This window comes from Pyrgilauda ruficollis, unplaced genomic scaffold (genome assembly GCF_017590135.1).
Source record: "Pyrgilauda ruficollis isolate IOZ18807 unplaced genomic scaffold, ASM1759013v1 scaffold19, whole genome shotgun sequence".
Lineage (NCBI taxonomy): Eukaryota > Metazoa > Chordata > Aves > Passeriformes > Passeridae > Pyrgilauda > Pyrgilauda ruficollis.
The window spans coordinates 234,364-522,721 of NW_024518095.1; the positions used below are offsets into that span (position 1 = coordinate 234,364).

Consider the following 288,358-nt stretch of genomic DNA (forward strand, 5'->3'; position numbering starts at 1 on the left):
GTTCAGTAGCAAATATCCAAACAGAAGCAACTGAGAAAACAGTATTTTTTTGGTTGAACCTGAATGAGATTTAATTTCTTCAGTAAAAAACTCTCATCAGTCACTAGATAATGGAAAATGCATGAGCCTGGTTCCTTCTGTTCTTCTAAGAGCTGAGCTGGAGGTTTCCCATTCTCCAAATATCCCATATGCTTTAGCATTCAAACCTTTCAGAATTCTGCCTCTTCCATCACATTTATTGTCACCTCCTCCTCCCCCAAATCTTTACTGCTGGTCCAGCAGCATATTGATAGAGAGCAGCATATTGATAGAGAACAACTCTCCCTGTGTGCTTTTCCAGTTTTGAAGCTGCCTAAGAGTGCAGTCAAAAATGCTGCTCCAGCTAAAGCTGATGGAAGCAATGAGGTCACCCCCACACACCCACCAGTTTCTTCCCCATCTTCCCCACCTATCTCCAGCTCAGATCTCTTGGGCAACCCCAAAGTTAACTACCCTACTAAAAACTTGTTTATTTTCTGTTGGATCAGGGAAGCTGATTCACCCTGAAGTTGCATAATCCCTTGATGTGAGGCAAGGAAAAGAACAGGACACACATGGGAGTGGGGACTTGAAGACAGGCTGCCATCATTGGTGGCAGCCCACATATGTACAAGATTAAGAGCAACACGAACCATTCCTGGAGAAGAATGTGTTGACCACAATTTTTCTACTGAAAGAAAATATATTTTTATAAGGTAACATAAGATGCTTCCTACTCTTTTTGAGTTCTTTAGTTTGCTTTTCATTTCTCAGCTGGAGACAGTCTATGCACTTGTGAAATGAAATACATGTGAGAATTCCTTCAAATTAAATGCAAACTTGTTTTGGTGGGATTTTTTCTTTTCATTTTTTCTTAAACTGTCACAAACACATTCCTGAGTGAAACTATGGAGGACTCTTTCTGTTCTGTACTTATTATCTCACAGAGTTATTTATACTTCATGCCCTTGCCTTTTAGCACGAGTAGGCTGTACAGTTTTTTTTGTAGCAAATAGCATTTTTCCCCCTTATGACAGGAAAAATGTACCAGAGATCATTATAAAACAATGAAGATCATTAATCCTACTCCTCTCCTGGGGGACCTGCCTTGTGTTTCTGTTGCTCCAGGGCATTCATCACTCAGAAGTGCATATTCAGCATTTCCCCCTTTTATTTCTTGTTGTCTTGGGTAATATTAGTATGGAGTAGGACACCTGGGTGAAATTGCAGTATGTTTTAATCTCTCTCACTCTCTCTGAGGAGGTTAGGGATAGAAACAGCATTGCTTGGGAGGCAGCACATTAGCTGGTTTTTTTTTTGTGGGTAATTGTTATCTGCATTGTTAGGTGCATTTGTCTATCATCTGGAAAAGGCCTGGCAGATTCGAAACTGAGTTCAACACTTGGCAAAGAAAATGTGTTCTACCATGAAATTAAAATGAACTGGTACCTCTCTATAGGAGCTCAGTAGCTCTGTAAGAAGTAAACTGTTCTTGCTTTTGCAAATTATTTTGTTAATAATCATGCCTAGACCTAACTAAGTAAATCTATTGGGTAACTAAACTATGTTCTGGATCAAATTAAACACATAACTAAAAGAATTCATTCTCACGAAAACATCTTGGCCACGAAGGTGCCTCAGTATGTGTAGTTTCTACTCGTCAAGAGTTATCTAATTTCTGGTATCACTGAAGTCAAGTGATCACTGAAAACTGGAAAAAATGGGCAGCTAGGCTGGCCTCACACAGTCCCATCAACAAACACTTCACCCCATTTGGGAACACCTCAGCTCTTAGAGGGACTGTACAGTCAGTGTGGTGTGGTGTAGCTGCAACATTCCGTGAGGAGCAAGGCATCGAGAGGCCGGGCCCTGTGCTTTGCCCTGGCCCTCGAAGGCCCAAGCGCCATGGCGAGTGCAGCGCGGGCCCGAGCCCGCGGCCTACCCACAGCTCTGCCCCTCAGCCATGGCGAGTGCAGCGCGGGCTCCCACCCACGGCTCTGTCCCTCCGCCATGGCGAGTGCAGCGCGGGCTCCCACCCACGGCTCTGCCCCTCCGCCATGGCGAGTGCAGCGCAGGGCCCGAGCCCGCGGCCTACACACGGCTCGGCCCCTCGGCTCTGTAGCCACGCTTTGAGTCTCCTCCCTGCATCCTCAGCATAAGCTGTAGAGCGCTGTTGTCAAAGAGGGCTATTAAATAAATAAAAGCTGGCGGTGAACAGGCTGCTTCTAAGCAGGAAGCTGTGTGTCATCGGGCTTCTCGCTTGTGTCAGGGAAGGAGAGGTGATGGTGACAGGCGCTGCCTCCAGGCAGGGAGGTGGAGACGGCGCTGAAGGGGTGCAGAGCTCGCATGGAGGCAAAGGGAGAAAAGGGATACAGCGCAGTAAAAGGATCCCTGTGGAAATAAATAAAGGACGAGCAAAGGAAGAATTTACCAGAAGCGAAACAAAGGAGAACCACCAGTACTTTCAGAGCTATAAAAAAGAGGAAATGAGAAAAAGCATGAACACATTCTCATCTAAATTTCTAAAACAGTCACAAGTTAGCACACTTAGGGAGAAACTATAACAGGGATGCTTCGCTCTTGTCTGCCTCTTTAATCTAGCCAGCAGCGTGCCCACATTCCCATGCAACGTGACTATAATTATAAGCTGTGGTCTATCAAAGCAGGACCTGGAAATTTTCATCTTATTTTTCTGCAAACACATGTGGAGGGCTGCAAAACAGTTAAAGCATTGGCTCTTCTCATCTTAGCACATTGTTATTTAGCACCATGGTTCTGTAGATAATGAGAGTGTCTGGGTTGCCAGTGAGTAGTGCTTGATAGTATCACACAATTAGATAAGAAATGTAATGAACGTGTCCAACGCTTCACCCAGGTTTACTGTCTCTTGGTATCTAATGGAAATTGCTTGTAGTTGCCTCCTCTTTAAATTATAATCCCACACAAGACTCTCTTTCCAGGTAAAGAGAAGTTTTGAAATGTCAGAACATACTTAAAGAGCTTCCCATTTTTTCTTTCTCCCACATGCCGATAAACTTCATGTTGACAGACTGACTGGGCTGAACACGAACAAGTCCTGAAAGTATGGATTTCAGCTTTGGCATTTACTACATTGACAACAGATGTCTTCCCCAAATACTTCACCAGAGCACCAGTGGCCTGCTGTAAAGGAGTATAAACCTAGGCAAAGAGAGGGTTGCCCTCAATCTAAGAACACTGAAGTGTGTTATAAATGTGGTGTTTATAGCAATGGCAGGTTGTTGATACTTAAAGGAGCATCACAGCTAGAGGCATAATGGTACTTCTGGGGGTTGTGGGAAATACCGTCTGTGGCCCCAGGCTTTAGCATAGCCTTAAAAGACAGAGAACAATTATGACCTCTGAAGATCTTATAACTTGCCTCCAAGGAAAAGAGAGTCTTGTTTCACTAAACAGGAGCTTTGAAGATAAAAAAACCCCACAAACAAAACACTCCCCCCAGACAACCAGCCCCCCTCCCCAAACCAAAGCAACTTACCCCAGCCAGCTTTAAAGGCTCAGTTTCTAAAATGGTAAAGTTTTTATGAACCAAACATCAGTTCTACCATTCTCTGGGACAGAGATACAGAATCTCCTGAACACTTAAATTACGCAGGAAAAAATGGTCAGGTGTGTAAAACTAGATATAGGGGTTTCAGTCTCATTTTTATCTGGAAAACCTTTATTAAAATATTCTAGCAAGATATTAATCATCTTGCTATTGTCTTCATAGGACAAAGACACATAAGCCTTGAGCACAGATCAGTTCAGCTGGTGCAGCCTATGCCAGCATGGAAGAAGAACAGGCTGAACAGAAGGTACTTGCAGAGGTCATTAGAGGTAACAGATTAGCTCAGGAGCAATCAGGAAAGGAAGAGCTATTCTTATGCCCATTCAATATTCAGCAGTATCAGATGAAAAGCCAAGACAGCTGGTGTCCTATGATGCTCATTATTCACAAGTTTTCACAAGCATATTTTCCATTCCACCATCCAAGGTTTTAGAGACTATAAAACAGTATCTCATTCATGACAGATCTCTGCAGAACCCCACTCAGTACATCACATCACTTTGTCTGCAAAGTGCTAAAAGCAGTTTTCCCCCAAAATTTTCACTTGGTTTGCAGTAGTAGCATTTATGATGTTACTATGTCACAATAGCACAAATCTCAATGAAGTCAAGATAAATTACATCTACCACCTCTCTTTTACATGTAAAACTGACAACCTTGTACAGAAAGGCATTAGATTGATTTGAGTCTGTATTAATTTTGTTTTACATCTCACATCTTGGCTTGATAATTTTGTTCCCGGATCTTTTTTAAACCACAGGTCTGAAATTCCTCAGCTCCCACTTTTTAAAACCAGAATCTGAGTGTTTACTTGTAAATGCAAGTCTCACAGACAGCTCCTAAAATTGCCTAGGTTCTCTATGTACTCTGCAAGGCCCAACCTCTTTAACAACGTCTAACCAACTGAAGCATTCCCTACCCCTTTCTTTCCCAGCTGTAGCTTTCACTCTGATGGGTTGTTACTAGCATTGCAGCTGGCTTTGATAGTGAGGGCCCATTCTGCCCAGGATGAAACACCTCAGCCTTTCCAGCTTCTGCACTGAAGACTCCTCCCTGTTGAAGGCTGGATCAATTTGCTCCCTGGTTTTACCTTATTAACACCCTCCTTTTTTTTTTTTTTTTTCAATCTTTATACAACACACATCATTGTTTCTTGATTGATAGGCTGATCTTTTGATTTTGCCTCTGTATTCTTGTGCTAATTACACTTAGCAAGCTGGTCAAGGTTCCGCCCCTCTTTTTTTAACCATCTTTGAAGATTTCATAAATTGGGCTCTTAACTCATTCCTAATTTTATTCCACTTTGAAGTAGCTGGCAATAATGCCTTTATGTTTTTTTTTTTTTTGAAGAACTGCCTGATTTGCTCTTGACCATTTCCCATTAGCTCCAACTTCTCATTTTTCACTGCTTCAATTCTGTTGTGACGCTATTTGAAAATTCATGGTATCAAAGACAATTTTACTAAGTGACACGTGAACTACTGTCTCTGGATGAGACAAGTAGGCTGGGAAACCAGTATGAGTGAAGGCCCAGTTACCTGGCATTTCTCCTCAGCCAGGTGGCTTCTTTGCTTTCCTGTTTCTTAACAAACTATGTAAATGCCATGTAATGATAAGAGTCATTATGATAAGAGTCAGTAAGTCTCCTCCTAGTCTCTCAGTTCCCTCCTGTAACTGAAATTTAAGTTGAAATGCAGTTTCCCTAAACCGCTATTCAGCAGTAGTAGTGCTAATAAGAAATATGAACCTTTTGGGAAGCAGCCTTACTATAGATCTATAGAAATATAAATCAAAATGTGGAATAACCATTTGTTGGTTAGCTTGTTTTTACTAAAAGGGACATTGAGCTTATTTTTGTTTCTATGTGAATTGCAGTACAATAGATGAAATGCATAAGCTTAAGACAGTATCTTTGAAGTCATGTACAAATATTACAGAGATTCCTCACCACACTACTTTCTGTTTTAGAACTCAAGATATGATTCTAAAGTATCTCTGTCAAACATCAGCAGATTTCCACAATGAACTCTGAAACCCTTAAAAAGGAGGAGGGAAAAAAGAATGAAAAAAAGCAGTGGAACATCTAATAAGCCTTTTAAGATAGCAACATAAAAAATACTGCCTATCATAATACTGTGGCACAAAATACATATTTTAAAGCCACTTATGAATGAATAATGCACTTATCACTTAGACTGGAGGCATGCATGAAACTCATACTTGAGTATTCTCCAAAGGTATATGTCTAGACAATTGAAACATAGTTTCTTGGCCTCTCTCATCAGCTGAAACCCAAGTATGATATATCTGTCAACAAACATGGCAGCAAACATGAACCTGTGTGATTGATTGCTGGTTTTGCTACAATTCTTTTAATAATGACCATGTATATTTTAATAATCTCAGTGAGTTCAATTTAACTCATTCATATTATGTGAAGGAACTATACCAAATACAGGAAGAGAAAGAAACAAGAGATTTCAGTAAAGTTCCCAGTTAGCAGATTTTGGAATTAAATTGCTTATTCATTATTCATACAAGTAATTTTAAAACAAAACATAAGATGAACTTTTTTATTAGTTGTTCACTTGAGCTTGCTAGGGTTGTTTCCATTTTTAAACTTTTTTTTTTTGATTAAATAAAACTAGATGAGCTAAGTAAGAGAGAACAACTCACATTACTACCAGCTTACTGAAGGAAAAACATGAACAAGTAACGTCTCCTTCAGTTGGAAACTTAGGCCTTTATTTAAGCACTAAATTTAGTCGATGACAATATAAGCGGAAATGTAATTGGACAGAATAACTAAATGAAGGGCATAGCTGGAAAGCAATGTTGTTTTTTAAAAAAAGCATCTTACAGGTAAGGTATAGTTACAATGAGACATCCTGAAGCTGGTCTGCAGACTGGCTGTCACACATTAAAAAAACACAGAACAGAAATCTATACATCTGAGAGTCAGAAATCTAAGAAGAAATTGTTCATTATTGGCAGAAGAACCAGTAGCAAGTTATGAAAAACAAACAAAAAAAAATCCCTCAACATAAATCGTACCACTGGTGAAGTGAAGATAGACAGGAGGACTTTGTCATCCCAACAGCTGGAAAAACTGGAGAAAGCACTGAATAGTACAATCCCATGGGGAAAGGAGGGACAGGACATCACTGAAGTGAGTTTAAGAGACACCAGCTTTCAGATACATCTTAAATCTTTTAAGTTAGTTATTAGCTAAAGCACTCTTGAACAATATCTGGTGACACAAAGGATAGACTGAGAAGTCATTTGTGACATTTTTCAAAAAAATGCTGAGTTGCATCCACGTTAACCATGGTGCTGTGAAGTCTAGCACCTGAGAAAAATCAAATAACTTGAGTTCAGGGTTAAATGTGAAAAACAAACCTTCACTGCAATATGCGAAATCACTCACTTCCCATAAAAGCCTTCTTTAAATGGAGGGGAATTAATGCTACAGGCATGTGTGTTCATGTGTGTTGTTTTTTTGTCAACCTATTTTGCTCCCTTTTGTCCCTTATTCTGATGCTGAACTCTACTATACTGAAATTCTCAGTCTCACCTGCCATTTTTCTTATTTGTTTTCTTCTCACATCTGAAGCTCTCCTTCCTTTCCTACCCAGAATAGATTCTCTTAATTTCCACAAATCCACTGTGCTGTTTACATTCAAGTCTCCCATGTCAGAATCTACCTATGTAGAAAGTTTACAAAAAGTAGTTCTTCTAACAGACAGGTATCATTATGCCCCAGGAAAAGCCAGTTAAAGCATGAAGACAACACGAAGATGTAGTGAACCTCATTTGCATTAATAAAATCCATGTTATACTTCTATGTGACTTAAATGAAGTCTGTGCAGTTAGACACATTACATCTATGTCTGTACTCCAGACAACCACATAAATTAAATCCACATAAACTGATCTAAAGTACAGTGAAGAGGAGAATATGTAGAAAGAATCCTGAAAATGTTTAGCATAACTGATACACACTTATTCTGGATGGATATTTGGCTTACTCGTCCTTTGCCCTGCCTGTCTTCTTCCCTTCTCCACTGGCTCCCAGCCCCTGAAAGCAGTGGCATTGCATCCAGACATGCTGTTATAATAATTACTCCTAGCCCCTTTATTAAAGGTGCAAAGTAATCTGTGTGCAGTGCTCATGCAACACTCAGATCAAGAGAGCTGAGTACCTTCCTGTCAACCAGTTTGCCATTTCAAAGGTGTGTAATACAGTACAAAATCCACCATCCTAGCACAAATAACACAAGAGTAAAAAAAGGTGAAAGTTTTTCAAGGCCTACTGTGTCCTGAACTCAAGTACTTAATCATGGGCTTGACCTAAATTTTGCAGTGAATGAAGAGAATTCTGGACATTCCCCAGCAGCTTCAGCTAAATTAGATATGAACATGAATAAGGTCCTGGGGCCCTGCATTCTCTGGGATGCCACAGGCTTGGGACTTGCAGAGAATCCACCCTTGCACAGAACTGTGTTCCAGATTTTAATTAACCAAGTTTCCTCAGTTAAGCTTTTACTGTGAAAACCTCCCACAGTAAAAAAAAAACTCTTTAAAATGTTATGCTGCAGCAGATGAAAATAAACCTAGCTGACAAATTTTCAAAAACTTTCTTGGAAAGAACATAATTTCAAGGACTACAATCATTCATTCCAGATAAATGGTTCATGAACTCAAAAGCAGTGCATCCAAGTACTGCATGTTCTCATCCTTCCTAACTGCCATATGCTGCTCAGTCATTTCATTTTATATGCACCCTCATGGCTCCAGGCTTCGTGGGCAGATGGCTCTTTGCCACCTAATCAAATATATCTCAAGTGAGGTCTTTTGTAGAACTGTATCCTCCTTTAGTTTCTCTTCCTTTCTTGAGCATTTGAACATCAGCACAAACTTGTACTACCAAAAGCTTGATAATTTTCAAATATAAACCACTAATTCTTCAATTAAGCAAACATGGTACAAGCAGTTCTACCCCACGCTAAAAATACAATTTAGTGCCTTGGAACTTCACAGTATATCCACAGTCATTAATATGCCGTTTGGTTCTATTTTGGGACCCTTCTTCTTCCACAGCCACATTTGTTCTTTGAACAGAACACATCTACATCCACTGCCTCCACATAAGCAGTTAAAATAATGCATCATTACTCCTGCAACCAAGTGACAGTTTCTGCTGCACTGCACTGAGCTTGATGCAGTATCTAAATTTGGATGCCTTCTAATTCTCTTTAACTGGATATTGATAAAACTGAATTTTCACGGATCAGCTCATCTTGATGTAGGCTCATAGCCATTGCCTTTCATGAACTTAAAACCTCAGAGTTGCTTTTGATTCTCTGAAGCATCCTATTCATCCGACAGACAGGAAACTTCTATTAGTAACTGTGGTATTTTTTCAAGCCACTGTGACCCACATTCCCTAACTAGGTTGGTTAAATGTTCCACACACTTTTATCACATTCTACTGCCACAATTTCTGCAACTCTTTACTTGCTGCATTACCTGTCACATCCATTGAATGCATGCATAAGCACACATTTCGTCTGTCTGAATGCACAGCAAGGTCAGGGTTAGCCTGACAGTGATGGAATGTCTTGTTTCTCAAACCTGTACAATTCTTCAACCTAAAAAATATTGCTTTCTTTACATGGACTCTTTCCTCAGCTTATTCCTTCCTGGATATGTTTTAGAGATACCAGCACAGATACAAGAAATAAGGTAATCCACATTAAAAGTGATTAAATCCTCCACTTTACACCTTTTTCTGTAAAGAAGGAGCAGTGTAGTAATTTTTTTTAATTGCGTTCAACAGCTACAGGAAACAACCTTCACCCTGTTAAGGTCTGTAAAATAAGTGAAGCTGCTGAGGATGAGCATTTTAAGGACACCTAAAAATGGTTTTGTAATCGATACTAAAAAGAAGCAATCAGCTATCAAATACCAGTTATTTTAAGATAGTACATTTGGAAGAATATTATTTGAAATATTTTTATAGAACAGCAATAGCAGAAGAGTGATGAAATATATCACCATATTGACACTGCAGATGCAAAATAAAATAGAAACACTCATAGTAGCACTCATTAAATTGCTTAGAAAAGCTAGATGTAAACCATGATATTTAAAAATTTTAAACAGGCTGCACGGCTCACCTTCCCATGCTATAGTCAGTCATCTCTGCAGATTAAAGAAGGGCTATCCCAGAAAACACAGTGACTCAGAAGCCAAAGATAAAGTGTTTACAATTTCTTCCAGAGATCACCTATTTAGGTACATATAGTTCTTTACATTTATAGTCCTTTCTATTGCTCTGCTGAGAGTAGCAACCTGAATGCGCCAAAAACATAGTGGGAGCCTACTAAACATGCACTAAAATTACTCCTGTGTCTCATAGCTGCAGTGGTTTTAACAAGTGCTGCACAGGCACACTATGAGTAACACCATTTATAATCAATTAAGCTAATCATCCTTATCCACTTCCATATCCCTTCTTCCCCAAGGACAGATAAAAGGCATCTCTGAGTGATTTTGTAGACACTACTGTGTTAGCCATTTCAATACATGAGAGGTCCTGTGACCCAGAACATATTTGGACAATTTTCAAGCTGTTTTGAAAATACAAAAGACAAAATCAAGTAAGTAGGTATTTGCAGAAAGACATGAGTTTTTGACATTATTTTTAAAAAAGTCTCCTACTTATTGTAAATTTCTCTACAATCAGACCCTTATTATTTGTACTCTAAAACTAGAATTCAGCTTACAAGCTTAAGGTAGGGCCTCAAAGTATTAAAAATAACCCCAAACCAACATACAGGTTGAACATGAACCTTTCAGAAGAAAACTCGGTGGTTTTTCTAACAAGAACTAGGCATTTTCTATTCTTCTCTCTTTTGATAACAAGGCTACACAATCTCACCTGAGTGGCCCAGGGGCACCAACACCAGTTCCTGCTTTATGATACCAAACTGACAAAAGCACCACTGCCTTGCTTGAGCTTTGTGCACTAATTGCACCCTCTTGGCCTGATCTAAATTAGGAGCCTCGTTAACACTCTCCCTTGCTTCTCAGCCCTGATGGGATTCAGGTGGAAATCTGAAGCCATGCTGATTAGAGTAGGGGAGGGTAGGCATGAACAGGAGCAAATCCCTCCACGCTGAAAGTTATAAGGAAATTTTGGGCTTTTTTTTTTTTTCTCCCAAAAAGAAACAGCTGCATTGGGGGTGCTCTAGAAAACTACTTTGTATTTGAGGAGGAAGAACAGGTACTTATGCTATCTAATGCTAGCGTTCTGAATTTCTCACCTAGAAATGCTTTGTTACCTTGCCAACAAAGAACTGAAACTTGAAATTATTCAGGAAGCCAAGTGCAAAAATCCTGTTCCTGAAGGTCCCTTTAGAGACTGTGTTTTAGGCATTAGGTGCTTTCTTCTAATAAAAAAACTACACACACTGCTGATCAACAGAAGTTAAGAGCTAAGAAAACTGTTAAAGGAAGATGATTTAAGGTAAAAAATTCTTAATGCCAATTCTGCACAGAAGCAGGTTCATTTTTGTTTCTTTTCCAATGTCACCTACCTCATGCGACTTTATGCTTGGAACAAAAGAGCATGGAGGAACAACACTGGGTCAGTTGTAATAGTCTGGACTGAGCTACTGCTTCATGCTGACAAAACCAAACCCTATGGGGAAAGCAGTGAGGCAGGAGCACAGACTAGAAAGATACATCAGTGTGCTTCAGCTACTGAAACTCTGGTTAAAGTGCTGTATTAGGTCAGAACAATGTCAGTTTTGGTTTTTATTTGAGGATATTTCTGAGCAGAGACTTGAACATTTTAAAATATCGTGTTCCACATGTAAGTCAAATCCTTTTGCCCCCATGACCCTGAAAAAAGTCTCATGGCAGTGAGTTCCACTTCTGCATTACACGGTGTAATGAAATAAAAGTTGGAAGCTTGCTGTCTAATCACTTCACTGAAATCTTAATTCTTACAGCCTATCAAATATTTCCAAACCAGTCATGGACCAAGTTAAACTGGTCCTCTGTCACATTCTAGTTTTCTATCTTTTTTAAAAACCACCACTGAATATGGTATTTGAGAAGACCAACTCTGATTTTTACATAGTGGCATAATCTTTTTATTTTGCCTTTTTTTCTTTTTATTTTTGGACTGCCATTGAGCCCTAACCTAACATTTGAATAAAAGCTTGCTGGCAGCATTACCTGCTTCCTTAGTAGAATTTAGAACTCCTCAACCTTCATTATTGCACACATACATGATGTAGAATGATTTTAATTTATTAACAACATGCCTGGCAGTTTAGCTCTCAGCTATTCACTATTAAGAGACCTTCCTGAAATTCAGTGAAGGATGCTTTAGATTTAATATACAGTACTTTCAGCAAAAAGTCAAAGTCGGTCTTAAAAACATTTCTTGGATTACTGAGTCCAACATCTTCCTGTTTCTAGAGCCCAATAGTCCTTCCTATTCTGCTGACCTGAGGAGCTTGCACAGAAAAAACTTTAATTACTTCATTCTTGTTTCTGAATTCTTGTGTTTAAGGAAGACACCAGAATGATGTTCTGAATGTCACTACTTTATATTAGCTTAGAGGGTGTGTGTGCATGTTTCTTTGCTTTGCACCCAATTACATATTTGAATGTAAATTGGTATTAATTAAGAATACATAATAGTATATTTGGATTTACATTTTCTATATTTGGAAGAAAATCAAATCCTGATGAGCAAACAGGAAGAACTGAAAATAGAAAGAGGCCAGCTCGTCTCTTATTCAAAGTGTGAAATTGTGAATGTATTTTATCTTGTGCTTCCTAAAAGTGAAGACTTTAGACTACACACCAATATAAAATGGGTACCACTACCACCATGTGTCTGTGGTTTTGGGAACGATCCCAGCTACAGGACAACATGCCTAGCATCCTAGAGAGATCTAAGGACACAGAAAGTCTGAAAAGCTTATGTGCAAAATATGTGGCAACACACTTTGCTAAGAGACCATGATGGTTCCAAGTACACATGAAAGCTGTTTTTTAGGGATGTAGGAAACTATGCCTTTTGGATTTTGCCAACAGGTTCAGACGTGATGCAGGTTAGATCCAAGTGTATTTAAGACTCTGTGGATAACCCTAATTACTGTTAGGCACTCAAACTGCAGTCAGGAGAAACAGTGTTGATGTAACAATAATTTATTATAGTACTGCATGAAGAGTAAAAAGACAATGCCTAAAGCTGAAATTCAACCCTATGCAGAGGAACTAATACAAGTTTCATAATCTACTGAAATACTACTAAAGCACTGCTTCCAAACAGACCAATACATAAAGCATCAGTGGTGTTAACAGTCATCCTAAGAGGAACTCCTCTTAGGAAAAAAGGCTTGGGAAATTCTCTCATGAAACATTTCACTGCTGGGACTTGGTTCTAGACACTAACTGCAAGACGCATTCTCACAGATACTTTTCTGGATTTACATGTATAATTACACCATTTTCTTAAAAAGTTGCCTTGAGAGGTAAAGTTTTGAGACACAGATATAAAAAGATGGAAGAATCAGGGGACAGAATAAAAAAACCCTATGATTTTAAATGTCTTCAACACCAAAACAAACCTGTATTACAGATTACTTTGTAGCACTTTACAAATGTACACTATATATATCTTATATGTGCATTTAGAACAGTATTATTTCAGTCACTAAGTTCTTCCTCATCACTGAAATAAGCACTTTTCTTAATCCGTGGACGTCTTGAATCATCTGAAATTGAAGATTCCCCTGCAGTCTGTGTCCATCTTTGTTGTTCTTCCTCAATTTTGGCTTGCTATAATGAAGAAAAGAGAAGTATTAGCTGGGATTAATAAAAATTAAGGTGCACTACAAATAACAATGCTAATTCTTAATATACACTGAATTCTTAGATAAGTTAAAGAATTACAAGGGTTTATTTCCAGATAAACTGTGTGATCAAAGCACTAGGAAACATTTCTGAAAGTAGTTCTCACATATAAGCTGTTTTCTACACCACAGCAGCCGCCTGGACCATCCTGTATTCTCAAAAAGAGGAATTTTGCCCATGGCAAACTTCCAAAAATATAGAGAGATCTAAAGTGAAAAATCTAAGCAGATCTCTTTAGCTGAGATCTAAAGCAAAAAATGCCTCATGTTTTAAACTGATGTTATTGAATCAGCTTTGTTCTGCTAATAAGTCTTCAATCTATTGTCCATTGCAGTCATTCATTCACATAATGAGTGCCTTTGGGGGATTATTACTGAAAGTTATTCAACTAATAGTTTAAATAGAAGTTTCCTATTTTAACCAGTTAAAAATCTTTGGATGGTGATAGTGAGGCATCAATAGAAATGAGAATGTTTCCTGGCTTTATAGGTTTTATTTCCAATTGTGAAGTTTTTGGGGAAAGAGAAGAACATTGTGAATATGCAAAAATATGTGAATCACCTTTTTTGATTACATCATGTAAAAGTCCTGCACTCATTACAGTCACATTCAGAACAAAGTTATTAACTCTTGAGGGTTTTTTTGGGGACAGGCACACAGGCAACAATGTTGCCCAGGGAGCCAAGAAATTTGAATATCAGGTCAGGCTTGTTCTGTTTCATGAAGCAAAAGGGTGTAGAGATAAAGAAGTAATAAAGACAGTAATACAGATGTTAGATAAGCTAGCTACATAAAAAAAAATTTGCATTCAGTATGTTTTGGGACATGAGGTCTATTAGAGAATGTGATGGTCTGTATTAGGCAAAGGAAGTGCCCCAGTAATAAATGTTCAAGGACATTCCAGTGAGGACAGAGAATGTGTCTGGTCACTTAGACATGACTGGCTTTTTGTCTCCTCAGACAACAAAGTAGAGAGGCATTTGTGGGAAAAACCTAGCAGAGCATCACAGCAGAGATGATACAAGAAAATACCAAAGGAGCTTCAAGGAAAAAAAAGGCTGCAACACACAAATAGAACAATAGTGAAAGAGCAAGAAATTCAAACAAAATTCCACTGAACATGCCAGCAACGTAAAGAAGCCAAGTATAGTTACCAACTTCTGCTACCAAACCAGAGCCCACTAAGTGCTATAGAGCAGACAGGCCTATGCATGTATATCAGAGCTTCCAAAAAGCAGCTAACAAAGGGAGTTGAATTAAAAAAATTATAATAAATATGCCATGCTTCAATTTCGTACCTGAACAGCTATGGCTTGGCTGAGGCTATCTAGAGCAGGGTCTTCACCTTCCTCTTCACTTTCTTCTTCCTCCTCACTTCATTGTGCAGGGAAAGAGAAAAAAAAATATAGATCTTTAATTTAAGTGTTTAGTATGAAAAAGCTTCCTAAAAAAAGTAGTAACCTGTAACTCAATATACATACATTTCTTCTGGTTCCACTATTTTCTTTCTCTTCTTCTTTTCTTTTTTTTTTGGTGGTTCCCGCTCCCCCAGCATATTTTTAGGACAAGCATAACTTAAGTGTCCTGCTTCCTTGGAGAAAAAGAAATATTGCTTAACAGAAGCTATTACAAACAACAATACGTTAAAACGTATCATGAGGGAAGTTCATGGGGGAAAAAATGGGAGCAATTAGTAAGATAAATGGAATGCTGAATTAGCACACAGAAGACAAACTCTTCTCTAGGCTTGCCACGGAAATGTAGAGATTAGTGGTGATATGCATGTTTAACTGCAAACTGAGAACAAGCTACAAGCATGGTAGACTTTTTTGTGTGTTACAATAACTGAATGCACTACACATGGTTTATATTCAAAACAAGATAGAAACCTCAGAATTAACAATTTAAGACACAGGAGTGAGGTGACATTTTTGCTGTAAGAAGTGTTATGAATATAAATCAAGTTTGTATTGGACATTAAATACTGTCCAAATATCATCGTCCTACATTACTATGTTCAAGAAAAGTCAGGAATTAATTGAAACTTAAAACTCACTTCTGTATAAAACAGTTGTTTCCTGTATTTATTTTACTGCCAGCTAAATCACGACCTTCCAAAGATATAGCAAAAGCAGGTACTTTGAAGCAAAGAATAGGAGGTTGTCATTATAATAGTTTTCATGTGCATCACTTATCTTTCTTGGGTTTTTTTCTCTTTGTTACTTTCATTACCATGTACTATTACTGCTACTATTTAGTATTATTTCAATTATTGTTATCTCAACGCACAATCTTTGTGCATTTCTCTGCATTTTTGTTTTACTCACCCCACATTCGTAACACTTAGACTTATCAAAGTAGTTACGCCTGCGAATGAATTCTGCTGCTCTTCCATTATCAATGGCAATACTTGCTTTTATTACTCTTCCAAACAACTACAGAAAATTGGAAAGAAAAGGTAAATGTTTTGGGACTGGAAGCCCAACCCTCCTGCCATAAAAACTTTCCACAACTTACCTGTTTGTTATTAAGTGCCCGAGAACAGTTTTGCGCAGATTCTTTATCCAAAAACAAAATAAAGGCAACTCCTTTGCTCTTTCTGGTGTCTTTGTCTTTCATAATGGTAACTCTGGAAACATATAACCACATTATTGATCTTAGTGAACCACATTAAAATTACTTCAGAGATATTTTTTCCTTAAAGATCTCAGGTGGATCTTACCTTTGTTACACAGCAAAAGAGTTAAAGTATATTTAACAATAAATTTAACTCATTAAACAGAAATTCAAAGGAGCAGTTAACCTCGTCATGTATTTAGAGGTAGAGTGGAGATGATTTTTAAAAAGCATGTGCGTCTTTCTAGGATCAGTATCACTCTTAATTCCCTTGGGTGACTTGAAGAACAGAGAACATAATCTTTAGATTTACAAGCAACCTAACTGGAGGGAACTAGATATACTGGAGGTGAAAGGAAAATTCATGAGTAATTTTACCATTGGTATTATTGATGAAAAGCACAGTGTGAACTGCCTCCAGACAGAGAAATCTATGTTTGTGTAGGACTAATCAGCTAAACAGGTTCACTACAAGAAACACTACCTATATGCAATACTGTTCTACAAATACCTCCAACTGAAATCCAAAGATCATATATGCATGTGTTATTTTACATGACATACAAAGTTAAATCTTCAGTCTAACACTGAAATCAACAGCTTCAATAGCACATTGAGGAGTTCATAAAAATCTAGAAATAGTAAAACAAAACCTGAAGATAAAAATTTACAAGACAGGGCCTGGGTGTGTGTATGGCTGGAACGCACACAGCCTCAATTCTTTCAGTCTTAATGTCAATTATATTTAGTCCTGAAAAAAACCTAACAAAACAACAACCCAGAAGTGAGAACCAGAATGTCAGGCTGCATGTACATAAAAGTCAAAGTACAGGCAAAAAAGTAGGGAATACACTCCTCCCTATGTCCACCATAGGCAGAACAAGGTTCAGCCACGGGGCAAGCCAAAATTATAAGAAGTAACCAAAAAAACGAAACCCCAGCTCAATACAGAAGGCCTACCATACAGCCTGTGTAAGTAATGGATGACCCACATGGTAAAAAGTTTATGAAATAAAAACACAGTAAAGAAAGCTCAAATTTCCCCAAATACATGCACAAAAAGTTTGAACAGGTTTACTACCAAAGCCTCTTGCACAGGATATGTCCAAATCCATGCATTAAGTTCAAGTGTCAATAAAACTGACTTTAAAACGATTGTATTAATTTTTCTGCCAAGCTACTCTTTGAAGAATTCCAGTGGAAACCTGGTATGACTGTCATGCTTCTAATCAGGATATTGAACATGCCAGTTAATAACACAAGAATAGAAAGAATCAACTGTGACAAATCTTTAAAAAGTGAGGAACTTCTCGGAGCCATAGAAGGTCTTATTTCTTACTGAACAAACTCAGCTGAAGTCATAACAGTCAGGATAGATTTGCTTTTCCGGGTATTTGTCACCTGAAACACACTTCTGAGACTTCACAAACTTTGAAACTCTGTATCTCACAGGTTATTGCAAGAGCTCTAGAAATTAGACAAGATACTTGCTGGTTTAGGATTAAAAACTGAAGACTTGAGTCTCCTCATTCTGACCAATTAAAAAAAAAGAAACAAACTAGTCAGTTCCTTACTGTGGCACTTCTTTCTAGCATTTGAACACAGAGGCAGATATTCACACATACTGTTCATGAATACCCGACATACTTACATCTAGCTTTAGGTAAAATACTAAGTGGTCACAATAAAAAGCTCCTCTAGAATCCCAGAGAACTTACACTGCAGTTGTGGGAACAGTGACATCTAGTTCACATAAGAAACTCCCACTTTCACATTTACCCACTGTGCCCCACAGTGGTGAAGGAAAGGGGAATAATACTAGAAGAACACTGTTTCAACTATTTCAGAGAAAGGATTGAGGGTATGTAACAACTTGCTCTTAAGAAATGGTTCGCAAAACTCGTCCCAAACACAAATATTCTTGTATTATGTATGTAACTGCAAGAACTTGCAGTTTTTAAATTAAATTTATACTTTATTAAAAATGAACAGAACTTCAATACAGTTCCACATTCATACTTTAATTACAAAAAGCTCAAGACTTTCAAGTGAAGGAAAGACATAAAATATTTAAAATGAGAGATACAAAAATAGAAGGCTATATCAGGTCACTTACTTGACAACTTTCCCATACTTTGAAAATATCTGAAATATAAAACAAAATTAAAAGATTTAACAACAGACAATTTCATTTCACTAGCAATAAATTTATCATGACAAACTGATATATCAGTATTGATTTTACAGTCAAAATTGTTGTCAACAAGTTTAATCGAAACAATGCATCTCTTAAAACTTACCCTGTACAGATCATTGTTAGTCAAAGCGAAGGGTAAATTGGACACATACACTGTGCTTTTGCTTGGTGCCAACCCACCACTCATTTTTCTGATAAAAGGAAAAAGAGAGAAGAGTTAAACTGTATTGAACTAAGAAATCAATTATAAAAATAGTTTCAAGACTTCCAATTTTATTTCAAGCCTAGCTCAGACAGCCATGATAAAGTTGCAGGAGAGCATAGCTTTCATTTCCTTTGCATCATTTTACATGAAAATTAGTGTTTGCCTTCATGGACTACAGAAGACATACATTCCTTCCTCCTCTCCTGGATCCAAATATATTTTTGTTCTATGTGAGTCGATTTGTAGTAAAGAAAAAACTGGCAAGTTAGTGAATTACAATAATCCTCTGCTGATCTGTGCAATTAGAAAAGTTGGGGCCAAAAGAAACAAGCAATGTCCATTTATTAAACATTATGGATAATGTGTCAAATTACTGACCTTTGTACCAGTACCAGCATGACCTGATTCTTTATGCAAGTATCAGTTCACTGCGTTCAACATACAATAAAATACAATTGGTTAAGAGGGGAAAAAAATATTTCCCTAAAGCAGAGTCCTAATTATTATGAGGAGGGAGATAAATACATTTTTAAGTCAATGTAGCATGATGCTAGAGTGGCATGCTTTCATTTCCTCTCTGAACTATTGCTCAAGTTTCTGCACTCCTCTACAACTGCAAGTGTCCAAAGCTGACCATAGAGCAGCATCTCTGTAGAAGCACTCCCCTTCCTCCTTCTGACTAGGCAGATTTCTCCTGGTAGGAAGCAGGAAAATTTCCAATCTTTCCATTTTAATTTCCAATCTTTTCTATGCTCTTGAAACTGAATATGTCTGGAAACAATTAATCAATTAAAAATACTGTTATAACCCATATATACCATCTAATACTAGGTGAAGAGTAACTGAACTAACTTGAAAATTACAAGCTAATGTTTTTCTTCACATTTGGACATTTCCCAAGATTTTTAGTCATGTAAAGTCTGTGCAAAACATTCTCTTTGATCCATTCTGTAGCCATGGTTCAGACCAAGAGCTAAGTGAGTAAAACTTAAGATCAAAACATACCCCTTATGAAAGGCCACACCAAATAGTACAGCAAACCCACTCCCTACACAGTCCAATTTCTACCTCTTTGTCCATTTTCCTACAGCCTTATTACTGCTTCCTGGCACCTCTAGCCAATTCCCAACTGAGGATCAAGCCACTGCTTCAGCAAGACCGCCTCATTTTAAAAATGCAGACAAAAGCTGATGAAGGGATAAAAACCCTAAAGTATTAAAATCAGCATCTGCCATATTACAGTTTCTTAGGGGACTTCTTGGGTAGCCAGTCTGAACAGATTGCTTGGCCAAGTGCCAACAAAAGTAACTAATATCACACTTTAATCCGGCTGATACTTTCTGGCATTTCATGATTTAGTTATGTGAAGGCCTGATTTTCCCAGTAGACACTGATTATCCAAGTGCTTTGCTTCTCTTTCCTGACATGCTTACTGTATCACAATTCATTTGAGTGGCAGTTTCCGAGTGATTCAATTTTGAGGTTTTTCATGTTCAGAGACTTTTTTGGCATGAGCAAAAATGGCAACACAAAGGTTAAGCAAATGAAAACAGAATAAATTTGCAATAAAGGCCATACATTGCATCTGGTGTTAGGCAGACTGGGTTCATTATCCCAAATTCCTTTCTGCTTGGCATTAGTATCCTTGACAAGCCTAACCAGACTGACTTGGCAACATGCCACGTGAATGGATAACTGAAGTGCAGTTATCCAGAGGTACAGCGGATAGAAGGATTCGGGAAGAGCAAGCTCAACACTGCACTATGCTACATTGCCAGTGCTAATACATTGCAGCAGTGGACAAGAAAACACTGGAGGTGAACCTCAGGTATCTGAATACAACAATTTCACTCTGCCTAGAAGGTAAGAGAAGCTGGAGCACCTTGCAACAGCAGGCCAAAGCAGCTCCCATTTTAATGGGCAGGCACCAGGGAGAACAGCATGACTGGAGAGCAGTCAGCCTGCATATTCCACAATGCCACAGTGCAAACCTGCACAGAGAAGGTGACACATCATGTGGAGATTACTACTGGCCTAGCAGCACAGTTGTTAGGAAATTATTAATGAAAGCAGCCTACAGAATCACCATTTTCAGCTGCACACTGCTTTTTCCAGTAGCTCAAAGTGTTGTACCCTGACAGCACTGGCTGCCAGACAGCTGAGGTTGAACGTTGTTTCTACTCCCCTGGACAAACTTGGGCTTAACAGTTTTGCTGCTTTAGCTGCCCAAATATTCTTAGCAATTTGTATTGTTTAGGACTGTTGTGCAAGTACTGCTTATTTTTAATGACTGACCCACTATACAGACACAACTTTAATACAAGAGGGAGTACAGCAACTGTATGGTTATCACCATTTATTATAACAAAGTATTCTAGTTGGAGGAGTAAAAAAATGCCTGTTCCAGCTTTAAGCTAAGTCCCCAGAAAAGACATGTCATCTGGAGGCTCATCATTACAAGGCTGAGAGTCCTGCTACTTCAGGAATTTTCTAACTTCATAGAAATATCCAGTATTAGTTTAAGATTTTCATCAAATTATTTCTCCACAATTACCAGTCTCTCTGCTCAGCTGACAAGAAAAAAAAAAAATCCTCTTCCCTCACAAAAATCTCCAAATGAACCAAAAAACAACATCTCAGCTTTTTTTCTTGCTGCAGGAGACTCAACTGAAAGTCAGGTACAGCCTGGCTTCAAGGCTATATCCTGCGAGAGCTTTTCAAGAAATCAAAATTTCTATTTTATCCTGGATGCTTTTCTGGGGCTTTCTTGATCTTCAAGGTATTACCTTCATTACTTAACTTTAAAGCACTGGCTAAAAGCCTTTACAATACCTCTGTAGAATTGCACACAATTCCCATTAATGTAATGGCCTCTCTGTTATATTAATGCCTTCTTCATTTATCACTTTCACATACTAACTTTGACAATAGAGTTATGTCTCATTACAATGTCTTCTTGAATTCAATCTTTTTTGTCTTTTCTAACAACTTGAACTAAAAGAAGCCATTTTTTGACAAGAGCCATCTGTCAGCAATGATTAAGTCTCCTGAAAAATAGATCAGGTACATGAATATGTTTTGCTTCAATCCAATATGCTTAATGCAGCATCTGTCATTAGTATTGGGGATATCACAGAAAGACAATGATTAATTGCAGTAATTGGCTTTCCTACTCTATCCCAGAACACATGAGGACACCACTAAAACAGTTCAGATGCCTCCGAATCATCAAGTGGAGCCTAAATCTACTTATACTTTCATAACTTTGGTATTTCAACTTAAAAGCACAAACTTGTATGTTTGTTTTTAAGTGCAGTGCAGCAATGTCACATCTATGATTTAATCAACTGAAGTATGTACAAATGGTTTGTGAGCAAGTGTCTCAAGACACTCCCACTCAGGCCAATTAGAGTGTTTCTATCTTGATCCTCAAAACACAGTATTTTCTTCCTGATTTAATAGTGTCAACAGAGTTTAGACCCAAATCAACAAATCATTAGTTGTGGCAGGAGCTTGGCTCAGGCTAATAATTGAGTGTCTGGTAAAGGACGAAACCAAACCCATGTTCTCCCTGGTGCCTGACAAGGGCATCAACTACTTGCTACAATTCTGCCCTGCACAAGGGGCATGGAACAAGCTGTAAGAGAATAATCTGTTTATCTCATACTCACTTAAATAGTGTCAAGCAAATATTAAACAGGATCAAGAGTTGGTAAATAAGGATAGCACTATCAGCAAAGAAAAAATACAATCTGCTCAAGATTGCTGCTCAAAGAGGAACATAAAATGGATCTGGGTTTGAACCAAAACACTTCTACGTACTGATCTAACTACAAAAGCTTAGGGACAGTAAGACTGGGCAACCAGACCACCAGCCTGGATTATCTATCAAACACATATAATTTATATATGTTCCTTTTCCAGATTACATATAGGTGTCACATCGACCCTGGCCAAAATAGCAGAACTTTGTCCCAGACAGATATAATGATATGATTCCATTTTCATCCCCAGTACTAATCGGCATTCACTGAGACTTTATTGTGAATTAAGATGATACAGCAGCAAGTGTTTTACTCGACAACAAATGTGCAATACCTACAGAAGGAAGGAGTGCTCTGGAGGCCTGGGCTGTCTTCTTTTGCCTCCACTTTGGAGAGACCCAGGGCCCTCAGAGGTTCATAATTTCTATGCTACCATTTCCCCCACGCTCCAAAGGGAAAGCCCATAAAAGCTTTTCCGACAGTCTCTTTTTAAAGGGATTCTCAGCACAGCCAAGATGGGAGAAGAGCTGCTTGGTTCAATCGCACCTGGTCTCACCCAGAGCTTCACCCAGGAGGGGCAGATCTGGGTAACTCACTCCGTGACGGCCCTTCCTCCTCAAATCACCAGACACGGAATCTATTCCAGAGTTCAGCGCCAGCAAAGCGACATTAAAGCAACAGAACCACAGACTGCTCAGGATCTTCCACACACCGTATTAACACCCTCGGCCAAAACATCACAGCGCGGCCCCGACCAGCCGCTTACTCCGTCCCTTGCTATTCCCAAAGGCCCGAAGCCAGCGAGCTGTGAAGGAGCGTTCGCGACACCCGCGGTGCCCCCGCCCGGCGTACCCGTCACGGCGGGGCTCAGCCCGTACGGGAGCCCATCGTGCGACGCGGCCCGGAGAGGCGCGGGTGCGGTCCCGGCGGGACGGGAGAGCCCGGCACACACGGCTCCTCCTCAGCCACCGCCGCCCCGGCCCGTCGCGCTTCCGCCGACGCGCAGCTCCCGGCGCGGCTGCGGCCAATGGACGGCGGCTCCGCGACGGCGGGCGGGGCTTTCCGCCGACGGCTCGGTGAGCGCCGGAAGCGGCGGCGCACGGGCGGGGCTGCCGCGGAACTGCCGCGCTGCGGGAGCGGGAAACGGGTGAGCGGCGGGGCCGGGAGAGGGGTCGATGGCGGCCGCCGGCCGCCTTCCTCCGCGGAACATGCGGGGCTGGAGCCGAGCCTCCGGCCCGCGGCTGCGGTGGGACGCACTCGGCTTCTGCGGGGCGCCCCGGGACCGCCTTCCTGCGTCCTCTGCGAGCACGTGCTCGGGTGTCGCGGAGCGCCCGCCCTGGGAAGCGGCAGCCTCGAGGAATGGCCGGGGGAGCGCGGCCCTCCCTGCGCCCGGGCAGCCCGAGGCGGCGGGGGCTCCGAGAGCCCCACTGCCCGCGAGGCGGCTGGAACGCGGCGGCGGGAAGGACGGGCTCCGCTGGGCAGGCGGCTGCTGGGTTAGCGCCCGACACGGCTTGTGAGCCTCTTCATTTAGTCCTCTTTAAAACCCTTATGGGGCAGAAGACTTGGATTCTCAGTTTAATTTGTATATTTGTTCTGAAGGGAAGGCTCGTCCTCCTTGTACATACATCTGAGAGTAGATTTAAACAATAATTCATAAAGAGTGTTTGGAGGCTATATAAGTCCCATTGTAAACACTTGCATTGATGGTGTGGCGGGTGTGTTGGTGCAGTATCACTACCCTTATTGTTTCCAGAGGGGTAAATAAGACATGAGTGTGTCACTCAGCTAATTTCCTAATAAGTACTAGAATAAGTCTTTCAGAATAAATCTATGTGATTAGTGTAACAACAGGGTATGCTGTAATATTTTAAGTCCTTACTAGTATTTAAGCATCTCAAGTCTGCTCCTCATGGTTCTTTATTCTCACTCATATGCCTTAAGTAGGCTCTTTCCCCTCCATTAGGGTTTTCAAGGATAGTCTATAAATTCTTTGTCTGTGACTTCAAGGGAATGGTCAGAAATAACAAAAAAATGTGGAAACCCGCCCAGCCAGTGAGGACAGTTTGATACAGTGATTTGCCCTGGGTGAAGTGCTATGGGTTGGTTGGCACTTTCAATAGTAATTTTTGAAAGCATTGTGGTTTTGACTGATTATGGCAGCAGTATGGAAAGCTGCCATATTTTGTTGTCAGAGTGTTTGTGCTGCAGGATGGAAAGCCACAGGAGCAGTGGTGATCCATGCAGTTGTTTACAATGACATTGCTGGTGGAGCAGTCACATCAGAGCCTGGTAGAATATGCTTTTCATGGCACTGGCACTGATGATAGGCAGGTCGGTAACTGCAGGTGGTCAGGCAAACATAAGTGCTACTATATCAGTCATTCTATTAATGTAGCCCCCAATGCTTTGCTTCCATTGCTCTTGTCCCAGTGACATATTAGAACAATGTAGTAAGGAAGTGGAAGTGGTGGGATTGTCAATCCTCATTGGAATGCTGCTGCTGTTATTAATTATTTTCAGTTTACACATGCTGTTTTAAGTCAAAATCATTGTGAATGGGTTGAGGAAGGTTGGAAGAAAACCTCTTGGTATCTAGGTGAATATCCCTAGACTTGTTGCAGTCATACTCCTAAATGCTTTTGAAATTCTTACAGCCTAATATTTACTATTAGGCAGAGACAGATTTTCTTTAAATCTCTGGTTTTTCTTAGTGCCTCTCCCATGTTATTTTATTTCCTGGTGTGTTGGATTTTTCCCTTTGGTCTCACACTTGTGCTTTTTAATTTTTCCAGTAGGACTGTGTCTATTCAGTGTGTTCTACCTGTCCCGAGTGTGAGGGGAAGATGAGAAAGTAACTTTCTCCTCCAAACCCATTTTTATCTGCCTTGCCTTCTGTCTAGGTAAGAGATACTGGGAAGTCTTTGAAGATTATCAAATACAGAGTCTAATTGTTGGAAGATATAACAATATTTTCTGTCTTTATATTCTCACAGCAGGAATCATTGCAGGTTTTATAGTGATTTTGCCAATAAGTTACATCTCTCCAGCATCTTGTACAAAAGCATTTGAGCTTTTTTGAGAGCTCTCCAAAGTAGAGACAATAGACAAAATTGGCTCACATTTGTCAGTCTCTGCTGTTTATCAAAGTAACATTATAAAACCAGATATATCCCAGTGGCATGGGAGGCACTCCAGCTGCCTGTCTCTGCATTTGCTTTGTTCACATCTGGCAAGATGTAGCCATCTGGATTAGGAAGCTGTAAGTGTTGAAAACAAAAATGTAGATTCTGCAGAAGGATGATAGCACATGCTAAAAAATTACAAATCCTGGAAAAGCGGATACTTGTAGACTTGATGAAAATTGATGTCTCAAGTAAGTGGAAACAGACAAGAATTGTGTACAAATGTTTCAAACATTTTGAGTGCTTTTGCAAATGCATCAGGAGGATGCAAAAAATCTTAAGAGACCTGTGTAGTCTGCCTGATGGAAAAACCTGTATTAGCATAGACCAAAACATAGTGCTAATTGGAGTAAAGCCATTCTTGGTGGCTGGCTACAGTAGAGCAGCTTGTGTTGTGTTCATAGAATGATCTCTGCACTTACAGAAAGTGTTTATTTGAGAGAAGACTTTGCTTTAGGTAAAATAGTCACCTCTGATCAACAATAGGAAGATTGTTTAAATTAATATAGCAAGTGATTATATATCATAATAAACATCAACTGTTTTTTTTTTTTTTTGTTGTATATGCTAATAGAAAATAGTTAATCAGGATGAGTCATAGTATTTGGTGTGAAACCAGGTTTTTCTCATTCTTTCCTTTACAACAACTTTGCTCCTACTGAGAGAACAGATGAATCTCAATACAGCATAACATATTTGAGATTTGAGCTCTTGAGTCTTTGTTAATGGAATCTTCTGATATTGATCCTAAGAGTTTAAACTGTCCATGGTTGTTATTATAGCTGCGTCAGATCACATCAGTTAAGAAATGGATTGTTTTCTTTTTCTATAGAAACAGATAAAAGGTGCTCAAGATGCTGGGAATTGCATTTTCTTCCATTCAAGCATTTTTTTGTTTTGGTATTTTCAAATAGATCCTTATTTTATCTCATTGTTCCCAGCTAAAATTTGTCTTTTTTGTCTTCTGTATAAAATTGGTCTTCTACTTGTTTACTGTACCAGCATTTAAATCAATGTATTTGATGGTTGATTCTGCCTGATTAACTTTCTTCATTTCATTCCTCTAAATGCAGATGAGATTTTTCTTCCACCTGCATAGTTGCTTGTTGTCCAGTGCATATTTTTTGTCAGTCAATTGTCTTTTGTGATCGTGTATCTCTACGTTTTCCCAGCTTGTGTTTTTGTTGAAATGCTGGTCTTAATTCTTGCTCATTTCAGTGAGGTCTGGCAGTGATAAAAAAAGGGAATGTTTTTATCAGCCTTGCTTCCTGATAAAATAATGGGGTGTGTATGTGAGTGTTGGTGCCTGCTGCCAGTGACGTGTGTTGGGATGTTGGAGGTGGTTTGACTGATAAAGCAGCATGAAGTGTAAGTTTGCCCTCAGCCTCAGTAGTACTTATCTGAGATGCGTTGCTTTTTGAACATTGTGTTCAGTTAGCAGTTTCAATAAGTTCTGCAGGCAAAAGGACAGATACTACTGTATTTGTACAAATGGAGAAAAAAGCAGCCCACTTGAAAACCTCCTCTGAATTCAGCTTCTGGTATTTTGCTGTTTGTCTAAAAAACTGAGGGTTGCCATCAAGTACCTAAATCTCTGTTTGTGTGAGAGGTGGGTGGGCTGTGGATGAGCAGGGGAGGGAGTGGGTGCTGTGGGCACTCCAGGTGCTTCCCAGCTGTGGGAAAGTATAGACACAAGGAGTGGTAAGGGCTGGGCATGAGGGACCGGCAGTGAAGTGTTTTAGGGCCGAGCATGCTTTTTCAGCATAATGATTTTGTCTTGCTGTAGCTAATTCTGTCCCTCCTGGTACATAAAAACACAGAAATGTTCAAGTACTGTTCTGAGCACAAAGAAAAGAGGACAGTGGGGACAGCTAAGAGCAGATAGAGCATCCTTCTGCTAATGTGGGAAGGAGGGCATGGGGTTGGCCTAAGAGCTGTTCATACACATATAGCCCTGGTGTGCATTTTTAAGGCTCTAGAAAAGGTCAGTGAAGTACAAAATAAAAAAAAAAAGTTGAGGCAGTTACTGTGAAGGTGCCAGGAAGGTGCTTCTGATGATGTACCTGACCATCCAATGCAACAATATGAGCAGTGGTTTCAGAATTAGTAAATCTTATGTGGAGCTTACTGGAGAGGGCAGGGACAGTGGATTCTCTCACTATTGTCCTTACCAAAACTAGGATTAGCTGGTTCGCTTAGTCAGCTTTTGATTCCTAACCTGTAGCTACATCAGACTAGTTCTGTGTCTTGATTGTAGAACAAACTTAAGGTCAAGTCTGTTATAAAATGGGACTATAAGAAGATAATCTGGTTCATTTGAACCAATGCTAGGGTCAAAATCTATGAACATAGATGCATCTTGTAGTTGAGGGAAGAGCTTCTTTATTCACTCTTTTTTACCAAAGAAAAGTCTTTTTTAGATCAAGCTTTTAATTAACTTGTCACATGCATCACATGCATCTTATGATGAATCTTATTTTTCTTTACAAAGACAGATTGCAGGGTACAGGCAGTTAAAACATTTAGATTGTACGTCTGGTTTGCTTAACAGAAAAACATATGCTTATGATGAATAGATTTGTATTTTTTGCTAACCTCTGTTCTTTTTTTGTAGGTAGGTGAATGGATCTTCAGAAACAGAGTTGCTAAAACTGACAGAAAAGTAAGTACGTGAGTGTTGGTTATATTTTGCAAAAGTGTATATCAGAATTACTGCTACCTCTCTTTACAGTTAATAAACTCTTTTATGTTGATTCTTAGCATCTCTATTAATCAATAATTTTGTATAGCCTCAGAAGTCTATTTCCAGTAAAGTGTTTTTACTTTGTGCAAGTAGGTAACATTATGTATTTCTCCTTCTGAGCATGACCTGCTGTTACTTTTCTGTATTGACTGTTTTTAACAGTTAGAGCTACTACTGTGAATGAAAAACATAATTCTAGCAGTTGCATATCTACTTTCAGTGTTGCATAGTAGATAATTTGTCACCTTTACAATCAGCAGAAAGGTTTGAACTCCTCAAGTCTGTGTTGTCTAGCACAGCATGACTAGAATCTCTTAGGGTGATGATTTATTTCCACCTGTCTTTAATGACTAACTCTGCTTCTAAAGTCACTTTCCTCTGAAAAGAGGTATTTTTTTGTTCTGTTGGCTCCCAATTTAAAACAGAAAGTACCTGCATGTGAAGAATGTATTGTATGCATGTAATCAAAATGTGGGGCTTTGTACTAAGAAGTTAAGTGCTGTATTTTGATCTCTTTCCAGACAGTTGAGTTGATGAATTAATTCCAAGTTATTATGTATTTTATTAAAAAGTAGAAATTATTTAATCTGATAAATAGGTGTTGAGTTACTTTTCTTAGTTCCAGTATTTTTAGCAGAACACTATTAAAATTGCTGAATGTGTGTATGCATTTGTCTGTACATCTAGTATTTGCAGTATGAATGTTTCATATGTGTCACTCTATTGAAATATGAGTGGTTTATAGTATCTCTAAGTCCTGTAATTTTACTGATTGTACTGGACTAATTTCCAGTTCCATGTTCTTTTCCATACTGCGAGTTATTTTTGCTCCAAGTACATGGCATGCTTTCCATATTATTCCATTTTAACGGGCTAATAATAAAAAGTCTATGTACAGGGCTTGTGCATAATGCATTGTATTGGGAGAAATCCTGGAACCTTTGTTTTTCTGCTCACTGTCCTTTTGTCTACTCATAATGAGTCTGGTTTTCACTAATTGTGTTTTCATTGTCTTAAGTGGCCTATCGAAGAGATGAGATGTGGTCTGAAGGGCGATACGACTATGAAAGAGTTCCAAGAGAACGTCTCCCTCCAAGGATTCATGGTGATGTAAGTGTGTAGTAAGCATTGTATCTGTAGCATTATACCATTATACTGTACCTTTATACAATCACCTGTACCATAGGGGTTGGATTTATGTACCTGTGTAACTTCCTAGTATATCCCAAGTTCATTTTTTCCCCTGTTCTTTGAAGTCAGCAATCTGGTACATGTATCCACACAGAAATAATAGGCTGCCTACTGAATTAATTATTGGTTTCTTTTTTTTTAATTTTCAAAACTGTTGGAAGTGTTTTAGAATATTTGTATTTTAGTAAACTGATTTTTTGCTGTAATTCTTCGTGTTATTAAGCACAGGATTTTTAATGACTTCTGGGAAACAAGAGGCCATACTAATGTTATATTTTTCCATATGTTAATATTTCTTTTAAGTAACTTGACATGGTAAAGGAACTTCATTCATGATTGTTCTTGTCACCAACAAAGTTTTTTTATAATGTTTAAAGTACAGGAGAAGAAGTTTTTAACAAGTGTTAAAAGTACATCTTTGCTAAAGTTGTGCTTTGGAGTTCTGCAAAGGAAACACTTGACAAGGAGAGTGGCAACAGAAATCTGCTTTGTAGATACAGAGTATTTTGTGGTGTGTTATGTATGTATGTACATATGGTATGCTTATAAAAGCAAATGCAGAAGCTATAGAATGCAGTGCTATAGAATAACTTCAGAATGCTTTTAGGAATTCTCTGTCCCACAGACTTGGGCAATTTTTTTTTCTCCCTTGTCTGAAGTCTCAAACAATAAATAAAACAGGTTGTAGCTTTATCTTTGGAGGTATTACCCTGTAAATAGAATTTTAAGAATACTTTTTGATACTTCTATTTACATCCTGTGTAATGTGCTTTTGGCAAAATAAAATGTCAGGCACCAGTTCCTCTTATCTGACTTCCCTTTTACTTATGGCTAATGTTGAAATAATACCATAGCTGATTTAGTGCATCTTCTGGGTTCCCTCTGTTTTGTTTTCAGCTTATCTCTTTGGAGACTTGTGGTTACTCTATGTAACTAATTACATAGGCTTCTTTCTTGAGTAGTTTTTTAGTGGTTGGCTGTTCTGTGACATTTTTGTTACTGTGACAGGCAACAGTAACATTTCTTCATTTTCAGCAAGCTGGAAATCGGATTGATTTTCACAGGATGTTTAGCTACCTCCTTCTCCAAAATGCTTATCAAGATAGGACAAGGGGAAAGGCAGAATGTATTTTCACAGATGTTTTTTCAGTCGTTTGACTAACACGTTGCCAATTTAATTTAACCATTGCATCGTTGACATTTCTAAATTCCCGTGATCTTTCAGGCTGTACAGGGAACAATGTGTGATTAGGCATTATGAAAATTTGTAGTCTAAAAGATGTGATGCACTCATTTTGATGCAAGTGTTAACTAGATAGTTCAATGCTAGCTTTATATTACATGTGTTTGGAACTGGGGTTGAAGGGAGTAGCAGAGTACACTCATCAGAATTCATATTACCCATCTGTACCAAAACAACACCCCCAGTAGCTGGGCAAACCAAGATATGGTGTCTCTCTGCCATACTGAAAGATGGATATGGAGTTCCTTCTCATACAGCTCTGCAGATTCAAGATAGTTGGAAGGCACTTTCTGTCCTGTAGGCCTGTGCTATTGTATTTGTGTCCACATGTAGAACTTTAACTTAATTTTGATTAGACAAGTGAAATGGAATTAATTTGTTCAATGTGTTAATATGCTTAGTGTTTGCTGCTAGGTTAGTAGGTTGGAAATGAGATGAGCCAATGATACAGAATTAAGAATCTTTTTTTTGAAGAAAGCAAGAGATGTGTCCTGATCTAAACTGGGTCCTAATTGTATGCCAAGTATAGATTGTAGCAGAAACACAGTTATGTTAAAGAATGTGAAATTGCAAGCACTTGATGTAATTGTGTGAGTAGGATACTCATCGAGTTTTGATGTAACTGTTCTTCTGTGTGTTGGTGTAGTTATGTGCTGGGGTCTTCTGGGTGAGGTTAAAGCAGAGAGCAGATTTATTTAAGCTGCACAGCCCATCTTTGTAAGACACCAAACAAAAAAAAAATTACATGTGGAGGATGTTCGATGAGGTAAGAGTAGATCAAGCATTGTGGCTGTGTATGACTGTGTCTGTAGTCTCCACTTTGCACCTGTATGGCTGTAGGCTGGCTTTAGATTGCCCTCTGGTCTGTTTGTTGATGGTCTCTGAAATCAGATCTAACTCTTTTTTTTTTTTGCATGACAATATTTAGCAGTTTGTGAATGCAATGTATTTTTCTGCAGAAACTATCAGTGCATTAGATTGTGACATCTTACTGTTAAAAAAGCTTGAGTGTCTTTCCCCCCCCTCCCCACCAAATTGTGCGTTCTAACTCAAGTCTCTGCATTAGTAGCTTTTGTTTAAGGACCACTAAAAAAATGTTTTGCTAAAGGAAGAAGATTTAAAATACAAAATCTTGCATTCATGTTTTCATTCCCTTTTTATTTGTGGTTGATTTATATAAAACTTAGTTCTAGTAAAATTGAATTTGCATCTTTTGCAGCTGTGCAATTTGTACTTAATAAACAAAGAATTTCTTTAGTTGACAAATGGTATATGACATGCTATTTGAAGGAAATAAATTAAATTTGTGTTCTAGCAAAAAGCTGCTTAAAACTTGCACTAAAAGAAAAACCAAGAGTGTTAAAATTTTGTCACTTGACTCTTCAGATCACCTACTGCATTGTATTCAGTGTGTGTTTATTCAGGCTATGAAGCAAGGTCTATCTTAAATACAGTCTCTGCAGTATGGAGGATGTTATAGACATAAGGAAAATTGTTAGTATTTTCAAATGGACTGTCTTTTTTTGTAGGCACTACAGGTGTAACTTGCTTTGTTGCATTCTAAAGATAATGTAAAAATCTGAGAAATACGTGTAGCTAACCAATGCTCAGAAAGTAGCTGGTGCTACTGCTTGTGAATTCTCAAAAGACAATTAAATATAATATTAAATAATTACAGTTAAATAATGTTTAAAAATTTCCTTCTGTAATTAAACATGTAATGCCTAAGGATTAAATATGAGTAGTGTCCAGTTAGATTTAATAAGTTATTCCACTGTCAGACTGGCATGATTTTTAATGTTTGCTGTTTCTCTGTGCAATTTCCTCTTTTAAGTCCCATATTTAGAAGTAACTTGGTTCTGCTTTTGTTTATGCATTATGGATTTTCAGCTGTTAAAAGCAGTGTGGTTTTGTTTGTTTTGTGGTTTAGGGTGATTACCACAGAATAGTAAACATTGTGCCCAAGAAACCACCACTGCTTGAGAGACCCGGGGACGGGAATTACAGTCGCTATGACGATTACGGTCACGCTGATTACAGAAGCTATAACGAGGGTCGTAGTTTTGCCCACGACCGAAGAAGTGGCCCTCCACACCGAGGTGTACATAAGGTGATTCTTCTCTCATGTTTATCATGTTTATTTATATAAGTTATATGACTTATATATTTATATAAGTTATATATACAAGTTATAAGACTTGATTAGTAGGTAATTGAAATACTGGAAAGGTCATTATTGTTGCCCCCTGCAACCCAGCTGTTTGAAATTCTGTAATTTCAAGGTGTTGATGGTAATTTATATTTTGAAGATGAAAGTGTTCTTTAAGTCAGAGCATATATATATATGCTTTGGAAACTTCTGTAGTTTGTGTTTGGTATAGCATTGCAAAGTTGCTGTCTTCAATATTGACAGAGGAAGAAAATAAAAAGTAAATGAATACAGTGAATAAATTGAGAAGATATTTGTTGCAAGGATTAATATTTTTTTAGTTCATGAAATGCTTTGGTTTTACAGTGATTAAGTATCATTTGGCAACTAACTGTACTTGACATCTGACATTGAGGTACATGTCATGCAGTTTTTTTGTGTGTGTTTTGCAGGATGAATCAGGATACAGATGGGCAAGGGATGATCACCCTACAAGACCTGAATACAGGTATTTTTTGATTCTGGTAGTGCCGTGCATAGGGTGCGAATATTTAGGACATTTTCCTTGGTTGCCAAAACAGCTGGTAGAGCAGACCAGTGAAGTAACCTGGAAAGGATATCTGTTGAAGTAAAAGACAGTAGTGGAAAAATGGGTTTTAGTTGCATTGTTTGAAATAGAAATTAAAGAAATTACATGACATGAAAGTCTCTATTTAATAAGGATAGGAGGCATCACGATAACATTATTACAATGGTAACCTGAAAGCGTAAGTAATTTAATGCGTCTTTGATCAGCCAAACTTCTTACATGATTTCAGAGAATTCTTTGTTCTATTATTTGATTCTGCAGCTGCAGTCCATTGGGGCTACAATATAATGATGTCTGTGCAATTTTAAAGGTTGAGGGGATAGATAATGGGATTATAAAGTTCACCACAGCCTTCTTCTGAGCTCCCTATTTTCTCAGCTGAACTGATGAGTATATATTTCCATCATGTAATATTAATTTCTATGAACCCTTCTTAGTATGTACCTCAGGTTCCCATTTATGAAATCTAAGGACTAGTAGTAAATCATAGGGCTGTAATATACATATATGTGTAATGATGTTTGATATGGATTTTGTGAGTTAGCAAATAAAGTGCACAGGATAGTGTTACACTCAGAATTTTATGGACAAGGATGAAAGTCACCTTAAATATTTAGACAAGAATTGATAGTATAGATGAAATATTAGCAGTCTGATCTGAGAATGTCATCTGATGGGTGTGCTTTTGTGTGCCACATCCTGCATTTCCACTCTTGAGATGTCTTATACCAGCCTGTATTTGTAGCTATTGCATCATGGTGTTAATCATAATATCATAGAATAATTTCTTGTTACATCTACGTATTTAAAACTATAGTTGTGCCATACAAAGATAAACAGAAGTAAACCAAGTTAGCTATAGACACCTGGCCAGTTGGAAAAATTGCTGTTAAACCAGCAGCAAGTTAAAAAAAAAAAAAGACTGCAAGCAGGTCAGAAAAAGCTCAGACAGGGCAAGCCTTAGACTTGTGGTATTGTAAACTCAGTATGATGCTGTTAACGGCAATATCCATACAGGGCCACACGGTTGCAGTAGATATCTTTTCCATTGAGTGGGATGATCTAGACATAACATGGATGGAATATTCTATAACCTCACCATAAAGGAAATCCTTCATATGTCATAAGGGTCTTTGTGCAATAGATGTCTTTCAGAATTGCATTCTTGGGGCTGGAAGAAATAATAAAACATTTTGAAAAGGAGTGCTTAATAAAAATTTTTGTAAAAGTTTTTCCACCTTCTCCTCTCAGTTTAGAAGAAACAGGGTTGTTTAAAGCTGAGTTAAAAACCAAGAAGACTGAGAAGACTGTGTTAATGTCAGGCAGTTTATTGTACACAGAACAAGAGTGGCACCCAGTGGTCAAAAAGATTGTCTTAAATGCTTCCTGATTTCTTCCTTTCAAAATAAGGTTTAAAAAAGTGAGGTTAGAATGTCAGCTCATTTTGTTGAAGGCTTTGTAAGAGTGTTGTGTGGTATATGATTGTCCCATCTGAATATATATTATATACTTCAGACTATATAGCTGTTACACAATTGCCATAATGCTATGGAAGAACTTCATAAAGATCCATGGTTCAAATATATTTGGAACTGAATGAAATCCTACTGATTGGTTATATAAACATAGTAAATAATCTTGAAAGTCAAGTCTTGTGATCAGACTGCTAAACATTTATAGTGTTCCATGTTTGTAATAAACTTAATTACAATTCTTTGCGTATTGCTCACTATTGAGCAATGTAATGGATCTCAAGGAGGATATCAAAGTACATTTCATGGTATATGTTGTCTCTTGTGGTGAAAATGCAAATTACTTTCTATTTCAAAGACATTTGCTCCATAAAACATGATATTAAAAAGTTATTTTGTGCAAAAATGCCTTCTTTTTGGATATGCTTCAAGTTATTTTAGGTAAGTTCTTTGGAGTACACATAATTCTTTTTCTTTGAGGAAATAGGAAGAGGTTTAAGATGATTTTAACCAGAAGGATTTGTTAAAAAAATTGCACAGTTAAAAAGCATAGTTAGAAGCTAGACAATCAAGAGACTTGTATGGTTAATGGGTTTTCATAGTTAGTAAAGTGACTTTAAATTCTTAATAATAGCAGCTCATTTATTAACAGAAATAATAGCTTTCTTTATTATTTTTAAAATCGCAATCAGCAGCTAAAAATGTGCTGTAAGAAGTTGTTGTCAATATGATGTTAGCATTTTCCTGTTTTGGTTTTTGAAAACATACCTGTCAAAAAGTACTTTCTTATCTCTTACCCTTTGTATTTTTGTTCCCCCATCTTGATTTAGAGTGCTGAAAAACATTACTTGAGATTTTCCCAAAGTAAAATGCTGCTTATCTGCAATATCGAATGTCCTTAAGTGAACGCTGTGTGCAGTTTTGGGCACCACAATATGAGAAAAATATTAATCCATTAGAAAGTGTCCAAAGGAGGGTAACAAAGGTGGTGAAGGGCCTTGAGGAGAAGCATTATGTGGAGCAGCTGAGGTTACTTGATCTGTTCAGCCTGGGGAAGGGGAGACTGAGGGGAGAGCTCATTGCAGTCTGCAACTTCCTCGTGAGAGGAAGAGGAGGGGCAGGCACTGATCTCTGCTCTGTGATGACAGGACTTGAGGGAATGCCCTGAAGTTGTGTCAGGGGAGGTTTATGTTGGATATTAGGAAAAGGTTTCTCATCCAGAGGGTGGTTGTGCACTGGAACAGGTTCCCCAGGGAAATGGTGACAGCACCAGCCTGACAGAGTGCAAGAAGTGTTGGATAGTGCTCTCAGGCACAGGGTGCGACTCTTGGGGATGGTCCTGTGCAGGGTCAGGAGTTGGACTTCAGTGATCCTTGTGGGTGCCGTCCAAATCCTTATGTTCTATCATTCTGTAATTCTCTTCAACTTTGCTGTTGAAGAAACCAGCAGTTAGGGATTTTTTTTCTATTTTTTTCCTATTGTTTCTTCAGTGGTATTTTGTTGGGGGTTTTTTTAAGCTTCTTGCCTTTTTCTTAAAAATAGGACATACTTACTTAGCATTTGTAGAGCTGTGGCTTCATCTGTGATGTGTCTAATGACCAGCAGCAGTTCTCCATGAGTGACAAGACGATTGCAGAGGTTCCAGCACTTGGCTTACTGTCTTTTTTTTTCTTGCCTCCTTCCTTATAGGGTTATGCTTCAGTTTCCAAGCAGCTGTCATTTACATGGTAGACATTATCATGTCTGGCGCTGAGTGGAGCATTACCCTTCCACATGCTTTTTGAGGGTTGTTAGCCCTGTTTTATGCTATGTTTAGTGAACAGCTGTCATTCTGACCATGACTTTATGGCAAAGATACATATTTTATATTGAAGCAAGGCGTCGCGACGTTGGAGAGGGAGAGAGAATGATGCATCTGACTCCATCCTATAAGAAGGCTAATTAATTACTTTATTATACTATATTACATACATTGTGTCTAAACTGAATCTACCATGCACTCACTCTGCACACAACTGCACAGAGCTGCCCTCATCTCCTGACTCTCCCTGACCGTCTTGTGACGGTCCAACACACACACACTCTTGGCCCTAATAGGCCAAGGAGACAAAACATCCTCACTCTGGGTAAACAATCTCCATATTGCATTCTGCTTTGGCACAACACAGGCACAGCAAGTGAGATAAGCATTGTGTTTTCTTTCTCTGTTGTTCAGAGAATGTGAAACCCAGAAATATTCCTGGGAAGACTTGTGGCTTGCTTTTCTCTATGAAAAGAAACGTGGCAACAGTTTTATATGTAAAAAATAATGGAATTCAAAGGATGTGCGGGGCATAGATTTCAACATGAGTTCTCAGCTTTTTCTCTCCTGTTGTCACCTAAGGAATTCTGAACTCCAGGAACTGATGTGAATTTTGTTTTAGCTTGATTTCAAGTGTTTTTTGGTCCAAGTGTGGCTGGCACTTATAAAGAATTGTACATCATAGTTTGGAGGAAACTTTCTGCACACATTTATGTCTTGGTTGCTGATGCTATGAGAATTGTGAGACTTTGCAATTCAGAGGAGTAGAGATCAATTAAGATGTGATGTCTTTCTACATTTGTCTTGTACTGATGTTGATCATTTCTGGAGCTATGTTAGTGCTTGTCTTTAGCAGATATAGGCTCATTTCTGCAAAGCACTCATGCACACCAGATTTTTTTAAAAGTTGCAGGGAACTATGCTGTTGTCTGTTGAAGGATTCTAGTTTTGCAGTCCTTCCCTATGGGCCTCGCAGCAATGGGTTTTGCTTACAAGTTCATTTTTTTAAGGTCGGATGAACTTTTCAGTGTGAAATGCTTTAGAAGATTGTTAGCTGCTGTTCACTTTAGTCATGCCAAATTTTAATCCTTTTGAGTGCACAGCGCATTACTTCATACTTTTTTTTTTTTTTAACCAACCAAACTGAGTTTACAAGATGTGAAATATACGAAACTTGGCAAGTTAAGATGGGTAAGACTCATCTTCAAAGAGAAATTACAAAATGACGCACTTGTAAATCCCAGCTACATATGCATTAAATTTGATCCTTAGAATTATCTGAGGCCCAGATTTTTGTAAAATAAGGGTTGCCATATTTGTAGAATAAGTAAAAAGTAGACTCCTGAGAAGTGGCTTACACAGAACATTTTTAATATCCCCTCTTCAGTTGTATATATGAATAATTTTTCCTTTGCTAATGGAGAAAACGTGTTGCTACTATGCGTATTGTTTTGTTTGTGTGTTGGGTTTTTCTCACACGTTCTAAGTGAAATTAGGAAGTAGTTTTAGTAGTCCAGTCTTTAATTCTAATGCATTTGTTTATCAAAAACAGATCTGCTTATTTCCTGGAGTGGTTAGGAAATACTTTGTAATAAATGGAAATACTGAAGTAACTTAGGTGCTACAAATGAGAGAAAACTGTCTAGCAAAATATAGAAACTTAATTGTAAACAGTTTGTGATCTGTGAACAATTGAGATTCATCAGTCAGTTCTATGTTTTGTTTTGGAAGTATTTTAAATCAATAGCTTATTGTCTTTTATTTGGAAAAAAAAAAAGATGGTTTTCTGAATATTAAACTTGCAATTACCACTTTAGGGTGGTACCTTGGTTTTTCTAGATGCATGCACCTTCACAGTGAGAATGGGTTTACTGCAGGCCGTGGAATAAATTGGTTGCAAAGTGGGGGATAGAAGCTGAGCAATCTTGGCTTTTTGTTCTCTGCTTGAAGCTACCCTTCCATTTAGTGATTAACCCCTTGTAAGTGCACAAAGTGATGACAGGATGTTGTAGAGTTGGTCTGAAGATCATGCATTGAGGAGAAAATTGGTAAGAATAGTTATTATAAATGAAAACCTTTGATGAGAGAGGTTAAGGGTCACTGACTCTTCTCTGAATAAAGCAGCATTTAATATTGAAAGTCCAGATGTGTCATAGGCCAAGGCAGTTACCTTTACATTGTCACTATGCAGTCACCTCTGAGTTACAGGGGGCAGTTATTTCTGTTTTTTTTTTTTTTTTCTCCTCCCTCTGTGTTTTCTTTAATTAATGAAATAGTGGACATGTTTAAATAGTATAATATTTTAAAGCAATATATTGTGTGAGGCCTTTAGGCTTTGGATTTAAACTTTCTTGTACTGTAAACTGATATGTGTCTTCCTTACAGAAGATAAACTTAGCCAAAGGGATTTATGAGATGGTGCTATAAATGTACATAAGTCTGCTGTTTCGTTGCAATATTTGACAGCTCTTAAGGGACACCATACAAGAACCTCATTCTTTATTAAAAAACATGTGTGGAGGGAAATAAATATGGCAGTCACCCAAAGAAAATGGTCTTGCTTTTGACAGAGATTGATAAGCAGAGTTGTAATCGTATTCATTAACACATGCCTTTTTCTTTTAATAAATAAATAGAATCTCTGCCAGAACATTGAACCTCTCAGGTATTCACATGGCTGGGTAGAATAGCTTGTTTATTCATATACAAAATTACAGTTTCCTTATAATAGATCATTGTGGTAGATTCGTTATATCTGTCTACAACTCCAGGCAAGAACTTGTCTGTTGAAATCTTTTGCTCAGAAAACCCATTGTGTTAAGTTGCTAGCTAAATTAGTTTATCTTGGCTTACGATATTTTGGAGGGTGGAGGGGGAAAATGAGAACCTTTTGGAACAAGATAATAGGTAATATACAACTTAAAAGTTGATTCTGGTTTACACTAAATATTTAATGACTTCAGTTCATGTTTTATGCAGCAGTCTTACTGATTCAGTAGTTGCTACATTTTCTTTAGGAACTGTTTTCTGCTCTGCTGGCTGTAGCTCTTTTGTGCTTGGGACAACCAATTTATTTTCAAACTGACATTTATGTTCCATAATTTGACTGTTATTACTCAGTCAGAGTTAAATATATCTTATTGTATGCTAGCAATTTGGGTTCTGTAGGTCTATAAGTTTTTATTTTGAGTGGATTTTAAGAACTCAGATCTTCTCATGCAGATACCACATAGGTAGTACATTTCAGTACATTTTTAAAAATGTCCTGTACTGAAGACTGAGTATAATCAAGAGCAATTCAGAAATGTCCACTGATGCAGGTCAACTGAAAGTTAAAAAGTTTCAATTTGGACAACTTTGGTTTTATTGTTGTGATGAATCTTTCTTCTGTTTAACTTGGAACTCGGAGACTATGTGAACACTGCCTGTTTTCTTACTAGGAATTTTATGTCAAACTGAGTTTCTGCTCTGCTCATATGGACCCTGTGTACATTTATCTAGAATTATTCTGGAAACCTCATTCAAAGCAAGACTGCTGTCATTCCACTTCTGAAATGTTTGTCACTTGAGAATGGGGGGAAAAGGAGAGACTAGTAGCAGGGTTTCAACTGTAGAATTTTTGTACCGCCATCCTGTAATGTAAAAATATAGGGAGGAGGTAGAAATTGCTCTTATTTTCAACTGGGATGTTTTCACATGTTTTAGCTAATTGTGTGGCTAAATTGGAAGGTGAATGTTGCTTTCCTCTGGCAGCTAGTTTTAGTTGCTTAGAGATTAATATTTTAAAAATATTTTTTGTGTAACAATTGACTATGATGTTTATTGAAGGCTGTTTTATTTTCTTTGCAAATTTTATCTATCTGATGCTAAAAAACAAGTTTGCTTTCAGAAATTGCTTACTGATAGTTTTGTTCCTTTAGAGGATATTGCAGAATTCTAGTTGGTTATGCAGTTTCCATCTCAGGATGAGAGAAAGGAGTTTAAACTATCAAATTAGCAGAACTTCCCACTAGCTGACTTTTTTTTTCTTCTGATGAGCTTCTAAATAAACAGCTTCATACAATAGAGCTGGCCTGTTATATGAAAGTGTAATGGTACTAAATCTTGGATTTAACTTCTCTAAAAGCCCTAAGAGAAAATTGGGTGAGCTTGTTTTTGAAAAGCATGATTACAATAGGTATTTTCAGTCTGATTCTGTGTGTATGGTATTTGTTATACTTTGGTCCTTTTAAATGTTTCAGTTACATTTAAATACAGCTTCTCTGCTGTGATTCTGAGGCATTGAGAAAGGATAAAGACAGATATTTATAAACTTTGCAAAGTACATTTTTATATTCTTAAAAATTGTTGAATAAGGAATGGCCAGGTAGTAAATTGGCTTGTAAATATTTATTTGACAAAATTACTGCAAACACACCAAATTTGGTAAAAAAACATACCCCAGAAGTTCTCATCATGTCAATTCTCAGCTGCTATCATGTTTATTTGACTTTCTTTTGATCCAAAGCTGTGTTACATTTTAAGGATTTGTGGCTTTTTGTGTGTTCAAATATTTCCCACTGTAGTTTTTTAAGGTTTCAAATTGTCATATGAAATTGATGTCATCATTATATTTTTTTAACAGGAGCTAACAGGCGAGACAACTCTTTACTACAGCTGTTGATATGTTATGGTACACCTCTAAGGAAAAATTCAGTAGTCTGTGCAAACTCAGTTAAGTTTTGTATTAACATTGATTCATTGTTTAAAACTTAGTCACACCTTGGGAAAATTATAATTTCCTTCTAATAAATGTTGTTTACATAATGCTAATAAACTGTAAGGGGCTCATCTGTTTACAATGTATGATAGGATAATGTGGCTAAAGATAAGATTATGTACCTTTACACGGTAAGGGCTTGATTAATGTATTTCTTAAAGGAAGTCTTTGAAAAGTGAGCTCGCCTGGTCCAGTCTTATAGCTAGCACTATGGATGGTAGCAAAACTAGCAGATTAGTGCTGGATTGGGAAATAATGAGGCAAACTCCCATGGGTAGCACTTGCTTATTCTGGAAAAGTTTCCTAACTACTTCATTGAAAAACAGTTAGCTTCTGAGACAGTGGGGGCGGGAAAGAGAAGGGAGTCTCCCTTTGAGTGCAGACAACTTCTGTTAAGATGGCATCAAACGAAATAATCTCCAAGCCAGTGACTTGGACTGATGAATGTAGTCATGGCTTTCTCATGTTGAGGTGTATTGTCACAGAGGGCTTTGACATAATTTCGCTTAGGAAGGTAAATTCTTAGTCATCATCTGTTAGGTTCCAAGGACTTGTTTGTTATATTTTGAATATACTAAACATTTTAGATTCAATTCCCATTGAGAGGGGGTGGGAATATTAGGATACAGGAGAGGAGAGGAAAAAGTTTAATGTTCCTGATAATTTAGGCAGCCTTTTGTTAAACATTTTGCTTCAGAGAGAAAATTTTTGATGTGTCATTTCCTTGTGTTTAAGGTGTTATGATCTACATCTGAGGAAAAGTCCATCAATACAGCAATTCCATGATCTCATGCTGTTGGTAATATTTTTAAAAGATGATACTATTTTTGCGTGGTAACAAATTATTCTCAGTGTTAGTCTTGACATTAGTTCATGATATATATTTGCATAACCTTAAAGGTTCTTTCCTTTGTATATGAAGCTCTGTAGAACTTGTTTATGAGCTGACAATAAATGCCTTTGTCTAAGTGAAACTGAATGTTGATGTCATTACATGCAGCAGGGTTGGGCCAGCCAGTTGAGGGAATGTCTTTGTCTTCTGAGGTCTGACTTTTAACAGTTGCTTGTGTTAATTAAGTCATAACTTATCTACCCTAGTATGCCTAATTATTTTTGAAAATGATGCTTGAGAGCATGATTATGAAACTTGGAAGTAAAATGGAAAAAATGTTCAATGTATTGACTTACAGAATAATAGAATGGTTTGAGTTGGAAGGTACCTTCAAAGGTCATCTTGCTAACCCCTGCAGGAAGCAGGGGACATCTTCTACTAGATCAGGTTTGCTCAGAGCCCCATCCAGCCTACTCACAGCCTGTGTTGCTAGATATCTACGTCTGTTATTTTCAGGGGAAAAAAGGGAGTATTACTTCTTTGAGGCTCATTGATGCTAACTTCAGCTGCTGTAGAATTCTGTCAAGGAAACTGTTTTATTTACTCTAATTATTAAAAGTCACAAATGCAGTAAAGAGACTGATTTCCCTACAGTAAATGTATGTTTCCACAGCAGTTTTAACTATCTAAGCAGGAGCCATTGTGGTCCTTCCCCTCTCCCTGGTTCTATTTCAGGTGTTTGTACATTTCACGTAGTTGGTTCTGTGTGCTAGCCCACCACAATGAATTAAATATTTGTCTGCCAGTTTTGTTGTCTGAGAGAAAACATCAATGTCAGCTTAGGCACAGAATCGAAATAGGGGTCCAAGGGATTGCAGCAGCACCAGTTTCAATCAGTATGAGCTGTCATGGAGCTCCAAAGTTAACTGTTACTAAATCACTGAAATAACTGAAGGCATACAAGAGTTGCAAAAGGATTTTTAGTAAGGAATTTACCCAAGCAGCCTAGCTTGCCTATGTGTTAAATATGTTCAAACATTTATATATATGGAAATGGCCTACAAAAAGAGGCAAGAGATATTAGTGTTTATTAGAGAGGCTGTAAATTGCAATGAAAGTGAAGGGAAAAAGCAAAATGGAAAATAAAAAGGATAAAGCTATATGGCTGAACAATTTATAAGAGGAAACGTCTCTCTTAACGTTCTGATTTTGAACAAACTGTATGCCTGACAGGAAGAAATGAGATCAGATAAAGAAAAATTCCATTATAAGCAATGGATTTTTTTCTTCATATATGTATAATGTTATTTATATTGAGAAAACCAGAAGCAGAGGCATTAGTGTGCTAACTTTCCTGAAATTTGCCATGCAGAAATCTGTGCCACTATTAAAACTCTTTGAGGCATATAAGGAAGTGAAACCTATTTGACCCAATTGCTTCAAATCTCACTTTTAATTAAGAATAAAAAAACAGAGATCTGTGAAGCATTTTCCCATTAGAGAAAAATTGAATGTTTTTCTGATTTATAGATCTCATTAAGGGATTTGGAAGTAGAAAAAGAGCAAATATAGTAAGGGTATTGTTCATCAGTATTACTGACATAAGGTATTACTGCTTACAAACCTGTTCCACAACAGGTTTGTAAGCTTTTTCCTTTTGCAGCTTTTTATTGATAGTGTTAGAAAGTCATCCCCAAGAGTTGATCACATCAGCATATCCTAGCACTACTTGTGTTCTTTTGCCATTGAACTCATGGCATTCTGCAGCACACTGATGAAAAGCTTAATTGCTCTTCCAGCACCTATTTCATGGTTTCTGGGTTCTTCTATGGAAGGATTTTAAAGATAGCTTTTGGGGAAAAAGTAATAGCTTGCTGAACATAAAATTCACTTATGTCCCTAAAATAACGTGCAAAAATATTTTTCTCTGGGGCTTAGTGTGTATATAAGACAAATGCTTGTCTACATTAAATTGCTTGGCATGTACTAAGTGTGAAGTAAATTCAAAGCCCTCAAAGAAAAGACACTTTTGGGGGATATCAATGTGCTTTGGTACCTCAGGGAAATGTTTTAAATGTTTTTACTGTGTGCTGGTCTCTGCCTGAGGCAGGACGACAGTAAAAGTGCAAGTACCAACTTAGGAATCTTTGTCCATTAGAGCTTTGTCTAGAAGATAAAATGTTCACCTGTTTCTCTGTCTGTTAGGGCATTAGGAAAAATGAAAGTATGTAAAGTACCATATTGTGCTTCCTGGCTTTTTTCCAATTTTTAAGCTTATGTTGAGATAGATTTCCATTTTGAATTAAGTTTGTTTAGGAATTGATTTAGTTGCTACTGCATAGAGTCTTAAAATGGGAGAGGTTTATGAGCTAGGTCTCTGAGCTAGTTGTCTGAACTACTTTACTCTTCTGGGGTGATAGGCTGCTCAAAGGGCAATTGTAAATGTTGTAGCTGTTTCTAGAAATTGTAGTTTGGTCTATCACTTTAAGCAAATACTCCCTCTGGAATGTAAGACCTATGTTTTGTTTTCTATTTTAGAGGAATTGCGGGGTCTTACTAAGCCCTTGTTTTTAAAAAGGAGAAAAAATAAGGTCTATTGCATTTGAATGCAGTTATAATTTTGTATAATTTGATCTTAATTTGTCTAAATAGCACATTTTGTCTTTATTCTGCAAAGAGTTGCCTAAAGCTGCTCTTAATTCTTTGGTACTTGAATCTGTGTTTTTCTTGACTCTTTGTTACTTTGTTTCTCTGTCCTTATCTGTGATTGAACATAATTTCTCCCTGTCACATAATAGAGGGTTTTAGTTTAAATGTACTTTCATTATGTAGGCTGATCTTGCAGCAAGTCTAATGGTACATTATCAATGGCAGTAAAAAGGAGGAGGGCACTAAGAGCAATGTGGTGGGATCTCCAGTGCCATTGCAGTGCATAGCTTTACTATTCAATTAAAGGACATAGAACCATTTCTCTCTAATGTTGCTATAATATTCATGTTGTCTTAGTTTTTACTCTCTGACCTGTCATGCCATCCTGAGGTGGTGGCAGGGAGAGAGGAGTTGAGTAGCTTTCATACTGACTGAGGTGGACAAAGATTTGCTGTTTGCTTATGATAACTTCAGAAGTACTGCATGCAGCATAAAATATATGAAACATTTATATATTTTCAACTTTTTTTAGTACATTTGATATTTCTGGGTATCCTTTTCTGCTTGAAACAGTGTTTCACAATGCCTGTTTCCTTTTGCCTTCATGCAGAAAGCTGTTAATAAGATTACACTGGCAGGTCCTAATTTTGTTAATTTCATTTGGAGCAAAATGCAGATACCACAAGTGCTCTAGTTACTTGCTTACTCATAAAATGTTGTAAACCAATTGTCAATAAGAAATCTTATTGTCATTTCAAATGTTCAAATGAAAGCCATTGAAATCAGGTGCAATTCCTTCTATCTATGATGGTGTAATTCACTGTATTATTTTAGCTTATAATAAATCTGCATAAGGATCTTTGGGCAATAACAAGAGATTATAGCAAATCTCCAAAGCAGAGCTTGAGTAAGTCGTTGGTTTGCACAACCATGTACTGTGTACTTTAGAAAGAAATGGAACAAGTTCTGGGAGAGGGGTGGCTGGAATCTTGCACCACCTACATTTACTTTGAAGATGTTAAAAGTGGAGGTGTTCTTGCATCTTCTTTTAGAGGCTGGGGGAGTTGTATATTTTATTAAATATTTTCTACATCATCTGATTCATGTTGGTAGCTCTTGCAGTGTCCTGAAAAGTCAGGCAAAAGGAATTTTAGTTTAACTTTTCCTCTCCCTCCCCCTTGCATCTGTGTTATGAGGCAGAAAAAGTATTTTCAGTTAAGGATTCAGTTCAGATCTTGACTGTTTTATCACTTTGCTCTCAAGTCTGGTGTTGCAGAAGCTATTTATAGCTTTTTCAATTTATTTATAAATTGAAGATATAGAAGTGTGAGAGTTACTTCTAGGCAAGGTTAGTAATTAAGCACAAGCCTGTAAATGGAGTGTTTCATCCCTTTGACAATAGCAGTAATCTTTCTTAGATGGAAGGGATCACAAAAATATCTCTGACTTTTTAATCTAGATTATAGGCAGCACTCACCTGTGAATTACTGGAAGACCCTCCTGTTTCTATTCCATACAATATGCTGTTTTGTTGCCAATGTTCAGCTCAGTGTCAAAACTGAGAGTTATGTTCACTATGGCTGGACCACAATGTAGATTAATGTCCTAGTTGAAAAGTTGAATGTAACGGGATATAAAGTCCCAGAGAATAGTGAGCATGAAGTATTGTAGGCTGTTGCCCAGTAGCTAAATTCAATGAGAGTGATCTAAGAGTCCTCTTACAGTAAAGCTTTTTCCTTTATTGCATGTGATGTGCTTCATGTACCCAAGTACCTCCCTGTACCTGGGCATTTCACATGCAGGAAGTGATTTAATTTTACCTCTAAGTACTCTTAAGAGATAAACCTGACATACTGGTTTGTGTTAATCTTTGTTTCACAGAGCTTAAGCTATACCACTGTTCAGTTTCTGTTCTGTGGGCAACTGGAAATCTCCTCAGTGTTGTATTCCCTTGGTTCTCTGCTGTGCAGAAAGTCATACCTTTGTTCTGTAGTTCTGTTTGATCCTTGAGGAAACTGGAACTGATGGTGAGCTGAAGTAGCTGTCAGGCTGGAGGTCTTCCCCCAGCTGCCCTTGGTGAATGGTATATCACAAAATGGCTGTTTTTTTAACATTTCAGAAGCTCCTCCAAGATTGTCAGCTTTAGTGAGAACTTCATGGTTAAGTTTCATTGAGGTTAACAGGGATACTGCTTCCTGTTGCAACACTCCTGAGAGAACAAAATTGTGCTTTTAGGATTAAGTGTGAATTGTGAACACAAAATACAAAGACTCGAGGGATGCTATATAAAAGGGATTAATTCTGTATTTGTTGTGAAGGGCAGTAGCTCTATTTTAAAGTCTATTTTGCATCTCTATTAAATATTGTCCCTGCTCAATAAACCTTTTGAGTATGTGTTGGAATCTGAAGCATGTGCTTAATTGCTTTCCTGAATCGGGGCCTTCATTACCAAATTGCAGGTGTATGTTAGCTTAAGTATTTAAGGAAAAAAATAACTGTAAAACAATGCTTACTTTGTTCTGTTCGGTGTGTTACATTAATGGAAAACATCAGAAATGCTATGCTGTTGCTATGCTGTCCCAAACAGACTTATATAGTTAATGGCGTGAATGTTCTGTATGAGATATGGTCTAGTTAAGAATTGACATGCAGTGATGAAATAAAAATTTGAAAATTGAAAGTGAGATTCTATTTTAGGGTACATAATATTATTGCAGAATGCGGCTTTCAAATGTTTTCCTGTTTAAAAGTGTGTTTCAATTACAGTTTTGAAAATTCTTACGTGGGTATTAGAGCATTTATTAAACATGTGCAATAGCTGGGGCTTTGTAAACATTACCATAATAAACTGTTCTGTATACAAGGGTTTAATAACGTGGTTGTAAAAGTGTGTTTTACACATAAAAGTGGTGTATTTGTCTGCCAGAAAGCTTGTGCTTTAAAAATAAGTAACATTATTTAAAAAGAGCGATTAAGAAGGAAATGCAAGAAAAAATGGGCTGTGCCTAAATCATTCCTGATAAATATTTGATCAATGTGTTCTTTAATAAATAAATAACCCCCCACTTTGCTAGAAAAAGTAGCTCAGTACAGGGTTAATCTAGTATTCCTCAAGCCTGAATTTACACTTCCTGTCTGTTGCTACATAAAATGTTCATACATATAATGAAGATGTGCTTTCCATGCAGGAAGTAAACCTGCGCTGTGCAAACACATCAGTGACACAGGAGTTTTGTTTTGTGGTGCTGCCTGTGAAGCTTCCGTAGCCCAAGACGCCTTTGGCACACAGAAATCCTTTGTCATCTGTCACAGATAGGGGCCAGTGCCATGCTGTAACAGTTGTACATCTTTTCTTCTTCTCTACCGACATAAAATTAGCTATAGCTACATTGTGCTCAGTGAGACCACCAGATCTTTGAGAGGCATTCCTCTCTTTAAAATACTGGACTCTGATGTGAAATAGGAGAGAAGATACATTCTCATTTACTAGAAATGCTATGAAATCTTGGAGATTTCTATGGAGAAGCTGAGAAGTACTTGCTACTCTTACCAATGCATCTTCTGACCAAGGCAAAAGTAACAAGTCTAGATTCAGTTGGCTTGTATGTCTTCTAGCTCCGAGATTCCTTAGGACAAGTTTGAAATGATACTAGGGGGCTTTTTCACCTTTATACATACATATACATTAATATGATTTACAAAAAACCAACACATTTGTGCTGTGGTCTGGAGTAACAATATTTAAATTTAGTAGAAAGTTTTGGTGTTTATTAAAATATGGTTTTAAATCAGTTGGGTTTGTGACTTTTTACATTAAAGTTCAAAATTAATATTGTGTGCTGTGAGAAGCATATTTAGGAGATATAAGTCTTCATATTTTCATTCAAGAATTGACCTTGGGTGGATTCATAGGTGAGAGAATAGATATTCTGCAGATTTCTTTTTGTCTTTGATGGTTATAAGCTGAAATCTGCCAGTGATATTTTATGCAGCAAGGTGTGTGAAATCAAATGAGGAATATAGGCCCTGGAAAATAAGAGAAAAACATAGCTGAAAAATGCCAAATAATGTAAGCAATATTTGCATATTCCTTTTTAGCTATTGTAAATTAAGGCTTAATTTCCAGGGTGTAAGTGTACTGAATCCGAACAAAATTGTGGGAGTTCTCATTTTGTCAATGTCTTTTCCTTACGTTTTATTTGTATTGTCAAGAAATAGAAAGGAATTAGCTTCTAGTAATGAAATCTGAAAAAAATGCATTTTTCTTTTTTTACTTGTTTTTCATTCCTTGCCTAGTACTCTTAAAAACACTGAAGATTTTGGATGTGTTTGACATTAACCTGTTGGTGTTTACCAGGCATGAACTGTTGCCATTGTGCTGTTCCATAAACATTGGAAGGATAACCAAGTTATAATTTTCTGTTGTCTTCCAAGGGACGTCAGAGATGGCTTCAGAAGGAAAAGCTTCTATTCTTCTCATTATGGGAGAGATCGATCCCCTCACAAGAGGGACTCTCCTTTCTTCAGGGAATCGCCAGGGAGCCGAAGGGATTCTCCGCACAGCAGATCTGGCTCTAGTGTCAGCAGCAGGAGCTACTCTCCTGAAAGAAGCAAAGCCTATCCTTACCACCAGCATAGCAGAAATATGTCATCTTTACATAAAAGAAATGTTTCTTCTCAGCAAGGTAATGCTGGATTAATGATGGGAAGGTGAAACGGTTTGTGAGGTGAAACTGCAGCTCACTGGATAAGCCTTTTTTCCTTACATGCTCTTTTTAAAATGAGAAAAGCTGACATTTTGTACTGTGTGGTGTCTGCTCTGGTTGCTTCATTGTACTCTCTGTTCCCTTATGTATTTCATGTGGGAGATTGTGTTATTTTGGTATCAGGTCTAGACTGGCTGTAGGAGTTTCAGCTGCACAGCTTTTTCTAGTATTTTACATTTTTAGCATCAGCTCCTGTTATTTCTTTATGTGCTTCATTGGCTTTCCTGACAAGAAACTTCGCTTCATCTGCAGGAGGTGAAGACATTTCTTCCTGCAAGTGGAATAAAACAGGGATTAAAAAAATGGAAAAATCAAAGTACATACTTCTACTTGTTTCATTTTCTCCAAATTTTGCTAGGCTTTTGAAACTGATTGTTTTTTAGCAATTACATTTCCATGTCAAAACCTCTCAGCTCTTGCTCTCCTCAAAGAAATGTGAAGCATATTTCAGTTGAGTCTATTCTGACTTTTAAAAACTTGGCCCTTAATGTTTCCCAGAAGTCTGATGAATCATCTGTTTTGAAAATATTTGAGGTTTCATATTTAAATTATTTTGTGGGGGAAAAAATTGTGTTTTTTAGTATACTACAATCTTAGCCACTCTGTTTGTACAGTTTATGTAAATTAATCCAATTTGATTTCCCATTCTGAAAAGGCTTTCTAGTGAACTATGCAAACCTACTGTTCATTTTGGCAGCTTTTTAAAAAATAATTAGATTTTTTTTCACTCACTGAGAAGGCACATTGTATTTCCAGAGTGACACTGAACCATTATGTTGCACTTCTTGTCAAAAAAGATCTTTGTAGTTTTGTTAACATTGTTTAAATATTGAGGAATAATTTCACTTCTTACAGACTAGACATGGTCTTTCTATTTGGGCATTACAGTGCTTTCAACATTTTGTAGCAATACTTAGTGAACATAAATTCCTCTAAGTGTAGGGGAGGAAGAAAAAAAATAAGATAATTAATTTTCTTGAAGTCTTATAGGTGTGCAGCTTGTAATTATTAGGGACAGGAAAACAATGTTGTGAGAAATCATACAAAATTTTTGAATGTTTAATGCTTTTTTTTTCAATTTTGAGCTGATTTTGATCATATATGTATATAGTGTATGGTTAGAATTACTCAGACAATAGTGGAGGTAGTGATGTAGAAGCAGATACATTCACAAACCAGAAAAGATGCTGATGCTCTCTGATCAAGATGCTCTCTGATCAAGAGAGGAGCTTACATCTAGGTCTATGGTTTTTGATATTTTCTCCTGTTTGCATGGTATAATACCTTTCCCAGTTGCCTTTAGATAAGTTTTAAGAGACCAGCTGAGTTGTACACTGGACTATTTCTTTATTCCTTTCCCTGGAAAGGAGAACTACTAAAATGTCTCTCTAGATGACTGAATTAAAACGCCTATTTGCAAGGTATAAATTGTTTAATACTTTTTAGAATAATTTTTGAAGATGATTTGCCTTGGGTAAGCTCACGTATTCCATATTTAAAAGGAATATTAAGTGGGACATCTCATACTCATATATGTCAGCAGTACATTTAAATGGATTTACAACATGCAGAGTATATACTATTTCATGTGGTATTTCCAATATGGCATCTTTCTAAAATATTATAATGCTGTTTAAAATCATGCTATCTGAATAGGTTTGGCCACATGACTTCCACTAAAGAAGAAATATCCCATGCTCTACAGCCCTTCATACATTAGGATAAATACAGAATTTAAACAGAGAAAACTATGGGGATGTGAAGAAGCTTGGTACAGGGAGGGGAAGGGTTAATGGAAAGGGCATTCATCTGTGATGGGAGAGCATGGAGAGGAGCAGGATGTTTAATTTTACAGGTAGGGTTTTGGGGCTCAAAATAGCCACACACATTCTGAAAAAAAATGGCCTAATAATGTCTTCTAATTAAATGGTGTTTTTTTCACTTTGCTTAACTTTGAATAATTTTCTGCCATTTGTATCAATTAATTTAATCTGTTCAAGTGCAAACATATAATCCGTTCAACTGATAATAATCTTTAAAGAATCAAGTCTGACAGAGGAGCCATGTGGGAGGCAGAGTTAGAGTAGTCCATGAATTTAGAAGGAGGAAGCTTGCCTGTGGGGCTGAGAAGCAGGTATCACAGGAGCAAAACTTGTGTTACTTAGTGGTAACAAAGGAGATGTTCTATGCTTTGTTGCTTTGACTCATTAAATTAAAACCATATTTAAAGCCATAATGAACAATCACATTTATAGTTCTACAAAAATTATTTCTATCCCAATTTTCATAACTCTTCAATAGCTTTTTTAATTAATCCCTTTATTAATTGTATATATAAAAATTTAATGGAAGCCAAAGTAAGCTTACATTACCGTGGCTTATTCGTGATCAGTCAGCTGTTTCCAAGTCAGTGTGAATAATCTGGTTAATTTAGACCTACTGACAACATGTTTGCTTTTTGTACTTACCTTTTGCCGATCTCTTAGATGTAATCTGTGGACCACAACTTGGAAACTAGTAGTTTACCCTGCAACCAGTTCTGTTGCTGTGGGTTGCCTGTAACTGGTCTGTGGCAAAGCTATGCACAGATTGTTATTAGCACTGTGAATTTGATTTGACATTTTGCCAATTTTAACTTCTGTAAGAAAGAAAGCAATCTTACAAGAAGCATCTACTCCGTGGTTGATGCAATACAGGACTGATTTCCATGGCAGGTCTTTTCAACATACTGTGGCCTGCTAAACTAGTTCATGCACTACCAGTTACCTTGAGTGATTGACTAGTGTGTAATATTTCAACTGTTTCTATTATTGCAGGAATATTAAAAAGTGAAATCACATCATCTAGTGGAATCATACAGATACACCCTTTCAGTTAATGATGGAAAAAAGGACAGTGGGTTTTCTTTAATGTGTGAAATGACACAGCTGTATCTTTTCTCTCCTTGGGAAGAGGAGGTAGTGTTACCAGTATTTGTCAGATGATGGAGTATGTAGATTTTATAGAATCATTAAGGTTGGGAAAGACCTCCAAGATGGAGTCCTACCTTTGACCTAACCCCACCCTATCAACTAGACACTAAAGCAACATGGCACTAAATGCCATGTCCTGTCGATTCTTGAGCACCTCCAGTGATAGTGGCTCCACCACCTCCCTGAACAGCTGTTCCAAGCTTAGCCACTCTTTCATTGCAAAGATTCTTCCTGGTGTCCAGCCTCAGCCTTCCCTGGAACAGCTTGAGGCTATTTCCTCTTGTCAGTAGTTGCCTGGGAGAAGAGTTCAATTCCCCTCTTGCTACAACCCCGTCTCAGGTAGTTGTTGAGGATGATAAGGTTCGTGTCTGACGTGAGAAAATTTCAATGCAATTTTTCTAAGTCAGTAAACATATTTGCAATATATATCTTTAATTTCTCAGTCATTAATTTTTTTCTTAATTGTAGGTAAAGAGAGGACAGTTCAGTCACTGAAAACATCAAGAGATGCATCACCTTCAGGGTCCACAGCAGTACCTTCATCAAAGGTGAATTTTCTTTTTGAGTACTTCACACTGGTTTAGATTGTTCATTGTTGGATTTTTTTCTCAGTTGGAAGGAGATACTGCACATGCTTGTTAAAGTGCATATTCCTTACGATATTACTTTCTTTTCCTTACATTAGGAATAGGACTTGTTCTTAGAATTCTGTGTCATTGTGAGTACGTTAGTATTACCTCTCATTTTGACACAGACACACCTGCCATGTATTCAATGGGGGAAAAACCCAGGCTTTGGTTGTGCTATGTCATTTTAAGTGCTTATCTCTTACACATTGCTTTTAGAACTGCTGTGCCAGCTGATTGCCATTGTCCTTAAGGGGGAAGGCAAGTGATGTATTTTCAGTGATGCAAATAGGGAAAATAAGATAAAAGCTATTCTGCACAAGTTACACTGATTTGGATCATAAAATATACTTTATAATTAGTTTACTTACTTTGTTTTTAGACTCAGCATACTGCAGCTTAGTATCAAATCCTTACTTAATACACACCTTTGAGAACAAGGAGGCATTGCAAAATCTTTTGCTCTTGTGTTAATATGTAATGTGAGCTTGAGCTCTAAATGTTCTGCTTTCTTCTTCAGTCAGGTCTGATCTATGCTGTATTGGTTTTTTGCCATCAGTTTGCAAGTATGTGCTGCAGTGGATATCCACTTAATATAGGCTATGCAAAATGAAACTTTGTTTGATGGAAGTCATTTCCCCAGACAGCATAAATATTTATTGGGTATGCATCAGTTGCAGAAATGGAAATACTTCTATGACTGTTTATTGACTTTCCACTTCAGTCCCCAAATCTGCTTATAGTGTAACTGCCCTGGGTCAGTGGAGCTTTTTGGAATCAGCCTCTTGGATGGAATTGCTCTGAGCAGTGAGGTTACCTAAGTGCTTCACTGACTCAGAAGTAGTCTTGGCGAAACATGAACATCTCCAGAGCCAGAGTCTTGCAATTTATCAAGGCTTGAGAAATTAGTTATATGCTATATATAGTGATTACAGGAGATAATTTTCAATGCTCTAAGTTATAATTTAGCTTTGAAATTTTTACAAAGGTATATGTTTCCATGGCAATATCTCTTTTCACTGTAGTATCTATTTGCAGATCTCAAAAGGTATTTTTATCTATAATTATATTTTGCATATTCTTGCATGTGAATCAATACCTGTTGATGTTACCTGATATTAGCCACCTGTTTGACTATGGCATGAAATCTTTTCTGTTTTTCTTTATTAGCTGTAGGGCTGTAAGCCTTGGAGGCTGTATGCAACATAGAGCAGAAGGCGCATGTGTGAGACAGGGACAGCTGCTGAGCAAAGTGACAGCCTTTTGCTTTTCTATGTTATTGATGAGATAAAAAAACACAAAGAAAGAGACACTTCTGGTTTTTTTGGGGGTGAGGGGGCAGCAGTTTAAATTTTTTTAGTGAGATCTATTAGGTTGGTTGTTTATTGCAAGTTTGCAGCCTGAATAGCTGCTGCTATTTTCAACTGTAAAATATGTTCCTGTTCTGTCTCTTCAGAAATGTACCTGTGCAAATATCATTACTTTATCCCATAAAGTTCACTCAGGATTGAATACATATTTATAACATTCAACCTGTAGAATTAAATATAGTGAGACTAAATGAAACAGATTTTTTTTCTGGATTCCAATAGATATTAGTTAATTTCTTTTATGGCTTGTGGAAATACAGCAGGTTGTGTGAGATTTTCTATAAATTATGTTACTGCTTTCTTCTAAATGCCCTCTTCATATCCCTGCATATTAATCTTTGTCACCCTGACTTCACTGGTTGTAATTCTTTAATTTGCAGTTATAGAAAACAGGGATTCCTATTGCAACATTGGGTTGCACTTCTCTTCTGGATTCAGATAAAGGTGGTATCTTTATGACACAGAATTTGACAGCAAATGAAATAATTTCAACTTTCTTATTTCCTATTTTAAAATATTTTACGGATCGGAATAACTATTTATTTTCATTTTGAAGATTTTTGCCATGTGTAAGTGCATTTCATGTTAAACCTTGACTCTGATGTTTTTGTACAGGCCCTGGAGAAGAGCAACAGACTATCAGAGAAAGAACTTGCAGAAGCCTCAAGCAAGTGGGCAGCTGAAAAGTCAGAGAAGGCCGAGGAAAGCAATTTACCTGAAATAACAGAGTATGATGTAAGACAGAATTATTAATCCACTTATTTCCAAGTGTTGCAACAACAGGCTCTTGTTTTTCTGTACTCTTCATAAAGGCACATTTTGTAATAATTTTTAATCCTGAATTTTTCTGCCTATGCTGTTAAATATTTGTTGAAAGGGAGTGAGAGGGAGATTAAAACCTTGCAATTTATTTATTTTGAAAAAATGCACAAAGGCACAGTACATTTTGTTAGTATAATTTGCACTGATGTTGAGGTACGACTGACAATAAAGTTTCAGTTTTCCCAAATGCTCTCCAAGGAGCTCTTGTAGTAGTGTAGCTCTTGTAGTAGTGTAGGTCTGTATGCCCGCTGAACTCCTTAAAATTAGGAAAGGACTTCCGAGTCAAAACACAAGTGTACGTGTAAAACATAAGACTTAAGGAGAGAAGCTCTGGTTTTTTGAGTTCCATTTCAAGCTGTGCCAGCCTACCATGTCATGTATTCTTTTCCAGAAAGCAGTCCTCCATTATATTAAAAATAAACCTTACCTTGTTACTGCAGTGGGTGTATTTTTTATTTTCCCCAGAATCCTTATTTCATTATTAATCAAAGTTAATTATTTGCCAGTTTATTTCATTTTGTTTTCACCCCTTGTTGTATTCCACTCCTGGCTATATTGAAGTGAGATTATTATAGCCCTTCTCAGTCATTTGTTATACTGCTCATAGATAGGATGTCTTTTTTGGGTTCTGTTATGTTAGTGGAGAATGTATTTGTCATTTAAAACAGCCCAAATATTATGTTATCTAAAATAACCTGTTTCAATTCTGCGATAATTTTTTCTTTAACTTTCATTTTGTTTCAACTTTAGGGGCATTCTTAAAAAAAGAAAAATAGTATCTACTTCACAAAGTCACGTCTTAACCTTTCCAATTAATGGATTTTGTTTTTAAATTTGTTTTAAAATAATTTTAGGGAAAATGGATGTGTCTTGGGAAGTGTCACATTTCCACTTGTAGAATATAAGGGCTAGGTTAGAGAAATAAACTCACTGAATCCATATTTATCTGAACTTTCAAGTCCCATCCATTGATGTAATGGGTGAATGCATGGGCAGCTACTCAATAGTGGTCAGGAAGATCTAGTTAGATACATAAACTGGAAAAAGCAATTAAAAAAAGAAAAAAGGGGAGGAAGTGTTAGAGTGAAGAAAAAGCAGCAGCTGATCCAAGGATGAATACCATATGAAGGAGAACAGATGCATGGATGTTTCTGAGAGGTTCAGCAGAGAAATATCACTGTGGTTCTTGATGAGGGAAAGGTAATGCAAGGAAGGAAAGAACAGAGTGGGCCACGTGGAGAAGAGTTGTTTAAAGCATCCTCCGTTCCTCAGAGAAAATTGCAGTGGCAAAAAGATTAAGCATAAGGAATCAAAGTGAAGCAATTGTAGTTGTTTCTGGTACAGTCTGAGATGATTTATTGACTAAGAAAGTGGGCTGTAGAAATGCTAATGAAGGAGGTGAGGCATCTCATTCTGAGTCTTAGAAGAAAGGACTTCTTACCTTGATTAGTAGGCTGTCACATATGAATTGCAAGAATTCTTAACTTTTTCCTGTTTATCTCACATAGTGCTTAATACTTGAACTTTGTGTTGCACTGAGCTTTTAGTAGCCTTCACTCACTCTCAGGCATTTTGCTCTTCACTGGGATTTGGGATTCAATCTCAACGGTTTGTGTTGCTGCTAAGGTTTGAGCATATGTTCACAGGACCACTTAACCTTTTTACTTCCTTCTTCTGTCTAATGCTTTTCTTTCTTGTTAATTAAGTCTTCTTTACCTTTATTTTTGAATAACAGAAACTAGTTTTCATCTTCTTCAATTTTCAAATCCTATTTAAAAAAAAATATAAATTTGTTCCATAATATTGAATTTAAATAATGCTGTAAAACAGAATTGTTATATTTTCTGTATAAACTCCTTGGGGGTAGCGTGTGTTTTCTTTGGAGTAGGAATACTGTCTTAATTTCTGTTCTAGAGGGAGAAATCTTCAAATCACGTTTGCTTTTGCTGTATGAGTTGTTGCAATAATAATAATAGACCTGTGGCCCTGAATGCTTCAAGAGTTCTCCCTGATAGCATTTTTATTTTGTTGATGCCTATGTACCTTTGCTTTTGTTACTTTTGTCCTTTCCAAGAAGACTAGTCACGTTTTGATTGTGGATTTTTCTTGCTTTCTGGTGTTATAAATATCACATACACAAATTTCTTCTCATTGGATGGGCAGGTGGAGGTTATCTACATCATTGCCTTTACACAGTTAAGGCTGTGTCACAGGTGGTTTTATCATGTTTTCTACATGTTTAAAATCTGTATTTCTGTATCTGTGAAAATTGTAGCAATAACACTTGACTAATAGTCTTGATGAGCAAACTCGTATCTCTGATGGCTGTGTTTGGGCTTTTGGGGTTTTTTCCTCATCCTGTTATTGTTATTTTGCTCTGAAAACGGAATTTACTGGTTTTTTCTTTTTTTGTTTTTTTCTTTTTTTTAAGGCTGGGTCTTCAGCTCCATTATACATTGAGCAAACAGAGGAAACAGAGGCAAATCTGACGGATAATACGGAATTATACGAGGACAGCCAGCTTCTAGGTCGTTCAAAAGCAATTGCAACTAAGACAAAGGAGATTGAACAGGTGAGTCTTCTTGGCGTTTTGTCACTAATGCAGTAATGGTTTGCTCTGCTAAAATTACCTTGATTTATTTTTTCCTCCTCCTTGGAGTGTAATATGAATGTAATTTGATTTTTCAAGATGATGTGGTATCATCTCCAACAGTTTAATTCCGAAGAACCATGCCATTTATCTGCACATGGAAATTAATGGTAGTTTTCTGCAACTTAGATACAACAACTGCTGTTTTGCAAGCTCAGCTAATACAATGACAGCCTCTTAATTCTAGTGGCCTTTGTTCAGTTGCCTGTGAGGGCCATTTCCTGGGCTGCAACACTGTTCCTTTTCACTGACACTTGAAAACCAGATATCTACTCTATTGGTTTTGGGGGTTTGTTTTTTTTTTCTTCTTTTAATACTGACTTTGCCTAATCACGTTCATGGTGGGCACAGCTTTGCATGTGTGCAGGGTCTGGCAGGGATGGAGTTTTACCGGAGAGTGCTGTAGCTGTGAGAGCCATGATGCAGTTGGTTTATCCCTGTGTGTCTGATCACGGGATCACAGATGCCTAAAAGAGCTAGGACCAGATGCATAAGCTTAGAACTTTTTAAAAATGACAAACTGAAAAAAAAAATACACAGGCTTTGAAAAGATTTTTTAAAAAATAGCTATTGTGATTAATTAACCTCATGCTAGTGAATGTATGGTTAAATTTCTCTAGGCTCAAGGACAGAGTTATAGTGAAAATGGATGAAAATTTGGTCATAAAACCCAAATATTGTTTTCCATATGATCTAATCCTACTGTGGTAGAGTTTGCACTTAATTCTAGGGAAATCTATATTATGTTCTATGAAATGAACTTATTAGGAACTTAGTTCAGAAAAGCCAGAGGAGTAACTTAGATTTGGATTTTGCATAACCAGTTTCTTCTGTTGTTGATTTGAATATTGAAGCTGTCAGCTTCTGCAGAATTTAAATAAGATTCTAGAATGATGCTAGAAGTATTTTACTGAATTCAACAAGATGCTTATTTTCTTATAAACCAGGAACTGTGAATTTTTAAAGAATTATACAAGATATTTACTTAATCATTAAAAATTAAGACTGGAAAATTATCTACATATTTTTCACATAAATACTTAACATTAACTTCTGGGTCTGCAATTAAATTTTCTGAATTTTAAAAAAATTGTTGGGATAGACCTGATGATTTTCATAATGATCATGAGTATCATAATGAGTCATCATAATAAAATACTGTGAATATTCCTACTATGTATGGAATCAGTCTGTAAAAATTTGTATACTAACCTGTTTACTTTGAGTTCTCAGCATCTAAAAGTAAATTTAACATTAAATCTATAAAGTGAACTGTAAGCTTGTACATTTATAAAAAAGCTTTTTCATAATTTGTTTCTGATTGTTTGTCTTGAAGACTCAAGTAATACCAGAAAAATTATTTGGTTCGATGGACTTCTTTGCAGTTAAATTTCATTCAAGTGTTTAATGTAGTATTTCTGGAATGTGGTTTTGTGGGAGGATTACTAAAATAAAATGCTTATTGCAAAGACTTATGCTGCAAGAATGGTGAAGCTGTAATCCTTCTGCAAAGCAAGATTTTCAAGAGGTTGTTTTTCAGTATGCACTGGACAGCTATTAAGGTATTTAAAATAAGTAAGAAATGAAGTCACACAGGGCATGTGCCACTGGGTGTGTGTTAAAGAATTGGTGAGGGCCCAGCTAACGTTTGAAAAAGTGAGGTTTGACCCACTGAACTACTTCTACTTCTGTCTTCTTAATTTTTCTTTCTCTCAGAGCACCAGATCTAATGATGTTTGCTTTTTGGTTTGTATTTATTCTCAGCCTGATTGCCAGATATTTCTTGGCTGTTCCAGACTCCTGATAAAGCCTTCTTTGCCTTCTCCATATCCATTTGTCTCCAAAACTCTAACCTGGAAAAGGAGCAAAATTTTCCAAATATGTACTTCATAGGATGGTACTATTTCCTCTGGGAAAACCCAGAGGCAAAAAACTGTGCTGACAGAACATGCACAGTGTCGCAATGAGCAAATCCATTGCTGTGCAGCAGAGAAACAGGCAGCCTGATGCCCTGGGCAGGAGGGAGGTGGCAGCTTGTGAGATAGTCTGTTTTTTCACTTAAGAAAAACAATCAAAAATATCCCTTGAGCAATTGAATGAAATATTCATACAGGTGTTCTGTTTTAAATGAGTCCATCGCAGTATCTTGCGTATCGCTCACATCACTCTTTTGTAAAGCTGCCACTGCCTTTTCTCTAAGCTACAATAACACAATTGCCAGTTTCAGAATTTTAAATGAAGCGTGATTGTAAGTGATCACCCTGCTCCTCAAGAAAAAGGTTGTATGTTATTTATTTGGTGTGGGACTCACTGCAAACATTCATGCAAAATCATATCATTTGAAGAAAAATAAAGTTCTTTGTGTGCTGATGATGACAGGGCAAAATGTGTCAAACCAAGGGCTAGTTGCTGTTTGCTATATAGTGTCTGTCTTTTAGGAGTCTGCAGTTGCTTTGCAAATATTAACTGAAGCTGACACAAAGAGAGGAAACTAGAAATTCTGCTCACGGATAAAGGCTTGGAAAAATCCAGACACTGTTTAAACAGAGCCAAGAATTATCTGTGTCGCTCCCAAACTAGAAAAACTTTGAAGTATATATTTCATTTGAAGTGTGCCAATATTACTTGGAAAGGAGGGGCATGGTTGCAGATGCACAGATGCTTGAAAACATATCTGAACTGGGACTGCACATCCTGGGCATTTTTGTCTCATCTTTGAAACAACAGGCATAGTGACATTCTTGTGGAAACACCTAGGTTGCATAGGACTTACCCCAGCCCATCTCCTCAAAACAGGGCCTTAGATCAGGGCATTCAGGGCTCTGTCAAATTGAGCCCTGCCTATTTGCAGTGAGGGAGGCTCCACTGTTTCCCTGGGCAGCCTCTTCCAGTGTCTTGAGCTCTTTGTCTTGAGCTCAGCTGCCATCACATGGTTTCTTTCCACCAAAGACAGGATTTCTGCTCACTTCTTCTCTTGACAGCTTTCTGTCTGCATTCTTGAAGTGCAGAATCCCAGCTCCTTGTTGAGGTCCCCTGCTTTTGGGACCTGCCCCACTGGGAGTGGGCTCTGCTGCTCTCAGGGAAGGGTTGATTTCCTAGAACCCCCTGGCTCTGACACTTCATGATTGGAAGAATAGGGGTTTTTTTCCTGGTATTTCTGTGTGGCAGGTACTGTGGAAATGGTTCCCTTCAATCCACGTGCAGAATCTTTTCAATCATTTTTCTTCTGCATGGAGTGGAAATTGTGCAGCATTAATGTGTGTGTCTCATATTTTAATATATCCCATTATATGTTTTTTAATGTTCTCTCCTTAATAAAAAGCTTTGGAGAGTTTTTTTTGTATTTTTTTTTAATAGGACCCTGAGATAATTAGCTTTCTGGGTTGGGATGTTTTTTGATTGTTTGGTTGGGGTTTTTTTTGAAGTTAGGTGTTTCCTTAGATCTTTAAACATGCATTTCCCTCTTTTCTTTACTTTTACAATTTTGAAATAAGGTGTTAAATGTTGTCTGAGCATTTGCCTGAGCAGGGTGAGGTAGAGCCCCATTAAACAGATGCTTAAACGATTGGTCTGGTTACTTGTAAACAGCATTGTAGTGAATTTTGCATCTGCATGTCAGGATCAGTGAATGTGTATAGTTTGCTAATGTAACCATTTCATTCACTTTTTAAATATCTTTGCATTTAATGGCATGCATTATGCATTAAGGTAATATTTTGGAGTTGTTTAGTTTCTGGTTTTATATAGTTAAGGATCAGCATATGCTTTTAGCATGTAATGTGCTGAAGTGTGGTGGTTTTCTTCGGAAGTGATGACAAATGTGTCCCTGGTGTTAAATTCATAATTGGAGCTATTCAGCATCAGTGTTGCACAAAAGGCTATCTCTTTGTTCTTCCTTCATGAGCACGGGTAGCAGGGATTCTTGAAATGTCTTATCTTGTCTAGACATCAAGTCTGTAACACTGTGTTAATTAGTCCATTATTATGTGTCCACTTTTCTTACATGTTGCATATTCAAGCTGGGGTGACATGTATTACCTCTGAAAATCTATTCTTTTCTGAAGACAAATTTCACCAAATGCCAATTTTACCACGTACCCTCCTTGAATCTGTCAAAAAAATCAAACCTCTGAGTTTCTGTCTCAATTTGGATAGTACCACAGATTTCTGGCATCTAAGGAATTAATTAAGTACAGGAATGAATACATTCATGAATGCTTTTTATTCTTAATGGAATCACTGGCTCACTGTATGCTTTCAGTTCACCAATGTTTTTAAATGTTCAGCAGAACAATATTTTTTTAATGTTTAAACATTTAGTTTAATTGCTTCTTTAGTTGACATTCTAAATTAATATTGCTTGTTAAGAGTCCTCAGTAGTATTAATGAGTTGTTGTCCTAATGGCAACTGCCTTGTTGCTGGAAAGTGCTGAAAATCAGAGATCTTTCTAAAGCTTGTGTTTGAAACTTCATAGCTGTGGTGCATAGAAAGAAGGAAAAATGAGGTCCAAGCTGTCCAAATTCTGTTTCCAGATCTGCTGTCTAACTCCTTTTCTGTTTTAGGTAAATTACTGACATCTCTGACCTAGAAGTTACAATTAAGTAAGAGAAACAGATTTTAGCAGTTACAGTGTGTGTGTAGTTGGAGAAGAGCTGTTTCTTGTTTCCCTTCTTTGTCATGGCTCTTGTTCTGGTAAGATCTATATAGCAATAGCCGAATTGTTTTTGTGTACTTAACACTTGTTAATGGGACTCTGTTCTCTGGAGATGCTGCTCTGAGAGAAGACTGACCTCTCACAAAGTGGTATTTTACAGTGAAAGGACTTTTTAAAATTTTTGGTTTTAATATCAACAAAACATGACTAAAATTATAAAGACGTTTCTGTCATAATAAAATAGCTACAGTTTGTGTAGTGTATGGGAGTTTACTGTATGCCTTCCTGACTACCCCCAACCCCTCCTGTGTCCTTTGCTAGTTTTGTTTTCCTTCAGGCAAAACTATTTTACAGTTCTTTAACAGGATAAAGATGAAAGAGCATGAAAACATAAAGTAGCTTCTGCACCTTGGCTAGGGATAAGCTCATGGTAAATGCATTGCAAAAGTTTTGTAAGGCTTGGCTGTGAACTTAAGTGTCTTAAGTTCTAATAGTTTTAGTAAAATAAGTAAATTAATAAATTGGAGTAATGGGAATCCAGGAAGGGGTGAAGGAGGATGTCAGAGCTGGCCTTGGAGGTATCTTTTCTTTTGAAAAGCCTCCTTCAGCTGAGCAAGGGAAACTGGTTACTGGTTCCTTTGATTAGCCTGTTGATCTGCTTGTGCTGTTGCTCATTTCAGGCAAAATTATCTAGCTTAGAAAAAAATCCCCTAATTAAAATATAAGTTAAGAAGTGGGTGAGTTAAGTGAAGCTGAAGGAGCTGGAACAGTAGCTAAAAACACATTAAAGGATTATTTCTGGTTGTGGATGAGGTCAGACATGCTTTGTTTCTGACAGGAGTAGACCAGACAAGAGTAAGAGGCCAGATGAGAGTGAAGATGGGGAAGCTGTAGATTATCACTCCTTCCTGGCTTTGCTGTTGTCCTTCAGACCTTCTGTACTTAATACACAGTGACAAGGCCTTAACGATGGGCTCATCATCGTCAGTCTAATTTGGTTGGTAGCACAGTACTACATAGCATGCCTCCTCTGAGCTTATGTTTATTTTACTTAAATGTAAGTTGTAATTAAGTGTGTTAATTTATTTTTTCCTAATTAGGAAAACATGTGTGTCAGGTTTTGTTATTTTGCCTTAAGCTTCTCAGAAAAATTGATGATAACTCTTTTACTTAATTTTATCATCTGCCTATGTGGTTTATTAGTTACCTTGTATCAGTATCCCTCTCCTTATGTGTAAAAGTCAAGTGATTTATTTCTTTCTAAATATTCTTAGCCACCATTTCTTTCATATTAATTCTGACCTGCTATTTTTCTATCTTTTAGTATTTATTCTAGACTTCCTTTTTACCATTACAAAATCAAATGAGTCACATTGTAATGTTTATTTGATCTCTATATTTCATGCATTTGCTAGAAATTTGTGTTTTCATGTTTGTGAAACTACAAGAAGGATAATATAAAAGGTTTTGGACAGTTTCTTCATTGTATCTTTTATTCTCCTTACGAATACATTTATTTAAAGCAGGATACTTGTAAAAGGATGTAGTATTCACATGCCATCTGAACAGAGAGAAGCTGTGAGACAAGCAGAGAAGAAGGAAAACATAATTCTTATCTCGCTTGCTGTGCTGAAGTGCAATGCAATATGGAAATTGTTTACCCAAAGTGAGGATGTTCTGTTCCCTTGGCTTGTCAGGGCCAAGTGTGTGTGTGAGAGACTGTCACGGAAACATAATGAGATGGGTGCAGTTGTGTGCAGTTGTGAGCAAGGGTGAGTGCAAGGCAGACTCACTTTAGAGATAATGTATATAGTATAGAACCATAAAGTAATTATTTAGCCTTCTGATGATGGAGTCAGATATCCCCTTCGTCGGGGGTCGCTCGTGCAGTAATAAAAGGATATGAAAACTTTAGCTACTTTCCTTTTCTTGTGTTTGGGCCACCATGCTTTAGAAGTTGTAATCCTGCACTTTCCATTTGTTCAGCTGTGTTCTATTCCCTTTCTGTGGACATTAATGGGTTATTTGGTGTGCACTGCCATGTTCGTAATTACAAACTGCTGCATATGCAAAAGCAGTGCAACTCATTTTGCTCAGCACCTGAAGGTATGGTTTAATAAGGAATTATATTACCACATTGCAGATTTTTGCCAGCAGCTTTTTTCATTGGAAAGCTGATAAAAAGTGAGTGTTATTTAATATGCAGCGCTCATAGGGAAATACTTTTTAGAGAATTCAATACCAGAAATGCATGCATTTATCCAGTAACAGTGGGGTATTTCTTAGAGGGGGTTGAATTAAATGTAACTCACCTTTAGCTTTCACCACCATTTATTGGAGATTGTGTTTGCCTTATGTTTTTTTCATGTAAACTGTTTTAGGCCTGTGTTGATCACATTATTTTGAAGTTGTCAAATGCTGGCTATTCAACCCATTGACAAATGTAGAGTTTTTGATGTAGTGGCACTTCATTACCTGAACAAGCAGCCTGCAGACTGCAAGATCTCAGAGGATTGTTTGCTTACAGACATTCTTAAAGGGCATTGTTTACAGGTGTTACAATTTGGTGGCAGATCTCTGGAAGACTTAAATGAGAGAGGGCTAGTAATTAGGTGCCTGATTAAATTGCTGGACTTAGCTGAAACCAAAAGAAATGTGAAAAAAGGTTGTTCAAATCTGAAGGACAAGATCGGCTTCTTGGTCAGATAAAGTGAAAATCTAAGGAGTTATGTATTAAATGGCATTTTCAATCAAAAGCTAGTAGTGATTGTTTGACTTGAAATTTCTGGTTCTGTTATGAGAAACCCGAAGAGCAAAAACAGGATGAAAGACTTGGAAACTATAATAATGAGTGGGCTGGAAAGAAGAAAGATTAGTTTCAAGAGATGATGAGTGCCAACAGGATTGGAAAAGGTGTTAGAAAGAGAAGAAACTCACTGAAAATGTGTGGGCCTTGATATACAATTAGGAATTAATTTTGAGAAATTGCCTACTGAAAGAACTGTCAAAAGTTGAGATGCTTGGAAGGATAAGCAGAATTGACACTGGCAAACCTCCTGGGACTGATGAAGGATAAAACCAGAAATGAATCGTCTAAGCCTTGATAAAGGCAATAGTTCCTGTGGGAATGAGGGTTATTGTTTTTGTGGGTTAGATCTTTTTGTTTGTTTGTTTGGGTTTGTTTCTTGGGGTTTTTGGGGTTTTTTTCATGGTGGGCTTTTGTTGTTGGTTTTAATAACTTGGATTTAATTCAGAGGGTAGATCATTCTCTACAACTTGGTCTCCAGCTTATTCTTGCTTTAACAGAAGGGCATTGGTGGATTTAAAAAGTAGGTTAGCAATGATGTTTTTTTCTTTTTGAACTGTTTTAAGGATTAAATGTAAAATTATCTCTTAGTAGGCTCAATGCAGTGAGGATTAAATTTATTCTTACAACCTACTGTCTCTTCAGCATTGTAACTAGGGAAACTTGCTGCTCCTGGATTGAAGCAGAATAAGAACAGAATCAGTCCCATGTACCTAGTAATTAGATCCAGAAACTGATGTCTATCCAGAATAGATGTCTAGCATCTCTACTCCCCCCCACCCTCAAAACACTGGTTATGTATTAGCTTTGTCAGTATTCCTGATACAGTCTGAACACTGATCTTCTGGAAGACTTAGAGAGGATACAGGAGTCCAAGTGGTGCTCAAAACAAGATATTTATAGGGCACACAGAGCACAGTGTCATGAGGGAAAGCTCCATAAAACCATATGTGATGATGGGATGGTGGTAACTGAGCAAACTTGTAAAAACCCACGGAAAGTGGCAAATGAATGGTAGTAGCAGGAGGGTTGGTGACAGGAAGGACTTGATGTTTGACATGGAAGCTGGTTTCCATTTCTCCTGCACTGACAAGAACTTTCAGGCCTCAGGGGGTTGAAATAGACAGCAACAGAAGAGTGTCACACACAAAAACCTGTAGGTAGGGAAAATCTGCTGAAGTGTGAATCTACAGTTTTGTGGGGTTTTGCGTGTCTTTTACAGACTGTTCTTTATCCAACAGAAGCTTGTTTTGTAGATAACAGCTTTCCTGGTGCTTGTAGTTTAATCCTCTAACCCATTTGTAATTTCATTTATATACAGCACTGACTCATGTAGAAATATAGGATCATCTATGACCAAAGACACTTTGCTGACAAGTTGTGTTTGTCACCTGGTTCTTAAATTCATGGGCTGTATCTCAGTGTCTCACCTAGCCTGATGTCCTCTTTCTTTGGGTGGCTGTTCCATTGAGTAGATTAAACTCAATATGTTTTAAAGATGGGAAAATTATGCCCATCCATTTTATCTGACCTTTAAAACACAGGGTAATATTACAGTTTTAAAAGGCATCAGAATTGGGAACTTTTCTACAGTTTAATTTCCTAAATTATGTGGGGAAAAAATCTGCAGTTGCATAAGTTGCTTATGCATGTGCTGCTTCTTTAAGATTATGAAAGCATTAGATTTTTATCTTGGGGTATAAATGACTAATGTACATCACCATTTATTGCTGACCCACAAAAGATCACTTTCCTGTTTTGTTTGACTCTTATTTGCATTGGTGTGGTGACTTGAGTCTTCGGTGGTTGTCTAGACATACACTTGTATGGATATCACAGTGGCATGCTTCACAAACTATGGCATAAAAACAAGGGCCAGGATTCCCCACAGGACAAAGTTCATGGTGTGCCTGTTTTACCTTTCTGCTTTGACTTGGAAAGGCTAATAGAGTCAGCCTCACTTGAAAAAAACACAGAAAGTGAATACTGGGAAGATTGAGTGGGTCATGAGTTGTTCTGTCTCACGCTTCTTGAGAAGTAGTGTTCATACATTAATTTTCTGCACTATTGAACTTCAAGTACTGCTCTGAATGACACTAATAACCTGTAATACATGGGTTTGATACTGTTTCTTCAAGGTTTGATTAGTTTGTTAGCAATCTTTCCCCTTCTCCTTACTCCAGATAGCTTAAATACTTGGTTTCATTACAGCAGCATAAAATGTTCTACTTACCTGGGTAAATGTGCTTACTTACACACCTCACAAGCAGTTCACCACCTTTGTATAGTAAATAATTTATGTATTAACTTTTTTTTTAATTAACATGCTACTTAAATTAAAAAAAAAAAAAGTCCGCTTAAGCATTTTTAAACACAAAATCATAAATAGATTAGGATATGCTGACACAAGCTTTTCAGTGATCATCTCCAGCTGGAAATTTGCCCATTTTATTATGTTTCTTCTTCGCTTGGCTTCCTGGAGAAACTTTCTTATGCAATTTCAGTATCTGTGCTGTGTATCTTTCAACACTATTGTCTGATTTCTACTAAATTCAATTTAGGCATAAACCAAGATGATTAGTTGTTACAAGCATTATGAAAATAGGCAGTAACAGAAACTGTACGAGTTCCAGTGGAGACTGTATTATGATTGCATCCCATTATACATCAAGAAGCCCCTGAAGCAAGTGCTGCAGTCAAAACCAACCTGTAGCACTGCAGACTTCAGGTGCACGTTACAAAGAGTTTGGTTTGGTGGCAACCGTAGTTGGAGGAATTTAGTCCCTGTTTTGTATTGTTTCCTGTGCTGGCACAGTAGTCTTTGTGGGGCTTGACCATGAATCAGATCAAGAAAAAGAAAGAAGAATTTGCAGACGCTTACTTAACTAGTTTCTTAAGTACAGTGTGCTTCCTTAAATGTGCCTGCTGCTACAAGAGAGAAGCCACCCTGTGCTGTGTGTCAAGCCACCACTGTCTCTGAACATTCAGTATCCTGAAAGTACTGCTTTAGACACAGCAATTTAATCATCAGGCAGAAATTTATAGAAAGCTGTAGTCTTTGATGGTATTTGCACAGTAACTGTTTATTCTTATCATAGGGAAGGTAAAACTTGAAGAAGTTTTTGTTTTATAAAGCTGCCATGACCAGAATTGTCATCTTCATTTAAGACACCTCACCATCTTCTAACATTGACAGGATTGGTTCTACATATTTTTGAGAATTAACTCACTTGGAAGCACTAGTGCATCATTAAACACCCTCAGCACAGCCCCTTTCACCTGGCTTGTTGGAGCCAGACTTTGATTTATTGTGAAGCAAGCTGGCCCCTAAGTTCTTGGAATTATTTCTAGCTGAAGAATGAGGTGACCTCGGAATTGGAGGGTGGAGGATATCTGGAAGAGATGAAAGGATTTATGGTGACAGGAGAGGTAGGGTTAGTAACTGAGTGTGGGAAGCAATGAACAAGGGTGGGACTGGACTCGCAGTTGAAAAAAAAAAGAGATTTTTGCCAGGATCAGGAACTGCAGCCAAGAGGGTGGGGGGAAGTAATGAGATGGGGAACATGGGTGGAGATGGGAATTAATTCCACAGAAGCTCTAAAGCCCATGGGCAAATGCAGTGGAGTTTCTCCCTGGCTGGAGGGTGGAGACGCTACATCATGCAAGAAAACCCGTGCTATTTCTGGTGCCAGAAACAAGTGGGGAGCAGTCAGGTGCTTCCAGCTTGGTCTTTTCCTCTCTAGATGCCCTTGAGGCGTCTGCAGGAAGCTGCAATTGTAAGGCAGGAAATGCAGCGTTCCTGCATCAAGTACCTGGAATTGCTTACTAAAAAATTTGATAAACATGCCATTCACTGCTGCTGTTCTGTTTGGTTCAGTTTACTGTATGTGTCATCAACTTGGATGTAAATGTAATGTAACTTAATGTAAAAATGAGTATTTTATTAAATTATTAATCTGCTTACCCAAGTGTAGGTCTAGCCATAACTCAAAAATGCTCTGACAGTTTTTTTTTTAAATGCTTTTGATAGTTTTTGTCAAATTTACTCTTAGGCATCATTACAGCTCACTATACAGTTTTCCTTTTTCTTATGTTGATATGGAAGGAGATTTCTTCAAACCATGCTTTTGCTAAAATCAGAAGCAGAGATAAACAAGTAATTATCTGGTGTCTCATGACCCAGATAAGTAACTAAAAAACCCTGTACTTCAGGAGTGTTCCTTTCTACTTTAAGTAGGATGGACTTTTGGTACCCAGAAAAGCATGTATCATTATATTGGGCTGGCTCTGAAGCTTTTAAATATGTATAGGTGTTACTCGTGTCACAGTAAGCAGCCAGAGCAGTGATCCCAAAGAGACTTATCTCATCTATTGTGAAGGTTGTTCGAAGTATTCCTAACAAAACATATGTGCATATTGTTGAGGAGTTACACTGAGATATGCAAGGATCTGTTGGGGATAAAGTGCTGAGCTTGGTTTTGTCTGTTGTGGATCAACTAAGATTTTATAAGAGGCAAGGACATTTAGCATGTTACCTGAGTATGAATACTCAGTGTCTGGTGTCAGGTAAGGTTTTATGGATGTAAGGACAGAAACTTCCATTGGTATGATTGCAGTTAATTTCACTATGTATCACTCAGCAGGTAGGTGTGACTAGTAAGCAAGTTTTTACTTTAGTTTTTTACTCTATTCCTTAAAGCTGCTGTGTTACATATTACAGCTCTGAAAGAATATGTGTACATATGTACATAGTATATAGAGTGGGCAGTGTTTCCTTTCATTAGATAATGTTTCCATGTTGTTATAGAACATACCTTTTACTTACAATTTCCTGTTTGGTAGAAATACAGGAAATGTAAATGTATTTCTGTCATGAGGTAATGCAAAAATGTTCACATAATTCAATTGACTTTAAATATTTTTCAATGATTTTTTTAAAAATATTAATATTAAAGCAATATAAAGAGAGTAAATTGATTATGTTAAAACTAAGCAATAGTTCTAAAATCAGGTTTAGGTGCATTGCAGCCAACAAATGTTAAGTGTTGTGTTTTCTTCATCAAGAGTGTAAGCTGTTGACTTACCCTAGAGTAGGCAACTTTTTTTTTCCCTTGAACAGTTGCTGTTACAAAGTCCATGGTACTCTTAAGTACATAAATAAATTAAATAATTCTTTGTTTAGTATGTAAATAAATTATTTGTGTATACTTATCCTTGAAATAGCAAAATTCCATACCAGCTGATTTAAAACCAGAAAGTTTGCAATGTTTATACCTTTATGTGATTTGAAGGAACAACAGTCCCACTGGACTTCATTCATTTTCATTGTTGCTTTTTATTTAATTTAGCTTGCTCTGTTCTAAATAATTAAATATTTTTTCCTAATTTAAATCTGATTCCAGACAGTATAGTTCAGTCTTTATTAGCTTGAGCTGTTCAGGTTTTTTTTTGTCTTGTTTTTTTTTTATTTGCTTGTTTGCATTTAGTTGGGGGTTTTTTAGTTGTTTGTGGGGTTTTTTTTTGGTGTTTTTGGGGGTGGTGTTTGTGTTCTGTAAGTTCTGGAAGGCTGTGTGAAGGAAGGAACGCCTTGTTTTTTCAGGATATGTTTATATTAATAACCTCTGTGTATTCTGTATCTTTGAGAGCACGTGGTAGTTTTGTATGATGTAAGGTTAAAAGGTAAATGGTATGGTATGTTTCTTTTGGCTATTGCAATAAAGTGTTTGACCTTTAGCAACCTGTCTTTATCTTAGGCAGTAAACTGTTTAGTTCTGCTTATCAAAAGAGACTTCACTGCTCTCTTTCCATGCTGTTCGCATCCAAAACACACTGTATCAATCCAGCATCAGTAGACCTTATCAGCAGCAGCTATATTCTGTTCAGAGATTAGGCATAAAAAGTTTGTGTTGTAACAGTACATTTCATTCAGTGAATATTTTCATTTGTAGTTCAGTGGTTTCCAATTTCATTATCTAGATTAGATCTTCTTTTGTATTACCTCCTTATTACCTTACTCTTTCCCACAATTTTAGCTGTTTGATTTGAAATTACTTAGTTTGGTGTCACTGTAAAGTGAGTTATTTTAGACTATTCACACTATACCCAATGTCTGTCTAAAGGTAAGGTTAAAATGGCAAAGTATCGTTGCAGATTTTTGACAGATTTTCTAATTATTTGGGAGTCCCTTCAAATCATAACATGGTGGTGGTAATTTGAAACTTGATTAAGTGTTTAGTTAAACAAGTCTTCCATACCTTCAGTTGCTCGTGTGATTTACCAAGTGAAGTTCTCCACATTAGAGTATTGGCCAGAGGCCGAATTTGCTGTATCTCTGAAGTGGCCATAATTCATAATGCTGCTGGTGACACTCAACAAGTCTGTAACCTGCAGGAAGCTGACAGAGTTTGAGGGCAGCCGCTAGTTTGTTCTAGCCATTTTTTTTCCTTGACTTGTTAATTTACATGATATTATACTGTTGTTACCAGTAAACAAGTACGGTTACCATAATCAGCCTCCTGGTTTATAGTTGGAGTAGATAGGATATTTCATGAAGTAAATCCAAGAAGACTGAGCCTAGACTGCTTGTATCCTTGTGTCAGCATTAGTGTGTCTGGCAGGTCCAGGGTAGTGATTGTCCTCCTGTACTGGGCACTGGTGAGGCAAATCCTGTGTCCAATCTGGGCCCCTCACTACAAGAAGGACGTTGAGGAGCTGGAGCTTGTCTGGAGAAGGGCAACAGACCTGGTAAAGGGGCTGAAAGTCAATTCTTATGAGGAGCAGCTGAGCAAGCTGGGGGTGTTTATCCTGGAGAAAAGGAGGCTCAGGAGGGACCTTATCACTCTACTGCCTGGAAGGAGATTGTAGCCAAGTGGGGATCAGTCTCTTCTCGCAGGTAGTAAGTGACAGGACAAGAGGAAATGGCCCCAAGTTACACCAGGGGAGGTTTGGGTTTGATATTTGGAAGAATTCACCAAAACAGTTGCAGACATTGGAACAGGGTGCCCAGTAGAGTGGTAGAATCACTATTCATGGCGGTGTTTGAAAGATGTGTAGATGTGGCACTTAGGAACAAGGTTTAGTGGTACACTTTGCACTGTTATATTTACAGCTGGACGCAATTTTAAAGGTCATCCTTAATCATTCTGTGATTCTGAGTTTTATCTCCCGAGTATTGGAAATATCTCGGTTACTTTTTGACCTGGTGGATTTGTTGCATCATGCTGCTACCACAATTTGTAGGTGTCAGGCATCACAGAAAGCTGCTTTAAGCTGTCTGAACAACACAGAGCTAAAGCTCTCAAAAACAAACCCCAGCACAGAACAGTATTTGGTGATCCCAGTTTCTTCTCTTTTTTATAAGAACAGATTGAAGCCAGACTCAAAAAGAATCAAAGCTTTTCAGTGTATGCCAGAATCCCAAGACAAGCAAGCACTTCAAAAAGTCATGAGTGTGTTTGTGTATCTTGCCAAGTTTGCTCCCAGTCTGTCCTCTGTCAATTCACCCACCCTATCAGACAACTTATGGAAAATGTTCCGTGACACTGGATTGAATAGGGCACAAGACATTCCTTGAACGAGTTTGATAGGTAACAGTTCTTGTGCTGAAATGCTGCAGCATTGCGTAACTATCTCATTAAGGAAAGCTTGAAAAGAGAGCCCGTGTTCTTAGAAGATGTTTTTAAGTACAAAATGGGCTTGGTTTTCACAATGAAAAAGACAAGTGATTTCCAGGCTCTTTTGAACCAGCTAATCGCTGTGATTCTTCAGTATTACTTATGACTGTAACCCAAACTTACTGAATAATTAATTCCAAGTACCGTGGGATACAGTCAGTGGTACATCCACTCAGTAAATGCAGAACTTGTACTACATTCCCTTGGAACCACAGTTGGTAATAGCTGCCCTAAGACATATGATTTACTAACCATAAAAAAAAAAAATCTCTACTCCTTGTGGCTTTCTCTTTAGGGAGAGACATGCTTTCTGTTTTTACCAAGTTTTGGATCAGATTTCTGCTTCCAAATCAATGAGGAAATAACTAGAATTGTGGGAACAGATTTAGAAGGAGAGAGTTTTTGTGTTGAATACTAAAAACACAGGAGTGAATATATTTAGAATAAGAAATGAGGCTTCATCATACAGGTTCTCTTACCTACTCCAGCCCCAGCCATTGTGCCAGCTTCACGTTCTGTTTCTGTATATATTTTGTATTTGACTGAAGTTACATACTAAGATATGCAGACATTTAAACACAGATACCATGTGCTTTGTCTGGGTTAGGTGGAAGTTCTTTGAATGTTTCCAGGGGAGCTCAAGGTAGACACACTAGTGTAAAGCTATAGATAAACATCCTCTTTAGATGTCATCCATAGCTGCTCATCACTTTCTCACCCAGGATAGGTGATTCTTCCCTGCAGCCCAACTGATGTCCTAGCATGTGACCTAATCAGACTGGTTTTGCCTATGAATTCATTTTAGGAGTAGTCCTGTATATTACTGGCTCACACAAACAAGTGGGGTGATGGTTTCTGGCATAGGGATGCTGACAGCTGGGAAGGGGGAATAGCCTTTTCAGCTGGCACAGCTGCATGTGGAAAAATATATGTATCCACAAGCTAAGAAAAGATTAGAGAAGTATTCCAAAATAATTTACTTTTTTGTTTATTTTGTTTCAGATTTTAAATGAGTACTTAAATTATGAGTGACTATTTCAAGGGTAAAGGCAGGACAGTGACTTGGACTTGAAAAAAATTTGATTCATTATTGAGGCACTAATAAAACTGATTTGTGAGGCTAATATAATGTGTGAAGTAATTCTAAACCTTCAGAAGCAGTAAGGTTTAACATAAACTAAGCCATAAAAAGTTGGTAATCGAAGTAATTGTTTTTCTTCTTGCAGCTGTTGCTTCTCTTTTCTGAGAAGCTGTCCATTGCACACAGTAGTTTACTTTTGTGTAGTATTTTCTTTATGCTGCATATGTGATGAAAAAACCTACCCTTTGGCATGCAATTTCATACTTTCTTTAGCATTTTTTTAACCATTGAAGAAACACTTCAAGTTGCTCTTTATACAGTGATGGGGAGGAAATCTTCTCTTGTAAGGACTGGTTCTAAAACTCATAGATCCACCAACTTAGAATTTATATTAGCAATGCTGCTGCCAGTTAATTGTGCAACTAATCTGCTCAGAGTTGCTCTTAATGGGAAAGAAAGGGTTGTTGGTGTTTTTTTTGGTGTTTTTCTTTTTTGGTTTTTTGTTTTTTTTTTTTGTTTGGTAGTTTGTTTGGTTGTTTTTTATTACTGCTTATTTTCATTGTGCAATTGGAGAAAATACAGGCAATCCACACCTCAGGATAAAATGCTGTCTTGCCCATTGACAAAAATGAGCCAACTTAATGCAGAATGTTGTTGAATCTGAGAATATTTGTAGCTGAGGATATTTGTTGAAATGGAAAGTGGGATGACTTTTGTTGAGGGAAAACTAAGTCATCACAAGTCAGTTTTGGGTAAAATCAAATACATCATTTTTGATCTTGACTTCAATACAGTCAATCTGTGTGGATTTTGAACTACTGTACATTTCATACAAAATATTTGTCTGGCTTTATGACAAGAGAAATTGGTTTGTCATTTTATTGTTGCTGTTAATAGACAGCCCATTCTGCTGAAGCTTAAATGAATATCACTTTCCTTTATGGTCAGCGGACGTAACTGAAAATTATTTAAAGCATTTTAACAAGACAATTAACATAGAGTCTTTTGCAGATAAACTTCACCCTTCCTGTTTTGGATGGAGCAATAATTTTACTGTGGATCAGATTTAGGAAGTGGCTTTCCATCAATTCAGTATTTTATAAATAAAAAGTTGTAGGGTGAGGCCCTTCCTTTGGCATAAAGCTGATTATTTCCTGTTTAATCCTAAACTGGTGTATTTCAACTAATGGAAGTTTCCTAGCATCTGTTGGAGAGGAGGGTTTTTAGGATTTTGTTTTCATTTATGCTCCTACAAAAATACAGTTTCTGTGTTTGCATATTATTATAGAGCAAAGAGAAATTATTAGATACATGAATAGTCACCCTTTTACAACTTTTGGACTTGGCTGCACAGTAGTTTGTGCCATGGCATTCTTAAACACACAGCTGGGTATTCTTATACATGAGCTGCAAAGATGTCATAGGCACATCTTCAAGTGATCATCAGTTCTTCCAGTGAGAAACTGATAAATTGTAATTGCAATGGGTTTTTTGATTTCATAGTTATCATCTCCTTGCACAAGGCATTCACTTTCTATAAGAAGAGGCAGAATTTACACTTGTACTGCTGTTTTACCTAAGGAACACACAAGTTAATTTTGCAGTAACTCTACCCTCATCCAACACATCTGTTGTAAAGAAGCCTATGAAATAGAGGCCACACACAAACTGGTCTCCAAGGGCCTGTAGTTGGTGTTAAAATGCTGTTATTATGTGGTCTGATTGGTTTAGTAAAGAATAATCTCCAGTAAAACCATGTAACATAATAGTTCTTGCTCTCCCACATGGGAGCTACTTCTGCTTGACTGTGCAAGACATTTCTTGAAGAAGTAATAATACACTTGTTCTTGCCAAAATGTAACATTAAATGAAGTGTATAATCATGTACATTTCTGTTGTGTACCAGTTCTTGTTCATTTAAACATTTGTGTCAAGTTCTCCACCATAGTATTAAAAAAATAGTAAACACATGGATTTCCTAGCAATATATTTTATAAAAATTCTTGCTCCTTGTTGAAAACTTGTGTGTAATAGTTTTAAAGCAATGAGTAACTACTTGGAATTTGTAAGCTTTCAATGAAATGAAGACTCTCTTTTCTAAATAGTACCAACTTTTGCTATGATTGTTCTGAATTATAACAGCCTTGCTCTACAGATCTGTCCTTCGGTAACCACAGCTGTAAACAGGTACTGCACTTGCTGAGGGAGTTCACTTTTTATTGCTTTTTAATTACATTATTCTTTAGGTCTCCTCAACAGTGTCACACAAAAGCTGTATGTTCATTTTTAGATTGCTCTATAAGCATTGAGCAAGGGCAGGAGAAGGTGTAACTTTTTGTTTGGATGGTGAGGGGAAGAAGAAGGGAGTTGAGGCGGCATGCGGGCTCTCTGCAGAGATGGCTGCAGGTGTGATTGCTGCCAGGGCTGAGCCTGCCCTCCCTGCAGGTGTGATTGCTGCCAGGGCTGAGCCCTGGCCAGCAGGAGCCGTGGGCAGCCACGGGATGCTGGGGCCAGCTGCAGGCTCTCCTGGGCAGTGGTGGGCTCCAGGCCATGCAGAACCCGTGGCTTCGCTGTAACTGCGCGGGTGTCAGGAGGGACGTGGTATGAAGCAAAGCAGTGTCTTGAGCTTAAACTGGAGGTAATGGATTCACACAGTTCAATAATTCTGCCCACGTGTTTTCTGCCCAGTGCGTGTAATAGACCAGGGTTGTGTCACAGGACCCAAGCCAACTCTTGATTTTCAGCCTTGAAGATGTGTTTGTAAACTCAGCAGAGTTGGTCACTGTTGACACAAACACCCAACTCTCAGTTTTTTACAGAGCACTTTTCATAGCAGAATTCTGCTTTTAAATGAAGGGGAAACCTCGTGGTGGCATTGTTTCAGGCTGCATGTCCTGTATCAGATTAGTTTAGTGAAGGGGATGGGCGATGCTGTGACCTAGAAGTGAAGTGATGTAGATCAGCTGAACAGAAACACTGTGGCTCCCAGCACCCTCCCCGGCTGCGCTTTGCTCACCTGCTGCCCCCATGCGCTGCCAATACTGGTCCTTGAGGACAAACTGGAGTTCAAACCTGAATTCCTATCTCTTTTCAAGTGAGGGCTCTATCAACATTTCTTCCACACAAGGGGCTTCCTGGAGACTTCTCAGTGAGATATCTAGGTGTCAAAAATGGTGGGTGTTATTTCTGAAAGTTGACTAAATCTACTGAAGTTCCTAAAAAGGAACTTGAAAGTTTCATTGGAAAGGGAGGCAGAATTGCATTTAAGTGCAAATAACTTTAATAATTTACGTATCCTCAGTAAGAAGCAAATTGACATGAAATTGTTCATTATTACATAATAGATTAAATAACTTGTTTCCCCAGTTTGCATTTCAGTGATTATCTAATTGGTCTATAAACACATTGATTAATGGGTGCAGAAAGTATTACATAGATACAGGGCAAAATTGTTAGTTTTTAAGAAAGGAATCAAGTACACTTCTTGATATTTTATAGTTAAAAATTGTATGCCATTGTAAACTGTATACTATCATAACCAAGCATTGAATTTCTTCTATGTTAATTTAGTTTTTTTGTAACCATAAAAAATAGTTCATCTTGGTTGAAAATTATTTTTAAATGTCTTGATCATGAAAATTGTCTGCAAGTGGTTTAATGACAGTTCTGAGCATTCTTTGCACTGTGGAGCTATAAACTTATATTTTGTACTCATAACAGTACAATTACATTGCCACTGCAGTGATAAAAATTTCTGTGTACTCTTTTAGTGGAGGATTAACTTATTGAAGTTTAGAAGAGTAAATTTTGTGTAAATTAATGAAATCTATTTTAAGCAGTTGAAAATAATTCCAAGGTAATACATAAATAAATGAAAAATAAGAGATTTGGGGAGAGATAATTCCTTTTAAAAGATGCCATTAACAAAAAGCAATGATAGTGGCAATTCAATGTTTAATAGTTTACCAATTTGCTTAAGCTTACATGCACAATTAAAATGCAAATTTGACTGCATATTCAATCAGGTTAGATTTAGGTCTACATTACAAAAAAATCCGTGTTGTTTTTAGTTAGGAGTAGAAGAAAAATTATACGTTATAGTCTGTCTTACCATGCTAGGAAAAACCTAGTACAGACTGGTTAATAGTCTTGGTTAATAGAAGGCTGGTTTGTCAGACTTATTTTAGGTCTGCTGAGGAGGGGAAATAAGCTGGTTTATACCACCAGAGGGCTATACCAAACCAGCTATCATAGTTCAGGTGAGGGAACAAAAGATGTTATCTCTGTCTGGTGTAGGGGGGCCCTGGGGCATCATCGAAGTGAGGGAAATGTCCAGCAGTTTGCTCGTGGAGTGTCTGGAATGGACACGGTATGGCTTTCAAACTGTGCTTGTGCTGTACTTGTGCTCTGTATGTTGATGCTCTGCCTTTCAGAGAGAAATCAAACAACTACCAGTGAGCACGTTGCTTCTGTACTTCTTGCATGGAGTTTGATACTTGTGGGAAATATGCCCTTAGTAACTGAAAAGCTTCTGTCTTCTGAAAGATAATATATTAAATGAGTGCTTGCGTGAATCACAGATACAAAATTGCGATTGCTGGGCATGTTGGGTCTTCTCAAAGTGAGTTAGTATCTAAAGGTTGCAGGCTATTTAACGTGGTTTCTGAGCCACAGCCCTAGCTCCTTCCCCTGTGGTAACTGAGCCTTGGGGTCTTTGGCCTTTGGATGAGGAGCTGAGAACAGGCATCTCTGAAGCTGAGAACTGACTCACAGGCACTGATGGTGGGCTGTGTGCATATGGTGCAGAGCTGCTCAGAGTCTAGACTCGTGTTGTGTTGCTCTAAAGTTCTGGTGGAGGCGAGAGAGTGTTAGATGAATCTTGAAATGTATGGAATGCTAAAAATACTCAAAAAAAACCCCAGGAAAGGCTGTGAGGAAAAAGATCAAGATGTTGGAAATTACAGATTAAATAATGGGCATCAATTTCACTTGCTAAATCATCATATCCACCTAATGGACGTGGTCTTTATTGTGTTTGCTGGTCCTGCTTGTCTCTGTGAGCAGAAATATCTCCTTCTGCACTGGAGTTTGCCCATCTCCTGCATATAGCTGCTCAAGCCTGGCATATGCAAGTCTCTGGATGAATTCTATTGAAGAGGCTTTCACGTGTGCATGAATCCAAGAGCACTCAAAAAATGTGCCACAGTGTTATATTCATTCAAAACCATATTTGGAGAGGAAAGTGTTTTAATACCTGCATATAAAATAAAGTACATCCATTAGAATAGTTCTCCCAGAAATGAGATGTGGAGATTCATTTGAGTCCTCTCTGAATCAGGAGAAATTTGCATCTCCCATTTGCTACTCAGTTCTACTTTCTACAAGCTGTGGACATGAGACATACAAAGGCTAACTTTTGTATCCTGGTGGGACCAGTCTTCCAGAGAGTCATTCCAATTATCAGAGAATATCTCTCTTGTTTCCCTTTTCCTCAAATCCTGTTTAGAATAGATACTGTGGTTTTAGCTGTTCTGAGTCACCTTGAGAAGTTAAAAAGACTTCTTTGCACAGACTGTAGAGCTAAGCTAGGGAAACTTGGTGCATGGGTTGAAATAAGGCTTGTCCTCACCCCCTTTGAATACCATTATTTGGTCTTGCTGTTGAAATAAAGCTGGCCAGGTATGCAAGATTTTGAGATCAAGATTGCTCTTACAATTCTTGTAGCCTGTAGTTATTTGCAGGGGAGGACATCCTAAGTTCTAATTTGCATTGTCATTACTGTTTATATTGTCCAACAGCTCTTTTGCACAAAGTGTACGTGCAGCTCTGGAACAGTTTTGAAGAAAAAGATGGTGCTGTGCTAGTCAGAAAATTATATGGACTTTGTCAGTGAGTAGTAGGCGTGTTGTCAAGATACTCCCTAGCCATGTATAATTTCACCCATCAGCAAAGCTATTCATTCTTCTGTTTAAGCAAAGACCATGTTTAGATTGTCATTGAAAGAGGGATATAGCAGTCAAAGACATGAGCAGTCCCCATGTGCTTGCATCTGCCCCTCTTTCTTCCCGTTCAGAGGTTAACATTCCACAGCTGAGCTGGAATAAGAGAGTGTTTGGTATCCATAATTTTTTCCATGTCAGTGTCATACATTGTAATTCAAGACACTGCTGATGGCACTTTGAAGTTCACTAAAAACTTGGCATAGATGTAGATGAAGGAGTTCTCAAAAGTTTCATTCTGCCTGGGGAGTTCTAGGGCTTGATTGCCTCCAACCTGGGCAACTGACATCTCCATTGCTCTAACTAGGTCCGGAAGTAAATGTCTTCTAGCTATATTTAAACAGTTCTGAGTGCAAATTTTGGTTTAGCTTTCTCAAATAAATGAGGTGTGTTCACTAACATATTGCAGGTGCATCACAACTTTATATTTGCATCAAGGTCTTACACGGAGAATGGCACGGCAAAGGGCTGATCTCAGCCAGAGCCTCTATGTCTTTATCACGTAACATTCTAAAATTCCATGAGAACAATATAAAAGTATGCATATTTGTGATCTTGTGACCTCACAGATGCCAGAAGTGCTGATTTTGGAAAACACTTCAAAGAACTTGAATTCAGCTTAAATACTTGCCATGCATAGGAGAAGCAAGAGTGCATATATCTGTATATATACAGATACAGATATATACAGTGTGTGTATATAAAATTATATTTACATATTTGGAAGTAGAACAGCTGTTTCTACTTCTTCTTCATCTACTTACTAAAGTTTTACACGCTCTTTCCATTATGCTGGTGCTGTAGCTTAGGTCAGAGAATGAATTTATGCTAGGGCCACGGTAAATGATCACCCTCTAGCTGTTTTCAGGATTATCTGATTTATATGTCAGACAGAATAATAATGTCATTGGTATCATTCCCTTTCTTGTTTTTCATTTTTAAAATGTTATTTCTTCTTTCTCCACACATGGAATCATTTTCAGGTTTTAGTTCCAGATGTTTACAGATGAGCTTTTCATGGTCTGAGCTCAAAATCAATATCAGCTGGAATTTTAAAGATAGGGTTATTTTCATATGTTTTTGGGTCATGAGTTCTTCCAGTATTTTTCTCCAACAGAGAGCTCTTTTTGCATGGTTGGAGTCTTTTCTGCAGTTTTCTTTCTTCCTCAAGCATCACATTCTCATCTTATTTGTCAGAAATAGCCTCCTTTTATTCTCTCTAAAGATAGATATTAATGTCATGCTACCATTCCCTTTTCTTTCAAGAGTTTTTAGTGCTTTCACAAATTTTTCAAGTAGTTGATTGTACCATTAAACTGTAATTAATTAACATATTCTGTACTGATATTCTTGTAATTTATAATCGTCATTTCCTTCTGTAAATCATAGTAACATATCTTTGAAAGTTGGTAGTTGTGCCTTGACTTCAGATATAAACTATTTTGTGAAGTTTTCACTGTAAGACCATGGCTCACAGTTCTTTCATTTGTGCTGATCCATCTGGTTTTAGAATTGAATCACTGAATTACATTAATGGGGGGGAGGGGGAAGTAATTTTAAAAGGGAACATCTCAGTGATGCAATTTACATTGCAGCTATACAAATAGATTTATCAGCACAATTGTGATAGAGGCAGATTGTACCAGGAGGATCAGAATTAGCAGCTGGGGCAGAAAGCTTGTTGAGCGAAAATTGCTCAATTATTGTCAGAGGAGCTGAGCTGTTTCCTTTGTTTTCTGTTGTTAAAAGTGCCTTCGTGCTCCACCTTTGCCCTCTTCCCCTAATTTAGGTAAATTCTATTTCTTAAAAACTCTTTGGTCACAAAGTATTGAAAACATTCATCTCTTAGGTGAAGGTGTTTATTTCCAGATTGGTGTGACAGCAAAGTGACTTCGGACTTCAGATTCAGCGATGACAAGGGCTCTCTTGATTCTTTTCCAAGACTTCTTTTGTGAAAGTTTGGAAGAAAAATGTGCTTAGATCAAGCTAGTATTTATATGCTAAGAGTCAGAGAATTTCATCTGGGCTAGTTCTCTGTGGTGTGTGGGAGAAGTAGCAGGTAGCACTATTTGCCTTTAGTTTGCAGACCCATGAAAAGTAGAGCATTTCCTCCAGTTGTAGCTTTGGGTGCCTCCTCATGAAGCTCTTTCTGAGCTTTTTCTTTGGGAAGAGAGAAAAAAGTAACGCAGATTTTCTCAGTTTGAAGTTTTTCCAAAGTACCGTGTTTTACTTGCTGTGGAGCATGAGCCCTGAGAGTCTGGCCTTTGTGCTGTTATTTTACTACCAAAGAACTACAAAGCAGGAAACAAACCCCTCTCTGAAAAAAATGCCATGTGCGTTTCCACACTCAGAAATGTTTGGCTCAAGTTTGGTTTGGGCTACGCTCTTCTTTTTGACTTTTTACTTTCCACTGAAGATTAGTTCCTTCCAAAAGGTTCTCTTTTATTTGCCAGCCAGTGTTTGAAAAGTGGGTAGGGTCTTAAACTGTTTTCCTAGACTATGCTATTAAGCATTTAAGAATTGTCTTCATCAAAGGTATCATGATAATCATTGTGTTTCTAAGAATTGTTTAGTTTTGTACAGAATGTTGGAATTTTTTGCTGTTTTTGTGACATGAAGATGCTTGAGCTGACCTCAGACTGGTTCTTACAAACGGGTTCTTAGGGTGGGTGTGCTTTGTTTGGCTTTTTCTTTTGTTTTTAGTAAAGGGGACTTGCTTACATGCAGTTGTATCATTTCTGTCCACAATACAGATAAATGTGAAAGGAAAGAGTTGCACATCTCTGAAAAAAAAGTTCTAAGACAAGCAGACAATACCAAAAGATAATCATACTTGGAAGAATATCAACATTTTAGCTTTTTTCCTCAAAAAAAAGATGTATGGAGATAGAAAACGTACTTATCTTCAGTCAAAAAGCTAATGTATTTTCTAAAATGGAAATTGGCCTAAGAGGTTTGAAAATTAACTGCATCTGGCAGTTGGAATACTTTGAGAAGTTCCTTTTTTGCTGGGTGTTCAGATGAATAAACTTAGCTGGAACTTGGAAAAAAAATTTAAATGTCACTGACTTGCTTTGGAAATTGCATAAGAGTATGGTCATATGTTTGTTGCTGTAAAACAGAGATAATGAAAAGTTAGTTCACTTCAAATGTGGTGCATGACTAACTTGCAAACTCTCCATTCTTTGTGGAAGAAGGTCAGATGGGTTCAGGTAAAGCACTTCCAGGACTTCTTTAATCCTTAGTGATTAAAAGCATCCAAACGGATTAAAGTCTTCTTTGTCTATAAGACACAGATATCCAAGAAACAAACAAAATTTGCTGAAATTATTTAAACACAACTTATATTTAAAGTATTAGGAAGGATCACAAATGAAATTATTGGTGCTTTGTATGAAGATTGAGATTGCTAGACATTTCACAGTTTAATTTTAAATATATTGAAATGAAAAGAAAATCTGGTTTAGCATTTGTACTTTGCTTTACTGTTATTTATTAAATATTTCTGCAAGGGGAACTTCATTTCTCTGTTATGGTATTTCACCCTATAAAAGTTATTTTTGATATCCAGATAATACTGAACTAGTTACATTTTTATTAGCACAGGTCAGAAGAGAGGAAAAGGTCAGTAAGTTTTACAGCTGAAATTCATGTAAAATCCAATATCCTTTGTTACATTTGGATCTAACTCAATGAGGGCTGTTGATGTGCTAATGTAATGACTTTTGCATTTAATAATTTTCTAAAATGTGTTGTTTCTAGGTCTACAGACAAGACTGTGAAACCTTTGGCATGGTAGTGAAGATGCTAATTGATAAAGATCCATCATTAGAGAAGTCCATTCAGTTTGCCCTGAGGCAGAATTTGCATGAAATAGGTGAGAGATGCATTGAAGAACTCAAACATTTCATTGCTCAGTACGATGCTGCCAACCAAGATGTATCAGAGTCCTTCAAAGAGGGCTCATACTAAGGACAAAAATATGCGTTTAGATCCTGTGCATTGTGTCTGCCGTAGTACATAAATCTGCTTTTTGTGGGGAAAAAGGAACTTTTGTTCGAGATTTGAACCCAAGGCCTGTGCTCCTTTCTAATAGCTCAGGTGACTGTTCCCTTGTCCACTGTGGTCTCCATGATTGTATTCATCCTACCTGTTCTTGTTGACATATATTCTTTTGAAAGGATGTTCTTTTCAAAACTGCCACAAAGCAACAAACTATTTTTAAAACTTTAGACAGTTACCTTGGAAAAAATGATCAGTCTGATGTCTGTACACTTGCATTTTGATGCTTACAAGTGTAACTTGAAACGTATTTTTTATTAAAATTACATGAAGCCGCTCTCATTCCTCAAGTTATGCACAAATATCACACAATATTTTGTTATCATACATACTATACGAAGGGAAACTTGCAAAATTGGTTACAATTATGATTTAAGTTATTTATTCTGGTTTAATTAAAAAAATGAGATGAATTCTGTAAAATTACACTAGGGTTTATGTCTAGTCTCTGACTGCCAGAGTAATTAACTACTTGATGTGAAAAGTGCTGTGTTTTTGTTCTAATTGCAGGTTCTACAAAATGCCTTTTAAATTTTGGTGTTTTCCATATCATGACTCATTACTAGTAAGCAGTATTATGGAGGATGGATTCCATTTTTTGTTACTGTTTGCTCTGCTTTTAACTACACTGTACAGAATGTAGCTGTAGGCAGCCACTGAGCAGGGAAAGGTTGCTTTTCCTACTCTGTTGCTCTCCACACTTACAACTTCTCAAGCCTTTTCATCCATCAGTTTTAACAATAAGGATGCTGTATGTAATCTTTATTTCCAACTTTGAGAAGAAGTGGGAATTAGGGTGTCGAGGATGGACAAGGAAAGTGAGCAGGACCATTCTCCAGTAAATCCAGGTATCTTGGTTTGAAAAGACAGGTGTCTGCTAAGGAAGGCAGGAGCTTCTATTGAAATGGAAAATGTAAACCCCCTCCCTCTGAATTATTATAATTTTGAAATTAAGGGGCTTTTAGGCAAAGATATGGGAAGAGGAATTACAGTTCTTTACTAGGAAAATTAAAATAAAAATGCAGTAATACAAAACAACACTGACAGAATACAACCTAACACCTGTTAGTCAGTGTGTTGGTGGCAGTCTGATTTAATGGGGGCTGCAGTGCTCCTGCAGTGACAGGTGTCATTCTGTTGGAGCAGTGATCCTGTAGAAGGGTGTAGTTTTTCTCTGAAGGTCCAGTTGTGTAGATAGACATGGTCTTCCTCTGGGAATCCAGCAGAAAAAGGCTCCTCTGGTATTCCAAATCTCAGATTTTTATCTAGGTAGGAATGCTTGGCTCCTCCCCCTGGGTGGAGCATCTCACGATAGGATGATGCCATTTTCAGTCATGCAGTGAGACTCGATGGCCCATTAACAGAAGACATCTCCCTGGACTGAAGATGGGTCCTGGAAGAGATAAAGAAAACTGCCCTACCTGGTTTAACAGCTGGCCCATTAACAGGATATCCCCCCCAGAGTTATGAGGGATGGGTCATGGAAGAGATAAAGAACACTGCTCCACGTGGTTTCGACAGATGATGATAGAATACATACTTGTGGTGACATCTTACATTGCAACCTAAGACATCAGGTTGCTTTCAATTAGGTAGAACACAAAGTTTATCCCTAAGTCCTTGATTTCACTATCACTTCAAATCTAGGTGATTCTGGTTAGTGTCTGGCCCCACTTTTGACCTGATAGAACAACTTGCAGTTTGGGAACAGAGGAAAGCCAAGAGCTTCCCAGTGAAAAATATTTAGGATGTGGTGGAATCCTGATGAATACATTTATTAAGGTACTGTTTTTTTATGAACATTTTCGGAAAATGATAAAGTGATAATCACAAGGAGGTAAGTATAAGCATGATTGTTTTGTATACATTTGCATTTAGAACATGTGAAACTCTCTAAAAGGATTAATAACCAAACTCCTTTGGTTATTAAACCAAATTTCCAGATTTCATCAGAATGGTGTGCAGAAACACAAAGTAGCAGTGATTTGGCATGTACAAGGTACTGTATGTATCACAGCATCTTACACATGCAAATCTTGATATGGTGTATTAAATATGTATTGCATCAGATTCCTGAGATGCCTGGTTAGTTCTCAGGTCAGTAAGGGGAAGTTTTTCAGTTGGCTTGTCTTATTTTCTAAGAGTTCACATTGCTCCAAGGAGATAACCTGCAACTACCCTTGTTAGCATCTGGGATTGTGTGGGCTGCACAGTGAGTGGGAATCAGCTCATGGATCCTACAGGATGCCAGTTTGGGGAGGGAGAGAGAAGAGAGGCAGGCTGTTGTGACATAGTAGTGAGACCTGATCTACTCCTTCTGCCAACAACCTGGTTTACTGAGATCAGTCAAAGTCTTCTCTGATGCAGAAGCATAACTACAGCACTTCACTACTTGCCTACAGGACTGAGAGCCTTCGGGATGTTACATCTGAGTTTCTACTTTGGGTTAGAAATGCTAATGGAAAAAATAATAAAATTGTGTGTAATATATTTTTTATTAAAAATTGCCATTGTTACTGTACAGTTTGTTAGGAGTTTCCTTTGTTAGAAGCCTGACTAAGTTTACTATTATACAAGTATCCAAGTTTTCAAGTGCTTTTCTGTAAAGTAAGGCCTAAGTTTACACTCATAGAATCATAGAATATCTCAGGTTGGAAGGGACCTGTAGTGTTGGTTGAGTGCATCTCCCTGCTCCTCACTGAACCACTAGGAGCATTGTCCAGATGCTCCTTGAACTCTGGGAGGCTTGGGGCTGTACCACTTCCCTGGGGATCCTGTTCCAGTGACTAACCATCCTCTCATGTCCAATCTGAACTTCCCCTGATGCAGATTCATTCCATTTCCCTGCGTCCTGTCACGGGGTACCAGAGAGAATTGATTGCCTGCCCCTCTGCTGCCCACCCTGAGGAACCTGTAGAATGCAGTGAGGTCACCCCTCAGTCTCATCTGGGGTCCTCCTTTCACAACCTTGATCACCCTACTCTGGGCACACAAATAGATTTATATCCTTATATTGTGGCAGTCAAGGCCTTTTCTGCCTCTCAGCCCACCCCACCAGTGAGAAGGGTGGGGAGTGCACAAGATGTTGGGAGGAAACACAGCCAGGACAGCTGATCCCAACTGCCCACAGGTGATAGGGCATCATGCTTGGCATATAAAACTAGGGATAGGGGCAAGGAGTTTGCCAGGGCTGGTGCTGTTCAAGGACAGGCTGCGTATTACTTGGCTAGTGCTGAGCTAGTGGGTTTTTTGGTATCACTTCATGGTTTTCTGTTTGGAGTTTGTTTTTATGTATTAAATGGTCTTCAGCTCAGCCCACGAGTTTTCTTATTTTTGTCTCCCCCATCCCACTGGGGGGTAGTGAGTAAGGAGCTGTGTCATGCTTAGGTGCCTACCAGGGTATATGCTCCACTAGGAATACAGGTAATACTTCCAATAACACTAACAACACTTTAGAGCTTTTGTGACTGTATCTCTGCTGTCACAGACACTATATCCTATATCATTTTCTTCAAGGTAGAAAAATCAATTAGAAATATTTCTGATAAGAGGTTGTCAAAAATAGTAAGATATTGTGTATGTCAAGCTTAAAAAATAGTCGTATAATCATCTTTAAACTTTTTTTTTAAAAAAGAAAGTATTAAGAAGCAGTTAACAATCTAGGAGAAGTAATATTCCATAAGGTACTAACTACAGTTTGGGAGAGTGCATCTGCTTCATCTCAGGAGATGGTGTGGCATCAGAGGAATTACTTGTGGACACATTTCTCCATGTCTCCAACACACTACACAGCGCTAGTGGCATAGCATTTTGTTTCTGAGGATCCTGGTTTCCCATTTTTGGAAATGCAGGTGAGAATGGAAGGTCCTAATCATTGTTGGAGCATCGTGAGGGAGGTTATGAACAAGTCAGCATCTCCAGCCCCGTAGCCCTGCCAGCGTGGTGGCTGTAGCATACTTGAGCCCAGCAGGCACGTGGCTGCTAGAAAAGCTGCCTGAGCCCCGCAGCAGCCAGATGGAAGCACCCCATGAGGCACCCAGGCATGGCTTTGATCAGCTGTCACCTCCAAAAGACTGTGTGTACTAGGAAAGTGACTTATGTGGTGAGCACCACCTCTGGGAGGAAAGGATCTGGTGCTCATTTTACCCTGAAAAAGACAAGCAATAAACTGCTAGTCTGATTACCCTTACTAATAGCATGATTTTCTTTGGTGCAAACTAGTGCTCATGTTCATGCCCTCCCTTACTTCTAGCTGCTTTTGTTTCCATACTTTTCTATCCTCAAGAAAGGCAAGCTTAGTAAATGCTGAAGCCGTTGGCTTTCTGACCACCTGAAGAAAGGAAATTAATGAAATAATAAGACACTTCTTACCAAAAAAGCCTGTGAAATGGAACTATCTATCTTCATTAGTGGATGTCACTGTTAAGAAATTCTTGCCCTTTATTTAAAACAGTGGAAGAAGTTTATTATAACTTTAAATAGCTCCTGCTCCATATCTGGAGTTCAAGGCACCTACTGTGTTTACCTCCTACTTTATAGTTTTTGCCAGCTTGCCTTCTAGAACCACTCAGTATCTCTCTTCCTTTAGGTAAGCAAACTTCAGAAATTATTTTTGGGGAAGGAGGGGGAACAGTAATAAAAAAATCCACGTCCACAGGAGTTGCATACTGGTTGTAATGATATATTCCAAGCTTGTGTGGTTTTTACATTTATATAGTTTACATTTTGCTTGACCCATAAATAATACTTGCAAGATTAAGAGGGCCATAGAGAGTATTTACATAGCCCCACCATGCATATAGAGCTTTTAATACCTAGTAGACAAAATTAAGCTGTTTTGCACTGAACATTTTTCAACTTAAACCCCCTGACTAAAATACAAGCAATATTTCATCCATAACACTGCTGTTAAATCCCTAACAAATCTAGTTTGATATTGTAACAAACTTCTTCAAATTCAGGGATATAAAAATATTCAGATTTTAAAATTTTAACTGTACAATATGTACATTAGTATTTGCACTGTTAAATTATGAATACATTTAAGCCTATGAAATACTACATTATAAATATCAACCTTTTTTTGACTTAGAATTGCAGCTAATACATTTTAAAACCTGGATAATGCATGTGAAAAGACACAGTTCTGGAGCCTAATCCTTTAAGCCTGTATGAAAATATTTGTTATATAAGCAGATCCATTGACTTAAATGGGGTTACATGCCTGAGCAGAGGACTCCAGCAGTGGTACCTCTCTCACTGCTGAGAGGTGGAGGGCATGGCAGAAAAAACATCACCACTCATTGGCAGCTAAGTCCAATTCCAGAAGCTAAATTAATATCTTCCTTTAAACAGGCATGAAAAAAACCCCAAACCAAAACCAGCCACCTCACACTTTCTCAAAAAATTGTAGAGGAAAAACCATGAAAGTTAAATGTACAAAACATTCACTGCTGCTTTAGGATACATCAAGGCTTCAAGCATTTCAGCTCCCACATTATGGTTTTGCTTTCTTAAGGAGCATTTTCCCAAACAAAAAGAATCCAGTTTTTGTATGGAAACTTGAACAAGGAAGTGAGCTTTATCAATGAAGAAAGGGCACAGTATAGAGCCTTCTTTTTCTTGGCAGCAAGAGGAAGAAGTCAAAGATCACCCTGTGTGTCTACAGCTACAGCACAGGACTGACATTTTTATTTATTCATCTTTGTTGAATCCTCTGTCTCATAATTCAGTGTTGGTGAATAGTGAGCATAAAATAAAATGTCTACAAAAACTCTGTATTAAGAACTGCAGTAACAGTATTTTGACAGCTGAAACACAGTATGTAAACCTAGCAGTATCTGAGCAGATCATTTGGCGTGGTGGCATTTCTGCATGTTGCTTTTACAATGTAAACTCTGGCACGGTTATCATTTACAGTGGCAAAGCATTATGAACTTCAGCAACTTGCCTAAGTACAATTATTAATATAAAAAAGATGTGGTTCAAACTGTAGCTACAGAATTGACTGGTCCTCCCAATTAAGAAATACTAGTAATTAATTAAGATATAATACAATTTTTTCCTTTGTGCCCCCTCTTCTTCTTTGATTTGGTTGTCCTTTGTCCAAACTGAGAACTGGATAATGCAGTAGTTGGACCAGAAAGATCATCTGTATAGTATGGATATCTCAATGACCGTGGCTGTGGAATTGGCTGTCCTAGAAAATATCCTTCCTCTTCAGAATCAGATGATGAGGATGAAGTTGAACACCAGGAGTCATCTTCCTCACCATACAATCCAAAGAACTTATCAACCACCTGGTTCCGCAGTGCATAGTCAGACCTGGTATGGGCGTATTGTCCATACAGCTCTGCATTTTGAATATAGGCCCGAAGCTCACGTGAGCTTCTATTCTGAATAAATTTTTCATGATCCTGAGGGGAGTAATAACGGAATCTCTCTCTTGGAGAGCATCTTCTTTCTGCAGCCAAATTAAGTGCATTATCTGAACGAGACTTCCTACTTCTTCTGCGATGGTGAGAAGGCCGACTTCCACGCTCTTCAAAATGGTAAACACGCCTACGAGTCCTTTCACTCATGGGAGGCTGACGTATTTCAAGATTCTCATAGCTTCCATTATCAATAACATCATCTGAGAACTTCACTTGCTGTGGTCTAGACTGGGATTTAGATCGTCTCAGTACAGGCACATGCACTGGCTTTTCCTCTGGCAACGCTTTTTCCTGACACAACTCTGAGCTCAGGCTCTTCAAGGACTCAGTGCTGCGATGGAGCATTGAAGAATTCAGAGTTCCCATGTTGCTCATTTTCTCACAGTCCTCCACCTCCAGTTCTTGGAAAGTTTGCAAAGAGTAGAGAGATGGCCGTGGCTTGCCTTCTCCATCCATTGAAGCCCCTGTGGTGGGAATGGAGAAAGGAGGAAGAAGAAAATGAGAGGAGTACCAAAGAGACAAATATTATAACAAAACATGAAACATTTCTTGTCACCAAGTGTTTTTTTGAACTGTTACCAAAAACACTCCCTTCATAGTACAATAAGCTTTGTTTTGATTTAAAACATTTAACTATTAACGCTGATAACCAAAGAATTAGCCGTAATGAGGACATCAAGAGCAGAAGTTCAATGGGTCGAGAATTTTGAAACATACATACAGGTATGCCATTTAAGAAAAAAGGATTACTTAAAATTATTCTGCAGTCTATGCTTGCCATTCTTAAGGCTAAAATATTTCATGTTTCTAGTGTTGCCAAATTAATGTTCCAGCTGTTGCAACAGGGAAGCCAAGCTTACTGCCTTGCAAAGAAGGATCCTTACTATCAAAAATCATGAAAAGTGTCACGTGCCCTGTGATGGTCCCAGATGCAATACCTCCAGTGCCTCCTCCTCCCATGCCCCCTGAACCAAGCTCCCCTCCTCAGTTCCTTCACTGCTGCTTGGCAAATGCAGCCAGCCTGTGGCTGGGCCTCAGCTAGACAAGCAGCTGCTGTAATTTGGGTTACAGGAGGGAAGGAAAGGAGACGACGACTGGACAGCTTTTCAAATGGGTCTTAACTGCCAAGTTTGGGCTTTTTGTACAAAAATAAGGAAGGAAAGTTAGTGCACACTTTATCCCTTTGGGGGATAAGGTCATGTTTGACAAGGAGGTTCACAAAAGTGCATTATCAATTTCCCTTTAGTCAGTGCGGAAAAATAAATCTCACAAACCTAATTGCCTAAGGCTAAGAAATTTACCATCCTTTCAGATTTTTTCTACGTATTTTTACAAGCAAATCAGGAAGTTATCTAAAGTGTTTTGTAGATTATCTTTAACATCATCCTAATATATAATGCAACTTCTTATACATAAGGTATGGAAAAATAGCAATTTGCTTAAAACAGTGGTTTGTATATAACAAATGTGTAGTTGAAGACTGTTCTTATTCTGTTTAACATCATTGTTTAAAGCAAAAAAAAGAGAATTCAAAAGGAGAAAAATCTAATAGGATTTAAGTAACAGAAACATGTCCTGTAAAAGATTACGGGCGTGATAAAAGCTGTTGCCTACTTTACATGCATCTCTTGGTACTAAAGCTTTTTAGAAATCACTAAAATGAAAAATTTTCCTACAAAATACTCCAACACACATGCTTTTGTTGACCTCTCCATCAAAACCAGTAACTGATTTCCCCATTACCTGTTATGTTAGACAAAGCCAAGGAATCCATTGAGTCTCGAACACTTTGTTCTTGCTGTTTCAGGTCAGACAAACATTCGAGTGAACCTCCATACCACGGTGCTTGGTCGTGTTTGTATCCTGAGGCCCCGTGTTCCATGTCTAGCTCCTGGATTTTCCTGCTGCTGGCAGGGCCTGGGTGACTGCCATATGCAGAGTCTCCCAAACCATCTTGTGACTGGGCCCAGTACATGTCTGATTGATACTTCTTACTTGCTAGGCTTGGATTATTTTTTTTCAAGTCCAACTTGCTCTTGACCATGCTATCAGAAATCCAGTGTTCACTTGATCTAATGTCTACTTCAGTGGGTTGCTGGAAGAGGCTTTTATCACCAAACTTCAGAAGAAGTTGGGTCATGTAGTCTTCATGTTCAGCCCATTCTTCAGGGTCCTCAGGCATTTCTTGCTCTACTCTTCCTTTCCAGAAGTCTTCATTAACAAAGCCTGCCTCTTCCCTTGAAAGGCTTAAATCATCCAGCTTACGAGAAAGGGTATCATCAGCACTGTCTGAAAGGCCAGGAAATTTGTAATTGAGGGCCGGCGACAGGAGCAGAGACTGGCGGCACTGGTCGGCTGAGCGGCTGCTTTTTCCCATGCGGACGCTCCTCCTGGAATCTCTGGATCGAGCAGACTGAAATGCAGAATCAGAAGAGTCGGAGGCGTGAACATCCTCTCCCAGGCTGCAGGTTTTTGAACAGTAAATCTGCCCTTGCTTTGGAAGGAAAGGGCAGCCAAGCAAAGACGTCTTGCACTGAGCACAAGAAAAGCAAGTTTCTGTGGCATGCCAGTGCTGTCCATCATAGGTCATCTGAGCATGGTCAACACCTAGAAAGGGAGAAAAAGCAATGCTCTGGGTCTCTCTAAAAAATTACTTGCGGAATTCATACTTCTGGAATTTCATAAATTGGCTTTCCCTTAATTTGTAAGTTTAATGCTTAAAATGGACACACTTACCAATGTGTTCCCCACAGGTCTCACAGTATTCTGCATAGAGAGATTCAAAACAGTTACAGCAGAACGGCCGCCCATCCTTCATGATGTACCTCTGTCCACCCAGGATTGTTTCACACTCGAGGCAACAAAAGTGTTTCATGTGCCAGTGGCGACCTTCAGCTTCTGTGCACTCATCAGCAAAAATTATCTTTTCAGGGAGAAAAAGGATACTTTTACTTAAGTGGCCTAAACCTCACCTTGGGAGTTAGAGCATATAAAATATCCTAACTCTGCAGTTCACACGTGAAATTTATTTTCATTTTGCTCCCTTTTGAATACAAAGATAGAAACAACGATCTCCCACAACAGAAATAAAAAGAAAGAAAAACAGTGCATTCTAAAGCCACAAAAAAAAGGAACCTCACCTCGGAACTCAACCATTACAGAAGCTTCTATAAGGATAATAATTCATAATATTTGAGAATGTTCAATTCTAAACACAAACAGGTGTTTTCTGTCTAAATACCATCTTATTGCTTGTTATATTTTCAGTTTGACAAGAAATTTAATATCCCTCAGCATTCAAACACATCTATGCAGCAGAGTCCTGACTTCTTAAGTGACTTCATCTGGAATTAGGAATTTCTGAAGTGATGCAGTTTGTCAACTGAACAACAGGAATATAGCTTGGCTGTAAAATGTGAATTATTATTTACCTCATCACAGGCTGAACATCGAGGTTTGAGAAGCTCAGCGTGGTGTCTGCCACAGTGAATTTTTCCATCTTGGTAGAAGTAGATAAGGTCAACAAGAAGCTCGTTGCATGTGAAGCACACAAAACAGGAGGGATGCCAGCACACACCAGGCCCAGCTCTTGAGGCAAAAACTGCAACTTCACCGCCATTGACTTTTGTACCGCACTAGGAACAAACACGCCAGAAAGTGAACACATTTCCTATCCAAAACTACTAGCTCTTGCATTTAAACTAAGTTAAAACACAAACCCAATATGAGATTTTATTCCAAAATTCTGACAATAGGAAAAAAAATATCAGTTTTGGTCTAGATGAACTGCATCTCAATGAACCTTCTGCGAATATAAGTTTATTTTATACAAAATAACATTTTAAAGCGTATGTCTGCTTTTACTTTAATATGAGTCAGCATTAGGGAGTTTTTTTGAGTAGGAAATATATCAAAGACTCAGTTCATTCCCAGTAGTATCAAAGGTTATATTTTGCTTAAACAAGCACTACCTTCTTTCTTCTTCCATGCAGCTTCAAAAATAATCTTTTGTTGTTGTTGTTTTCAGACATAGACAGAGGTAAGTTTAAATTTTAATATTGAGATATTAAAACCATAGTTTTACATTATTCAGCCCTGTAGCTAGCCTATGGCAGCAGTATGTTACCTGCTCACAAACAGCATGCATCACTGCTCTGGAGAGTAGTTTAATAGTGCCTCGTCCCAGTGCCTCCTTTTTGCGCTGAGAACTGAACATCTGCAGCTCCTTCTTTTCCTCCTCACTTAACGACTGGCAGTATCTCACCTTCCAGTGAAAACACAGGAGAACTTATATTAGAGACTGAGCTTCTAATGGAACCGATGAGTAAGTAAGTGCATATATGCAAGGAATTCATCAGGCATGCTGCCAATTATAATTAAATTCCTGCTTGCTTTCTTTACCATCTTAATATTTAGGTAATATGACATAACACAAAAAATAGTATGGAGAGAGATTTTTTTCATTACAGGAAAAAACCATCACGCTAAACTGAGGAGTTGTTTAGGCAAGAGAAAGATTTTTAGAAGCTAGCCCAAAGTCTGCTGCTAACCTAAAATAACGGAATGAACCTAAATCAGCCATAATATTGTCCTTTAGATTTATGGTTAAGTGCCCACGACTAAGTGTTGCAGTATACACAAGACCTTAAGTACTGACACCCCCACCCCTTTCCTTACAAAGAGCTTGTTTGTTATTTCCACTTCTACTCCAAATTACACTGCATAACTGAGATGCAAACCTTTTACTATCACAAAGCATCCTTTTTGTGCGCCACAATGCAATTCCAGGAATTTGTAGGTTCCTGGTAATTGGTGGGTGGCTGCAAACACTATAAAACCAACTTGTGTTAAGTTTATTGCAGTGACACCAGCCTCCCTAACAAGCAAAGGCAGTGTCCTTCCAGACAGCTCTTATCTGCACACAAGCCAAGCGGACAGCTGAACAATGGACTCAGTGTACACACTGTGCTGCTTTATGGCTCAGATGCCACTGCAGGCCATGGTTTAGGCTTGTAATAAATACACAGGCAGGTAATTCGCCACGGAAAAGCTGCCAGGGAGACCCAAGCCCTGACAGTTCATCCTAAATTCTGTATTTACCTCGTTATCGTGGGGTGGCAGCTGATAGAGAAGTTGCTTAATTCGGTGTTTCTCTCCAGGGCTGTTAACGTAAGGGACCTTCTCCTCTGGCAAGCAGGCAAAATACAGTTGGACCTGACCAGGAGAAATGCAGAGTTCAGACCCAGAGACACACAGCCCCAAGCACTGCCAGTGTCCTTTGGCTACTGTTTTATCTCAGGTCTCATTTACTAAGGAAGAAGAGGTCACGCTACATTACACTGTGACAGGGTTTGTGCTGAAAATACAAGACCCAGATGAACCAGCTCAGCAAACCTGAATTCTCTGATAAAACTAGCACCCAGCTGCTGAATTGCTTTTCTGGAATGCAATTTGCAGTGACAATTAGGGGGGTATCATAAATTATGCACATTTAATGTTCTCATTATTCCCACCCCCTTCAGGGCTGGTCAACAACTCCATGGAAATTCTAAGTTTCCCTGTGCAATTTACCACACAAGGCACGAAGCTTTCCAGAAAACAGCCACTATATAAACAAATTTCATTTGCTCTCTGCATTTTACACATTGTTGAGACAAAAGCTGTTTTGTAGTCTCCTGCTGATCAGGTTCACCCAAAGCATCAGCTTTCATTGCTTCCATGTGGGCTTTGGTAAGAAGGTGGAAACATCCTTCCCTTGGGAGGAGGCTGGATCCAGCCACATTTCAATCAAATGCAAATTAACCAGGAAATTTTCACAGGATGAACGTTTTTGTATCAGTCTTCGCTCTTTTTTTTTTTTTTCCAAAAGAATATTATGACAGGAAAGCTGTAATGAACACTATGACAAAGCCCAATGGCAAAAAATATTTTTGTGGAACAGCTACAGATTTATTGTTTTTCCTATGCAGTTTCCAGCTTGTCACGAGGCCTGGGGCTGTAAGAGCTGACTATTGGCAAAAAATATTACTTGCCATACAGATTTAAATAATGCTCAGGTCAACAGCTTGTTACTGTGCAAGACAGATGAAAAAAAGGCATTAATCAGTCACTTAAGTCAGGAAGCAATCAAAATTATGAGAGACAGGTAGTACAAGCAATACAAAGTTATGAGAGATTTGCTCTTCATTTAACCAAAATCTAAACAACTGAAGTCTACTATAAGCCTACTTGCTACTGACTATATTTCAGGATGCTCCAGGAGAAGATAACATGCAGCAATAAGTGAAGCTTTAAAAATAGCTTATGCCCTTTTCTCAAGTTTATTGCACTGTTCTCAAAATAAGTAATCCTTCTGGGGGAAAAATCCTCCCATCTTTGGTGAGTTTGGGCTAGCTGGGATTATGAGGATATTTTAGGGCATTTAATTGTTCTTGCAAAATGTTAGCTCACTGTTTGCCTTAAGGTCTGATTCATCAGGATTCTTATAAATGCTTAAGTAAGTGATAAAAAGAGTAGCCCTAAAAATAGCCTGTTATTTGCAATTTCTGCTGACTTGTTACTTTACTCATTATTAAGAAAATCTCTGCATTGCAAAAAAGGGACATCTTCTGCACTTTTTTAAAATATGGACTGTATAAGCTTGCCAGGATCGCTCTGCCTCCTTAGCAGATGCTGCAAAGCCACCCTGGCCATTTAACACTGAAGTCTTGAGTTCTGAATATTACTGAGTACACCGCTTCAGCACAGATGCAAAATCATCAATACCATGAATGAATACCATGAGCAGCTCATTCTGGTCTCCCACAGCAACTTGGTCATCAATACCTTCACTTATATTGTCATTGCCACGTGATGTTACACAAAAAAGAGGACTGAAAAGAGGGGAGAGGACAGCCCAACCAAGCCACAAGTGTCAGCTCCAGACACCATGCAAGAGGAATCCTGGCATGAACAAATGGCAGCCATACAACTATTTAAACGAGCGTGAAATACATTATTACCTGTCACAGTGACTGAACACTTTCTTTTATATGTGCTGCCGTACCATCCATATTCTAGATGTCAAATGCCTAATTATTTAAAGAGTCATACAAGTGCAGTGAAATATTTGGCCAGGGAGCACAATGTCATGAGGTATGCTATGAGCTTTAATTTAACCTAATAACTTCTTTCAAAAAGAAAGCAAGCTTCCATGCTGCTTTTACTTGGCAATACATACCTCTGCAGCATATACTTTTTGAAAAAGCTTGACTGGGAACTTTTTTGGAACATAAAACTCCTCAGGGCTGAGATCTTTAAGCTCCCTACACACAGCCCCATTGGACAGGAAACACAAAAGAAGTGAAAAGTTCTACAGGAATTAAAGTTTTAGACACTATAAGAATTTAATTAGACCTACAGAGGCAGCATATCACTCTCTCAGACAGTCCTTATGAGGCTTATTTTTAAAACGCAGAAACATGGTTGGTACCTGCTCTGGTCTGAGGCCCGGGGGGACCCAGGCATATTCCTCCAAGGCACAGCCAGAGTCATCGTCAGAGGTTGAGCTTCGCTGACACCCAAAAATGAGGTTATTGGCTTTGGGCTCCATCTCCAATGGCATAAGTGTGAAGTGTTAAATATTTCAGCTGCAGCTCATCAAGCAGTGATCTGGAGAAAAAGATTAATAGAGTTTTAATAGATTTGAACATGAACACCTAATTATCAGTGTAAATGATCTTACAATGGTTTAGTATTCCTTGTGTTACCCAGAACAATAAATTAGTGATGCTTCATCACAACTTGCTACAAGCAATTAAAAGTGCTCAAAAACGTTATGAAAATAAAACTATTGAAGAAAAAAAAAATCCCAGAAACCTAGGCTCAGATTACCACTTTTGGCAGCCTCAATATATTTCAGTATTAACACTTGTCACCTTTTACAGTTCTGCTTGTTTCACATCACAGGATACATATATTTAGGTAAATCTAGGAAACACTCATTGAGCAGGTACTAACAACAGGAATGACACAAGCTCTTCCTGAAGTCATTACAACCACTAACCTAGTAAAACAAAAGACATGACAACCACTTGTCAAAAACTAAAGAAATTATTGGGGAAAGATGGTTGTGCAAGTAGCATCCTGTTGTTCACAAGGCAGGCACAGAGCAAGAGCATCTGCTGGGTTCCTCTGAGAACTCTGGTAGAGCTGTATGGGAGCGGAAGGGCGTTGGTCCTGTTAAATATCTGAAATCCAATTATGCCAGATTAGTCTGTAAAATGCATAATGATTGTTCTGTCAATTTAAAACCCTACAGGGAGATGATTTTGTTGATTCATGAAGCCTGCAAAGCTTAGTATCAGTGGGATTGTTTTGAGTCACAACTGGCAAAGACGGCTCTCACCAAGATCCGAAGCAGTCTGCAGTAAAAAGTGCAACAAGATATATGTCTTGTATTAATTCTAGCAGAAGTTCTTAGGAAATTCAGATGAGGCATTTCAGTGAAATACAGATAACCAAAAGCACAGAGGATTAGTCCTAACACAACAGATATCCTGACCTCTTGGGGCAGGGACAAGCTTGCTTGTACAGTACGACCTTACGTGTGAGCGGTGCCTTCCCTCTTTTAGGACATTCTTTCACCTGTTCATCTAAGCACAGATCCAATTTTGTCAGCGCTACATCCGAGCTGTAGAAAATTTTGATCGCCTTTGATAAACCTTGCTGGTGGGTCTAACAAGAAGAGCAATCTAAAAACTTCTGCTGGGTCCTACATGACATTTCCAGTCTCATCACCACTGTTTGGGAGAAAATAAGTTGCTCCTAGATCACAGGTGGAAGATTTAAGACTGCTTACCCAAATATTCTGCTGGTTACTCAACAGGAGTTTCTCCTTCAAGCGTGAGGCACTGGTTAGTGCCAGGTTCTGGTAACTCAGCACATAAACCCAAACCTGCTCCATAAAAAGTGGGCATATGCATCCAAAAGCTACAAACTCAGAGAAATTATAATATCCAGTATATAGTCTTATCTAGCCCTATTTTCAATATGTCTATACATTCCCACAGCCCATAAAAAGAGGTGGCATCACTTAACTCTTCCACTGGGCTAGTACTCCAAAAAATGAAGTTGTTTAACTTTACTTAAACTTCTGGTTCAAAAACATACACACTATTTTTGGTGCACTGCTAAGATGCCAAGACACTTCATAGCAGCACTGTAATAGAAGATTAATTTAATATTTGATGGGGCAAGCAAACCTGCCAACTTCCCCCCTGAGAATGGGCTATTTCTGGAAAGCTGGTGAGCTGTCAGGCACATGTCTGAAATCTTCCTCAAGTTGAACGACTAAAGGTTAGCACAACAGCTTCTGAGCTTAACATCACCATATTACAGTCCTTCTCAAGGAAGGTAAGTATAATCAAACTCAATCCTAAAAGCTCAATCAAATATGTAAAGCAGAAAGACAGGATTCCTGATACATACTGTATCCCTTGAATTAGTTGCTCTCAGAAACAAATGATAAGACAAGGAATACAGAACTGTTTTCCCTTCCCACTTATGGGTGAAAGTAAAGTCGTGCATCAAGTATGTTTTTGTTATTGCTTGCATAAAACTGGGATGCAAGGAAGGAGGGACAGGGGAATAATGTGATGCAGTTAGGAAGTCACTCTAGGAAAAAAAGGCAGCAGTGTTCACTGTTGCTGATGGATAGGGATGCTCAGTTTGGCAGCTTGTGTCACATCATCTATATCAAAGTAATTCTTAAATGTAAAGTCACTAGGAATATGAGAAGGTGAATTCCTTCCAAGATGACTTTAGCAGCAGATGAACTATTGTACCATTTCCTTTTAGAAAGGGGCAGATGCCTGGTTTGCAATAATGTGCCACTCACTGACACCTCAGTTGGTATTTCAAATTCTTAGGGCATTGCAAGAACTCATATTGGTCAAATGGTCCCTTTTCAAGAACTGACTTTCAACCACATCCCACAAGAAGCAGATTTGAAACATAATTTAGGCAAAGAGACAGGTTCAGCTCTGGCAGTGCCTGGGCTCTTGAGCAGAGTGTACTCCTGCCTTGTTCTCACAATACCCAACACTCAGAAGCACACCAAGTAACTGAGCAATTGCTTCATACTGATTGTTCAAAACCCTCTCTCCACAAGATCAAAGATTAACTTCTCCAACTTCTCTTGAAAAACAAGGAAACAACACAAAATCTGAATGCATGATGACTTAACTTTTCTGAGTATTTTGAATACTGAGTCTACATACTACTCCCAAAATGAACAAAGCAGCACTGGGCAATGTCAGGATCTTATGCACAGCAAAGGTACAGAAGTGTAGGAACGTTTCCTAATTCCTAAGGAAGACAAGGCACTGGTAAGAGAGAGACGAGGCTGCTTTTCTGCAGAGACAGGCCCTGCCTGGGCCTCCTCTGACACATCCATTTCAGAAAGCACACACACCAGCTCCAACAAGAGGAAACCACAGACCCGCAGGTCCAGTTTCCACTCATACAGGGCAGTATGAAAGTTTGGCTGATAGAGAATAAAAGAAAAATACATCTTCCTTCCACACGTAAAATGCAACTTTACAGTCATGGTTCTCCTCCCCAGGTAAGGTGATTAGAAATGTTTAAAGCAAGGTCCACAAACCTCAATGAGCTGAGATTAAGACAGCTCAAATGACAAAATTCACTTTAAAAGAAAAATGCTCCTATAGGATGAATGTGAAGCTGGCTATAAAATGATTGACAACACACCACATATAAATAGAGCCACATCATAAATACTGTGGGGTTGCAGAGAAGGTTTCTAATCCAGCCTATCTTAACAGCAGGCTATCTGAAGAACTATTTTAGCAATTGCTTGTTTAGGAGTTCTTCTTCCTCTCCTGTTCAAGTGTAATTTGGTTTGCATTTTAAAACTACAGGGTTCTTCCTCCCTGCCTCCCAGCCTCACTCATCCTTCAAAGTGATCTGTTTAAAATGATTACATTCTAAGGAGGATTCAAATGAATATAAACAACAGCTGAAAAAATAAGTGCTTTCCAAGGGATGACTAGAAAGGTGGTCTTCTACTCCTGCCATGACACCTACAAAACACAGCAAAGATGTGTTGTTTTGCTTTGCTTTCCTAAAGACCATGGAACATTTTGAGGTTTCAGCTCTGTTCAAATACTGCCTCTCAAAAAAGGCTTTATAGGAGGCTTTTCACTGGCAGGTTGACAACTATGAATAACATAATTGAGTTACACAGCTAAATTTGATTTGAAAAGAAAAGCAATTACTGTGTTTTTTCCACTGATGAATTAAAACAGTCATATGACAAATTCCTTAGAGGCAAAGACAAACTACACTCCTAATTACAAAGCTATGGGTACACAAAATACTGGGATATCAAACTTAGAACAAAGCTGTTGCTGAAGCCCATATGAAGGTTACCCCCATGCTAGGATTTCCAGCTCACTGATTATGTTCCCCCTGACCAGATAGAAGAGGTCACGATTTGTAAGCAAAGTTAGACAAACATCTCCTTGCCCACCCCCTGCTGCTTTACTCTGTCCTGCAGGGCAAATTGTTTTAACAACTTTTTTGTTAGAAGGCTTGTTAACAAGGCTATAGGGGATACAAGATGCATATCACATGCATCCATTCACAATGAAGGCTCAACGACTCAAGATTAGCGTGGTCAGCCCATTCACCTGCTTATTTAATCTCTGGTGCAAGATAACTACATTAGAAGAGGAAGGGCACAATATAACAACAATAAACCACCATAAAGTAACTATTAATAATTCAAAGCCTACTTCTAATGTGTATTATGCACACGATCAGGAAGTCCCATTCCCTAGCTACAGTACAAATAACATAGCTAGGTGAGCTCTATAGCTCTCTGTGTGGGAAATCCGGATCCAGAGCTGATCAGCACCAGCACACAGCTGCTGGGTCCTTTTGAGTAATGAACTACCCAGAGCAGTCGGGAAGGAATAGAGCCAGTCTACTTGTTTATTCAAAAGACATTCATTCTAGATGGACCCTAGAAGAACTGTTTTCCTTTTTTTTAGTCAATATACAAGGACCAAAGAGGAGTTAACTACTTTCTTCCTCTAGCATCCTAGTGCCAACACCACTTTTCCAGCTGGAAGTCAGACGATCCTTCTCACGGTATTTTCTTTTGACGACCCACACTGCAAAGGCAGGCTACCTGCATTTAGCAAAAGGAGGAAGCCCCGTGACAAAGCATCGCCCCATGCCAACACATCTGATTTGGCCGTGTTATCCTTGGCTCTGCACATCGCTGATAGGAACTCAAGCACACACTGCAGTGAGGCAAGACCCAAACCTCCAGCCGAGAAAGAGGTATTCTCACGGATGCTCCCCCCTCTCTCCTTAAAAGGGTGTACAGATTTAGAAAGAAGGAAATCTTGCCTTTTACAGTCTCCCATTGATTTTTAAAATTCTATTTTAAACAGCAGCCAGACTTTACTCCAATGTACACATATACTCAGGTTTCACCCCATCACCTGTTGGCTGTCGAACAACACCCTTCTTTGTTAGGGCTCACAGCCCTCATTTGAGACAAGTTTCCAGAGAAAACACTTGAAGAAAGCGTTCAATAAGTCACAAGACAGGAATGGTAAAAAAATAGGAAAGTAAAAATACTCCGCGCCCAAGCCCCGTACACCCTGACAGCCCCGCGCCCCCATCTCGGAGGAGCCGGGACGGTGCCTTCCTCAGCAGGCAGAGATCCCTGAAGGACAGGTGGGAGGTTTTCCATCCTGACCAAGTTTCAGAGACGTTAAGGTGGGTCAGAGGCACCCCCAGTCCCCGGGTCCCCCCGCTCTGGAGCCGGATGCGCAAAGGCACCCGAAGCTACGGGCACCCGCCCGTCTGCGCTGCCGCGCCGGGGGAGCTGCCGCGAGGGAGAGCGGATGCGAGTCACCGCAAATTACCTCTGTGCGGCACCGAACAGCGGCCAGGCTGCTGGCGGAGCCGGGGAGGCGGAGGCGATGCCGGCTGCAGACCCGACCCCGCGCCGCGGCAGCCTCACACCGAGCCCGGGGCTGCGCGGAACCGCACTCCCGGACCGACTCCCGGCCCCGGCAGAGCGGCCAGCGCCAGGCACGGCCCCGCCGAGCAAGGGGCGGCGGGGGCTGCTCCAGCCCTGTCCCTGCCGGGCGGCGCCACCGCTTCCTTTCCCCGTCCTGCCTGCTGGGAGCGCAGCGGGACAGATCCCTGCGCCGCCCCCGACCCCTCCCGCGGGGCGGCGGGCCGGGGGCCGGGGAGGGAGCAGCGCCCCAGCGCTCCTCCCCGAACTCGCCCCGGAGCGGCACCGGCACCGGGAGCCTCCCGCCGACCCCCGGGGCACCCCCGACCCCCGCGCCTCTCACCGCTCCTCCGTCCGGCGGCGGGAGGAATCGCTCCCACCAGCGATCTTCCTTCGAAGTGCTGCCCAAGGCGGGGGAAGGAGTGCGGGAAGGGGGAGCGTCTCCTGCCACCGCCCCCGAGGCAGGAAGGGTCGCCGTCCCGGCCGCCTACCCACCCAGAGGACCGAGCGCCTGCAGAAGCAATAAATTCTGCGCTCAGGACACGACGGACACACGGTTTGGCTACAGTGCTTGTGTTCGTGTTTACGCCCGAAATAGATTTCCCACCCCACCCTGGACGCGCTCCGGCCGCCCCGGGCTGACCCGGCCCGGCCCCCGCCGCCCCGCGCACCCGGACGGGAAGGACTCGGTTCAGAACGGGAAAACATTTGTTCTAGGTCTCTGTACGTGAATAATAAAAATAATAAACCCTGTCTGAAGGCGAGGATCGCAGAGAGCAGCCGTCCATCACTGCCTCCCTTGGCACATTCCAGGTGGGAAAGAGGCGTCCGAGCCCCAGCTTACGCACAGAGAAGCAGCACCGGGGCATTTTCTAAGAGGCTGCCAGCCCCCGCTTTTACCACTTCCCCCAACCCCGTAGGCATAAAAAGCCCCGAGAGGCGGGTGCTCCGGCTTCAAAGGCAGGCGGACGGCTCCCCCCCGGCACCGCCAATGTAACCGTGAACACCGCGGTCAAATTTCCTCTTCCCTGCCGCTCTTTGTCTCCCTGGGGAAGTCATTATCAAAGGGAATTTATTCGCGCTGCATCTCGGGGTCAGAGCGGCAGCACACACGGCCCCACCGCTGCGAAGGGCAGCGCCGACCCAGCCCCCGCATCCCGTCCCTCGCTCCCCGCGGAGCACCCGCAGCCGGGGGCGGCTTATCTGCCCGGGACTGCGACGGGGCACTTCTCAGACACTTATCGCTTCCCCCAGGAACCGAATTTGCATGGGTTTAAATTCACTTCTGTACATTTGAATGGCTCTGCCCACAGTGCGCCGAAGGAAGCCGGTCCTGACGGGAACGGGAGCGGGCTGCGGTGCTCGGAGCAGCGTCCCTGTCCTCAGCACTGGCACCCGCTCCCCGCGGGCTGCCCCGACCCTGTGATGGCGAGCCGGGAGAAGCCTCCACAGCTCCTCCCGTGGGATGATTCCCCATCGCTAGGAGCAGGCAGCCAGACCGGCCGGCCGAGGGACCAGGACCAACGCCGGGCTAGCTGATCCCGGAGGCACGGCCCATCCCGGGCTAACGACGCTACACGCAGTCGATTCCCACCACGGTCCGCGGAGATGTGCCCAGAGACACGACCACTACACCTGGGACCGTGGGTAAATGCACGGGGCCCCGCGCAGCTCCAGCCACAGGGAATAAAAGCCACAGTCTGCGGCTCCTGCGGCAGGAAAAAACCTGCTAAACTCCAGCAAACTAACCAGCTCCCATCCTTCCACACCCCATTTCACTTCCATAAGCAGTTTCGCTGGTTGTACTACTTCCATTCTTAAACAGCTCAGTCGTTTTGAGGTCAAAATTGGCGTATCGCTTGGATGAACTAGAGATTTTGTCAGAGCTTTTGTCTGTGCTGGCTTTACGAGATCCAGACTGTTCCTATTCTGTTTGTTGGACTGAGCAGACCCCATCTGGCGGCCAGCTGAACATCTGCCAGCTCCATTCATCATTAATCAAAAATGGAAATGTCAGGAATAATGTTTATTCTCCACCACTACATGACTGAATAAATACCAACAATTTGCATATATTGTCTACTCCTTTTCCAGAAGTGCCTGACATTTTCTCAGCAGCTCCCCACACTGAGGGCTCAACACCTCTGCAGAGCAAATTGCAAAAATGAGAATCTCCTTTGGGAACTTCTGCAGCACAACCAGCTCAATGGCTGCAGATAAGTTTGCGAAGTTTCATGACCAAGAGTCTACCGAAGCCAAAAAAGACATTTTCACTTGCTTTGCTGGAAAATCAAGCTGTCCCCCATTTTGCTAATGCATTCCTTGACACTGAAGTGTCGGAGGGTGTACAGAGATGGTTGGCTACATGGCTCTTATTTTTTTCCCTGAACTTTTGTGACTTGAGCACAGAAACTACTGTATTGTTCTGGACAATGCACTTATACACTACCAGGCCAAAACCAACCATTGTGATCTTCTAGTCTGAACGAATGTGGTCATGAGATTTTCCTACATTTCCTGTCTGCATGAACAAAACATTTTATCTTGATTTAAAAGTACGAGCAATGAAAAACCCACTACAACTTCTGTTAAATCCATCTAAAGCCCTTTTAAATTATTTCAGGTAGTAAATTATTTTACAGTATGTTATTTTTCCTTTTTTTTTTTAATCTCAGATTGCTGTGTTTCTGTGCTCAAACACTTGATTTCATGGTATCCTTGAACGTTAGGCTAAAGAAACAGCTATCATAACTCCCCTTAGGCATTTGCAAATTGTGAAAGTCATTCCTGAACTGCCTCCTTTGATTTCGGCTGCTTCCACAAGAACAAATGTGTTGCTATGATTTCTTCTTTATTTTCACACAACAAATATGACAGCATACATACTCGTTATGTGAAGTGCAAACTATGCCACAGAAGTTGCCTTAAAAAAATAATGAAAGCTAAAAAGACAGGCACAAACTGACTCGCCCTTTACAACACATCCCACATTCTTGACTGCGTCTGGGTAGAGCTGATCCTTCAAACAACCAAATGCTTCAAGGGACCTGCAATGGAGATGGAACCTTTTGCTATAAGGTATCAGCACAAATTTAGTCTAGGTAACAACTTTCTTGTACTACTGACCAGGTCAGGGATATTGTCTGGCCTGTAAGAAATTTGCTGAGTTGTCAGTGTGGTTTCCCAGTTCCAAATTAGCCAGATCAGGGAACATCCCCTCAGATGACACTGGTAATTGCTACCTTTGTTGGCAGTCACAGAAGAGAGACCAAGCAGCGGAAAACAAATTAACCTCTTGTGCTTCAGAGGCAGCTTCTCCAGGTAGGACAGTGGCACAATACCAACCTCTCAAGCCTGATTAGTTCTGTGGATAAACAGAGGAGTTCACCACCTACATCATCACCCTTTAATGATCACCACCTCCATCTCAAGACTTTTAATTAAGTATCATCTCACGTGTTCATTTAAAATAAAAAGTTACAATTCAGCTAAGAAAGGTGAAAGCATGCAGCAAGGTGAATGGAAACTAGAACAAAAACAACAACAAAAAAATCTCGATAATTGTTTCAGAGAAATCAATGTGAAAACTCCCCAAAATAAGCCAGGTTTTGTATTTTCAAATAAAGCAGGAACAGTTTTCCATATCTGACAGCACAGGAGTCCACGGAGCAGGAATTACAACTGCTCCCCAAGCAGTGGTTATGCAAATCAAAGCAATGTCTGACGAAGGCAGGTATGCCTTCAGGAATTTTAGGGATAATGACTTGACCATGTATGGTCCTGCCTGAAGGCTACAGCACCGGGAACTCTAGGATGCATTTACAGCACCAAGGTCCTTCCCACACCCAGTGGCCCTGGGTCTATGCCCCAAGGGAGCAGAGAGACCAGAATAAGGGAAGCAGTTTCCTCATGATCTGAGATGATCTACTGGAACCCACTGAAGAATACTGGTCTAATTCCCTAGATTTGCTAGTGTTAGCACAAGAAAAAAACATAACTGGCTCCCGTGAGGCTGGACTGTTGTGGAGATGGATGTGCCAGCCTTTCTCCCTCTTCTGGAAAAATTGGCTGTTTGCACACACTTGCTTAGCTGGTGTATAAAAATGGCCTGACCTCCAAGAGCAATTTACTTTGTTTGCCTTGGTGTACTCAGAAACCTCCATGGACATCCACCTGCACCTCTAGATACTTAAACATCTTGCCAAACCCAGTCCTAGGTTTCCTCTCCCAGGTTATGAGTGTGGAAGTATGCCTTCATAGATAGGAACAGTTTGCACAATTTTAACACTATCTACAGTCACTAGGAGACACCTCACACATGGCACGTCCTTGAAGCAAAGCTTGAAGGACCTCAGTGGGCCACCAGGCAAAGGCCACCCCTCTCTGTGCCACTTCACGCCTATAGCCATAGGAGAAACTCCTCCCTGTTCAACCCTGCTTCCTCCTGCCCCCCAAACTGGGGAGTTTGGCACCAACAGTGGATCACTCCATGCTGCTAGGAGCAGAGGCAAAGCAGGGGTGTTACCAACGTATTGAGGCCTCTCAACTGTGCCCCTGACTGGCGTCTTCCTTATTTGCTTTTTTGAGGTTGCAGAGAAAGGGTGTGGAGGCAACATCTCATGACTTCTCAAGGCTCTAAAGTCTGACTCTTTGCCAATCTTTAAATAATGTTTAAAAATAACATTTAGATAACCTTTAAAATCTGAAAAAAGCACCTCTGTAGGAGACATACATGTAAAACACAAGAGCTGATATGCAGTAAAGAGACACAGGGATTAAAAGGAAGCATGCATGTGAAATGCAACAAGTTAAAAATATAAGAATAAGATGACTTCTGTCCAGCAAGGGTTTGTGATTATATGATGGTGCTTGGTTTCTACTCTTCTCTTTGCTGTATTCTCTGCCATCCTAACAGCCTGCCCTCTCTCAGCCTGCCTGAGTAAGTCAATACACCCAATGAAAATACTAACATCAGGTAACAGATCAGAAGGAAATCAAGTAGCACTAAACTAATAATAATAATAGCTCGTTTTTATTTTCACCTGCCAATGGTACATAGATCTGCTGAGGCATCAAGCAATCAGGTACCAAGATGGGAAACAGTGCCTACTGCTTGCTTAGAAGAGCTACACCAGCTATAAATGGCCTGAGGACTGGCTGGCATAAGCTGCTGTGTGTTGGGAATGCTTGACTAAGGTTTATTTTATTTCCTTTCCTTAATGCTCTCAGAGTTGAAGACCAACACATCGTCTAAAACCACCATCCTACTTTGCTTCAGCAGTAAAGAACTAAAATTTCATTAAAATGCCCTTCCTTGTCAGATCGGGCTAGGACTTGCTCCTGAACCAACAGGTCTGTTGCTGTATCTGGAAACTCTTAAACCCACAGGCTCCTCTGAAGACAGCAATCTAGATTTTATCTTAATTGGCTCCACGCAGCCCACAGTCACACAGGGCACAGGTAAACACCCAGGTGCCCACAGCACCACTGCAGCCACCAGCTGTGGGGTGCCAGTGGGCTCCCCTACCGCACCAGCGCCCCTGGATAGTCACTGCCCTGTTCCCAGGCTGCACAAGGCACAACAAGGAGCATTGCAGCAACAAAGTGTGCCTGCAATGCTTTGCTAGTAGCAGGGGCTGATGCAGGTGGAATCACTGCCTGGGTTTTTAATAACACCCAGCACAAACACCATTGTGCAAGGGGAAGGTGTTGCAGAGCCCGTGCTAATGCACTGTCTGCTTATTGAGGGAATTTCAGTCAAGTATTGTGCCAAAGCCTCTATGGATGGTGAATGACGTCATCTTCTCTGTGTCAAGCTCTGCTCCCTAGGCCTTGCCTCCTCACAATTTTTCTAAATTGGTTTGAAAATTTATTTAGATTAAAAAAGGAAATGGTATGAACTCTGTGGATCTTCTACTGTGGTCAACACTCATACATGCAGACAAAGGGACGTTTAACCCAGGAGCTGACACCTATGTAAAGAAGCTAAAAATATAATAATAATAAAAATAATACATTAGTAATATTATAAACTAATAATTCAAACAAATATTGGAGCTAGTAATTGAAAAAAAAATTAAAACCCTTTGTGAGTGCAGTTTTGTTGTGTGAGTGATGCTTCAATTACACTCAGTCTTCCCTGTTGTTGGCAATGCTTTTCAATAGCCTGAACTTACAAAAAACCATAAGTGATTGACTTTAGTGAAGACAAAATTCGACATGGACGATTACCACAGCTCCTGCAGGATTATACCCAGAGAAAACAGAACTGAGTTTAAATACAAAGATGAGATATGCAAAGGTTTGTGATAACCTCCTCTTGCTTAAAATCTGCAGGAGGGAAATCCAGCAACCAGTGAAATAGGTATCCTGCACAGTTCTACACTGCCATTTTCCACAAGCTGTATGCACAGAACACTACAAACACAAGGGAGAGGACAACACTTAGATTAACTATTAGTTTATTTTACCAAAATAATGTCACAGGTCAACCTCAAGGCAGACAGTGATGCAAGAAGGATGCAAAAATGTCAGGTGGATAATGACATGCTGTTGTATTCCCAACAACATGCATTACACCTTTACTAACTTTCCTTAGCACAGCAGCTGTGAGAGACACTACCTGATTTATGAGCTGCCAAGACTGAAGACCATGAAATTCTACCAAAAGGCATCACCAAAAGGAAGGAAAAAAATTATAAAATATGAGAAAAAGTCATCCACCTAACTGAAGTTCTTTCAATGACAGCCATGAAAGTTTCATTCCTATGTCTTTCTTAAATGCACTATGAAATTCCATATGCTGGCATTTTGGAAAAAAAAAAATCCAACCTTTTTTTTCCCAATGGAAGCACTGTAATGTAACCCCCTACTCCAAAATGGGCAACAAACCATGCCCCATTTACGTGCCTGGACACATAAAAATCAGTGTTTAGGGGCTTTTGCCCTTAGTACAAACTTCACCCCACTAATATGAATCTAACTCCATATGACAAAATAAGTTGTGGGGTAAACACAGATGGTCGAAGCTTGCTGTTTCTTTTCCTGGGGAGTGGGGGGGCAATGGGATGACTGAGCACATTTTCTGGGAAACCCAAAGAGGCTTTCTGCTTAACAGAGTGAAGAATTCTTATCTGGAGGCTACATTTTTTTTTTTCCCTTCTCCTTTTGCTTCTTTCTTTCTAAAATTTTCTTTTTCTTCGCCGCCCCCCCCCCCACACCCCCAAGCATGATTAGCTTTCCTCTGCTGGTTTAGCTCCCAGAACTGGTTTATTGCAGGATGACTTGAGCCCACTTGTCAGTGTTAGGAAAAGGGAGGAACACCAAGAGGGATGGTCCCACTCCTGGTCAGCAGCTAGCTATCACAACTACACTGACACATCCAAACCACATCAAAAGGCAGCCAGGAAGATGGCTTCAAGAGCACTTTCCTAGGTGCATGCCAAATACCCTTGTGATTATGGATGCTCAGGTATAAACTGAGGAGAAATACTAGGCAAGAAGAGCAAGTTCAATAAAAACCTCAGACATAGCAGAGCCACCATCCACAGGCATTTGAAAGGATAAGGAATTGGCTGGACAGTGGCACACCAAGAGCTGCAATGGCTTGATATACCCCATTCCTGGGAGCGTTCAAGGCCAGGCTGGATGGGGCTTCCAGCAACCTGGTCTAGTGGAAGTTGTTCCTTCCCATGGCAGAGGGGGTGGAACTAGATGATCTTTAAGGTTCCTTCCAACCCAAATAATCTATGATTCTATGATGATACTATGAAATAGTATTCCCTTCTCCACAGAGCTAGATGCTTAGGATTGGGTAGGTGGAAACATGAAAGTGCTCCTTTCCTTCTCTTCATCTCCACTGCACTGGAATTTAAAGGCCATGTGTGCAGGCAGTGTCTGTTCAAGATGCAAGTTATGTCTTCTTGTTCAGTAGGATAATATTGAAGATTGTAGTTAAACAAATATTCAAATAGAAATCCAGTTAATTATGTTTTTTAGCTAGCAGTCATTATCCTTTCCACACCAACTGGCAAGATAATTAGTTGTAACTACAACAGGGAAAATCAGTTTAAATCCCCTAAATATCAAGCTTCATCTCATCAACATGACACTACTATAGAAAATTCTGGAGCCTCCCACACATATGTATTTCCTTATCTGTATTTACAGAAATGTTTGTAGACTCTTAAGAATATATAAGGATACCTTAGGAGCAAAATATTTTTGATTATTTACGGTACTGAAAACCCTTATGTATGAAGCAAACAGTAGAAATGAAATTGTTTTAAGGCACTCAGCTGGTAACTTGACCTTTGTGCAATATCCATTGATCCCTAAGCCCTCATGGTACTGTCAGCTGCTGAAACAGCAACTGCTTGACAATACCTGACACCTGACACTCAGCTGGCAGAGCTTTAAGCTACACCCACCTGGGCTTGCCAGCACGTCCTGGCTTTTCTTAGCAGCTTGCCCAGGAGGATGAATTCCTTTGGGTGCATAGCCTTGAAATAATAACATCTAGTTTTGAAAGAGTACCAGAATTCAATGGAAGTGAATACGTGCTAATGCAATCTATGGCCACAGGCAATGCATGCTTCTAGAATTGACAACTTTTGCCCCCATTTTTTGAATATTAGAATATATTTATATTCAGCCACTATAAAGTGAACTGCTACCAGTTCCAAAAGCAGAGGCTGAGCTAATCTAGTCAGGTGTCAGGCCACTTGCACAAAGATAGTTGAAGATTAATTTCTGAAAAAAGTTCAACTGCTTTCAGCAGGAGACAAGAGAAAAGCATCCGACTCTTCCACTACATAATATTTTATTATTTTTAAATAGGTTTTGAAAGCATATATTTGAGATAGCAATATGAACTCAATTTTCAACAAACCAGGTTTTTGTTAAGTAAAACCTGTGAATATGAGAGCTGTGTGATATGACTTCAGATATGTATGACAGGTGATTTGCCAAGACATGGTATTTTTACAGGTCTGGAAAACAGCACTCATCACATGTAGAGTCTATTTAAATAAGTCCTGAGAATGTTAATGTATGTTTAGTATTATTTTAAGTTTTCAACAATTTAGTCCTTTTATAATTGCATATTTTCCCAAGTGGCTTTCTTGTCTACAAAAATTATTCCTAGGACAAGATCAACTCTCAGACAATCAGTAAGCAGAGGAAAGATGAGAATCAACGTTTCACAATGGCCATCATTCTCCAGCTTAACATAATCTTTGGATTTTTGTGTCACACACATCCCTCCCTTCTCAGTCAGCAGCTACTTTCTCTTCAGCTATTTTCTCCTTCATAATGCTTCTCTGATTTGCAGAACTAATGAGTCAGTGATAATTCAGTGATAATAATATTGTTTTTGTAAATGCAATTGACAGCAGGCCTGGACTTTTATTTCCACCTGATAAGAAGAACCCCAGTCTTCTGAAGGCACTCTGAATCTCCCACTAAGTTATAAAGCAAGAACCACTTTTTCCAACAAAGTGCAGGGTGGGGACTGGGGCAAGAATCACTTTTTAGGTTTGGATTATTTGCTTTCATCAGCAGATATCCCACACTCACCTTCAGACTGCTGCATAACCTTCATGCACAGAAAGAGGAACTTAATAGATGTGCCTAATGGGCACATCAAAAAAAAGAAAAAAAGATAAAAGGTTTGAAAAGACCATCTAGTTAACTACAATTTCATTAATAAATTGATGAATCAAGAATGGAAAATACGGACAACCAACATGGTGCCATTATACAGCTGGATTAAGAATGTCCTTCCTCAATCAGTTCTTGGTGTACTGATCAGATCAAAAAACCTAAAATTCTTCAAGACTTAGTTACCATGCAAAGGTCTATAGAGGGGCCTGCTTAGGAGGAATGAAACCCACACTCGTGGAATTTTATGTAGCTAGTTTGCACAACATGAGGAATGGCCACAAACCTAGACTGGGTCTCTGCTAGGACCACAGAGCCTCAGCTTCCTCATGTAAATTAGATTAAGGCTGGATTTACTTCCCTGCACATCACACAGGTAAGATTACACTTGGAGAAATCTGCACAGTCAAAACCAGCATGTAGAGCAGGGTGAGAAGCACGCACTCAGCACTTCTTAGCAAACCCAACAGGATGATGACTTATTAAAATTCCAGGTAGATCAACTTCTGCTTGATACCACTGGACTATGTCACAATGTGACTGATTGATCCTTCAAGACATGTATGATCAAGTCCCATCAGCGGTGCCACTGGGACAACACACTTGTGAGGGGAATATCAGACTTCCTGAATGAGGAAAATGAACAATGCTGGGGAAATGGAAGAGGGCAGTTAGTACTCTGCAGCTTCGATGGTAAAATAAGACTTTTGTACCTAATTACGACCTTATTACTCAGCTGGCATCACTGCAATGGACAAGTTGAAGCCTCTTGATTTCTCTAATCTACAGAAGACAGTGGAGCCAATGGAAAAAGGTCAAAAACCTGAAGCAATATGCTGATCCTGCCAGCAGTGGATTGACATTAGAGATCCGTTACCACACTGAAAATTACTGAGGTAAGTTTACAAGATGCAATTATCTGTAGCTTTTTCCCATTAAGTCTTGTAAGTCTCTCAATGAGAATTTAAGAGCATACGTATTTCAAGTCCTCTGTGAAGTTAATAACTTCACAAGAGAGAAACGGTGGAACAAGTCATTCGCATTTTGTATTATCAACAAATAAACGCCGGAGAGCAAGTTTTTGGATCCAGCTATTACCTCTAATTACACGTATCTCTATGAATAGATGAAAACTAGTTTGCGTTTTGTCCCTGATCATTAGCCTCATTTACACAAGTGTTATGAGGCCAGTTTTTTATCCATTAGTGAGAATTAAGTGATACCCTGCTGAGTGCAGGACTGTTCAGACATGCTGACTGTGGAGCAGCTGCTCTCCTCCTCTGGTATTGAATGTTGATTAGCATCACAGCACATGACACACTGCAGGGCATATTGTGTGTCACACTAGAGCATACAACGTTTAATGAGAACCCAAAGCAGACCCCACGGTTTAGAAAGCCAGCCTCTGCCCTGAGCACCAAGGCAATAATTAAGCACATGGGTTGTCCTGGGAAAGACTGAATCCCTTGAACAGCAGGCATTCGTTTTGGGACAATGCTGACTACCTGAGGCAGAGCTGTACGTTTTCTCAGTTATCCTAAGCAGCACCAACTGTACCCATTGCCAAATAGTAGTATCTTGTCACATTTTGCAGGAAGATACTTATGTATTACCCTTGCAATTCTGATTGATGACACAGAATGAACTTTCTGTACCATTAGACCCATACAGAACATTTAAAGACAGACATAACAGCTAAGAAAACAGAGTGCCATGTATAAACCCAACTCCTCAAATACAGTACAGGGTAAGCATTGACTTCCTGTAACTACTAATACACGACTGGCATTCTTTATCAGCTTTCCTCATCTGAAAGATGGGCTGATACTACCCTTTTCTAGCACAGATTCATGACTTACTTGAATGCTGCTTTGACAATACTGTAAAATAGCACATCACTGTATCACCAACATTTTGCCACTTTGATGCAGTTAAATGAAGGCAAAGAAAAGCTTTTCACAACAAAGGAGAAATTAATGTCCCACTGTTCAAACTCTGGTTATGTTACAAGAAAACATGTTTTACCATAAGGGGTAACAATACAAGAATGTTGGATGCATTTCTGCCTCAACTCACCTGCAACGGAGAGTACATGAAATACTGGCAACAATTAGCTTGGTTTGTTCTGAATGACTTTGCCCTTTGATCAGTAAAGGTTTCATCACGCACTTCTTTTATCTAGAAGACCAATGCAGCAACAGAATCCACTTTTCCAGCTAAATAACGTTTTGATCTGCATGGAGATCTCTCGGTTATGGATCCTGAGGAGAAACCCTCTGGGGGGAGCACACCAAGTTCAGTCCCTGGAGTTCATCTAATTGCCACCACAGGTGTATGTCTGCTTCAAAGAGCAGAGCTAAAACCCTTGTGTGAGAGGTGTTAGAAGAAACCAGACATCATTAATCAGAATTATGAAGAAACATAAAATAATCCACTGTGTTGTTCACAATACAGTCAATTTGAAGGAAAACATCACAGCATAAATAACAAGGGGTTAAAAAAATTTACATCTACAGCTCAGTCCATGGAAATAGCTAAGGTCACTTCTCTATTTCAAAAGAAAAAGGAGAGAAAAAAAATCACAGGATGACCCCAAATTGCATGCTCTCTTTTTTCCTCCCACAACTCAAGGGCACAAAGACATTTTTCAGATTTGGCAGAGAGAAGGCACTTCAGAGGCTGGGCTTTATCTTAAAAGGGGTGTTATCTTATACACTGAGTTATGCCAGAGATCTTTATAAACTAGCTCCTATTTTTCATGGCACCTGCCTCCTTCCCAATAAACTCAATGAGACTTGCTGCTAGAACACTTCAGTAAACAGTTAGAGATGGTGCTACCTCTGCAAGGCAGCAGTGCCAAATTTTTTTTCTGGACAAACCACTGATCACAGTTCAGTGTTAGGAAGGGTACCCATCATAGCATTTCTTCAACCCAGCTCCCCTTTTTACACCTTCAATTAAGTTCTCCTGTACCACATATGCAGAATAAACTAACTGCACCTGCATCTTGTGGGTGCAGAGGGATGTTCTGGGGACTCCTGGCCCACTCTCTCCCTGGAGGCAGGCAATCACCAAAGAGGAAGCCCCAGGGGCAGACTGGGTGAGCAGGTCCCGCTGTGGCCCTGCTGAGAACAGTGCTGAGAGCCTTCAGCGCCCAGCCCAGGAGGCACTGGAGGCTCGGAGAACACTCATGTCACAGCATGGTCTGGGAGGACCTGTGAGACACAAGCCATGAGCTTTTGGTGCAGCTGCAGTGTCATATACCCTCCGGACCCCAAATACCCAGACTTAGAGTACCTTGGCCCTCCTCTAAAGGAAAGGACACTCCAACCAGCTCTGCACTGGCACATTAAATAGCAACAGGGCCCAAGTGGGAGCCCCAGCCTGCAGTCACTCACACCCTTTCACTGCTGGTACACTTCACAGGGTGGTTTGAGTAACTAGCACTACTGGGCACGGTGAATGGGATACAGGAAAGGCCATGGAGTGTTCCTACCATGTGGGCCAGGAAAGGGCTGGGCTTGGGTTTCTCCATCCTCCCTCCACAGCCCCCCCTCAAAGAGTCTTTGAGCCCATGTAGTACCCCAACACACACAACAGCCACCCTCAGCCCCCTGATGAGTATTTCACACATGCTGAATGTGAAAAAAGACAATCCACCAAAGAGCAATGCCTGTGAAAAGGGCACGTGTGTGCTGCAGTGCACACTGCAGGGAAACTGTGGGCAAGGGCAATGGATTTGGACAGTCTAGCATCTGGTCTCAGGGTCAGAGGACCAGTTCCTGCTAAATGAAACACTGCCCAGATAGGTTGCCCAGGGCTGGCTTTTGAGAAGTCCTCCACTGACTTTAATAACCATGGTTAAAATGTGGAATAGCAGTGTAACTGCTGCCTTCCCACAATTTTTAGGCTTACATAACAGAATCATTTAGATTGGAAAATACCTTTAAAATCATCAAGTCTAACCATTAGCTTAAGACTACCAAGTCCACCACTAAACCATGTCCCCCAGTGCTGCATCTACATGTCTTTTAAACACGTCCTTAAAAAAAAAGAAATTTTGGAACTATGATTTACTCCAGCCTGAGTGCTGGAAGTAGTTATAAACATCAATGCAAAACATCTAAGTTATAAAATACTTTCAGAAACTCTTCCATCATTTGGAAACTTTTTGATAGAATCAATTTTTAATAAAAATAGCTTTTAGTTATATACACTTGAGAAGCAAATGCAGAGAGACCATTGTTACTAGACTGAAAACAAAATTGGAGAAATTTGAGACTCCTTTTTTGAGTTTGGATGATTTTTTAATGCATATTACACTTACAAAAGAACGCTAGAGTAAATGCAAAAAAGCAGAGGGACTTTCAGTGTCATTCACACAGACATTAATTTCAGAAGATACTGCTGTTTTCAATCAAGTTTAACACTGTTAATTTTTTCTCATTATCGGCAAAACAAAAAAAGTACATGCTGAGGATAAGGAAACAGCTTTGTTTATCTTCAAAATCATGTGCTTACCAGAACTAAAGTATGTATTTGCCATATGTCAGCCCCTGCCCCCCCTTCTTTAAACTACAAATTCATTAATATAGCACAGCAGTGCTACATCATTAGCAAGGAATAAAGCACATTTTAAAGAGCAATTAAGTGGCATAAAACTACTTGGAGAGAAAGGTTTTCCACTGCAGCAGTGTCTTGTGGAGACCAAAGGGGAAACCTGACACGAAGGAATGTCAGCCTGAACTTGATTAATTCGTACTCAGAGCAACACATCCCGTCCCCCACTGCAATGGCAGCAGCTTCCTACATTGCTTTGCTGTATTCCCCCTTAGAGCTTTCTTCTGATCTCATCTACGAGATGGATTTGTTCAAATTGACATCTTTAATAGAGTCGTATCTTCTCTGCTATTGTCTCAAACTTCACAACTCAAACCATCTGTATGGGATGTGCAGGCTCCCAGAAATGGCTGCTTTTCTAAACAGACTGCGCAGGCAGAATGTGCAACATCCCAGTTCAGAACGTGCAAAGGCCACTCAAACACTCCCACAGACCACAGCAGCCCTGCCACAACTCACACTGTGCTCTCCTGGAATGGTCACACTGGAAATATCAACAGTTCAGGACAGGGACACAACATGACTCAAAATTCAGGTAAAGTCTGAATTTTAGTTTCTTCCTTATTGCTTTTTTGTTACTGGGATTTGAGACAAGAAGTCTAATGGTTCAGTTTTATGGTCTAGAAAGAAAAGACTTGAAAAGCTCGATCCCTGTTTTAAATGAAAGCAGATTCTCACTCACACAAAAAAGCCCAGTGTTTAACAGTGCTTTGCTTTCAAGCATTATTATGTCGTTGAAACAAATGTTTCTATGAGGCTTAGTGTAGAGGAATTTATTTAATTTAGTTTATTTCTATTGCGAAATTAAAACTGAAGTTTGTTAAAGAAACTTCCTGGCTTAAAAAAAAAAAAAAAAAAAAAGAAGAGAAAACAGTGAAAAAACTTTACATTTGTCCTATGAAGATCCTAAGAGTATCCTCAAAACTCTTTTCCTTTCCCTTGGGAGTTAGGATGCTCAGCAAGTTTGGCTCTTAAATCAACATATGTTTGTTATTTAAGTTATACTGTCATTGTTTCTTTTCTGTTCTGTGACATGACTATCCCTTCCAAGCCTGGAAGCAGCATCTTTAGCTTGTGAATATTACATTACCCCCTCACCTACTAGACTAGAGAGAAAACACTTTTGCTACATAGAAAGCCTGACAACCCTAAACAAGCTACAATAAAAAGCAAGACCTGATAAAAATTCCATTACTTGCTTATCTGCAGAGATTCTTCCCAGTTCAAAGGGTCAATTTCCCAGCAGGGCACCAGTGCTTATCAGCTAGTTCTGCTGAGCCTTTCAATTGCAAAGAGAAGTGTTGCCTCCAACTGGCATGACAATGGCACTATTAAAGAGGCACTTCAAAGATACAGATGTTGTAAATGCTTTGATTTTGCCAAGTTCTCTATGCCATCACTATCCAACAGACTTTTTCATGTAGAGGTCAGAGTCCTTACTAAGCAAATGAAAAACAGGTAATAAAATAAGTCACGTGAAATGCAGCAAATCCATCGCATGCCTCCACACCCAAAGGAGGTCCCCTTCTTCTCCTAGGTACACAGAAGCCCATACCCGGCCAGGAGAGACACAGGGCTGCCACAAGATGAGGTTCAACGAATCTGCTGCAGCAGGTCCAGCAGGACTTGTGTATATCCCACAAACCTGCAACTTTCCTTCCCACGGGAGTAAATATGCAGACAGTAGTATTACTGAGGAGGACTCAGAGGAGTGGACACTTGCAAGAGCAGATCTGTTGATTATCTGATGTCTGACATACCAATCTGGATTCATTTTAAGCAGGCTGTATAGGCAGGACAGCCGGTACTCCCTTGGATGATTAAAGGGACATGGGGTTTGTTTGTTTTTTAGCTTGCTATAAGGTGAGGACACAGCACAGTCAGCATGGTCACTCTCTAATTATCACAGGATCATGTGATATAGGTCATGCTTGTTAAGGTGCATATGTGGTCATCCCACATCTGCCGGTTTGCATCAGCACTGGATGCACATACCTTTATCTAGATCTTGGATGACTTGCTTCAGACTTTTCCCAGTATTTGATCTTCCTTCATTGTGACCTTCCGTCACACATAAACCATATGTTTTAAGTAAAGGTCTGCTGCCCTGAGCACAAGAAATATGCACATCATTCATCTTTTAAAAATTCCTTTTCACTTAACTCTCTCACTGCTTTCTTTGGAGCAACAGCCCAGAGTCCCAGCCCTGGTTTTTTAGGCCAACCATCTGCCTGGATACAGCAGCATCCTTTGCAAAGAGCACTGCAGTCTACTCCGGATGTCTGCAGTGCAGTTCCTTCAACCTGTTAGCTTGCAGCCCTTCTGATGCAGGTAAGAAGATGTGCCAGAAAGGATTGTAACAGCAAGAAACTTCATTTTCACATGAATGAGGACATGACAGGAAGCTCTCAACCCAAAATGTTTCCTGTCTGATCAACAGGCCACAATTTACACATAGGAGTAAACATAGTGATCCACAGCAAACCAAGGTCATCTCCTCTAAAATTTGCCTGTTGGTAGCACAAACAAACTCTGACTAAATTAAGTTTTAATTCTCAAAAACAGTTTAAACTCAGATATGGATTAGATTCAATCTTCACTGAAGGAATTACCCTTTTTCCAGTTACTGTACTTCCCTTCTAATGGGAAAAACCCCTTTCACTTGGATGTCCTACATCAGCTTCTGCAAGCATGATTACAAAGAAACATGCAAATGAAAGCTATTATATTATCACATCCCACTAAGATCACTGCATCAGAGACTCACATACTTTCCACCTATCCTAGCAGCAAAGCTGCAAGAGCAGTTTATGCCAACATATGACACCTCGCAGGGCACAACCACAACACAGGGCAACATTGCAGTTTTAGTAAAACTGACCAAGGCAAAATAAAACCCTAACCTCCATGGCTGACAGGCTGAGGTGTGATAACACACAAGTTACAAACAGTTTTGTCCCACGGCTTTATTCCATCTCAGCTGAAGTACATTGATGTGCCCTCTCCTTCCATGCCCACCGCAGCAAAGCAGTACACTTGCACACTTCAGTCTCTCTCTTCCTCTCTTTTGTCCTCTGCCTCCCACCTCCCTTCTAATGCATTACCTTTCAATTAGTCACAGAAGCAAAACACACAGTTCTCTGATCTCTTACGTGCTCTTTTATCTACAAACGTTTAGTACTTGCTTGCCTTCTCTCTAGGAGGAGTTTTCTTTTCAAGAAGAACCTGCTTTTCAGTGAAGAAGACAAAATTGGAGGAATTTAGTAGGAGATGTTTTAAATATTTATGTTAGCAACCTCTATGCTTTCAGAAATACAATCAGAAAAGATTCTCTCAAAAGTTAAAACCAAGCAGTTGTGCCTGAGTTTTCCAGGTGTGTACCGGTATGGTTACACAACCAGCAGGTACACCAGCAGTCCCTTCCCTGGAGCTGCCCACTTTCTTTAGACCTCAAAACTTGAGCATCTGTACAGATAAGTCTTTGAGCCTCTGTAAACACACTGCTTTAGGTGTACATGCTGAAATAGAAAGCATTTCAACATCAAGACATGTACAGCACTCTGACAGACGATGCTCTAAACCTGCAACCAGGGAAGAATTTTATTACTCCAATGGTTACCAGGGACCATCCAGCCATTTTACTCTGTTAGTAATTACATGCAGCATATTAATTTCTCCCTTTAGAAGAATTCTGAAGCTAGTATTACTGAAAAATGATCTGCAATATTCAGGTATCTAACAACATTTAGTAGGCTTTACGGGAATAAAAAAGCTAGAGTTAAGATTTCAAGTTTAGCAATGAGGCATGAATTTCTACTACCTATATGACACACATTTATTTAAAACAAGTAATTTACAGTGGGTGTAGTCATCATGCCATTCTGCATTGATTTTTTGCAAATTTTATATTAGAAAACCATGGGACAGCAGGCTAAAATGCCTGTGTAAGTTTTAACTCAAGGAGAACAGTCAATTTAATGCCACTCTTTAAATGCATACATAAGCAGGGACCTGACTGACAAAACAGCTCTATCATGAAAAGCTTAGTTAAAATTTAATCAGTTAATATCTAGATGGCTTCCCTTGACAACCCTGCTTTAGCTGCTGTGCAACCTGTCATTTTGCAACATGATTTGAGGAAAAATAAACACTGAAATAAGGTTTTGCAACATTCAGCTTATCCTGAAACATCTCTTCATTAGACCAAGATACAGGAATAAGCATTTATTAAAAATACCACATGTCTAACTTTAGAATGTAACACACAAGCAACCCAGGACAGCCTTGGGAGCCAATGAAAGCAAGATTCAGTATGTAAAGTTTTATCAGAAACTGATGGACTAGGTTTTCTGAAATAGTTACTACTGATCTTGAAGATCTGATCTCTTCATTAATGCTATTATGTCTTAAGTCACTCCTTCATCACCCTTTTGGGTTTGCTCATGTTGCTTATCACATTCTAAGCACACCTCCCTAAGAAAAATCCTGCTGGAGAGTTAATTTCAGGGGGTTGGTAAGAAAAAGGTTTAAAATCCTCTTTTGTATTTTAGGTATCACAGTTGCCCACTTGTTTCCGGTGAGAGTGCTTCAAAGTGCAAGAACAGGCTAGTTCATCCAGAAGTTTGGAGGGTTCAGAAATTAGATATGACTCCAAATGGAGTCAGTGAAGAGAATTCAGCACTGGGCAATATGCCCTTTGCCATATGGCTGCTGGGCTCCCTGCCAATCACAGCTCAAGAGCCAGTGCTTGAAATGGTAAGATAAAGAATTACAGCCGTCTGGGGCTGGAGCCCTGAGCTCACACATCTGCAAAGACGTGCGTGCCGACACCCAGGAACAGATCAGAAACAGAGACTCGTGAGCTGGTGGAGACACAGGCTCATAAAGCCACATGATGCAGTGCAGCTGGATACCCAGCTTGGCCCAGCAATGATATAGCTGCATTTGCATGGCTCTTGTGCTGCTAAAATTGGAAGTCTCTTGCATTCCCCCACAGCTTCTGCTTCCAAGGAAGTAGAGCCAATCTGGGAATGCTGAGAACACACATCTGGAGCCTAGAAATGCTCCAAGTGAAAGCTGACAGGATGAATCACCATCTTCCTGCCAGCTAAGGATGGGAAGAGATTTAAGAACCAATCTCCTTCCCCTTCCTCATCCCCCATCCTAACAAGGAGCTGTGATACCCAGGAGCAGAAGGGGTGATTCAGGTGAACAGGAGAGCTAACAACCAACAGTCTGGATCTGGAAACAGATGCTCATCAAGGGAAAAAACATTCCAAAGAGAAATGTTCTAAGTGCAAAGCTGTTTAAGGGCGAGTTTCAGATAGGACTTCAATACTTGACAGAATGTAGAAAGGATTGTTACTTTCAGTTAAGTCTCTAAATATCAGTGAAACTATGACAGTTTAGGTACAAACAGCAGTCATCTACCAAATAGCCTAAAAATTACACTGAAGCTTTATTTTAACAATGTCCAATGGGATAAATAAGCTGCATAGTCAGCACTGGCAATGTTGGGAAATGGCCAACACCAACGCAGCAGATTGAGCTGGGACCCAGAAATTGGGAGAAAAGCAGCTTAGGAGGCCTATAGCCTTAGGCCAAAACATGAGGCACTGCTGTGCAGAGCAGGGAAGGGAAGGGAAGGAAGAAGACAATTTCCATTAAGCCACATAAATCACTGGAATTGCTTATAGGGAAAGAAAAGTACTGGGATGAGAGGCTTGACTGTGCACTGGAGGCTGTTTGAGACTGGATCTTGGACCACCAGGCTCCAGCAGTGCCAGGAGATCTCAGGGAAGAGGAAAGCAATAGCAGGAGCAGGCTCAGTAACAGCATCTGCACTTCCAGAGGCTGCCCTTGCAGCAAGGACACTGCTGACACAGAGCCACCTTTCCTGAAAAGGCAGAGTTTTCAGAAGAGCAAGCCAGAAAGCCACAGTGAACCATGGTTAGAGAGGATGATCCGCTCAGTGCAGAATGCAGTCTGCCTTACACTCAGCCCAGCATCTCCTGCTCACTCCTCTGCCCAGGAATAAAGGATGCCCAGCACTACGACTAGATTTTGCATCAGATTTTTTTGCTGCTTAAGATCTTAAGGGAGCTTCAGGTTTCAACTATTTTTCTGATGGCAAAAAATATCCATGGTAGTCTGCTTGGCAAAAGGGAGGACCTGCCCCATCATCTGTCTTATGATCTGAAGTGTTGCAATACAAGCCTTGGGATTTCTCTCCCCAGGGCCATCTCAGTTTTGACAACTACACTGCAGTACTGATCCAGACACTCCCTCTCACTCTCAGCAGTTTGGTTGCTATTCTCAGGACAGGACTCTGAAGGGCAGGGAGGGAAAGATCTTGAACCAAGACAAGGGAGGCAGAGCACAGAGACTGTGAGCTACAACGAAGACAGGCTGGGCTGCAGGCTCTAGCTCTACTTACAAACAAGATACACACTACATGTGTGTATATGTATGTACACACACAGAGTCAAGGCCATAAGCAAGCGAGATGATTCCAGAGCACTTAAGGACACAACAGCAGACAGGTTGATACAAGCAAATAATAGTACAATTTAAAGAGCACACAGCTAAAAGATGCAAAGCAGTTTATTCTAAGAAGTACCTCCATCTGTCTTATAGTGGAATAATTAATTTTGCATTCAGTAAAATTTGTTTCCAGAGTAATTAATGCAAACTGACTTCAGAACTTTCTTAATTATTTGTGTGGGTACAAGAGGCATTTGCCCCGAAATAACTTGAAATCCCCAACAAGCTTAACAAGCCTGAAATTGCTGGGGATTTTTTCCTCCATTTCAGTCTATGGCTAGAGCCTGAATAGCTATGCTACATTTTGTGTAAAGCCATGGCTGCTTTTCCTAAAGTGCTAGCCTAACAGCCAGGTGACACATCTCTTCCATCCACCTGATCTGCTGCACTCCAGGGCCCTGGGCCAGACACGCACTGCTGAAAGAGAAAGAAATCTACTGGGAACAAGAACCATCCACAGAACGTGTATTTCATAAAGCTTCACCAACAGAGAAGAAATAGGTTAACCTTTCTCACTGCCAGTCCCAAAAGAGGCTCACATTTGTTCAAGTGGCATGAAAATCTGGTTTGTTTCACCAGAACTCTTCCAGTCACTGGAAAGCCTGAATGCAAGCACGTATCTGTGACCACATTTCACTTCACTAGGGCAAACAAATCATGGATATTCTTCTCCCCAGCAAGAGAGAGATTTCTGGAGCTCATCTTCTGGAGCCTTGTCTGTGCTGCATTTCCAGTGCACAGCATTAAGCACATATGAATTAAATTGTCAAGAAAGACTACCTCCCCTACCTCTCAACAAAATCCCTCAAGAAATTCGGCATCTCAAACCACATCCTTATTAAAAAAAATTAATAAGTACTTAGTCAGAAGGGTGTGTGCAAGCCACTAAACCAAAATTCCTAAACTCTAATCCTTTCCAACAATAAAACTTTCTGCTTCTGCCAAACCACTTGGTCCATCTGTTTCACTTTCTTTCCTGTAGAAAGGAGAACGTGGCTTCCTCCACAAAAGCAGTCTGTGGACTTGGATCATTAAAGTGTCCTTTTCCAAATAAGTTTTTCTTACTTGCAAATCATTTTTACACTAAAGCTTCAGGTCTGGGCTAACAGAAAACTCAGGTGGATTGTACAAGCATTAGTTCTTGAGCCATTGCCATACACATAGGATTACCTGCTTTTTGTTGCTTGTGTTGAAAAAACAGCTGAAAAAATACAGGTTTTGGCTTGCATTTACTTGACAGTTGAGGGATGGAGAAGAAAGTATTTTCTCACATAAAATACCTTATTGAAAAGAATACAATCTGAAGAACTAAATAAGAATTCAGCCAATCTGTTTCAGCTTTCAACATTTAATTCAAAAGATCAACATTTTTGAGAATCCAGGACTTAGAGAAAGTCTAAGTAGGTATTTTCTCTAATGTTTTCTCATCACAAAGAAAAATCTGATGTATTAAATGGAGAATTTCTTTTTAGTCATTAAATAATTAATTGAACACCTTCTAATACTTCAGGGATGTAAATTCTGAAGAAATTCCACTTGTTGTCCTGTACCTTGCAAGCCTTCAAAAACACATGCTGTGGAGAAGCTGACCATCACTCCATCAAGATGTAGGTAACTAATCCAACACATGTACAAGAAACAATTATTTAAAGAATATATACCACTTAACTGCAACAATTTCTAGGCCTCCTGCTTTGAGGTACAAAGCAAAGGTGGCTTGAGAGCACCCTCAAAAATGTCTTCTGCAGGCTACCTTTAGAGGAATTGCTCCTGTGGGTGGATATATGTAAATAAGTGTTCCCACTCCTAAGGGTTTAATATGGAAACATTTACTAAGTTACACCAGCATAAATGGCTGTAAAATCTCGGAACAAACCTTCTCCTCCAACATTAGATGCTTCAACTCAGATTTTATTAGTAATTAAAATGTTCCACAGGAAATAATAACTATAGCCTTAATTAGGTAATTAAACCTGTTCTTGAAGACTTATGTAATGCAAAAGAACAATCATGCAGATGGAAAAGTTTAAACCTACTAATTACATGCATGCACAAGTTACAAGCAAAAGCTTCTTTCTTAAATCACTTAAATTTCTTAAATCTTACTTCAACTTTTGCAAAATTACATGTTCAACAACCAGCTGTTGTGCATCAGAAATGATGAGCTTACTAATGCAAACCTTCTATTTCACAGTGCTGCACTAAAAGCCCCAAATTAATTCTCATAGATTAAGAAGACTTAGAAGAAGTAAATCAAAGGATCACAAAAAGCTCAAGTCTGCTTTCTAGAGCCTCTTGATTTTAGATGTGCCAAGAGTTTGGAATAACTTCTCCTTACACAATTGTAGTAAATATTCGTTCCCCACCTGCCTATTCCACCCTTCTCCAAGACGAGTGCTAATAAAGGTATCTCAGCTGCTCATGAGGCAGCTGTCAAACCATCCTCCTATAGAGCTATAAAAAGAATTAAAGAGGGTGGGGGAAAAATCAAGTACAATTACTTTTCTTAGTGGGAAAGTATTCATACAATTGTAAATCAGCTCTGAAAAATTAAGACAAAGATGTTCCCTGTACAGAAGAGCCCCACAGATACTCAAGGGTTTAAAAAATCAGTTATGAACTGATAGCCATAATTTAACTGATAAAGTTAATAACTTTAACTTTTCATTCTCTTTTGCAACTTGTTGCTCAAAATACGTACAGCATATGTGCTGCATCTCAAAATTAACCTTCCTATGAATGGCCTCTGGCTTCATAAACGTCTGAAAAAGGACAATTGCAGTTAGACTTATTTGTATAGAAAAGCATTTAGATCCGTTAACACCAGTGCCTCAAGTAAGGAGTCAGTGGTATTTTACAGCAAATCAGCCAGCTCTCCAATCCTTTTAAAATAGTCTAGTCTTGCCTTGCAGAACTTGGACCCCAGAAAGTAAAAAACCACTGATGTTCCACACGGCTCCCTCTACTGATTAGCTCTTCATATATTGTCACACTGCAAAACATTTATACAAGACCATTCAGCCATACAGATTTTATAACTGGTCAGAAATACTTGGGTATTATTATACAAATATTTAAATATCAGGTAAAGAAACCCCAACAACAACAACATCAAAAGAAGTCAGCCTTGTGTGCCCAAAAGCTACTCAGTTCCACAAAACCACTGGGGAAAAAGAAAAGCAAATATATGAACTAAAGCAGCCATAGTGAAAACTCACAGGGAAGTCCAGCTGTCTAGAAGCTGGGACAATAATAATGCTGAACTTTCTAATATTTACTAGCTGGAAAATGCAGTTTCCTCCTTTTTCAGTAATGTCTGCTTATGTAAAGTCATAGCAACATTTGTTACCAATAGAGAGTACAATTGGAGTAAAATATTCTACCTAAAGTGACCTGTGCTTGGTGAATACTCTACAGATTTATCAATGTGTGTCTAAATTCAGCAAGTCATTTGCAATGCAACCGAGAAGACACCACAAGAACAATAAACAGCTTTATACTACCCAAACACCCAGTTTTAATATGACTTCAGGAAAAAAACAACTGTTAATAAACTACTGCCCATGAGAAAAATACTCTGTTCTCTTTGGCCTAAGAAGCTACATCAGTAGACAAGATACTCAGCAGTTACTTCACATGACCTAATAATCAAGGATTCACTTGTGCACATTTAGACGATACAAAAGTATTAATTATGATCCTCACCACCTGCATTAATAGTTCAAAAACACAACTCATGTTCAGACTGCATCTGCTCTTAGCGGAGTTCTTTAACTATAAAATCTACATACACATAACACTTCCTTCACATGATATTTCCCTCAGTGCAGCACACAAAACTCTCAACATGTGCTTTCCTCACTTTTTGCAGCAGACAGAGAACAACTGCTCTTGATGGGTTTTCCCAAGTATTTGCCTTGGTGCTGCAATTTAGTGAAATAGTCTGTGTTTATTCACACCTCTTGGGTCCCCCAATATTGTACTAGACCACTAAGTACCAAAGACTGTGTCAGTAGCCCTCCCTTTTCTTCCTGTGACTGACATGGGCTGAAATATCAGTGGCTTAACAGCATGAGGCCACTCATCATGTACCACTATTATTTTATTTTATTTTAAGATCAGTGGAAGCAGTTACTAGGTATAACAACACTTGCAAAGAAATAAGAAAACTATGCTTCACAGCTGCTTACACTTCAGCCCAAAGGCTGTTTTTGCCGCAGCCAGACAATGCTGTGACTGCTTGTCAGGCTTTTTTAGCCAGGTTCTGGTTATTGTAAAGCCTTTATCTTGACCTTCTACAAACAGATCTCCAATTACAGGCAAGCATGTCAGTATACATCCATTTTTCTTACTGTAATTCTGTTCAGAATTCCTTCCCATTCAAGTTTTTCCCTGCAGTTATCCTGCGACTCATGAAACAGATGCATAAAATGCCAATTTTTAAACACACTTCTCCCAAGGAATACTAATTATCTCTAGCTTCAGAAATCTTGACGTGCTTTGGGAATGGCTAGACAGAGCCATCTCCTGGCTAGACAGGAAACAGAACTTCTGTAAATACACACCTTAACATGTGTGAACAAGTTATTCATCTGCTGCAAGAGAAGATCTGTGTGCAGATTCAAGGGTCGGTTTCAAAGGACAGTCTTCATATCAGCATACCATAGTTCCTCAAATCAGCCAGTTAATAACTACATAGATGATGGAGAACAACCCATCCTGTTTGCTACTAGACTTTTGGAGAGTATGGATATAAAGTTAACAGCAAGCACAAAACCTGGCTTGAGAAATACTGACACAGCAGCAAAGCTTTATTCATTTGTCCACAACAGAAGTGCCAAAAAATATCCAGGGTTCAGGAGACAAATCACACACAAACTTGGTCAGAACTGTGAGGCATTCTAACCTGCAACCCCATCTGAATTCCTTAGGCATAACTCAACTCAGTTACCTTAACTTTTCACCATCAATTAACACAAACAAGTAATAGTTACGCTTTGGGGATCTTGTTCAGGATTAAGTTAACATGACCCAAACCATAAGGTATTTTAATTGCACCCAACTCAACAGGAACTGAGATAGAAAGATCAAAAAAAAATCTTTACTTAGTGTTGATGAGTTTAACCCCAATTTCTAAGTATCTTGTGATGTGGATTTGACTTTTAAAAAATCATAGAACATCCTGCCTCAGTAGTGACCCACAACAATCATCAAGTCCAACTCAAAATAATACCATTCTGAGACAGCATTCAGTCATTTGCTTCAGTAGGTTTCAAAGCTGTAATTATTGCTCCTAAGACAGAATTCACTATTAGAATTCTTTCTAAAACCTGCACCTATGTTCTCTGCACAACACACTACAATTTATATGTGAGAATCATTTTCCTCTTTCTACCAACCAAGAATAAAGACGTGAGCATGGCAAACAAGCCTTCTTCTGCACTTAAGTGTATCTCTACATTCCTTGTTAAATCAACACACAGGATAGCTAACAGATGTGAGAGGTTACTGATAAATAAGTGGATTTTTTTCAATTAACTGTCCTTGTTAGTTTTCTTCCCTCCTAAAAAGGGTATTTCCATCTCTTCTGAATGATTGCAAACACTGACCCGCCTGTAAACATAAACAGTACAAATGCTGCACACACTTCAGGGCAGGTAGGGAAAGATGCCATGATCACTAGGCTGAAGCCTAACAGCATCATGAAATACAGTGGGATAAAGAACTTGTCATGGCAGTGAGAGCAATCTGTGATCAGTATCTTCTCTAGGCTCTAAGTGCAAGCAGTTAGCCACTGCAGCCCTTTGAATCAGACTTTATTTTATACTGCGCTAGCTACACCTACACCTCAGAGGAACTAGAGCCTTTTAGATCCTAGTTTTAATTACAGTTGAGCAAATATCCTTCTGTTCCCTTCTTAGAGGCAGACGAAGCTCAGAAATCTCTTAAAATAGACTCTTCAGCCACCACCAGGCTGATCTGCTGTTCATATTATCACTTTCAAAAGATTTTTGTTTTGACCCTTGAAGTGAAAATTCAACTTTCCCTGCAAAATCCTCATGACTCAAGCTCAACACATAAGCTCTTTCAGAAAAGGAAATGTTCTGAAGAAGTGTCAGAACACAGGGTTTCTGAACTCCTGGTTTTCTTGTCTACTACCATTTGTACAATAGCAGAAGAGGGCACAGCCATCAGCAACAGGAGTGGCACATGGCCCCGCTCCAGCCTTGATGCCATTTTAAAGTGGATCATATATACCAGGATTTGGGATCTCGGGCTAGAGCAGTGCATGACCTAGGTCAACAGAGCGAAGCAGAGCACTCTGGTCCTGCACTGAGGCTGTTGTCCCCTCCTACGTGGGTGCACGAGCAACAGCGAGATCATTGGAGGCATTTCACGTAGGCAGTCTGGCAAGTCACAGATGTCACCTCTAAGTAACACAGACATTATTCATAGCCAGTCACCGCTTGCTATCTACAGATAACTGATTGCATTCAGACCAGATTGGAAACAAGGTTGGCTAAAAAAAAAAAAAAAAGAAAAAAAGAGCCAGACAATCTGTTCTCTCAGAGCTCCAGCCATTCCTGGACACAGAAAGTGGGAAAGACTTTGACAGCCGGGACCCACACTTTAGCACAATAGCTGCTCAAAGTCAAGAAAACAGCAAGATAATGCATTATTAGCCAAGTGCTGTAGAAACCTCAGCAACCAGCATTTGAGTTTGCTTTTTACTGCAGCTGGAGGATCTGACAACTTTATTTTCCACTTCTTGCCTGCTGTATTTTGTCCAATAATTTTTTTTAAACATCCAGCCTTTCTGCACACAGCATAAATGAAGAGATCATGTAGCAGTTCAGGGCTGTGTGAAGATGCATGGCCTGTTCTGTGTTTTTAAAATTGCATTAATTGATCTGGTGCCTTTTTATTTTCTTCTAAGATCTACATTTACAAGAATACACAAGAAAATTTAACCACAGTACGAACAGCACAGATTGCTGGCAGTGTAGAGTTTTAACATCAATTTATCACTTAACTATAGGTATCACCTCAAATGAACTTGTTTCTGTACATTGTATTCTTGGCTTCTTTGCTAAAGCATGATGTGGCCTACTTAGCACACAGCTGCATCCAGGATCCCCCTTCCCTAGGACTAGAACATAATGAACCAACAATTTTTGACAAATAGTTCATAGCCACAACTTGCATGGATCAAGCTTAATCAATCACTTAATTTGTGAAGTTTATCATCACCAATTTTTGAGACTCACAATAACGGACTACAATAAAAAGTTTGCTCTCTGCAACAATATACTAGTATTTAAAAGATTTAGTTGTGATCACAATTTAAAAACATGCTGAACTTACTGTGTGATTATTTTTGATAACCATTAAATCACAAAGCTGATCTACCAAGAAAATATTTTACATCTATAAAAATAGATATCTATAAAAAGAGACATTCATCTCAGAGCACCATCTTTTAAATAACAGTTGATTAATAATCTATAAGATGCCCCCTCTTCAAGGAACTTTCCTCTGGCAACACCAAGATCCATTTACTGGTAGAAAACTTAATGACGAAGCATCACACAATCTGGCACAGCACTACTCTACAAGCCCCCAAATGTGGGACCTCAGAAGTCCTCATTAAAAGCAGAGAAATGAATACACAGTGGGAATGCATTAAAAATGTTTGGTGGCTTTGTTTGGGTTTTTTGTTTGTTTTTGTTTGTTTGGCTTGTTTGGTTTTTTGTTAAGCCTTTTCCTTTTTTTGCTTTGTACACCTGACCTTTACAAGCAGCTGTTTATAAGCACCAGACCTGAGTTTGCTTTCATGGGTGCAATGGAGACCAAACAATCAAACTAAGAACAGAAAATCAGGAGATTTTACAAAAGCATATGGCATAATTACATGGCAGAGTAAAGTTAGCATTCAAGATCTGGCAAGTTCCAGAAACTTTTAGAAGTTGACAATTACTGAAAATCATTCTTTAATCGCTTACCACTGCTCTCCTTATCAGCATGAAGATCACTAATTGTGACACACACAAACCCTTTCATTTGAAAAATGTGAACTCAAGTTTTGGAGTCTTTTCCTGGCACTTAAAAACCAAACCAAAACTCCCACACCAAAACACCAATCAAATAACCACAAACCAAAATAAGTTGCAGTAACCTAGAGAAAGACTCAGAAGATCGGATGGTAAACTAAGAACCAAACACAATTAGTTGCATACAAACTTTTGTTTGTTTGTTTTGAATTAGAATTAATTCCATCTCACAATCTACCACAAAATTAAAAAAAAAAAAAAGTCCTAGGGACAAATCTTCTCAGAGTTTATCTACAGAAAAAATGTTTTTTAAAAGTCTGTCATATAGGAGACTTCAGCTTTTCTAATTAATGCCCTCATCCTGGTCCAAACGATGCACATTTTTTCCCCCATAGCATGTACTCTTTACCTACCATTTGGATTTAGACATGTGATTCTATTCCTGGGTTAGACTGAAACCTCCTCAACCCACTCTTCATTCTACCACTGCAATTGGGGAGGGACAATAATTTTTGGCAAAGAGGCCAGGGGTGACCAGCCATGCTGATGCAGAAATGGCAGGCAAAGAGCTCCAATCCCGAATAATCTTTGCACCACCAAGAGAAGCTGCCATGCGTGGTAACATTCCCAAATATTTTAGCACACCAATTATGCCAACATTTTTCAGGAACCTTTTACCATTAATGAAGCCATAAAAGCGAGTCACATAAATGGGGCTGAAGGAGAAAAGTAGGTTCAGCTGAAGAAAAGGCAAAGCAAGATGCACAAGAACTACATAACTGGGGACTCTTAAAACAGAACTGAAACCCCTTTATGTTTGGGGTGCTGCATGGACTCTGCCTTCTTCCTCCTTACTGACTACAGGCACTGTGTTAGCACTGGCACTCAGCTGATTGCATGGTCGAACTGTGCAGAAATTCAAACAAGCAGAAAAATAACGCTGCCAAAAAAAAAAAGTGAAATTCCCTGTTGATTTGGTTTTTTAAACTAGTTCACCGTGAGATTAGACAACCAGGGATGCCACTACAAGGGGAGAGGCAGACCACAGCAGCACTTATCTAAATAGTGCTCTAAACCAGTAGAACCAAGCCCCCAGTGACCACTTTTCCCTTTGCTGTTCTCAAATAATTATTGCTGTATCCATGTTGAGTGATTTCACTTTCACATTCAGTGCGACACCCTGAACTTTCCTCTTCTCTTGCAGTTGCACAGTGGGGTCAGCAAGGAAGAACACAAGACAGATTTCTGTTGGGTAGGAATTAGCTGTTTGTGTTAGCAAAGACAGCTGGAGGTTTAGAGTATAATATATGAACATCTATGGCTGAGGTATCTGAGTACTTTATACAAACAGAATTACGAATGATTAACAGCTTACAGAAAGAATAATGAAATTTTACTTACATAGAAGACCGTAGACTGACTGAACAGCAACAGACTGACATGCTAGACAGTAACATAAAAACCCCTGAAAATACAATGGTCCCTTTAGAGTGTGAATCTGAGCATCAGTGCAGAGCAGTGGAATTCCTTAGAAGGACATGCTTTTCCTGCATGGCCAACTTACCTACCAGTGCCACCATGTCCACTGGCAATAGGCTTGTCATGCTCAGATACCTTGAGCAGTTCCCTAAACATCCTCAGATGCCCAGAAAACCAACAGGAATGAAAGGACAGGCTCCACAATAACCTTCAACCCAAATCAAATGTCCGCTAAATCACTAAACAGATCTTTGGGCATCCAAAAATTCAGAGTTGTTCTTTTAAGCATAACTATGACTTATCACACTCTCCTTTTACTACCGAATTACCTGGAAGGAATCCACACTCCTAAAAATTTTGTCCGAAAGGATACAAACATGTGACTTCAGGTACTTGCAAGGGAGCATGATGCAAACATACTGAATATGAAAACAGAACAAACTCAAGAGGTTCAAGTTCAGCTGCAAGTAGCAAGATTGCTACTCATCCAGAATGACCAGTTTCTCAACCTTATTTCATATCATGCAGATTTAACAGATGAAAATTTTAATTGCCTTTTATTTATGTATTCCTCCAGAATTTCCCTGGACTGGTACTCACAAGCAGCTATTTCTGAAGAATTTCCTGAAGGTCTTGTAAACATTTCAAGAACAAATTCCTGACCATTCAGAGGCCATGAATGAGTAGGGTCTGCTGTCCCACACAACAAGCAAGATGCTTTAACATGACAAAGCCCAAATGCCTGTTGGTTATATCACATCTCTAAACAGCAACACAAAGCCTATATTTAATGAATACAGCTTCAAAATTAATATTTTACAAGGTATTTTCAAAAGAAAAGCAACTTAGTGGTTACTTGAATCTTAATCCCATCTAACAGCACTGGAGGATATAGTAACTCAAGTGCCACTAAGTCACCCTGAAGCTACTTCAGCAACCAGGCATCCAAGAATGAAGGAAGCCAGTCAAACAGGTCAACACACTTTGCAAATGATCATGATGCAGTACTGCAGCTTCAAAGAGTAACAGTACACACAGGGAAAAATCTGCATTTTTCTATTATCCCCATTCTTCCAGCTGGAACATGTAATTTACTAAAGGCATTCGAATTTGTAAAGATACAATTCATAGAAATACTGGTTTATTAAGAGACCTGCTGCATGCTGCAGAAATCCAAATGCTGCATTGACACAGTGTGGTCTGAATTCAGCTGACCCTGCTTTGAAAGAAGATTAGGTCAACTGACCTTCAGAGGTCATTTCCAACCAGAATGACTTTAGAAAATTGTACACTTGTATTTTCTTCTACATGGGTAACACATTAACTACGTCAGCTCTCTCATAGGATTTGCATTCATTTGACCTACACAAATAAGTGTGAATGGTAAAGTAAATCTAGGTGTCCAATCTTGAGTTTTCCAGTGGTCTATGGGTGTGAAGACTGATGTTTTACAACTGTGATTACACTCTCCTACCTAATGTGGTGGCTACTTTAGTTTGGTGAGAACCTACTTCAAGCACTGTTATTCTCCATTAAAAATAATTTTTAATGTCTTTGAGCATGATGTCCTTGTATTTGCTTTTGTAAGCAAACCAGTAGATGGTAGAGATGTGGAATAAGTTTGTCTCCTGATCAGTACAACACCCTACTTAAGTTAGCCTTTGAAGTGAAGAACTCCCACTCAGGTTAGAGCTATACTGCCATTTCATTACCAGCAGTAGTGGGTCACTGTAAGCTTCTTACTATTCAAATGAAAGGAGGAACTGTTTGAAAAATAAATATGGTAATTACTTTCCTTTCTCTGTCTCTCCAGATTCTTTACCTCTTGCATTCTTCCTGTGCTCCCCTGAGTACATTTTTCTTCTGTATTCTCCACTCTAATCATCCAGGACTCAAGACACTGAGTGGGAGAAGAGCAGACCCACGCATGGGCCAAGTTAACCAGTAATAGGAAAGAACACATGTAATACTTTAAATGGAAATGAGACTTGTTATATAACAAGTTTAATTTTCTAAATGTCCTCCTGACAGACTCAACTGATAGGAACAAATAACTTGACATTGGCCAATTCTTTAACATTTAAAGTATAGATGAACAAATGTGCTTTTGATGGAATAAACAAAATTTCTGTAAATCTGCCAAAGTAATCTATACTTGTCAGATGTCACTCTACTCCAATAATTTAAAGCATTCCATAGCAATAGTGCAGTAACATTTTATTGACCAAGTCAGATGAACAGATACAGCTTAAGCATTAACTCTAAATTGAGTATGAACACTTTAGGAAAAACAATGGATTTTTTTTTAAAGTGACATTTTTTTTGCCTTGTTTTGTACACATGGTTGATTAAACATTGTTTTGGTCTGAAGAGAGCAGCTTCCAAAGACCTGGCAGCAGCAGTACAGGCTTGGTAAGTGATTATTTTTATACAGGATGAATTTGCCCAAGAGTTGCCTTCATGAAACATCAGCTTAGAAAAGTTACGAAAATGTGAGCTAGACATGCTACAGAGGATGGTATTTTTCAGTGTTTAGATGCCTATTTTGCTTTATTAGCTATGTTCTCCAGTGATGCTACATACTTCTGTGAAGCATTTTGTTCAGGTGCTGCCTTGATGCACCATATGGTGGCTTTACAAGAGAAACTCACGAACTAGGTCCATCAAATGAATTCAGTCCTATTAAAATAAAACCAAAACTACAAAAAAACCCAAAAAAAACCCCCAGGTAGTGGCACAGAGCTATACTTTCTCCAGTAAGGGTTTTCATTAAAGGAGTGGTTTTATGATGCAAAGAGGTGCTGTGTGGAGACAGCTACCAGCAGTACTCACTGATGAAATATCAGCCCTTCAGTGAACTTACTTGAGCTTCCAGAAAAAAAATAAAACCACCCTGCACTTCTTTTTCAGTGCATTTGGTCTTATTTCAAGAAATTTATTTGATATTTAGAAGCTTCAGTGAAGGGCACGAGCTGTCTACCTTTCAGAGGCATTTTTTTAAGACTGGAGCAACACTGAACATTTATTTACTTCACTAGGCTTTCCTTGAGCTAACAATCCTGCCCAATCTTAGCTTGCCCTGGTCACAGCACAAACATTGGACTATGGAATATCAACTTCAGACTGTTGCCTGTGATGTCAATGTTTTGTATTCCTGTACTGGTCTTTACATGCCAGGGTACAGACAGCATCTATCCACAAGCTGAACATGTTACCTAGTCAATAGAAGCTTCCTAAAATTTACACCAGAAGACTTAAACAAAAATCCCACAGGACCAGAGACTGTCACCCCCTGAAGGCATGTGTCATGATGCCAGACATGATTAGATGTGATAAGAAAAGAATTTAGAAAACACTAAGGATCATGTACAGGAAGCAGCTTCAGGGTTATGCCTTATCAACCCAATCTACTTCTAGCTTTGTAATTAATAAGAAATGGTCAGTCAGACAAAACACACAGGTAGTTCTTGCAGTAAGACTTACATATCCCAAGTTCCAAATAAAAGTATCTCTACTTTTAAATGCAAAGCATTATTATTAAGAAACCTTAGTCATTATAAGAACAAAACAGCTGTTAAAAAAGAGCTAGTTCCATTTCTTCCCTGTTCTGAAGATCTTTATTGACAAATAAATATTGTTGAAGGGTAAATTGCTAGCTAGTTGTTATTCACAACCTTGTGGTGTAAAATATGGGTAACTTTGATCCTTGAAGTCAGTTTCTTGCTCAGGTGGCTGAAGACCAAGAGAATTACAAGCATCAAATCCTGAAGGGCTTCAACTGCAGCTCATGCTCAAAGGCATCTCAGATGCCACTACATTGTTTCTATTCTGCTTCAGTACATTTAAAAAAGTTCTTTGTAAACACATCATTCAGGCTGTACATTACCTCATGAAAACTGGAAGCTAATGCAACAACATCCACAGATTTGGGGCTTGGTTCTTTTCCAAAGCAGTATTGCAGCACAGAGAACTTTTCCATGGCAATTTTCATGCCTCATCATCACACATTAAAACTAGCACCAGGGCTGGGCAATGCTTCACTCAAAGAAAGCTGCTGTTTAGGACCCCTTCCATTTTGTAGAAGCACAGAGGAGTCAGCCACTTTTACTGTTCAGCTGGGGGCTGACTTACTTACCCTTCACCAGTGGTAAGAAGTAGTTCCCAGACTTTTCTCATTTGCACGTATTCCATATCAGTATGTCCTGTGATTCAGAAATGTACTTTTAAGAGTCTTTCATTACATGTTGATTTTCAATCCATTTTAACACTGTATAAGAGGTTCAGCACCACAGGTCTAACTCCATGTCATCCAGTGGCCAAGCTACATCCTGGGTAATGTATATTTCATAGTAATTCTTGGTTCCACGTATTGTGCTTTTGGCCAGTCCAGAGGCAAGTAGCAAGTAGTAATCTGCTCAAACCCAAGAGGAGAACAGCAATAAAAGGAACCTCATAGGAGGCTAATTTTTTCCAGTATGAGAGGGGAACATCATGTTCCCATCAACAGCTTACCCCTGTAACAAACTGAAAAGCAGGTGTGAACACTGGAAGACGTCTAGAGATGTACAATTAAAACCTGACAATTTTTTGTGCAATTACAGCTCCTAGGACAGAGAAGACAGCAGCATCACATATAAACAGCTGTATTTAGAATCTGTATATAAATTGAACACGCCAGTAACTGGGAGGAAAGACCATGGAAGAGAAAGGCAGAAGACAGGAAGACTCTTTAAGGAGGTTAAACTGCTGCCACACACAAATATCCTGTTAAACACTGATAAAGTGTTTGTGTGCCATGTGGGAGAATGCTAACTGTTTACAGGTATCAGAGCTGAAGGATTTGGATGATTACCAGGAAGCAGTGCTGAGAAAGTCCATTGTACAATTAAGTAATGAATTGCTGAACAAGGCTTTTTCATTTAAGTTGATCCTGCTAGTTCCTAACACAATTATTTACCACCAAGGGCTTCCTTTCCTAAGACTGGAATCAAGGAATCAAAAAAGGAAAAAAACCCCACCAAAAATCCAAACCCACCACTCCTGAAAGAATGTTTTCTTTCTCCTGTGGGAAGACGGGTACAAAGGAGACAGGTCTTGTTTGTTGTAGCACTAATCAGTATTTGTAGAAGATTAGAGGGGAAAAAAAGCAAAAAAAGCCTTCTGGTCTATTTGAGAATGGCTTCAACACCTGCCATTCAGGTGATTCACTATTAGCACCTCTGTTTCATAGCCCCATCAGAAAGTCTATAAAGCTACAAACATTTCATGTTAACAGGATAATGCTTACAAGGATTTAGCTGAAAACTCTCAAACCACATGCCTAAAATTTTGAGAAACCACCATCTTATTTTTAAAGACTATTTTGGTCAAGTTGGCCAGATGCCCAAGCTCTGCAGTGCCAGCAATTTCTCCCCCTTTCTTTTCTGCAGAAAATTTTCTCAATACTGAATATTCAATCCATTCTTCTGCTGTTAGACTAACTTAACTGAGGTGGAGGGGCTCACCACACACACAGCTCAGGGTGCTTGACAGCTTTGATCCACAAATCTGGCTGCAGGCTGCACAGGCTGTCAGCTTTTCTTGTTTGCCAGGCGAGTCACATCCCTTCCTTATTTGAGAGTCACCCTGCATCCATGGAAAGATATGGACACTGCTGTTAGAAGGCCCAGTCCATCTGACATCTCAGCGACCTCCTGAGGTCATCTGAAGTCTGAGTGACCTCCTAAGGTCATTAGTGGGATGTGGTGACAGTCACAGCCTGCACCCCAAGCAGGATTGCTCTGCAGATTAGCACCTGCCCATCCTTCCTTCAAAAGGAGAACCAACAGTTACTGACCCCAGATGGCCTCCTCACAATTAATAAGAAAATACATTTCTCCTTCAGTCTCAGGCAGGCCTATCTCACTCCTGCACCTTTGGGACAGGCTCACTTCAGTGCAAAAGCTCCCCAGGAATGAGGCTGATAAGGAAGCGCTCCTTTGGCTATTCAGCAGAGCCCATTTCTTCCTACCTCTTCTGCCTCTGGGCCTGGTTAAACTAGTTTGGGCAGCTTACCAGGGGCCTAGAGAACCACATCAAAGTGCTTGGATTTCTTCTGTTGTCTGGTGTTGGTGGAGTGGCTGTGAGAAGGCTCCTGCCTCCACCTACGTGCTCAGACCATTTGCACACTTATGGAGCTGCACCACACATCCTTGTCCTGCCAGAGGCTCTTCTGGGGACAGAAAACCGGGTGAGGAAGAGCTCACTCTCCAAGCACGGAGTGCCACAGCCCGATGGGCTCCTGCCCTACCCTCCAGCCAGTTGGGGGGACCAGGGGCGCTACATCCCTGCTCTCCAGCTCTACCTGGAAAGGCATGTCCACGTCCTCCTGACAGAAAACATGAAGCAAGATGTCACGCCAAAAGATGAACATCCATGCAGATCTTTTAGCATATGGGCTGGGACCTTCAGGCTTGCTCCTTTCTCCTTTGGGTTTCGATATAATTTTGAACACTGGCAAACGAAGAGAGACAAAGCAAGCAGAGGGACAGAAAAAATAGTCACTTCTCTGGGTTTTCTACATGGACAGGTTGCTCTCTGTCCTTCAAAACCATTTAAACGTCACTCATATAAAGCAATTTGAGAGAAATTCAAAAGCTTTGCTTTGGATGTCACTGCGAACCAGCCCTTGAAATAGTTTCAGCCTTGAAAACACAGCTAGGCAGATGCGCTCCCAGCGCCACAAGCACAGACAGAAAAGCACGAGCGATCTCCATCCCTCCACCCGCAACGCTGCTTAACATCATCTCCCGGGATCAGCCGGCACGGGATCAGCGCGGGATTCACCCGAGATCGGCCCCGGGCCGGCGCACGGGATTCAGCGGGATTCAGCCGGGATCGGCCCCGGGCCGGCGCACGGGATTCAGCGGGATTCAGCCGGGCCGGCGCACGGGCGCCATCTGGCGGGCGCGGGCGGGGCCCAGCCGCGCGCCGGTGCCGCCCCGCGCTGAGGGAACGCCCGGGAGGGAAGGGCTGAGACGCGGAGACACCTTCACAGGATTGAGGGGTGGGTCTGGGCAAACCTCATGAGGTTCCACAAGGCCAAGTGCGAGGTCCTGGGATAGGGAAATCCCAAGCACGAGTACGGGCTGGGCAGAGAACAGACTGAGAGCAGGCCTGAAGAAGTCTTGGGTGTGTTGAGAAGCTCAGCATGACCTGGCATTGGGCAATTGCAGCTCAGAAAGACAAACGTGTCCTGGGCTGCAGGAAAACAGCGTGGGCAGCAGGCTGAGGGAGGGGATTCTGCCCCTCTACACCACTCTGGTGAGACCCACCTGGAATGCTGCATCCCACTCTGGGGTCTCCAGCACCAGAAGGATATGGACATATTGGAGAGAGGCCAGAGGAAGACCAGGAAGGTGAGAAGACTGGAGCACCTCTTACATAAAGACAGGCTGACAGGGGTTGTTCAGCCTGGAACAGAGAAGCCTGGAGGGAAACCTTATGGCAGCTTTCCAGTGCCTACAAGAAAGCTGGAAGGGACTTTCTACAAGGGCATGCAGTGATAGGACAAGAGGTATTGGATTTGTAATGAACAAGGGTGGGTTTGGATTATGTATTAGAAGAAAGCCGTCATTGTGAAGTTAGTGAGATACCAGAACAAGCTGTCCAGAAAAGCTGTGGATGCCTCATCCCCAGAAGTTCCAGGCCTGGTTGGAGGGGCCTTTGAGCAACTGGTGTAGTGGGAGATGTCCCTGCACCATGGCAGGGGGTTGGAACTAGATGATTTTTAAGGTCCCTCCCAACCCAAACCATTCAGTGACAATTCAGCAACTTTTTGTTCAGCTCTACATTAGGCCATCATCACAAGTCACACCAACTCCATGGCTGCAACTCCACTGCACCTCTCCCTGGCAAGGAGATAACAGCACATGGCCTTTTTCCCACCAGAACTGCGAGGCCCATGCTGGGCTTTAATAGCAGCCAGAGCCCTGAACCCAACAGCTGAGCCTTCCATAGCCCACCAGTTAACTAGTACATCTGCTGCAGTTAACTAGTACATCCGCTGCCATCTTTGAGCCTGTACTTGGTGTTTGCCTGACCAGCCTTGGCTGCTACCCTCCCAGCTGCAACACCCTTCTTTTCCCTGGAATCACCACCTGCAAGAGGGGCAAGGCAGGCACTGTCACACCAGTCTGGTTTTCTTTGCAGAGCCAGAAGTAGAACCTAAGCCCCATATTTTAGTGTTTAAGTGAAAATGCCCAGGACTGTACATTAATTCCCTATAAGTTTCATCATATGTTTTCACGGTGACTTTTCTCAAGCATTTTTCCTGCAGAAAGCTGTCACAGCACTGACTTGATAACCACTACACCTCAGGCTGGTATGCTCTGCCCTCCATGCTGATAAAGCCCCTTTCAGTGTTCACCTAACAGCTACACACACATTTCAGCTTTGGAGATGTGGATCTTATATAGGTGTGCCTGGTGTACATCCATGGTGGTACAGGTGCAGCATGTGCATGCATGATCAGGTGTTTTTCAAAATGTTTCTTAAGGACAAAATTCATAGCTGTACCAAGCTGTGTGCATACTGGGGTCAAATTTAGACTAAGTGTTGCAGCGTGTCCTCCTGATATTTACTTTGTTTCATAAGGTATCACACAACAGGCTAATTTGAAAGTGAGAGCTGGAACTGTTCCACGGGAAAGAAAACTGAGGCTACCAGAATGCTGCTAAGACACCAGTGTTACAAAACTGTCTTTAAATAGTACTTTTGGAAAGATGTCAAGAAATATATATTTTCTATGCAGCCTTCCACAGCATACCAATTTTCAGTCATTTTTACTTTCCTTAAACAGGACACAGATAAAAATTCAGAGTCTGCTGGCATTAAAGTACTGCTTTACTTCCCCACCACACACACTTTTTTCCTTAACACATGAATATTCTTAAAGAGCATTAAACACTTTATTATTGTGTATATAATGACATGGACCTGTCACTGAATAGAAGGATTAATCTACTCAGACTTCTGATCCCATACATTTTTGTTTTCTGCCACAAAAGACTTGGGTGCCAAGCATCCACCTGAGGCCTTTTGTCAGAGAGCTTCTCTGTGAAAAAAGATAGCTTTTAAAGATGGCTGGAATAGGTAGTGAACTACACAGTAGTCATAGCTTTTAGCATACTTACATACAAATCAAGACTGCAAGCAAATGGCTCTGGAATTATTTACAAGAAGGACTGATTTCTAATATTTACCCTGGGCTTATTGCTGCTTCCAGAACAGATTTCTGTCTTGCAGATGCATTACACCAGCAACTCTATATTTTTGTGGTGACAACTCTCTAAAAATACCAATAAACAGATTCAAGCTCTGGATCCTCAAAACTATCTCCATTTCCTGAGAAATGGAGAAACATCACTAGTTTCACAACAGGCAGAAAGTTCTAAGTATCTTCAGAACCTTTACGTCATCAACTTGATTACAGGCTATTATCTTTGATTTGTTGTTAACCACCACAACTAATGACAGAGCCAGAAGCATGCCCTTCTATTCCCATTTCTTTTCCAATAGAAGCCACTTCATCCATAAACCTGATAAGGTCTATCATAAGATTTCAGTCTTTCTGCAAGCTTACTGTATATACCAATCTGTGTTAAAGACTAATTTTCCTACAGAGTCTCACATTTTAACCACATCATCTTTTGTTTCCCTTGTACCAGAAATTACTTTTGTACACCAAACCTTATGCTTTCAAAATACTACCAAAAGTAGTTTCTGTTCCAGACATGAACAGAACGCATGAACAGACATGTGTTGCAGCCTCCACAATTGTGACTTTCAGAAGAGCTTTAAAATGCCCCCCAAATGGTAAGACAGAATGAGTCTTAAAACCATAGGAATAAACATGAGTAAAGCCTGCCATCAGTAAAGGTGACCTGCACATCTCTGCACTTGGAAGGCTGTCAGTTCCCTACTTCACAACAAGGATGGCTCTATCTAACAAAGCTGAGAAGTACCCAGCTTCCAGCTAGGAAAAGCATATTGAATTGACAAGCACATGAATCCCTATCAAACACCTTTCTCTGCCCCCACCACTCCTCACATCAGATGTAGAAAAGCACCACTGCTCATGACCACAGCAGCAGTTCACACCACTTCTTGGTCTCCACCATGCCACCTCACTGTCCAACATCTACACTTCAAAAAAGCCATAGTTAAAGCTACAATGAACTCACTATGATAAACCATTTACCCTGTGGTAAGTCATGCCAAACCTATCAGAGACAAGGAATAATTCACTACTGGAATTAATAACTGTAGTCAAGGGGTCAGAAGGCAGTTCCACATCATTTATGTGCCTGCACAGCCACACTGAATGTTGAGATCTGCATCACTCCAACCAGTGCAGCACAGCAAACTTCTGTGACATCTGCTGTCCTTGATACGTAAGGCCACCACATAACTAGCCAGGCAACCTCTTGACTTTTTGGGGGCTGGTGTACTAAAATGAAAGGGGAAAGCTCAATGACTAAACAGGTATACACCACAGGGTTTTTACCCTCATAATAAAATTGGAGATAAAATTTAAGGGATATACTAAGTGTACTCCAGATTTAAAAGACTTTTTTGTGGACACCCATGATTTGCTATTCAAGCAGAAAACAAAAATTCAAATACACCAATAAATTTACTCCAAGTCTGAATACATTACAAAAGCCAACTATTTCATGGGCATTTTTTAAACTATAGAAAGAGGCAGTCAAAGCAATGTTTCAGTTAGGTAGAGAAGGTTGCATTAATTTCAAAAACTAAATAAAGTTGGAGTCTGTTGCACTGGTTAATGAATGAGGTGACTGTTCTCAAAGACATCCACACATGTACAGATCACAGCTACCATGAACAGTTTTTACAGCACTGCTGTATAATCTCATTCAGTTATTTGACTACTGATGGTAATTAAGGACCATAATCCATTGCCAAAAAATAAACAAATGTGAACAACCACCAAAACTTGGGCAATAGAAAAAATAGTGTGTGGATATTCCAGGCGTCTTGCAAAGTACTTCACTGTTCACAGAAAATTTAAAGTTATTATAAGTTCTTAAGCATGTACAAAATATAAGAATGGAGCTGAACACTTCACAAGCACAGAAAAAACAACAGTAACTGAGAAAGTATTGTTTGTACAGAATTAGTATTTTGAACCAGGATAATAAGGAACAAGATTGACAGATTAGAACTACTGAAGCAAGAGAAACACCACAAAGTTTAAGTTGTAGAGATAGAGGCAATCCAGCCTTCTTTCCTTTGGGGCCTGCACAGGAATACAGCTATACCTCAGACTTTTTGCAGGATCTGACTCTAGTAAGGTAAGTACTTTACCATACATATTACTTATTATGTACCAAAATAGATGTAGTAGTACCAAGGTATTAAATTAAAGACATGTGCATCCTGATTAGGGGTACTAGCTGTGATGTATTATATATGAAAATGAAACATTATGTACAAAAAGTAACAAGCATAGTAACTGATATCTACAAACTAAAATCACAGTGGCACATTGAACAATTTTAGGTTAACCAGACTCACTTAAAAATAGAAACCAGAGGCTGGGCTCTTCTCTCACCCCATTTTACATGTCTTTACGTCCATTGATTTCAAGTGGAGTTCTTCACAATTTATGCCATTGTGAGAGGAGAATCAAGCCTTGTGTGCTTGAAAGGAAACAGCAGACATGTTTCCCACCAGAGTGCAGGGGGAGATTTTAAAAAAACATAAGTATATGAACTGTGAAACCAATAGAGTACACAAGCAAAGGCAGGCAAAGAGGCTCTAGCTGGGGGATGGGAAGAAGAGAACTTGCAGCTTACCCAGAGGTTGTCTTATTTTTTTTTTTTTTTTTTAAGACTTGGGACTGATATTAGTAAGCCAGAAGCCCAGTCAGTAAACAGGCTTCTAAAAAAATGTTTAGAGAGAATTGTTGCATTTTTTTTTCAGACAGATATAATTGATTTGTATTTTCCTACAGTTATTCTATAAAATGAGGAGCACACCATTTTGTCTGTGGAAGACATGGACTTTCCATCCCTAGAAAGTGGAGATCTGACCTATTTCCATCACCAGAAACAGTGCCCAATGATCATTTATACCCAAGCCCAAGCAGATGATCTTCCAAAACTCTTCAGGAACATCTACACAACTAATATTACAGTTGTTAGAAAGAGTAACACTTCAGACTGGAATTCAAGTCAGACAAAGTCCTATATATGATGTAGGTGAAAAAATCACTTCATGGTTTGGAGATATAGCAGAACAGAAGCTACAGCTTTATAGTACATTTTTTTTAGGCTTTTTTTTTTTTTTTCTTGGTAGCAGCATGTGGTTAGGAAGCTTCTCTTTCACCACCCCACTGTGCACAAACATAATCCTTGTACTGTTCTGTACTGATTGGGCTGATTTGGGGAAGCTCACTTAAAACAAAGAAGCAGGAAAACCCTAAATATTTTCAAACTATCTCTATCTCCACTTGAAGTATGCCTGCACAACTATGTGACAGTGCAAGGGAAACAGCTTGAGTATTTTACAGAGGGAATACAGACTTAATTCATTGTTTTATATACCATAGAAATGCAAGATTGAAGTAATTCATATTTATTCAGAGTCCAGCACTGAGAGAATATTACTGTAACTGTTTGGAAATGCTTTTTCCCAACTTTCACTCATGTGCACAACCCCTGTTACACCTCACAGCAGATTTTAAGTCATCTTCCAGAACTCCAGCAGTATATGTGCCAACAGTTTCCTTTTAAAAACAAGTCTAGATTATCTACTCAAAATTGCATTAGATATCAGCTGTTTTAGTACACAACAAAGCAGGATGAAGGTAAATGCAGAGAATTGCACAAAGGAGGATGACTTCTACCTGCAGAAAAAAATGTTGCATAATTGAAGGTGTACCTGCTGATCTTCATGAGACATGTTCTTTCAAAGCACAAGCCTCCTTCCAGAGGCCCTCAGAAGTGAACAAATACATGTCCTTGAATACCCAGCTTTGTTTTGTACTTAGCATTTAGGTGTTGAACACTGACTTATGCATCAAAGTTTAAAAAAAAACAAAACCAAGCCTTAAATGAACACGAGCCTGGTATCACCCCAGTTCCTAGAATAAATCCACCAAGTATATCTTTGTGAAAGAGCTATCATATTGTCAGTACCTCTTGATAGCATCAGCTCCAGGCTAATAAGACATCCACTGATAGGTAAGAAATGTTTATGAACAGCCACAGCACAATACAAGACAGACAGGGAGACATTAAAAAACCAATCTTCCAAAATTACAGCCTAAAAGGTCGCAGATTGAGAACTAGACAATAGAGCTCTGAGTGTCGGGGGACATTTTGCAAAGAAATCTGAAAAACAATAAATCTGCAGCAATGAAACCGGTGCCTGTTTGTCACTATGGTCACTTTAGTTCAATCAAATAAATGCAATAGATGTTCAATTTCAGTATATTAACAGCTACTCTAAAAACATATAAGCTGTTCCTGCAGGAAATCAACAGTTTTATGTAACTGGGAAATCATATATTGAGAACAAAATGGGTTATTAGCCTCGACCACAGAACTTCAGCTTCACACCATCTGAAACCCCCAGCGAATACTGTCCAAGCAGATGGGCTGTATGAAAGGCTGGGTGTAAAGCTTGACATTTACTGGGTTCACAAACAGCTAAAGAAACCATCGAGCTCAGTAATCTCCTCTGCAGCATCCTTTGCTGAAAGCGCTTCTACAGCTTTTTGGCAGCTCATGGTTGAGCACAACAGCAATAGAGGCATCCCTCTTACCCTGCAGACATTCTCTCCAGACTTACTCTGGTACACTGCTTCCTTCCCCAGGGCCTCCCAAGGAGAGGCCAATACCCTGTATAAGGGGACACACACTCTGGAATTTCTCTGTGGAGAGCTGCTGTAACACAGCTGCTTGGGTTTTTTTTAGGGAGTCACAGTTCTCCTGAATACTACTGGTACCTCCCAGCAGATACCTGCTGAAATCCAAACCTACACCGAGCTGCTAAGAGAACAGAATGAAGCTGTATCCTGGCTAAACAACATCCTCATGAGGGTGGAAGTTTTTTGGTACCTCATAACAGATGAGAGCCTGGTCTGCTTTCTACATGTTTGGCAGTACTCTAAGACATTCGCTGGCTATTGGCCTGCCAAGCTGTTTAGGCTTGTAAGTTTCTCTGCACTTGCTTTATACTATTAATTTTATTAAATATAAACATATCCTTTGTATATGGTTTTCTCATATTCCATATGCACAGAAGGAGCTCATTTCAGCCCAAGGATGAATGAAAATTCAATATTTACCACACAGATGCACTATGCGTTGCAAACAAGACTGGAAAAATGCCCTCTCACAATGAAGTTATCCATACCATCTTTCTGATGAGCAAAGCATGAGGAAACAGTTCAAAGCTCTTGGAAAGCCATATGTATACTTTTACAAAAGACGTCTGCAATTCACCAGTGAGGTCCTAGACCTAGCATAATTTATTTAGCAGTTTGTATATAGAGATGCAAATATTCAAGGTTCAGACATTTCTTTAGCGCCTCCATAAAATTCATTTTAAAGTACATAAATATTCATACTTTTAATAGTCATCTCTGCATGTGAAGCTTTAATTTTTATATGAAAATACCAATTCCCGCAAAAAGTCTGAAATAAAGTAAAAATATATTAATCCTGAAGTATGCACACAAACACATGCAATTTCTTTACATAAACAGTTCTGAACTTCTGGGTGATTAACGCTTGATTACAAAAAGAGATCCTTAAAAACTATCTTCACTAATCACGCACTAATTTTTAACACACTTGAAAACAAGTCAGGTTTTACTGCTGTTAGACAAGTTGATCCACACCTGAAAGCACAAGGTGGCTTTCAATTTCTGCCGTGCTTATTGTGTGTCTCTGCTGCTACCAAAATGGGCCATGGGTGAGGGCAGTGTCCGCCAAGCCCAAGCGCACAACGGGTTGAGCGAGAGCGCCTGGGTGTCCCGGCAGAGCCTCCTGCTGAGCCAGCACCACCGCTGTCACAGGAGTGCACTTGGCTAATGACGACATCAGGGACAGCAAAACGGGTAAAGCTGAACAATTACAGCGCCTGTCTCAGAGGTGGCTTACATGGCTCCAGCAGGGATCACAGGAATACAGGAGGAGTGTGTGCTTTGAGGAATTTTGAGGCACTTGTCTAGATACATTTAAAGATTTGGAGACAAGTCTTTTATATCAGTCTTTTTAAGACTGGTGAGAGAAGATGCAGCTTCCCTACAGAACAAGAGGGTGCAGTCCTACCAGGGTGCAGCACGATCCAAGACCTACACTATTATATTTGTAACTGCATACATGTTCTTATTTTCTTTCTTAAACACTCAAACACATTCAGAAATTAAGATGTTTGGACAAGGAAGACTCTCAAAGAAAATTTAAGGGACTAACATCACCCTGCTTAAAAAATAAAATCTGTAAGTTTTATTATATGCATCATGATACTGACATGCAGATTTTTAATCATGCCAGTTGCAATTATACAAATCAGTGTTCCAATCCACAGAGAAGTCTGTTTTCATATACACCACATTAACACAGACATTAGACAGGATCTGGCATGCTGCCGACAGAGAAGCTAGTTCTGGAATCATGCAATATTAAGTCTGAGGTTACTTGATGCAAGATTAGAAGGCAACAGGCTCAAAAAGGTGGTTATAAAAACATCACAGGAAATGAAATTATTTTGTTTATTATTATTAAAGGCAAGCAATTATATTTCAGTATTCGGAATGCAGCTAAAAATGCTTTTTTGGCATGCAACCACTCCACAAAACTATTATTGAGTGTAACTGGGAACATTTAAAAAAATTCTTACTAAAGTCAAGGATGGTAATTGCAAATTGCAGAATCGGTCCTTAGATAAAAGGGGGGAAACGGAATGAAACTTATTCTGTTACAGATACAAACCTACAAGCACACTCCATAATACTCTTACATCTTAAAGAGGGGACAGAGGGGAAGAGAAAGAAAATGAAGGAGAGAAGTACACAAGACAGAACAGCAAGAGCTATCAGGTGCTATAAATCAATGTTTCAAACACAGACCTTAGACAGGAGTACACAGCTTTGGTACAGAACAACTGAAATAACACAGTTCTGGCATTTGTTGATGTGTAATCCACTGGAAAGGAAAGGTCTACCTGAGAGACTGTCTATCCCAGGTTTACTAGCTAGCAAAACATTGGGCTTGATAGGTTCATAATGATCTTGAAAAGCAACTCACCAACCTTATGGCTATATTTAAGAACTTTTAAGAAGCCTTCCAGGCAGGGTTCCAAGAAAAGGTAAACTAGCAAAAAGCTGTCATTTACAGACCTTTTAAAAATACTAAAAATGTTTGTGTTGGCTCTTACCTCTTGTATATGAGCACTTCACTCATTTTGTACATTTAAAAAAACCTCCTTGCACAAGAATATGCTTGAAGAATATTATCAGTTTGTGCTGAGAAGCCAAATGCTCTTTTAGTTCTGCTAAAAATGTATAATGTATTTTGTGAATATTATAAATAAGTGAAATACAAAGAGGAAGAGTTGTAGCAGACCACCTGTGAAATTTTCTTCAGTAGCTGGAAATATCCTTTGTCAATAAACCTGCAGCCAAAGCACTGTTTCTGAAAAAAAGCATGTAATTTTGGCAAACTGATCTGATAGTCTATCTGGGAATTTCTGCCAGAAATGCCACGACTTCAGTGTGCAATTACTTGAAAAACATGTTTCTTCCCATCATTCTTCAGCCATAAGGTGGGAGGAGGAAAAGATGAGCAATAGCTGTGCTGTGTCCTTCCAAGCTGGCTCTTCCCATTATACAACTCCTAATCCAAACAATTTAAGCACACAAGTAAAAGCTACTCATTTTTGTAAACATTTCCAGGAGCAGGACCTAAGCTTGCATGGCTTACACCAAGCATATACTAATGGCTAGAGCTAACCTCAAGTTTACTTCTGTTTAAACAGCATAAGCAAAAACCAGTGCTGGCCAAACTGACGTTTAAGCCCTAATACAAGGGGGTAAACTGAATATTGATATAAACCACTTGGTGACTAGGGAACCATCTCAATCCAGCATTCTTAGTGCAATATTGTATCGTGCAACAGTTTTCCCAGAAATACAAGTGACCTTTCTCAACACTTAAAAAATAAAAAGTAATGTTGCAGAGCATGCTTTTATACCCCAGCAGCAGGGATCTCTTTACTTTAGGGTAACGTAGTCACAGAAAACAGAAACAAAACCCAGCTTGTTTGTTTGTTTTAAATGAAATTCATCACTGCACATACAATTAATTCTGGAATGCATAAGACATAGCACCCAAGCAAATAGAGGCTTTCAATTTAAGAGCAACTTTCAGTCTGCCCTGTTAGAAGCTGTGTACAGCAGTAATTGACAATGTATTTATTACGCAAGATTCATATGACAAAGGGGAAGGACTTTTAGGCTGCGATACAAAGGCTTTCAGCATTAGAAAGGGTCAAACCAATCTGCAAAAGCATAATATGAAGCAAAGTAAATTACTCTGTAAAATGCAGACATTCATTAGCATAGAAAAGTTTCACAGGAAAACAATGGCAAAGTAAAAGACATCCTATTTTCATATGCTAATTAATTAAATATGCCAAATGCATTTAATCTCTTATTATAACCATAGGGGGAGACAGACCAAACTCTTGAAGTTCCAAAAAGCCAGGTCATTAGTGTGCCAAGTCATTCTTCAGATCTTCTCCTTATACACAAATTTACATTCCCAACTCATAACATATGTAAGTAAAACTTGACTCCCCCTCCCACCCCCTCCATTTCTCCTTCTTTGGAAGGCACTTGCTTTCTCTTGCTCCTGTATTTTAAAGTCTTATTAAAAGCTAGAAATAACTCATCTGCTATGGAAAAAAAACAAACCCTAAAAGCACAGAAGCCATTTTGCCAAAGGTCTGAGTTAAACACTGCAGACCCTCCAAGACATAGAATAAGCTAGCTGAAAATGAGATTAATAACATTCTTGCACATATGCACGAAAATCCACACATAGTTTGTAGTCTTTAAGTTCAGATGACATTTCCAGCCATTTCTTGCCTTTCCAAACAAGAAAGGGATTCTTATGTTTACGTAAGTTTCTCCTTGCTTAATAAATCTTAAATTGAAACAGATTTTTTTTAAACAATTACCTTTTTCAGAGTTATCATACTACAGGATATTAGGAAAAACCAGACTCTCCTGTTGCTTTTACCCACATCTGACTCCAATCTTAATAGTTTAGCTATTAACCCTGTAAGGTCCTTACACACACACCTTGCCCAGCTGATGTTAAAATTTTTATATGACTGATCTGGGCTTACTCATTACAAGACCTTTTGTTGTACAGAAAGAGAGCAGTTCCATGGACCTTGATTTACAGGACACAATTAACTGTGCTGCTGGCAGAACTGCACCAGCCCTGCTCATCCGGGGCTCTGCAGGCAGAAATGAAAGGATCTGTCACTGCACCAGAGTAACGGCTCTCTCCATCTCCTTTCCTTTCCACTCGCAGTCCAAGCTCATTCTGATCTACTCGCGTCTTGGGATGAAAGCCTAGCCACTGTGATATACCTGTCTTGCAAAGAAATAATACAAATTACCTTAATTCCCCCTAGAAATAGTAAGAACTACAGCTAAAGGGGAAAAAACCCCATCCTACTAGAAAAATCTCAGTACTTACTGTAGAGTTTGCCGTGCAAAACATGTAGTTTAAAGATCTCAGTTACCAGCTAAACAATGATCACAGGGAATTTCGCAACAATAACGCTAGTAATTTATTTATGCCTTTTTTTAGGTTTTAGCGTGCTGGGAATATGCATCGTTAACCATTAAATTTCGCTGTATAAACATTTCTCAGCGAGCCTGTAAAATACCCCCCGCTGCGTTTCCTCGCCCTCCAGCTGACAGCATTTGGAAACAGCGGTACTGGGGTGCTTTATGTGGCCCCCCTGGGCCACCCCCGCTGGGGTATAGCGAGGCAGTCCTGTCAAAGGCCAGACCCAGCCGCCGCGGGCTCGGACCACAGCGAAGGCGTCTGGACTGAGCCCAGCCCAGCCGACTGATAAGTGGTGGCTGCTGGAGTTTGAAATCCCGCAGCGGGCACAAATGTTCTGGGAGAAGGGGCTCGCAGACGATCCATCGCCCTTCCAGAGCTCTCTTCACCAAGAACGGAAAGCACAAACACATACTTGAGGTCCGCGGCTGCAGGGGTGGGTGTGGGGACCACCCCCCAGTTAGAGCGGACAGCGCGGAAGACGCCGCGGGGATGGCAGACCGAGCTTTCCACCTCGCCAGGGTTCCCGCAGAGGCAGGAGAGCGCCCAGAGGCGGACGCTTCGCTCAGGATAAGGGAGAGGGCGGAGGCTGCCTGGAAGGGGGCAGCTGCCACGCACTGACAGGCAACAGCTGAGCTCCCACATCTGGACCCTCACCCAGACCGGCGACCGCGCCGCGCCGCTCTCTCCGCCGGGCGCACCGAGCTGGCACGGCGGCGGCGCCGCGACACCTTGCCCCGAGAGCGGCCGCGGGGCCCGGCGGGACACCCTGCGCTCCCCAGCGCTTCCCCCGCTCTCCCGAGCCCGCAGCCCCGTCCGACAACTCTGCGCAGGACGGCGCGGCGCCAGCGGCGCTGACGAGCGCCGGCTCCGGCTCGGGCGGCTCCTCACCGGCGAGCCCGGGCGATGCCAGCCCCGGACAGGGCGCAGGACCCCCGCCGCAACCGCGGGAAGCGCTCCGCCGCCGGCGGCACGGTGCCAGCTGCGGAGGGCGCTCCGCCGCAGGCTGTCCGTCACTCGTCACCCCGGGGAGCCTCCACTTACCCTCCTCGCAGCGCGGCCGGACCACGGCGACGTATTCCCGGGAGGCGGTGTGGTCCGTCACACAGACGACGGGGGGAGGCGGATACCCGGCTCTGTCCCACGGAGTCAGCGCCGGCGGGAGACGCGCATCTCCGGCAGCGCCACAGAGGGACCGCCCGGAGCCTCCTCGGCCGCCCCGCCGCGACTGCCCGAGCCCCGGCGCGCTCCCCGCCCTAATGGGGCTCGGCCGCTCCGCGCCCGGGACGGCGCCGCCTCCGTGAGTGCGGCCGGGAGCGGCCGGCGGGGCGCGGGGCGCGGCTGAGCGCGTTCGGCAAGCACGGCGAGCGGGCGGGCACGGGCGGCTTCTGCGCTCCCTTCCCCTCGCTCAGACGGAGCTCTGAAGCCGCCGGCTTTCATCCAGGGGGCGGGACGGGGAAAGTTAATGGAAAACTCCTCCCGCTGATCTGTGCAGAGGGGTGCACGGATGGAGCCCGTTCCGGCTGCGTTTGCGGCCCGCGGTGTTGGCGGTGGGCTGCGCACGGCCGTGGCTGCAGGCGGGCGCTGCTGCAGGGAAGGCGGTGCGGGCCCCTCGCCGCCCGAGGGGCTGGCGGGGCTGGGCGCGCCCCAAAGCAGAGCAGCCCCGGTCTCAGCACTAAGGAGACGGCAAAGCGAAGGCGGCCGGCATTAAAGGGACACTGAAGTAGCCAGGCACACGTATAAATCCCTTTCCTTTTGACGGTTCGGGCACTTTTGGTATCTGTTAAACTGCTGGAGTCTGCAGCGCTTGATCCTGTTGCTCGCACGTAACAACACTTTAAGGAACGTGCGTTCAGCTCCTGGTTCTCTAGTGGTCTCAGTCTTTAAACCCTCTATGGAAACATCAAAGGATGAGTCACATGGCATTTAACTCGATGGTGTATTTCTTCTATAGGTGCAAATTGGAAGGTGAGAATAATTTTGCCAGAGTGACTTCTAGGCAGTCATAAACGCTTCCCGCTTGGTGAAAAAAGTGTGTTTGGAGCCTCAAAAGTTGTTTGTTATAAAGCTGTGTCTCTGGCAGTGTCTCTCTTGATTCTTGAAACAAGGAATTATATGAGGAAATGAAAATGAGAATTTTCCCTTGGTGTTTTGAAGTAGATTTGGTTTTCCTCTGTTAGCAGAATAAGTTTATCTATATTCCAATCTGGTCAAAATAATCTTTCTCCATCTGAAAAAATGAAAACCGACAGGAAACAACTTCAGACTACAGCCATAGGCTACAACTTTGCTACAGTCAAAAGTGTTAAAACTACTTATCACCTTACAAGTTTCAACTGCAATTCAAATCCTGGTGCTCTTTTAATTTTTCAATTTTCTAAGTGTTAATATTTCAATTCCTTTTAAATATTAACCAAGTCTGAAAATAAATATTTCCAAATTGCATCAGTGAAGTTAAAAAAAAAAAAAAAAAAAAAGAATAGACGATTTTACAGACAGGGAAAACCTCAGAAGAGTCAGCCTCTCTCACTCTTTCCATCAGAATGAATTTGTATTTCTCCTCCAATTTAAGAAAAAACACAGAGGATGAAGCAGGAGTGTGAAAAAAAAATAAATATATTGTAAAATATAGAATATAATAATAACACTATATAATAATATTGTAAAATTAATTGTAAAGGGAATAGGGTGACAAAGATGGCAAAGGAGCCATCTGCTGCCTTAGAGCTGTTTGTCCTTTGTCTTGTGTTCTTCCCTGCCACCTATTCAAGCATTTCTCTATCACTTATCACAAAGATCTAAATATATTTAGGCTCTGCTGGCAGCACTGCATGATTTCTGTAATTTACTTCTTCCCACTTCATGTTCCAAAGACATAGGAAATAAGATTGCTTGGCTTTTAAATAACCTTGTCAAAGGTGTTTGAAGTCATATATTAGCAGATCTGAATCTGGAATGAAAGAATTTATGGCCAATGCACTCTTTTAAGTTGTATATCTGTTTATCTGATCCTCACTTACAAGTGCCTCTAATTAAGCTATAAACTCCTAGTTTCTACTTAACCATATGGGAAGCCTGGGAAGTTTGCTACAGTAATGCAATTTACCCATTCTACAGCCATGTCTGCAATGCAAATCCAGCATGGCTGTTTAAAAAGTGTTATAACCTGCTCTGTTTTTCACAGCATGGACAGAAATAGAGCATGTCCAAGTTACCAACTGTAATCCTGAAACAGTCCAGACAGTTTTCTCTTTGGACCTACCAGACTTTGTTTGTGTCCAAGAGAAAACACACCTACTGCAAACAGCAGGAAAGATAAAAAATTACAACCTTCAAATGCAATTAGTGAGGAAGGGACAATAATATTTCCATCAATTTTTTTTCTCTTTTTTTGGGAGCTACTTGGCTGTTTTGTGCTTTTGTTGCAATCTCTCCTCAGGTACTGTGCACAGGTTTTAATTGCATGCACTTTTCATTCACTTGAAGTGTGGATAATTTGAGGATGGGGTCTTGTCTGCCACTGAAGTAGGTTGCAAGAGGGTATAAGGAAAGCTTACACATAAAAAAGGCTCAGAATTACAATATATATTTGTCTATCTTAAACTTCTGTTAAATACTTCAAAAACATCTATGCAAGAAAAAAATAAACTGCTGATGAGCAAGTTTAAAAGGGGCTTGAGTCTCATGTTTGCTACTGTAACATAGTAAAAACCCCAAATTCCATAAAACTGTTGCCCATTTAATGAAAAATGTTTTCTAAAATATGTTCTATATTTAGAATTTTTCTGCAGAAAGTATTGCTGACAGTTATCATTAATTTCATGTGAGGAATGCAGTTTTTGGCCCACTTTGCAGGAGGCTGAAATTTAAAAATGTGAAGTATGAGACGTTTTTCTGTGATTTTGAAGTAGGAGGAAAGTCTCTGTACAGATTCATACAGGTACCCTGGAAGGAAATGCCTGGAGCAATCCATCAGACTTTCTTTTCCAATCCTACCTCTTCCAGTGAATACTTTAAATATTTCGTATTATCTTTAAAGTATCCCATGTTTACATATGGAAACCGTGCATACAGAGTTGCAGCTGCAACTGCAGGTAAGCAAACAAGAGCAGCTCCTTGTGTACCAAACATGTAATCTAGCACTGATGCAGCTTTGAGGCTGGCCTGGAAGAGGTGGCTGGACCAGAGGGCCCTCAGAGGTGTCTTCCAACCCTGATCCTGTGATCCAGAGCTGCTGGATTCAGCCAACACAGGTCTGACCATGTTGTCTGGTTACTTAAGCCAATTAAGTATGGGGAATAGACAAAGGCCATGCCCAGAGATGGAGAGTTTTAAGTAAAACATGGCAGTCTTTACACTGATTGTCAGTCATCCCATAGATGTCTGTGATGGGTTTACTGTGTATTAAAACAACATTTTTGTCAAACCTGGGACAAGATTTGAGTGTTGTGCAAGGTCCAATTGTACTGTTTTGTTTTTTTTTCCTAAGGTTTTTGCTTTTTTTTCTAAGGTGAAGCATAGTCCAGGTTCATTTGGGGATTTTGGGAGAGAAACAGTGCTTTAATTTCTCCTGTTTTCTATAACACTGGATTTTTACTTTCTCTTTTTATTACTTAGTCTTTCATCAGGAAGGGACTTCATGATGGATACAATGGCCATTCCTTTCCTATATGTGCCTCTAAGCAGCAGTAGGAATACCTCAGTTTCCCTGTTTGTATGCAGAGAATAAAACTGTCTTACACCACATGGGTCATATGAGGCTTAGTTCATCTTTATGCAGAGTTTTTCAGACATAAAGCTGTATGGGAGCACTTCAATTAATATTTACAAGACCAGCTTGTTAAAACTCTCCGTTAGGTGTTTTGGTGGTTTTGGGACACTTTCACTGGAATCAAGTAATGTGGACTGGCCAAAGCAATTAGGCATAAGCTTTCAAATGCTGGTTCTTATAAACCCAACTCTTTTCTTTGGCTTGTACCCAGCAATATGTTCTTTATCAATTGTATAGAATTGGGTTTTAAAAACCCCCAGTCTTAATAATGAGTTTTCAAACAACATTAAGAGGGTTGTTTTCCCCTTAACCTTGTCAGGTGTACCACTTTTGTCTCCTGTATCTTCATGAAGCTAAAAATCTACACCAAACCTTCCCTGAGTGCTGTATGGATTTGCAGGGTAGTTGGAAACCTGGTCACTGGTGAGTCACAGCAGGGATAGAGTGAGGGGTACTATGAGTGCCATCACAGTGTCCAGGTTTGATTTCTTTTCCCATGGAAACCTGGATGAAGCATGCAAGGAGGGAGGGATTTGCATCCTGCCACATGGTCAGGACAAAGCTGGAGTGCATGCTTGCATTTTGGAGAGGGAATGACTTCTTAGGCTTTCCAGTTCAAGTATTGTTCCAGTTTACTGTAACTCCTTTTTTGATTTATTTTTGCAATAGTCCTTCATTTTTTTATAAGATCCCTCCTGCTGATTTTTGTCTGTTTTGTTTGTCTTGGCCTTATCCTATGGCTCCATAACTTTTTCAGCTGCAGAGTCCTGCCTAATCTCCGTTTAAAAGTCAGCTGAATCCTTACATGGCCAGATAAAAAAACTTTTCTTATGGATTTCTTTCACAGGCACCTTCCCTGGATATTTAACTCTTCATGCCCTTCCTGGACTAAACTGTTATCCTTTTATGAAGGCTTCATGCTCTGCCTTTGATCACAGACTATTCTATTAGTTCTTCTAGCCTAGTTATTTCCTGTGGACTAGGAAAAAATGGACAGTTTCACTGAAATGAAAAAAAGCAGCATTTAGTTTACAATACATATAAGTAATGCCAGTCCTGTTTCAAGATCTGCTGCAGTGCCTTGCTCCCTTCTGCCAGAGCTGGAGTCAGTCCTGTGAACTGCAGTGACACTTGGAGCAGCTCCTGGAAAATATCCCAACATTTCTGTAACTGTTCCAGCCATGGATCATTGTACTCTGCCTTCTGAGTGGTCTCAGATGAATCTGGTTGCATTCAAGAAACAATGGCAGAATTCCCTGCATTTCTCTAGTTCCAAAAGAACACTCAGATACCCAGTGGTTCTTTGTATATCTGTTTCTCAGTCCCACCCATCTCCTACCTGCATGAGACTACAGTGGATTTTTCACAGCATCTTCCCCAAGAGCGTGTGGCCATTTCATTGCATGGAGGTGTTTCTGTTTGAACAGGAGGCACCAACAACCTTCCATTGTCCCCCCTTTGAGAGATAAAATATCTTTGAGAGTTCATGTCTGATCCCCCATGCAGTAAGACACTTGATGATTAACCCTTTCTTAAGATTGATGCAGTTTTGGAAGTGATACACAGAAAAAACCCAAAACTGTTTCACAGAAGGCAATAAATACTATTTTAGATAAATAACAATAATTATTTTAAGTATCTTTTTGTTCTTAGTACATTCAATTTGCTTAAAAATGGCAGTTTGGGAAGCCAGGGTGTTGGATGTTATGTATAGTATACCACACTATTTGTCCTTTTCCTTCTCTGTAATGGCAAAAGTGTAAATCACAACCCTAACTTGATTAACTTTTGTTTCACTGTGTTGCGGTTTTAACATTATTTAAACATATTTCGTTATTTAACTATGCAGCGATCTTAATCTTTTACTTAAATGTAAATTGCAAAGTGCAATCGCTAAACAAATTGATTGAATACCATTGATTTTTCATCAAATAATTGTGGCAAATCTTGTAATCAATTATTCATCATTCTTAGAGAAGAATAGATGACATGAAGAATAAGCTGTAATTAAGATAAAGCACTACTGGATTCTGTACTGATAATTTCTTTTGAAATTACAATTCTTGCAATTAAATCAAATTGAAATTAAAATGTGAGTAGCCTGATTGAGGCACTGAGTAATGATTATACAAAAGTGTAATTTGAAAGAGCCTATTCATGTATGGGGACAGAGATGACATTTGATGCCTGAAATATTTTCTATTTTTCCCATGCATTACTTCTGTCTAATACAAGCATCATGTTCTTATTATAGATTTTAATTTCCTCCATTGTTATGTGACCAATGCAACAGTTACAAAACATAAAGCACATTCTTTAAAACAAATTAAACCTTTAATTCCTGTGCTAAATTTATCTTTAGCTTAATTTGTGTTTTTCATTCTAAGCGCCAAAAACGAACATGGATTTGCTTTGCTGTAAGGATTTAGTTTTACAAGTCACATGGATTTTTAAATTTACTAGCTGATTTGTTATTTCCATGAAAAAAGGACCTGACTTGCTGGACATTTAAATCAATGGAAAGTACCCTTTTGTAACATACCTAGAAAAAGATTCTCCAAGAAACAATAAAAACCTCAGCATTAGTCTTAACCATAACCACTGTAAATGAAATAACTTATCAGTCAGCTGGACTCAGGTGAAGTGAAGTCTGACCTTGACAGCAGTCCCCAGCACATGTCAAAACTTTCTTCAAGTATTCAGGGCTTTTTGACAGTCATGCTAAAAGTGAAAGGAATTAGTCTTCCACCCAAAGAAATAAATTGGGAGGTCACTAATGTACCAGATTATTTTTGTTTTGCAAATTATAAGAGAAGTACTTCAGAAGGATTGATAAATTTGGGGGATATTTTAACACCAGAGATGAACTGCTCCCTGGAAGTAATCACTATTCAGGCTATGTAAGTGAAGGCAGCTATTAGCTGCAAATAATAACCTCACATGACATTGTTTTGATGGTGATAGGATGAGTGCAGTAATACACAGAGCACAAATATTTAGGTAGATGATTTGAAATTCATGTACTGGGAATGCACTTTCTGTTATGATTAGGACTATGGTTTAGATGTGAACTGTCTCACGATTTTTAAGGTCTTTTTGCCTCGGTGACATGCATTATAACAATCAGTTCAGAGCCATAAATGCAGAGTGTGCAGGTAACATACATGCACATGGACAAATGTATTCCATTGCCTAAATGGCCATTGGTTTGGAAAATGAAAAGGATAAACAGAATTCAATCAAATTTAAATAGCATTTTAGCTAGACCTGTGCAGTGAGGCAGAAATGGTAATGTCATCAGAACTATGTCTTTTCTCTCTCCTCTCTTTTAGACAAAATGCATTTTATTGTGTCTTTAGGTATCAACAAATCAATTATTTTCAAAATTTGTTGAAAGTTACTTTGGAAAATAACTGTGTGTGAAAAAAACAGACCTAAAACAAAATAAAAAAATCCTCAGATTTATATTATTGAAACCATGCAACAAATGTGCTTTCTGTGTTTTAAATGTATATCTTTTGAATTTGATGCTCTTTATTCAAATGATTTGTATTCCTGCGTATCAGGCAAAATGACATTATTTTTATTTACTCACTGGCTGAAGACACTATGCTGTTGGTGTGTATATTGACAAATTTAGGCTTCTGCTTCCTTTAGCAATTTAAAATTTTTTTGAAATGCATTTTTGGAAAACATTCGAGTTCTAAAACTCGGTAACATGGGAGTTCACAGAAACATAAAAGCTATGAGTAATTTACTCAAAGGATGCACTTTGGAGACGGGTAAGAGCCAGAAATCCAAGAGAAGGGAAAGAAAATAATGAGTGGGCAGCATTTCTGAAAATCAGAAATGTTTACAGAATTTGAATGCTTGTTTTCTTTGCCACAGTTTTTGATAATTAAGCACTGATCTATGTTTCAGTTTTCTTCTCTTCCATGGAGTATCACAACACAATTTGCTATGGTCATGACAGCTCCCTTTAACACCAAATTTCTCTCTAGATCCAGTCACAGAGGACAGTTGCCAAATTTCTGTACTTTTTTCATTCTCCATCCTGTGAGGTTCATTGTATATTAGTTGCCTTTCTGAGATGTCAGCGATTAAGTAAGCTGAGGTACTGGATATAAAAAGGCATCCTTGTTCATTTGGAGGTGTAATTTTCTCAGGCTCTGCCTATCTATCTGTCAAGGTTGATGTGAAAATATGTCAAGCTACATGATCTATCCGTTAAATATGCCTTATATTTCTTTGCTTGCCTCTTACATAGTTAAATGTGCTATAATGGGAACTCCAGAAAGCCAAAACAAAGAAGTCAGCAAGGCAGGATTTGGCAAACTCACACTGAATTACTTGGCCAGTTTTATGCTAATTGGGAAGAAAATTTCTCAGGACTGACTGTACTCTTCAGATTATAGAATCATAGCATGGTTTGGGTTGGAAGGAACTTCAAAGGCAATCCAGTTCCACTCCTCCTACCGTGGGCAGGGGCATGTCCCACTAGACCAGGTTACTCAATGCCCCATCTAACCTGGTCTTGAACACTTATAGGGATGGGCAACCTGTGTCTCACCACCCTCACTGTAAAAAATTTTTGCATGTACTAACCTAAATTTCTCCTTTTTCAGTTTGAATCCAAAAGATTGTTTTGAGTTTCTCTGTAATACAGCATAATTTTATTCTGTACATTGTTTATTTGCGTCAAAGGAAAGCTTTTGAGCCCATGTGCTTAAAATTGGGTAGAAGAAACACAGAATAAAAACCTTCTGTAAAATATTTCAGTACATTTCCTTCATACTTAGAAAACAGTATTTTCTTGTTCCTGTTAGCTCAGATCCCTTTCATTCTTCTCATTGTACTAATATGAGAAATTTGCTCACTCACAAAGATACTTTATAAAGTTCCTATTCTTTGATTCAGTGGCTAAACTTGAAATGTAATCAGTAGGAAATGTGGCAGGATTAGTTAGTACTTGCCAAAGCTGTGTCAAACCATGGCAAAATCTCACTGACTCCTTGCTCATGATTTATCAAATATAGCTAATACATACACTAAATTAAAACAGATTTTAAGAGGGGGAGAGAAGAAATTACATTAATTTTCGTTTCTAATGAATATACTTTTGAAGTTAAGACTTGGTCAAAGACACTGCAGACAAGGCCATGACAGAGGAGAGCACTCTCTTTTGAAAATTTGTACCTGTATTAGTGCTTCCTAAAAGGTGATCCTGGCTTGGAAAATCAAGAGAGTGCATGCCAATTGTAAGAAGTTCAGGCTCAGATTTACATGGTAGAGAGGGTGATTCCCATCTTTCATACATCAGTCTGGTCACCAGAACAGCAACCTGAGACTTCACTACCTTGTTTCTCTTCCATTCACTGCTTAAGGGCTAAAGTGAATGTCTCCTACCTTGCAGAAGAATTACTTGAAAACTATACTGGATAAACAGGACACAGGGTTCTTGGCTGGTGATACAGCTTTGACAGCATCAGTGAAGGGCTTTTCCCTCCCTTTTTCCCTTGTTTAGGCCAGGGTGCTTGTTTAACAGGTTCCTTTTCAGGAAGACGGCATTCAAAAATGAGGGGTGCAACACTGTGTCCACAAAAGGTTTTATCAACCACAGAGGTTTTTAATCAATGTGACTCCTATATGCAAAATTTATGACCTCTTTAGAGTTTGATTTGTTATTCACAGAAATGTATTGCAAGAGAAATGTCCTCCTTTTTTTATTTTGTTTCCCAAACAAAAGTGAAATACGAGGCACAGGATACTGTGAGGGTGAATGCATAAAAAATATGTATGAAGTAATGGATATGTTTGGTGCACTAGCTGGACCTGGAAATCCTTGAACAACTGGTTTCTCTCTCCTTGATTCACAAAAATATCAAGGGGACAAACTCCACCCTCAGATACTCACCCATGACTTCTGCTGAGGTCAGTGAAAACTGTTTTACTCTGAAAGCAGAATTTTGCCTGGAAAGCAGAATCTAGTAGAGACTGTACTACTTTCTTCACTGCTAGAAATTTGCTGACATTGCTTTCTTTACCTGCCTCCCCTCCCAATTCAAATGGAAAAAGTTGACTTTGTGCCTTTGAGAGGCTGGGTTACTATCAATGTGCAAAACGATACTTCAATGCAGCAGGCTTGCAGAAGTGTAGTGGAGAGTGAGAGAGTGTGCTAGTAAATACATTCAAGAAGGGAAATATCAAACAGTGGAGCTAAATCTTGACACAATCATCAAAATCAGTCCATTGTGGATATTGTTGGAGGTGTTGCACTTCACTCGATTCCTTTGACTGATTCCCTGTTCTATATAAGTATGGCAGAGAGCTCTGCTCACCATGGCTCTCCCCTGAAACTCTGAGATGCATGCAAGCCTTCATGTCCTGCATGCAAGATCCAAGTAACAGAGGGGTCCTTTAAGAGGAGTTCCAAAGATGAAAACATGTAAATAACTTGAATACAATTCCTTTGACAAGTATAGTAGTAATGAAAGACGTAAGGCTATTAATCCAGTTCCTAGGACCATGTGATTGAAGAAAATATATAAAGAATAACCTCCAACATAGAAGGAGTAACCAGAGCCTACTGAGTTTCTCAACAACATCCTATCTTTTCCTGTTGCTACTCAATTCAGCAGTAGCAAACTTTTAAACCATTACTCATATTTCATAGAAAACCTTCTTCACTATTTTCTCTCCCTGCCATTTTCCAGGCAGCTGTCTCTAGATTGCTAGGCTTCCTAAATCTGCTGAGTTGTTTCAATCTGATTTCATATTTTCCATATTCTTTGCTCTAAATCTTATGGGAACCTCCCCTGCCTACATGTTTTGCATAACTTCCCAGATACTAAAGTATAAGAATTTGGGGTGCTACAACACCCTTCCTCAGATATTTCCTCTTCAGTCTTGGTAGGCTGAACCTATTTTTAAAGATACTGTTGTGTGGAAATATTCATTGTGCTTCATTACATTGACTAGGTAGAATTTATACCCATAAACAGCTAACCATTCTTCTTTCTTGCCTATGCAGCACCGGAGTTTCAGAAAGCAAATAGATCACCATAAAATAGATGTAGAGGAGGAGGATACATGGAAAATGTGAAAAGTCTAACCCCATGTTTACTTCAAACCCAAAGCCAACATTCATTTCAAACCTGAATTCCCATGATATACATGATCTTTCATATGAAACCTGGGGTTTATCTAACTCTTAACACCCATGTCATTCTGTACAATTTCCATTCAATGAATTTAATGCATGCTCCGTGCCTATATGGAGGGTGAAAAACCATTGTATTGCATTAGGATTTCCTAATTTTCTCACTAGTACTGTGGTAACTCCAACAGCTGGTTATAACTGAATAGTATAATGACAATTATGTCATTATGTCACAGTATAATGACAATTTATATTAAGAACTGCAAAAATCTGCCTCAGAAACTGAGGGCAAACCTGAAGCTTGCCTCTCATGTGGGTGATTGATTAGCCAATTTTCCTACTGGAGTGTTGAACTGTGAGTGTAACTGACAGCTGCATGTTTAAGTACAGCTTGGTCACTAAAATTAATAAGAAATGTGATAAACTGGATATTTTATGAAATGGAGTCCCAGGAATTTTCTAGTTGAAGAAATAAAAGAAGTCACTGGAAAGCAGCTTTAGACACAACATCTCATCTCTCCTGCAAGTGTGGTTGAATGTAACCAGCCTGACTGGGACTCTCAAGGAACAGGAGGGAAGGAATAGCCCTGTCCCATGTTAGGATCGGTATTGAGAGAATGTGCAGCGCACACTGAGGGTCCAGGCGGGTGAGTGACAGGTTGCAGTCCTTGCATGCTTTGCAGTCCTCACTCTGCTGCCTCTGCCATGTCCCCAGCAGCCACAGGGAAGCAGCAGGGCTGCTGGGGACAGACAACAGAACTCCTTCCAACTTGTGCATGAGCAGGCAACATTTTCTGTAGGAATGTGGAAGAAGGAGAACCCCAAATTAACCCCACAGGAGAGAAGAAAAAGAGGGAAAGACCAGCAGCTCAGAAGGGCTATGGACCTTGCTCTCCACTTCCTCCTCATCTTACTATCTCAGAAGAAGGCATCTCCCTCTTCAGTCCAAAAAGGATGGAAAGGGACAAAACCCTCCCTAGACTGACCCCATGAGATGTGGAGCCCCCAGTGCTGCAAAAGGAGCAGGGGTGATGCTAGGTCAAGAAACAGATGTGAGTCTGGGGGCTGAACTGATCTATAACTGGAGAGTGTGTGCCTGCTTTTGCTCTCTGGGTTAAGCTGCTTGGAAAGTTAAGTTGTAGATATGAGAATGAATTTATGTGGAAGTGAGGGAGACGCAACGCCCAAAAAAAGCAAGCCATGGTGAGCTGACTACAGCTCTGACTCCCAAGTGGGAGTCTTGTAAAGAACTTCCAAAAGTACTTCTCAATATTCTCAATATTTTGGATCTGGCAGTGCTGTAAACACTACATGGATATCTGGAAAGGAAAGATATGATCTAAAAATAAGATCTGAACTTTCTAATGAAAAATGAAAGAGTCAGGAAAAAGCATCCACATATTTGGGAGATCATCATACATTGGCCTAGGGTAGGACTCATGACTTTTAAGTACTTGAGGCTGACAGGAGTTGGCAAATACTGATTCAAAGCTCCAGGGTATAATGTGACAGGCAAATGCTCCTTTGAGATCACTAATATATGTCCTGGGGAAAGAAGGACATGCTACAGTGTTTGGAGAGCAAGTGAGAACATCAACTAATTGTGCTTTCCTTCAGGTTCCTGTAGTAATAGGGTTTTTTTCCCCCAGCTGGTTTCTATAGACAGGCCAGACATTTAAAAATCTCTATACAATCACAATGCAGATGTAGTTCTGGGAGTTATCACTGAGCACACTTTTTCCCCCGGTGTTTGAGTTAGACTGGAAACATTACTTTCTTGAACTGCAAAACCCCCCACCTTTAAATCCTTGTATATAAGATATACCATACACCATCTTCAAAAATCACAAAATCTGGAAAATTTGGGAGAGGAAACTTAGCTGGAAGACATTCAGCTGAGAAATGTCTGCAATAAATGTTTTTCTCTTTTTTTTTTCCTCAGTCTCTCCCCCTCTTCCAACACAGCTTCGATAAGAAAGGATAGAAGATATAATTACCCATTTTCTCTCCTCCCCTACATTTATACTTATAAGAGCAGTACATTTTGGAAAGCCTGAAGTGTGGGAAAATAATAAAACATTATATCTGTTTAGCCAGAAAAAGACAATATTAAAAATCTCTAAATACTCAGATGTATTCTCAGCCTGATCTAAAACAGAGCAGAGGGGGAAAAAAATCACCAGAGTTGCATAAATTCTAGGTACAGCTTTGACAAGAAATGTAGTACAGGAGCCAGATCATGTGCTTTGCATCACAGAGTCAGCAATTTCTGGCCATGGTATGGACATATCTGTTCCTAAAGAGAAAGAGGTGTGCCTGGGATACTCTTCATAGAATCACAGAATGGTTTGGGTTGGAAAGGACCTTAAAGATCATCTAGTTCCAGCCCCCCTGCCATGGGCAGAAACACCATCCACTAGGCCAGGTTGCTAAAACCCCCATCCAACTTGGCCTTGAATACTGTTCTGGGGAGCTGATCCCCTGCCAGCCATTCTGATCTCTTGTGGCTTAAATAAACCTGGAAGAACATTTTCACAATTAATAGCTATGCTGTTAAAAATCCAGGAGCACTCACCTCCTGGTTTCTGAGCAGCCTGAGCTGTTGCTAGCTGATGTAAGGCTAAGCCTGCTGGTGTGTGGTCTGTGAGCACAGCCAAGGCTCTGGCCTGGCGTGCCTGACTGCTCGGAGTCACACCGGTGCACGGAGCACACCAAACCTGCCAGCAGAGCTGCAGTAAAGCTGGATCACACTGCTCAGTGCCAGAGATTCCAACAGCAGGAGGGTAGAGCAACAAGGAGAAACAGCTTCCTCTGAGTGCGTGTTCCCACCCGAAATATGACCACGAGCCAGCGGAGGTCCCCGGGCAGAGCTGCCCCGAGCTCTGGCTCCTGGAACGCGGACACAGCTGCCTTTGTCGGTGCGTCGTGGTGCTGCAGTTACAAGAGCATCCTCTGTTAAAAGGAGTAATTTCCTCTCTGTTTTGGCTCCTGGGGCTCTTAAGAGTTAATGTCCTGGAATAAGATCAGTTCAAAAAAGAACTTGATTGATGAAGGGCTTGCACCTTTATGACCCAAAACCAAACCAGGATTTGGTCTTTGGTCAAATGCTACATTTGTTACGGGAGATATTTTGTTCTCAGGTTTGACCTAACTCTACTCTCCTCAGCTAACACAGCAGTTCTATAGCACAGCAGTGTATCAGCAAGTTCTCAATTCCAAGCAACCTAAAAATAAGAGCTGGTATTGCAGTAAAATACCAGCATGAAATGTTCATTTTTTAAATACATGGTCCAAGTCTTTAGTGTTCAATGTCAGAGGAAGATATATCATACTAGTAGATGAAAAGTATAAAGCCTAACAGACTGATATTAGATAGAAAGTAGGCAAACCCCACCCCCCCAAACCAAAACCAAAACCCCACAAAAAGCAAGGAGCAAAGCAACACAGAATGCCCATTGAGTTCAATGGAAAATCCTCACAATACATCAACTTCCAGATTTCTTCCTTACTGCTGTTAAGGATAAGTGGTGTAAAAGACCAAACTCCCCAAAATCCAGTTGAGAAAAAGCCTATTAAACTAGGGTGGGGAGAACGAAAATCAATCTCCTCAATTAATCCTCTGTTTGGACTCCTTTTAAAGCTTTAGCACATGTTATTTTTCTTTAAAGGGGGATTTAGTACTTGGACAAATGTTCTCACTTATCAACAAACTGTAAAGTTACTTCTTTACTTTTTCCATAGCCTTTCCTGATTGATGAGAAAAGATATTTTTATTTTGAATAAAGGTCTACGACTTCCTGATGATTTTCATGCTTGAACTTGATCTCTGGTAAATGAATATAAATCAGGAGAAACTTGGTTGAGATGGGTGAAGTAAGATTAGCATAGGAGCAGAGCTGTACTCATAATAGTCGTGCAAAAGATCTCTGTCTTAAATTCCTGTGAAAGTATGCAAGCCTACAGCACGAATCAAGTATAATTAAGAGCAGAATTTAGCCTGAAAGGTTGCATGTAAAATGACACGCATCGCTGTGGTAGCAGATTGTTGTCACACACAGAGAAGTTTTTACTTTCTTCCTGCACCACTGAGAAGATCCTTGAGTTGTGAAAAAAACCCTTTTATTCAGGAGTAAACATTGAAACCAGTGATGGAGCAGTTTGGCGAATACACAGTACTACTGAGCAAGTAAATTTTGGTTTATACTACTGTTGCTTTTTGAACCTTTTCTTTAATACTAAACTCTTTTTTCCAGAAAAATAACATGAAGGACAAAGCTGCAGCAAAGAAAATACATTAACTTTTGCAATGGTTTCATGTGTTTTCTTGCTACTTAAATGTAATGTTTATCTAATAAACAGTATTTCAGTGTTAAACAGTAACTCTCTGTCCCATATTGAATGTCAGAGCGTCCTTCAGGAGTTGCTATGATGCCTTTGAAAGCAGTTTTTCTCTAATGAAAAGACACACTATGTCACTGGAACAGGGTCCCAAGGAAGGCTGCCCACCACTTTCTGCCTCTGGGTAATCTGGCCTCAAACACAACCCCGTGTCAATCTTCCTCCTTGCTCACTTTCTGCCTGGTCCGGAGTAAACTAAGCAGTATCTTGGAAGGAACATTTATCAAGACAATGTCACAGTCCAAAGTCAAGCCATTAGTTACTGCATGAATAGGTTTTAAAAAAAGAAATGTTTTCCTGCTGCTTTTCCTGTGGGGATGAAAATAGAAATGATTTTTTGAGGCTTTCAGGTCTTGACTACTGAAAGATGGTGTAATATTAATTTGTTTACTTCATGAGGGCTACTTGCTTGCTTAAAACTCTGTGTGCTTAAGCTTATTTTTGAATTAATGCTGTACATGGTACCAACCACCACACCTCATAGAGAACAACTCTGAAATAAAATTAAATTACTATTTTGCAACTGGGAAATTTAAAAACAAGCTTCTCTCCTAATTCTTAAACAGAGGAAATTAAATTCATGCTTTCCAGTACACTTAATCCTGAGCCATTTGACATATTTGAACATTAGCCATTTGCACTTGTGTATAAAATGAGTGTGGCTTTTAGAAATGCACTGTTTCTGCAGACTGTTGATCCAAATTGACTGTCAAAAGCCATCTGAAGAATTTCAGCAGCTGACCTGCTTTATCATGGCCACCAGCTGCTAAAAGCTGTAGATGGTGATGAGAGCTTAGATGAGAGAGAAGAACAGAGAGAGAAGTTAAAAGACAGGAGGGCTGAGAAGCTCTGTGAGCTCAAGTCTCTGGCACTTATTTCTTACTCACCAAAGAGAAGTTGTAGTTCAGTGGTACCCAACAAGTTGGGCCCTTACCATTGAGTCATTCAGAGAGAACAGGGACATGATAAATTACAATATTTATTTCAATCAGATGAAATAAATGGTTATACAGTTCATGCCTTGTGTTAAACTGTTCATCATCCAGAAACAATAAGGATGAAGCTGATCAAACAGTGGTCACTCAGTCTGGGATTTGTCTCATGGAACTTTAGCCATGTTTAAGGTGGCCAACAAACTTCCCATGTAACTACTGAAGAAAAATAAATAGAGTAAGATTTACCTGGCCTTCCTTAGCTGAGTTGCCTGTTCCTTTCTGTTAACAGTAAAGGAAACATGGATAACTTACTCCGATACAGTCAGATATGTTTCATTAGGTGAGCCCTGTTCTGTTCTCTTTGATTTAATTTGGTTTAGGCAAAAAGAGAATAAAGGAGTTAACTTCCCTAGATTCCTCAGCAGATTTAGATTTGAAGTACCCAAGTCCCTCTAGTTTGCAAAATTTGTATAAAATGTCACCTTCCCTGCTCATAACATGATTTTTATTACTAGGAAAAAAAAAGTTCAGGCAACAAAATAATTTTTAAAAAGCAGCTGTTTCTTTCTTGCACTGCCCCACTGTTTTCCCAAGTTGCATTTTTTTTGGTCTCGAACAGGGCAAAAAAAGGACATGAAAGTGAATTAAGACAATGAACAAGCACTTTGCTGAGCACACTGGAGATATGGCTGAATGTTAACATCTATTTTCTATCACCACTGTTTCTCTTACTCCTTCATGTTCACTCCAAGCAAGGGGAATGCCACTGGTTATTATCACAGTACTGAAATAAGTCTCCTAATTTACGTGATTGCAGCACTGCTCTTTGCATCATAAAATTCCTATAGAACTGTAGCCAAAATGGATAAACATTTTCTGGAGCAGTGATGGCATTCTTGTCTCTATTGTATGAAATCAAATTCTCCTGGAGATAAAGGTGGCCTGAGTTTTATTTTTAATTTTATGTGGCACAGAGGAGGCAACAGAGCATGGGAATGGGAGAGAGGAATTCCTGAGATCTGAATTCCAGTAGGATGCTGAGTCTGTGGCCTTGGGCTAGTCTGGCATTTCAGTACTTCAGTGACTGACACCCTATAAATACACAAATAATAGATAGGAACAACTTAGGTCTGGATTCCATCCTGGCCTCAGAAGGCATGAACCCAGGAGCTGCAGACAGTAGTCTCCTGACAATCTGTCTTACGGTCCATAAGCCACAGTACTGGGTGCTGCAGTCACTTTCCATCTTATTTCTGAAATACCTGTAAAGCAAGGCTTAGATGTGGTGCATCATCCCTCTGTGCACCTTTTCTAATCTATAAAATGAGGCTAACAGGAATATTTTTACTTTACCTGTGCTTATTTACAAGACTCAAGATTTAAATCAGTGACAGAATAATGATGTCACTGTCTTTGTGAAAGCTGGCTGAACTCAGAAGTGTCAGTGTGGCAGTGACCAACAAAGCAGCACATGCCAGATTGTGAAGCTCTTCCATTGATGAACAGATACTCACACAAGAGGTTACACTGAAGTCAGCAGAGGTTCACACAACTTTTGGCTATTGTGAGTAAGGAGACCAGAGTCCGGTCGTGCATTACTGCTGATGTTAGATCAATGTTAGCAATGAAATATGGCTAACCAGAACCAAAGAAGTGTCATATTAAAAAAAGAAAAAAAAAAAAAAAAAAAAAAAAAAGAGAACTATTTAATAACAGCTAAAATTTTGAAAGAAATGAAACAAGTGATACAGGAAAAAAGGGATAACTACATACCTAACAAACAACTGCAAGAGGTATAATTATATAGGAGGTTTTATAATATAAAAACTCTGACATTCTGTTGGAATTAATTGATGTAAAGCATCAGTGTGGATTTTCCCCTCCCTCTCTTGCTGATGTTTGTTATTCAGATGAATGAAAGGAGCCTGATTGCTAATTAGGAAAAGTTCAATAGGTCCCATTTTCTGAGAGAGTTGTGCTTCCAGAAATTCTTTACAGCCGGTTCCTCTTATCCCAGCTCTGACAAAATTCCCAGCAAAACTCGGCATTAACATGCTCAAGGTTAGGTCTTATGTTTGTTACCTGTCTCTGCCTTTGGGGTCACTTAAGGTTGCCTGTAGCCCCAAATGAATTAATTATTTTTAAATAAGAAGTTTGTTTCTTTGAAGCTGCAGTGAGAAGGGGAATATATAGTGAATTACAATACACATCACATAGCATGAAATCACCCAGCACATACTAAAAGAACCGTCTGTAAACTGCAAAGCTCAGCCCGAGACTTAAAGCTTACCCAGTCTGTGTAGTGTCAGAGCTGAGAGGACTGATTTGCTGTTGTGCTGCTGTTGAGCATTGTGCAGGAGCCTCAGCCTGGGGAAAAGCCAGGAACAGCTCATCTCAGCGTCTTCCATGAGCAAATGGCCTGGTACACAAGGGAGGCTCATGGGATGACACCTCTGGATTTGCTTGTGCAGGTTTCCAGGGCAGCACGGGAGAGGGGCATGCAGCTGCCCCCAGCACAGGGCTGCACACTCTGGCTGGGTCTCTCCCTGTTCCACAGGAGCAGAGGTCTTCTCATCATCCATGCTGCAGACATATTGATTGATCCCCACACTCCCTGCTCCACTGGGAAAAAACAAGCAAGACATGATACCATTTTTTCTTTCTGGACTCCCCTCAAGCATATGTCTGTGTCTATTTTGTGTATGTATTAAAGAGCAAGCCTGTCTGCTCTTTGCAGATCCATGCCCATAGTGACTATTGCTAACACAAATTTGCCCCTAATCTTGGAGTTGCATTAGAAGGTTACTGTGACTTTATCTCGCATAGCAACATAAAGCAATCATATTGTGGACTTAGGTCCACTCCAGGTTGCTGTTAAGGATCACTTCTAGTCAAGCAGATCTCTGGAGTTTGCAGATGTAAGTAGTTTTCTTCTGTAAGAAGCAGACACTGGAGGATGAGAAGCTCTGATCCCTGGGAAGCAAATTCAGGACACTTGTTTGCTGAAAGGAGAACTGCTGGTTTGCCATGTTTGGTTTTCAGTGTCCTGCTGAGGCAATAAATGTTCCGGACTCCTGGCATCATTATGAGCTGCTGTGGCTTGAAGTTACTGTATCAGTAGCCATGCAAGGCGTCTGAAAAGAATAACACAAAAGAGCTTTGCTTCCAGCAGGCTAAAGGATAAAAACTAGAAAGAATTAAAATCTGCTATCCTGCTCTCAAGTTTTTCAGAAAATGGTGAGGCAAAATACAGTGGCAAAATATACATGGGCTGCTAGCTCTGGGTGTGAGCAGGGGCTGGATCTGAGCACAGACCTTTGTGCTGCTCAGCCGTGTGCATGGGGGTCCTGCTGCATCTGCTCCAAGCTGGGGGGCTTGCTGATACTCCTGCATCTCTGGCTGGCTGACACTGCAGCTGCTTCTTCAGGCATCAGGGGAAGCTTGTGACTCTTTTCACAGGTCAGAGATTGTTATTAAATGAATTTTGCCCTGCATGGTTCAGGAAATGTATGGATATTAATCACCTAAATATTGTCCAGTATATGCTGAAGTGGAGGTTGTAGTCTGTAAGATATACTAATTTCAGCCTTTCACATCCATCAGCAATGTGTTTTCTTTGCAGGTCTCATTTAGTGTAGTCCAATTCAAAAAGTACTGTTTATACAAAGGGGCTTTAATAGGAAAAAAAGGAAGGTCTGTCACTGTCCAAGCATGCACTCATGAATAATCCATATTGTGCATGATGCATCTTTAGCTGTGAATGCTGCTAGCTAAAGACCATTATTTGGATTTATACATTTCATGGATGTGGATGTAGTGTATGTGCAGATGTAGTTTATGTGGTAGGTGCTATTGTTAGCAAAACTTGTGGTGCACTTGGTGCACGCCTTGCAGTTCACCTGGAGTCTGCTGAGACCCTTGTGTAATATCCTGAGTCATTGAAATAGAAACAGGGTTGGGTACAGATTCCCACTGTGTGGATGAGCCCCACTTCTGACTCCCAAGGCTTCTAGAAGGAATAACACATCAGGTAACCTGTACATCACTTGTCAAGAATTGGAGTAATGCTTCCCTCTGTGTTAAGTATACAGGGACCGCTAAGCTTAGAATAAAGAGAGAAATGCAGTTATAGCTCACATGACTAATATTAGAAAATTATTCTTAAGACTTTCCCTCACTAAAAATTATAAAAAACCCCTCAGGCCCTCGAGACAAACACTTTGATGTAGCTTGGAAAATAATAGAAAAGCTGCTCTGAGTGCTGGGCAACCCACCAAAAGTTCATAAGTTAATAAGACTCAAGAAAGAATTACTGTAAGCAGCATTTCAGTTTTGGGCCTTAAATTAAGCATATATTTTCCATAATTAAAGAAATGCATGCCTGGGATTGAAAGAAAATGTGAAGAAGGTGATGGGAATAGGGCACAGTAAGAAAAATTTCCCTATTATGCCTTGTGTTTCTCTGCATACTAACAACACCACAACCATCAACGATAACATACAAGATGCTGAATTTGTCTTTCAGCAGCTGTGGAAGGTGTTTAGTCTGGGTTGTGATTTATGGTTTTTCTGATGAATAATATGGACCATGGCCTGAGGGCATTGAGTAGTGAATGGTCCTTGGCACACTGAGGGCAAACAATGCATATATAGCTCCAGCCATGTATTTTTCCTCTCAAAAGCAGGGTATTTTCCCCTCTGATCCCAATTAACAGCAATTCTTCCTTGAGAACTTTCTCCTTCTCATGGAAGAATGGAGTTCATAGAATTCATCTTTTTTATTGTTGTTTATTTTAGGCTTTTGGATAACTCCATTATTGTACTACTGAATCAATCACACTGTTTAGTGTGGACAGCCTCATAACATCCTGTGCAATGAGGGAAACTATTTTATGAGTAGGGAATCAGATGCAGGGCAGGAATTTGTAGTTAGATTGTTAGAAAGGAGTATCTAGAGCATCCTATTTTGAAATTGGATTGCTTTCCCTTGCATTGTTTCATCCTGCTTAGTTATGGAAAAGATAACAATCTATTAACTCTATGGAAGTCTTGCCAGAATTTCTAAAGATCTGTAGAGCATACTTCAATATGTTCCTGATGATTTAATCTCTGCCTCAGCCAGACAAGCTTGTCCTATGTTTTCAACTAATTTACAAGAGAACTGCATTTGAGATTAAATATTTTCTATTGAATTGCCACTAAATCTGTTTTTCAGAATAATAACTTGTGACCTTTCTTCTCAATGATTCAGTAGGCAGTCATATCAAAGTGTGGAGGTTAAATGATTGCTACTGGCACAATCAGAGACCTCTGTCTGAGCAGTGTAGGCACAAGATAACAATTATACTAAAAGTGAGTTTAGGTTCACCATCGAAGTATCATAACATACTCTAGAAATCCATTTGCCTTTTCAAAATCAAGACTTGAGGAAATTTGTCTGTCTGAGAAAATGCTTGTGAATGCATAAATTACTGTGTGGGTTTTTTTTTTTTTAATTTGTGTCTTAATCCTGAAAAACAGCAATGAATGATCCACATGTGTGTAAATAAATCCTAGATCTACATAGTTTAAGGATAGAACACTGCTATGATCTTGCAAGCTGCTTTATTACTTTTAAATTAATTTATTTTCTCAGCTACTTAATCAAATGCTATTTCTAGCCCTGAAACAGGATAGGGGCTGGTGGAAGTTCACATTTATTTGACAGATCTAGCTTTTGTGGCTTTCTAGATGACAAATTAGTCTGACTTCTGCAGAGCTCTGGTAACTGTGGTGATCAAATATAGTTTCCTGAATTCACAGGACCTTGTTTTTCTTAATGCTCTTTCTTTTTTTGAGTCTTTGAAGACATCTGTCTGTAATCTTTCCTACAGGTGTTCAGCTGCTGTCCCATCTGTAGAAAGACCACAGAAGGATTTGCCTTGAGCTGGTCTACATCTTACCCAGTCCCAGTGTGCTAGAGAGCATCTTTAAGAAGTACACTGACTGTTAGCTACACCTGGTATTTGAATCGGTGTAAACAAGCTTTCAGAGGCATCAGCAATGCTTTAAGATTCCAGCACTCAGGATGTTATTCTGGCTTTTTTATACCACCAGGGACATCTCTAACATGAAAATGAAAAAGTATTCATGTTATGCAGCCGCTCAAAAGGAGTGGTGTAAAAAACAAGGGTGTGATACACATTTGCTTTTGTTTGATATTGGCCAATGTTTTGTCTTGCATCCCAACCTTCTGACACGTGCAGCTATTCACGTGTGCGTAGCACTATGGTTGTGGCAGAGCTGCCTCCTTCATTAAATTAATCCTGATGTTTACATCTGACAAAGCTGGAAACCTCTTCCAAATTGTATTGCAACATGTGTACTTGAGACTTTTTTTTCTTCACATTGTTCCAACATTGTTTTAATAGTTCAATACCTGAGCTGCAGAAGCAAGTAGAAGCTTGGTCCCCACATGTGTCTCAGTGTCTGCTGTCTGCAGCCCCAACAGGTGACTAAAGCAAAGAGGGTTCTGTGGGAAATCTGTAATGGAACTTCATGATTATTTTCATATTTTTTTAATATATGACAAAATCTTGGTTATTAAACAGATGCATTCTTAAAAATATTTCTAAAACTAAGAATCTTGCTAAGTTTAAATTCTTCAGAGATGAAACACGTCTGTTACTTTAACTACTATGAACTATTTTAGGTAAAGTTTTTGTTATCAAGCATTTTCCAGTGTTTGATTCCAGTAAAGGATTTTTTTTTGTAAAGAAACCAACATTTTAAAGTTCATCTGAAAAGATATGTTGGTGTGCTCACTAAAAAAATAAATCTCCTTGAAAGTATTGATATGTGAAATCTGTTGCTTAGATATATTTATTTATGTTGATTCAAGATTTGCTAGGAATGGAAATTAAATATTTTAAAAATGGTAACTAAATCAAAACCAACATTTTGTCAGAAGTATGAATTTTTTCTGATCACAAAACAATAATAATGCATTCATTTAAAGTTTGCTCTTCAGTGGCTTTACCCCTTGGGGCCAAGAAAACATTTGGCCTGTGGTCTATTGTGCGTCAAGGACAAACAGTTGAAAATTATTTTCCTGGTCTGCTTGAGCCTGTTTCAGAATAAGAGTGTGAAATCTATGGCTCAGCTACTGGTTCTTTGAACAAAAGAGTAGAGAAAATATGCTTAAACTGAAGTGCTCAGCAGTTGTTATGGTGACACATTAAACTAGTCAATTCTGGCTTGGATCCAAAAAGAGTTAAAGATGTAAGGATGGTGAGCTCCCATTTTGGAACACTTCAAATCAAGCTTTCTGTAGTGGAGAAATAACCTGACAATGAGGATGGGAATTTTCACAGCAAAACACAATACAAAATGTACACTGAAGTCACTCATTGGGCAGGAAATGCCAAACTTAAGATGCTTGTGCAAACTTAGTTCCCTTCCTTTGCTGTGCCCTTTGTATGTTTCCCTTTACAGGATCACACTCACCTCATGCAGCAGTTATGCAAAACTTGTTAAATGAGTAATTGAAGTGCTCCAAGGAAAGACTTCCAGTACAGCAAGAATAGTGCAGGATGTGACCAAACAGTGCCTAAACAGCACAGACAGAGCAATCTCCCCTGCACCCTTTTGAGGGAGTTTCTCTATAGCAGAGCTGCTGAGTGCATAGAGGTACCAGGAGCATCTCTGTGACTGTAAGATGTGTATGTATTTTTGCTAGTAATTTTTCAGTGTAAGGTGCATGAAACATGGGGTAAATGTTGCAGACTGGTGTTTTTATGAGAATACTGATACTTAGAGTATCAGTTTCAAGCCTGTGTGTGAGCATGTGAGCATGGCTTGCTGGGAACCAAGCTTGTCACTGTGAGCAGTAGCTCCTGGAGTAAACTATCTCTGAAACTGCACCTGTTTTTTGCCTTGGGGAGCATAATTTTTCATTGAAAAGTAAACCAATGTATGAGCACCATGGATAATCATGACTGTAAATGTTTTGAGGTGTCCTCTGCAATGCTGTGAGACCAATTCTTATTTCTCATTTCTGGTAGTTAGTCTGAATGACTGCGCCAGTGTGCTGGATGCGTCTCCTTTGACTGGAAAAGTCTGTTATCTTAGCAAATGGACTTCTACACAACTGCAGCCACCTCTGAAAATGTGGTTGTTAAGAACAATGGTAAATAACTGAGGAATAGTCACACCAAAAACTGTAAGCTGCTTGAGAGCAGCAGGAATCCTGTAAGTTGCTCCATGTGTTATGCCATAAACCTTTGGGACCATATTAGTGTCTGATCCCATAGTATTGCTTCACTAAGTATCATCCCTATGAAATTGCCATAGAAATAAGATGGTAGTAGCTCAAGAAGTGGTGGTGGAATGTCTTCTGCCATTACTTGTGCTGTAACCCCTGTGTGGATGAGCGGGGGATTTAAACACTATTTTAGGGCATCCTCATGGTAAAAGCATTTCCATGCAGCAAGTACATGAGTTTAAAAGTGTTAAAATATGAAGTGCAATGCAAAGGGAATCCTTGCAGCTCCCGAGTACAGCACAGTCTACATGGGGAGGAAATGTATGAGGACTTCAGGTCCTAAGGGAGTCAGTTCTGGTAATGCAAACCACGCGTGGCTTTGGTTTTGTAATTCTGGCAGTTATAATTTAGATCCTAGAATATACTGGACATAATTTCTGTCTAAAATAGAATATTTTGGGGCAAAAAGAATGTGGTTACATGGTATGTCTGAAAGTTGAACTGCTGTCAAAGAAAGAGGGAGATTGAAAAAGCAGACACCCCTGCAGATGCATCCTTGACTTTGATGAATCACAGAATCACAGAATGAGCTGAGTTGGAAGGGACTCACAAGGATCATCGAGTCCAACTGCTGGCCCTTCACAGCACCACTCCCAAAAATCACACCATGTGCCTCAGAGTGCTGTCCCAATGCTTCTTGGACTCTGTCAGGTTTGGTGCTGTGACTGCTTCCCTGGGGACCCAGGGCACTGCTGACTCAAATTCAACTTTTCCTCCACCAGCACCCCCAGGTTCCTTTCCATGGCATTGTTTCCCAGCCTCTCATTCCCCAGTCTGTCTGTACATCAGAGCTGCCCTACCCCAGGAGCAGAATCTGGCACTTTCTTTTGTTGAACTTCATACCTTTGGTAATTGCCCAGCCCTCTCACTTGCTGGGGTCTCTCTATACCCTTTGTGCCCAACCTGTGAGCCAGTGGCTCACCCATGACATGATGTGTTTATTCAGCTACACATTTTGTCAGAAGGTTCTTGTGAGAGACACCATCAAAAACGTTGCTGAAATCCAAAAAGATTACATCATCTGGTTTCCCTTGATCAGTTAGGTGGATTACCTTGTCATAAAAGGAAAACAGGCTTGATAAGCAGGACTTTCCCCTCATGAAGCCATGGTGGCTCAAAACTGATAGCACTCCAGCCCAATCACATGTGATTTCCTCAGTTAATTTCATCAAATCCTCTCTTTTGAGGTCATATTAAAACACCTGAGAATGTGTGCCCCTGTCTGAGCAGGAATCAGTACTCTCTGTCCATACAGGGAAGGAGAGAAAGAGAAGGAACAAAGAACTTGACTGTTGCAGCCTGCTGCAGCTCTGTGAGACCAAAGGGAAGGGACAGGACAAGGAAAGGGTCGCAGCAAAGCAAAGGACTCAGCCTAAGATCCAGTATCTGGCAGAAAGCCCAAGTTTCAGATTTGTGAGAAACTGTCTGGGGGAGAGAAATATCTTTACACTAGATGTGAAACAGGAGGGCTGGAGGGAGGTTTGGAGAGGAGCCCAAGAATGAGCACAGCCTGCTGCAGTCAACGACTCCGGTCAGGGCCTCCCTTTTTCCACATGAAACTATTTCTATTGTCATTAAGTCTTAAAAAGTCATTGTGTATCTGGATGTGCACATGTGTGTATGCATGTGTTTGCAAAAGTGACATGTTTAGCTTCATATGTGACAACATGCCTTTGGCAGAGTGAATGTAAAAATTAACTTGTTCTGTGCTTTTTCTTTTTTCTTTTCTTTTTTTTTTTTTTTTTAAGGAAGGATAAAACAAAACCAGATTGAGCTTTTACACTTAAAGCCCTAAGAAAATCATAAAAGTGAATTATGGGGTGAGAATTACTCTTTAAAGGAAAGCTTTACACTGGAGTAAACTTGGAACATTTATACATAAAATATTACATATAATATTTATGTGTATAAAATCTGCTGAATTGGCCATTTTCTGACTATTATATAAACTGCATGCATTTGAGAAAGCAGACTTCCTTTCACAAAAAACAATTTGTTCTAGCTTCTATTATAAAGTAATAATCCCTGAGTATCAACACTTGATGCTATTGTCATAAGCTGTCTCCTCTGTGTGCTGTTTGGTTATTTGTAGATTGAGCATAAAGTGCATTGCTCTAGCAAGTAAAAGCATGATGTAAACGAGGAGAAGGATAAAGATGAGGCTGGGAAAAGAGCACATATTCCAAACAAAGGACACAATTTTGGGGTGCAGAACTCTTCAAAACCACTCTATGTCCAAGTTTAGCTTGGTGAGGGAGTCTGGGTGTGGGCAGATACACAGACAGTGAGTTCCAAAACTCAGTCTTCTTGATATAAGGCAGAGCCCAGTGTTTGGAGTCAGCCTTCGAGATTCCTCAAAAAAGGAAGTGGTTGAGATCTGCAGGGAAGACAGCAAGCAGCAGCACAGAGCTGGTGAGTAGAGCAGCACTGGGAAACTTCCCACAGGAGAGACCCTGGGATTGCCACCTGTGCCCCACCCTCCCCTGCAGTCTCCATCAGCTGTGGAGTGACACCCCCAGGATGTCCTAGAGGAGTGGTGAGTGGCAGCCACGTGCCTCAGTGTGACCTCGTGGAGCAGAGGGACCTCCTTGGAGACAGTGGAGGACAGTGGACAGACTCCTTGGAGACTTTCCAAAGTAACTGGGCTCATACAAAACCCACAAAATAAACGAATGGACCTAAACAGATAAATGTCCTCTACCGCCCCTGCAAGGAAGAAATGACAGAGAATGAAAGAAAATGCAACAGTTATTAATACTTTCACCCAATAATGTTTAGATGTGCTCAGATAACAAAATGACAAGGTCTTACAAAAGTCAGTGCTATGCAGAATAGCCTGCAAATGCATTCATATGGGAGCAGTAGGCATTTCTTATCCTATCTATAGACATGTTTGTTGTTTTTGCTGGTTGTCCAGTGTTGATGTACTCCACAGCAATCCATGTGAGTTCTCTTACTGCAACTTCCCCACTTGAAAGTTATGACTTGTTTTTGCAGAAATTATTACAAAAGTACCTAAAAAGCAGGTGAAGAACAGAGACTGTTCACAGAATTTCAGTCTGGAGAACTTTTAAGTGTTTTCTTGGTCGAAGCTGGAACAGAAACTAAGCATTTTAGTGCCCCCAGAGAAATCCAGCATATATGATCATCTCTAATTGCCTGCCAGGGAAAAGCTGTGGTTATGAAACAATCACTGATCTGATCCCATAGTAGCTTTTTCTAAGTCACAACACTCTGTTTTCTTCTCATTTTTTAAGTGTTGCATTGTTTCAAAATGTCCTTTCCACAACAAGCATCAACACTGGATTAACAGAATCAAGGTCTATACCGTGGAATGACAGGAATAAAATAGATGAAACATTTAATTGAATTGCAGATGTTATGTCTAGAAGAGCAAAATACTCTGAAAGTAATTGAGTAGTTTGCCATCTACACTAAGCAGAGATTTTTAAAACAGAATATGTATGGACAATGTAATTATGCAGAATGCAAACATCTGTGTTGAATGTTTCCAGTGGTATCGAGGAATACACATTTTTCTTAGATTTTAGAACTTAGTGGTATCAGTGAGAATAAAATAAAATATCTAATTATATCACTGAAGTCATCAGAAGAATGCAGAAGAAGCTCATTCTTCTTCCTGAGAGACATCTATAATAAATCATTAGTGGTATATTAAAAAATAGATTATAGTCATGGGAATAAATGCTTTTCCTATTCAACAAAGTAATAAAAAAGGAAGATAATGAATTATGATCTATATAATTTCAATTGTGTGCTTATTCAGTCAAAATAGGAAAACATCAAAATAGTCTGTAGGATGTTGTTCAGTTCCTTGAACTTCACAGAATTTTAAACATTTGCTGGATAGAAAAAAGAGAAGATCACTTTTTTGGGAGTATTTGTAATATAGAAACTATAAAATATATTGTCTAGTTTTCTAACACAAGCAGTTACTCTGAGCACTGAGAAGTGATGATTGTGTGGAGTTAGAAATATACTACTAAATTTTAACTTCTCAGGTAGGAAGAAATACAGAGGTGTAGATGCTATATTAAACCATTCATCTTATCATTCACTTACATTTCAGCTTGCAGCACAGAAGTCTGAATAACTAAGAAGATTTTAATCAAATCAAAGGACAAAGCATGACAATTTAATGACCTGATATAAAACCTCATATGTTTCCATTGGCCCCAGGAATTTTCTTGAAAGGAAAAAAGTGCGAGTTAGATTTTCTGGTCTATGTGGGCTTGGGCAGCCTGTTCCCAAGAGACACGACTAAGAATCAGGCTTTGTTCCCTATTGCCTAATTCTGGATCAAATAGATACTGCAATTATATTAATTAGGCAAACATCCCAAATTGATTTTTAAAGTTATCTTCTTTGATCAACAGTGGTAGAACCTTGCTTTGGCAGTCACATTTTCCTTGAAAATCAATGTGGGAGGACCTGGTCTTCTCTGGTTTTGAAAACAAAGCAAATGATTATTTATCCCCTCTTTCCTGTTCACAGCGAAACCATCTCTGTGATTTAATTCTAGCTCGGGCTGATAGCACACCAATCTTCTTGACACACTAAGAGGGAAAGGTATTTGGATCCCTGCTATGCCTTGGCAGGGGCTATTGATGTGATGCCTGCACTTTGTCAGATGGCTCGGGAAATTCCACAGCCGATACTCAAAGCTCTAGTTCAGGCAGGGATTTCCAATCCCTGATAAGTGGGAAGTTCGTGAGAAGTCAGCCACCCTACATGTTCTGCATCTGGTGGCTGTGTCAAGGCTTTCATGGCATATTCTGGGGGTCAGAGCTCCACTTAAATCCTGACATCGCTATGACAGTGTGAGTGGCGAAATGGTGGACAATTCGACTACCCTTCTCTTATTGAGAAGGAGGTTGAGGCCCCTTACTAAATGTGATGTAGCTGAAGCTAATGTAAAATATATTACTCAAATACTTGAATATATGGTTATGTATTAAAATGAATCATATGAAGATGATTCAGAAATCATTGCATAAAATTGCTTGATTTTCTCTTCAAGAAGTTAAAAAATGCAGAAAAGACAGGTAGTTGGGAAACTCTTCAAGAAATATTTCATTTACTTAAGAAAAATGAACTACAATTGAGGACCTTGTGAAGTTTTACTATATTCGAAATAGACCTGGAACTACTACAATTATTGATTATCCTTTAAGTGGATTGATAATCCTCTAAACTTTTGCTAAAACTAATTATATGAGGTTTCATCAGGAGAATGTAGACTATGTTGTAGGAAAGCATTTTCAATTATCAGCATGTCCTAATAGTAAGGAAATAACTATCTGGGTAAGTTTTAGACTGTCCTCTAAAAAAAAACTTTAGAAACATGTTTCACACATCTTTTTCAGATGTCTTCTCTGTGTATTAGTTCTTCAGCACAAGAGAAAATTGCATTCAGGATTCTAAGAGAAAAGGCCAATATTATCTAGTAGTCTGTATTGGATGGACACAAACATCGTTTCTACTATTTAAATCTGTTTATATTTTATGAGTTTATCTCAGACATAAAGTCAAGGGTTCAGATCGAGTGATGTTGATTTAAAGAATACTGCTTTATTCTGTTATTTTATTGGCTTATTTAGAATCTATTATGCATTATTATTTTATTGGGTTATTCATACTCTCACAATGAATCATTTTCTTAGTTTAAATAAGTCAATCCCATCTGGAGCTGGTCAGATTATTTTCAGTGGAGTGAAATATGCCACTTCATCAAAGCCGAAATGTTGTATCAACATATCAGTTTTGACAAACATTTCTTGAGAATGTTTTTGCCTGGGGTTCCCTTGTCACTTACAGCCAAAGGAGAAAGAACTTGAGCTGAAAAGATCAGGTTTTATGTCCAGAAACATACATTTCATAACAATTTCCATTTGCAAAAGTGTTTGAGGGGTTTATTTTCATTCCTCTGAATAGTGAAAACAAATTCTGAAACCTTGAAATTTAGAGCAAAAATGGAATCTGTGTTCTCAGAACAGTCTTAATTATATCTGAGCATACAAAATGGTGACTCAGTAGCTCAAATTTAGAGGATTTAGGTATACCAAAAGGCAGAAAATCAGGAACCCATAAGAAATGTGGCTGTATATTGATAGCTGGCTTCTTTTTCCTTGGAATAGCATTTATTTGCCAAGCAGCATGTAAACATCACTGAATCTGACTCTTGCCACAAAGATCTCCACAAAGCATGCATGATAACACATTCTGTCTTTCACTCCAAGGTTTAGTAAAGGGCATAGCAAATCCTTCCTAAATTATGTAGGATACAGATCGGATCCTAAGTGTTTAGAGGAACACTTGAAACATCTTTGCTTTAGCTCATTAAAATTTGTGGAAACTTCAGTTATTTTGTCATGGTTAAAATGTTTTGATTGCTCTGAGGGAAAAAGTCCAAAATTGCTTCTACCAGCTGGAACAGGACGCCCCCGTGCACTGGATGAAGCTCCATAGCTGCTCGATTGCATGCTGGAAGAAATGGACACTGTACATGACTGCAGGAATGGGGCAGGTACAGCTGTGACATAAACTGCCCTTGTCTTCCCTGACTAATATTTTATAGACATATCTCTGTAATCCCTTCTTAGCTATTGGAAAATGATCTTGCAGGATATATATTTTAATTAGTTATTATGAAACAGGGCAACACCTGTAGCTGGAACACATATGGTGGTATTTTCAAAATGAAGACAAAATATTGTAACAAAAAGAGATGCTGATGTTCTGCCATAAGCTTGTAAAAAAGAGGGGGTTAAAAAAGACTTTCTGAACTGAAACTTGAGAAAGATAATTTTCTTCAAACGTGAAGGAGCCACACGTAGTGGAGACGGCTGAAGTCTGTCTCCCATTTCTCACAAAAATGTTCACAGCAGCATTGATGGTTGCACGTGTACAGCAGTGTAGGTTGTACATTCACACTACATCTCTGTGCACACACAGACTGGTGTTACCAGGGGTAGGAGCTGCTCCAGGGAAGGCTGTGCTGAGGCTGAGACCCTCCTTGGCAAGGAGGAGCCTTACCAGAACAACACAACCACTGCACCTGCCCTGTCTTCTTCTCCACGGGTGGCTTGTACAAGAAACTGCTGAGAGGCAGCAGAACCAACATGTGAGAAGAGGCTGTTAAGGAAAAAATATTCAACAGAGATTGATTTCAGGAAAGGGAGTACTAATGCTGCACAAAGCCAGATGTGTGACCACATATAAACATGTGAGATTGTTCCCCTTATTCTCTAAGAGTGGAGTAATCCTGTGTATCAGTAGAGCTCATACTGCAGTACAGGCAGTAATTTTTCTGTAGGGAATTGGTTTAATCAGTTTACAGAAATATTAAAATGTAAATTGTGGTTTTTCAATAACCATTTTTTCATGAAACATATTACTGAATGAATTCTCTGCAAAGAAGAAAAAAAATCCATAACTTTGATTTCTGTTCCCTTGCAGTTCACCTTTAACTCAGAAGGTCCATTTTTCTTAAGCTGTTTTTTAAAGCAGAATTTCAGATTTTAAGGAGTCTGGAAGACCCCGTTTTATCTGTAGAGCTAATGGCACTATACTGTGATAAGACTTGAAAGTGAGAGCTGAAAAACAGAAAGGAGATGAGATTAAGGATTTTATTTCAGTTGGTACATGGATTAGTTTCAATGGATTTATGGCTGTTGTTTGCAATTACAGAGCCAACTGCGCTGACGCCTATGACGGTGATTTAGTGGTACCTATTGCCAAACCACATCACTGAGAGCTCTGGTAAGGCTTCAGAAGCCTTAACACAGAGTGTGCACACTGTTGGCAGCCTCAGCCTAAAAGACAGAGATAAACAGAATAGAAACCAATGCACAGCTTTACCTTCTGGCTCTGCAGAAACCAACAACCTCATACTGTGTTTTTGGCCTATCTTCTTAATATGTAGAAATAAGACCACAGCTGTTATTTTGTCTGAGACTTATAGATCTACTGCTGAGTGGGAGGATAATTCTTGTTTCTTACATATGCCACTGCATTTCTTCTGATTGCTTCTTTTTAAACTAAGTTGCTAAAAATACATTTATTTTCTGATTCAAAGCAACAGTGAACAATGTTCATGAAACACTCCCAAAGAGGAAAAGAGATAAAATCTTGATGCAGCTGGCACAATATACAAGATAAAGGGTTTTTTAAAAGGAATAATTAAGGAAAAGATCCTATTTGATAGAATAATTAAATAAAACCCTTTAATACAGCTGATAGTCAAGGACTCAGTGAAAAAGGAAACCTGAATTTTAAATATTAAGGATAACATCTATCTTTGCCTAGATCTGGACATTATTGGTGCTCTCCATAAATCATCCTCTTTTTAATTTAATATGAGCATCTGTAAGGTCCAGAGATAAATTAATTGCTGCCAGATTTAAATAATACGCTTGGTTTCAGGCATTTCCTGGGGATTAATGACAGGTTAGGGGAAGCCAAGGGCCTAAAGTTCAGCCAGAAACCATTAACCTCAGGTTATCATTAACCTCAGGAAACACGCTGTGTCTCAGCTGTGTCTGTTCCTACAGAATGGAAATGAAAAGAGCAATGCCATGTATTTCTTGTAGGGGTTAATGCCATTCCAGTTGGTACATACAGAGAATTTCAACAGCCCATGTTCTGCCTGCTCAAATGACATGAAAAAAACGCGTGCAACCACTGGGCTTATCAAAAGGAAGCGTTTCATGCTCTGAATGATACATTGCATGGATGACACTTTTGGGGGGAACCAAAACTTAAAAACCTGTAAGTCCATAGAAACCAAGGTGTGTGTTAGCATGGATTGTTTGACACTTTGAGGTCAACATTTGGCTTGCAAATGCACCTTGGCTGGGTGTGAGGAGCACATCTTCTGGTCTCTTCATTGCTGTCCTCAGCTGTTGGACAGCAGAATTTAGGTACAGAGAAGCAAGCCTCACGTTTCTTAATTTAGGTAGTACAAAACTGTGTCTGGAGGAAAATTTCAGAGCTCCCAACTCAACTTATTAAGAGCCAAGCTTTGACCTACTTTCAGATTGCAGAGACCTCAAGAGACATAGTATCTGGATACAGAAAATAAGAACAATATTTCTAAGAAACTTATTTTACATTTTTCAGCCTCAAGGTTTCCAAGCATTTTAGAGCATTTATTAATTAACACCCACAACATTCCTGTGAGATATGTGTTAGCCTAACTCTGTGCTGGTAATGACATCAGAGATGACACCAGAGGAAATCTGGGGATGGAGGAAAAGATGGCACCACACAGGGACTCTGAGAGGGCTCTGAGAATTTCCACTTCTCCTTCATCTCTGCTGTGAACATGGGGCATACTATGGGCTCTGTATACACAGACAAGGGAATTGGGAGCTGGTGCTAATGCTGTATGTAAGGACTTGTAAAAGTATCATAGTAACACTGTGAGTTACTGTTCTTATTAAAAAAAGGGAGAAAGTTAATCTGAGCTAATTTCAAAGCACAGCTGGTGTGTGCCAGAGAGAAAGAAGAAACTTCTGGTGAGCCTCTGGTGGTTTTCAGGTGTTGGTCCAATGAGTATTTAGGCTATGGACTGGCTCAGCTGGACTGTAGCAGCTATTTGCATGTGCAGTGGGTTTGGATGAATCTTTCTGAGCACCAAATTCACTTAATGTCAACCATGCACAAGTGGGTGTCTAGCTTGAGCTAGGCACTTAGGCTTCCTCTGTAGTTAATATGATGCCTTTCATAGTTTTAAAATAAGCGTCTAAATACTTCCTGACTCTAGAAGTGACCAAATTTTCACACCAATTTTAGTGTGGGACTCTGAAATACCATTTTTTTTTTAGTAGTGCAGCATAGTTGGGATGAATATGAGAACAGGAGAAAGCTTGGATATTCTCAGTAAAGGGACAGAAAAATGTCCTGTTGGCTAACAACTGTGTGAGTACTGTTGGTTTGGGGACTGGACAGATAGTCTATATTTACTCCTAAGAACATGTACACCAGGTTGCCTTAGGCAGCAAAAAGGCCACAAGCTCATGTTGGCTTCATGGAAGGAGATGATGGATGAGAGCAGAGAGATACATTGGGAACAACATTTGCAGCACATATTAATCTTACTGCAAGTTGGTATGCTGACAGGGCTGCTCTTTGTTTTCTGGTCTGTTCATCTGGGTTTATTTCAATGTTCATTTTTTATGATAGTTTTTCATCTACAAATCTGTAGTATTGTACATAGCTAGACAGTTTCGTATCTGCTTTTCATTATTGTGCAACTTCTCTAAATGTTACTAAAGTATTTTTTAATATATAAATCTTTATCTAGTTTACATTTTTGTAGCCAACGTGTAACTTTTTTTTTTTGCTCTTTGTCTTCTTATCTTCTCATTACCATATTTTATATGCTTCTGTTGCCAGGCTTCTTTAATTCTGCTAGTGGCAAAACCCACTCCTCTAAACCTGTGACAGTTTTGCAGATAACTGCATCACACTTTTTCATGGATTTCCAGTGTTTAAGAGAAATGATACAGCTGTCTCTGAAAGCACATCAAGTCAAAATTGTGGCCAAACAGCAGCAGCACGACAGGAAAAATGTTCCCTGGAAGCTGGTTAGAGCGGAGTTTTCTAAACTCCAAATATAGAGCACACAACACGTTTCCAAAAGCTGGCAGAAAAGAAATGATTAAGCTTAACTAAATATCTCTCCTGCTTTTAGTCCACAGTTGGCTGCAAAGAAAGAGCATTAGGCCAGCTGTACAACGCAACCTAATTCCACACAAAATACAATTGAGGGCTATGGAGGGATCGAGTCTGACTCTCTTGTGGGTTGTCAGGATAAGATATCTCAGGTTTACTAAAGCTTGTAAATCATATGCCCTATAGTTTTGATTTTAGTAAATCTTGCTCTACCTGAGCTTTACTGAATGGAAGGAGAAGAAATTCCCACTGTTTTCTGCTTGTATACAAGGAAGGACTGTGAGAACTCCTAATTATATCAAATACCATCTCCTCCACCTGGCCGTTAGTGCTGTTAGAACTGCTCGCTTGTGCAGTCCATCCCTTTTGGCACACCACTCATGCAAGTCTTACAGATACAGGTGTTACTAATGCAAGACAAATGTCCTGCTCTATTTCCCAGAGTGGATAATGCAGTGCTGGTCTCTGAAGGTGACAGGCTTCTTCTCAGCTTTTGGAATCCAGACAAAAGCTCTACTGTGTAAGCAAGGTGGGGAGACTAAGCAAGAAGGCACAAGAGCAGGGGCAGTTAACATTTTCATGGTCTTTGGCCACTTTTTTTCCCCAAGCCTCACACTTGGAGGTAGAGTAATAACTGTGCAGTGACACCATCCCCCAGATGAAGTCACCAGCCCAGTCTGGTCCTATACTTCTCCCTCATACAGAAGAATGCTCTGATATGTTTGACCTCTCAAAAATCCATGTTCTTGGATTGGGTCAAATAATTACCTTTGGGCTGGAGGAGGGTCATGCCTGTGTGGATGCTGTGTCATGGAAAGAGTTGGAGGTCCTTCGTTCCCAGAGCCACAGGAAAACAAATCCCTTCTTGAGCAAATGGAGAGCAGACCTACATCTGAAGTAATATTTATATTGAAAATATAAACCTTTCATTGAAGAGAGACACTTCCAAATCTAGCATCTGATTTTTAAATCAAAAAGTGGTTAAAACTTTGTGGTTATTTTTTTGAGACGATGATTTGGGAATAATTCTATAATTTCTTTCTTATTTTAATTCCTTATACCTAAAATGTACAATTTATGTCTACTTTGTATACATGCATATATATAATACACATGCAATATTCATTCCCTCTAAAATAACACTCCCAATCACTCTCAATTCCTATGACAGCAATGGCATACAGACATACAGCTAAATTAACATATTAGTGAATTTCAAAGATACTGATTCTCAAAAAGGGAAGATACATTGTCACTCATTTCTACCCAGGTCAAACAAGTTATATAAAACACCAAATATAGATTACAAAATGAAGCAGGTATAAGCAGTCTATTATTCCAGGTTCATGCATTCTTATTTCAATTGTCTAGAACTAAAAGCAAAAGGATACACTATATCATTAAAAATAAATGGAGGTTATAATTGCTTAAAAGATTATAGCATAAAATTTGCATGACTGATGTGCTGCAAAATACAAGAAGGATTTGCTATAGAGAATTTAATGTTGCTTGCTTGAAGGTGCAGCTTGCATTTAGGCATATCAAGAAACAAGATCATTTAATGGTTTATTCATTCTATTTAACAGAATATATCCATGGCGCATCATCCACACATTCACCTGCTGTCAGCTGCTGTTGAGCTCTGTAATGAACAGCTGTGGAAAGGGCAAAAAACGTACAACAACCTCTGGCTATTTGCATTTAAGATATTTAGTTTTGTGTGAGAAGAATGACATGTAATCAACCAGACACATGAGTAAAAATAGAAGATTCCAATTTTGCCTACTATTTTTCTCTTCCCTTAGACGTGGTTACAAAATTAATGAATAATTTGCATTTTGACTTTCAGAGCAACATACAATTTTTATAGGGCAAAAGGTTAGGTTCTGTCTGTCCTGTTTCCGAGGGGTAATTGGAGAAGGAAAGCTCTTCACAGTGTGCACCATGGGAACAGGGCCTGATCTGTACTGGCAGTACATAAAGTCTCATTAACAGGTTGGTAACAGCGAGTGATGCCCACACAGCAGGGACAGCACCTCGATGAAGAAGCAGATTGAAATAGCAGTGTAGCAACCACTGGAGCTGTACTGTGCAGGTAATGGTTTCTCTTGAGCAACGTGGGACACCTATTAAAATCTGCAGGAGGCATTGTGCAGTGACTATCAGAGCATCCCTGCTTGAAATGGGATTGCAGCTCTCTCACCTCTCTGGTGCGTTCAGATTGTCTAAGCCATCCTTGAAAATGATGGACTCATCACCCCCCTTCACCCCCCTGAAGGCCTTGAGTGACTTCTCAGAGGCTGAAAGTGCTCCAGGCTCCCCTGGATCCAGAAGCCAAACCAGCCCCTCCAGAAAGCAGGAAAACAGGAGACAGCGAGGGGCAGGATCCCATCTGCAGTCCTGCTGTAGGAAGCTGAACAATAAGTAGGTCTGTTCTCAGATAATATTCTCATAGAAGCTGCCAGGCATCCATCAATTGGAAAAATATGAGGGCTCATTTGATACCAACAGCTTTGTTTTCTGCTTTATCCACAAGTCAGAAAATTGTATTTTAAAGCTTATTTACTGGAAACCACAGGAACATTTAGTTCTCCAGTCATAGTCAGTAAAATCTGGCCAAAGGAAATACATCCAAACTTTTCCAAATAATAAACAAAGGTTCTTTAGTTGTGTGCTTTTAAAGTCTCTTCTCAGCTTGAGAGTAGTATATAATAGATGGAAATAATGGAAAAGACACTAAGAAAGTGGTGTTCCATGAGCGAATTTTCAAGAGACCATATGAATTTGATAGCTGGAAAAATAAAAAGATTACACTGGAAGCTTGTAAACATTAGGTGTAGCTCCTTAAATACATTTGAGCCAGTCAAGATGGTGACTAAATAATTCTGAGAATCTTCAATAAATATATCAGCTATTACAGAGCATTTATGGCTTTGCTAAGTAGGAAAAGAACCAGTCGGATCTGAGAGTTAAAAGCACCATAGAGAAGGTGGAATAGTCATCTTTCTGCAGTCACACCAAAATGGCTTCATTTATAAAAATTAAAATTTTATGCAGATCTGGAGTATAGAGAGAAAATCAGCTGTTTTGAAAAACAATTGAAATAATTCTCCCATTAGTTGTTAAATCAGGTTACTCTGAGCATTCCAGTAAGGAGACTGCAAGCATGAGCCGAGCTGCATGGATTGGAAAGGTGATCTTCAGAATGAGTTCTCACGCTTTTCCCAGCCTGTGATCTGTAAAAAGAAAAGTCAGAAGGCTTTTTGACACAAGAGCAGTGTCTCTTTTCCTCTGTGGTGTGATGCTGAGTGGAACTGAGTCATAGTGAGTATCAGTCAGGCTGAAGAAAAGGTGCCAAGAGGGAAGGGTGCTGAAAGACATGCCACACAAAATATGAGTTCCTTCCTTGGGAGGCTCCATGCACAGTATGAGAGTCCTGCAGTTGGTCCCTGCATTCCTTGCCCATGCACTGACCATTGCACCCTGCTCATTTCTGAAGCATGGTGACAACCTGAAGTGTTTCTTCTGTCAGTGACTTCCTGAGCCAGGTATAGCAGCCACCAGGCCACTGGCACTTGTCCTCTGCCTCCTTGCCCCATGCCCAAAGCACATGGTTCCAAACTGGAGTTTCAGCGTCTGGACATCCTCTTCCTGTCACATGAGCTGCCAGACCGGACATATCCTTCACCATGTGAGAGAATAAGGTGCTGCCTGGTATGTTAGAAAAAAAGAGGTATAGAAGGTTGTGTAACATGGGAGGATAATCAGGAGGAAGAATGTAAGAATAGCTGCTTGATACTCTGGCAAATCCAAGAGCCTGAGAATATCTCAGTGTGTCAGGATAAGAGAAAAAAAGCACAGGCTAGACATTAACTATCTTATATGCAGGAAATGACCACAATTAAATCAAACGGTCTTTTTTAGTGTAAGTAAGGTAACATGAGAGGATATGGATATAGAAGTGACTCACTCAGTAGCCCCATCAGATCAAACAATTTAAACTTCAGATATTCCATAAGACCAGCCTCAGACTATTTCTGGCTACGAAGATGGAAAAGCTAGACAAATGGCTTAAACTGTGAAAATGTTAGCTTCTATAAACAGTTTGATATCCAAGTTAACAAAAAGTGCCTGCTAGCTTTGCTCCCAAACACAACAGCAACCCAGAACAGAGTTGGGATTTAGGGGTTTTTGCACCACTCTGCTGCCCCAGCACAGCCCCCAGGATCCAGGCCCACATTCACAGCCTTGGGCACAGAGATAGAAGGAGGCAGAAACGGAATAGTGTTCAGCAACATGAACATTTGCAAACTAAACCAGAACCAAACCTGGCCTGTCGCAGGCTGAGAAACCCACAAAATCAAAGAAAGAAATTCAGATGGAAACTGGAACCATATTCCAGCCGCAGTGGTTCCTTTGGATGATTTTCCTTTTAGGAGCGTAAAGGTCAGGAAATCAGCCTGGATTCCAGCTGCTCCTCAAGATATCCATACTCCTCTTTCTTCAGCTCAGACAGTTGATGCTGCTTAAATATCTCTCTTTGAGAGTGCAACTGCTTTCTTGTCTGGGCTAGAAATTGAGCCATGTGCCTCATCTCCACCAAAGCCATTCTTCTCTCCATGCCCCAGTGCTCAGGGCCTAGGGAGTTATCAATCCCTAGTGGAGAAATACCCATGGTGCTCCCCCTGCACACCCTGTCACACCCGCCTTTGTTTAAACATTTGTAGACTGAAACGTCCTGTTGAGCCCTGTTCTGTGGCAGAACATATTTGTGAGACAAAGCAATGCTGTGGTCTACCAGGAGGCCTGTGACTCTCTCGGTGAATTATTCACTACTTTGCTGTGGTCTACATGCCAGGTCACCCGTGTTCACGGCGGAGAATGAAGCATTATTCATTATCAACCTTTGGTTTTTCTCTTCAAGGAGGTTGCTCCCCCACCCCTGTTGCCCTTTCAGGTTTTAACAAGACATTGCATTCTTTCAGACTTCCCCTGGGCAGCAGTTTTTTGCACTTGCAGAGGTAAGGCAATAATAGAGGGAAAGCCAGAGCAGTTGTAAATTGTAGCAGTTAATGTCAAATTGATGGGGCAGTGATCAAATGAAGTTCATAACCACAGAATGCAACCTGGGGGTGGAATGCTGTTTCAAAGATTGCTAATGACAGGGTTATAAAATCATAAAATAGAAAGTTTTTTCCACTGTGAAAGTTTGAAAGAATTTATTTGGCTGACCGTAGGTATTAGCAGTGTTAGGGTCAGGCTTTTATATGACATTTAGCACAATTGCTAATCAATGAGGGGACTGACCAGTCCATTTTGAACTGAGGGAACAACACCTGCAGTGTGTTGCTATTCTTGGACACACGAGTGCACCTTTAATGATCTTTTGGTCTTCTATGGTACTGTTTAATTAGAAACTGCTGATACAAAGGGACAACTGGCTAAAACCAGCAGTGTTGGGGTTTTCAAATCTGCCTTTTAAGCATCAGCATTCAAGAAACCAAAGCAGTAGGGAATGCCACAACGTTAGGACAAGGGAAAACATTTATAGCTCATCAAAGCTGGACAGTACACAGCTGTATCCCAGCTGCACTCTCCAACCACAGTGCTAGAAAAGTCTCAGAGAGGAAATAAGAGGCAAGAACAGGAAAATATCATAAGATAAATGGGCATGGAAAATATTGAAGACGTCCCAATGCAATTTACGTACGGAAGTGAAAAATGAACAATGCAAAAGAGACATACACTTTTATAGATGGATCCTTCTGTGTTTTCAGATTTATTTATTTACTTATTTATTTTTCTGACTTCTGCTTCAGTTATTGAGACTAATCTGTCATGTGATTTATTATGCTTTCCTTACCCATTTGTGCATAGCTTAGACAAGAAAGAGCAAAGCTTGAAAATAGCCTGTTTTCTCCTCATGGCAGAATATGGAAAAGGGAAGAAGCCCACTTGTAAAAACTACTTTTGGTTAGAGAGGCATTAGCATTCTCAGATTCACACAGAACTTCCAGCCTTGGCTTCCCTGCAAGAGTTGCCAGACGTGGTCATTAAGATGTGTTACCCAAGTCTCTGTAAATCCACACCTCACAGAAATGGGGCTGGTCTCTTTGCACAGTCACCGTGTTTGGCAAAGATGCAGGCTCAAAGCAGCTTCTGGCATCCTTCATTACATTCAGCTGTCCAATTTCTGATGTGATGGAGGACCTTGCCAAACAATTTTTTTTTCACTGCCACTTTTCCTGCTACTTCCCTATTTCCCATTCAGAGGCCCTTCGCAGCTGTTTCTGAAGCTGGAAGACACCAGTAACTAGAACTTCCAGTAACTAGAAGATGGTAAGGTACTGCTTCACCCTGAAGCTCCCTAATCGCTTTCTTTCCTGATCCCAATGGCATCAAATACCTTCATCTTTTGTAGTTTGTGGCCTTTTGAATAGGACAACAATCATCTCACAAATTGCACCCTTCAGAAATGTAGCTTCCAGTGTTAAGAATCAGGTCTTTAAAGAGATTTTAGTCTTGAAATATTTTCAAGTCCTTAAAGCATATTAGGCAAGTTCAGATGCTGCTGACGTACCCTTGTGGGTTTTGTGTGGACATTGTTAAGCAGTACTCCTGATGGCTTGTCAGCTCCAGAAGGTTCCTTCCATCAAATTCCATGAGATATTTGTTTTTTTTAAAGCTAGCTCTTAACATATGGGAAGAAAAAACCACAACCCCACTTTTCTCCGTTAGTATGTGGTATTGCACATCTGGCTTCTGTGTCGAGAACATAATACAGACATTCTGCTGTGGAGGTCGACTTTGGTTGCTAGCAATCATTTACAATGCTTATTAAGAAACAGACCATTGTGAGTCAGCAAATAATCCAGGGCCAGGTGAAAGCAGCTGGATGGGAGTGAGCTATGTACCATAACTTGAAACAACACAATCATAAATCATAAATTAGTTATTAGTCATTTGGCCAATTTTGTACTGTGGATGCAGTGTGGAAATGGACTTGGGAGACCCACTGTGTTGAGAGAGACAGAGATTTATAACCTGGTTGTGATTTTTGGGAATAGAAGGCAGCAGATTCCTTTAGTGCAGAATCTGAAGAATATTCTCTTTCCAGTAAGTAATTTATGCCTTGGCAAAAATGCTTGAAATCTACAGTGTCAATGACAATAGCAAGCAGCCTGTTGCACCTTTCCATGACAACTGCTGCTGCTGGTGATGTTCTCACAATAGTGACCCCTAAAATAGATTAAAATGTTGAATTAAGAAGTAGCCTTCTGCTTGTAATTAATATTCCATTATTAATATTGCATTGAGATGAGTGAGTGTAGGTCACATAATAAAGCTGCTGCTTTCACAGCATTTGAAACATCAGAGAACTTATATTGGCTACCTGGCATTTTCTTTTAATGTTAATTATGCTAATGATTTTAATATGCTCAAAATGAAAGCTTAGATTTCTGAAGCAAGAATAAGGTGCTGATTTAGAAAGGAGAACAATTATGTTGAAGCATGTGAAATAATAGTGTGGCAGTGTGAGCAACCCTGATAGAAATCCTAAGAAGCAAAGCAATTTCAAATGGAACATACAGCTCCTGGCTTGCTGTGAAGTGAGATACTGGAGAATGTCTGAATTTTTGTATGTTTTGTTTCTGAGCACAGAAACCTGAAGCCTTTCAATCTGTGAGTGAAAACCATTTCCTAGAGAACATCCTACTTATTGCTGGTTGCCTGGACAGGACCAGAGGCAATGGGCACAAACTGAAACATGGCAGGTTTCCTCTGAACATGAGAAAACACTTTTTCACTGTGTAGGTGACTGAGCAGTGGCACAGGTTGCCCAGGGATGTTGTGGAGTCTCCATTCTTGGACATATTCAAAAGCTATCTGGATATGATCCTGAGCAACCTGCTTTAGGTGTCCCTGCCTGTGAATGGGGGATTGGGCCAGATGAACCACTGAGATTCCTTTCAGCCCCAACCATTCCATGATAATGGGATTCTGTCTTGTCCTTTAAGTTGGTTTTCAAGACCCCTTATTACCATGCTAAGGTGCTGGCTGATGGGAGGTGCTTACTGGTGTTTCTCATCTTAAAAGAGTGTGTTCTGTGTGTGCCCAAGTCACAGTAAGCCGAACTGTCCTGTCACGTGACCTTCCTTTTTCCCTGACCTCTGTGCCTTCCAAGGCCTCTTTGCTTGCACCAGCTGATCACTTTTTATTTTGAGATCCTAAAATATTCTGGAAAGGACCCATTTCTCAGATCATGTTTGTATAGCAGGTAGAACTGGATGCCTCTACTCTGAGCAGCTACTCTTAGAAGAGACAGTGCTGTTACTAAATGCCACCCTGCTGGACATAGACCTGAAACCAAACATCTTTGCTAATTAAATCTAGATCTTCAACTTTTTCACTTTTTCTCTTTTGCCAAAAAAATCCCCCAAACAAACAAACAAACAAAAACACAACCAAAAAACATGTAACCTAGTCTTTTTATAAAGGCATGTGACTCAGCTGTGCTAAATTAGGGGTCAGGTTTGTGCCTGCTAGACATGTTACATCAGGAATCACAGGGACAAACACTGTTTTTTCAGGGCTTAGAGGCTATAGGAGCCTTCATGGAGTATAGCATGAGTAATGAAAGTAAAGCCATGTTAAAAAGCTCCCCCATGTTATTACTTGGCAGTTCATTAAGATATACCTTGTTTACCTGCTGCAGCCTGCACACCAGATTTAGCTCTCTGCAGGAACCTGAAGGCAGTTAGTATGCAGAAGCTGTGAATTGCAATGAAAAACAAAACACTTCTGTTTCATGATTTTGTGAAAAGCAAAGTAATTAAACAGTGACTGAGAGCCTGCTCATCCCTTCCAGATTTTTCCCCAGGCAGATAAGTGTGGCACAGAAAAGCAGGAAAACAGATCTGATGATCTTTACTTATTGACAGGCTGGGAAACACGGAACATTTCCTCTTCCACTCTTTGGGCTTTATGTGAAAGCTTATAATCTCCTTTGGCTTGTTAACCGCTGCTGAAGCAGGCCAGAACTCATTTGCATTCATTCTTGTGTTGCTCAGTGACCCTCCAGTGATGTCAGGTAAGAACACTGATTTTTAATTAAAATCTCAATTTTCAAGTACATTTCACAGTTAATACATGGTGAGAAATTCTGACCAACTACATTGTTTTGCTAAGCCGTGTGGGTTCAGCTGTCTTCTTAATCACCTCTAAAGCAAAAAGTCATAACTTCATTCCTGAAAAATGTGACTTCACAGGACAATGAATATATGAATGGCTGATCTGCCATATGCACCAGGAGTTCCTCATTTGAAGGAAGCATCGAGTGTGAGAACAGGAAAACATCCTGTCTTTAAAGATTTAAAAGCCCACGATTGCTGTGTGAACTGGTACACAGCAGGTTGCTGTGCAGCATAAAATAAATTGCTGGTTAATGTGTTCTCATGTTATTTGTTTTACTCATTCTGGTTTTTTAGACCTTTATGAGCCCATCACAATAGGCACACATGAGACCCAACAATAACTTTATCATTGGTCTCTGGTCTCAAGATCTAGGCAAGCATTATTCACCTTGTTATACCAAGGGCCATGAGGTGTCAGTGCCAAGATCTCCAGCTGGTATAACCGGTCCATTGGAGCAGAGAAACCTACAGAGCTACAAGAATTTGCACATCCAGGGAGTAAACAACTCACCTGAGGCTGCGCAGAAATTCTGTGCCCAGCTGGGAACTGAATTCACGTCTGAATCTCCGGCTCAGGATCGTCTTCCTCACCTGCCATGCAGTGCCTGCAAATACTATTAAATATTTATTTTGCCCATTCACAAACCATCACACTCTGAGTAAGGATGGTTGGCTGCACACACCAACTCCAGCTGGCCCTTCAGGAGCGGCACAATGAATGAGGATGCTTCCTGCTCAACAACCATTCTTCCATCCTTTTTGACTGTTGCAGTTGACTGCTCCCCCAGACAAGGCAAAAAAAAGGCAGTTCTGGACTGCTTGTAACATTTAATTCACCTTGAATCATTTGGTTCCACTTTGAGACTTTGTAAAAATAACCCAGGGGCCAGATTCACAAGAGGAATGAGGTAATCCAGAGAAGCTGGTATTAAAGCTGTTCCTTCCTCCTGTGCCCTAGATCCCGGTCCAGGCTGGACAGTCACATCATATGTGGGAAACCTGGGGTCCAATTCCCTTTTTGTCTGGTCAACAGCAGGAATTTAACCTCAGGCTGACCCACTCAGAAAATACCACAAGTGCAAAGCTGCTGTTTGTGCTGAGACAGGGGTCTCATGCTTTTCTCCTATGCCTGGACCACTTAACAAAGAAAACTTAAATACTTACTGGATCAAAAAATAGTATACATCTCTCTGAGTTGATGATTAGGTCATTTGACAAGGGGAACTTCAGATTTTTGGTTGCTGCTTCAGTGGATGTTTGTTTATGAATACGAGTGGACGCTTTTCAACCAGAGAGAATAAATGACTCCAGTGCCAGGGAGCTCTCCTGGGAAGCAGTGCACTAAGTTTCTGACCTGGTGTTTTTCCTGCCTACTGGGAAATGCAGTTTGGAGTGAGAGTGGGGAAAGGGACCACTGGCTCATATCTGAAATTTATGCACTAGGAGTTCAAATCAGAATACACAGATAAATTTTTGGGACAGACTGACTATTCAGCAACAAAAGCCACCATCCACCTCCACCTATACCACTGCTTGTAAAGTAGAAGGCTGACAGAAATGTCCACCAGAATGTAACACTCTGAGCTATCTCTTGCCCAGCGTCCAGCCGGGGGGAAAAAAACCTAAGAAAACATCCCCCAGACTTGCAAGGTATGGGTGACCAGGAAGGTAATTGTCAAATGTTGAAGGCTATATTTTCCATTTCACCCCCCTCACCTCCCCTTCTCTGACAGGGGACTCAGAAAAATGAGGTTTCTAGATCATAATCTGCAGAGAATTCCTTATAAACTCCTTGGATATGTTTCAGTTTTTAACATTTTATTGAACCAACTGTTATTCTTCTGAACAAAGAAGAAAAAAAAATCAAAAGCTTTCAACTAGGTCATGCTAGCATTATCATGAGTGAGTGTGAGTGGTATCATTTCACACATACTGCATCTCTCAATTAAGGAAAATGCCAGACTTCTGTTAGCAAGACAGCTGGTGGTACTCAGTGACTAAATATAGTACTGTCATCACCTAGGAGCCCAGCCAGGACATTTTAATGGTTGGGACAACTGATATTTCAGTTTAACCAAAACAATTTTTAATCGTACACTATTATTTTAAATAGCCAGTGGACAAAATCAGTGAATAAATGAATTTGTAATATATTTTAACCATTTTATTTATTAGGTCAATTTTTAACCAATATTCAGCTGATCTTAAAAGAAATTCCACAAATTGTGTATATTTGAGATAGAAAAAAATCAGCTAAGTAAATACAGCTGGCATTCAGCTGATTCTCTGATTCTCTATAGAGATAGACTAAACTCCCTTAGACAGTCTTTTTATTTTGTGTACAGTCCCTTGATCAGTGTGGCTTGGATCCTCTAGAGAATGATTATTAGGGACGATTCCATTGCAAAGGGGAGGCAAAGCCCAAATAAATATCTGTAGCTCATCTTAAATGAAGCCTGATGCAGTTCACCCCATATTTGATGAAAACAATTTAATCTGCAATTCCAGCTGGAATAGGTCCTAAATTATGTCAGTTCTCTGAGAGTTTACTTTCCTGAAAAAAATCTTCCAGGTTGAGGGGGAAAGTCTTCTGGGTTCTCACCTCTCCATCACTGTCCCAGGCATTTTGCATTTTTGTGTTAGCATTCTTTGTGTGTACTGTGGAACAAACCAAAAGGAGACAGACAATTAGATATTGTGAAACAGCTTTCTGCACATCATGATATTGTACCTTTAAGGTCCACGAGCCTGAGCCTGCCAGGTTTACAAACATGGGCTGTGCTCATGTGTAGCTGAGGCACAGAAATGAAGTGTCTGTTTCTTTCCTGTTTCCAAAAAATACTGAGTTTAGGTCTGGTTTAGCTGTGACTGAGTAGGTATTTCAAAATGTTTATTAACAGTTTTATTGCTTTATTTCTGCTGCCAGCTCTAAACAATAGGGGCCAGGAACACCAGCTTTGTTTGTACTTATATTAATACGTGGTTGCCTGTGGACATAAACCCAGAGGTATCCTCTGCAGCCAGTGGATTAGAGGCTTGTTAGTACTGCTACATGTTGAATGTGAGCTGGAAAATGACAATGCTAGAGAGCTATCTCAAAATTAAGATAGTCAGGAGCAGGTTTTCCCATGTGAAAAAAACCTCACTGATTACATCTGTGCTACCAGTGGTTTTTTTCAGCACCTATCTTCTTTTAGTACCTTCCTTAGCCAGAGCAATAAAGACTGTTTTAATATTGAGTTGAATTTTTTTTGGTGATATTGTCTTGGTTTCAGCTGAGATAGAATTAACTTCTTAGTAGCTAGTACGATGCTTTGTTTTGGATTCAGTATAAGAATAATGCTGACACCACAGTGAAGTTTAGGTTGTTGCTAAGTAGTGCTCACCCTGAGTCAAGGACTTTCCAGTTTCCCATGCTCTGCTAGGGAGGAACTGTACAAGAAGCTGGGAAGGAGCTTGGCCAGGACAGCTGATCTGATCTGGCCAAAGGGGTAGGCCATGCCACAGAATGGCATTTCCAGTTTATAAACTGGGGAGAGCTGGCTGGAAGGGGCCAATTGCTGCTTGGTGATATGGCAGGCCTCAGTCAATGGGTGGTGAGTAATTGCATTGTGCATCACTTGCTTTTCTTGAGGTTTAGCTCTCTCCCCCTTTTATTGCAATTATTACTACTACTTCCATTATTAGTGTGATATTATTTTACTTTGTTTCAATTATTAAACTGTTCCTATCTCAACACTTGTGTTTTATTTTTCCTCCTATGATTTTCCTCCCTATTCCACCAGGGGTGTGGGAGGGCTGAGCGAGTGGCTGCCATGAACTGAGTTGCCATCTGGGGTCAAATCATGACAGATAAAAGTCAATGGGATTGAAGCTAGAGAGAGAGAAGAAAAAGCTTTAATGCACTTATTTGTATGTGCAAGCTTTTTATCCATGCAGTCAAGCCAATATGTGCAGCAGCAGTGCAAATTTCTGTCTCGGTGTCCTGGCCAAGTTTTCCCCCAGTTTCCCTGCAGCCTTGACCCTCACAGGGCTGTTTTGCATTGGACCCACACCTGGGTGAAGACTCACTCTGGCAGGACCACCAACAGGCAATGCCAGAGCTGATGTCTTGTTTCAGTCACTCCTCCCTTCAGATGCTAACTGAGAGCTGGGGCATATCTAGCCGCAGACAGCAGCAAACAGAGGTGTGTGCGTGCTTTGTTCTGTCACTGCCTCTCACCACGTTGTTTGCATCTAGCCAAGAGGGCTCAGCTGGACGGGGAATAAACTCATGTTTTCCTGAAGGTGACAAGAACTTCTGCTAGTAGCAGTCAGCACAGCTCCCCTTCCTTGGGCCCGGAGGGAAACTGCAGCTGTATCAAGTGTTGTAAGGGACACAGTTCTCCTCATTGCTCTCTACCAAGAGTTTTTCTCTGACCAGATACATTGCAAGGCTGTGCAGGGATAGGGCAAGAGGGAAGGGCTTCAAGCGGAAAAACGGAAGGTTTAGGTTAGATACTAGGAAAAAATGATTTATTCAGAGGGTAGTGAGGCACTGGAACGGGCTGCCCAGAGAAGTTGTGGATGCCCTAACCCTAGAAATGCTCAAGGCTAGGTTGATCTGGCTTCGAGCAAGCCAGTCTAGTGAAAGGTGTCCCTGCGGGGGGGTTAGGAACTAGGTCCTGTTCAAACCCAAACCATTCTATTATTCTGTGACTTTAGGATCACTGGAAAATTAATAATAATCTGGAGGAAACTGTGTTTTCTACCATCCCAGTGCTGTTGTGCTGGTATGAGGGGAGTACTGGAGTGCTGAACATGCAGCTTCTGACACCTGTGAAGCTCACCAAAGAGAGACCCAAAAACCTTGCCTTCTTCTTTCCTCTCTTGCCATTACAGCTGAAGAAGGTCCAGAAGATTTAATATCAGTGGCAAGCCAGTTTTGATTTTGGATTATTCTCTTGATTGAATAGAAGATATCTATAGATAGGCTGACAATGACAATTGACATATTCTTCTAGAGAAAAGCATTTTTTACCCACTCATTCATTCTTTGTTCACAGACAGTGGTTTTTTATTTATGATTGCTTTAATAGCTTCATGTTTGTAGCCAAACTAGTACTGTCTGTGAATGATGCAATAACTATGATCATAACCAATAAATCTATCCTTTGAGAGCTGCTGCTAGCCTTATTACTTTGTTTTTAACCTTACTTTACTTTTAACCTGATAACTTTACAACTTTAGTCAGCAAATTATGATAGCCTTTCTCTTTTAATAGAAATGTTTTCATTTCTGCTATGCTAAATTTGTTGTTTTGAAAAACTTTTTTTGAACACCACAGGAAGGCATAATTGGGAAGCATTAATTTGTGCTTGAAAAGAGTATTTAAATTTTTTTTCTTTGAAATGAACACATACTGTGACCTAGTTTTTATAAACAAAGAAAGAAATAAATGCCAGATCTGAAAAAATAGATTTAGCTAGATAATATTCTACTTTTTAATTATTTTTCAAATGTAAGAGGTGATTTCACCTATTTACATATTGCTAGAGGCTAAGGGGAGAAAAAAGCATTCATCCTGAGTTGAGTTCAGAGAGTCTGTGTTGCCAAAAATGAAGCCAAACATATTAATATACAGGCTTTCTCAAAGTCTCAGAAGCATCAGGAATCCATTTGAAAGAAGAGGAGCTGGTCTGGTTTGTCAGTCTGGCAAGTACCAGTGGAAAAATCCATCATCTACCAACAAATACATGCTTGCACAGTCTGTCCTAGAGCCCTGAAGGGTCTGCAGAGCAGCTCCACTCCCAGGAGCTGAATCCCTGTTAGTGCCTGAGGCCATGTTGGCTCTGCTAGGGAGAAAGGCAGACACAGGAATGCAGAGGTGAAATATCCTGCAAAGATGATTTTTCTACATAATATTAAATTTGCTTAGTATAAAATTTTACAAGCATATCCTGGACCACCCAAAAGTTGTAGTGATTAATCCAGAGGTCTACCCTGTCCTTTATGTGATTTCTTTTAAATGTTCATTCATTGCAATATATTTTAGATTGTTAAACCCAGCCACATGGAGCGTGTTTGTAAAGTACACGTGTTGTCTAAAATGTATATGAAATTTAAAGGTTCTCTTGTTACCGTACAGCTCCAGACATAAACTCCTTTTTTTCATGAATTCAACAGTTAGATGAAGAAACCTCTCCAAAACTGAAAAGAAAGTATGATTAATTAAAGAACCTGAGACTTAAATGCAGACTTGTTCTTAGTTTACCAGACTGTAAAACTCTTACCTTAGTGGGTACACAGACAGGCATATGTTCACAACTGATTTTTTGGCAGATAATTGAATAACTCTTGTAGCAATGGCCTCTTTGAAATACCAGAGAAAGCACTCCATCAAATGGACATAATTTATTTCCCAGGGAGGGGGAAAAGCTTTGGTGAATTTTCCAAGAAAAATTCCAGGGCTTACTTGAATACGTTCACCTAGCAGCTACACTGACTTGAATCGATCTATAAACCCACATGAGTAAGACAGCTATGAGCAGTAAAAGTAACAACTCTGAGCTATTAAGACGTCTAAGTATGTCTTTACATAAAAGCCTTAAAGGGCTGCACAGGGAGTCATTACAGTGTATTATGTCAGGACCTTACTTACACAACACGTAGAAGTCGACACTGACACTCAGCTGTGATGTAAAATGCTTGGAGGCTTGTTTCACAGGACAAGCGTTTCCAAAGAGTTCAGCACCCACCAGTTCCCATGTAGGCAGCTAAATGAGGTGATGAAACTTTAAATGCTCTCAGCTTTCGTGGGAGCTGAAGTCTTTTGAAAAAATCATCCTTCCCTGGGGTAGCTGTACCATGGGCTTTGAGCTCCTGGAGGGGTGATAAGAGGGACCAAGTCAAGTACTGGTGTCCTGTGAAGGTGGCCGCTGGGAGAGGGCTTTTGAACCCCCGTGGAATGTCTAAAGCATGCTGAAGGAACATCTCTGCTTCATTTGTAACATCTATGCCATAGCTCAGAGTTAAGGAGATTAATTAAAAAAAACCCAACCAAACACACAAAGGATTGTCTGCTCTGGAAATGTCCTCTCTCAGATCATAAGATAATACTGTATTAACTGTGTGAACATGGTATCTGACACAGTAGACTATTATTCTGAATTTTCTTATTCAAACATCGTATTCCAGTGCACATGAAAGCCAGCATAATTCACAGAATGCCTTTATACCCTAGTAATTTTATTTTAAAAAGATACAAGCAAAACAATGTGTTAGATTGCATTCTGAAACTGTTCAGATGTTTTATGCTATTGCTTCAGCAATAAAAGAAACATTAAAGTCCTGAGGCCAGGCTGAGTGTAGCTATTTTCATCACCTCTGTCAGGCTGGAGTGGAGCCGAGGCACCTGGCTGCTGGGAGCCCTTCGGAAAGCCTGTCCCACACTGCTGCCGGCTGGCCCCTCGCTCTGGACCCGCCAGTCCCTTTAGGGGCACAAATATCCCTGTTGCTGAAGGAGATTGGCTTTGTTCATGAAGTTAGAGGGGAACACAGAAGGAAAAGCCATCAAGGGCTGTCAGACACAAAGAGAGCAGCAATTACATTGCAAGGCGGGGCAGGAACAGGGGAAGCCTGGCTCTACGGCTTGCCCTCTTCTCCAAATCCTCCTCAGGCATCAGCTGCTGGCCACTGCCTTACTGCTGGAGGCAGGACAGCAGGTTGGACAGAACAACAGCCTCTCCATGAGTGAACTGTCTGGTTTCTCACACCATGACCCAGACAGGTGAGCGGAGAGGGTCCCTAAATGTCACCTAACTCCCTGAAGAGGCCAGTCTGCCAGGCCTGCCTGAAGCCGCTTCTCACTCCTTGCCTTTTTGGTGGCATGGTGCCTCCATGCTCGGCAGTGCAGTGGGCTTTCCAAAGACAAGGGTGTGACTTTGCCCCTCCATCTCCAGCTGACCCTCCCAGAGTTCAGTAGAGTCTCCCTGTCCGCTGTTTATGAGTTAATTAAGCTTGTATTTCCTCCTGGTCAAGTACTTCACCTATTCACTTGTTTTCTCATCATAAGCCATGATGCACAGGTATCTACCTATTATCTAGAGTTAACTCTGAATTTTAAGTCCCAAGTGCACACCAAAAAAAAAAAAAAAAAAAAAAAAAAAAAAAAAAAAATTATCTGTAGTCTTGACCTGATTGCATAAGCTACAGAGGAAACATCATGTGTTGTTGCTTTCCTGTTGCCTGCATCCAGGTAGTTCTGTGCATAGCATGGAATTGCACTTTGGATCTGATGCGTAACTAAGTCCCAGTGACATCCTTAATTTTGGGTCTTTTTAGCATTTCTATTTTGTACTTTGTAACCTCTTGCAAAGTGGCCTTTGCAAAGTGGTCTTTTTCTGCAGTTACAGAGGCAGAATGAGAGAATGATACTTTGTCTGATTGATTTGAGTAAGTAGATGTGTGATCTGATGCATCTTTCGCCTGTCTAATAGGAGATAAAGATGAGACAGTTTTTCAGTGTGGTACATTAGGATAACAACCCATTCCAAAATTATTCTATATTCCATGCAAAGAAGCTGTGGAAAGGTTTAACCCCCTGCAATTTAACTGTAAGTTACACAGAAAGAAATAGATTTTCTGTAGGCAAAATAAAGAGAAACACAGGAATGATGACTAGAAAAAAGAATAATTTAAAAGACCAAGTATTTTATTTTATTCCTTCTCATGCTCTTTCATCTTAACTGACATTCTAAAAAATGGCCAATCTTAAGACTATGATTTATTACCTTAAAAGTTTTAAGACTCGCCTTTTTATTTAAGCTTTGTCAGTTTTAAAACTTCCATGAGATTCTGAGTCCTTTGAGAATTAATAAGCAAAAGGTTGCAGTTGCAGACAGAGACACATTTTTCACGCTTCCCTCCCTCCCAGTGACTTGTTTTCCATGTTCAGCCTCTGCAGAATGAAAGGCGAAAAAAACTGCAGCCAGCAATGTCAGCTCATGTTATTGTTCTGTATAGAGAAATGCCGTAGCCAACATTTATATGAAGCTTTGTAGAGTGTAATAAAAAACCCAGCTGAATCTCTTATGACTTCCTTACTTTACTTGGTTATTTTCTCAGACAAAAGGCTGAGATTCATCTGACTCGTATTGAAGTACATGAAACTTAAATTTCTCATTAAGCTATTTGCCTAAGTTGCTCCCACAGTCCCATCTCCCCGTAGATGGAGATAAATAATCCAGATAGTGTTTTCTCCCTTTCTGGGACTGCTGGGCTGACTTGCACTGTAGAAGAGCCATTTCTGTTTGCATGCGAAGGACCACCCAGCTGACCAGCCTGATTGGTGTCTACATTTTGGATGGCTAAAGTTTGGTCTGATTCATTCTCCTGTAAGTTCATCCTTCCATTTAGGAAAGCTCAAGGTGCAGAGTACTTAAAAAGACTGCAGTGTTGGTCACAAAAGCATCCCCTCCCTTACAAATTTCCAAGGACATGATCTTTCTGGTATTTCTTGTCCCTGACATGATTTATATATGTGTGTGTATATATATATATATATATATATATATATGTGTGTGTGTGTGTGTGTGTGTATGTATATAGGTCTCATCAAATAGAAAAAAATAGAGGATAAATTTTGACTGAAAAATTATGAAAGAATTGAGTTATTGAGTTAGTCAGTGTCTGTGATTCACTAAGTCTCTCTCTACAAAAATGAGTTGAAATGAATTTCCTGGTATGAATAAATCCCCGAAGTCTCATGAATTTTAGAATGAATGTTTCTGAATGCCTTAAAATTCATATGGGAAATGAAATAATCATTCTTCCTTATTTTCTTGTTGACAAAGTCTTCCTTCTCATCCAGCCAAAGTGAGGGCTACACACTGGGTTACTAGCTGTGCTCAGTGAATGCCAAGTAGCACCCATCAGCTGAGACTTTGTCACTGAAAATATTTGCTGGAACCTTCAGTATGCAGAATGCATTAGAATGAAATCAGAATTTATTTGCAAGCGATTCAGTGACTGCAGAAATGTCTACATTTATGAGTGGTTTAACAGTCCGCACACACATTCATCGTTTATACTGGACACATCTGTCATTTAATTATAAAAGGAAACATGATTTAACTCTATGGATTTGAGCAAGCCATGTGGGTTTTGGTAAGGTAGCAGACATTACAGCCCTCTGTACATTGTTTGAGCATGTAACTTATCTGAGGAATGTGGATGAACTCTGACATTATTGTTACCACTTCTAATATGACTAGATTCTGCAGTCCTTACAAATGCACACTCTGAATTAAAGCTCAAGAAAACTTCATGTATGTTTTTGTTGGTATAGGACAGGGTAAAGTAGAGAACAAGAAACTCATATGTGTATTTTGTGTATTAATGAATATATATGCAGTGCAGTACAGTATGTGTATTATATATATTCCAGTACAGTAGAGTACAGTATGTGTATTATTTTATGATAATACATTTTCCCTGACTGCACAGCATTTTTCTTCTCTGTTTGAGAGTGCACTGGATGACACACATTTTCTTCAAGAGAAATCTGGTGTTCATGTAGTCTGAATGTATTTTGGGGAGATTGTCCTACCTATGTTGCAGTCTGAAATCAAAAGTCTTTCACAAATAAGCTAGGTAGGAAGGAGTGAAAGATATGTCTTCATTCTCTTCCTCTCTTTCATAATATTTTCTCACCATTTGGAAATTGTGAAGTATTGTGACTACACAGATTTTACATAATACTTTCAATTCCTTTCCTACAGTTACTACAATGATGGTATTGATACTGACATTATTGATAAATTTGTATAAACCAAATCTTGATCTGATAATGCAGGACTCTCTTATCTGGTGATCCATTTTCTGCTGATTGCCCCTTCTTTATGCATGAATGCCGGCTTGTGCAATGCCTTCTGTATGTGCTCCAACATTTATAGGCCAGGGCTGACCTTTGGGTACTCTGGGAAGGCACCTGGTATCTGACAACACGATCAGGACTCAGAGCACAGTTGAACTGCTGTGAGATTAGCATTAGTTCTGCACTTAGACTGTAATTACATGGCTGGTTTGGGATGGAAATTGCTGGTTACACTGCAGGGCTCTGCAGCCACTTGGGACCACATTCACAGGGTTAACATACAGTTTGGTTTCCTTATATATCCTTTCTGTGTGTATCCAATCTCCTAAAGCCATTTTTCTGAGGTGGATTATTTGAAGGACATTACATGTCCACAGCATGTGTATGTTCCATATGATCAAATAATGAACATCCTGTGAGCAGTTTTTTGGAGGGCCAAAATCCCTGTTGTCACAGCTGCATGGAGTCATTAGTGTTACACCAGCAGGAGAGATGACCCCAGCCCTTGTTTAGTGATTTGACTGGCCACCTCACCATGAGGACATTCTATCATTTCCAGGAACATGAATTTGGAAAAAACAGTTATTTCAGTGGCACAAGGTTGACAATTGTTTGGTTTTTAAAGAGTTACCACATAATGTTAAACTAGTATCTTGACTTAATGTGAAATCTTGATGCAGTGTATCTTATGATCTATTAATCTGGGAAAAAATGTAAACCAAAAGATAATAAACATAAACAGTGATTAAACCACAAACATTCCTCAGAGTAAATGATAATATAATTAAACTTTAACTTCACAATGCAGATTCTTTTAGTGTGTAATTGAAATTGTGTAAGATGCTTTGGCAATATGTTTTACATTAACTGAAAGCAAGTAATTTTAGGAACCAGGATCTGATCTTCCTTTTATTGACATCAGCTCAGCTTCTGCAGCTGTGTCTATCCTACAGCTTCTTTGTGGTGTGCTTCACAGACCCACTCCTGGACAGTCCCTCCCTGTGTCCTGGCAGCATGCTGGAAGGATGTGGGCTTGCATACCATGCCTCTCCAAAGCTGAGATCCTTTCAAATGAAACCCAAGCATACAGGGAACACAAGGATCTGCAGGGTGATGGGCTGCAGAGTACTGGGACATGGAGCACAGGGGACTGCCCAGCAGACCTTCCCACAGCTGGCATCCCCTCCTGGGAGTGTCAGTGGCCATACCAAATTCAACCAGAGGCCCATGTACTTGTCTGCTGAAAATGTATGCTTGGAAAGCGTATAAAAGAAGGGCAAGCATGTAGTGTTGCTCTTTCAGACGTCCTCCTATGTGTCTGCAGCCTGCTCTCAAATTTAATGAGACTGGATGAAGCTTCCTTCACCTTGCTCCCTGCACAAGGCTTTCTAGACATCTCAGTCAAAGGAAATACTTTCATAGCCCACACTTCCTGCGCTCCCGTTCCCAGCTGTGGGGCACTGCCATTGCAGCAGCTGTGGTCCCACATTCTCACAGCAGCAGAGATCAGGCAGGAGCCTCCTCCCAGGGGCCCTGCTGCACGCCTGAGACCCAGCTAGGATGACATCTCTGCTTTGTCTTCCTTGCCCTAGTCCCAGATGATGGCCTGAGCCCTTATGATGTATATGGGCAGTCCTAGAACCAACAAAGGCACTCCTGGCAGAACTGTACCTGCTGTGACTACGCTGCAGGTAGGCTTGTGCTTGACTCTGTAGAATACACATCGATGGTAAGTGAAGAAAGACAGAGAAAGCAGGAGACAGGCCCTCACTGGAGAACTCTAGGGACTGACTGCCCTGACCACATCAACTCAGAACCATCAGCAGCCATAGCCAGCGCTAAGTAAGCAACATCAGTTCCATAGTACTGCATGGCTGCATAAACAAAAATAATAACAAAATTTAGAAATACACATAAATACATAAATGAAAAAATAATGTCTCATAGCTCTTTGCTGTGCTCTGAAATGAGGCTCTTTGGGAAAACTGGGAATTTGGGAGTTATTGAGTGTTACAGGGTTGCCAAGCAGTGTTTCCCAGGGTGTTTGACAATAGCCTCTGGAGAGCTGGTCACACACTAATGGTTCCTCTTCATTCTTTCCAGCCACGAAATTACAGCCACAAGAATCAAGATTTACATTCAGTACATTCTTAGCATAGTGGCTCTCTCACACTCTTTCCACAGTAAGGAGAGGCAGTTTCTATAAAGACTTTGTGACTGAGAGTAGCATCCAGAAGATCTCTGCCCATGAGACAACCTGGGTTTAAAGTTATGGACCAACCTGAGAAAAATTCTGGAAACTTGCTTAATGCTGACAGGAGTTCACATGACTGGCACTTAGGCAATCGGGGTATCCCAGAAACAGGAGCTGGTGCATTTGTGAAGATGGCTCCTTCTGAATCAAACTGAGAAAGATTTGTTTCTGTGATAAGAAACGAATGTGCAAATATTTTTATTGAGATTCTTCTACTTTCTATGCAAACCTGATTTTAAGTACTGCTGGACTTCTTATAGCATGGGCAAAGGAACAAAGGACACTTAGTCTGCAGTTCAAAATCCAGGATTTGTCCACAAATGGCTTAAAACCTTTGATAGTTGATACTCAGTGTGACTGGTCAGCACACACAGCAGACAGCTGGCAGCAAGTGCCAGCAAGCTGAACTTGTTTCACTCCCTTGCTATTGTCACTCATTTGAGAAATACCTTATTTTTGGAAATTATCTTATGTTTAAAAAGAACAATTGACAATAAGGGTACAAGAAAAATCCAATTTTTTTTCTGTTAATGTTTTTTTCAAACTCGAAGTAAAAGCCAGGTAAAAGTCTCTTTCAAATTTATATGACTCAGTTTAAAAAACACTCAGATTATAAATCTTTATGCCCCAGATTTAAATCAAATTACCAATGCCATTGATCACAGAGGTAGAGTTTTGGAGTTCTAATTAAACCCAAAGTAAAAAAATTGCAAAATTCCTCAAGTAATTCACACACCTGATTTTCAGCCACAGATAGCTAATGTTCACTGATTCTAATGACTCTAATTTAGAGAGAGGAGTAGTGGATTCTCAGCAAAAAATTTTGCTTTGGAAAATACCCATTTATCAAATGCTTTTCTCATTGTGAGTGGATACTTCTTCCAGGAATATCCTGTGAGAACCCTGAGTCAGTGCTCTCAGAGCCTGGAAATGGCTATTTCAGGGTCCCACACACTGCAGAGCATTGCCTTTTCTCTCTTCTGGAGAGAAGCTGAATTCCTTCTTTCTGCTGCACTGCTTGCCTGTTTTGTGGCTAACATGTGCATACAAAGGACCAGTTCCTGTTGAGAAAATGGACTTTGAGGAAACTTTAGAGACATCTCTTCTTGAAGAGATGTTGCAGCAGCACTGGGAGCACTTCAGAACTGTGGTCAGCTGAGAAGCTGCTGCTCTTGCTTCTGGGCAGCCCTTGGTGTTGCAAAATGACTTGTCCTGGATTTAACTGGGGAAGGGGACAACAGGGAATGCGTCTGCTGTGTATGAAAGACTGACTGCACCTGGCAAGGCAATTAGGACACTTCATGAGAAGGCAGCAAGAAGTTTAAAGCTGAGAAGAGGCTGTGCTTTTTCACATGACAGGGAATGAATTTGTGGACACAGCTGCATTGTGGTCTTAGCACTCAGGTGCTAAAAGGACAGAAACGGGACTAGAAGGATTTATTAGTGGGGACACTTGAAGAGAAACTTTAAACACCAATCTTTCAGAGAAAAAGAAAACATCTTGGTGCAATAGAAAATGTTCTTGCACTTTTGTCCCTCATTTGTTTGGTATTTTCTCCCTTCAGAGACTGGATCCCAGATTAGCAGGGTTGCTAGTCAGAGCAGGTGCAAGGGTGGCATGTCTTATTTTCCTGTGGCAATGTTTCCTAAAATTCAGAGTAAGTTTGTGACATTTAACTAACCCAAATATGTGGTACTAAAAGGTAAAAATGGTGCATCAGTGTGAATGAGTACTTACTGACACTATGAGACTGAAAAAATGCATACATTGCTCTAGCCACAGCTTGAGCTGTGAACAGTTTATCTTTCCATTTATAGGAAAGGTCAAGACAAATTTGAGTCACCTTTTCAAGAGACAGCTTTTCTTCTGCTTCCCAGCCACAACATTTGTCTGGGTGCCCAAGTGTAGGGGCTGCTGAAAGGAAGCTCCCCTGTCAGTCCATCACGTCTGGGCTGTGCCGTGCCCCAGAGCCCACATTTGCAACCCAAGCACGCTGCAAAGCATTTCCCTAGGTTTGGTGTGGGGGAAGAAGGAGGATGTAGAGGGATGGGATGCTTGTAACCCAGATTTGGGGACAAACTGGTTTCCTTGGGCACTGATGATGGATGGAAGTGGGCTGCACATGATATTTTTTTTTTTTTTTGGGAGCTCATCAAGCACTATCCAGAGGGTGGAATAAAATTATCTGTTAAACAGTCTCAAAATCTTCATAAGAAAATAAAGCAATATTTCTATCTTGCACTGTCAGTGGCAGAATACTGCAAAGCAGACATCATTTCACACTCCTGCTGAACATTTTTGGGCTTTGTAAGCACAAATGCCCCATTTGGAGCAGTGTATCTCTATGCTGCTGCTTAAGAAAAGAAGAATAAAAATGGGAGACATCCCAGCCCAATCGAATCCTTGCAATGAGGGAAACTCTGACAGTGACTGTTCAAATGAAAAGAACTAAACAGTTCAGCTATCTCTTCCATTTGTATGAAGTTTAGGTACCAGTTGCTATGGTAGTAAATTATGTCAAATTGTGTCCTTTTTAAATCTGCAGAATTCTTTTGTATTTCAGTGACACAGAGTGTGTTTGTAGTTAGTGCCAGGCATATACTGAGTTTATTTTGTTTTGTAGCTGAGCAGTGTCCCATTTAAGCTTTGTTTTAGATTGGCTGAAGATTTCACCAGGTATTTAATTTCTAAGTTATTTATGCCTTTAAAATGGCCAAATTTTAAAATATAATTTTTTAACATGTAAAGCATTTTAACCAGGTCCATTTTGACTTACTCAAAATATCCATGGAATAAGATTTGACTTTATAAAAGCTTCCAAAATCAAAACTTCTTCAGTAGCCATTTTAACTACCAAAAGAGCTGAAGAAATTAATTCAGCCATCTACATTTTTAAGCACAGTTTATTTCTTCAAGCTTTGCTAAAATGCTGCTCCCACAAAGTTCATTCCAAGTGGTTGTAAAGATATTCTTATCTTTGGGAATTTGCAGGAATCAGTCCAACATGTATGTTTTTAATGGTTTAAAAAAATTATCAATATCTTACAGTCATTCACCCTTTGCTGCCTCCCACTTTATAGAACAGTTATTAGGCTCTCACTGAGAACTGGTCTCTTAGAAACAACACAAAGAAATTAAGGAAGGAGGGACAGCAACAGAATGCTTGAAGATAACAGTGTTGAGGATGCTGAAAAAGAAATCAGCAAGATAGGAAACAAGGGGATTTGGAGGTCAGCGGAGCGGGAGTGAGCAGGAAATGGAGGGAGGAACTGAGTGTCAGAAGCAGCTGATAGATTCATTGCCCTGCATTTTCTTAGGCTAATACTTCCTCAATTGGTATCAACAGCTGAGGCTGCATTGCCTTGCATCTTTAATCTCCTGTCTGTGTACCTGACAAACCGTGCCCAGTGACTCTCACATACATTCCTTCTGCACATCTTAAACAGTGCAAAATCCTCATTATTCTGTAATACAGATGAAAAAAAACATCCAGGGACTAAAGGAGGAGAAATACTTACTTCACCAGAGACATCTAGAAAATGCAAGTATTTGCTAAAATAAGGCCTGTATTATTGCATAAGACTTTTATAAGACTGACCACCTGAAGTTTAATTTTCCTTCTTTCATATATAATTATACCATAAAGATTGTGAATCTTTCTGAAAGAAGGGAAATGGTGAAGGTATATCCATTGCTTACTTCACTGCAAATACGCAAGGCTTTTCACATTTTAGAGAAATGAGGTTTATTTTAAAACCAGACTTAAAAGACTGTATTCTATTAGAAAACTAACAATGAGCTAAGGATTGAATAAATACAGCAAATGAATGCTTTAGAACATATTAAGTGAATAATTTACTAAAACTGGTCATCTGCTACTGAGCAGAAAATGAAAAGCAAATTTCAATTTTACAACATAAACACATTTTATTCACATTTCACGCACACAGTCAGTGTAAAAAACCAGGTATATATATTTATTTGGCACTGTATTTGCTAAATTAATTTTTCAGAAACTGCTTAGACTGGATCTCATTAAATAGTCTCCCTTGCTGTTCACTGTGAGATACACAAATTGTAACATTTTCTCATAGCTGGTCAAAAGGAGAGTTTATAGGTTTAATCAGTATTTGTTAATCATGTGCAAATATCAGCTGTATGTGCTGAACTAAAATGAGCAAAAACCTTAGAGCAACTGATACCGTATTTGCAAATATAATCTTAATATTGATTTCCCTCAATATCCTTCACAAAGTTGTATTGAAGACCGTGCCCAGCTTGGGATGGACACATGGGGACCTGGTACTATGATAGATGGAACTTTATTCTACCTCAAGCTCTAATGGTGGCCTTTTGCTTTATTCATGATCTTTAAGCAGCTTTTGTAGGCCATTCACACATCCCTTTGACTGACAGAACAGGGTTTGAGGAGCCCCTTGTCCCTCCGCACATTGTCCCTGGTCCCTGGTCCCCCAGTGTTTTCCCTAGGAGGGGCCGTGTCCTCAGGCTCTGTTTCAGGTGCTGATATTAAGCTACCTATGAATGTGTAAAAGGTGACCCAAATGTGTAATCCTGTGAAAATGTTCCAAGGTTAACTTGGTAAAATGTATTTTTCATAAATGCTTGTTGATTGGCATTTCTTTTATTACCTTTTAAAGTTTGTTATTAATAGAAACCAAGAGTAAGTATTCCACTGCCTTTGCTAGCTGCTGGGAGTGTAATTGCTCAGGATGTCTGCTTACACTTCTAATGTATTGTCACAAACTCAGCTTCCTTTTATCCTCTGCACTTACTGTGTGTTTCAAAACTTACTGGAAATGATGATGAATACTAAAGAGATCCTTGTCTGGCTCTTTTAAAATCCATACATGGGAATGGTCTGATTTTGTTATTATTAAATCTTCATTTGGAATCTGCTGCTTAGCATCCTCTTTAGAAATGGTTATTGTGGTATGCAAAATATTTTATCATATATATAAATCTGTCTTTCTCTCAACCAGAAGGCCACAAATGTTTCAGTACTCCTGCCCTCTGTACTAAAACCATTGTTAGGAACTCTTGTTTTAGTTATGCTTAAATATTTTTTGTCATTAATCTTTTTTTTTTTCCTATAGATATTATCATGTCCTGTTTCCTGCCTTATTCACTTCCCACTGTACAATGACATTTGATGCTGATGACTTTCATTCTTTTGCATTTGTTTTAATAATTTTTAGTCTACATTTTTTTGTCTAATCTTTTTTTAAAATACAGAACATCTTCTCTCTCAACTGAAGATTGCTGGCACCCAAGAGCATTCTTAAATTCTCAATTAGCATATGTATTTTTATCTCCAAAAGAAAATGTGGGCTTGGTGGCAGTAGTACTGTTTTAGATTCATAGCCATGTGATCAGACTAGATAATCAGAAAGGCACTCTGTGGCCTTGCAAGCAGTAGGAAAATTCAGGAGCACTGTGCTTGGGTCATGAATATAGAGTTGCATATTTGTTTCCTGAGCTTGCATGGATAACATTCCTCTCCAGCTGTTCTAGTAAAGGAGGCTGAGCCTTGTCCAGAAACTTCATGCGTGCACTGCTTTGAAGTGTAGCTTGTCACTAAAGGATTTCTGTTAAGTGTTTCAGACATAAAACCTCCTCTGTAGGCCTGTGCAAAATGCTTGGGCGCCCTTTGTTTTATTTATTTTCCTTTTGCAAATAAGTGTTTATAGCGCTTACCCTGAAAACAGCATTTTTTTACTTTTCAAGAAGGAATGCTATTGATCTTTGGAGGCTGGATGAATACAACATTATTTTTCTCAGCTATGCCCCAGCAATACACAGCTGAAGGGAAAGTCGTGATGTCAAAGAAAAATGGCAATTGCCAAACTCAGAACAAGTGAAGGACTCATCTTTTGATGAGTGCCCTGAAAGGTTATTTCATATGTCTTCATGCCTCAGAATGCTGTGAATAATAATATTATAGACCTGCTCACAAAAAGACTTGATAAATTCATGGAATACAAGTCTAATGAGGGATATTAGATAGAACGAAACCATCTGTCATTCACAGGGAGGGTAAACACTGGGAATATCCCAGAGAAAGCACCACTTTCTGCTTATCCTGTCTGTGTGAGCTTTCCTGGGCATCCACTTCTGAGCCCTTCTGGAGACTCAGGCTGGAGTAGATTGACTTTTGGTCTGATCCACATGGCTGCCCTCTGCAATTAATCCTGTTTGAGTCAACAGAAATAGTAGAACAATTTGGACTGGCAGCGAGGCTTGACCAGCATGGGGTTTGGTTGAAGTATTTATAATTCTGATAAACCAAGACTGAAATTAAAGAATAAAGGAAACAATAACTCTTCTCTTGCTTCTTCTTATTGTGGTTTCATTCCTTTGTTTCTTGATGTGGATTCCAGAAAATTAATTGAGCATTAAGACCCAAAGAACAGTACTTTTGGGGCTGATTATTACATGCCTCAGCTGCTGTAATAAAGTATGAGTTAATGACTTTAACCACCTGAAAAGTGCAACAATTTCCCTGTAAATTCAGTGCCTGGAGTTACTTATTGTCTGATCACTTAGTCTGTAGCTCAGAAAAAAGGAAGAATTGAAAAAGCAGAAACTTATTGCTGTTGCATTTAAGGAGTGTTAAATAAAAATAAGTTTAAAAATAAATCCACATTCTTGTACTTCCTGGACATTATTGTCCTGTGCATGACATACCTGGCAGGGAGTCAGCACATTGCATTCACGTCTGAAGTTTGGAAGCTGTTTCATAACTAAAGAGGAACCTGTGGCCAGTCTGTAAAATCAGCCAGACCTGAACCTGGCAGCACCACACATTGTAATCCTGGTGTTAGGCCAGGCTTGACTGGTACGGGAATGTTATTGAGTTGAATTCTGAGCATGCTGCGAGTGTGCTTCTTGTAGGTCAGTCAGTGCAATCAGTAACTTTTCCTCTCAGCTCCATTTGCAGGAAATGACCAAAAATCCTGTCTGCTTTAAATGTTTTTCAATATAAGACAGAAAAAGGGGTAAGCTGAAATTCAGTGCCCCTCATGTTCCTGGAGCCCTATATCCCTTACATAAGAAACCTATGTGGTTTTTCTCATACAGACAGCTGCATTTTTAAAATGTTGAGTGACTGTCCAGTGAAAGTTTCAAGGTTGTACCTTGAGAGAATCCCAGCAACATGAGCAACTGAGAGGTCAGCTTTTGGGTTTCAACCTCTTAGAGACAAAGACCATCCTTTCACCTTCACAATACTTGGGGCAATGGTGTGTGCTCCTCATTGTGAACTGTGCCTGCTGTAACACTCTCTGTAACAAACAGTATATATAATAACAGTAACAACAAAAGCTGGAAGCTCATGGAGACAAAGATGGTGACTTGCAGTAATATATGTTGTTTTCCCAGCTTTGTCACACACTTGATATGTGACCTTGAAGAAGTTATTTAATCTCTTTCTGGTTTAATGTTCCTCCAGAGACGCAGGATAACATTACTTAGCAAGGATGTCAGGAGGCTTAACTCAGAAGTGATTGTGAAGCCTGCCAGTCTCCACAGAGGGTCCATATTCTCAACATGGCAGAGATGATTGTCCTGGTGGCAAGGGATATGCAAAGAATGCGAACAGGTCATCAAAACAAGAAGTTTTGTGTTGAAAAATGTCAGACTGACCTTTTCTTCCACCTCCCTATAGCATGGATACAGATAAGGCAAAATGAGGGAATTCCTGTCTGAAGCAACACCACAACAGGAAATATTCTTTTTAAGTAAGTAAAACCTTGAAGCTGAATGGAAAAAAGAGCCAGCCCTGAGGACACTGTCTATTGCAATTGCAAAGACCCAAAATATCCTCTGCTTTACATAGGTGGTCTCTCTGCCATTGTCACGGCTCTCAGCCTTCAGCAAGGGCTGAAATGAGAGCAGCCATGAGCCTTGACCCAGGCATTGCCAGCCATGCCAGGTCCTTCCCCTGGCTGCAAATGCAATTCTTTTGGCAGCAGGGAGGCCAGGGAGTTGGCTGGTGGGCTCCTGAAAGGCAATGCAGCTGCCAGGCCCTGTTCTCTCCCAAGGCACGCCTGCAAAGGGAGCTGCCTGGGGAGCTGATTTCAGCATGAGGCTGAATCCCCCTTGTTCTGTGAGGGGTGTGGCAGTGGTCAGAAGCACCATCCAGGAAGGCATGGCCAGAACCGGGGTCCTGACAGTGAGGGACTAAAGCAATAACAGACTTGGATGTGATACAATCCAAACCTCCTTCTTCCTGGACAAATCTGCAGCTCAGAGGATCTTATTTTAAAGTACCTCTGGGAGGTACCACCCTTCCTTTCTCTGGCTTTATCCCTGCTGCAAAGCCTGGCTGCGCTGTGCCATGTGGACCTGCTTGTACTTTCTGGCATGCAGAGTTACTCCTTTCCCAATGAACTTCTCAATCATGTCACCACTGTAAATTTTCTTTTATTGCTTTTAAAAAGTTTTATTGCAGAAGCCTTATCCTTATCCTAGTCAGAGGCTCTTGCTCAAAGATACTGCTCTGTAATCCCTCAGGGAATCACAGCTCCTCCTCTGAAGAGCACAGACTGTAAAGCCCATGTTTCATTTATTGGACAGCCCCTTCTGAGCACATCTGCCAGAAATGCACATATGAACATGGACCCAGATGAGTAAAAAACTGTCACTAGATTAAGGGAACACTGTGCATCATTCAAATGGCTCACTGGCTTCCTCAAATTAGTATTAACAAGGAGATGTCGAACCCCAGGTTTCAACTAGCACGTAACTAAATGCAAACTCTAACACATGGAGCATTTTGCCATTTTGAAACCTTCTTTGTCAAATTTTAGGTTTTCAGATCAATGTCTGGAGTATATCCATTCAGAGATCTGGGGCAGTGCCAGCGGACTTAGTGTGTTGAACAAGTCAGGAAAGGTACAAAAGAAAACTGAAGTGGCAGCAGTTAGCCACTTGTGTTCAGTATAGAACTCTGCATTTCTATTAGCTTTTTCATAGTGTCCCTTGTCAAAAACACTGCTGAATGGGGATGGCTTGGTAAACCTGACAAAAGGGTTTCAGCATTTTATAACATTTGGCATGGCTTTCAGAGAAGTGAAATGCATGCCACAGAAGGCGTTTTCAGCTGTGGCACCACTGGATGCACGGGCCTTTCATTTCACTGACATGCATGCTATGTGGTGTTGAAATGCTACAAATTTCACTGAGTTTTTTTTGGCACCTAATCTGCTGGTGACGGTAAATATGGCATATGAGGGAATCCAGATCAGAAGTTATTTGTGCATTACTTTACATCAGAACAGCAAACTGCAAGAAGAGAAAAAGTCACTATTTTAAAATCTACTTCTTATTGGTACACTTTTCAGTCATGACAAACAAGGATGGAATTTCAGTGTCATGATTTTAGGCAATGAGTGTATTTAATCACTGTAGTTGCAGGAATAAATACCAGGCTAAGAAAGTGGTGAGACGAGAGAATCAAGAGAAATGTTCTGATTTACTATCTGCTGGAGTGTCATTGAAACTCTTTGGGGTAAAAATGGTCCAAATGAATGAAACAAATATAGCCTGAGACTTTCATATGAACAAGATGACTATTTCAAGAAAACTGAGTTCTATCCTACATCAGCTCCATTATATTTGTTTGCTGTTACATTTTTTACATTAGTCTTAATTTTTTAAAAATAAAGATACCTTTAAGTGTTCTGTTTATCATTAGTAAAATGTAAATAAAAGAAATTAGAAGTTCAAGAGAGAGTGAAAGCTGTGTGTGTATTGAAAGGTGCCTGAATAGATCACAGAGCTAGAAGCTTTCCTGCAAAAGACTACCTGAGCTGAAACTGAGCAAAATGGAGAAGTTCCAGCTTTATTGAATATTCTCACAGAAGACCACTTAAACACTAAAAACTTTCTACTTCTGAAATGCAGCCATCCTTACTATCTGGAAAATAAAGAGAGAGTGTAAAAGTGTGAGATGAGTAAAAGCTCTTGGAAGTGTTTTGGTCTTTTTAATGAAAGAAAAAAAGAAGTCCTTACTCAGTCTTACTTATGCAAACCAGAATTTCAAAATTATTGTGTGAACTTTGAAATGAGTGCCCATTCCTTTGTTCCAAAAGCCTTCTTTGGGCTCCTTCACTGATGTGGACAGTTTTCTCTGCTCAGCAAATAGTCTTCCTATCTCTTTGGTAAAGAATGAAGCTCCTTGGTTTTGGGACAAGATATTTCCAGTCTATTTCAAGGTCTGAAATGTCTTCAAATCCCTGACTGGTTTGTTGAATCTAAATACATTCTCCTGGATCTTCTTTTGGCAGGTTTAATCATTACTTGGCTGAGTTCCAGGGCTAAGTATGTGGGGTTGTAGAATTCATTTGATATCTTGAACCTGGGGAGTTTCATTACCTGACTATCACTGTGGTAGAAAACACTGCACAAGTTCTAAAATTTAATTTCATGCTCCATTCGTTTTTGTGTCACTGCTTGTTCTCTGACACCCAGACCTGCAAGACTATCTGCCCTTCCCTCCACATAAACATGTAGAAAGACAGCAATGTTTGGATAGAAATTTTAATCCCAACTTTCCAATATCTGCTGAAAAACTCAGCATTAATTGCAGCCTTGCCCATGTCAATTATCAAGACAGCAGTAGGTAGCAGAGGATATTAGAGCACTCTCCCAGGGAGTGAAAGATGTCCAAAAGAATAAGAAGGCATTCCCACCTTTAACCACAGCACAGCAGAGGTCAACAAATGTAGCCAAGGTTATACCAATCAATACACATTTAATTATTATTTAGTTATTGAACATTCCTGTCTGAAGCTGAACAATCAGATTACAGATTCTTGTCAAAAGCTAGATGGATAAGTTTCCCTCTGGATGGATGGATTGTGCCTAAAACAAGCGGTAATTCAGACAAAGGGACATACATCATTTTTAATTGACGAAGGCTGGCCCCTCAACACGATTATTCAAAGCCTAGTGCCAACTAATGAATCTGCACTGCAACACCATTGTAGCACTTTGGCTTGAAGTTAGTGCTTCTAAACTACCATTTAATTGTTTCAGTTCATATAATTTGGATTTATGAATAAACATGCATTTTCCTTGGGGCTTTTCTAACCCTTTCTTGCTGTGGTGAGCAAAGTAAAACTTCAATTTTCGTTTTGACTGAAGTGTTTTGACTGAAGCACTGCTGATTTTCTAAATTCTAATAAGAATTTCTCAGGGTAACATCACTGTCGCTACATGAACTCTGTTTGCTGAAATCTGTGATTAAAAGTGCAAATGGAAAATACAATTCAATGTGCTGTTTTTCCTCAAGTCCCTGCTGCTTCTACAAGTTCTTAATTTAAATACCATTAGCTTTATTTGAAAACAGTTCTATCCAGAAACATAGTGTAGATCAACATACAATAATCTTTGCCAGCTAAATGTCTTTATCATAATTTTTAATTAACTTTAATTAACTAACATGAATTCAACAGAATTTCTAATTGCCCAATGGTTGATTTTATGTTATTTTTGCTACTTTTCTATTATTTTTGTATTTTTCTTGCCCTCTTTGAAAATTCTGTACCTGAAAAATAACCTATAAATCCAAAATGGTAAGGATAATTTTAAAGATATAAGCTGTCATGGACTGTGTGTGCAAATACCCTTGCTTTGCCCTAAATTGCTTGTTAACAAGAGAAAGTACACAGTAATCAGCTAAGCTTGCGAGTTTCTACTTGAGCATTTTAGGAATTTTTTTCCACATTTTGCAGTTTTTGCTATTAAAAGTAAACAAAGAATGCTTCATTTTGAAAATCTTTTTGTGTGGGAAAAGAGCTGCTGACTATTTGGGACATGCTACTTGCAAGAACATCCAAATCATACACTTGTGTTTCATAAACATGAACAGAGCCATCTGCCATCTTTAGTCCAGGTGAACAACTTGAAGGCCAAGGGAGCCTCCTTATAAATAACCAGTGAGAAACTGAACGTCAATGAAATGAATTTTTAAGTCAACCACTTAATGTTATGAATAGAGTGTGGGAAAAAATAAAGTGTAAATTCTTGTATACATACCACCGATCACACTTAAATTATGTTTGGCACATCTCTAGTTTGAGAGCTGAAACTTGGCTTGTGTATCTGAAAAGCACAAAAAAATATGGGGGAGTTCATCAATTAATTTTTCATATGACAGATGTTGGAGATAACTTGTTCAATCACTCATATTCCTTTAATGAAATGGCATGGATTTGTAATACAAATATTTGGCAATAAGGAGAGCCATATGAATCAAAAACCTACATATTGTTTGAGATATTTTTGAGTAAGGCTGTGCATTGGAAACCAGTGGTTTCTGCTGGAAAGACATGGTAACAAGGAAAATTACTGGCACAGGAAAAGGTGGTCTTTACATAGATTTGAAGATAATTTTGAAGGTCATAAAAGCAGATGTTCAGTCCTGACAGTGTAAGATATCCTAAAAGTAAAATGACTGGTTTCAATTACAAATGCAGACTGTGATTCAGTTAAAATTAGACCACAAGAAATTGCAGCTGTTTGAAGTAGGATAGTCAACTGCATTCTAGCCCATCTGCCAAACTCCACAGTTTTTTTTTTGTTTGTTTTTTTTTTTTCCCAGGGGTAAAACAACATATACGTGAGATAAGAGAAGTTATTCAAGATAAGGAATTACACAGTTCCTTTCATAATCAGTCATGGCCAACACCACTTTGCTGTGGCTGTCATGGTGTGTAATATATCCCTCTTTCCATCACCTCCCAGAGACATAGACGTGGGGCCTGTCTTGACAGGAGAAATGTGGATTTTTATTGGGGACTAGTAATACAAGGTATTTATTGTTGTCCTGAATATTGTGTTATCTAATATAGGTAAACAGGACCATCATTTGGATGCTTGCCAATCCCAAATGTTTGGCATGGTTTTTAGTTTATCTTTTCTTTGGGATCTGTTTGGGGCTTGTTTTTATTGCTTGTTTTTATTTTTATTTGGTTTGTTGATTTTTTAAAAATTTTTTTTAAATTTAATTTTTTTTAAGAGTGTGGTCACTCAAATGTTTGTCCTTCAAAGACTTAGTCTTAATTTGAGGCATGGATGATAATACATTTTAGGAATTACACTGGAATCAAAGCAAAGCTGGTTTTTTGCTTAACTTTACAAGGAGAGTGTTTGCACAGAAGACATTAGTGTGATTTACCAAGGGTGTCCAATCCCTGAACTCACAGAGAATGCATTGCCCAGCTGCTCAGGGATTGCATTGGATCAGCCCTTGCCTTTTGTTCCTTAAGCAGGTGTTGGTTATGGGCATACAGCTGCAGAAAGGGTCACTGCTTTTGCAATGTATGTCGGGTTTTCCATCTCAGAGTAAAGGAAAAGGCAGTTCTTCCACAGCTTGGGATGGATCCACCCCAACCAGCTTCAGAGATTTTCATAAGCATTACCGGGAAGCTCAGAGAGTACTCAGGATTCCTAATGACTATGTTGAGAAAAAACACAAAACCTCCAAACACACCCACAATACAAAGTGCTCTGAAAGTATTTGGGAAGAGGAAGAGTTGTGTTACAGCTGGATAGCAGAGAACAGTGCTGAAAGAGAAATAGAAAACAGGAGTGACATCAGCATGGGAAGGGCTCAAATTAAAAAGTAGAGAAAAGACCGTGAGAAACATGTATCTGTGAATAATTTAAGAGTGAGAAAGTGGAGGAGTCAGCAATATATGAAAAACTGTGTTTTCCATAAATTAATATGTCTTACTGATACTTATTCCAAAAATTATGCATTGAAATACAAATTAATGTATACATAGGTATGAATGTGGAGTGTACAAAAGAATGCAAGACAGTGCAAGACAGAATACAAAAGAGTGCAAGACTGTAAATGTTGTCTGAAGCTGCTGTTCTGCATCTGTGTTCCTCGGCTGGACTTGTGCGAGAATGCTGGGCAACTCTTCAGGTTTTCTGACATTCCTGTAACCATACCAGTGGTAGGGGTGGCACAGCCAGCAGCTGTGCATGGCCCATTGGGTAAGTGCATCTGCAGGAGCGTGGAGGTAGCATCCTCCCACCCTCCCCGACAAGGACAGGGTGCTAGCACTCACAAGCTCATCGTGGTATAGCGACCCACCCCCAAAATGCGGGAGAACAAGCCTTGAGAAGATGCACAAACACAGAGCTGAGTTCCAGGTTCTGAAATGGTGCTGAGCTTGGTCGACCTGACCCCACAAGCAGGACTACTGAATTCAACACTGACAGGAAGGGCAGGATGAGCTGTAGCTGTCACCCTGGAAAAAATGCCTGAAAGTGACAACTAGTTCGATTTCTAGATAAAATCCAAATGTGCTTTTTAGACTCCTTATTGATTATTCCCAAATACAAATACAAATAAACATTTTCAACTACCTTTTAAAGGATAATTTGATATGGAGAATCAAGGGCACTCCCAGTTTTTGAGAAAAGTGATTGTGTTTTCAAACACAGCTTTGCCTGAGGTAGGTAGTGCCTTTCAGTGCATTTGAATACAATATTCAAACAGGTAGTTATCAGTAGGGAGAAGCCAGCCACAAAGCTGGTGCAGTCAGAAGGTTCTGCACTCAGGATGCTGCTGCCTCCAGCCTTGACACAAGCGCATACGTGATTAACAGGCGATACCGTTTACTGTAAACAGTCATGTGGTTGTCTGGGGTGGCTGCTGTCTGCTAAACTGTCTACAAGGGCTAATCTGTTCTTTATAAGTTTTGTCTCCAGGTTCTGCAAGACATTTTGTGAAACTCATAAAAATCTTTGGGCCATACCTGGCGTGTCATAAAGTTAGCCACTGCTGGATGGGGAATGACAACACTGCTGTGGGAACTGGTTTGAGCACTCTACGTGCCTGCAAGATTTCAAAGGGAAAACAGGCAGGCTTTTCAAACTTCTAGTAATTCCTGCTGTATCAGGTCCCTCTTTTTTTCCTTTATTGTATTTTCAGTAGCTTTAATAAGACAAGTTATGATTAACATCTTGAGGGAATCAGGATATTAGAGGAAATAAAAAGGGAAAGACAACTCTTATAGGCATCTCCCTTGTTTCAGTGCTCTGTCTCAAATAAATCTACTCAATCTGTGATCTTTTAAATAATTAACTGGTGTTCCATTACCTAGTCCTTCTTTGCAAGCATTTTTTTTTTTGCTCCTGCAGACCCAGATCCCACCCAAATTCTGCCAGGCTCCTGCCAGGGTGTAACAATACCTGAAATGCTGAAAAAGATTGATGTTAAACTTCCATTGATTACTGTAAGGTAACATGTTAAGAATTATTGATACTAATACATACAAAAGAGAATTAAGCACAGAAGAAAATAATGAGGACAGACAGGAGGAAGGGAAGGTGCATTTGTAATTCTATGCATCCATGTGGCCAGAGTGGTATGGTAGATAAATCTGAAAATTTCCAAGCAACTAAACTGCTATTGGTTCTTGTTTTCTCTGCTATTTTGAATGAATATGTCACAAACCAATACTAGAATAGTTTTTGTGCAATATCTCCATAGATACTAATGACACCCAGGAGATATAGATTTTTCTAGTTAAAGAAAACGACATTTTTTCTAAGTTTAATCATAAATCTGCAAATGCACAAGATCCAGTTTATCAAAGGCAGCTCTGTGCTTGTGGCCCACAGAGCTCCTTGTAGCTTTCCTCCCCAAGGCTCCTGCTGAACTATGAAAGCACAGTTCCCAAAACCAAATATTCCTATGTTGCAAAGGTGTGTTCTTGGTATGTGCATGGGAATTTAGAAATAGCCACAGATATCTGCAGAAATGTGAGAGAGTGAAATCTCTGTGCAGAGTCTCATAATTTTTTACTCTAGTTTTCCATTGCCTGGCACAATGTGCATGGGAGCACTAAGAGGGAATAATTGGTATTAAAAACCTCTCTCTTCTGCTGTACATTCTAGTACTGTTTTCACCCCAGAGTTGTGTTTTCAGTGTGAGCAAGGTACCAGCTGATGACTCAGATGAACCAACCTTCCCACTCCTGACCACACACGGTCCGACTCCCAGCACCATATTGCTTTGCTCAAGTTTGAAGACAAATATCAGCTTCAACCATCTATTCAACCACATTTTAAACTGTCTGGAAATGTATGTATGGTTGCCCTAGGGCTCCCCAGGGCACTGTTTCTAACCTACTAGGGGAAGGACAGAGATTCTGCATTGCTTGAAGCCTGCTGGAGTTGGTGATGGCAGGGATGGATGTCCCCTGTGGTCTCCCAGTGTTCAACCCAGGTGACCTTGAGCTCAGAAAAGAGAACTGGGGACTGGCTTTATGAGGAGCAAAGCTAGGGTTCTGTGGAAATGTTGGTTGGCACCGAGTGAATTTTCATAGAATTTTTCAATAGGTGGGGAGAGACCTTTAGATATCATCTAGTCCAACCCCTTTGCAGTGAACAGGGACATCTAGAACAAGATCAGGTAGCTCAGAGCTCCATCAAACCTGACCTTCAATATTTCCAGGGATGGGACAACCACCGCCTCTCTGAGTGATGTGAGCCAGTGTTTCATCACACTAACCATAAAAAATTTGTCCCTTATGTCTATTCTGAATCTACTATCTTTTAGTTTAAAGCCATTACCCAACGTCCTATGGCAAGAGGTCCTACTAAAACATGTACCCCCATCTTTTTTACAGACCCCTTTTCAATACTGAAAGACTCCTCTGAAAGGTTTCCCCAGGGTCTTCTCCAGGCTGAACAATCCCAACTCTCTCAACCTGTCTTCATAGGAGAGGTGCTCCATCCCTCTGATCATCTTTGTGTCCCTCCTCTGCCCTCCCCATGAGGAGGAGCCCTTAGCTCCTGCCTCACGCTCCTACTCCTGACAGGTGGGTGCATGGGACCACGATCTCTCTGTCCCCTTCACCTGGAGGCCAGGAGGAGAGGTGGCCTCTCAGCAGGACAGGGTGCCACCAGCCAGCACCCGTGTGAGGGCAGCGGTGCGTGTGGCACGAGGGGGACCAGCCCAGCCAGCCCTGGCCGAGGTGGGACACTGTGAGAGGGACAGCGTGCTCTGCTGCTGGGTGCCTGGGCTCAGCTGTCAGCCAGCCTCCCTGCTCTCCTGAAGCCACGTCCAGCACCATCCAAGGTCACCCCCGGCACTTGCAAACAGGCTGTCGCTGACGGTGCAGGGGATATATTTTTAGCATGTTGGAAGCAGTCTCCTAGCTACAGCTTGAGGAGCTCAGCTGGGCAGGGGCTGGCAGTCCTCAGCCTGCACAAAAGCAAACTCTTCTCATGAATCCTGCTGTTCAGGCCAAATCCTGCTCCGGGCTTGCTGCTGTGCTTCCCCTTGACTCTCCCTTAGCTTGGCTTTCAGGGTTTGGTGGGAACATTGCCCAGGTATTCCTCTGGGTTCCTGGAGTGCAACTAGTGACCGGGGTTGTTTACATCCTCTGCTGAGCTAGAAATGGTCTTTTGTTCAAGTACAGTGATGTACGCTCCTGGCTGTCAGGATAAAAGACCAAATATTGTTTATGTTGCGTGTAGTAATCTATCTCACATCTGCCAGAGTCTGGCTTTATGTAAAGATGTGAAAGAACATTCATTAATTCCTCTTTAAGAGCAAGGCTATTAAAAAGTTATTTTAATTTTAGGCATGAATTCAGAATTTCCACTCTTTTTGAAGTTGCATGTCTTCCTTAAATTGCTATCTGTCTGAGAGCTGTTTATGGATAATAAAATGTCTTTAAAGATTCTCTTTTGTTTTGGAAAAACCTTGGAGATAATTTGTCTGGCATCTCCTGGATGTTTCGCAGACACTGCATGGCTGTTGTTGGGCTGTTACTAGGATGACTGGAAGTCAGGCAGGGTTACCTAAGTTTCCAACTTTCTTTGTATTTTGTGAGCAAAATATCTAACTGTGTCTTGAATTAATCGAGTAAATTTCTTCCCCTCCATATTTTCTTCTTTTTGCCCTTTGAAAATAACTGCATTTGTTCTCTGAGAGCTGAAGGACTTTTTCCTAGTATTTACTCTGACACATGCTGCATAGGAACAACGAAACCTCTTGTTCAACTTTCATGAATGTTCTCCAGGGACCTGGGCTTCTTTTGCTGCTAACATTATTTTATTTGCCACATACAATTTCATATTATGCATGCACAGATCTCATCAACGTTAGTTAAATAGTAGAATAAATTCTGAATTTGCCCTGCTGCAAAAACATGGAATAGGTTGACCACAGTCTTGGAGGGAGAGTGAGGTACACGTGCCTGTACCACGCCAGGGTTTTGTATGGAATGGGTACCAGTGTTGTAGTCCAAGCAATTTTTTAAAAATTATTTTCTTCTGTGGTATTGCCATGAGAACTTTCCTCTTCAGTTACAAGTACCTCTGTATCTCTAAAAACCAGAGCACTTTTTAGGGCACAGTTGTGATAGGAGAGAACCAAGTATTACTAAAAAAGAATGAACAGAATCCCTGTACAACAAAAACTCAACATTGTTATGCACCTTAGGAGGAGTTATTCATAAGCTGAGGAACAAACGCATTTTGAGGATTCTAGTTCATATTGCCCAGAAAGAAACTGAAGTCTGTTCATGTCTTTTATAGGTTTAGAGGTTACTATTAACAAAAAAAAAAAAAAAAAAAAAAAAAAGAAATTTTTTTTTTTTTAGGTTTAGAGGTTTTATTAAAAAAAAAAAAAAAAAAAAAAAAAAAAAGGAAAAAATGAAAAGAAAACTAAGTCCAGAAAACTTGCATATATTATTACAGCAGAGCTCTAGTATAGGATAAATATGGTTATGCCCTCTTCTCTGATACCTTTTTTTGTTTTATTGGAAATTGACTGGCAGAACACTTACACTCATAAAAAGGTATTTTTTCTTACGTGGAGAAGCACTTCCCAAATTTTCTGGGAACTGGTCTAAGGAACACAGTAAGGTCACAGTGCTCCAGCCTTTCTAATACCATATCTAATGCTATAATCTCATATTCTCCCTTTTCTTGAGTAAGCCTACCCCTAAAGTCTATGTCTTCCACGGAGTTAGCTGAAGTAGGCAATAATTTCCCTCGTGATCGTGGAGAATTTGAAATCAGTTTGAGATATGCAGAAGTTTTCTGTGGCATTCAAATGTCTCTACCTTGCTCTAGGCAGCAATGAAGGTGCTGTAGCTGCCACAACCTAATTTTCAGCCAGGCCTGGTCTTCCTAAACTGCAGCATGTGCACCAGAGCGACGTAGCACATTGCTGGACTGTCCTGTCCAGCTGTGAGCTGCTGCCAGCACCTGCAGTGACAAGTAGCCAAGACACATTTGGGGACACCTAAAGCAAGCAATGAACCACGGCCTGTCATCTATAATAATGTGTCATTATTACAAAAATGAAATTTCTTTTCGGGAAGGGAAACGAAATCTTGTGCAACAGAAAAGAGAGGCTTACAAACACTCTGGAAAGGAGATATGATCAAATGAAATGCAACTGAAAAAATCTCAAAAAAACCCAGAAAATTGGGACATTTAGTGACTCCAAGAAAATGGTCTGGGTGGAAATAAGGTGCAGTGCAAAGGACCAAAACATGCCAAAATAACCACAGAAATGCTGCAAAAGCAGGGGAAAAAATCAGGGAGGAAGAGAACACTTTGAAGGGAAGATCTAAGTGACATGGCATGGACACTGAAAAAAAAATCTCTGCCAAAGTGAAAGCCACGGGCATGGGATGCTGTGAAGTGCAGGGACTTGGACCAAAGGTTGTCCAGTGATCCCCATTGAAATCCCAAGATTTTGTTTCACTGGATAACACAGTATTACTGTTAGAGTGCATGTGGGCTGGTAAACCTTTGCTGGAATGGATGGGCTGTAAGAAGACCATTAGGGCCAAGCGACTCTTCTTCCCTTGTTGAAGTTTTCAGATTAAGGCTTCCAGGGGGGAAGACTGCTTTTGCCAGGACACAAGTCATTACTGAATGGAACGAGGAGCACGAGTTTTTATGGCCTGTGTTTTTAAGCAAGTTTAACTAGAAGATCTAACAGCCCTTTTTGGATTTCGAATTCATGAAAACATATGTGGTGTCATAAGATCCTCCCTGCTAACAGCACAGCCTTTTCCCTTTGGTTCCAAAGGCACCAATCAATCGCTACTTACTGGCTGTAATGCATTGTTTACTTGCCTCTAGAGGTATGCAATTGGTGTCTTATTGTGCTTTGTTAATTTTCTTTCCTTTTCATAATGCCACATACATTTTTTTCCTGAATTCTTACTTTTATAGCTTCACTAAGTGCTACCTCTTCTGGGAAATAACCCTGTGTTTGAGCTTCAGCTGTTCAAGGTGTTGAGAACTCTGGACCATCTCCAAGAAAGCTCTTAGAGAATGGTCAGCTTTAGGTGTATGAGCAGTCTGGGCTGAGAAGCACAGTGGTTTTAAATGGAGCCCTTGGAACATAGCTGCCACTTTGCCAGAAATCAATTAATTTAAACATATAAAATGTCACTATTTTGACCATTTATTTTGACCAATTGAAGGTTCCCTTAGAGCATCCCTGAAGCATTAGGGTAGCCATTGAGCACTTGCTGTTAACACCCTATTGAATACCCATGACTCCGAAGAGGTCCAGAGAAAACAGAAAGGGGGAGGGGGAGAAAAAAGTCTTGTTAAATAATTCTGTATTCAGATTTTTTTCAGGAAAAAAAAAGAAGAAAAACTCAGACTTTGCATGTTTATCTCCTTTTAGAGATCTACAGAAAATCAATATTCAAGCTAAAAGATAAAGAGATATAACAAAAAGCAGAAGAGGAGAATAAAGAGTGTTTGAAAAGAAACAGCAGAGTCTGGACTGATGTATTTGAGCAAGGGCTGATGTTAGGAATTTCCATGTAGAATAAGCAAAATAAAATGTCATCTCATGGTTTAAATACTGCCAGATGATTCAATATACTTTTCACAGCATTCTTTCACCATGTGATATTCTCTTATGTTTGTTGAAGTCAGGAAATGAGAAACTGCTTGAAAGGGAAAGGTTAGGCTTCATGTCACTGTATAATATATGCCCACAAGCCTATTATATTAACAGAACTGCTTAAGATAGTTCAGAATAGAAGATGGAGTTAATTTCTACCACAGTATATTCTCACTGTGATCTGCTGACAGAAATCAGTGTATCGTGCACTTGTTAAATTTAGGTTCACAAGAAATAAGACCAATGAGGAAATTATATCTTTCTTAGGGAAGCTGACATTTGAAAAAAGATTTTAGCTTGAAGGAAGATGAAAAATCAAACTCTTACACATGTTCATTCCAAGTCTATTAAAGAGAAATGTTGATTTGAGTAAATTAAAACATTTCATGTCAATATTTGTAGACTTTTCATTTAGATTCAGACTCCCATTTACAGCTTCTGCCAGAGATACTTTGAAGTTCTGAAATATTGTTTGAACCAAAGATGAATTTTTATCCTAATAATGTTGAAACTGAAAATTTTGATAGTATTTTAAATAGATTTTGGAGTAATTTGAGAAAAAATACTTTTTGCAACACGTGTTTTTCTCTTCAAAGCACAAATGTTTCCTAAAGGAAAAAGACTTTATCTGAAAAACTCTCGCCTACCCATAGCACTGAATTAAGTAATATACATTTTAATTATCTTGCTGTTTTCATTCTCTGTAGTTTCCCAGACTTGAAGGAAACTATTAAAGCAAGGGTAGATGGGATTGTCTGTTCTACTCACACTCATAAAACTCAAATACTGTGGTCTGGTGAGATGTCAGCCTAGTTCAGATGTTCTCCTGCCTGCCATGTTAGAGATTTTGCTCATGACCAGAGGCACATAAAGGCATTAATGTATTAATGTCACACAAAGCTTTCACCGTATGTGGAAGGGGCTCCAAGGGGAAGAAAGGATTTTTCACTTGCTGCATTTTTTCATATGGTTGTCCGTCACTGTAGATAGGAAAATACAATGAAATTTTGCCCTTTCTTATGCTGGTTGGTATAAGAAAATGGTGTCTTTTTCATAAATCTTGTGATGTTTTCAGTTATTTCTGGGTTTAGCAACAATTCTGTTTCCTGCATCTAAATTAGAAAGGGTCAATACATCCTGCCTCTTTCTTACTCCTTTGGCTTTAAGAGGTAATTCAAGAATTAAATGTTTTACATGCATTTTACTGAAAGAGGTTTAAATGCACATGAATGGTCTCCACCATTAGTGAACATGAGGTGGAAAATAGCAATGAATTATGACTTAAAGGCTTAATAGGATGTAAAAATCAGCTGAGTCTGGCATAATGCATGCAATCACTTGGAGGCAATTCATTTTTTAACAAATCCTGCCAATATGTTCATTCACCCACCTCGCTGCTGCGTTGGTGTTGCCGTAGCTGCCAAGGCAGAGGCTGCTTGTGGCTGCTCTCCCTGTGCTTGGCAGCCCTTGCTGCCCAGCATGCGCCTGTGCACCCTGCTCAGGCAGGCGCCCTGCCCTCTGCCATTATCCTGCCTGGGGTCTCCCCCTTGGTGGGGTCCCCCTGTCCTTCTGAAAACCTCTCTGTGCCACCCCAGACTCTGCAGGAGAGCTACACTGGATTCACCCCCTGGGACTTCATGGCTCTCAGTGTGCTACAGGACGGTCTGCTCAAACCTGCTGATTGCTGCTAAATAGCCCTCAGTGTGTGCTTTACCAAGCAAAGTATATCTCCTTTCTCTGAAGATAGCCCATAAGCTTTGGTACATGGCAAGGAAGCAAATCAGTGCTAGAAATGGGAATTTACCAGTCTGGAGTAAGCCATATTTATTATTTTTTACCTTTTCTCTATTATATTATTTACATCTATGCAAGTATTCTATTCTGCATATGTAACTGTATTTATCAGATTTGTTCTGTGATTCATCAAGGATATGTGCTTACATTTTCTGTACAGATATGAAAAATGCGTTCTGTATGCTAAAAGGACAAGATAGCTTGGCTGTTTTTAGTGTGAATGCCCATCCATAACTCAAAAAGACCAACAAGATGTGTTTCTAAGAGCATTTTAGTTCAACACACTCCATTTCACTCCTCAGAGGGAGCTGGAAATGTGCAGTTGCCGATCTGGATCTCTCTTTTTTCAGAATAATTTCTGCTGCTTAAGACAGGACATGTGGCTTTCTTGTTAGTCTCCAACTCTCCTACAGGACTAGAACTTCTTCAGGAATTATGCAGCCTTCACACATTTAAATCTTTCAAAGGGATGGAAGGAGAGAAGGAACTGTTACAGACTGTGATCACCTTTGTAGCCTTCATTCAAAATACTGGAGAAGATAGCAAAGTCCACATTTTTTCTTTGCCAAGGATTGTAAATAATTCACTAAAAATCTTGTAAATAATCATAACTCATTGCATTTTCCAGACATGACAGAAGAAGGAATGAACTTTCAAAGGCATGACATATGAGATTATTTCCATGATCTTTTGACCATAAAAGAAGAATGCATATATGAATTTGTTGAATCCAGTCTGTCCTCTGTTGGCTGCCCACTGATTTATGCAGGCATATAAATTACTTAGCATCAGAAGTCTGTATGTTGTATGGCCTCAAGTCAGCAAGACAAACAAGTACATGCCTAATTTTAAGCAGATGAGCTGTTTTAAGGGAAAGGGTTTTTGTGAAAATGTAGAATTAAATTTTTTTATACAAAGAACTGAAACAGATACATTGCTTCCAGATGAGCCTCCTTACAGAATCCAAACATCCTGACATCTGAATATGTTGATGTACTGTACTCCATCCAACCAGATGAAACAGAGTTGATTTTTCAACAGAAATACAGAATACTTAACCATGGCAGAGCCACGGTCTGTGGGTGGAAGAAGCTGGACTTTCTTACAGTCTTCTGGAATTTCTGTTCTAGAGAGCAGCAAAGCACCTCTGGGGACAGAATTTATTCAGTTTTTCACAGCAGTTGACTTCTTCAGCCTGTGCTTCAAAAAAGGAAAAAAGCCTTTTGAGTATTTCTGTCAAAGTCTTGTATAAAAATTTTGTTTCTTCTGTCAAAGCAAATAATTCATATGGTAGCAAGCCACAAACATACCTTATAAATGACATTGTGAAAATATGTAGATGACATCCTACTTTTCAGGCACGACTAGGACAACAGCTGTTGTCTTTCTAGCTTGGGTAGAAGGTGTTTGACCACCTACAAGGAGGATGTTTTCTCCTTGTATGAAAACCATGCAAGTTTTACTGATTTATGCCAAAGAATCAAGGCAATGCAGTAGTCCAAAAATTTAAATGCTGACAGTCTTCCTTTTGTTGCATAACTTGGTCTAATGCCATGGAAAATACATCAAATTAATAAAAAATGAGACAAAGAGTTTTGTCCTTGTATGTGCTATTGAAGATTTATGAAGCCACCTTTCTTGATCTGTTGTTTGTTTATTTTATGACTCTGTGGAAAAGTCTATATGGTGAATAATTAACTTAGAAAATCTTGGGAGCCCAGCATCTCTGAAGAAATGCAAATACCTTTGAGCTTCCTCGTGGTTTAATGGATTCTAAGGAAATTGCTGGAATTGGTCCACTGACTGAACAGTACTGGCTCAAACCCACAATTCTGAGTATCATAAAGACATTATTTGGGGGAAATAAAAAAAGAGTTCTTTTAATAAAAGTGGTTATGATAAGAAAGTGGTAAATTAAATCTCCTGCCTCAGTAAATGGGAGAATCTGATTGAATAAACTGCAGAACAGCAGCAGGAAATGATAGAGGCAGAGTTCCTCTTGAGCAAGGAAATATTAAGCATTTTGTAGGTTAGCCTAAGGTGGGAGCTGGAACTTGTTCCTCCATGCTCAGGTTGACTTCAGCTTAGAAAGAGGAGTGACAGAGTCACTTGTTTTCTAGCTGGGGAGGAAAGATATTCACAAAAGACCCTTAACTTTTTATTTTGGGAACTGAAAGAAGATCAAAATAGACCAAATGTTTAGTGCAGACAGTACTGGTGTTTGGTAAAATGAATGCAAACCTTTCAGAATTTGCTGGGGAAATTAGCAGGAAATTAGAAAAACCTCCTCCAAGTCTATTTTTACCTTTCATGTCATTACATTGTATTTTACATCCAGATTTAGTACAAAGAAGTCGTGGCTTAAGTATTGAATAAGGTAGTGCTCGAGATATCAGGGAAAAAAAGCTTTATCAAGAGCAGTAAATCTCAAAGAACATTTCATACAGGTGCAGGTGTTCCGAGGAACTTTTTGCTTCAAATAATTAAATCTATAAAGATCTCAGACACTTTGTGGTTAAAATATCCTTTTATCATCCAGCACTGAAAGCCAAAGTTCTGGTTTAATGCAAGGCTGATCCAACGTTCCTTAAAATCAAGAGGGTTCTATTTATCATTGTTAGAAATCTCTGTCTGGTACATTTTTGTCTGCATTTGCATTAGCACTTCTGAAGATGTCGCACAGTTCTATCAACAGTGCAACTGAAAATAAGAGAAAGCTGAGAATTTGCATGTACTAACCAAAAAAGTTTCGTTGCCTAAGGTACTCTCCTGACCTCAGCCACAAAGGAGCCCCAGTGAACTGGTCTGAAATGCAGCATCTGTGACTCAAAACTGGCTGCAATTGAAATAAACAGTTCATCTAGAAGATGAGTCAGAGGAAAATGGCAGCTGTGAGGACTTTTCTCGAGGATGAGACTTGCATCTGCTCCATGTGACACTTTTCTCCTGACTGCTATTTTGAATGGCCATCTGGTGTGAGTTTGTTCCAGCCACGTACACGCTCTGAGCAGTTTCTCCATCTACTTGCAGTACTCAGAGGCCCAGGCTCCACAGGCCAATGCAGATATGATCTGGGAAGCAAGCCTAACCATATTGCAGCTGAACATCACTGCATCTCCAAAGAAGCCAAGAGAACTGGCTGAAGAAGCAGTTTCCAAGACACCAGATGCTGTTTCAAACCAGTCATGCAAAGCTTGTTTTCTTTTTAATAGCTTGTTTTTGTGCCGAGGAGATAGGTGGGCACAGAGAGAGGATGGACAAAGTTGCAGCTCTGGCCTGTGTGAAATGCACATACTGTGTTTTGCTATTCAAAACCAACATGCCTCTTTTTCATGACAAACATGAAAGCCACTTTGTGATGTTTGTGTCCCCTCCCCTCCTGGTGTCATTGCAGGAAAGAGGTGCCAAAAGTTTTAATTCTTGTAATGCGGCTTTCTAGCCATACGGCGATATATTTTTAAGTTGAGAGCGGGAGATTCCCAGTTTCAAAGCTACCCTTGTATCATGATTAGTCTAGTCTCTGGTCTCCATTTTTACTTCACCATTTCTTTCATCGCTCTCTGACTCCAGCCCATAACCCCTGATTGCTATATTTTCTTCAAACAGTAACTTGGAGAACTACAACACAATATATTTTATATCCCAGTTCTTGAGGATCTTCATGAACATGTAATAGGCTTGTAAATATATCCAGATATTTTTTTTAAATCCATCCTCATCAAACTAGGGAGTAGCTGCTACTGATGTATAATCTGTTCTTCATCTTCTTCCTTAGTACTGCACCCAAATTCTTTGGCAGCTTGCAGAAACTTAGTGCTTGTTTTGGAATGTCTTTGATCATTGAGTTGGGGCCAGGACATGACATTCACAGCTGAGCTGCACCTTCTGCATTTGCCTTTTCTGCATCCACTGTGATGATTTCCATCAGCCTTAGGTTTGGTTTGGTTGCGTTGCCCTGGAGCTGTTGATCAGAGAGCCTCAGATCTCACATATCTGGCAGCACCCATTGATGTCAATCACCACTGATGGGGACAAGAGGCGGAATAGTCCATTTTCTGCTAAATGAAAGTACCTCTTAACATTGCACAATAGATTGCAATCCATGATTTCAGAGCCTATATGTACAACAACTACTCAGAACAATAGCTTCAGCTGTGCACTCCTGCTTGGTTGCTTTTTGTGGGATCAGAAATGAGGCAGCTTAAGCTACAGGCTGAATGGAGACTAAGCAGTTAAATACCTGGTTTGCCATTACTGATTCCTCTGCCAGCTGCATTGAACAGGTTTAATTCTGTATTACTCAGAAGAATTACATATGCATAAAATGAATATCTGTGGTTCAGAAATAAATTCCCTGGTCTTTCAAAAATCTTCTTAATGAGATGCGCATTTTTCATATTATTCTAAATTTCTTTAGCCACCTCATGGAAATGAGATTAAAGCTGACATTTCAAATTTTATTAATATCTAAGAAAAAAAGTCTTACACTTTTCATAATCAAGAAGTGTTTAATACCAATCTAGGTGAAATAGTCAATTAGGCACAAGCTATTTTTAAAAAGTGTTATGCTTCAGCTTTCCTTAAATAGTTTTTTCACTGTAAAATTAATGCATAAATTCTGCATGTCTTTATGATAATAATTTTATTTTCCCATTCAACTATGGGAAAATATATTTTTCTGCTGTGGCATCCACTTTTCCCTCCTCTTGTAGCATTTTCAAATAAATATAGCAGAGCAATCAATGGATCTTTAGAAAACACACAAAAGACTAAAACAAACACATCAATGAATTCTGGGTCTGTTGGTCTATTTCCTGCTCCACATGATATATTTAGCACTCATCAAGCTTTCAAAAGTTAATTGGAAGTCTTAAGTGTTTCCCCTATTTCACATTTCATTCTCCTGATGCAATGAGAAACTAACAACGCTGGGAAACAGAAACTATACTTATCTTAGCACAGTGTCTTACACAAGTGCACAGATCTAAGTAGGTGAACCCTCAGTCTCAATCTATTTAAAATAGATTTAATGTAATTGTAAACTAAAAGGTAAACATGTATATACACTTACAGTACATGATGCAGCAGTTCTGTGAGTGGAATTGAATTATTGACTCCCTTTTAGCTATTGATGGCATTCAGACCAGGAGGTGATGGTATTGGCTCCTTAAGTTATCAAAGGTGACAGATATAAGGCTCTACAAGGGCTGGGCTTTGAAGGCACTGTATCAGATCCCCTTAGCCAGGTGCACAACGCTGGAGCCTGCAGCAGCTCAGTGGTCTTGAGCATAACTTGGAGTTTGGAGGCGCTATGATCCTGCATTCCTATAGAACCCCATTCTCCAGCTCCTGACCTCTCCCTGTTCCCTCCACCACTTCCCCATTCCTTCCAGTGCTCCTTGCAAGCTCTTCTGACATGATGCAGCTTCTTCCTTCTCCTTCAGAGAGCTGGAGGCCCTTAGGAAGGGAGTTTCCTTGTACATGGTTTAGTCCTTGGGTGCCAGAGGGACAGATTCTTGTGCCTTTTCACCCCATGACGGAGCACGCTAAACAGACAGAAATTGTTGGGGAAAAGCAGGTGTCAGCCTCTAACATGTGATCTCTTGTCAGAGGTAACTGACAACTTTCACAATTTTATACTTTAAACCAAGTTTGGGCAAATTTCACAAGAAATTACTAAGGAAGAGTTTTAATACAGGATCCCATACACACAACCTGACGTATTTCACAGTCCTGCCCCAAAACAGTAAGACATTGGAACCTCTTGGATAAATAATGTTTTTTTAATTTGAGTAAAATAACATTCTCACCTTAATGTCATTCTGAAAAATGGGTGAATCCTTTAAATCTAAAATTCAGCCTGTGGCAGAAGTTTCTAGGCTCTGTTCTAACAATACCCTTGAGCACATGGTGTGACTCTTGGGGATGGTGCTGTTCAGAACCAGGAGACAGACTCAATGTTTTTTGTGGGTCCCTTCCGACTCAGCCTATTTTGTGATTCTGTGAATCAAAGCTGACCAAATTATTAAAGCATTTTAAAATGTTAAGGATCGGACATTTTTAATTATAGCAATTTTTACCTGAATTCCTTGTAGCCACATCTTCTGGTCTTGGTTTTAGAATAACAACCATCCTGTCAAAAATTCTTGATATAAAGAAGGAAGAAAGGGGCTCATACAATAAACACAACAGTATTTACTCAGTAAGAGGCATAGTTACTCCTCTTACAGTGTTTTCACCTCTTCTCCCAGCTGGTCTTCCTCTGGCAGGTTAACTCAAAGTACCTACCTATCACCCAGGACACTACCTAAAGTACCACTCAGCTATTGGGTTACAACTGATTGTTCTGCTACTTCTTGATACTCTGTGGGTTAACCCACATGCAACACCCAGTATATGTGTAAACAGGAATTGCTTGAGGAAGCTTAGAAAATTTTAAACAATAAGTTTTTACATTGCTGAGAGTTTAAAACTGCATAATCCTGCAGAAGATTCCCCACTTTATTCTTGGAAGACAGTACACAAAAGAGAGTATTACAATTAGATGTCACCTGAACATTACAACTTACATTGGTCTTAAATATTTGCCGTGGAACAATGGTGACCTTAGTTGTCAGCTTGCAAGACACCAAAGCTAAAAGCAGGAACAATCTGTAAGCAGCATATGAATTTTTCTGGAGTGGTACCCAGTATGAGTCCCTCCCAAGCAGATGGGTGAGAGGTTTACTTCTCCATCAGAGACCACCAGCAGAAAGGGCAATGCCAAAAGCAGTTCAGCTTTACTATAAAATCTTTCCAGAAATGCTTGAATGAGACTGAGTTTGTACAAAACTATTTGTGAGTTATCTATCTGTAGTTTCTAGTTGCTAAATGTGGTTAGCCACATTTTGGTGGTTTGTTTTTTTTTTTTTTTCAAATTTTACTTAACAGAGTTCAAGAACAGCAGAGTGGCTTTTTCCCCAGTGAATTCCTGCACTGGTATTATTTTCACACTTTGTTGTTTAGAAAAGGTAGTGCACAGCAGCTACCACATGCTTTAAATTTTATCAGCTATCAGAGAGTTTTTGACAACATGAACAGAGACACTATGTGACACATACTGGAAATTTATAGATTACTGTTCAAAGGTGTCTGGGTTTTGAAGGAATTTTGGGAGGAAAATGTGTGTTCCCCTATCCTTCTATTGCCTTTATTTCCTCCCCACTGTGCTGATAGCTCAATTTCTGCTGCTGCTGCTAGTTATAACTGATCCTTGCACCTGAAGTGGGTAGTAGGACAGTGGTGTTGCTAATGAGTGTCATTGCCTGAGAACTGCAAAAGTGCTTTAGAGAGAATCACTGAGAACAAGCAAGAACCCAACCTGCCAACCAAAAAACCAGTATCTATGGAGGTCAATACTCAAGTCTGCATGGTCTGGGTAATCCCAGATAACTCTACTGGTGAATTCCTTACAGACAAGTATTCTTCCCAAGTCCTGTCATTTTATCTCTAAGACAATGAATTGACACTGAAATGGTAAACGATGCTGTTAAAATGTTAAACTGAGCTGTTCAAGTCCAATATTACAGGCATCTGCATGAAATTCTGTATCCTTAGTGGCAATATCTTAAAAAGTGCAATTTTACCTACAGAATAACAACACATCTATCCAATGGATGTCAGATAAGTTTTTGGCATGAATGTATGCTGCAGATAATAAGACTGAAATGGCCCAAAATAGTGAAGTCCAAAAGATATATCTGCCATTACACAGACTGCACAGAGACAAAGGGGTTTGCCCTAGCCAACTGGTGTTTTGGTGACCCTGAAATCTACAGAAAGAGACACCAGTTTAGGAGCACCTATCATGTTGTAATTTTACTGGAGCAGCAGCTTTGCAGGTCAAGAGCTTCAAAGAGCACTTGGTAATGTGTAGTGTGGGTTACATAACAGTTTTATGGACTGAAATTACAAATTTTTCTTAAATTGTGCTAAGTTTTGTGTTGCATTTTGTTCACTGTCCAAAATATATATTTCTTGTCATGTCAGAGTCAGGATTACTAATTCTCAACAATATGCTGATACTCATACTTACTCAACACGATAATAAATCTCATCATAAAGAAATACTCCTTTTGACATGGACAAAGAACATGACTCTTCATGAAACTATCCCATGTGACCAGTAGGGAAGGAAAACAAGAAAGCAGACACCAGCTCTTCCTAATGAAAACTGAGTGCCTGGAAATGGTTCTATGACATTACTCCATCAGGAGTTCAATAATCCAGGTGTCAAAAAAAATTCTCTTTGTGAAAAGAACCATTAAATAATTTTATGAATGTGGAGTAGTGTGTTCTAAATGTGTATGCATTTTTTCTGACTTCCAGAATTTGGAGGAAGAGGACAATATATTTTTGTTTTACCTGATCACGTGTTGGAACTTTAGCTTCAAAAATGAGATTGAGAGTTGATTAACTACAGTGTGATATACAGCACAAACAATTTGTTTTAAGAACAGAATGTTTTTTGCATTTTGAAAATACATATTTTCCATGTGGTTGTTTCTGAAATACAAAAACTACAATCACAGATTTTAGAATATCAAGAAACAGCAATAATGATACATATTAGTTCCATTTTGCAAGTTTATCTGAATCTCCTCCAGTATAATTGCTGATTGTATTGTTGTGCTAAACTATTAGAGTATCCTCCATGCCTCATGGCAAAAGGTTTAACATGCTTCATCTTATTCTTCAGTTTTATATGTAAACAAATGTAGCACTTTGATTTGGCTCAAAAATTCCTCATCAAAAGTTTCTTTTTTTTGCCTTATTGACTAGTGGGGATTACATTTTTCATAAACTTCTGTTGTGTTTGAAGATGTAAATTGCTGTGTTTGCCTTATATACTGTATTTGTTACAGTACACTGTGAGGTCAATGTGTTGTGTGAAATAATGTTGCTAGATAATTGTCAATGTATAATTTTATTATTGAATATTAGCTTATTTGCTCACATATAATATATGTGGTTAGAAAAATGTAAACTTTGTGCCAAGAAGAGATATGTGAGCTGTGTTAAAAACGAAGCCAAGAGCTTAATAACTAGCATGAAAGTTCAAACTGACTTTTAAGTAGTTTTTACCCATATAATAAAAAATAAATTCTGCAGCTGTTTAGATGAGAATGTCAACAAGTATCCACAAATCTCAGTCTTTTATATAAAAAAAAATATAAAATCTCCCTAAAGTATTTTAACGAATGTATAGCATGCAACAACTGCTAAAGTAAGCAATTCAAAATGAAGGAGCAGTGAAAAGCAAGAAGCCCTGTGTAGCACAGTACATAGATTATTGAACACAAGTGATATGCAAGGGCAAAACATTTTTCTTCTGACCACAAAGAAGGCAAAATAATAGAATACATACTTAACAAGAGCAAGTGAACCAGATCAAAGTGCCTTTTGTTAACATTTCTGGCAGATTCAGTATTTGGCAGCCATTGTGTCAGTGTTAAAACTAATCTGTAAGAACAAGGAGGGATCACATTCATTTGGAGAGACCTCCCAACCTGAGAGCTGCTCAGTCTCCACCTTGCACTAACAGGACGCTGCTCTGGTGGGCCTGGCATAGTTCCAGTTTGCTACATGAACCTCAGTCAGTTCAAACCGGGGCTGCCTATAAAGTTAATACAGTTATTTACACTGAATGAGCAAGTATAAGCAGTGCCAAAAAGTAAAGCGCTATCTTCTAAACATACCCTCAGAGGGTGGTGGAGAGACATGGTGGGAAGGAAAGCAGTGGGACAGCTCAGGAGACCTCCACCCAGTCCGCTCCAGAGGGGAGGCCAAAGCAGATTTCCCTGCACATGACATCTCTCTCTCAGCTTCTGCAGGATGCATGGCTGAGATCAGAGTTCTTCTTTCCCAAATATAATAAGCATGTCAGCAGAAATGTGTCTGCTCCCAGGTCTGTAAAAGGAAGACAAAGATGCCTGAGAGCTTTGCTGTGTCCTTGCCTGCTTTCTGCTGCTGCGACTGTGCTCCCTCCCCACCAGCTGCGTGATGGGAGGTTTGGTTTTATAGAGCTGAGTGATGGATTTTAAAATGTATAAATGCATTTCCTGTCCAGCTATCTGCACAGTTCTTGTACTGTGCCTGTCTTGGCCCTCTTTTCAGGTCTTTCCACCAGACCCCTCAGGCTCCCAGTGCCTCAGAGTCTGCAGGTGTTGCCCTCTTATTGTGTGAATCTCCTCTAGACATGCATTTCCACTTGATGGATCAGAGGGCTCAGACCTTTTCTTGGTGGGCTAAATCACTCTGTCTTGAAATGTTACATTCGAGATACAATAACCTGTGGTGGGCCAAGAGCTCTGAGATGGCCCCACCAATAACACCTCGTGGTGGTCTCACACCTTGGCCCCAGCTTTCTCTTAATGCTGTCCTCAGTGCCACACTGGCTCTGGCTTTCCATCATCCAGACCTATTTGGCTTCCTGCTGCTTAGGTAGAGAAACACCTTTGCTGAACTGGAATAAAATAATCTAATCCAGCATGAGAAAGCCAGAGCTTCCCTTAACAGGGCAACCAGCCACTGTTCTTGTATAGCACTTGTTCCAGGCTCAGCTTGGGCTTTCCACAGAACAGATATCCCTCATTATATTAGCTCCTATGTTATCCTCATCTTTCATAAACACCCCAGGTGGTACAGACATAGCTCTTGCCACCACGAGCACACAACCTTCTCCTCCCACATCATGTGTCCTTCTCTTCTGGATGTCAATTAATATCAAAGTTTTTTTTTCCCTCCTGAGTCAGAGAGATCCCTACTCTGTGAACAGGAAGGTGGAGTCATGCTAGAAGAGAGGGCTTAAAAGTCAGGAAGAGAAGCTCCTGTCCCTCCACAGATGAAGGGAACAGAGACTGCTTTCATTTCCTTGTGCTCGGAGTTACAACACCTGTGAGTGAATCCAGACTGTCCGTGACATGACTGCCTGCCAGAGCCAAGAGGATGGTGAATATGATCCAGTATAAACAGGGAAGTGGGAAAGGAGGCTGACAGCCTTCAAAGAGGTGCTGCAAACTGCCAGTGTGCAGAAGTAGGAGGAGGAGGGGTGAGGCAGCCATTGTGGCATGCAGCCGAGCACTGCCGGGCTCCTGAAGCCAGCCCGCTCTGTGGCCATGCCAGAGGGACGAGAGCTGAGCACTGTGAGAGTTGGTACAGGCTGCTGTGAGCAGCCAGGGGCTATTTACAGCCTCTTTGGACTATGCACTACATAGACATACCCATTTTCCATGTGCCAGCCAGGTGCCCTCCAGCCAGCCTCCCAGTGATCCAAGGGCAGGAAACAAGGAGCCCTTTAAAGCCAAGCACAGACCTGTTGAGCCTAGAGACTGCACACCAATCCTGGCTACCTCATCCCTGTAATTGAAACCTCTGTAAATAGCTGTGCATGCTTGCTCCCAAAATGAATTTTCAGCCTTTTTTTTTTTCCTCCTTTGCAGGTTTCCTTCACTCACCAGGTTAGGGTTCTACCAATATTTCTGATAAAAAAAAAACAAAAACAAAAACAAAAAACAAACAAACAAAAAAAAAAACCAAAAAACTACTATAGCTCCTTTAAGCTTAGGATGCCAGGAGCTGCTGAGGAAAGGAGTCCTCAAGCTACAGTGGGGGAATAAAGGAAACACTGCTCTTTGGGAAGGGCTATTGAGGAGTGCAGACCTTGGTTGGCAGCAGAGACAATTGCAGAAAGTGAGACTGGAACCAAGAGATGATACATTTGACATTTGGCATCAAACTGTTTGAAAGTATAAATTTCACTACACAGCAAGCCTCAGGCAGAGGTTTTGAGTCATAGAGTCATAGAATACCCTGACTTGGAAGGGATCCACAAGGATCAATGAAGTCCAGCTCCTGGTCCTGAACTTGACAACCCCAAGAGGAATTTTGAAATGCTTCAAGAACCTGTGCTGGCTGTGACCGGTGGAGAAAACTTTGCCAGTTGTCTGTCCAAGCATTCTCCTTCCAAGTCTCACAGGGAAGTGAGAGAGCCACGCAGAGAACGGTGGCTGTAGCAGCTTTAGCAAGGCTCCATTTCCTGTTCTTCCTACATCTGCTCCTCCTTGCTGTTGGAAATGCTGCGCAGGACATGTGCCAAATGAGAAGGTCCTGGTGCGGCAGTCGGACCATACCGTGTCAGTCCAGGGTCTCCCTGGGAATGGATGAGTGCCTCTGGTCACCAGCAAAAGCTCAGGGGATGATGAGGGAGATCCTGTCCATGGCTGAGATATCTATTGTGGGTTCCTTACCTGCAGAAGGACAGGGGTACAAATAGCCCAAAATAGCAAAATAAGAACAAGGAATTTGTGATGTCTACACAATTTTCCTGCTGGACTATCACCATGGCTTTTATCAGGCAAGAATTCTGGAAAGTTGAAGCAGATCAGCCAGAAATGTCATCAGTATAGCATTCATGATGAACCACAGAGGCCTTCAGCACAACAGAAATAGAGAAAAATTCCCCTTGTTGACAGAATAGGCTAAACTGAGACACTGATCCATAGATAACTGTAAAAGAAATTGCAAGGAAAAGTACTCTGACCCCTTCTCTGTGTGTCACAAATGAAAATAAAATAGGGCAAGGACCTTACAAGTGTCAAATCTCAAGACTTTCTCCATGTAATGACACTCTCATGTCAGCCTTGGCAACCAAAAAATATACAGTGGGAATACTGCCTTTCATTTCCTGCTGTTAGACTTCATGGCTGTCACTGCCAAATCTGGAGCATGGTCCTCTGCACCTGTTTCATTCCTTTTATAGTTGCAGCACTGAAAAGGAGACAGTCCCTTTGGGGGGAATAACTCACAGTAAAAAAAAAAAAAAAAAAAAAAGAAAAGAAAAAAAAGAAAAAAAATTTGTGAAAATGAGTCCTTGTTCCTTGTTGCTAAGCATCATCATACAAACCTTCTGAAATTAACCCTGTGTACATGTAGTCTCAAATGGTCAGCCAGGAAATTCCCAATGGGCTTAGTTAAGTTACACATGGAGAGAATGAACAATTTACTTTTAAATTTTAAAATGTCAGAGTCCCTGGTGATTGACAGATGTGATCTGCTGCCCTGCTTTGGTACCACAGGAGTTTGGGACAGTTGGCGCTTAAATTCAGTGACTTTCAGAGTCTTGAATATGTGAAATGTCATGGAGATGATTCGGTGTTTTCAACAATGTGCTGAACTTGGTGATGGCATTCCATTTTTCTATTCCACAGAGAAGATAGAACATGAAATGCACAGATGACAAAGGAGAAAATCATCAAATTGGTCCTCTTAACACATGGAAGAACTAAGGACTTGCCTCTTGGTTAGTGTGGGACCGATACAGAGGTTTACAGAATGGAGCATCTGTTTAGGCCACAGCCAGTCAGAGTCTTTACCACAGAGGGCAAAGATATTGGGTCTTCAAATACAAGAATTGCGTCCTTTGGGATTGCTTTCCTGGTGTGTGAACACCCAATTCAGAAGAGACCAGGTCCTCCTAAACCAGTCTCCTGTTGGGATTACATAGAATCTGAATTAGGCTGCCAGTATGGCTTGCTGCCCATCTGGTGTGTTGTGGCTACAGAGACCTTTCTGGACCTTGCTGACACCTGTGAGCCCAGCTTATAATCAGGGTTTGTCAAAGAGTTTGACACCAGAGTTTCATTTAGACAAATATATTTAGCCCTCAGGGAGGGAGGTTGCCCATAATAAGACATCAGAATATAATTTCCCTGCAAGGTAATGCTGGATAAAATCAGACATAAGCCAAGCTCTGACTGTACCCCAAATCACATGCTATATATCTGAGCCAAAGCATTCTTGAGCTAAAAAACAAAAGCCTTGAAAGACTTTAAGCAGCACGCAAGATATTTTTGTGTGTTCTTCAACCTTTTGATGTACACAGAAGAGCTAAAATATTACCTGGAAATTAGATAACCCTGACAGTGCTTTTCTGGCCTGACTGGAAGGGGTGAAGTGCTTGAATTTTGAGGGACCCATTTCTCTAGGATTTTGCAGCTGATTTCAACTAGCCCCATAGACTTTCACAAATATGATGAAGTTCAGGAAACTCTTCATGCTTCCTCTCCTTTGTCAAATTGACTGGCTCATGTTTGTGGGGTTTCTTACCAAAAACGGATCTTTTGGCATATTTAGTCTTCATCTGTCTCTGCTCTAGAACTCAGCATACTTCATTTTAGCTGAAGTATGCTGAGTTTCTACCATCTTTTTCAGCCAGAGAAATAGTTTCTGGTTGTTTCAGCAAAATGTCCTCTTGCTGAAAATTGGAATCTTACCATTGGAAGCTTCTTCTCAATACCTCAACTGAACAAATAGCCTACATGGTAGATACTCTGTCTTATTCAATCCCTAGATGTGTTTCACTGTTCTTACAAAAAATGTCTTCTTGAATAAGACTGTAAATGGTTTTTGCCTGCTTAACATCAGTTTTCTCGTTTTCATTGTTTATTGAACACTGGAATGGTGAGTCATAGGCATCTGCTGCTGGTGGGCATCAGTGACTTCCCAGGGTAAGCTGGGGCAATAGAAGCTGATGGCTTACTGGGTGATACGGATGGTCCTGCTGCCCAGTCTGAGGTGAAAACTGCTGGCTGAATGATAAGCATCTTGAAACAAGTATAGCGAAAATAGTTTTGGTTGAGGAAGTTTGAAATATTATATGGGCAAAAGGCTTTAAAATCCTCTTTGTAACACACGTTTACAAGCACCTCATGCAGTCAACAATGGTGTGACAGGAGAGTTGAGCTAAGTAGACAGAAACAGTGTTCAGGAGAGAATTATAAATAACAAAATAGTATGACTTGTGAATATTCAAGCAAATACTATTTTATTTATCCACATCAGAACCTGGAATTTTCCTGGAGAGGAAAGAATAAATCTGACAAATCCCACTAGGAGCAGGAAACATAATTTGAAATGAAAAAAAAAAAAACTGGAAGAAATTTAGCTGTTGATAATCAGTAACAATTACAGTGCAAATAGAAGAGAAACAATTCACATAACTTGCATTCACCTCATTTGCACTCCTGCCTTAAAAGAGAATTTACTTGCAGGTGCCCAGTTTATTTACACAGAATATTTTTAAAAGCATTGTTAACTGTTGTCAAGGGGAGCTTGTGCTGCTCAGTATCTCTGCATATCAATGAAATTGAATTTGGTAGGTGCCTATGATTGTCAAGCCTGCAGTAAGGCTCCCAGCTCAGGCAAATCAGTGCAGCCAACCTCTGTGATTTTAAATCTGACTCTCATGATTGTTTTTGTTGCTGTTCTAGAAACAGTTTGCAGTCATTTTTTTCAAACAGCAGTGTGCCTCAGATTTGTTTTTATCTTTTGTTGGAGAAAGTTCTTGGTGTGGTTGGAAAGAAAAATCTCAAAAATGTGACCCCTCATGTTTCAGAAACCAGACTAGACATAAGAAGACTTCAAATGATTGTTTTTCTAATCTTATTATTTCAAGGTCAGTATCATGATATGGTAATCATGAAACAATTTAGGAAGTCTAGAATTGACACTAAAGAAAGAAATTGCCATATTTACATAAAAAATTGTTATCCAAACCAAGATAATAAATTATACTACTAAAATATAAGTACTTTCATCTTTTAAGAATATGTAACTTAAATTTGACTCTATTTGCAATAGATAAATAAACACTGAAACCACAGAAAATCCTATTTCTGGCTTGGGGTTTTTTTTGTTTTATTTTGTTGGTTGGTTTTAGTTTTTGTTTGTTTGGGTTTTTATTTTAGTTTTGTTTGAAACCATGGTTTTCTTTTTTGTTTTGTTTTGTTTTGTGATTTTTTTTGTAAAGAGAGGAAATAGAGTAACCAAGAAGATAATACATTAAGTGAACATTTGTTAATGATGTCTTTTATTTTCAGACTTCCTTACTTGTTAACAGTTTCAAATTCACTGTGCTAAGGTGCCCAGATCAATCAAAAAGGTAGATGTGATTTTAAATGAAATTAAAGAATTAGATTAAAAAAGAATTTAAATAGATTTTAGTAACTGTGGCTGTAAAGGCAAAATGTAGAGGAAGGAGAATTTTCTTACTTTGCATGTGAATTAATTGAATCCCAGGGAAGGAAATGGAAGGACAGAAATCTGCAGCTGGAAGAGGTAGGAAAACAATTTTAGCTTTGAAATAGGTATGAGTTCTAGAAATGTATCCTTCCAAATGAGGATAGCATAAGTGGTGGGAAGCAGAAAAATGAGGAGTCCTGTAATTTTAAACATGTTACTCCAAGCTGGGCTCAAATATCTGGGAATTATCTTTCTAAAAAGAACAACATGTTTGATAAATAAGGTGAAAATTTATTTTAAAATCTCTTTTAAAAAGAAACACGTTCTTCCATATGATGTTGAAGGAGTTGGAATTCTGGAAGGACTCTTGCATCTTTGCTTAGACGTGGAATTAGCGCATGAGATGTCACAAATGACATCAGAAATGCTGGTAAATGGAACATTCCCAGCGGCGCTCTCACACACGTGAGCCAGCTGGCCAGGAGCAGCCGTGTCTGTTCTGTGAGTCTCCCCAGCCACCAGAATGGGAGCACCATGCACAAGCTTCCTCCCAGGAACCAGCTTTAGAAAATTTTATTGCCAGGACTGTGTCTTGGAAATGCTTGACAGAATGAGACAGCCAAAAGTGTGAAGGGAAGGGGTATCAGCAGTGTGATGGTTGGGCTCCAGCTCACAGGCACAGTTCAATTTCCTTGTACAGACCTGTGGAGGTTGCCCAAAACCTCATTCAGAAGCCCAGTCTGAGCACCCAATGGCTTTAGCCAACTGAAAGAATGGCAGCATGTCTGCAGGCTCCACACTCAGTTAAATTAAGCAAACCTGTGCTGCATGCACTGCCCCATTCCAGTGCTTCCGTCACCTTAGGAGCCAGAGAGCCCCTGAGAACAGGCTGCCTAAATCTCTCATCACTCTCTTAACAGGAGCTATCCCAGCACAGCAGGCTGCCTGTGCTCGCCACGGTGCCCCAGCCCTGTGAGGCATGGCAGTCTCATTAGGCAGGAGCACTGCGCTCTGGGGGGAAGTCCCCCTTTGGTACTCCTGTGACTTTCTGTATTTCCTCCTGGAAAAGAGAGATTGCCCACTTTCTCTCTCAGACTTTTCACATGTTGAATGTTGAAGCAGAAAAAAGAGGGCTGCATGAGGCTATTCTATTGTTAAGTAATTGCCTAGATATGTATCCAATTTATTTCCAGCATACAAAAATGCAGACTGAAGGATGCTATGCTCAGCAGAAGGTTATTTTCCCTGAATGACTACTGGCTACTTTGCAGGCAAGGGGTCAGACACTTGATTAGATGACTTACAACTTAAAGTCCTGTAGTGTAAACTATGTCATGCCCCAGGCTTCTCAAAACAAGGCACTCTATTTTAACTCATAATGGGTAGCTGGATTCAGTAAATGGCCTAATCACAGCAACATAAATATTTATGGGAAAATTTTTCTAATTAAGGTATGAGCTTGTTTAGATGTTATCAGTTAGAAAGGGCTTTCCCAACAAGAACATGGCTGTTAGGAGACATTAGGAAATGGTTAAACTCCAAGGGATTAAAAGGTCATTGGAGTGGCAACATGCAGAGTCTATTATAGTTGAAATTTAGCTTGCATTCATGTCTTACATGTCTCCTACATATGGAATTAAAAGACCATCCTCAATGCAGAAAAAAAACCTGTAATTTTGTTTATTCTTTGAAAAATGAAGTTACATTACCAATGTGTGATTTATGATCATTTTAGAAACTAAATGCTCTCAAAAGAAATTAGTTTTTTTTTAATTCTTGCTTTATGCTTAGCTGCACTAAAACCTGTATTTACCTCAGTAGTAATGTTTGCAAAATAAAGATCCAATACTATCATAATTTGTTCCCGGTACCTCAGTCGCACAGTGACTTTAAATTTAGGAAAGTTACATTTAACATAGTTTTCATTTAATGATGTTGTTCTTTGCTGATGTTGTGAGTACTGATGTTGGAATGGATAACAAATTCAGGATAAATTATATTTTGGTAACCATGTTTTTCAGGTCTCATATTACAAGCACCAAATAACAATATATTGATCACATTCAGAGCCTTGTTATGCCAGCATAGTTCTTAAGTAATTTAAATGCCTTTAGGAAAATTGCTCTAGGTTTACTCTAGTATAATTGTCAGAGGAATTCACCCCTTAAAGTAAAATTTGTAAGCTGTCTTAGAGGGAAATAGCTGAATAAAACTGGTTATGTGAAGTACAGGCAGAACTGTTCCCTGTGGGAAAGAGTATGTAATTTCTGTGGGACTGCATTTTTCTGCTACACTGTGTGTCTGCCATATGGTATTTTACTCTTAAGGTATAACTCAAAAGGAAAGCTCACAAAAAGAAAAGAGAATATTCTACAAACCTTCTGCCTTTGAGAAAAATTTACATATTTAAGAACATTTCAATGAGAAATCTAAATGGCATCAATGGAGCTATTGATTGTATCTGGCTACATTTTTGAAGTTAACATCTGTAAAAAGTTTCAGGACCAGGCACAAGGAGATAAACATTGCTGCTTTCCTGAAATGATGAAAGTTATACTGTTTGTTAGTTGGTATCAACTGCAACCAAACTGGACATAAAACTACAATTTCATGTGAAGACAGCTTGGTTCATTTAGAATGCCTTCCTAGCCCAAAGCAGGATACGACAGCTGTGACCTTGCTAAACACATTTACACAGTAAAGACCACAGGAGCTACTGCTGAAAACCATAAAATGGCATGTTCAGAGAGTGATGGTATGCAAATGTTGAATAAATGGTTTTCTGGGTTTTTTCCTTCTCTTTTAACTAACATATTATAGATGAACATTCCCCTGCTTTTATACAAAAGTGCCACGACAGAGAGCTGGGGCTATCAGTTCAAATGGCACAGGCCATTGCAAATTCTCCACAAAAAAGAGCAATATTTGGAGAAAAGCAACATGGTGTGCAATGGTGTTGCGTTTCTGTTTGATTTAGACGAGTTTGTATGTAGCAGAAAACTGAAATATAAGGAAATGAAAAGTAGCTGGTCTGAGGGCCTGGGAGTTTGGGGAGCTTGTTGGATGCTGTTCAAACCCCAGTGGCCTCAGTCACAGGAACCTATGTGCTGCTCGTGCCCACGCTGTGGCTCCATTGCCATTAGTTGGAGGGCTATGTGCTGACTGATCTCCCAGAAGGACAAATTTGATCTGGCTCAAGAACAGGCACATGATCACATTTCTGTCAAATTAGCCAGAACACACCATACAGAACTGTCATGGAGTTTATGTTGGCTTTACACCAGCTGGGGGAGGATGAATGACTTTCAGTACAGCCTAAGTTAGTGGTGTGGAGCAACAGTACCTGGTGTAAGCTGAGGTCTGCTTGATACAGATAATCCATTAGCATTTCTGGATGGATTTGAGTGGGTGGTATTATATCTGAATAATGAGTTTTGTCTTACAGTTACAGTGTTTCCTGTGCAGTAGTAGGAGTTTCAAAAGGTAGAAGTATTTCTCTGCTGAACTGCAGTTTCAGTTTTTACCTGCTCTTCTACTGAGAAGAAATTGTTTAGTGATTATTTTCTTTCCTCTTTCTGAAGGATAATGTTTCTGTGGGTGGAGTGGTACCCAATGATGTGCACTGAAAAACAGTATTGAGATCCCAAAAGTGAATTGTTGAGCCTGGGGCTCCTGTTTTCCTGACACTTTCAGTGACCCTAGATCATAAATGACTATATTACTGGGCTGCTACTGCTCACACTGCTAGAAGCCTATAGATAGCCTAACTGAATGCCTCTTGGGTTTATGCAAATTTCGCCTTTCACAGAAAATAAAGATATTTGAATTTTCAAAAATTTAGCCCAGAAGGAATCAGTGTATAAATTACTGATGCCTTATTGTCCAAGACCAGCATGAGAAAAGACAAGAGAAATCATACTTGAGGGAAACCTATCACAGCACAGGAACAAAATGGGACATAATGTGTGCACTTCATCACATGGCTGCAAGGCCCATTTGGACAGAGTCATGTAACTTCAGCTCTCACCCCCTGAGTGGATGTGCAGTCAAGGAGTGTTCACATCATCTTTCCTCATGTCCAATTTCCATCCTGGCCAAGAGTTTCTCAATAGAACTCATACAAGAATCACTGTGTTCAGGCATTTCTAAATCAAACCAACTCCAACTAGAGACCATCTCATTTTGCAAGCCCACTTCATTTTGTAGACATATGGTTCCCCTAAAAGTTTTAGCATTATGCAGAGTTCCTGTAAGGGTGCCTGGACACATGGATGGTGGGAGGAGGAGGAGGAGGCTGGGCAGGGAGCCAGTCCAAGAGGAGTGAGATATCTTTTCCCGCACTGTGCCTACCATACAAAGAGAGACAGTCCAACAATAAACAATTTTCCACAGGAAGACTATCACTGGTAACAGGTAGCCTCAAAGCCTCAGATAGCTCCCATTCTCTGGGTACAATGGAAGCCATCAGTCATTTTTAGATTGCTCTTAAAATTTACTATAATAATTTTAATGGGAATTAGCAACCCATATTCCATTGCAATAATTTATTGCATGTCTAAAAGCACCCAGAGTAGTGGCCTTCCTTCTTCACTGTGTTGTACTGTTACTTCAGGAAGAGAGGGTTCTTCTGTCTACAGCCTTGGCACTAGACAGCTTCCTGGAAGTCTTGCTTGTATAGGTGGGTGAAAGGTGGACGAAACCTGATGTCATATTTATACTAACATCTTGAGACAAACTCATTCCTGCCTAAGTCTCTTCAGAAGAATATAAAATGCTAGACCTAGATTTTCAGAAGAAATGCATGATTTTGACTGTTTCGAGTTTTGTTTAACTTTTACTCATTTTGAGACCATTGCAAAGAACCTGACTTTCCATCTGTATTGCTTCCAAGCAACTAGGGGAACCCTATAGACAGAGTTGCCCAGACTTAGCCACATTCAAATATCTTGAACCCAATAAACAGAGGTTTTGTCTGAGATTTAACTTCAAAACCACAAAAAATTATTACAAAGGGACAGCACTGGAAACAGCTAGATGGATGCTGATCACAAATCCTTCCAGGAGTAAAGTGTCCTTACAGTGTTGCTTTCCCTGCCTATTTAAATTTTCAGAAATGAATAACTTGTTTTTCAGTGATGATGCAAGCAGAGGATTAGATTGGGCCCTAGTAAGAAAGCTGGAAAGTAGATTCCTTGGCTAAAATGAGTGTAAGATGAAACCTGGAGGAACAAAGCAGTAATTGTGTACAAGACACATTTTCCCATTTTACATAGCAGAACATGAGTGGAAACATGAAAAGCAGACTGATTAAAGAACAAAAGAGATGTCAAAGTATTTGATTAAATGCAGCACTTCTATTAGGAGAGCACTGACCTTTTCAAAAGTTGACTTGTGTACGCAAGTAGAGCCACTTGAAAACAGAATATTTGGGTGTGACAAAATGGTTCACCTTCACAGACGCTCCAGCAGGAGCAAGCCTTCTCCTGCACAGTCAAGTGTATATACGGAAGGAAAGGTGGCAGCTCCACAGAATGGTCCCATCACAGTGTAACTGGAGGATGGACTCCTCCAGTACTGGGGTATTGGGGTGCCTAATGCAGAAATCCCAGACACCTGCAATATTGGTAGAAGTGGTTTACGTGAATGATGCAGGTGACCTACAGTTATCAAATTAGCCAGTTAGGGCAGTAGCTGTTTAAAGGAAGAGCTGCAGCCCTGTTGCAGAACTCGCCTGTGCTCCTGCATGTTCTAAGCGTTACCAAAGAGGTGAAATTTCCATATTTAAAAGCAGTTAATTTTGTCAAGTTACTTCTCAAAATGTGACATTTTTTCTCTCCTGTTTAAACTGCAGCCAGTTAATTTTAAATGTTAGCAATATGCTTTTTCCTAGGAACCTTCTCAGAAACTTTAAGGGTGCTTGATCCAAGACTAAAAAGAGAGGGTACTAGAACCTGCTTCTCTTAATTGCAACAGCATGAGCTGCTTGCTGTAATTCGTTACATTATATTTGGGGGTAAAAGAATTCACACTCTAACCTTTCCCCTCAGAATGCAATGTGTATTATACTGATAAAAGCAGTGGAGAGATTTGCACTGCACTGCAATTTCCCAGTGCCTTGCTAAAGTCCTGAAGATAAGTAGGCACCTGGGGAGTCCCCCTCCTATGCTATGAAGGTAAAAGCCCTTCACCAGTTTGTACCCACAGAGACAGCATCTTCACTCGCAACAGTTTTTCCATTACTTTGTAAAAGTGCTGGGAGTTATCAGTGAGTATGAAAAAACTGGCTGCTCTAGAAATTATTTACTTTTATACAGCAGTTGCACCAGGTTGTCATTTACACCTTTCTAACCTGTGGAGAATAAAGTAAAAGCAGAGATAGTCTGATTCAATGTTTTTAAAGTGTTTTGAAATACTAATTTTGAAGGAGTTGCTATGCAAATGGAAAAAAAAATATAATTTGTATGATATTACAGACACATGCAAAATAGGATTTTGTTTTGATGGTAACAGCAACGATGACACAATCCTCTGCCTTGTGTGTTAATTGATCCATCACCAGACTGCACCACACCTCTGCTTTTCCTCCATATGGTGTATTAGTAATTAGTCCATTTGAGTTTATTTTCTGGAGGTGGCTGAATACTTTTAAGTCAATTAAACTATTTTCAATATTCAAAGACTTATGGATTCACTTTTTATTTTCACTCTTTAAAGAAGAATATCGACTATATGGAAAAGAATTTTCAGGATGATAATGCAACTGTTTATGCTTGGATTAACCTGTCAGTTGGTAAAAAGCAAAACAGCACAAGAGGATCAAAGAAAGGGTCCAAGTCTTATGCAGATGCTTTTGTTAGGGAAACTCTCAATCTTCTTAACATGTCAGTCAATTCCAAAACTGAAATGAAAAATCTTGGCTTTTTTCCTTTCTATTTCTTTTCCTATTTCTCAAAACTGACTATTCAAGGATTGAAATATTTCTGAGCTCTAGGAAGAAAAGAGGAAAAAAAAAAAAAAAAAAGGAGGATGAGATAAAAGTACTAAACATGGTTCTACAATTAATATGTAAATCAGGCTGATAATGCCTGGCTAAGACAACAGCTGCTGTGCATGGACCAAGTGCTGCTGCAAGCAGCGTGCTGCTGCCCTGCCACTGCTGTGCTGGCGTTCAGCATGAAAGCTGCAAGACTAAAGGCTCAGCAAGGCTGAGCACACATGGCTGTGCTTGGGTCTCTTCTGTCTGTGATGGCTTTGCCTTTGGATAAATGTCTCTTTGAGGTCCTGGCTGTGGTCCTGGAGTGAGCCCTGCTGCAGAAGGTGCTGCTTGACACTGATAAGCCTCCAGGAGCCCAGCTGCTGGTGACTTACAGCCACATCCAGGCTCACTGCAGGTGCAGACTAATTAGACCTATTAAAGCAACTTCATTTGCCCCTCCAGCAGTTAATATCTCAATTCAAACCTTCATTACTAGGGGTTAATAACTCAGGCAAAGGAACACACTTGGGACTTCAATTTGATATAACATGGGGACTGTTTTTCCTTCCCAGTTGAAATAAATATTGTGAATGTAAAATCCTAGGGGAAAAAAAAAAAGCCAAACCTCGAGTCATCCAAATCCATTCATGGGCAGTCACATCTCTCATGAGCACTGTGGCAAGGAGATGCCTGAAAATCATTTGAGTAGTCAGATTCTTGTGCGCAGTACTTATTTTTCTGTCATTTGAAAGACTGTGTTGTTAGCCCCAGAGAAAGCACATTTAAATGAGAAAGCTCATTTCCCTTATGGGTTACAGGCAATTAGCACCACAACATTTGGATCTCATTTCTGACATTTAGAATAATGTACAGAAGTTGGAAAAACTTGATTTCTTTGTACAATTCATTCGGGTTAGGAAAGTGTTTAAAAATGGAAAACTGTTCACTCTGCTATGCTAACCACAGCAGGCAGGGCCCGGCAGGTCCTTGCTCCTCCCCATCCCTGCCAGTTGTTTGCAGCAAGGACTAGTTTTCTCAGGAAGATGCTCTAACATCTGGTACACATCTCTCAGGACTGAGGACCCATGGGGCTTTCACAACAACAAGTTCCAAGCCCTTCACAACAAGGAGTAAGTCACTATTAAAACTGTGCATTCACTGGCTACTTTCCTTCCATTGGCTGCATTGCGAGAATAAACTCCAAAACTACAGAAATCAAAGATGTATTTTAATTATTTTTGTTTTCTGGCACAATTATCACCAGCAGTTCAGGCAGGGAACATGTTGTGGAAATTGTCTGCTCCCTGGATCCCACTTCCCTTTTGTTCACTCCCACCGAGCTGGCACGACTCTCTAGCCAGGGGCTCCAGGGCTGCAGGGGAACGCCAGGCTGCCGACACTCCCCACACTCCCTCTCAGAGCCTCTGGAGACATTCCTGGCCTTTTCAACCCTGCCTTGTTTCTGTCAGTCCAGTTAAGCTGAGGGCAGTACTCTGCTGAATTCGCTTTCTGCATTGGTCTTCAGGAATTTAGGGCTTGCAATGTACATCACCTTTTAAAAAAATGGGGCGTGTGGCAGGCTATCCACATAATTACCCTCCAAAATAGGTGGGAAAATAGCAGCTAATAAATATCATGAATGCTGCAGAAGGAGTTCATTAAGACCACACTTTTGGAAACAAACTCCGAGCTTTGTTTGATGTCTCTTCTTGTAAGTGATATTTTGAAGAAATCCCTTAGCAGTTTTGTGGCTTATTGGCCCCACGCACATGAAGGATATTTGTGACATGGAGCAGCAAAGTATGTCTCCAGCTGAGGTGTCAAGAACATCCAGAACTGGAGAGACAGATCACAGGGTTTTGCTGATTTATTCATCCCGTTTTATCTTGACAGCCACAGACAAATATGGATCACAAAAATCACTACAGATGCAGAATGATAAAGAACCTTTTTCCTTCCCTTACTTCTCCCTAGTTCTCTGTCAACACCTAGCAGGTGATATTTCTAAGCTGAGTAACAGTCCTTCCTTCCATTTCTTCTCAACTCCAGAGAGCAAACAAGCAACACCTCACCTTACTACCAGGTCCTGGGTTCAATGTGGCAAATGGTTGGCTCCCTTCCACAGGGTGTTATCATAGTCTGTAGTTAGCTCTTACCTTCATTTTAAACTGCCACGTGCTCTGAAAATCCATTACAAATGGATAATAGGAATACTTTCATGGCTCTGTGGTTAATATCTAGCATAGTATATTGCTTTTTTGGTGATCAGACCTTACTACTTCAGGTTGCTCACCCGTGGTGCAGAGCCCGTGTGAGAAGAAGCGCTGCAATGAAGGCATGAGCCTTGGCAGCAGCCAGCACTGAGACCTGCACCCTCACTCTTCCAACAATGCCAATGATGGGACAAAACCAGCCTGCTGTTACCAGGCATGTCCGGAGCAGGAACTTGCTGATATTACATGGCTAGATGGGATGTAGAGTCCTGAGGTATCTAGACTAGCTATGCCAATGGACACTTTCTACCATGGATAGGGTGTTTTTCCACCAGTTGCAAGTAGATTCCCCAGAGATGTGGCTGGTTTCCCAGGCATTCACAAAAAGAGGGGATGTCAAAATTTTTGCAAAGTCTGTATAAAGCACTGACGCACATTTAAGAGGAAGTTAGCATGTCCCTTGGAGATCCACAGAGAGAGGTTGGAAATTTTGTGTGCTGACCATATCTGATATTCTTTGGATGAAGAGTCCATTCCCCTTGAAACCAGTGTGAACTCAGTTAGTGATTTCAATGGAAGAAGATCTCTATTGGTGGTAGTATTTTTCAATCGTCAGGGTTAGTAAAGTGCTACAAATCCTTGAGCATCATGGCGTTCTGCCTGGCAGCTATGCATTGCAAAGTGGCCCTAGGCCTCCCACACACCATGACAAGACTGGACTCCTTCCTCCCTTTTGTGTTTATGTTTTTCCCTTGCCTGCTTTCTTAGTGCAGGTTATAAACAGTTTCAAAGCAAGCTCTTACTATGACTGCTAACATGTCTGGTACAGAGAGAAGGGTGGCTTTTAAATCCAACTTCATTCAACTACAATGCAGCTAAATACACAATCTGGATGACAAAAGAGCCACCAGCATAATTACTTTGTCAAGTATTAGAAAGAAATAGGAGACATAGTCAAATAGTACAAACAGTCTTAAAAAAAAGGTGAGGGAAATGAATGCTTTATTCATACTTGTGCTGATACCAACTAAAAAACCCCAACACAACAATATAAAACTACATAGATAAGTACTTTCCAAAGAAAATCTCTTATGGTTAATGGGTGAGAACATATTGTACTGCCTGGTACACATATGATAAACCATTCCATTTTGCTAGAAGGTGTAGGTGATTTTTTTTTCCTCTTATGGATTAATTTTAAATCAGACCCATTAAAGTACAAACTCTTTTCTAAAAATCTAACCCTCCAGGCACAGAAAAATGATATTATGGTTCATTCTCACTTTACATTATTTTCTCCTCCATTTATCTTTTAAGATGTAAAGGTATTTCTCAAACTCATAAGCTTTCACATGAAGGGAGCACACTCTTCTCTCCAATAGCAATAACAAAATCTTCAGCATTCCTTTGAATTTCCAGCCATACAAAGGAGTTTTCAGACATGATAAGAAGAAGATTGAGAGGGCTGGTAATGCAAAGTTAAAACCAGGTTCAGAAACTTCACAATTTTACTTGATTTTTGGGAAAATAACACAACGGTGTCTTCTCTCAAGATTTCTAGCTGAATCTTTAAATACCTTGTGCAATTTGCAACCTTTCCATTGAGGAATTCAGCCACTGAAATGGTATGTGGGATTGTTCTTACTGAGCAGCAAAGAGAGTATGATGGATCCATCAAGCATATCATTGCTTCCAGGTGTTGGCTCATTTTTATTAGTTACTTGTGACCTTACCTACCTTCTCAGAACTTCTCTCTTCTCAAAATGGCAATTCCAGAAAAAGGAGCAGCCATTCAAGGCCTAGCTAGACTGGCTAAGGTGCTCAAGATGCATTGCTTGATTCTACATTCTAGGAATAGAATAAATCTGACTTACAGGAAATTCTTAAGTAAAAGAAACAAAAAAATAGTTTTCTATTTATTTTTTTTTCACAGAAGTAATAACCATATGCCTTACCTTTTTCTTTTATTGAGTAAATTAAAATATATTTTGGCACTATTTTGTGATGTTTTTTATGGTGTGCCACTTTTTTTGAAATGAAACAACACTGAAGGCCTTTGGTTCACAAAATCCTTTTCCTGTCTGGAAAAATTGCCATAAGTGAAAATTGAAAGAATTTTTTTCCCAAACTGCTTATGGATTGACAACAGTTTGTGAACAGCCAATGTACTGAGTTAACCTTCCTCAGTGAAGGATGAATATCAGGGAAATATAACCCCCTTCAGAGCAATTAAAATATTTGTCTTTTAAAATATGTATTTATTAAGAGCTCCATGTTACAAACAGGAGCTCAAAACAAACTTATGCTGAATAGTTCCAAATAATGAGAGGGAAACTAGAAGCAGAGTTTCTGCTCAAGTGTTTCCAACATTTGGGCATTGTTGAATCTACTCTGAAAACAACTCTAAAACATTCTTTAAATTGCATGGAAGCTGATGGGTTTCATGTGCTGTGTATTCTTGATCAAGTTACTATTTCCAGACACACCAAAAATAGTTTCTAGGTGGTGGTTTTTAAGTCAAAATATGAGTATTTGGTTCTGTGTTAGAAATCTATAGAAAAATGCCTTTAATTAAAAATGTGCATATTAAAGGTTGTAGATAAGTGTTTCAACATCAAAGAAGGTTTTATAAACTCCGTCATTTCATACACTTGTATTTTGGTTGAGGGATTGCATTTCAATAATGACTCCATGCAGAAATATGCTTTGGGCCATGTCACTTTATAATGTCTGTGAACAGAGGCACAGGAAGATTTTGCTATTATATTCAATAGTTGCTTCTATCCTGGCAGGGTTTTATTAAGATTCTTGGGGTGGGTGAGAGCCCACAGCACCTCAGCTGAATACCTCTGTGTTTGCTCTTGGTCATCAATATCACATGATTTTTTCTTTACAGGTCTCCTGTCAGTTGAGGGTGTTGGATATGCATGCTGTTCCTCATTTTTATCTCCCTCTGACTCAGACTCAGTGGCCAGCTGCCCAGCCCACAACTCCATTTCTCTGGGTCTAGTGATCCTGAACACTGGGTTCTGGGACACTTGTGAGCACTCAGAGACATGGGCACGTTTTTCAGGCAGGTTTGATGACTGGGACAGCTGTGCAGCAGCACATGGATGACAACAGTCCTGGGAAGGTCCTATCTTCCAGGGACTGTCCAGCAAACCAGGAATCCTTGGCCTGCAGCAAGCTGAGACAGAGAGTGTCCCAATCCTAAGGGAGCTACACGGTTCCCATTGCTGTGTCCTTCAAGCCAGGTGTGACTACAGCTGAGGACAGAAATTTAATGCAGTTGGTGGGGGGGGGTTAGATGTTTTTTACTACCAGATAATTAAAGCAATTATTTCTTTTTCCTGGTCTCCCAGAGCCACAGTCTATACATGTGTGTCATAACTTCCTATCAATCATGCAGGAGTACTCCTGAACAAATGGGACCAGCATGTGGGCATCCTCCTCTCTGCTGTATACCAGGGCATAGAGCTCCTGCAGCAGCCCTGAGCCTGTAGCCCACACTTTGTTCTTTCCTTCCTCACTGCACCAACACCCCCTCCCCAAGCCAGCATGACGTAGTCAGAATTTACAGAAACAACAGGACAGAGTTGCTCGGAACTGGATTCTTTTCATCCCATGATCAGGGGTAGGTGGACCAGGGTTAGCCTGGATTTTTTCTGAGGGAGAGGAATAATTTTGAGATGCTAAAGGTCATTGACAGTCCATTAAGCAAAGGTAACTCTTGCCAGGTCTAGTGATTTTCTTTAAGTTTACCAGAGCTCAAAGCAAATTCCCAGACATGTTCTGGCAGTAAGACACAAACTTTTCTTCAGTCTTGTTTTGAATCTACCGAAGTTATGCCAGCTCTAAAAGCTGCTCCTGGAGCTGAAGCAAAGTCTTGGCTTTCACATTTTTCACATCCACAACTGCTTGAGAATAGTGTGACATTCTGTCTTTGGCAACTGGGAAGAATTTTGGCAGAGAATTTTGCCTGACTGGACAGGCACCGTCAGCAGTCGTTCCCCTGGAGCATGCACCACAGCAAGCTGGGAGGCAGAGAGCTGTGCCTCAGGAGAAGTGCAGGTGCTTCAGGAGAAATGCAGGGACACCAACGGGCTGGTGAGAGATCTTGTCTTTCACTGTGGTAACAGCTGTGAGTCCCAAAAAAGCCAAACTTCATCACCCACAAGCTTGATTATTTATAAACCAGAATTAATTAACATCAGCACTAACTGATGGTTAATGTCAAACAGTTCTTATTCCACTGATTGTGGGGAGAATGTAATCAAAGAAAGGATGTAAGGGTCTGACTCTCAGTAAATATACTCCCGTTTTAGAATGACCCAAATGGTGTACACTGCATTCAGAAATTCGCTCCTCATGCCTGAATACAAGACAAGACTAGATCAGTTAATTAAAAAAATAAATTTTCAGTGTATTTCTTGCAGAGATTCTCTGCTATATAAAGAAAAAACCATAAAATGCATTTTAATACAAATATTCACCAGCTAAACATGCAAGCCCCAAAAAAGGCTTAACTGCTAGAATTCAAGAGCATTTCAATCCCTATGAACTCATCAAATGAATCATAGCCCTAGGATAGATTTCGTTGCATGCATATGTTTAGAATGTAAAAAAATTAACCCTTGGGCTGCTGTTGCTTTGGCAGGCAAAAGCATGCTATATGTGAAGTGGGAGTGTGAACATTTTCTACTTGTTTCTTATGGTAGTCAGAGTGTTAAAATGAAAACCACGAATTAAGAGGAGAATTACTGTGTTATTTCATTTTGTAAAGAATGTGTTACTTGACACAGAAAGTTCAGATTACAGCGCATAGGACGTAGAAAGTGAGAGAGGAGATCTGTACAATCAGGATTAGATGAAAGCCTGATGGGTTTCCCAACCCACAATTAATTAGCCTTATTAAAGACTCTCTTTTCCAAACCCTCAGATGAACCACTGCTGTTTCCTTTCCACTTGGTTCTGTATTTGTCTACCGAGGCACCAGCCTGCTCTGCTGTGCCCTCCTCTTGGGGCTGGTGGCCATCAGCTCAGGGCAGTGCAGTTACCTCTTCTGCCTCCTCTACCTAAACTCCCTGTCACTGCTAGGCCATAGTTCACAGGTCTACAGGCCCTAATCTGACCCCAGATGATGCACAGGGCGTCATTCCTAATGGAAAATAATTTAAAAAAAAACACATAAAAAACTATGGAGCAATTATTTTCTCTTTGTCAAAATTGTTCTTGATAGAAAGAGAGCACACTGGGCAACAGTCAGCATACCAGAGAGGAAGAACCAAGACACACATAGCACACATAACCCCAGACAGGCTTCTTACATTGTCTTAAGCATTTTACTTCATGGTCCGGAATCCTGTCCTTATTTTCCATGAATTGGTTCTTTGTGTTTCCAGAGTCTCTAACCATCAATGAACACCTTCCAGCTCCTGCATGCTCTATCTACACTGTCATGGGAGCACAGTCAGGGTTTTGTGCTCTTCTCTTAGTCCCTCTGGTTGAAGACTCAAAGATGGTAGAGGCCAGACCATGAGCACTACAAGCTTGGCATTCCAAAACAATGTCAGGTACAGATGTGGGGAGACCCAGGAGCTCACACCACATGTCTGACCACAGCCGTGCACTGTGAGAGGGGGTTTCTGGAATGCATGGCAGCTCATGGGAGCCCTCTCGCCCACATGAGCTGCCAAACAACCATCATGGGGAGAGATAACACAGTGCCAAGAGGTCTCCAGTGTATGGGGACCTTGGTCAGCCTCTGCAAGGACCATAGCATTGCTGCTAATGGATTCTCCAGCAGCAGTATCAGAAAGGAGCTGCAAACTTCACATAAGGTCATCTTCATCGGAACTGACTAGTGCTACTGCTTTAGGCTGAAGAAACTGAGACTAGTCTGTCTCCAGAGAAGATGCAAGAGCTTGCTTTGACCTGCAGCTCCCATGGAATGGGTCTTGAAGGAAAGCCTGAGGACCTCCACGGTGTGCACAACTCAGCAAGAGAACTCTTACCCTGAGATTTGTTTTGGCATCTGAGGTCACCAGTGAAAATCTGTTCTGTTACTAATCCTGAAAAAATATCCACCTGCAGGTTTTTCAGCAGCCCTGGCTGTGTACCCCTCTAAGAACACCTCAATAAATGCCTTAGGTTTCCTTGGTGGGGACAAGGGAAGCAGGCATGCAGGCACCTTGTGGCTTTTAGCCCAGCTATGTGTTCCCATCAGCTTCTCACCTGCTGCTCACTCCCCCTGACAAAAGGGAGAGGAACAGCTTTCCCCCCTCAGTCTGGAAGCCCAGTCCCCCTGGAAGTCCAGTCCCCCTGCCCTGTTAAAAGTGCTCTGTCTGTGCACAGACACAGCAGCCACACTTTTCCAAGGCAGGTAGGTTGGATTCTGCCAGAGCCAAAAGCCTGGAAGCTCCAAGGCATTGTGCCCTGGAGAGCAGCTCTGGGGGGTGTACCTGCAGACAGGTTTCTGACCAGCAGGAAGCCTGGTCTCACTCTGATTTGAAAGGGGGCTGACTGGAGATGGTGGGAGCAGAACCCAAGCCTGTAGGTGCATCCACAGCACTGCAGGCTCCTGGAGCTCTGGCAGTGGATGGAATCAGGCAGTGTTGCTGTGCCCTCCAACCAGAGCACCACTGTCCTCTGTGGCTGCTGTGTTGGGATCCACAAGGGTCACCATCTGCTACTGAAAATGACTTTGGAAATCTTTTGCTACTGCTTCACATCAATTATTTGTCTTCTTCTTTCTTTATTTTAGATTACTATACATCTGCTCAGTTCAGTGCCTCCATTGTAAAAACTATGGTAATGTGGTATATGGGCAACTCTAGCCAGCTTCTCTTCCTGAGGAGAAATATATACTTATTGTTGGATGTTATCTGGAGATATTTGTGCATTTACGGATAGATTGTATGCAAATATGTGTGTGGACACACACACACACACACACACACACACACACACACGTACAGAGTGTGTCTATATATGTGTGCAGGCTTTATTCTCACACATAAACAGAAAGTATGTATTATGGCATGGATTTATTAGGCATGAAGTACAGGTTTATATATCATATATATAATATGAGTAAAACCAAGTTTATCTGGTATCTCCTGAGTGCTGAGACTTGTACAGAGCTAGCCCCATCCACTGAGTGCATCATTTAGCATACCTCAGAAAGAGAGCTGCAGCACATTAGCAAAACTGTCTGATTTGTGAAGCTGTCAGGTTTCTGGAGTTTTGAAACTTGCTCACAGACAGCAGCAGCCATGTCTCATGGAGCAGGAAGCACTGTTGTCTGACAATAGCTCTGTTTTCAATTTGGTACCTCCTTCTGAGTTTACAGCTCTGAGAAAAAAATGTCCATTATACTGGGAACAACAAGATTTTCACAATGGCTTTTGCCTTGTTCCATCTTGAATTCATAGGTGCCAGATTATAGATGAAGGAAGGGTTTTCTGTTGGAGACTATTGCTTTGAAGAACTGAATTATGTTTTCTTCTTCTCTTCAGAGTTTCAGCTTTTTTTGCCTGACTTGATGGTCTCTGAATGTTGCAATGATGTTATTTTTTTTCCTCAGACATTAGCTCTTTGAAACATACTGTAAAGTAAGAGGTAGTGAAAATAATACTGAAGTTCCTCTATTTTCCACCAACCTCCAATTTTCGTACTTTCTGATTTTTCACTAAAATGCTTCTCATTTTCACTATCTGGTCTTTCCTTCTCAGACATAACTTCAGGAGAGAAGAAAGAAGGAAAGAAAGAAGGAAAGAAAGAAGGAAGGAAAGAAAGAAAGAAAGAAAGAAAGAAAGAAAGAAAGAAAGAAAGAAAGAAAGAAAGAAAGAAAGAAAGAAAGAAAGAGAAAGAAAGAAAGAAAGAAAGAGAAGGAAAGAAAGAGAGAAAGAGAGAGAGAGAAAGAAAGAAAGAAAAGAGAAAAAGAAAGGAAGGAGGAAGCTTGGTTAAGGTCTACTTAAACATGTAGTTGGCTTAGCTGGTGATCTAAATCTGAGACACATTAAATGCTGAAAGCATAAAAGTTCTATTATATATTGTTATGTATTTTTCTAAATGATATGAGGCCAAATTGAGCTCACATCAATCTTTGTTCCACTTAGATGAGTTAAATATTTTCTATATCACCTTTATTGGTGACCTCTGCCAGATGGGGTCTAACAGAGCCAAAGCACTTTTTAATAACTGCAGTCTGTGCCACGGTCCATAGGCAGGAGCTCATCTAACTCAGATTCGTATGTCTAAAAATTAGATTTCTAAATCAAAATTAATGACTCTTCACTCCTCTTTTAATCAGTGGAGAGAAGAAAAAACCTTTGCAGAGAAATGCATGTGACTTAAATGCACATTTTGGAGTGAGATTAGTGACAGGTTTTATTCTTGTGTCATTTCTGCCTAGCAAGGGCTGACAGATCACAGTGTTCCTCCTCTGATGTGCAGCAGGACCTGGTACAGGTCCTCTTTGCCTTCCTTTCCTACCTCTGCCTTAAAACTAGATTAGTACTTAAATAAAGGCCCACAAAGCCTTCTGTATACGATGGAAGCTTGGTTTCATGAATTTGATCCATCATTACTATAACAGTGTCTAACCTTAAATGGCCTTTTAAAAAACTTTTCAAATAATTTGTTTATCCTTTGTTTCATACTGATTTTTTTAAACACCACCACTATAAGGGAAAACATGATATTATATGCAAATTATTGGTGTGCAACTATCCAGGGAACAGAAGACCTTTTCTTAAATGCCCATTGTTCTTTCCCACTGTGTTTAAGATATAGCATTAGTATAATAATATTTTGTTTTGGTGATATGTGTTGCTAACCTAATGGAATTTAAATGTGTTTATGAAATATCCTGAGTGGATATGAGTAGGCAGAGATCCATTGGCTTCAGTGTTGCTTTGGCAGGGGAGCATTTGTCCATTTGTATTTCCCTGACTTAGCAAGAAACTGTAAATTTTTAGATAGAAAACAGAACTGTAGTATAACGATAGGTCAAAATTAAATGTTAGCAGTCTGCTGCAAAGGCAAATGGGACTATTTTGCTGTTTAACCACATTCCTCATTACAAAACATATCTCTGTAGACTTTGTGCTAGTAATTAAAAACGTCTGTTTTAGCATTTGCTGTGTATTAGGCAAAGTTTCAAGTCATCCAGTCTTCAGCAGAAATGAATGTCCCCCACAACAAAAACAAAAATCTTTGGATTCTGAGAGAGGAAAAGTGGAGAAGATTTAATTAGACAGGCTTTTGCATGGTCTTGTGAATAAAATAAAAAAAAAAAAAAACTCTTACACAGGAAGATATTGCTTTATAATTTGATATGATTGATGTTGCTCATATACATTCATGTTAGACAGCTATGTAGAAACTAGCAAGCACTGAATGCCAGGAACAGATCATGACACAGATTTGTCATAACAGTGCATGGATATGCTTCTGAGACAAATGTGTTAGCAATTTGCAGCTCCAAGCCAGTTGGAGTTTGACTCCTCAGGTCGTTCCTGAGGATGGAATCCCATCTCTGGGAGATGTTTGCTTTATGTCAAGTTGCCTCTTGTCTTCTTATTTATATGTTTTAATTTTTTTTCTTTGATTTTTAACCACCTCTGTTTCACACCAACAGTCACTGACATTTCCATTTTTCAAAGTCTGTTTTAAAAGCATGGTTGGACCTGTCACTTCTCGGGCTAAGGAGGGTGATGTGCTCTTAGCAATAAACACTTATACTCAAGTTGGAAACAAGGCAGCTTTTCCCAAATCATGGCCAATAGACCATAGAGGGGAAAGGATGCAATGCAGAAAACAATGGGTGGTGATCCTCTAAGACTGTATGCTTCAAATATTTTCTGTATAGCTTGAAACAAAGCATGATGAGGATAAAGGTGCCTAATGATTGGGGACAAATCTCAGGACTCAGAGTTCAGAGGAAATGGAAAGAGAATGAACTAGACTAATTTGCTGTGCATTATCAATATCTTCCTCAAGATGAACTCATTTCACTCTGTGGTACTTCTTAGGTAAATCAACATTATTTAAAACAGTGTATGTGCAGCAAAACACTGTTTACAGGAGCTTATGTCTAAGTTGACTTGTATGAAATGAACACAGCTGCAAAATAATTTGGAAGAAGCACAGTCTACATGCACATTCAGCTATGCAATGAAGGCTTTGACACCTTACATATGCATCTTTGATCTTTTATCTTGATTTTTGGGCCTGTTACCACCAGACTCTTGAGAGCACTTCAAAGTTAGATGAAACCATGTTCCTCATGTTACCTTGCTTCCAATATAATGACTACTTGCTGTTGAACCAGGGACAATTATTCAACTCTTTGCTCAAACAGGAAGTGCATTTCTGCCTAACTGTGCACTTTAAACATATTCATATTCCTTACACGTTTGATCCTGTTTGGGGATAAATAAAAGTTCAAACTAAGCTGCACATGTCCTCTGGGAAAAGTCAAAGCAAGTTCAGCTTATACATAAAAAATGTAATTTTAAGATTGTCTATTAACATACTTCGACTTAGCTGAAATGGAAATTATAACTGCTCCATTATTGTAGGCTGGGGTCATGAGAGGATTTTTTTCTAATATTTGATAATAATTAATATGTGAGTTTTGTATGTCTCTATACATAATATATTTCTTCAGATTATCTATTACTGAATATATTTAATCAGATTATCCAACACTGCACTGAAATACTGTTTCTCCAGAGTATTTTCCTATTAGCCTTCTTACAGCCTAATTTGCACTTCCTAGATCAGATTAGCAACAGTGAAAGGGCATACCTTAGTTTGAAAATATCCATAAGCAGGAACATTGTGTCTCAGACTAAAAGCCATATTGTGTCTGAGAATTCCTCTCCCCTTCAAAAGCTATTTGAGTCAAATAATATTTCAAACCCCATTTTTAAACCCTTTGGATCATTTTCAGCTGTGGATGGAGCATGCTGCTCAAGCACTCAGTGTAGTTCCAGCAGCTGGCTAATGATAATTAGTGATAATGCAGCAGACAACGACATTGCATCTTTTTGTTTCATCAGGTGTGAAACTGCAAGTGGTAACTCAGAGAAGCGGGACAGGCTTAAACTCTGGTCTTTTTGAGTTTGCAATATGTCTTCTCTGACAGTAAAGCACAGTCCTGAGGCAGAAGCTCTGGAGGACACAGGTTTTAGTGGAAATTTTTCCACTAAAATTTTTTGACCAAGACGTCAAACTACCAATAGCCAAAGAAGCTTCTCTTGCCTCCCTACTTCTTAATTTCTCGTTCCCTGCTTGAGATGCCAAGCACTATTAATCTGTCCAACATATTTTGAATTAGACTCAAGTTTAGCATCTGCCTGTGCAGCTTGATGAGGTGCAGGTAGTCCCATGGATGTTGTCTATGGCTGCAAGCCAGCCTCAAATCCTTTAGCAGTTGCACTGATCCATAGTGAAGTTGCTAGATTGATGCTTGTGTCCCATTGTCATGGTGAAGAAATCCTGGAATTTCCCTTGTTAGAACTAAATCCACAAAAATATCTCTATTTGCCTCCTGAAGTAACAAGAGGGTTATAAAAACCAGCATAATACAAGAGTTTTGTAGTAGATAATGAGCATTTTGATAGCAACGGCAGGGAGAATGAAAGAGCCTAATTATAGTATGTGCAGGAAACACATATTCTGAAGTGCTGAGGAAAGATGTGTGGGCAGGGAGCTATTTCAGCAGAGCCTTTGCATTGTGATGTTTTCCCAGTCAGAGGTCTCATGCTAGCTACTGAACACATGTAATAAAACACAGGAAATAATCAATCCAGTAATTCTGGACATTTAAAAGCAGAAAATCATACCTTGGATACATGTGATCCCAGACTACAGCCCAGCTTCTGAACTGATTTGATGTATCCGGCACAAAAGTGGTTTGAATACAGTCAAGTCTAGCTGTTATATTTGCTTGGGATTCATAGGTAAGGTCAAAAAAAGTGTCAGTGTGGGGCTTTTCAGATGAATTTGCTGTTCTATTGCTCATCTACATAGTGGTCAACTATTTCAAAGAAATCTGGCACCCCCTCTTCAAAGAAAAGTCAGCAAGCACTACAGGAGTGACCCAGAGCCATTTTGTGAAAGCCAAGAAGTTATGGGGAAGGATAGGGGCAAGCACTGATGAAACACAAGAATTATGTCAATGAATCACATGTTCTGGACTTTTGGAAAAATTGGATGTGCAAATAAAATTGTGTCCAGGCAGACCTCCCTAATGTAAGCAGCACTTGCTCAGGAGTTTTACAGGTGTCACTATCCTTGGTAGTGTCACAATTCTTCAGGGATCTGGAGTATGGGATCTGACTTCCACAGTCAAAGTGCTCTTGGCTGCTCTTTGGTAAGAGCCTTGTAAAGCCAATGCCACCCACCTGGTACACAAAGATCAGCAATGGAGGGAAAACATAAGCACAGACATTAAAAAAAGTCTGTGAATGGCTTCCCACCCACCACCTTCTGTGTGAGAACATCAGGAAAAGGGATGTGAGAGATTTGTCACACCAGCAGGTGACACATTAAACCTCTCTGAGGCTGGAGCATCAGGTCAGATAGAGACCTGACCTCTTGTTTTAATATGTACATGGGAAAAAGACAAAATACTGGTGCTGTGAAACTGTTTTACAACTCTTAGCTTTCTGACTTTACTGTTATAAAATTTAACAGTGTAACTTAATTCCTGAGGAGGTCATAATGCAGAACTAGGAGCCTCTTAAACTGAATTAGACAAGAACTAAGGCAAGACAGCCATTGAAACAGAATCTTGCTACTTAAAGTATTTGAAAAAAATACTAAAAAAAACCTAAAAAAAAACTAAAAAAAAAAAAAGCAAACACCAACCACCCCCCACCCCCCCCAGCAAACCAACAACAACTCCCCCCCAAAAAAACACCCACAAAAAACACCCCCAAAACATGGCCTCACTTTGATTTATGTTTTACTACTTTATGCATGTATAACTTCTTTGTTTACGTATTCTGTTTTTTTCCCCTAGAAGAGACAGCATCAAAGTCATGCCTAGAGGACATGTATAAAATTTAAAACCAGGGCAGACAAGAATAAACAAAATCCATGTGTATCTGTGTCAGTCACTTGCAGCATGCTCAGGAGATGCTGTCTGTAACTATTCTCTCAGAAGTGGAGTGGGATTTATCCAAAAAGTGCCTAAAGAATATTACTCTTTATAGAGCATTTAGCAAATGGATATGCTCCAGTCCTTCCCATCAGGAGGCTGGCTGTTCTTGGGAACCTCAGCCCTAGCCTCTGAGGCATTCCTCTGAAAGCACTCCTGGGAGAGAAGTAACAAGAGCTACTTTGACTCCATTTCTGGCTGAAGCCAGTGTGCTGATCCATTTTGGCACTTCTGGCAGCAGAGCAGCCTTTGGAAGTCCTCACTGCACTGAGGCCAGCTCAAGGCCTGGCACGTCTCCAAGCTGGGTTATTCAAAATCAGTGTTGTTCCTTTCCTCCAGGTAGTGCTTTTACATGAGACAGGAAGAGGGAAGACAATTTCATGCCTGTGTTTTTGGATCAAAATATCTCCTTAAGGTAGATCTGCCCAAAACTGTTCCTTACCAAAATTCCTGGAGTGCAATAGCCCAAAAGGAATAAGGGGTTTTGTGCAGATTGAAGTCTCTGGATTTCCCTTTCAATTTATTTTGGATGGCTGTATGAAAAGTTTACTCACAAAAAGTCTTTTGTATCTGTGCATAATGGCTTTCAACCTACATTTATTTTGCTTTTTAGTCTAGAAACATTTAACTGTGTTCAGGGGTAATTATTCTTAAGTAAGTAATAAATAATCTGCAACTCATTGACCAAGAAATGAGTTCTGTTTTGTAGGGAAATTCTTAAAGAGCTCCTGCAGTTACAAAGAAGAGGTTGTATTGCACTAAAATAGGGGTAGCATATAGGTATAGCCTGTAAATTTGCCACGTAAAAACATGTACAGCCACTCTACAAACTCAGTTCAGAAAGTTACTGTTCTGCCATTGTCAGGCTTAATTCTGCATTTCACTAGGTCAGCTTTATGACGCTGTAAATGCACTGAATTAATAGTGGTACAGTGGTGGTTCCTCAGCATGACATCAGAGTAAAGGAGTCGCAGGGATTTAAGATCAGCTTTACCAGACAGAGCAAAGGTTCATCCATAACAGTGTCTCATTTGTGAATTTCCTACAGAAATCAGAAGAGAAGAGGTAATCAAACTCAGGAGTCCATGGTGATATTTTGTCATAGTATATTGCTATCTTTCAGCAGTCAACTAGTTAGCATTTTTCCAGGAAGACATGGTAGTTTTTCATTATCAGTTCTTGATTTTTTTTTCTTTCTGTGAAACTATTTCATCACTTTTTCCACCTGTATACCTTCAAGTACTCAAAATCCAGACTATGAAGTCTTATACCATTCACTTTGAAGCTTGACTGTCATTGGGAGAATGATCACTTCTGTCTCATGAAAATAACATTAGGATATAACAAATAGGAAAGTGATAAATTATTTGAAATCTCGACCTCATATTTGAGACATAAACATAAATTATTTCCAAAACCAACTTTCTTGAACTGGAGGTGCCTTGTCTTTTTTTTTCTCACTGAAGGGAAAGATAATTTCTAATGCTTCTGAATTTAAATGAGATGTGACAAAGTAGATCTGGGCATTCTGATAACACATATGACATTGGGAGGTGGAGCAGTAGCTGCTTGGATCTGTTCTAGCAGGCCCTAAAGACTTGGCAATTCCTATATTTGATTGTCAACAAAAAATGCAGGATGCATTCGGTTCTGGGACTTCACATACTTTCTTAATGTCCTCAGTGGGATAGACACACTTCTGTACACTTATTCCCAGAAGTCTTAGTCCACTGTCATGGAAAAAGTGGGGGTGGGTGGGTGGGTGGGAGGACAGGAAACATCCCCTTCTAAGGTGCTAAATCAGGTGCAGAAGGCCCAAGAATCTAGATGGTGCCCCAGAATCCTCCAATCCCACTGCCACTATCCGCACGGACATGTCTCAGAGGCTGACAAAGGACAGCAGACAGCTGCTGGGCTTCATATGTATAATGTCCCACAAAGCTGGTTCACACTCCTCTGAAGCAAAAGCAGCAGCTGGCTCCCCAACCTAGGGTTACCTTCAGCAGAATCATAAACTGAATTTCAAATGACTTTCTGTGGAACATCACAAGTTTTATAGACACTTAGGACCTTTCATCTTCATGACTTTCATCTGAAAATCTCATCTAGAGAGGATCTTTTCTCCCCAGATGGATATCTGTTGATTACTTGATATCAGCTAGTGGACATCCAAATAAGGATGGACAGGACACTCACAAAAGACTGCACATCAGTGTATTGTAAGTACACTATTGTGATGGGAAGAACAGAAAAAGGCACCACCAAAAGAGTGTGAGGAAAGCAGACAATGAGAATATAGTACAGATTTTCAGAGCAGATAGGCATAAATCATTCAGTTCAATCAGATGTCTACAAGGAAAAGCACTTGGGTAGCTGACTTGGATATGAATGCTTACAAAGCTGCTTTGTGTTGTTACTAATAGCAGTGCATATCAAGTATTGCTTCTGCTACACAAGTACATGCTTTCTTGCTCTGGAAAGGTGAATAAAACTGCCAAATATTTTTTTCATTCTGACCCAAGTTGGCCAAGGGAACACATTTTAGGATTTGGAAGACTGATGTATTTTTATGCACTTTTTTCCTCCTCCCAATGTAAAGGGAAGACAAACCTCCTTAGAAGAAAAAAAAGCACTGCATATGCAACATAAAGAGAAAAAAATCTTGCATCCCACACAAAGAACAGAAGCAGCTCTGTATTAGTGTTAATTCCAGTGCTAGGACAACTTTGGTTCATCAGAGAAATTAACAATAGTCCAATGATTGAAGGGGAATGTACTCCACCTTCATCTACAAAACCCAAGAGACAAATAAAACTTGGCTGCACATCAAGAAAGCTGTTGTAAGATGCAGAAAGGAGCAGGAAGAAGATTGCAGTGTTCTTCTTTAAGCTTGCCTTAGATATTCAACTAAACAGACTTCAGGTTTAATATGTCAGTTTACATCTCTATTGAAATATTATTAAAACAAGCAAATTAGAAAAAAAAAAAAATTAAAACACCTGGAGAAAAATACTGTGACAAAATGTTAGCTGTGGGGGAATGAGAAGTGAAGAATCTGTGCAGAACTCTTCCAGCAGAACACAATTACAAAAGCAAATTCATTCTTCTATGGCCAACAGAGGTCAGTGGAATAGGTAGAAAGAATATATCTAGGTTTCCTGAAAGTTATCCCATATGGTCAGGAATAGATGACCAAAAGGCCTCTGTCTAACCATGACTGATCATAGAGGAAAAGAGTGACAGCAGTCAAAACAGGCATAGGATTTTATACATGTTGTTACCAATACTATAGTGAATTCTTATAAAAAAGAAAAACTTACTTTTTCCCTCAACTGTGAGAAACCAGAAGACAAAATATTCTAATTATGTCAAAAGATGAGCCAGTGGAGAAGAAGATGGTCTGGCTGAACCGAGAGCTGTGGCTGGAACTCGGGGAGAAAAAAAGAGTTAATAACCTCTGGAAAAAGGAGCAGGATGATCAGGGATATACAAGGATTCTGTGAAGTCATGCAGGGGGAAAACTAGAAGGGCCAAAGCCTGGCTAGAACCTAATCTGGCCACTGAGCTCCTGTAATCCAAGAGGGAATGGTCAGGTATCTGCTAAGCAACTTAGACCCTCACAAGTCCATGGGGCCGGGTTGGATTCACCCAAGGGTACTGAGGGAGCTGACAGAAGAGCTCACCAGGCCACTTCCATTCACTCACCAGCAGTTCCGGTCACTGGGAGACGTCCCATGTTACTGAAGTTGGCAAATGAGATGCCCATTTACAAGAAGGGTCAGAAGGAGGATCCAGGGAACTACAGACCTGTCAGCCTCAGTGCCAGGGAAGATCATGGAGCAGACCATCTTGAGTGCCATCATGTGCCACATACAGGACAACCAGGGGTTCAGGGGTTTGGGAAAAGCATGCTCTGCTTAACCATCCCTGAGATCCCTTTTTGTCAATGTGACCACTGACAAGTATGACTTAACCTATTATTATTTTTATTTCCTATTTCTGTAATCTTCACAGAAGCCCAGATTCACAGAAATCCCACATTATTTCACTGTCTGGTTTTCATCCATCAAAGATGCTTGGATAAGTAGGAAGGAGAGCTTATGTGGGATGGTAGGCCATGTGAATTTGGAGTGCATACTTTTTTTAGTCAAAAGACTCAGCGAACAATTTGGAATTTTTTGCCTAGTATAGTGTTAAAGTGTGAAAGTGATGCTTCAGGCTTTGCCTGCATTTACTTGATTGGTTAGAAATTGAACTGATAAAAATGTACAATAATTATTATTGACACAATATGCACAATATTATCAGCAGAGTACAGTTGTCCTGGTTATGCCAGTTGAAAACCTGTCACACAAACACCAAAAGCAGCCACATCTTGTCTGCTCAAATTTCTGCCCTTGACACAACTTGTGAGGTATCAGTAGAGTTTTTGGGGTATTTAATAACCTGTGAGCTCAGGTTGACTTGTGTTTGATGAGTGAACCTGACAGCAAGGACTGGGTCATTCTGAGCCAGAGACTGGTCAGGGGCACTGGCAGAGCTGGACAGGGGCAAGTCTTCAGGCACTGTGCCCTGAACCCACAGCTGGGGTTTCTGCAGCAGAGCACAAGTGGCAGCACCCCTGAAGAGTCAGATACTCCAGAAAAATGCTCTCTGCATGCCAGAAGGAGGTCATACAGTCCATGCAGTTTGCTTTCAGTGTGAAGAGTACAAAATAGATTATTTGGGCCTTGACTTGCTCTAACCCTGCTTTGGGGAGTCAGACAAGTCAGGATGCTGTCTTTCCTATCTGGGCCACTAGAAGAGTTGGGACTTTAATGAGACAAGTCAACCCCTCTCAGATCTCTGTTTCCTGCACTCACCCAAAGCTTTGGTTTCTATGATGAGAACTAACAGCCTTTGGGATAGGTTGTATAGCACATTTATAGAATTGGCTTCTCATAACAACACAGTGCATTAGGGCTTTGTTTATTTCTCCAAAGTGTTTCCTTTTCTTATTTCTCCAAAGTGTTTCCTTTTTTTGGCACTTGAAGAGAATTCCATAACACATAAGATAGGTATATGGAGGTGTGTAAGATGTAAGGCTGTTGTGGTTGCAGGCAGGGGAGGAGCAGACATGACCAGGCTGTTATTCTACACCACTCACATTATCACAGGAGCACGATCGTGGTTTCAGGACGAACACCCAGGTGCCCCCATCTGTATGTGGCCATTTTTCCTCCCATTGGGAAGGCATCAACATCAACCCCTGAGGACTCAATTCTTCTGTCCCCGCTCCCATTTGCCTCTGGAGCATGGCTACAGGCCATGGAACTGAATGGGAGCGTGGCAAAAATGCAAATCGACCATAGTGCTGAACTGGTAGTGCCAGCAGGGAGGCTGCCAGCAGAGAATGGAATGGTGGTGGGGGCCACCCCAACCCAGGAAAGCAGTCAAGATGAACCCAGTGCAGCTGAGCAGAGACAAAAGGAGCAGAGCGGAGCCGTGGGAAAACCCCTGGGGAGACTCCACAGGACTTGTTCATTAGAAGTGCACCAAAGGCACCAGCAGAGTGGCTGAGAGACCCCTGCTTGGACAACCCAGCTTCTGGGGAGCTGGTTTGTCATGGTTTTCATTGTTTTCAGGCTGGGGAGCTGCAGGAGCTCCCCTGCCCTCCTGCCTTTGTTTCCCAAAGATCATGTGGGCAACACATGGGAATGGTCGCCATATTGCCTTTGTCTGGGAATATATGGACATGACCTACAGGGAGTGACTGCCCTCCTGGCTTTGTTCCCAGTGGTGAGCATCCTTTTGTGGTTAAGACACCTTCTCTATTTGTATACTTTTGCTATTAATACTGCTGTTATTGTGCGTGCCTTTCTCCATTGCTTTGTGTTTTTAGTAAATTGTTACCTTGACCCACAATCTCTGCTTTTTGTCCCTCCCTTACCAGAAGGAGTGAAGGAAGGTAAGTGGCTTATTTGGAGTTTAATTTCCTGTTGGTGATAAAACCAGCACAAAGGCATGAGATAGGTGAATAAATGTCAGTAGGCACACTTGGGAATAAAATGTAATGGAGAGCAAGAAAACTTCTTTTTTGCCTCTGTGCCTTTGTTTAAAAATTTTACTGACTTTTTTTTCATATATTTTAGTATTTTTATTTTAAGCATGCATTGCATGAGGTCTCATCTCACCTAAGTGAACATACTTCCACAGCATATTTGGCTTATTATGTTCAACTCTCTTCTAGATTGTTTTTTTTTTTTCTGGATTGTGCATAGAGAAATGGCCTGTGAGACCAAAGCTACACATCAGTTGCTTTTTTTGTCATGTGGTTCTGCATGAGTGCTGGGGGAAAATTTTTATTCCTGGTCATTCTCTAAAGGAGGAGCATGTCTGTTAAACTCCTCATCTTCTTTCATCAGGAAGACCCTGTGTTGTTTTCCATTGCACTAACAAGCCTGCCTCCCACTGCTAACACTGATTTGTCTGGAAGAAAAGACAGGGCACTCCCTGTGATAACCTGGTGTTAGACCCTCTGTTCAACAGCTGTGCTAAATGAAGCTGTACTTGATTACGTATTATAACCCATCCATCTTACACAGGGTTTCCAAACCCTCCACAACCTCCTCAGCAGGCATAATGGCAATCACCATGTTTAAAGGTCACAGGTAGGAGCTTAATTTAAAGCTCTTATAATAATGCAATTTAATTCTGGAAAATGCCACAGTATTGCTCTCTAAGGACGCCTGTCACACAGAAGACACTTGCTACTTGTGCACAGCTTTGATTTATTTATTTCTTTTAATATCCTCTATGTTATCTTTTAAATTTACTAATGTTTCCAGTTTAGTTGGTAGGCAGACTTTCCTTGTGGCAGTAAATTGCAAATTATAAACATCAGTTTCATTTTAATTTCTACTATGAAAAAAATTGGTGTTTTTTAAACTGTGTAGCTAAACATTAAAGCAGTTTTGTCTTGTTTTTAAAAAGACTTTCCCATCAAATGAAGCATGAACCCTGTATTAGGTTTGCATGGACATGTTTTTGTATAGAGGTGGCTTCTGTGAGAAGCTTCTAATAGTTTCTGAAGAACTGAAGCCCATGGGGAAGGACCCACATTGAAGAAGTTCAGGGAGGATTTTCTCCCATGGGAGGGACCCAAGCTGGAGCAGGGGAAGAGTGTGACAAGCTCTTGCCTGGGGAGGGAGGGGCAACAGAGACAGCATGTGATGAACTAACCACAGAACCCATTCCCCATCTCCCTGGGGAGGGAGCCAGTGGGGAGGAGCAGGAAGAGAATTTGGGGGTGAAGTTGAGCCTGGAAGAAGGGAGGGGTGAGGGGAATGTGTTTTAGGTTTTATTAACTTATATATAAAAAGATAATTATTAAGTATTTATTTCTCATTACCCTACTCTGGTTTGATTGCTAATAATTTAAACTCATTTTTCCCAAGTCAAGCCTATTTTGCTTGCAACAGTAACTGGCTAGTGATCTCTCCCTATCATTAATTAGACCTATGAGCCTTTTGCTCTATTTTATCTTCCCTGTCCATCTGAGGAGGGAAATGGTAAGAGTGACTTTTAGTGGGCACTTGCTTTCCAGCCATGGTCAACCCACCACAAATGCATAATTAATAGATTTGCAGCATATGGTTTATTTTGATGGCAGTAGCCACAGCTAAATAAAGCTGAAGAAGTAGTTTAGTCATGTAAGCACCACATTTGATACACCTAGACTCTCTGGAACCACTGGCTTAAACCTCAGCACGGCTGACTCAGCCTTTCAGCTCCTGTAAGCAGACATCAAGTTTCATGCACAGAGGTGAGACTTTGTGAAACAAAGCCCTGGGTTCTATGCAAAAATTTGCATTACTTGTTTTGTTCAAGGTGCCACTGATAATTATTTTTCTCCTTCTGGGTTTCTCTGTGCTGGTGGCTGCTGGTACCAGCCAGCTTCAATTGTCCTGAGATACCTGCAAGACTGGAAACTCTGGACAACAGAAAACAAATCTGGTCCTTGATCCAAACTTATCCTTCATAAGACCAGTTTAAATTAAATTGCTGTGAGCTGGTGAGGGACACCCAGAGCCAGGGGAGTGTGGGGCCCATGCCACAGAGCTGTCTCAGTTCCTTCACATAACCTTGCACGCCTCTTGCCCACTCTGGAAGGTGTTCTTCTCCCACAGCAGTCACAGAGCTGAGCTGGCTATGTGCATGTGAACAGAGCTGGAAGTGCTACTGGAAAACCCTGAATGCAGCAAAGACCTTATGGTTAATCAGAGTGACTAGACTTGCCTGTGAGATTCTAGTGGATATCTCTGGCCCATGTTACTATTTATCTTAAAACAGAACAGCTGTCTGCAAGTGATGGAAAGCTCACTGTACAACACTCAGGCACATATTTCTTTGAACGTTTGGGGAAAACTAGAGGGGTTTGGTGCATGCCAGTGGCATATGGCATTTTATCATGTGGAGAGCTTGAATTTTTCCACAAAGAGCTTACCTTCCTTACCTCTCTAACGCATGACATGAAAAAGGGAAGAAAAATACCAATGAATACTTTCACAGCTAATTAATCACAGTGAGGAGCATAGAGGATAAATGTACCAAATTTCTGAAAAGATTGTTTTAAGTCTGATGGCAATAGGTATAATGGCACCAGACTTAAAACAATCTTTTCAGAAATTTGGTAAATTGAGTTAATATACTCTGGAGCGAGATCCAGGGGCCTTTTCATGGGCCTTCAGAACCTGCCCACTGCATCAGAGCAAAGTGGCAAGTTCCAGCACAGCATGGAGGAGGAACAAAATAAGCAGCTCTTGTGCAGAACTGCTGGCCACCCCCACAGCTTCAGCAGGCAGTGTTATTTGAAAATAGATCATTGCATAAAATTCAGAGTAAGTGAGTTGCTCTGGAGGGCCTCGGAGGGCTGTGGTGCACCTGATTCAGTGCCCTACCCTGGCTCTTCATTGTCCTACTGAGGCCTGTAGTGTTGTCCTATTAGCTTAAAACCAGTGTAGCTGGGCAAAGGGTTGGATCTCATCTTGTGCTCATCAAAAAATAAGTAATTTTAAAGATATCCCTATTTTACCGTGATAGAATGGACATTTCAACCATTCCTTTTCTTCATACAGCATTTAGAGCTTGACCCACAATCCAGAGAAACCTGTGTGTCTTCCCATTGGCTCCACGGGCTTTGGATCACACCCTTAAAGTGTAGAGAAGTGCATGAATAATGACAGCAAACTGAGCACATCAAAAACTATCTTTCAAGTAAATATGTATTCCCATTTAAATCCCTGAACTCAAATTACAGGGTTTTTGAAGACCAATTTTCTTAAAAGCCAGGAACAAAGTATTTATATTAGCTACATAGAAATGAAAAGGGGAACTAACAGAAGAAAGCTGCACTATTCATCTGCTCTTTAAAATAAAAATTACTGTTATTTTAAAAACTAATATCTGCATTAAATGCTTCATCTGATTTAAATCAAAGTAAAAATACTACATCTTTCAGCAATAAAAAGTCATCTTTAAATAAAAAATGTAATAATCATAGCACAAAAATTAAGAAGGAAATAGAGATCTCTAGCTGTATACTGTGGAGAAGGAGTGGTACAGAGAATAGGAAATCACTTGGTTCTCTCTGATTATAGCTCTTTTATGAAAATACTCAAGGCTAAAATTAGTGTGATCCACAAGAGCAGGTGTTTTGAATTTCGGTCTAAGATATAATTAGAGCCTGTAAAAAACACTATGTGATGCAGTAATTGAAAGAACTAATGATGGGATGCTTTATTTTTTAAAATATTTAAAAATAGATCTAGAAGCCATAAAAACTCCATATTCCACAAATCTCTGTTTTGACTACATATAAAGCTGTAATCCATTATGACTTTGATTTGAAAGACTTAAACAGTTCACTTGTATCTTTAAAAGTGATATGTAATTATCAAGTTCTTCATCTCACGTTTCATGTTGTTTATATAAACATTGTAAAAATCTGTAATACTTGCACAATCACCTGGATTGAAGAACTATATATAGACTGAGCTCAAAGTTTTGGTTTTACTGTTGCTTATTGTTTGCAAACAATATTTCTTTGGACTTCAGGTATCTAATCTCTCATTCACGTGTTGATATTGAGATGATGCCAAATTCAGCAGCTCTTCCTGTTCATAAAGAAGACCAATACAGAGTCATACAGCTTTGACTGTCACTGCTTTTGTAGTCAAAGTTGATAACCAAATGAACTGGTGCTGGTTAAAAAGTCATTTGATGGCTCCCATCTTCTTAGATGTTATGTCTGATTTTGACTTAAAATGGCAATGCAATCAATCAAGACCGGAACTAATCAGTTAGACTGTGATCATGGTGAAGTGAGTATTTAACTTTTTAGCATGCAAACTGGCACAGGCTTAAAGAATTTGCACGGAATTGATCATGCTAGGCCTCCAAATTTCTGCAAGCTGCTGCAGTGCAATTTAGTCAGCTGAAATAAAGCAGCAGGAAGGATCAGTTGCTAAAAAGTGCCAGGTGATGTAACTGCGATGCACTGTTCTCTCTTTACCCTGGAAACCCAATAAAGTTCATGTGGAGCATAGCTCCCTGTGGGCCCAGCATCAATTGGGTCTGCATGCCACGACACTCTTGTACTGATGCTATTTTCACCTATGGAAGAAGCGTAAATAAGATTGAAGCCCCTGTTTGACAAATTAATATTTGATAATATATCTCTATTATTAAAATATTATTAGTATTATGAATATTAACAAACCAAAATACCTCAGAAAGTCTGTCTTTTCTGTAGTCATGTTTGTTAAATTCAGATACTAGCAACAGAGTTTGCAATACGGTAAAAGTTGTCTTCCGGACAGCCTGAATGCCAGAGAAATGTGTATTTTATTAGTGCAGTGAAATGTCTCACTTCACCTGCAGTTTAGGCGAGACCCTGCCTAAAGGTCTCAGGACTGAGATAACGCCAATATTCCTCAGATCCATTGCCAGTGTGTGTCGTGGTGGAGTGGGGTCGGAGGGCCCATGGGCCTGGTGGTTAATGCAATGTCAATCCTGCCACCGGTCTCTGCCAGCAACCTTACAATGGAACCAGGCAGCTCAATCTCTGTGAGACTTTTCCTCCACTGAAGCACACTGGAAGGGAAGAACCTTTCATTCCAAAAGTGTTTTGAACTCATTCAAAGTGCAGATGTTTATTTTTTGTCTTACAGGGAAAATATTTCTTTTTTCAACTTTTTCTAGACTTTTTATTGAGGAGGAAAAAAAACATGGGCGAAGTTCAAGTTTGCTAAGTGCCAAATTCTTCAAACTTTGTAATTTAAATCATCAACCCATGTAAGTATTAGAAAGCTGGATGCTTTGTATCCTTTTTATCTCCTGCTCTATCTGTCAGGCACAAAGATTTCTGTGTGCTGGAGAAAGTGCTTCTTCTCAGCATGGCATTTTGGAGAGAGAGAGAGAGAGGCAAAGAGGGATGTTTATATTAGGCTCCCATTCTCTTCTTCTCACAGCATTTTCATTTTTGAGCTTCAAGTAAAACTCATAATAGGGATGCTTTCTATTTTTAGCCTTGAAGGCTTATTTCTGCTATCACTGCTAGTAGTTGCCCAAGAGAAATGTGTTAAATGAAATCTCGGTTACTTCAGTAGATTTCTTCATCTGATTAATTGCTGAGTGAAGTAGATTTCACTTAGATACATATGTGTGTCTACACTCCAGAGCATTTCCTTCTTCTTTCTTGGTACCCTGTTAACACTAGTCACTGACCCTGACTCAAACTCGAGGCATCTGCTGTAACTGTAAGCGTCCAAACCTCCATTTTCATACTTGGAAGTGTAACAGGGCAAAAAAAAAAAAAAAAAAAAAAAAAAAAAAAAAAAAAAAAAAAAAGCCATTTCAATATTGATGTAAAATTGTATCTAGTCGATTGGAATGGCCTGTTGAAATTAATTTTCAAAAGATAAATGCTATTGGGCACAAAATAAAAAATGAAAGCCTGCTACAGTTTTCAATTCCATGGAGACATACTACCTGCTGCACAGAAGCCATGCTTCAGAGAAACAACCCTGAACAGACAGGGCTTAACAAATGAGTTTTCAGTCTTGTGTTTAAGAATCATGGTTCCATGAAGAGCTCTGTCTCTTTACATTACCCCAGCCCTGGTCTCAGCAGTAAATTTCTGATTTCCTCAGAGTCTTTTCTAATGCATGTAAAATAATAGCTGAGAGATTCAAAAGCAATCTTTAATCCTTGTTTATGAATTGTGCTGGCATTATTTGCTCCATTTTATAGATGCAGTGTTTACGTGCAATATTTTCAAAAGTCCCAAATAATTTTGGGTGCTGAGCAGAAAATCTCTGATTTTTTGGAGCCCGTCTGTTCAAGGCAGAGCTCCGAGTGACTGCAGTGGCAGCTGAAGTCTGAGAATAGTTCTGGTTAGAAGGCACCATCTGATCCACCCCCCTACTTAAAGCAGGGCCAATTTTGAAGTTATACCCAACTTTGAAATCAGATCAGGTCGTTCAGGGTCATATCTAGTCAAATTTGGGATATTCCAGATGGAGATTTCTATATGAATACTTAATACTTCTGCAAATCAGGACCTGGAAACAGAAACCCAGAGCACCCAGAAAAAGTAATTCTACAAGTTGCTGTCATAGAGGAAGCATGGATAACACTGAAGGAACAATCTTCCATGTCTTTCTGTGAGCTGAAAAATCACATCTTGTCCTTCTGGTAGGTGTTGTGTGGGGAAGTACACTTTTGGCTCATTTCTTGAGGCATCATCCTTAATATTGCATCAGCTCAGTTTCTCATAATCAGAAGACTGCACATATCTGCATTTAGTCCTATACCCTGAAGGAAATGAGTCTCTGTCTACACTTAAGGGCTTTTAGCAAGTCCTTTGTGTCTTTGAACACTTGTAGACTGTGCACCCTATTACTTACCCCTTGTAATGGGGAATATGAGCTGTCTGTGCGTGACCAAGGACAACTGAACTGCTGCCATCATCCCGGACACTACTGTGAGCCTTCCTCCCTGCAGGAGCAATGGTGTCCCACATTCCGAGAGAGACACTGTTGTGAAATATTTTAAGAGTTACCATGGCCTTTAAAACACTCATGACCTTGTACACATAGGTTCCCTACATTTCTTCATGTGCTTCTAGGTTCTGGTTGGCCTGGAGGAAGAGATGAGAGAGATGGGGAAGAAGGTAAAGGGAGTTAACTCACAAGTGTCTGTGTTTTTTCAAAGACTGCTTAACAGAAATGTATGAATGAACATGCAATATTTTAGGTATTTTGCCCCTTTTTATATTTCTGTGGTAAATACATAGAAAAGAAAATGTGCCAGCCCTGGCTGGGGAGCTGTGTGACAGCTGTGAGGCATGCTCTTAGACTGGTTTCTCAGGGATTGTGTGCAGTGAGAACAGACCTGGCCGCATTTCACCACAGACTGCTTGGGATAAGGCTGCAAGGTGGAAGTCTATGCTCCAGTGGGGGGCTTTGTGTGCACAGCCTCTCATGGTGGCACTTCCCCAGCCACAGGACAGTGCTGTGGCTCCTCTCTTACGGTGCCCCAAGCTGGGTGATGCAGACTTTTCCAAGGCAGACAGGAGGCCAGGTGTGGTGCCTGAGGTCTGAGCAGGAGGGTACTCATCAGCACTGCTGGGTTCAGGCAGGGAAATCTGGCAGGTCTGACACATCAGTGGAAAGCTGACAGGGCCACCTGTACACCATCCCATGACAAAAGATTCCAGCTCTGGGGACCTCGTAGAGCAGTCGGCAAAAAAGAAAGTGTAGGAGCTTTGGCTGTGCTGACCTGTGCTGTGGTGGCTCCTTGAGTGCCGGGCACTTACAGAGCCTTGTGTGAGGTGGTGCCACCAGGACAGAACTGCATCAGCAACTGGAGGCACCTCACAGCAGCCTGTGGATGCTTCTGGACTACCATAGGGATGGATTTCCACTCTTAAATCCAGTGGGGTTCTGCAGTACACAAGGAATAGAATATACCTACATTAATTGTAGGTATATTAAATTATGGGGATAATTTAATCAAAGAGTGGCAAAGAATGAAAAATCAGATGCCATTGATTCATAGAAGATCCAAAAGTGATAAGTATAAAGTAAATGCTCAGCAAAAATTTGGGTTTCATCTTTTTTTAAAGATAGCTTTAAAAAAAAAATCCTAAACCTTGAGCTTTCTGTTTGGAGAAAAGCAGACCTAATACAGAAGGGCGTGCTACAGGCAGTGGTCCAAGAGCACACAAGAGATTTGTAAAAGTAATGCTTCAGGAAGCTCGGTCCAAAAGCATGTTCCAGCAAATGATTGCACTGAAATTAATCACAAAGGAAAGCTACAGGAGCCAGCTAGCACTTTAACATAAACTGGCATTACTTTTTTGGAATGACTGGAGCTGTGCTGATTTATACCAGCTGATGATCTGGTCCACAAACGTGCTCTTATTCCAACTTTAATTATTTCCCAGAGTGTAAGGGTGTCTATGTCTATCTCTGTTCGCTTAAGATTTCCAGATGCTAGTCTGGAAGTATGCTTAGAGCACGCACTAAATTGGTCAGTTTGGATAGAGTACAGGCTTCCTGACATCCTCATTGGATACTTTTATTTCAACATACAAAATGAGCTGGTTGATTGTGAGAATCTCTCTTTTTTTTTTTTTTTTTTTTTTTTTTTTGGTATTGAAATTCTCAGTGAGCATAAATGAAAAGGCCCTGTTCCCACAATCCACAAGGAGAGACTGTGTTAATGGTAGTTATATGTGAAATGTATTTGTACATGAAGGTAGCTCCTTATATTTAGATTTGGAGTCCTAGGGAAAAAACCAGCTCCCTGTTTATGAGCTACCAAAACCTTTGATTTCAAACAATTTAAAGTGGCATTTCTCAAGTCCTGTCTTTATGAATACGCCCTCTGAGTCTTTTTCACTGCACCTGTACAAACAGCAACAAAGAGAAAACATGTGAGTGTGAAAAGGGCCTTGAGCTTCTCCCACCTACTTAATGAAACTTCCTTGCTTCTTTTGCAAGCAAATGAAAGACAATAAATTACGTGAGATGCTTTTTCAATGGCAGCAGGAGTGATAGGAGTGTCCTTGTTTGATGCTGTAGGGGATAAGGCTTATAAATGGTGCCATAAAAAGTCCTTCTGGGTTGTGAAAGCTCGCAGAGAATGAGGCAGCTCTTTAAACCAAAGAGTGCTGTGCTTGTCATGTGTCTGATCCGGTTTGTCATGACAAAGAGTGTGCTTAAATTTTCGCAGCTCAACTCGTTTCCTCAGAGCAACACAGATTTATACCAACTCAGATTCTGGATAGAGGTCTCTGCATTTCCACTCCAGTTGGAAGGACTACCAGAAATTTGGCTTCTGACTTTAATATTTGAGATAGCTGATAGTCTTTTAAGCAAGTAAACTTTAAACCAGATACAGATCATTCAATTAGATGCAGTTTGGATTACATCTTTGGACACTGGAAAAGAACTGGTTGTACCAGATCTG

The 288,358-nt window shown here is 39.9% G+C and overlaps 3 protein-coding genes across 6 annotated transcripts; 1 reads left to right on the forward strand and 2 right to left on the reverse strand.

The window, feature by feature from the left end:
• Positions 1 to 12,822: 12,822 nt before the first annotated feature.
• Positions 12,823 to 23,337, reverse strand: ZCRB1 (zinc finger CCHC-type and RNA binding motif containing 1). 2 transcript variants are annotated; one of them, XM_041465683.1, is made up of 8 exons: positions 23,181 to 23,337; positions 18,463 to 18,550; positions 18,279 to 18,307; positions 16,064 to 16,175; positions 15,874 to 15,981; positions 15,028 to 15,137; positions 14,845 to 14,920; positions 12,823 to 13,471 (listed from the first exon to the last, which is right to left on the reverse strand). In XM_041465683.1, the coding sequence occupies exons 2-8, from the start codon at positions 18,544 to 18,546 to the stop codon at positions 13,340 to 13,342; spliced, it is 651 nt and encodes a 216-aa protein (XP_041321617.1). In that variant the 5' UTR covers positions 18,547 to 18,550; positions 23,181 to 23,337; the 3' UTR covers positions 12,823 to 13,339. The 2 variants fall into 2 exon arrangements, with proteins under 2 accessions (XP_041321617.1, XP_041321616.1); XM_041465682.1 differs by lacking the exon at positions 23,181 to 23,337 and adding an exon at positions 23,041 to 23,168.
• A 60-nt stretch (positions 23,338 to 23,397) lies between these two features.
• On the forward strand, positions 23,398 to 86,941 carry PPHLN1 (periphilin 1). Its single transcript, XM_041465642.1, is given in 11 exon segments — positions 23,398 to 23,475; positions 28,126 to 28,172; positions 29,272 to 29,363; positions 32,618 to 32,797; positions 33,289 to 33,344; positions 49,373 to 49,623; positions 53,145 to 53,224; positions 55,288 to 55,407; positions 57,926 to 58,066; positions 84,121 to 84,270; positions 84,272 to 86,941. Coding segments are annotated over 10 exon segments (1,182 nt in total). The 5' UTR covers positions 23,398 to 23,475; positions 28,126 to 28,171; the 3' UTR covers positions 84,383 to 86,941.
• A 2,149-nt stretch (positions 86,942 to 89,090) lies between these two features.
• On the reverse strand, positions 89,091 to 154,365 carry PRICKLE1 (prickle planar cell polarity protein 1). Of its 3 annotated transcripts, none has more exons than XM_041465652.1 (8): positions 154,169 to 154,365; positions 98,326 to 98,504; positions 95,955 to 96,068; positions 94,981 to 95,118; positions 94,286 to 94,489; positions 93,591 to 93,777; positions 92,598 to 93,461; positions 89,091 to 91,318 (listed from the first exon to the last, which is right to left on the reverse strand). In XM_041465652.1, exons 2-8 carry the CDS (start codon positions 98,455 to 98,457, stop codon positions 90,462 to 90,464), a joined length of 2,496 nt encoding a protein of 831 aa, XP_041321586.1. In that variant the 5' UTR covers positions 98,458 to 98,504; positions 154,169 to 154,365; the 3' UTR covers positions 89,091 to 90,461. The 3 variants fall into 3 exon arrangements, with proteins under 3 accessions (XP_041321586.1, XP_041321585.1, XP_041321587.1); XM_041465651.1 differs by lacking the exon at positions 154,169 to 154,365 and adding an exon at positions 104,234 to 104,660; XM_041465653.1 differs by lacking the exon at positions 154,169 to 154,365 and adding an exon at positions 103,796 to 103,978.
• Positions 154,366 to 288,358: the final 133,993 nt, after the last annotated feature.

Bases quoted from the DNA above. Each gene is read 5' to 3' on its own strand.
- PRICKLE1 (XM_041465652.1), bottom strand. From the start codon at position 98,457: ATGCCATTGGAGATGGAGCCCAAAGCCAATAACCTCATTTTTGGGTGT. The intron at 96,069-98,325 runs GTACCAACCATG...TCTCCTGGTCAG, and splicing joins CGGGCCTCAGACCAGAGCAG to GTCCAACTGTATTTTGCCTG. The intron at 94,490-94,980 runs GTAACATACTGC...GTTTGTTCCTAG, and splicing joins TGCATGCTGTTTGTGAGCAG to TGCGGTACAAAAGTCAATGG.
- ZCRB1 (XM_041465682.1), bottom strand. From the start codon at position 23,066: ATGTTTTGGCCGAGGGTGTTAATACG. The intron at 18,308-18,462 runs GTAAGTTTTAAG...TTTATATTTCAG, and splicing joins CTAACAATGATCTGTACAGG to ATATTTTCAAAGTATGGGAA. The intron at 15,982-16,063 runs GTAAGTTGTGGA...AATTTTCTGTAG, and splicing joins GGGCACTTAATAACAAACAG to TTGTTTGGAAGAGTAATAAA.